Here is a 243,793-nt window from a genome sequence, read left to right on the forward strand (position 1 = left end):
ATTTGACACCATGTTGATACTCCAGAGAATCTTTATCATCTCATTATAATGTTGAAAACCATACCCACTGGTACCATGACAGATCCAACTATGCCCAAAGTCGGAAAGAAAACAGGTGGCCCCTGATTCATGGAAATCTCCTCCCTTAATGTGAAAAGCTCTGAGCACACCATGTATACCACAGTCCCTCATCACCCCATGCCAGTAAAAATCCAGACCCCAGACCTGTTGGGGAGAAGGTGCCTTTAGAGCATGAGTTCCCTTTCTTTATTCATTGGCCATGGAATGAAATTTCCTACCTCTTCCTAGAACTGTTTGGTCATTTGAAAACAGTATTGAGTATGAAAGAAACCTACTAATTTGGTTATAAAAAAAATCAGCAGGGCTGGGGTTGTAGAGCATGTGAGAGGTGTTGGGTTTGATCCCTGACACCTCACAAAAGTAAAGAAAATCAGCAGAATGCAGCAGATGCTGGGTGAAAGAGAAGCAACACAGCACATGGACAATGTGAATGGAGCAGCTGAACCCCCAGACAGTTCTACTGGGTTCCCTCTCATGCAATGTCTGAGAGACTGCATGGTGATTTTTTTCCTCAAATCCCTTTTGGACCTGAGCTAATTTTAATGACCTTCTGTTGCTTATCCCCAAACACACACTCATTGTTTCTGCGCTTGATTCTAACCGACCACATGCTGTTCATGTTGCACTTCACCCCAGGGAAGGTGAAGGACATTGGGCTTATGTTTTGGGGGTAAAGAAGCAACCAACTGTATTTATCATCCCACACATGGGACTTTTTTTCCCCATTATTCTAGATTGAACCTAGGCCTTTGCACACACTAGGTAAGCACTCTACCACTGAGCTATATAATTCCCAACCTTTCTATTTTATTTATTTTTGTGTACTGAAGATTGAATCCAGTAACACTCTACCACTGAGCCACATCCCCAGCCCTTGTTTATATTTATTTTGAGACAGGATCTCACTAAATTGCCCAAATTGGCCCAAAACCTGCAATCCTCCTGCCTCAGTCTCTCAGAGAGCTGGGGTTACAGGTGTGCACCACCACATCCAGCTGTGATTTATTCTTAAGGTTCACATTTATGATCTCCTTAACACAGGAGAGATGTAAGTAAGTCCAAAAGTATATTAGCAAATCTTTCCTGTAGATTAACAGCTTGCAAAAAGATGTCTGCTCACTTGAAGACTTTCCTGTATCTATTTTTATTAAAATACAGATTTATTAAACAAACTGGTTGATAAATTATGGTATAATGGTGTATTAAGAATTGTAATGGAACAATAAATAGATAGATAGATAGATAAAATCTATCTTTAAAAAAAAAAAACAAAAACAAATTGGTGCTACACCTTCCTGATAAGTTTCGCCTTGAAATCCCTGATTCCCTCCTTTGGTATTAGGTCCCAACCATGAATTATTTAGGTTTGTATTCATCTCATTTCCTGCTATGCAGCAAGACTCACTTGAATATGAAGATGTAATTTTGTTGCACATGATTTCTTCAGGAAGAGCCCTTTATTTGAAGATGTACTGCATGACTCAGGACAAGAGTCTTTAAAAACTAATTTAAGTTGTTTGGCTTACAGAAGTAACCTTCACTATCTGTAGAACAAATCATGAAAAAAAAAATCCCCATTTCCTTGAGACTCTTTTGTTGATCTCATTTAGTTCAGCATGCCTTTTGTGTCTGGGAGAAAATTGGTTTTCTGCTAAGGGCAAATCATTTTGCACATTATGCCTTGATTGTAGGAGATAATGCTTAAGTTCTTTGGGGCTTATTTTATTCAAATATGCAATTTAATAAACATTGGAATGCATAGCAACAGGGGAAAAAACCCACAGCTTTTTTCCTTTTATTCTTTTATGTGATTAACTAATTGTTCAAAAATCTTTCTAATACTGAAATGAACATATGTTGCCATAGAGATATTTATGAGTTTCTAGTAGGGATTGATGTTCCCAAATGTAAGACTTGCATTGAATGCTCAGCTGCCTGGGCTCCACCAATGGCCCCTCAGCCTCCCACACTCTTCCTACCCTGTCCACCTACATTCAGGATTCAAGTCTTCCCTCCTCTTAGACTTTCCTGTTTTCCAAGCTAAAATCATATATTTAACCAAACATTTCTTTGTGTACTTATACTGGAAATCACAAAAATGTGAACTACTGGGAGGCAAAAAAAAAAAAACAATTATCCTTTATCCTCCCCTGTGGGTCCCACAAAAGTGGTTCTTAACAAAGAGTGGGTTTCCTGATAGTCCAACAAATGAATGAATGAATGACTTTCCTTAAATAAGATTTTCCTCTATCAATCCCCCAAAGGCTTTTATGATAATCCTTTCAGACAATGTACTGTCTGTTACTTATGGTGTGCCCCATGTGATTGGTGAAAAATGACAATAAGCTTTCCATAATGAAGAACACTGACTGCCAAAGAACAATGCAGCAGATCCATAATGGATCATTTCTGGTTGGCGGCACAAAGAGCAAAATAGGGCATGTGTTGAGTTTTTCAAGGAGGTTGCTAAATTGGAGACAATTGTTTTGTCCTAAGTTCATGCCTAGACTCCAGAAGATCAAACCAAAATGGAGTCACTCATGCCATGTAACAAAACTGAAATTATAAAAGGCAAGAAAATCCCTCAAACAAATCACTTTCACCTGAAAACAAGTCATTCACAGCAACCAATTGGAAAAGATTTAGTCAATGGAACCAGCATGATAAGGAAGTTACCTCTGCTTTAATAGTTCTTCAAAGGAAAGTAACCTGAAATAACCTAGTGTTAATCAATCTCCTCTTTTGTATTATTCTATTTCCTTGTCCCTGCTCAAGCTACCATACAGAAACCAACTGTTCTGAATTGCCCAACAAAGCTCCTTCTATTTATAAACAGAGGCTGTCTAATTCATGAATTGCTAATAAGGGCCAATTTCATCTTTAAACTAAATTTGTTAAAATTTGGGGAGGGGTATTTTGTTTTGTTTACAAACTGGGGATTGAATCCACTTGTTGCTGAGGATTTTTATTTATCAGACCTGTGATCCTGGAAGGGAGCAATTCAGTTCCCAGTAGAGGACTGCCCTGCTTGGAGGGGCAGTCTCATTATGGGATGATGTTTCTGCCAAACTCTGCTATCTCAGATAGGTGTGGGGCAAAGACTGGAGCCTTCTAGGCCCACTCCAAGGGTCTAAAACAGGATGTTATAAAAGCTGAGTTAAATGTCCCTGAAACTCTTGAAAGGGGATGAGAAGATTAGGTAAACTGAGGACTAATAAACCTTGTATTACTGGTCTTTAGAAGAACACTCCTTAAATGATTAACATGCTATGTGCAGAGCTGAGCAGGTCACAAAGTCTAGGATAATGAAGGAGACAGATAAAAAAACAAAGGCAGAAATGCCAAGCTTTATCCTGCTTTAAGTTACCCATTGGGCATCTTCAGGCCTAAAAGCCACGACTTAGTCAAAGGCAACCTTTCTAAGTCCCTGTTATACTTCAATATTCACATTTCAATGACATTCCCAGGATGTAAGACTGACATAAGTCTTATTTAGCTTTAAATTTTTTACATATATTTCAAAGGGACAGAGAAAGAATTTACAATTAAGTTTCCTGAGGGGAATACTCTAATAAAGACTCTGTGTGTGTGTGTGTGTGTGTGTGTGTTCCCCTTTTGTGTATGTGTAAATTCTTTCCATTTTTTGGCACCTGAGAAAATGCAAACTTTCCAGATTTCTATGTAGCTTCTTGGTGGAGACTATTATTTATCAACTGTGATCTATTTTGTTCTTCCATAGCAGAAGAGTTTATGCTGGTTGCCAAGCAAGAAAGCACACATTTCCTAGCCTCTTAAGCAGCTAGATATGGCTCTTCTGCTAAATTCTGGCTGATGGACCATGAGTAGTTGAACTTCTAAGTTATTTCAACCCAAAGGACAAATTGCCTGGTGTTCCTTTACTTCTTTCCCATATGGACACATGGTCATGCATGTGAATACACATGTATACATGTGTCTGTGACTGAGGTTTGACCACACAGATGAAGACATCTAACCAAAGGATAAGGTGATAAAATTGAAGGAATCTGGGTTTCTGAGTAACTCATGAAGAAGAACTGTCCCATTAACCTGGTCTACTCCTTGTGGAGTATGTGAGAGAAGAATAATCTTCTCTCCTCAAGACATTGAATTTGGGAAGCTTCTCGACCCAGAAAGACATTGGCCGTTACTCTGAATGATATAGGTTATTAATATCAATATTCATATTACATTCAATGTCCTTTATTGTTATACACACACACACATATACATACATATATCACCTACATTGTGTGTATGTATCAAACTTACTAGAATTTAATGTTCATATAGCTTGCTTCTCAGTTGAAGACTCCACTGGAGATTAGAAGTTAGTGGAAGGAAATAAGTCTATTCATGTAGCCATGAGGAATAGATAGAGAGGCTTCTTTTCCATCTCAAATCTCTATCTTAGGGGACTCTTAGGCCCATCCTGTCCAAGTCTCCCCTGCCCACAAGCTAATTAACTCTGCATAAGCACATAAGTACCTTTCCCGCCTCTGTCTCACTTCCCTGACTCCTCACCTTTAAAAGTTCTCCTCAGTTTCAGGGGTTTTGAAGATGAAACTTTAGAAACAGTTAAGTTTCTTTTGCCTTCTGTGAAAGTTGGCTTTGAATAAAACCTCTTTTCCTACTAATTTGACTCTGCGTGTTTCTGGAGTAGTGTGCACCACAGCCTAGCCTCTTCATCCATGGCCTACTTGGTAACGCCAGCAGAAAACATAGGACATTATCTTGATAAAACAAGATTTTTTGAGCCAATTTGTGAACTTTGCTAAAAGAAAATCAGTATTTTAAGAGATCTTTGTTGTTTTCGATATAAAGAACTAGATCAGGTTTCTTATCTGTGTATTATGTTTTGATTTTAGAAAGGTCTATAAATAAATTTTTTATCTATAGATCTCATATAGAATCCTATCCATCTAGAACATTTTTTTCTTAAGTTGACTGTCTTGAACTAGAAAAATTTAAATATTTTACATGAAAGATACACATATGAATGTCATGTTGTTTTAAGTTTTGGGTCTATTTTATAGCAATATTACTTTACTGAAACTATCATAACTGGGCATTGCCACTACCAGTGAAGCTGACATATAAATGCATTAATAGTTACTTTAAATTCCTTTCTAATTTAGGCAAAATCAAACCAATCAGAAAGGAAAAAAAATTTTTTCTATGTTTCTTTTAATTTAATTAATGTCTGTTTTTTCTTCCAATTTCTTTCTGCCAGAAATTTTTACACCAAATATGCTCATTTGTAACACAATAGTATGTTCTGACTTTACAGGCTATTAAATAGCATGTAGCAAGATCTCAAGTTAGTTTATGTTGCTTTTGGGGAAAAAAAAGCAGTAGTTTAAATCCAATACTTATTACTGTTTGAGACTTGTTAATAGAAGAGACATGTATCGACCCTTAAAAATCTTCCTAGGCAAAATTCTAACTCAAAACAAAACAAAACTCATTATCTTAAGTTTTCAGGCAATTTCAATGGTGGAAACAAAAAGACATTTAAAATATACAAATCCTGGGAGCAGGGGATGGAAACATGTACAGACATATTAGAAAAATAGATCCACATGTTTTGCCAAAAGAAATACCCTTTTTCTTGTGAAAAAGGTTCTGCAACTTTCAAGTGAAGCATACTACTCTATTGACATCAAACCTAGCACAAGATCAATTTAACAGCTTTAAGGGATATTTTAACAAGGCAGTGAAGCATCTTGCTGATTAGAAAAATAAAACCCAGGTAGCTTGTACATAAAATATGAAACCTGAAATGGAAAGTATCTGAGATGTTCTAAAAGCAATATTATATAAACTCTTTTTAACGCTAATGTTTGTTTACAGAGAAATCTTTAGAACATTGGATTCAAATAAATCAGGCTTAAAAGTGTTTTTACTGAAGGCTACTTGGCATCAATTTTATTTTAATAATCATACGTTTAGAGCTTATATATCAACATGAACCTTTTCTAACAATAGGGTTGTGCAAATAAACTTAAAGAGGCAAGTTATTCTCAAAAGCTAAGGTCTAAAAACTCATCAAACATCAAATTTCTCTTGTATCCCATATAAAAAATATAATGATCAAAATTCAGGAAATGTATATAACATTTAGGTTACTGAATGAAGCTATAGATAAACTGATAGTTAATTTCTGAAAGTACTGCTAAGATTTATCATCACTTGACATTTTAAAAACACATAAATTTAGCTCCTCATAAGATGATGCCATTCCAGAAATCAGAAACAGAAACCATACATAGGTTATTAGCAATTTTACATCATGCTATTTCCAAAATAATATTAAATTCCTTGAGTTTAACAATTCTGGCAATAAATTTTAAACAACACTTAATTATAAAACTTTTAGAACTCAGTCCAAATCAGTCTAAACATTTTAATGTACTGTCTCACTTGCTAATTTCCAAATCTGTTAATCAATATTTCAGACAAACCATGAATGTCATATATAGATATGAGCATTGCACACTTATTTGAAGTAAAGAAAGGGAGAAAGAAGGAAGGAAGGAAGGAAGGAAGGAAGGAAGGAAGGAAGGGAGGGAGGGAGGGAGGGAAAGAAAGACAACAGATAGGTGTTAGGGAGCACAGCTACAATTCCATCTTCTCAGGAGGCTGAGGTGAGAGGATTGTAAGCTCAAGGCCAGCCTCTGCAACCTTGTGAGACCCTGTCTCAAAATAAAAATTAAAAATGGCTGGAGATGAAACTCAGTGATAAAAGACCATATATATTTCAAAGCCTATGATTTCTGCCTTTGAATCAAGGTTTCCCCGTAAAAACAAAATTATTGTGTACTATATTTTTATGAATCCAATCAAAATATGAGATAGGAAAACAGAAGCAAATTATTTATTACAGAGAAGCAGGTAAGCCCTTATAGTATTTTTTAATGTTTTTTTTTTTTTAGTTGTAGATGGACACAAAACCTTTATTTATTTTTATGTGGTGCTGAGGATTGAACCCAGTGAGGCAAGCATTCTACTGCTGAGCCACAACCCCAGTCCTAACCCCTTATAGTTTTTATTATATATTTTGGCCTTAGGCCGTAAAAGTATTTTATAACCATCAATTCTTTTTGGAAAAGCCTTCGTTAATGGGATTTTTATTGCAAAATAAAGGATGTTTTTCCAAAAACTGACTGAACATTTATTAATACCTGTCCTATGTATTTATCTAACTTATTTTAATAGCTATTTTTAGATCACCTATGGAAATCAGGAATAGTTAATTATTTCTTTGCATAAAAATCCTAAATGCTGCTATGTTTACATAAACATTATACTTATCTAGAGAAAAACATCTCAAGTGGTTAGCAGACCAGGAAAAAAAAAATGTGTTACCAAAGTTTGAAGACATCCTTAATTACCAAAAATTAAATTATCTTTTTTTTTCCTTTTACAGATTTACTAAAGCTATGTAAATCAAAAGTTATTTGGGCTAATTTATCAGTTTTTATGTTATATGAGTGCTTATTTAGCTATGAACCAAGTTGGTACCATCAAACAAACAATATACAAACATAAGCATATAGATGCACATAAGAACACTTTAAGGCTTTGATTTATCATTTGTCAGTTTTAAAAGACAGACTGTTTATCTGATATGTCTCTAAACAGTCCTTAAATCTTAAATCTGCATTTCCAAAGGTAAGACTCAGTTTAGGCTAGGTAAAAAACTTACAACTGAATCTATAACTTAATCTTAGGCCCAAAAAATCTTGAATTATTTATTATCTTAGAGAGAGAACTCAGATAGATAGAGGAAAAAATCAAAAGCTTTCAAACAAACAAAACCAATAACATAATTTAAGCATACAGAACCAAAAAGTGAACTCACCAGAGGGAAAAATTGTGAGTGCAAAAATAAATCGATCAGGGGTATCCTGGCTAGTTATTTCCAGGAATCCTGGGACAGTCTGCCCAACTGAGTTTTAATTAAACTTTGTCCATTTTTGGAACTTGTTTTGTTAGAGGCATATCAGCTGACTGCAGCAAAAGTTAATGCTAGGTAGGTGTTTCCCTCCTAATGTGCCACAGTGGGCCAGATATTCCTTTTTACGTGTCTTGAAAAGCCCCAATTGTCAAGGGTTATGTGTGGTACCTAAAGGTGAGGAATTGACCAGGCATCGCCAGGATGACCTACCAGAGTTCCCTGCAATCCACTTATGAGGTATGTACTTCTGTGGGGTCCAGAGAATTCTCTTGTAGACAAAATCTTTGTTGCTACAGTCATCATATTTTTTTAACCTCTGTAAGACAATCATAATGTCAAACACATAAAACAGTTGCATTAAATCGGAGTGCACTTTCAGATATACAGGCTGGGCTCTGATCAGAACTTCCTAAGGATCTCCAACATAGAACTAGTGCTTTTCATTTTCACAATAGACATCTCTCAAACCAACACACACACTGGCCCTATCAAACAATCAACCCCTGTGAGACAAGACCAAATTTTCCTATCAAACAGTTCATGAAAGAACTCTAAATTGATTTCAGAGAAACTCCAAATTGACTAAAAATCCCCAGGTGACAGGAAAAGGAAGGACAAGGGTCAACATGCAGTCATGCAATGCTGGTGAGACTAGGGTGCAACCAAAATTTGTGCCCACAGTTTCCTAAAAATTCGTTTTTCTATTTTACCAAAAGTGACAAAGGGCAGTTGACCTGCCTTCAAGGGAAAAGGAGAGTCCCAAAATAAAAACTCATTTTCATAGCTTCAGGGGTACTTTTTTTTACCAGCTCCCCTCCTTCAAGGTTGGCATTACAGTCCCACCAAAGTCATCACTCCATTATTAGCAGCCTAGCCAGGGAAATTGCTGGATCAGGCTGACTGAATTTTGAAACAAACAAGTAACATAAAACAAAAAGTGAATTTAATGCAGTTTGGCAAAAACTGGGGAGACACAACTAATTGGTCTCTGTGAATCCTATACAAGCATTATAATTTATAGAAACAAAAACCAGGAAACATATGCATAGAGACTTAGGTAGGCTGTGCTGGCCATAGAATATGTTACAATTTCTGCTTTTCAATCCTTGCTGGTGCAACCTGGGCTTTGGGGGCAGTTTCTCCACTTCACTGAGATGGAGAAAATAATAACCAGAAAGTTGGGGGGAAAAGTATTCTAGGGCTTTTAATTTCAAAGAGGCTCTGGGGCTTTCTTTGTCTTCCCAATATGGCCATTAAAGTTCTTTTTCTGCTTTTTATCATTACTTGCTGGGTTAGGTTTAGGGGGGATAGTAGCAGACTGGTTTGGTGGGACTCCTGGAGTAAAGTCTCTGGCCTGGGACTCCAGTAACCGAGGGAGCCATCTCTTAGAAATGTGAGTATAAAAAAGGAGGTACCTTCTGTCACCGTCTGGGAACTAAGCCTTGGTGCTGACCTCTAAGTTATAACATCCTGCTTACTGTAAAGAAGAGACATGTTTTCCCCTTTAGATAAAGATGCTTACCATGTAAGGCATGGGTTATATCTCCTTGGCCATGTAAAAGGGCAAATTGCTCTATCTTTGCAATCTCTTGAATTGACTGGTTGTGATGCATATCACAGTCTGGTTTAATTCTATTCTACAACAGGAAGATTTTGTTCTTTTCTGTAATTTGTGGAGAGAATTTTTCTAGGTTTGAAGGAGATCTTATTTTTAATAATTTCCCAGCACCACCAAATAATAACCTTATTTGATAGAAGTTACCAACCTCCTGTCAGTTCTCTAAATGTTAACAGGGACTTTAGGGGCTGCTTTTGCTAAAAGTACAGTTGACTCTTCACTTGGGCTTACAGATGCTTGATGTGTAACTAAAAGCAGGATAATAGGTTTGTATCTGTGCCTTCATTTTGTATCTGTCTCTTTTGCTACCTTAAACTTCAGGTCAGATTTCTCAACTCTGCTCATAAACATGTTACTTAAGCAGTGTTGGTCTAAAAACTGGTAATAAAAAGTTGATTGGTTCTCAACTTACCTAACCCCACTTAGCAGCTTCAAGCCAAAAGATACCAGGATAAAAATAGCTTATTTTCAGATTTCAGAAATAAATAGCTTTGCAGGAAGATCACCCCAGGATTGAACTGTTATAGTTAAAGCTTCGTCCTGGTGTTTCATAAACTGACTTCCAAACCACTCACATATAATAGAATCAAGCCTTTATTGAAGCACACCGGTGGCGGCTGACCAGAACATAAAGCTGTTCCCCTGATCAGCCCCGAACAATTGCAAGGGCACTTCCTATAAGCCTGAAAACCGAAAAAGGGATGTTTGGGGGTACAGCCAATGCAAGCAAGCCAGGTTACAGAAGTGAAAGAGTGCAGTCAAGCAGAGGGAAGCCTAACCAATCACAGTTAGCCCAGTCACCCCAGTTACAGAAACAGAGCCCCATTACCCTAGTTACAGAAACAATACCCCATTCGGTAGTTTTGTGTTCTTAAAGATTTCTATAGCAAAAGGAAAAGAACATCTTGCCCCAGTCATGACCCTTCTACTTGGCATGATTGTTTTACAGGATGAAGTAAAAAAAAAAATGGAGTCACATTTGCTTCTACTATCACAGAACCATCCCCCACAAGCAGAAACAATTACTCCATCACAGGAACCTAATGCTGTCCCATAATCAAGAATGATCACCTCGGGGCTGGGATTATGGCTTAGTGGTATAGCACATGCCTGGCAAGTGTGAGGTATTGCTTTTGATCCTCAGCACCACATAAAAATAAATAAAATAAAGGTATTGTGTCCATCTACAACTAAAAAAATATTTATTAAAAAAAAAAGAATGATCATCTCATGTTGGGTACTGAATTGCCCCCTCAAGCACTAAGAACTTCCCTGGAACCAGAAGGATCTCATAGAACCAGACGTGAGTAATGATCAACCCCGACTTCAGTTTAACCAAGGCACCTAACTATGCATACTTCTCGTCCCTCCTTTAAACCTGAAATGCTTGTTGGTACTCCTGAAGACAGGGGTGAGGATACTAGTTCACTTGCTGCTAGTGTGGACAGACTGAATAAATAAATAATTTGCCTACTTCACCATTACTTTTTCTATTTGGTTTTAGGATGAGTGGCTGGAACTAGTATGTTGGGAACCCCCAAAGTCAGGTTCCCCTGGCCTAGGACTCCAGTAGACAAATTCTACTGGCCCTTGAATCCCAAAGTCTGGTAATGTAAACTCTTTGCAGACTATGTCCCATTGATCCTTGACAGGGTTTCTGTTAGATAGATGATAGATAGGTAGACAGAAAGAGTCAATTCAACCTGCAGCTACTATTACATATTCTTCCACAGCTCACCCAGTCCTGGTTCCGATCTCTGAGTAGGCCCTTTGATTCTGTAGGGTTTCTATATTTCCATTCCTAACATCCCAGTGCCTTAGTTTTGTAACACCAGCCTCAGGCCTGAAATGCCAGGAGAATACATGGCTTTGGCCAGGTCTGCTCTGTTTTGGCCCCTACTTCCAGGCTCTGTATGCAAGAAATACGTTTGTGAAGGGTATTACAATACATCATCTCAAAATATGCTGCTTTGGCATATGGATTATGAAGTAACCTTCTTGGAACTTCCTTTGTTTGTCTAAAAGCAGAAACTTCTGTCAAATGAGTGTTGCCATGATGAAAATAAAAATTTGACACAAAGTCTATGCAAACAAACCTTACCAACATACCCATATCTTCCATTATTTTTTAATTTTTACATATATAAAAATATAATATCAACAAAATTTAACAACATATAAATTAAAAACAGAAAAAAAAGACTTTCAAAGAAAAAACTGACAATTTTAATTTTTCATGCTTTTTAGATATTACAAATGTCTGGGGTTACAGCTTAGTGGTAGAATATTCACCAAGCATGTGCAAGGCCATGGGTTCTATCTCCAGCACACATACACGAAAAAACATTTTATATATTGCACTGTAATCACCGCATAAATACAATGAATTGATATATATTTATTTTTCAATTTTTTTGTAGTTTGACAATTAAAATTTTAAAGGAAACATATTTCAAGATAAAATAACACATATTATATTAATATATTAGCCAGCTTTTGTAGTATAACAATATAGTTGATGTAATTAATTTATAAAGAAAAGAGGTGTGTTTTGGTTCACAGGTTTGGAGGTTCTAGTCCATGATGATTGCCTTATTGCTCTGGGTCTGTGGTAGGCAATACAGCCTGCGAGGAATACGTGGCAGAGCAAAATTCTTGCATTTGCCAGGAAGCAAAGAGAAAATAGGAAGAGGAAGAGACTAGGGTCCCACAATTTCCTTTGAGGGAATGCCCACAAAGACCTAAGGACCTCCCATAAGATCCCATCTCCAAAGTTCATAACACCTTACAGTAGTATCACCCCAGGGACCAAGCCTTTAACACATGGCCCTTTGGGGGACATTCAATATTCAACATTCAAACTATAGCATGCAATTACTCAACTGTTATTAGATATGAGTTGTTTTAAAATTGTTATATTATTAATAAAATGTTTACAAATTTGTTCATGTATATAGCTTCTTATTTTTTAAATGAATTTCCAGGAAAAATATCACTGATTTTTTTCATACTTCTGATACAGCAGGCCAGAAATTAATTTATATCCTGTACCAAAACTAGTAGTGATGTTAGCTTGAGGCAGAATTTTCTTTAATATATTTTGGATTTTATGTAAAGTTCTAGAATGTGTCACATAAAAATAATATCTAGATATGGCAATGATTCAAGTATAAAAACTGAAACTCTAAAAGGACTAAAAGAAAACAGAATATGTTTAAAATATTAGAGAAGACTTTTTAAGCCTAAGGCAAATATTAAATTAAACATTTAATTAAGTTTGAATTAGTGAAAATTAAAATCCTTTGCAGAGCTAAGGAAAAAATGCATGCTGAGAAAAATATATTTGCAACAGGTCTGACACTGAAGAGATTGATTTTCTTAAAAAACTTCCTAGGACAAAGAGTGCTAATAAATAAATATATAAGGACAAATAGGCCCATAGAAAATTGAGCCAAAGACCAAAATATGTAAGATCAAAAAATAACCAATAAACATATTAAAAGATATTCAATTTTTTTCATAACTTAAAGACTGTAGATTAAAAGGATGATTTTTTAAAAAATCTGAAAAATTCAGTTTTTGATCATGCTCAGAGTTTTGGGAAAAATTCTCCCCTAAAAATGGTAGCATAGAATGGGATAAGTTTTTTAAATGTACATGTTCTTTGATTAATACCTCAAAGTAGCTTTCCCTGGAAAATAGATTTATCCTGGGAAGCAGGAGTGGAGCAAAATTAGGCAGGGAAGGAGGGGATCCACAGAAAGTACCTACCCCACAGGATTCACTCCTGGGAGCCATTAATCCAATTGGGAAAAATGTGAATATGATTGGACATTAGATGATGTCAAGGAATATCACTTATTTTGTTAGAAGTAATAATGACATTGTGCCTTTAAATAGAAAAATGTTATGTTTCAGAGATTCATATTAAAGTGTATAGAAGTAAAATGACATAATATCATGGACATACTTTAAAGTAGATTTTTTTAAAAAATATTTTTTAGTTGTCAATGGACCTTTATTTTATTTATTTATGTGCAGTGCTGAGAACCAAACTCAGTGCCTTGCACATGCTAGGCAAGCACTCTACCTCTGAGCCACTACCCCAGCCCTAAAGTAGTTTTTAAAAAACAGAACCCAGTCAAAGTCCACCAACCTGAGAAAATACCTACAATATATTAAATGCAAAAAGTAAGTTGCAAATGAAAATGTAAAACAATTATCCTTTAATCATGTATAAAAGACAACATGGAAATAGGTAAAGGTTAGACAACATGGAAATAGGTGAAAAATTTAGAAATAAAATGCACAAAGTTTAAATAATGACTACCTTGGGGAAGGTATTGCTTGGAAAGAAAGGGAACTTTATATACAGCTTTTGTTTTATTTTTTGCAGTACTGGAGATTGAATTCAGGGGTATTTTACCTTGAGCTACATCCCCAGACTTTTTTGTTGTTGTTCTTATATATGACAGTAGAATGTATTTGAATATATCATATATACATGGAGTATAATTTCCCATTCTTGTGGTTGTACATGATGTGGAGTTACACTGGTCTGTATTCATATATGAACATAGGGAAGTTATGTCCAATTCATTCTACTATCTTTCCCATTCCTATCCCTCCTCCTTCATCCCATTGCCCCATGTCCAGTTCAGTGAACCACCACTCCTCCTTTCCCCCTTCCTATTGTGAGTCACATCTGCATATCAAAGAGAACATTCAGCCTTTGGTTTTATGGAATTGGCTTATTTCACTCAGTGTGAGAGTCTCCAGGTCCATCCATTTCCTGGCAATGCCATAATTTTTGGAGGGCTAGCTTAGGCAAATTAGCAAACTTCCCTTGCCTCCGTTTCCTCATTTGCAAAAGAAGGTAACAACCTCCAAGGTTTGTTGCAAGAATTAAATGAGTGAACATGTACAGAGCATTTAGAACAATGCCAATTCCATTGGAAGCGCTCAATAAAAATACTATTATTACCTTCCCACTCCAGAACTATAAAATCTTAAATGAAATTATATACGTCAAACTCTTTACTTAGTACCTAGTACACCAACGCGTGATAATACACACCAATCTTTTTTAAAAATATATTTATTTTTTAGCTTTAGGTGGACACAATATCTTTATTTTATTTTTATGTGGTGCTGAGGATCGAACCCAGTGCCTCACACATGCCAGGTGAGCGTGCTACTACTTGAGCCATATCCCCAGCCCCCACATCAATCTTTTAAAAATGTTTCTTTTTATTTTTTATTGCCACATTATAAATATATATGTGTACACTTATATATATGATTTATTGCTACATAATCCTCATACATGCACACAAAATTATTTGGTCAATTTCATTCCTCAGTACCTCCCCGTTTTCTCCTGTCTTCTCTCCCCTGGCCCCTTCCTTCTACTCTACTAATTTCTATTTTCAGGAGATTTGCCCCTCCCCATTTTTTCCTTTTTTTCCTCTCTAGCTTCTATATATGAGAGGGAAACATACAACCCCTGAATTTCTGAGTTTGGATTATCTTACTTAACATAATGTTCTCAAATTCCATCCATTTTCCTGCAGACATAATTTCATTCTCTTTATGGATGAATAAAACACCATTGTGTGTATATACTACATTTTATTTATCCATTCATCTAACAACAGGTACCTACACAGCGGCCGCAATTTGGGTATTGCAAACTGTGCTGCTGAAAACATGAGTATGTGTGTATTTATTTATCAATCTTTAATGTAAACTATTGACTTCTGAACAACAGTTTCAGTAGGTTGCAGGACCATCCTGTTGATAAAGCAAAGCCAAGTATCTTGCTTATTGCATTAAAGGTAGACCACTGTGACTATTATTACAGTCATAGTGGTATCTCAGAAGAGGGAGGTCATGACCAAGGTTTTGGAGGGCTAGCAGGTCTTTTAGTTTAGGTATAAAATTTTTTAAAAATTAATTAATTTATTTATTTTAATTAGGTATACATGACAGTGAAGTTGATTTTGTTTGGGCAAACTTTGTAATTTAACAAACACAGGAAGGAGATTGCAGTTTTGAACTCAGTCTTAAATAGTAAACAATTATTTGATAAACCCAGCTGATCAATCTGGTTCTATAAAGGGATCTCTGAACCATGATAAGAGCTATTTGAGTCCGTAGTTCATGTAAGTGGTTTTTTAGGAAGTTCCTAAAATAAAATTTAAAGTTTTTGTAACTTTATCTTCCTAGGCACAATGCCTTGAGAGGATAAAATCATGCTAATACACACACTCTCTAGTCTTAATTAAGCTGTGAAACTGAGAGGGTTTCAGAACAGTGTACTTTAACATCATTATTCTTAAAATTTGCTTAATTAATTAAAGCTTCCATTTCTAGCTCAATGGAAAAATGAATGCTTAGCATTCATGAGACCCTAGGTTCAATCCCTAGCACCACACACACACACACACACACACACACACACACAAATAGCAATGGGGTTCTATTCAGCCATGAAGAAAAATGGAATTATGTCATTTGCAGGAAAATGGATAGAACTAGAGATCTTTATGTTAAGAAAAATAAATCAAACTCAGAAGGTCAAGGGACATATGCTTTTCTCTCATATATGGGAGCTAGAGAGGAAAAAGGAAAAGAAAGCTGAGAGTGGATCTCATGAAAATCCAAGGGAGATCAGTAGAGGAAAGTGACCAACAGGGAGGAGGTGGGGAGGGAGGGAGGAAGTGCTGGGAAGTGATATTGGCCAAATTATATTGTTATAGTGTGTCCATGTATGAGTATGTAACAACAAATCTCATCATTATGTACAACTATAATTCACCAATAGAAAAGTGAGGGGTGGGGGGAAATCTTGGCACATGCCTGTGATCCCAGGGACTTGGGAGGCTTGAGGCAGAAAGATCATAAGTTCAAGGCCAACCTTGGCAACTTAATGAGACCCTGTCTCAACATAAAATTTTAAAAACGAAAGGCCTGAGGTATAGCTAAGTGGTAGAGCTCCCCTGAGTTCAATCCTTAGTACCACACACACAAAAAATTTTTTTTAAGAATTAAAGAAATAAAAACCCTTTCCAAAGTTTATGACAACGTGAAAACCAACTGAATTATTCTTGTACTTGTGGACAGGCATTGAGAGCTCATCTTGCCTTCAAAGAGACCTGACCTAAACCCAATAGAATAGATGAAAATGTTCATATATTTCAAAGAAAACTATGTGCTCAATAAATGATCTTCTGTGATGTTTCTTAAAGTTTCATGTTATGGTTATAAGATATTGATTGCAGTTTGTGACAAGTGTCCCCAAGACCTCTACTTGACATTTCTGCCTCAAATTGCAAGCAAGGGAGCTCATGTTCCTGAATCTAAGACTAGGTTTGGGCCACAACAGATAATTTTATGATTTCAATGACAATGCTCCAAAAAACACCCTGAGTCCTTAATGTGACCTGCAGTGATGCAGTCTTGAAGTTGTTTGCTTTGCCCCTTCCCCCTCTCACTCTGCCCAATCTAGAATACATTTTTTCTACTTGAGTCAGCCTTGCTGCAGGAAGTCTCTTGTCAACATTGCAGTCTGCTTTTGCCTATGAAACTCCAGTTTATCCACCCAGCTTCTCCTTGCACAGTGAGCCAAGACAGTTCTGGTTCATCTATCCTTCTGTCTTATTTTGATGAGTCTCAGAATTTGTTAGTCTTTGCTGTTTTCTTCTCCAAAACTTCACTTGTCCTGCTGGTATCCATTGTTCATGTTCAGTTTTCTCCTTATCACCCACTGTTGGAGTTTCCCCAATGGTTCCAAAAACCGTTCAAGTGTGCTCTTATAATGGACATAGATTGGTGGCTATAGATTGCAATATACAGGCTAAGTGTCCCTTATCTGGAATGCTTGGGATCAGAAGTAATTCAAATTTGGGAATTTTTTTTTAGAATTTTTAATCTTTTCATATCATAACGAGGCATCTTGGGATGGAACCTAAGTCTAAATGTGAAATTCATGTATATTTCAATTATACCTTATACACATCCACTGAAGGTAGTTTTATACAATATTTTCAGTGCACCTGTGTTTTAATTGCTACACATTACATTTAGGTTAGGTATGGAATATTCTACTTGTGATGTCTTGTGGGCGTTCAAAGAATTTCAGATGTTGGAATCTGAAATAGATTTTGGAATTTTGGACTAGGGATGCTCAACCTATATTAATATTTATAAACACTGAATAATAGAAGCTGGATTTTTTTTTTTATATACTGGGGATTGAACCCGGCCTTGATCTTATGTGTGCTGAGTACAAGTTCTACCACTGGACTATATCTCCGGCCTCTGGAATCAATTTTGAAGGAAAAAATTTCCATCAGTTCAGACGGAGGAATTGCCCTTTAGACTTGTACATGTAAATAAGTAAAGTTCCTACACCAAAGGAGATGCTTCAGACTGAGACATTAAGCATTCAACATGAACATAAGTGGACCATTTTTTAAAAGCATTCTTTAATGGGCAGATATGGCTCTGCAAAGATGATTGAGATGTTAAGTAATTTGGAGGAGCCAGGCAGTATCAGAATAAGGGAAGGGGACTCCTCAAGAAGAAGGAAAAGAGCTGGCCAGTGTTGCAGCAGCAGGGAAGCATAAGAAGCGACAATCTTTCTGAAGAGACATGACCAACAGACCTTCCGAGCTGGAATGGCTAATGTTGGGTATTAAGTTTTTCTTTCTCCTATTTTTAATTTGTGAGTGGAGTTATAATTAACAATATTGTATGTTCAGTGCCTTAGGGGGGGAAAAGAGAAATAAGGGCTTGCATCCTGCTTTGGAAGAATGTGAATCCACAGCATCAATAAGATAGACATAGTATCAGTAAGAATTGGGTTCACTTGAAAGTGACAGAAAACTGAAAATAAGAAAGTTTAAACAAGCTAGGAAACGTTTCCTCTCTCATGTGAACAAAATCCAAAGATAAGCAGTAAGGATTGGTATCAGAACTCCACAATTATCAGAAACCTGGGATCTTTTAATTCTGTTGTTCCACTATGTCTTCAAACATGTGGCATCTATCCATAGTCCAAAATGGTGGCCTCGAGCAACAGTCACTGTGTTCACATCTGTACTGTAGGAAGGAGGAAGAAGGTGAAAATTGTCACTCCGCACATCTAAGGAAATCTCCTCAAGTCCCACATGACACTCCTACTTATATCTAATTGATCAGAGCATACTCCATGACCACACCTAGTTGCCACGATAGGCAAGAAATGTAATTTTTATTCTAAAGTGCTCTTGTTTTCAACTAAAACTCAGAAATTCTGCTAGTGCTGAATAAAAGATGATATCAGGACTGTGATATGCAGAATAATGTCCCCTTCTCAAGGAACTGCATCTCCAAATACAGTCATACTGCACGTTAGGGTTTTAGTGCTGGGAAAAGAGATACAACTCAATTCATAGGACTGGGTGAGTGAGTGTTCTGTAAATCCACTGCAGATCATCCCCTCTTGCCATGAGCTCCTCTGAGCTCTGCCCATCTCATAATACCTGCACCACTGCCATCACTACCACCACCTCTGTGCTTTTCTTCCCAGGGAGATTCTCTGCCAGGTTCCCTTGACTACAGTTCTAGCAAGTCAAATGTCTAGCACAACCAAGGAAGAACGGCCATGCAGATTTTCACAATCAAGAGGCAGGTCCATTAGGACTGAGTCTGTGTTCTTCAGTGACCTGAGTCTTCAGTGAATCAAAATTTGCTGTTAAAGTGCTTTCCCTTTAAAAAAACAAACAAACAAACAAAAAAAAACAAAAAACTTTCTTCTTTGAGTGTCTGGTTGAACTGCTGGCAGCCACACCAAAAAAAAAAAAAAAATCAATAGGTGTAAACAATGTTCATGAATTCTCATGATATATTTTGTGTTCAAGGTCCCTATTAGCCTTATTGCTTATAGGCATTATAAACATAAATAAATATTGCAACAACAGTTACCCTATAAGCAATATAGACAATAAAGTTTATAAGTCATTGTTAATGAATTGTTCCAATGTTCATGTATGTTTATAAATTTATAAATCTTAAAATAATGTGAAGATGGCAGAAAGGAATATGGCTAAATCTAATGTGTGTGCTAATTATCAATGTATATATGTATCAATGTATATAAACATCAGTATATGAGTCTGTTTTCTACTGCTATAACAAAATACCTGAGATTGACTACTTTATAAAGAAAAGAGGTGGGGGTAGGTGTATCACTCAATGGTAGAATGCTTTCCTTGCATAAGTGAGTTTGATTCCCAGAAACACACACACACACAAACACGAAGAGATTTATTTTTCTCACAGTTCTGCAGATCTACAAGTGTGGCACCAGCTTCTATTTGACTATGGTGAGGACTTCATGGCAGAAGCATATGTGAGAGGAGATCACATGGTGAGACAGGAAGCCAGAGAGATCCAGGGGTCAGGCTCACTCCTTTATAACAATCCATTCTAAAGGAATTAATTGGAGACTTTTGGGAACTACATTAATCCCTTTCAGGGTTGATGCCCTCAATGACCTAATCATACCCGTCCCCAACTTGGCTCCACCTCTTAAAAGATTCCACCACCTCCCAACATGGCCCTCTGAGAATGAGACTTATAACACACAAACCTTTCGACACATACTCACACCAAATCCACACCACAGCATCCAGTTTTGGTTTTAGGATAGAAATTGCCCATGGTCCAGCAGAATGGTGCACACCTATAATCCCAGCAGCTCAGGAGACTGGGACAAGAGGATCACAAGTTTGAGACCAGTCTCAGTAATTTAGCCAGGCCCTAAATGACTTAGTGACAGTTTTGTCAAAATAAAAAATAAAAAGGTCTGGGAATATGGCTTAGTGGTAAAGTACCCCTGGGTTCAATCTGCAGTACCAAAACAAACAAACCAACAAAGCAAAAAACTGCCTGTAGTTTATAACTCTCAGGGCTTCTTATCTCTGAATTGGACATGTGCCTAGCATTATCAAGCAAAGCAATATTCTAAGACAAAATGTTCCTTTGTCCTGTAACAGCTACTTAATTTGTAATAAAAGAAACATAAAAATTAGATGACATATACAGCTTACGACCAAGAAAATGTCACAAAGAGAACAAAGCACTTCCCTTTGGGTTAGATCTTACACACACACACACACACACACACACACACACACACACGGTACTGATTTCCAAATCATTTCAGAAAAGACTCAGACAGCCACCTCATCTTGCCCACAGGTTCATGGGCTTTGGGGTCACAATAACAGTGGGGAGCTGACCAGGAATCAGGCTTGTTTCCCAGTCCTGTTGGCACTTGAGGGGTCTAAATAAAAGCCACAGGCTTGGCTACAGCCAGGCCAGGAGACCCAAGGGCCACTCCCATATTTCCAACAGTCCTGTTCAAGGCGGTTACCATGGAAACAGCCAGTGTTCTTCGTGAATGAGCAACCGAGCTGCTCTGGGGGTGGGGAAAACTGGCTTCTTACAAAGACACACTGAAGACAGTGGAGGCAGACGTGACCCAGCCCTTTGTCAGTTTCCCTGGGCTCTGCTATACAAAATGCCTGGCACAAGCCCGTTTCTCACCCTCCTGCAGCCCAAACATGGCTCGATTGTTCAAAAACAACCATGAATAACCACAACTGTCTTTTTACCCTATTGATGGCCGCCCACACTGATTTTTTTCCACAACCTTCAAAATCCTTTCTGAAGGATGTCATGGAAGAAATTCCAGAAAATCCAACCCCATGTAAATGAACACAAATACAGAAATACAGAGGTGTGTTACCACAGACCCCTGAGCAGCCTTTCAAATATGCAGAGTTTGTCCCTAGGGCCTCATTTTCTCACAAATCCAAAGGATGCTTATTCGTATGGAGTTCCTCCTGCTCATGCTAAGTTGAAGCCAGCTGTATGCAAACTTTGTGCCAGATTCTTTGCATTTGCTATTTGCAGAGCAGAACCCACTTGTGGTGGGGGTATAGCTATGGATATCTGATTCCTTTTCCCCAGTGAACACATGATCTCTTGGACCCAAAGTACCTATGAGAGGGTGGAATAGGAAAGTGGCATCTAGCTGATACAGAGGCTGCCAGGGTTAAGCCTGCGTAATGACAAGCTGAACAAGTAGAGGACAGATTATTTAAATGCGAGGCTTTAAGGCATTGAGGCCAGGACTATGCAGCAATTAAAAAGAATGTGCTGAGATGGAACAAACCCGGAAACACACTAGAGATTGATGAGAATAGGAGCAGAGAAGTATGTCTGGCATATTCACATTTGTGGATAGGAGAGGGGCAGGGGAAAGAAAAGGGAAGGCCAGGGGGAATATGAGTGTATACAGATAGACCCAGAACATTCCTAGGAAACTGGTGACAGATTTCTTTTAAGGGCAGAAACTGTCTGGGAGTAGGGTGGGTGGGACTTGCTTTTCACCCTATTTTGAAGTTGTTGTAAATGTTGTATTGTTTTTTGAATTTAACTTTTTTTCTTTTTTGGGGGTTGGGGCACTGGGGCTTGAAACTAGGGATGCTTTATCACTAAGCTATATCCCCAGACCTTTTATTTAAATGTGTGTGTGTATTTAGTTGTTGATGGACCTTTATTTTATTTATTTACTTATATGCAGTGATGAGAATCTAACCCAGTGCTTCACATATTCTAGGCAAATTCTCTACCACTGAGCTCAACCCCTGCCCTTTTTAGTTTTTATTTTGAGATAGAGTCTCACTAAGTTGCTGAAGCTGGCCTAGAACTTGCAGTCCTCCTGCCTCAGCCTCCTGAGCCGCTGGGATTGCAGGGATGCACCACTGCATCCAGCTTGAATTTGACTTTAATTTTTTTTTTGTGTGTGTGTGTGTGTGTATGTGCTGGGGATTGAACTCAAGGCTCACGCATGCTAAGTACATGCTCTACTACTAAGCGACACCTTCAGCCTCAAAATAAAGATTAAAAACACTTATACATGGCATTCTTCATTTGAAAGCAAAAGTGAAGCAATGTTTGCTGTGTGTGTGTGTTGTGTATATTTGTGTATGCTCATGGCAGTCCCAATCAAAAGCTCAGCTTTCTTTATTGTAGAAATTGACAAACTGGTTCTGAAATTAAAATGGAAATACAAATGGCCTAATAGAGCCAAAATAAATCTGGAAAAGAACAAAGTTGAAAAGCTAAAACTACCTGTTTTCAAGAATTATGCTAGGGAGGAGATAGCAACGCAGGAATACAGCGCTGCAGTTTCTGCCAGCCGTGTAAGCACCGTACTCAGGGCTGAATTCTGGGTTCGAGACGGGGGAAGGAAGCGGTCCATCTCGGTTCTCCACACCGGTCAGACCACAGAAGAGGCCAGCAGCCACCATGTTGGAAAGCTGACGTCACCATCCCTGTGTTCGAATGACCGCAGCTCATTCAGCCATAGAACAGGTAATTTCAGGCTGCCATTCGCCTGCGGCTTGCAGACAGATTGCTCGGGCTCAGTGCCTGGGTGCTTCTTAGAACCTGCTCTTATCGGAGCGAACACCAAGCGCAGGGCGGCCGAGTTCCGGCTCCCGGAACCGCCCTGGCCCAGGGCTGGGGAGCCTGCGGAGGCTGCTTCTTGGACCCTGCTCCTATCAGAGCATACACCAAGCACTAAGCGGCCGAGTTCCGGCTCCCGGAACTGAGCCTGCGGGGGCTGCTTCATGGAGCCTACTCTTATCGGAGCATACACCAAGCACGGAGCGGCCGAGTTCCGGCTCCCGGAACTGCCCTGGCCCAGGGCTAGGAGCCCGCGGAAACTGCTTCTCGGTCAGGGTCCTGCTGAGGGCCGGTCAGGACTCACCCGTTGCTTTGGTTGCCCGGCAGGGGAACGAAATGCTGCCATTCACATAGGATACCAACATGGCACAGATCTGATGTCATCAGAAAGCGGCGGAGGAAAGAACTTCATCAATACCAGCGGCAACAGAAACAGTTGGTCTCCTGGTAGGGGGGGTGAGGCACAGACACCCGAGTCTCCTCGATTTGTCGTCGAGCCAGAGGGGAGGAGCCGGGCCACCGCCAGCGCCCAGAGCAGGCCCAGCGGCTCGCCAGCGTGGTGACCGCGTGACCCAAATTGGAGAGGGGGCGGAGCGGAGCCGCCACCCGCACCCGCAAGGTGGGCAGACCCGCGACCCAGTGGTACACGGGCGTGGTAGGAGGGGCAGGGCAGAGCCGCCGCCAGCGCTTGCAAGGTAAACAGACCTGTGACAGACTGGCGGATCAGGCCCAGTGGCCTGCCAGCGTGGAACACACGTCACCCCAACTAGAGTAGGGGCAGAGCAGATCCTTCGCCCACGCCCAGATCAGGCCCTGCCGGTGTGGTGGTCACGTGAACCCAATTAGAGTGGGGGCGGAGCGGAACCACCACCCGTGCCCGCAGGGTGAGCAGACCTGTGACCAACCTGCAGATTAGGCCCAGGGGTGCGCAGGCGTGGTAGGAGGGGCAGGGCATATCAGCTGCCCGCACCTGCAAGGTAGGCAGACCTGCGACAGACCGGCGGATCAGGCCCAGGAGCCCGCCGGCGTGGTACACACACCACCCTAATTGGAGTAGGGGCAGAGCAGAGTCGCCGCCCGTGCCAGGAACAGGCCCAGCGACCTGCAGGCGGGGTAGCCACGACACCCCAATTGGAGTAGGGGCAGAGCAGAGCCACCACCCGTGCCCGAAAGGTGGGCAGATCTGCGACCGACCAGCGGGACAGGCCCAGTGGCCTGCCGGTACGACAGACACGTCACCCCATTTGGAGTAGGGGCAGAGTAGAGCCGCCGCCCGCGCCTGCAGGGTAGGCAAACCTGCAACCGACCGGCGGACCAGGCCCGGTGGCCTGCCGGCGTGGTACACTCGTCACCCCAATTGGAGTAGGGGCAGAACAGAGCCGCCGCCAGCGCCCACAACAGGCCCAGTGACCTGCCGGCGTGGTAGTCACAACACCCCAATTGGAATAAGGAGAGAGCAGAGCTGACGCCCGTGCCTGCAGGAAAGAAACGCAAGCAGTATGAAAAGACAAGGAAAGAAAGGACCACAAGCAATGCAGGTCAACACAACTTTAGAAGAGGTAACAGCTGCAGAAGATGGAATGTCAGATAAAGAATTCAGGATATACATGCTTCAGATGATCTGGAGTATCAAGGAAGACATTAGACAGCAAAATCAGACAATGAAAGATCACTTTGACAATGAATTACGCAAACAAATCCAGGAAGCAAAGGATCAACTTTACAGGGAGATAGAGGTTATAAAAAACAAACAAACAGAAATCCTAGAAATGCAGGAAGCAATAAACCAACTTAAAAACTCAATGGAGAATACTACCAGCAGAGTAGAACACTTAGAAGATAGAACATCAGACAATGAAGACAAAGTATTTCAACTGGAAAAGAACATAGACAGCTCAGCAAGACTGTTAAGAAACCATGAGCAGAACATCCAAGAAATATGGGATAACATTAAGAGACCAAACTTAAGAGTCATTGGGATACAGGAAGGTACAGAGCTCCAAACCAAAGGAATGAGCAGTCTATTCAATGAAATAATACGAGAAAACTTCCCAGACTTGAAGAATGAGACAGAATCCCAAATCCTAGAAGCCTACAGGACGCCGAATGTGCAAAATCATAAGAGATCCACACCTAGACACATTATAATGAAGATGCCCAACATACAGAATAAGGAGAGAATTTTAAAAGCTACAAGAGAAAGGAAGCAGATTACATTTAGGGGTAAGCCAATCAGGATAACAGCTGATCTTTCAACACAGACTCTGAAAGCTAGAAGATCCTGGAATAACATATTTCAAACACTGAAAGAAAATGGGTTCCAACCAAGAATTGCGTATCCAGTGAAATTAAGCTTCAGGATGGAAGATGAAATTAAAACCTTCCACGATAAACAAAAATTTAAAGAATTCGCAGCTAGAAAACCATCTCTTCTAAACATCCTTGGCAAAACATTACAGGAAGAGGAAATGGAAAATAACAATGAAAACCAACAGTGGGAGGTAGGACAGTAAAGGGGGGGAAATAATCAAAGAGGAAAACAAACCATGTTTAGTAACAGAAATAAAAAAATATGGCTGGAAGAACAACCCATATCTCAATAATAACCCTAAATGTTAATGGCTTAAACTCACCAATTAAGAGACACAGGCTAGTAGAATGGATCACAAAACAAGACCCAACAATACGCTGCCTACAGGAGACCCATCTGATAGGAAAAGACATACATAGGCTGAAGGTGAAAGGTTGGGAAAAATCATATCACTCATATGGACTTTGGAAACAAGCAGGAGTGTCCATACTCATATCAAATAAAATAGAGTTCAAGCCAAAGTTAATCAAAAGGGATAAAGAGGGACACTACATACTGCTTAAGGGAACCATACACCAACAAGACATAACAATCATAAATATTTATGCCCCAAACAATGGTGCAGCTATGTTCGTCAAACAAACTCTTCTCAAGTTCAAGAGTCTAATAGACCACCATACAATAATCATGGGAGACTTCAACACACCTCTCTCGCCACTGGACAGATCTTCCAAACAAAAGTTGAATAAGGAAACTATAGAACTCAATAACACAATTAATAACCTAGACTTAATTGACATATATAGAACATACCACCCAACATCAAGCAGTTACACTTTTTTCTCAGCAGCACATGGATCCTTCTCAAAAATAGATCATATATTATGTCACAGGGCAACTCTTAGACAATATAAAGGAGTAGAGATAATACCATGCATCTTATCTGATCATAATGGAATGAAACTGAAAATCAACGATAAAAGAAGGAAGGAAAAAGCATACATCACTTGGAGAATGAACAATAGGTTACTGAACGATCAATGGGTTATAGAAGACATCAAGGTGGAAATTAAAAAATTCTTAGAGATAAATGAAAACACAGACACAACATATCGGAATCTATGGGACACATTGAAAGCAGTTCTAAGAGGAAAATTCATTGCTTGGAGTTCATTCCTTAAAAAAAGAAAAAACCAACAAATAAATGATCTCATACTTCATCTCAAAATCCTTGAAAAAGAAGAGCAAAACAACAGCAAAAGAAGTAGAAGGCAAGAAATAATTAAAATCAGAGCTGAAATTAATGAAATCGAAACAAAAGAAACAATTGAAAAAATTGACAAAACTAAAAGTTGGTTCTTTGAAAAAATAAACAAAATCGACAGACCCTTAGCCATGCTAGTGAAGAGAAGAGAGAGAACTCAAATTACTAGCATACGGGATGAAAAAGGCAATATCACAACAGACACTTCAGAAATACAGAAGATAATCAAAAACTATTTTGAATCCTTATACTCCAATAAATTAGAAGATAGTGAAGGCATAGATAAATTTCTTAAGTCATATGATCTGCCCAGATTGAGTCAGGAGGATATAGACAACCTAAACACACCAATATCAATTGAGGAAATAGAAGAAACCATAAAAAGACTGCCAACTAAGAAAAGCCCAGGACCGGATGGGTATACAGCAGGATTTTACAAAACCTTTAAAGAAGAACTAATACCAATACTTTTCAAGCTACTTCAGGAAATAGAAAAAGAGGGAGAACTTCCAAATTCATTCTAAGAGGCCAACATCACCCTGATACCTAAACCAGACAAAGACACTTCAAAGAAAGAAAACGAGAGACCAATATCTCTAATGAACCTAGATGCAAAAATCCTCAATAAAATTCTGGCCACTCGGATACAAAAACATATCAAAAAAATTGTGCACCATGATCAAGTAGGATTCATCCCTGGGATGCAAGGCTGGTTCAATATACAGAAATCAATAAATGTTATTCACCACATCAATAGACTTAAAAATAAGAACCATATGATCATCTCGATAGATGCGGAAAAAGCATTCGACAAAGTACAGCATCCCTTTATGTTCAAAACTCTAGAAAAACTAGGGATAACAGGAACATACCTCAATATTGTAAAAGCAATCTATGCTAAGCCTCAGGCTAGCATCATTCTGAATGGAGAAAAATTGAAGGCATTCCCTCTAAAATCTGGGACAAGACAGGGATGCCCTCTCTCACCACTTCTGTTCAACATAGTTCTCGAAACACTGGCCAGAGCAATTAGACAGACGAAAGAAATTAAAGGCATCAAAATAGGAAAAGAAGAACTTAAATTATCACTATTTGCAGATGACATGATTCTATACCTAGCAGTCCCAAAAGGGCCTACAAAGAAACTATTAGAGCTAATAAATGAATTCAGCAAAGTGGCAGGATATAAAATCAACACGCATAAATCAAAGGCATTCCTGTATATCAGCGACAAATCCTCTGAAATGGAAATGAGGACAACCACACCATTCACAATATCTTCAAAAAAAATAAAATACTTGGGAATCAACCTAACAAAAGAGGTGAAAGACTTATTCAATGAAAACTACAGAACCCTAAAGAGAGAAATAGAAGAAGATCTTAGAAGATGGAAAAATATACCCTGTTCATGGATAGGCAGAACTAACATCATCAAAATGGCGATATTACCAAAATTTCTCTATAGGTTTAATGCAATGCCAATCAAAATCCCAACGGCATTTCTTGTAGAAATAGAGAAAGCAATCATGAAATTCATATGGAAAAATAAAAGACCCAGAATAGCAAAAACAATGCTAAGCAGGAAGTGTGAATCAGGCGGTATAGCGATACCAGACTTCAAACCATACTACAGAGCAATAGTAACAAAAACAGCATGGTACTGGTACCAAAACAGGCGGGTGGACCAATGGTACAGAATAGAGGACACAGAAACCAATCCACAAAACTACAACTATCTTATATTTGATAAAGGGGCTAAAAGCATGCAATGGAGGAAGGATAGCATCTTCAACAAATGGTGCTGGGAAAACTGGAAATCCATATGCAACAAAATGAAACTGAATCCCTTTCTCTCGCCATGCACAAAAGTGAATTCAAAATGGATCAAGGAGCTTGATATCAAATCAGAGACACGCCGTCTGATAGAAGAAAAAGTTGGCTACGATCTACATTCGGTGGGGTCGGGCTCCAAATTCCTCAATAGGACACCCATAGCACAAAAGTTAATAACTAGAATCAACAAATGGGACTTACTCAAACTAAAAAGTTTTTTCTCAGCAAAAGAAACAATAAGAGAGGTAAATAGGGAGCCTACACCCTGGGAACAAATCTTTACTCCTCACACTTCAGATAGAGCCCTAATATCCAGAGTATACAAAGAACTCAAAAAATTAGACAATAAGAGAACAAACAACCCAATCAATAAATGGGCCAAGGACCTGAACAGACACTTCTCAGAGGAGGACATACAATCAATCAACAAGTACATGAAAAAATGCTCACCATCTCTAGCTGTCAGAGAAATTCAAATCAAAACCACCCTAAGATACCATCTCACTCCAGTAAGATTGGCAGCCATTAGGAAGTCAAACAACAACAAGTGCTGGCGAGGATGTGGGGAAAAGGGTACACTTGTACATTGCTGGTGGGACTGCAGATTGGTGCAGCCAATTTGGAAAGCAGTATGGAGATTTCTTGGAAAGCTGGGAATGGAGCCACCATTTGACCCAGCTATTCCCCTTCTTGGTCTATTCCCTAAAGACCTAAAAAGAGCATGCTACAGGGACACTGCTACATCGATGTTCATAGCAGCACAATTCACAATAGCAAGGCTGTGGAACCAACCTAGATGCCCTTCAATAGACGAATGGATAAAAAAAATGTGGCATTTATACACAATGGAGTATTACTCTGCATTAAAAAATGACAAAATCATAGAATTTGCAGGGAAATGGATGGCATTAGAGCAGATTATGCTAAGTGAAGCTAGCCAATCCCTAAAAAACAAATGCCAAATGTCTTCTTTGATATAAGGAGAGTAACTAAGATCAGAGTAGGGACGAAGAGCAGGAGAAGAAGATTAACATTAAACAGGGATGAGAGGTGGGAGGGAAAGGGAGAGAGAAGGGAAATTGCATGGAAATGGAAGGAGACCCTCAGGGTTATACAGTGGAGGGGGTAGAGAGAGAGGAGGGGAGGGGAGGGGAGAGGTGGGGAGGGGGGAGGGGGGAGGATGGGAAAGGCAGCGGAGCACAACAGACACTAGTATGGCAATATGTAAATCAATGGATGTGTAACTGATGTGATTCTGCAATCTGTGTATGGGGTGAAGGTGGGAGTTCATAACCCACTTGAATCAAAGTGTGGAATATGATATGTCAAGAAATTTGTAATGTTTTGAACAACCAACAATAAAAAATTAAAAAAAAAAAAAGAAAAAAAAAAGAATTATGCTAGTACCATGGTACTAGCATCATGATAAACATAAGGATCAATGGTAGAAACCAGGCTCAGTGACACATGCCTATAATCCCAATTATTCAGGAGGCCAAGGCAGGAGGATCATAACTTGGAGGCCAGCTTGGACAATTTACCAAGACAATGTCTCAAAATGAAAAATAAAAAGGTCTGGGGATGTATCTCAATGGTAGAGCACCACTGGGTTCAATCTCCAGTATTTCAAAACAGACAAACAAACAAAAATTAAAAAGCAACGTTAAAGAATGGAGAATGCATATTCAGAAAAATCTCTAGAAGGATATAAATAAACTAATGACAAGGATTAACTTCTTTTGAGGAAGAAGTTGGGTGGTGGAAACTGGAAGGAATGCTTTTCATTGTGCATTTATTTAATGTTGGAATCATGTGCATGCGTTTACCTATTTATAAAAATTTAAAAAAATGAAATCCAGCCAGGCACAGCAGCACATGCCTGTAATCCCAGTGACTCAGTAAACTGAGGAGGAGGATCACAAGTTTGAGACCAATTTGAGCAATTTAGTGAGACCTGTCTCAAAATAAAAAATGAAAAAAAGGCTGAGGATATAGCTCAGCGATGGAGTGTTCACCTGATATGTGTGAGCTCCTTGGGTACAATCCCTAATACTTCTAAAAAGAAAAGAGAGAAAGAAATCCAAAAAACCACTTACTCTGTTCCTTAAAGCACATTTTATATGAACCCACACATGATAGGCAAGCGCTCCACCGCTGAGCTACGCCCTCAGCCACCATGTGTCCTTTTTTATTCAGAATTATTAGGCCTTTAACAAAACATTTCTCATACTTAAGTACACAGACTAATCACTTGGAGATCTTGTTGAAATTATAGATTCAGATTCAGTAGGTCTGGGGTAGAGCCCAAGATTCTGCATTTATCACAAACTGTCACTGCTGGTCTGAGGATCACACTTTCAGTAGCAAGAGACAGCACCCTCTAATGGGTTGCATGGTGTCTCCCCAAAAAGATACATTCAAGTCAACCCCTAGTACTTGTAAATATAATCAGATTTGAAAATAGAGTCTTTGCAGATATAATTGAGATACATGAAGAGAGGTTGTACTGGATCAGGTGGGCTCTAAATCCAAACACTAGTGTCCTTATAAATAGAGGAAAGGACATACAAAGGCTTGCCTAAGGGAGAAGACTGTGAAAAGACAGAGACTGGAATGATAGAGGTAGCTATAAGCCAAAGAACATAAAAAAAAATTACCAGCAGCTACCACAAAAGGCAAGAGGCAAAGAAGGATCCCTCCTCTATAGCCTCCAGAGAATGTGATCTTGCCCACACCTTGATTTCACAGTCTGGCCTACAGATAATGCCTTTTTTTTTTTTTTTGCATGGGGGGGGGCGGTTTTGGATTGAACACAGGGTTTTGCTAGGCAAGTATTCACCACTGAGACCTCAATTTCTTATGTTTTAATTTTATATAGAAAAAGCTTTAATGGCGGGGGTGGGGGGTCACCTCCAGCTGAAGGGAATAGCCTTAAGATTAGATAGATTAAGAGAGTATTCAGAACTGCCCCAACCCTCTAATTTTTTAAACCACCTGGATTGCAGTAATTTGTTATGCTAGCCCTAGAAAACTAATACACACCCCTTGATTTATCATGGCATGTGTGTGGCAGAAAGATTTTCTCAGGGTTTTTGCATTGTTAACATGACGTCAGGCTTCATGTTCTTCATCCCCAAGACAACATTTCTCAAAGCATAGAGCAATAATTCAGGACATTTATTTAAAATCCATATTTATGGGCATCACACTACTCATTGAATTAGTATTCAACGTTAGACTCTTTTTTTTTTCAGAACTGGAGATTGAACACAGGGCATCATATTCAAGTGCTCTGCCACTAAATTACACCCCAGCCCCCAGCACTAACTTTTTAAACAGACACCCCAGGCAACCACCTAGACCTTTCTGTGAGATTCTGCAATGTAAAAAACCTTATTGTTCAATGTGAATTCAAGGCCAAGATGTGTAAAAGATGTCCTTCCACTTAAAGACCTACCTGAAATTCTGCTATCAAGACCTCAATCCTACAACTAAAGGGATGAAGGGACTTTGAACATATCATTAAGACAAAAGTTAAAACCTACTATATTAGGGTAAGCCTGATTAAAAAGTAGTATGTCAGGGCTGGGATTGTGGCTCAGCGGTAGAGTGCTCACCTAGCAAGTGTGAGGCCCTGGGTTTGATCCTCAGCACCACATAAAAAAATAAATAAATGTAATAAAGTTTTGGGTTTTTTTAATGTAGTATGTCTGTTAAAATGGCTATGCCTAAGACTGGGTTGTAGCTCAGCGGTACAGCATTTGCCTAATATGCATGGAGCTCTCAGTTCAATGCCTCTATAACTGAGCCAGGAGCTTTTTGCTTTGGGTCTCTTCCCAGAGAATTCATCCATGTGTATTTCAAATCACTTAATGCAAATGCATCTTAACAAGTCTCTAATCCAGGAGGTAAACAGCAAGATTTGCCTTGGATACCAGTTAAGTGTGGAGACCCACTTGGCATGAATGACTGGTGCAAGGTAGTATTAGTCTTTTAAACCTTAGTCTGAAAAGAATGGCTGTAGGGAAATGAAAAGCCTGTTGTGTTTCTCACTCAATGTGAGCAGGAATCTGATACTTAAACCATCCAAACCTCAGTATCCCCATTTGAAAAATGGTTGCTCTAAAACCTTCTCCTCTTACTTTGTAGGGGCTGTTGTAACCACCACAGGGCTCTAGAGAGTAAAAGGTGAGTCCTGATGAAGGATGGAAACAGATACAGGGGTTCTCTGGTAGTCCTGCAGGAAGACTGCCTGCTTCTCTGTTTACCTAGATCCAGAACTATCTGGTAGTCTTTTGTAAACTGCTGCTAATTAACTATGGCTGGCTTGATTGGTGGCTTTTTTGTTTGTTTGTGGTACTGGGAATTTAACCCAGGGGCTCTCTATCACTGAGCTTCATTCCCATTTTTGAGACAGGATCTCACTGTTTCCCAGACTAACATGCCTTTCTGCTGATATGTTCTTTAGGTGGGTTAGTCAACCTTGAACAAGTGGATAGTGAAGAACAATGAAGGGCAATAATGTACAGAGAAGACATCAGGCATTAAGAAAAATCCATGAGTCAAAATACTGAGACCACAGGGAACTTATTAGGCAGGCAAGCATCTGGAGAATGGGAGCCATAAAGTCCAGCCTTCCCCAAGTTATAGGTAATTATAATCCCTTAAGGGAACTACTACTTAAAATCATGGGGAGCCTTATCAAAGCAGACAAGCCTCAGGAAAATGGGACCTTCTATGTCAGATGCTATAGTTAATTATAATCCTTCAAGGGAACTACTCTTTCCAGACAATGTCATCACTACTTCTTGTGGTCAGGTCACCACAACCCTCCCTTATCACCTAAACTATGTCACGATGGGCCCAACCATCCCTTGTGACCAGGACCTCAAGACCTTCATAGACAAATTTTGCTGAAGGCTATTCAAAGGGCAAGAAATCTATTAAGGGGGTATGAAAAATTAAGAACAAGGGACTCAGAACCCTTAAAAACCCCAATTTTGTCAGGGACACATCACCCTCTATGAGGCAACTGTTCAGTCTGTCCTGCATGTCTACCCTCCATCCTTCTAATAAACTCCTGTTTGTTACTCTGTGTGATTCACTTGAAATTCTTCCTATGAGACTGCAAGAGCAAGTAGCTATGGATTCCAATGGTTACTCCGGCTCAGGGGGTTTCCTTCTATGGCATCACTTTGGTCTTAAGACTTCCAGTCTCCAGAAATGTGAGAAAATAAATCTCCATCATTTAAGTCACACAGCTAGTGGTTTCCTGATTTGGATCTGGAGTGTTTGCCAAAGGGAGGTGGTAGAGACTTCAGGAGGTGAAGTCTAGTTAGAGGAAGTAAGTCACAAGCAGCATGTCCATAAAGGTATGCTTTGTCACTTCCCCCGCCCTTTCCTTCCTGGCTGCCTCAGGTTTGAGTAGCTCTTCTCCACCTTGCCTCTCCACCATGATGTACTGCCAGGCACAGACAAAACAGAGTCAAATGATAATGCACTGAAACCATGAGCCAAAATAAACCTTTCCTCCTTCAAGCTGAATTCTCAGGTATTTTTGTCTCAGTGACAGAAAGCTGACAAACACAATCATTATGGCAGCCTTAGCAACTAATGTGTGTATATTAATAAATATTTACATTAACAAATAAGTTATAAAGATTGGAAGCATGATTAGGTAACTTATTAAAATTTTTTTGCAGTACTGGAAAATGAAACCTATTGCGTAGGCAAGTGCTCTACCACTGAGCTACATCCCCAGCTCTGATTAGATAACATTTTAATTCTAAGTATGTGAACTGTCTTATTTTTTTATTTATTTGTTTTTGCAGTAGTGAGGATTGAACCCATGGAAGCTCTTTCGCTGAGCTACACCCCTAGCACTTTTTAATTTTTTATTTTGTGACAGGGTATCACTAAGTTGCTTGGGCCTTGAACTTGTTAGCCTCCTAACTCAGCCTCCCAAGTTGCTAGGATTACAGACTTGCACCACCATGCCCAGCTTGACTATCATTTTTAAAAACTCATTACATGGAAAATGAAACCCATTCTTGGTTGTGTTTTATAAACAAGGCACAAATCACAAAGCAAGCTTTATTCCCAGCCTAGATTTCACATGATATGATTTATTTCAATAAGTAGAATTTGTTAGTGTCAAGTACATTGTTTTGTATTTCCCACTGAAGACATGTTATTCTTAAATTTGATGACTACAAACCTAATTTTGGCTCCGAATCTATAAGAGGTCCAGGAACTATTGCAATTTCCATTAGAAATGTACTGGGAGGCTTCAGGAGTAAGCTCTTGGGAAGCTGGCAGGAGAATTTAGAGCTTAATGATTGCTGGTGCGTTCTATTAACTATTTTTTTTTCTAATTTTCCGTATTCTGGATATTCTGGCATCTGGGGACACACAGAGAAAGACTGTTCTTTCCAGGGTTAGCTAATTCCTAGAGATAGCAAATGAGTCTCCTCCAAGTTTGCCTTTCATATTCAAACCAATCAACCCAGATAACCCCACCAGATCAATCCACCCATCATGCACACCTTCTCAGGCTTTCAGGCTCCAGGCTACTATCCACCAGCCCTGATCACCCTAGAACCAGGTGAAGACAACCAGGAACAGCGCTGCACCCCAGAGCCCACTGAAATTATTCAAATTAGCCATTCCTAAATCAATCTATTTTGCTGCTGTAGTTGGAATATGGTTTGTGTGTGACCTCCAAGGGTTCATGCACTGGAAGCTTAGTCCCCAATGTGGCAATGCTGAGAAATGATGGAACTTTTAAGAGGTGGGGTCTTGTGCAAGATAATTCTGTCACTGGTGTGGGGGGATCACCCTCAAAGGAATTAATGCTGATTTCATTGTGAGTTAGTCCTTGAGAGAGCAGGTTGTTATAAAAACAGTGAGTCTGGCCCCCGAGTCCTCTGGCTTCTTTTCTCACCCTGTGATGTCTTCCCCATTGTGATGCCTTTCATCAGGAGGACCTCACGAGAGGCCAGATAGATGGGACTGCCAGATCTTGGACTTGGACTTTCAGCCTCCAAAACTGTGAGCTAAATAAACCTCTTTTTATGAAGTACCTAGCCTCAGGTATTTTGTTAATATCAACAGAAACTGTATAAAGACAGCTGCCTAGCTTTGCTTCTTTTGGGGAAACAACAGTCAAGTCTCCTGCTCATGCTTTCTCCTTATTTCTGCTGCCTCCTGACCAACCCTGGTGCTTCCCTGTGTGGCTGTGCATTGTAAGACATGCCCCTTCCTTTTGGGAACTATGAACTATAGATTATCTCTTCAAAGTCAGTCATGTCTTGATCTGAGGACCTCATTGTATCTGAATATAAAGAAAATCCTGGGTACATTTTAAAACACTAAGCTAATTCAGAGGAGTTTACATAGGAGGCCTTTGTATTAGCTCAATGGAACCACCTAATCTGTCCCCTGTACTTACTCCTCCACAATGCCCTAAATTCCAAGTTGGATCTCCATCCCTTTATAAGGACTTTAATTCCTTATAATGCAAATGCTCCTGGAAATAGACATAGCTGCATGATTTCATCATTCACCCAACCCTTCCAGGGGATATGAGAATAAACTATTGAGACACTGGACTGAGGAACTGGAAAGGAATGCAGGGAAAGCTTTTGCTTTCACGTTCTATTTTTTTTTTCTTCTTGTCATTGACCACCAAAAAAGGAATTGTACAGAGGTAAACCTTGATTTCAACCTCATTTTTCCCTCTTCCTCCTCTGTTTTTCTCCTGTCTTTTAGTTTCTGGCTTCATTGGATCACCATAGCTGATCCGGATAATAAATTACAAATTTTAATTAATGAGTTGGAAAACAGCATTTAAATAATTACTCTCTGAAGAAGAAGAATAAAGGAAGTTGTAAGATTGGTTAAAATTAAATTCTTGGGATATGCATTGAACGTATAAAATTGGCTTCACACTGCTGCTTTTCTAACTGATTTCTAGAAATATTTATCCATTTCTGGATATTCCCACACTTTCACATGTTTCTCATCATGGGTAATAAAGAAGAGTGAGTCCCACACTATTCCCACATAGAACAAGTCATGGGAAAGGAATCCAAACAGAAGAAAGATCCAGGTACCATTGTTACTAGCCATCCCAACCCCTCTGTGCGGTCAGGCCTCTCAGAATTCCAGTGATTTCATTTAATTAGGGTCCAACTTAATAATTAGAAGCTTCAATGGACAGAAGTCTTCAGGAGAAATACAGTCCACTGACTTAGTGATGGTTTTTAGGTGGGAATTTGGGATACAGAAAAGAAAAGTACCCACAAACCACTGAAATACAGGAGACACACATGAATCCTTAGGATGCAAAACAAACCACTCCTGAGCAACCCTGCCTAAGCTGTTGACCCCCTCCTTGCTAGCAAAAGTAACATGACATGAGGGGAATGTGAAGAAGCTAGAAAAAAATGGCATGAAATTGTGTGACTTGCCCTTATTCCACCTCTAGTCCAGGCCCCACTACTGCCATCTATAAATACCAACCCTAGAACAAAGAGTTGCTGCTGCTTGCTCTCCAGGTGGCCCACATTCTCCCTTCAATGAATATTCCTTACTTTATCTCCAGAGTTTTTCACTCTCCAGATAGTTTACATCTCCCTTGATAAATCTGTGTCTCTAATTGACATGTCCTTCAATTCATTTCTTCAATATTTGTCAAGAATCCCACTTGTCCTGAATTGAGGTCTCCCTCATCAGGAATTCCTTAGACCTCCTCCCATGACAGTTTGACTTAAGATTTTTCAGCTTTATACCGGTGAGAAAGTGATATGTATTCAGTAGAATGTGTATTTCAAATTTTGAATTTTGAGCATTTTTCAGACTAGCAATGTGTGCTATGATCCTCTCCAGTAATGCTAGACAATGGCAGGGAGCTACAGTTCCTGATAGACCAGGCAAACTTTGTAATCACAAGGGGAAACAACCAAAGCTCTGCAGTGTGCTGTGATCTTTAGTATATTATGCAGATTAAAATGCATTTTTAAACCTAATGGTATTTTTGACTTATGATATTTTCAATTTATGTGATTAACAGGGCATAACCCCTCTGAAAGTCAAGGGGCATCTGTGCCTAATTTGGTATGTTGATGTTTTAAGCATGAGTAGGAGAACAGGTTTTCCTAACCCACAGGAGAAATGAGTCCTATTAACCAAGGGAGACCTGTCCTTAGGGAGGTCTAAGTTATAGAAGATCTTGCCTTCTTAGTTTTCTCTTCTGAGAATTGCCCAGAAGGGATATGGCTTGCCCTGGGAATCTTAGCCAAGTAGCAGATCTGTTTTCAGGGCCCCTCAGCCAATCTTCCCTCCTCTTCCTTCTTTGCATGTGTGCTTCCTCTGGTCCCCTTTCCAGTTGCTCTATCCATATGCGAACAATGTTCTATTTTGGTGGAGGAAAAAGAAAATGTCTCTTAAAAGTTTTAATTTAAAAAGTCTTTAGTAAATAAAGTTTTAGTGCCCTTACAGTTTTTTTCTATCTCTAGAGGTTTGCCTAAAAATGCAGGTATGGTACTAGGGAATTATATTGATCAAATTATACTGTTACACTTTGTTGTATTTTGTGCATGTATAAATATGTGACAAATCCCACCATTATGTGTAATTACAATGTACCAATAAAAATATGGAAAAATGAATTTATGGTGGCTGGGGCTGGAACTCAATGGTAGAGTGCTTGCCCTGCAGATAAGAAGGCCTGGGTTCAATTCCCAGCACTGAAAAAAAAACATATATATATGTGTGTGTGTGTGTGTGTGTGTGTCTGTGTGTATGAGAGAGAGGACCACTTAAACACACAGGAGATAAAATAGTAATGATGCACTTCAGGCATCTGACCCTGTTTGGCATTTTTCAGCGAGATCATTTAGGTAGGCTACAATAGAGCCTCCCGTGCATACTCATTCTGCTTCCCCCTACCCCTCCTATGGACTTTTTCCATCATTAATTCAGATTTTCATGTCTCTCTTCTTTTCAAATTTCAAAACACATCCCTGATTTATTCTTTCCTTTCAGAAGGTTGCTCCTCCTGGCCAGCTTGAAAAGCTTCCATGGCTCATTACCATAGTAATAGGAACACACTGCTGAAATCAGCATCATCAAAGAGCTGGGGAGGGCACCCAGCCTCACATGGTGCTGCAGCACTGATCCCAGCAACTTCTGACAGTTAAAGGAGCAGTTCAATTTCCTGGACTCAAGGCATCAAAGATAAGGAATGTTATCCCTTGAGCAACCTAACTGCACACCTTGACCACTACCTTCCTCTCCTGTGAGTAACAGGAGTAAATTTTTCTCTAACTCAATGCAGAGGAAAATCTCAAGATGGTTCTGTTCAATCCCACCCAACACACAGGTGACCAATATACAGTAGTCTGTAATGCTCCACCCCTCTAACAGCTTAAAACCACCCTTTGGTTCAATCCCCAGTACCAAATAAAAAGGTGAGTTTTTTAGTCTGTTTTCTATTTCTATAATCAGGGGGCTCACATTCTGGGCTATGGAAAGGGGAGAGATGAGTTGTCTAGATTGAACATAACTGGTGGCCAGCAGGGGTGCAACTGTCCTCTTGGGTGAGAATGAGTGTGGCCTTACTAGACAGCAGGAAGGAAAATGGAGATGTGGCAGTTCTGTGGCTTCAGCAAATACAACACTCACTCAGAGAGAGCCTATTGGGCAGCAGGCCCTGAAGAGACCCCCATGAGGCCTCCTGGGGGTCAAGAGGAGGCTGATGCCCTCTGGAAGCGAAGTCCTCCCTTCAGATTCTTCTTCAGACTTTGCCACTTTACTCATGCTCTCCCCTCCCCAACCCAGAGAATCCTCTCTACGGTCACATTCAGAAAGTTTCAGACTTCTTTGAAGGCATTTCTTCCAAAGCTCTAAGTGCATGGATACCTCATTTTGCCCCCTGAAACCTACCTAGGCTTTTGAAATTCAAACACCAATAACTGAACTCTTTTTCCTCTCTATTTTTATCTATGCTATTCATATTCCCTGCCACTGGAAACTGAATCCAAAGTGTGCTCTACCAGCCACCACCACTAACCCCCTCTTTTTTTGAGACAGGGCTTAAGTTGCTGAGACTGGCCTCAAACTTGTGATCCTCCTGCCTCAGCATCCTGAGTGACTGGGATTATAGTCACCATGCCTAACTAATTATACTCTTATGAAATGAGCACAGACTGCATAGATCAAGGACTTTTCAAACCCACTTTGTCACCATGCATGGTGGTGCAAGCCTATAATCCCAGCAACTCAGGAAGCTGAGGCAGGAGGATCCCAAGTTTGAGGACAGCTTCAGCAACTTAGTGAGGCTCTAAGCAACTTAGCAAGACCCTCTCTCAAAGTAAAAACAAAATTTAAAAATATGACTCAGTGGTTAAGCACCCTTTAGTTCAATCCACAGTACCAAAAAACCAAAAACCTACTTTTGCAGTCTGTTGGAGTCTATGGATTCCTCCTTAGAATAAATTCCTAAGTGCATAAAAGTAAAATAAATAAAAAGCAAAACATATTGAAACGCAAGTCATCCATATATTTAAATACAAATGTGTGCTATAGCAATATATGTGTTTTTTATTAAGGCACTAATGAGATCAAATAATTAGATTTCAAATTATTGATGTGCATAACAATTATTTTAAGACATTTGCTACAAATGTAATGTGCAATGGAAATATTTGTGTTTCTTATTAGTTACAGTCATGAGTACAGTAGTTCCCCATTGTCCAGTATTGTAGCTCTATTGTACAGGATTTTAGTTACAATCAACTGCAATACAAAAATATTAAACAGATAATTCCAGAAATAAACAATAGGTTTTCAATTGCAGACCACTTTGAGTGGTGTGATGAACCATCAAGCCATCTCAGTTCTTCCTGCTCCTTCCTTCATGGGGTAAGGGTTCCCACTGTTATATAGAACCTACCTATTATTACTTAGTAGCCATTTCAGTTTGCAGATTGACTATGATGATATCACAGTGCTTGAGTTCAACTAACACTTAGTTTACTTAATAATGGCTTCAAAGTACTGGAATTTGGATATGCCAAAGAGAAGCTTGTAAGGTGCTTTCTTAAAACAAAAAGGTGAAAGTGCTTAATAAAAAGAAAAAAAAAACCACTGTACACTGAGATTGCTAAGACCTATAGTAAGTTATTGTTGTAAATCTCTTACTGTGCCAAACTTATAAACTAAACTTTATCATAGGTATGTATATGTAGGGAAAATATCCACTGGGGGTTGTGGGTTCTATCCCCTTACGAATGAGGAGGGACTATTATACTGAAAATACTACCAAGCTCATCACCTACATTAAAATGGAAGGAAATGATAAATTTTAGTTAGAGGTTATATCAAGAACTGTGAATGATCTGAGATTTTACCCTTACAAATTAGCATGAAACAGTTTCATGGATGCTGATAAAGACATCAGACATAAAGGAGTTTATTACTCATAGTCATAGCAATAGCCAGAGTATAAGCATTTTTTGCCAGTTCTCTGGCTTCATTTCCCATGGTGTAAGGGGTAGAGGACCAGATGGCACCAGCATACACAGTGGATTGTAGTATATAATGTTAACATGTGATGGACATATTGCTTTTAGAAAATTAATATTCTTAAATTCCAGATTTTTTTAATTTCTAAAATATTGATAATGAGACTCACATAATCAAACACTTTTGAGGTCATTGATTCTTTTTTAAGTATCCTTACTTAAAAATGCTTGGTTCCAGGCTGGGGAGATAGCTCAGTTGGTGGAGTTCTTGCCTTGCATGCACAAGGCGCTGGGTTCACTCTTCAGCACCACAAAAAAAAAAAAAAAAAAAAAAAAGGAAGAAAGAAAAGAAAAATACTTGGTTCTAGCGAGGCACTGTGGCACACACCTGTAATCCCTGCAACTCAGGAGTCTGAGGTAGGAGGATCACAAGTTTGAGGCCAGCCTAGACAACTGAGCAAGACCTCATCTCAAGACAAAACTAAAAAGTGTTAGGTACCTCAGTGGTAGAGCACTTGCTTAGTGTTCATGAAGCTCTGAGTCCAATTTTAGTACCACAAAAAAACTAAAAAACAGCCAGGCACAGTGGTGCACACCTGTAATCCTCAGCAGGAGGATCACTAGTTCAAAGCCAGTGACAGCAAAAGCAAGGCACTAAGCAACTCAGTGAGACCCTGTCTCTAAATAAAATACAAAATAGGGCTGGGGATGTGGCTCAGTGGTTGAGTGCCCCTGAGTTCAATCCCTGGTTCTCCCCCCTAAATACATAAATATTTGGTCCTAAGACCAAATACTTGATTGATAAACTATGGCTTGGGTGATTAAATAGCAGGATGGGAAGTTTCAGCAGGTGGCAGCGAGAAATCCTGAAAACAAACCAAAAATTAGACAATAGTAAAAAAAAAAATTTTCAAAGAAGGTGTCGCAACATTAGAATTCTGTGACATGGGAGGATGAAATTCTCTTCAGGACTGATGTCAAAGATACTATACTGGAAGGAGGGAACCATATAGCAGGAAGGAACAGATCCTTCAGCAGGTTGATGAACCCAAGGCCTAGTTCTTCCTTTTAACAGTTTCAGTTGAGTTCCACCAGACATTCTTAGAGCAAAAGACATAAGAGAAATAAAAAGGTGAGTTTATTAGTCTGTTTTCTGTTTCTATAACAAAATACCACAGACTATAGGATTTATTTATTTTCTTTTTCTTTTGTTGGCAGGTCTGGGGACTGAACTCAGGTCCTCATGCATGCTAGGCAAATACTCTATCATTGAGCCACATTCCCAGTCCTTGGCAAGCTTTTTTTTTTTTAATTTTAGCTTCTGAAAATAAAACTGTGTACATTCAATGATAGTAAATGATAAAAGTAGACTAGTATAGACCTATTTATGGATTTTTATTTCAATATTACTTTATTTCTAATTTGTTTGAGATGATCTTACATATTAAATCATCATATATATTTTACTAACCTTTCTAGAATAATCTTAGTGTATAATTTATTTTTATTGGTTCTTTTAATTATATATAACATTGGATTCATTTTGACATATTATAAAAGCACAGAATATAATTTGCTCTAATTCAGTCCCCAGTGCCCCCCCTTTCCTTTTCCTCCCCCTCTCCCTACCCCTGGGGAACTTATTTTTTAAAAAAATTTTCATAGTTTTAGAAACTATGAAGGCCAATTTCTAGGTACAGCATTTGGTGAGGGTCTCCATGCTATAATATGTCAAAATGAATCCAATGTTATATATAATTAAAAGAATCATAACATGGCAGAGGGTATTTCGTGGTGAGACAATGCAATGGTACAACAAAACTACCCTCTGGATAAATAAAGGGATTAATCTTTCATGGCTTAATCACTTCTTGAAAGCCTCACTTCTTAAAACTGTTACAATGGCAACTGAATTTCAATGTGAGTTTTGGATGGGACCATAGCACTCAGCATCTATCCCAAAGAGACTGGAAAGATCTTTAACTGGCTAGTTTTAGGTTTCTTCCAGACTCTGCACCATTTCCCCATAGGAACCCAGGAGGAAGGTGAGCCAATTCTCTTAAAGAAAGAAGTAGTGTTCTTTCTCTTTATAGATCCTAGTCACTGTCACCCTGCAACCCTGTGAAGCAGGCCACGCATCACAGCAGGTGGAGGAAATGCTGAGTTAGGCTTTGCACCTTCAGGATCCCCATACCCAGGTCCCATGAGCATCTAACACACTGATAGTGGTGGTGTCTGGGTCTGCAAAAGCAGAAACTGAGTCTCTGTAAGGTTGGGGACGGGGCATAGGGAAAACCGGAATCAAAGGAGCCTACAAATAGAGTTGCCTCCTTTGCAATTTTGCCTAGGATGAAAATGGAAGTCAGGAGTGCATATAATTTAGACTTTTGGATACTTGCCCACCTCTATTTCCAGTCATGACTGTTTGGCACAATAAAGTGACTTTTATATATTTATTTTCTTTATCTTGACTCCCTACTTCCCCACTTTTTCATTAATATCGTGTGGTTCCTTTTAGAAGCACAGAGTGATAAATAAGGTTGATGGTGGAAAGAGATGCCCTTGGCAAAGAGGAGGAGCTGCAACTGTTTCCCTGCAACATCTCCTTCCCCCACAATCTCCATCCCTCCTCAGGGGCTCTGATTTACTGTGTCCTTGATGTCTTTCTTTCTGATTGATTTCTACTCACTGGCCTCAGGAAGGTGCTGGAAAACCAGTCAATGCTAATGTATCAGTGCTCTGCTGGTTGCTCTGGTTATCTATTGCTTCATAAAGAACCACTGCAAAATCTAGGGGCCTAAGGCAACAATCATTTATTATTGCTGCTGTGATTCTGTGTGTTGACAAGGTTCAGCTGGACACTTCTTGCTCAGAGTCTCTCAGGGTTTCTCAGCAAGGGTATTAGTGGTATTAGGAGGTAGTTTTATGTTTTACTGTGCAGGACACAAAACCAAGGTTGACAGGAGACCTCTCCCTCACTTCCATGAATTATTGTGAAAAACACATTTCCAGTGTTCCCTAATTATAGCACTCTCAGTTAAGAGTCACTACTCTAGACCAATTAACAGGAAATTCTTGGTCTCTCTTGGTCTCCCTTAGGAATTCTTGCCTTCTGATGACTAATACCAGGCATGACATATCTTGCAATGTCACCCTCAGTGGGCACAGAGGGTCTTAACACAGGTTGTGAGAAGATTTTGGGGGTGTGAAGAACTTGCCACATTGGGTAAGATGGCAAGTCACCAAATAAACAAATTAAACTATGCCAGAATTGGATGCAAGGGCTCTACTCCACACATACGACAAAGAGAATATACATCAAAAGAAAGACATCACTGAAATATAATTGCCACTGACATGTCAGACTATATTTTCCAGAGAGATGCTTTTTTGTCGAGCATCACTGAAAAACAACCAATACTACAAAAGTCATTGAGCCAGGCAACATTTTTTTTTATTTAAAAGGGACCAGAGATTGAATCTAGGAGTACTCTATCATTAAGCTACAACCCAAGATCATCATCTTTTTTTTTTTTTTTTTTTTTTAGTACTAAGGATTGAACCCAGGAGCGTTTAGCTACTAAGTCACATCCCAAGTCCTTTTAATTTTTTATTCTGAGATAGAGTCTTGCTAGGTTGCTCAGGGCCTCACAAAGTTGCTGAGGCTGGCTTTGAACTTGGAATCTTCCTGCCTCAGCTTCCCCAGATGCTGGAATTACACCTGTGCTTCACAGCCCTTATTATATTTTAATTTTCAGATGGGATGTCAATAAATTGCCCAGGCTGTCCTCAAACTTGTGATCCTCCTGCCTTAGCCTTCTAGGCTGGGATTACAGGCATGTGCCACCATGCCCAGCAAGAAAGCATCAGTTTTAAAGATGTTGTAGGTCTCACAATACAGAAAGGCACTTTGTTGTTTTTTCTCAGAGGTAGGAAGTTTTTAAAAACTAATATGCCATTCTCAACTTCAAAGGATCATGACATTTGAGGTTTTACTTGGACTGTTTTATAGCCCCAATGAACACGAGATTGGAGACAGTTATTTGAATGCCCCAAATTGCAAGAGGCATCTAGTCTAGTAAGAGAATTAAAGATTGAGAATTCTACTTTCCTTTGTACTATAGCAACCTGACCTTCCAAAGATTTCAGATGATAATAAAAACTTTCAACTATGTGATTGATAGACTTAGTAAAAGACAAAAACCCAGGAAAGACACACAGTTAAATTTGAATTTCAGATAACTGTTTTAGTATCTGTCCCATGTGATATTTAGGATATTCTTATACTAAAATTATTTATTGTTTTTCTGAAGTTCACATTCAGCAAATTTACACAGGTTACAAAAGGACTCTCAGGATTCTTTTGCCTGTTTATGAGAAACCCAACTCTAATAGGTTTATGGAAGATGGGGAATTAATTTGATGATATAATTGAAAAGTCCAAGGATAAAGCTTGCTTCAAATATGACTGGATCCAGAACAGCAAATGACATCATCAACATAGGTGTCTCTGTTTTTATCAACAGATTAGATCCATGTAGCTCAACTTGGCTATAAGAAACCCTAGACTCTGATTCTCCCAATATGGGCTGTCTTAGTGTAAAAAATAACTCTTTTACAGTAGTTCCAGTGACTATCCTGTATCATAGTGTCATTGGATTAACTGGGTCATGTACTCAACTCTGTACCAACTTCAGAAATGGATAATTTCTGATTTTAGACACTATAGAAATTGGTACAGAGTTGAATATCCAGGGCATGCTCCGAATGACCCACATCCTCCAGCCATGCCCCACCTGCTTTTAGTTACCCATTAGTCAATCAATTCAAAACAAGGTGGGCTGATTAGGTTACAGTTCTCATAATCCATCATTGCACCTCTGAATATTACTGCATTAACACAGGAGCTTTGGGAGGACACCTTATATCCTTAACCATAACAAAGATCCTATGTAGGCAAAGCAGAACCACTGGAAACTCTTGTAGAATATGGTAGCCAGATTACAATTTGGGGGAAAATTACAATGCTGTGGATAATGGTTTGGTAATCTGAAGTAAAGGTGCTACGTTCCCATCTCATCCTCCCATTTACAAGGATTCTCTAATCCAAACTGTCCCCTTCATGAAGGATGTTTTGCTTCATAGTTTTCTTTTCTTTTCTCTGTGTGTGTGGTCCTGGGGACTGAACTCAGGGCCTTACCACTGAGCTACATCTCCAGTCCTGATTTATGTTTGTCTTTTAAACATTTATTTTTTTAGTTGTAGTTGGACACAATACCTTTATTTTGTTTATTTGTTTTTATATGGTGCTGAGAACCCAGGGCCTCACACATGCTAGACAAGTGCTCTACTGCTGAGCCACAACCCCATCCCCATGATTTATATTTTTCTACTTTTAGCCCTCATTGTTCACCAGAGAACCTCTCATTTGGATGTCTGCCTTAAAAACTATAAGGTATAAGATATAAGATATAAAAATATCTATCTTCTAGATCTGCAACTGGGTCCTGTAGCAAATATGGTCCCCTAGGTGCTTGGATTCTGCATAACATCCAACCACCAAGGGGGCTTCCCCTGCTCCTAAGAAGGCAGATTTCCAAAAAGTTTCATGGGGCATATTTTCAGCACAATCTAGAGGCATCATTGTGACTTTTCTGCCATACAGGGTATTATGTCAATGCGCTCCCCAACAAGATCTCCATTTCAGTCCTAAGGGTGGATAGGTAGATAGGGTGTTCACCCTTGGGTACTCAATCCCAGCCACAGAGGTTGTGATTGCTCTGTGTATCTGCTATTCCTATATTCTTTTTTTTTTATTTTTTTTATTGTTGGTTGTTCAAAACATTACAAATTTCTTGATATATCATATTTCACACTTTGATTCAAGTGGGTTATGAACTCCCATTTTTACCCCATATACAGATTGCAGAATCACATCAGTTACAGATCCATTGATTTACATATTGCCATACTAGTGTCAGTTGTGTTCTACTGCCTTTCCTATCCTCTACTATCCCCCCTCCCCTCCCCTCCCCTCCCCTCTTCTCTCTGTACCCCCTCTACTGTCATTCATTTCTCCCCCTTGTATTATTTTTCCCTTTCCCCTCACTTCCTCTTGTATGTACTTTTGTATAACCCTGAGGGTCTCCTTCCATTTCCATGCAATTTCCCTTCTCTCTCCCTTTCCCTCCCACCTCTCATCCCTATTTAATGCTAATCTTCTTATTCCTATATTCTTTAGAGTTCTCTTTACTTCTAATTATCCAAACCTTCATTACTCTAATCCCATTATATTTAATGGTTCTTTTTTTAAAATATTTTTTTAGTTCTACATGGATGCAGCATCTTTATTTTATTTACTTTTATATGGTGCTGAGGATCGAACCCAGTGCCTCCCTCATGAGAGGCAAGCACTCTACCGCTGGCCACACCCCAGCCGTCATAGTTAATGGTTCTTTATATCAAACTTTCCTTGTGTTTTCTCTCATTCCTGATTGGACCAGACTGATAACACCAACTTTGTACACTTGAGTAGTCCAATATGGCAGCTATTCAGCAGAAATGTAACTGGTGCCACTGAGGAAGTGAAGAATTTTTCATCTTATTTTAAAATTTTAAATTGTAAAACACACATAAAATTTGCCACCTTAATCTTAAGTGTATAGTTCAGTAACGTTAAGTATATTCATACTGTTGTGCAACCAATTTTCAGAACCTTTTCATCTGGCAAAATGGAAAATCTATAGTCATTATACATCTTTCTATTTCCCCTTCTCCCCTAGTCCCTAGAAACCACTGCTAACTTCATTCAATTTAAATTTTAATTAGAAAAACTGGAGCACTACGTCTTATACTAAATATTTGGTTGCATGTAAAATCTCATTAATATTTTATTATTTTAATTACATGTTGAAATGATATTTTGGATATAGTGGGTTAGATAAAATACATTACTAAAATTTTATATATATATATATATATATATATATATATATATATATATATATATATTGCAGACAGGATATCACAATTCAATAATATGTTGATTATTACCTGGCAAACAGTAGGCACCCTACAGATTCTGATTTCCTTTATCTCTTATTTATAGTGGGCTCTCTTGTTAGAGAGTGTTAAGTTATACAGAAACGCATGTGGACATGTATGCATGTGATTGGTGCCTAAATTCATATAGTACACCACACAAAGGAGGAAATAGCTACAGCCTGATCATTAGGACCAAGGCCAAATTGCAAAATAAGAAGTTTGCCTTTAACTTAGCTGAACTTTGGAGGTCAAGGCAGTTAACAGACCCAAAGATGTGGGGTTCCCTCCTCCTGGGCTCCATTGTTCTTGTTCCCTATCTGACTTCTGGAAGAAAGGCTCCTGCCAAGCAGCAGGTGGGAAACAGTGGTCTACCTTTGGACACTTTCTGGTTGGAGCTCACTGCTGTCTTCTCAGGTCATCCTTCACCTTGTTCTCCATGAGAAATGTGGATAGGGATGGTGTGTTCCTTGGTCTCTGGCAGAAAAGGGGCAGAGTGGAGTAGAGTGAGGCTACGTCCTCAGGAGCACATTGAGGCCAGGTCCCCGCTCTACTGAGATCAGAAGAATGAAAATCTTCAGAGCAGGAATGTGGCTAGTCTGAACTGAAATGTGTCAGAAGCTTAAAACACAGAGTAAAATTCAAAGCTTTAGTTATTTAGGGTATATTGGTTTAAATAAAGTATTATAACCAAGCTTATTTTTACTTATTTCTTTTTACTTTTTAAATGTCGCTATTAGAACGTTTTTGATTGCAAATGTGGCTTGATTCTACTTTTATAGGTCAGCCCTGTTCTACTTTCACCATCTCTATAGTCTTTACCACTTTTCCTGAACAGTTATAACTTCTCCCTTCCTTGAACTTTCACAGCTCTTGAATCTCTCTTAGAATATTTGTGGAGGACATTTGCCTGCTGACGTTCCATTTCCTTTTTTAATGGGCATCCTGATCTCCTTTTTTGAGAATGTTCCATGGTGTGGAGTCATGATGAGAATTAGTGACCACTTTCCACTACAGAAACGAGAAGACTTTTCTCTGCTAGCCTGGGGGATAAGCATACAAATCATACTCCTTCCACTGGAAACTCATTTTGTATCTTGAGCAAGTGTGGCAATGATGTGGAAAAGTTAGAGGTACTATTCCTTAAAGCTATAGCAAGGTATGATGCATATGCTACATGAATTCTTCCCACCTAGTTATTTTTGCAGTGTTTTTAGCTCTCTAAAGGTTCTCTAAGTTGATCAGAAATCAATCAATTTGATTTTTAAAATGCTTACCACTGAGTCTGTGAGATCTTGACAATTGTCCAATTTCTCTTTTTCTTAAGATTAAGGAAAAGAGTCTGCTTCTGTTGTTTGCAACCAAGAACCTTGATTGGAATTGTACCTATGTTACTTTACATGTATTACATTTAGTTCTAGCAAATTCTATTTCTGGAATTAAAGCAAAAACTGAAGATGCACAGCTATCAGACCCACAGGTCGATGTACCAAGAAGGATGGGTATCTTTGACAAGATGGCTGCACATCCATGCTTCTCAGTCCTGAGATGTTGCTGTGTTCATTCTAGGAGCAGAGTATAATGGACCATCTGAAGTAATGGGTCCGTGGTAGGCAGAATAATGCCCCATTAAACATGTTCATGTCCTATTTTCCAGAAACTCTGAATGATACCTTATGTGGTAAAAGTGCACAAGTAGAGGATCTTGAGGCAGGGAGGTGATCCTGAATTATCTGGGTAGGACCAATGTAATCACAAGGGTCCTGAGGAGGGACAACCCTTTACCAGCTGGATTAAAGAGACATGACTACAGAAGCAGAAGCAGAAAGATGCAACACTGCTGGCGAGATAAAGAAAGGCAGCCTCTACAAGCTGGAAGAAGCAAGGGAATAGATCCTCCCTAGAGCCTAAAAAGGAACACAGCTCTTCCAACACCTTGATTTTTTTTTAACAAGTGAGACCTCTGACCTACAAAATTTGTGCTATTTTAAGTTATTAGGTTTGTGATAATGTGTTATGGCAGCAATAGAAAACTAACATAAGGTCTACCCCTTGACCAGGGAAGGACATTGCATTAAATGACTGTCCTACCAAGGCTGCAATCCTTGGATATCAGGGAGGCAGCTCTTGTGTGAAAATCAGGTGCCATTAACAAATGAGGGGAAAGGATGCTGAATAAGCAAAATGTGAATACCTATTGCAACCAACCACAACTGAGTTTTTAGGGTCAGCAACTGATTAGGTTAAATATTTTGGGTGACATAACTTGAGAAAATAGAGGGAGTCTATAAGGAATGTAAATCCAATGCTTAAACGTACACATACATGTGCTATATATATCTATTTAAAACTGTATTTTAAAAAATCCAAATATTGTCAAAAGAATCTAATGAAAATTTGTGAAAATGAGTGATTCTCCTTTGGTAAAGATAAAGCTAATTCAGCCAGCTGTCTTAGCACCTAGACATATGGACCTGTTCCATAATGTGTTTAAGAATCACTGACTAATTAGTTGTTGATAAATGAGAGACACTAATGGAGACCTACTTAGAAGCAAATGAGATGGAAGTTATGGTTCACCAGTTTAAGAATGTAAAACATACCAGGAGAGCTGAAAGGGGCAAAAAAGGGAATTTACTATACCTGTCCCAAAATCCTGAGTGTGATTACTTAAGGACACAAGAAGATCTGAGTGAGGTGATATAAGTAACCTTATCAGCAAAGCCAAGGCTGATGTCCAACATGGACTCAGTTTTTCAAAGTTTGGTCTCATTGGGCAACAGCTTAACAGGTATAGGTACCAAAAAATCTCACTTTGGAATAGAGTAGAACATTACCCTATAGGGGACATACATTGTCAGCTCTTCTCTTTATTTCCTTTCCTTTTGTTTCACTTATCTTTTTCATTGTTTCTTGTCCCTTATTAATTTAGCCAAGAGGTTGGCTCATAAAGATATCTTTCCTGAAGTTTAAGATACTCATGCTAAAGTGATAGTGAAGTACCTTGGTCACCTTTTTCAAGGCAAATCTTTGTTCTGGTTAAATTTTATTTTAGCTGTGAGAAAATTCCCTTTGTGAGTTCGTGTTTTCCTTTTTGTTGTTGTTGCAGTGCTGGGATCCAATACAGGGCTTCATGGATGCAAGGCAAGCACTTTACCACTGAACTATATGTAGTCCCAGACTGCTAGGGTTTTTTTGTGGTTGGGATTTAAGAGAGGTGCAGAGGAAGGGGCTTCCTTTCTCAGACATCAGAGCTAGGAAAGCTTGAAAAGATAATAGAACTGTTCTATGTCTTGGCCATACTAAAAATATCTGGAAAGCTTAAAATCATTATTCAGTTTCACAATTCTGCAAGTGGGACCCTGGCATCTGAACGCTTTAAAAACTCCTCTCCAAATAATGGATGTCTAGCCAGTGCTGCCAGTTAAGAATCATTGCTTCAGAATTTTCTAGCATGATTACCTTGGAGGTCATTAGTTTTGTGGCATCCTCTCTGGGAGGTATGGCCTCACAATGCCTCTCAAGCATCGGTACGTTTTAAGAATTACCTGAGGTGCTGTTTAAAAGTCAGATTCCCAGGCGTCATCTTTAGTCCTAGAAGATCACGCTCGCTGGCGCCTAGGAACTAATGGTCACAGGGCAACGCCTGGTGGGGGAAACAAGACAATTTTTGGTGAGTATAGACCTCCTGAAACCTGTTTCTCCCTGATACCCCCCGCCCCCCTTACACTGGGCAGTTTTGACCCAGACCAGAAAAGATGACGACGAGAGTGTGGCAGGTGTGTGGCGCTGGGCGTGGTTGGTCTTACATTCGAGAACATTCCCGGGGAGGTGGGTATAGCCCAGGGACTTTTTCTCTTCCGCCGCTTCCCGGCTCCACACGTTCCTCAGAGGCCTGCAGTGGGGGGAGGGGGTGTGCCACAGGTTTTCTGGCTCCCGCGGAGGTGCGGGCACCGCCTGGGGTGCGCGCACCGTGAGGCCAGACATTCGCGCGCGGCCGGGCCTCGCCACCTCTAGCTCCCGGCGCCGCCTCCGCCATCCGCGCCGGCGGCGCTGCCCGGGGGCGGGGACTCGCGCTGCGGAGGCCACAGACGCGGCGGCGCTGGACGCGGAGGCGCGGGGCTCACTGCGCGGAGCGGGTCCGAGCTCGAGGTAGGCAACGGTGGCGAAAACCGGCCCGGGCGGCCTTGGAGCTGGGCTGCAGAGCGCCAAGCGGTCACCGGAGCCTAGGAAGGAGGTGAGTGGGTGGCGCGCGTCCCTGGCTTCCTGTGATCCCTCTCCTTTCCTCCTCAGCCCGGCACCTCCGAGACCTCGCGCGGGTCCCTGGAGACTCCCCCAGGCTCGCGCGGACGCTGCAGCCTTTTACCCGCTGCCCTCGTGGCTGGCGCCGCATCTTCGCGCGCGGTAGCAGCCCGAGGCTACCCGGACCCTTTGGTTGGATCCCCAAGGTCGGGCGCGCGGCCCCCTGGCCCTTAGGTGAGGGCTGTGCGAGCTCCCCCCCCCCCCATGAAGGCCAATTTCGGGCCACGCGGGGCCTTTCTTTTTGTTCTGAGCTTTGTCACGGGTGTCGGCATCCAAAATCAAAAGCGTGCGGCGACCCCTAAGTCACACTCGTTCTAGTTCTGCTGCAAGATTTGCACGAGGGCCAAAGGGCTGGCCTCTCTTCCTCCCTCCACCCTAGGCGCTCTTGGGCGGCCGCGGGTGCCCACGTTGCGGCGGTCGAGACCTGGCAGGTGACCCGGAGTTTGGCTCCAGGTCCTCCCTTCACGCGGCTGGAGCCCAGCTGGAGCGGGTTCTCCGCTGATGCTCCGGGTTCTAACCCGTGCTTCCTACGTTTGCCAGGATGCAGGAGCCGCACAACTTTGTCGGCTGTAAAATAGTCGCCAGAGGTTTTAAACACTATTTCACACCCTATTTAATATTTTTAGTGATTTTTTTAAAAAGCAAAGGAAAATTGGGAAAAAAATTACCAATTTTGATAAATATTCTTTTCAGTAGAATTTAAGAATCATTATGTTTGGAGGGCCATGATGACCTAGCCATTTTCAGATGTCTCATCTCCATGCCTGCAAAACCAAACTTGTATGACTTCCATGGCATGAGGTTTCCTTTGTCTGATTTGGGGTCTCTAGGCCTTATAATTATGCAAAAATTGAAGATCTTGGGTTGGATAAATAAGATGTATAACAGCCTGATAAAATATTTAGGAGTGTTAGAATGTCTCTGATTGCTGGCCACCAGATTAGCTCAAATTTAGACAGTTTTGGTATTTCTGAATTTGGGGGGCATGAGACCTGGGGAGGAATACAGTATCTTATCGTTAGTCCTTGTGGGTCTCTGAAAGCATTCTAGCTCTTTCTGCTTGTGTTACGAAACAAGTAAACTAAGCTCATGCTATTGAGGAAGAATGATTTTTAATTTCTTTGCAAGCAGAAACCATTAACTTGCTAAGACAGACTGTTCTTAGGCCAGACCCTTTTTAAGGTGTTGATGGACAAAAATAAATTGAATTGTTAGGAAGTTTAAAACGTTTGCTTTTAAGACATATTTCATCCTGAGGAGAGGTTATCACATTTTTCAAAATTGGCTTTGCACAAAAATGAAAGAAATGAGAGGAAAGGAGTACTGTGAAGGTAGGGTGGTCAAGTTGCCAATGACCTGGCCATTAGGAGCTAAAGCTTTCTCATTGCTGGCTACATTTAGAAATGGAAATGGAAATGTTCTTCATTTTCTTTTTCTTTCCTTTTTTTTTTTTTTTTTGAGGGATGGAACAGAAACAGCAGTGAGGACATAGGACCCTGACAGGCAACCTGCAGTAGCCCTTTGTTTATAAGGCCACCTTCCCCAGCATGAGGGGATAGCTGTTTTGTCTTGGGAAAGAACCTGGGAGAAATGCCTCTGTGTGGATGAGGTGGGAGGATGGAGAAGCATTTTAGCAGGTCCTGTTGAGCACTGTTACTAAAAGGTAGCTTTAAGACAGCCTGGTTCTAGAAGACCAGTTCTGATTCTCAAGAGTCCTGGGGTGGCCAGGGACAGAAGGTGGTTGAGAATTCTGTCCCTTTGACTTTAATTCTATTTCATTTTTATTTTTTCTTAAAAACACTTCTTTTTTGTTACAAAGAAGAAGGAAAAAAACTAGAAAATTTGTCTAACCATCTGCAGAAAAGTGGGAATGGTCTTAATATGCTTATGCTCTTACCTTAGAAAAGTGAGTGATATTTCACTTGCACTCTGTCTCACCACAAAAGTTCATTGAAGATTATTGTCATTTTCTTTTTCAGACTTTTCAAGTTACTGATGAAACTAGGTTAAAAGAGAGACTTCACTTGAAATTTAAGAAGTATTTCCTAAATCCCCAAAGTCTCTTTGGCTTCATACATTAAAAATACATGTCATTTCAGATTTTTACATCTTGATCTTATTTTCCTTTAACACCCTAAAGGATTATATTAATAGAATGTCCCCTGTTAAGATATTGAAGATTAATTAGTTTCTGACAAAAATTTACATATATAAATATTATATGATTACTCTGGTTTATATTATAAATTGCTGTGGTTTCAAAAAAATTTTTTTTGATCATTCTCATTGGTAAAAAAGCCTTTTTTTAAAGCATTTCCCTGTATGAGTGATTGTTATTTATAAATTATATATATTTAGATATATATACTAATTGTGGTTATATTGTATCTTGAAGCCCATATACACTTAGGGCTGGATTCATTGCCAGTGACAGTGGAGGTAAAACCTTATTCCATATGTTTTCTCATAATCTTGAGTGTTTTGGGCCTGTTTCTCTTCAGATCTGATTACATCATCATGGTTGTTACTTTGAGATGTGGTTCATGCAAAACTGACTCAGTGTTAAGCATGTGTATTTTCAGCCATGTTGCCTTTAAGTATAACTTTAATTTGTGTTTTTATGGAAACCTTAAAAGCATCCTGTCCTTTCCAAAATTTTGATAATCCACCCATCTATCCCATTGTGCATGTGCCAACTAAAATAGTTGCATTGTGCTGAAGGTGAAGGAAGGGAAGTAGGTGACCCTGTCCACCCGTGCCTTACTCCTCAGGCATTTCGGTGTTTTTTTTTGTTTTTATTTTTTTTTAAGATGTTGATTGACCTTTATTTTTATTCATTTATTTGTATGTGGTGCTGAGACTCTAACCCAGTGCCTCACACATGCCAGGCACTGCTCTACCACTGAGCCATAACCCCAGGCCCCACCTCAGTGGTTTTTGACAGGTGATCCTCTGACAGAGGGACACAGTGAGGATGCAGTGTTAGTTTCTGCTTACATTACTACTAGTGATGTTTTATGGTGATAAATATTTACTACTAATATGATGCAGTATGGCATAAAATAATTTGTGTACATGATACATACAGCATTGCGTGTCATACTTGTATAGTGAAATGTAGTTTCCTTTTTTTATTTTTTAAATGCATGACAACAGTGGAATGCATTACAATCCTTATTACACATATAATAATATCCTTATTACACAGCATAATTTTTCATATCTCTGTATATAAAATATGTTTATGCCAAATTATGCCATTATACATGTACTCTTTTCTTTTGCATTACAATTCTTAATACACATATATACCACAACTTTTCATATCTCAATTTGTATATAGGTATGTTGACACCAAATTCAAATCTTCATACATGTATTTTGTATAATGATAACCATCACATTCCACCATCCTTGCTAATCCCCTTTTCCTCCCACCCCTCTTCCCTGTCTAGAAATATCTTCCTCCCATGCTCTCCTTCCCTACCCCACTTTGAGTCACCCCCCTAATATCAGAGAAAACATTCAGCATTTGTTTTTTGTGGATTGGCTAACTTCACTTAGCATTATCTTCTCTAATGCCATCCATTTACCTGCAAATGCCACGATTTTGTTCTTTTTTAGTGCTGAGTAATATTCCATTGTGTATAAATGCCGCATTTTTTTTTTTTATCCATTCATTCACTAAGGGACATCTAGGTTGGCTCCACAGTTTAGCCTTGTGAATTGTGCTGCTATAAACATTGATGTGGCTGTGTCCCTGTAGTATGCTGTTTTTAGATCCTTTGGGTATAGTCCAAGAAGAGGAATAGCTGGGTCAAATGGTGGTTCCATTCCCAGCTTTCCAAGGAATCTCCATACTGCTTTCCAAATTGGCTGCACCAATTTGAAGTCCCACCAGCAATGTATGAGTGTACCTTTTTCCTCACATCCTCGCCAACACTTATATAATTTCTAGGATTTTTCCTCTCTAGCATCTTCTCTGCCCTCTGGGATGCGTGTGCCCTGCCAGTATACAGTGGTCTCTCACTTCAGCCTCAAATTGTAATTTTCTTATTGCATCCTCAGAAGAACCTCATGAAGGCAGGTATAATTGGTCTTCCCACTTTTTTTTTTTTTTTTTTTAATGGAGACTGAAAGGTCAAGTAATACCACAGCAGGCCCTTGTAGTTGAGCCTTTACTTGATGGTAAATGCTTTCTTTGATGTTTTCATTTAATTTTCACATTTAATTTTACCCTTACAGATAAGCCAAGAGGTTTGGAATGAGTAATTGCCCCATGTCACCCAGTTAGAAATGTTGCCTGCTCAAGGCAGGATCCTGGGTCTTTGTGTTCCTTGAGAGTACAGATTTTTTTCACTTTAAAATCATAATTCAAGTGGGTTTGAATGAGATCAGTTTTTTCTGTTTCTTATGGTATACATATGGTACTAATGTTTTTGTTTTTGTTATAATAAATGAAGAAGCTGTAAAATACTATGGGAATGCTAGAAATACAGCTTCAAGGCTTGCTAATGTTACAATTTTCTATCTTCCTTACATCTTAATTTTTTTTCATTGTTCCTTTTGGTTTTTATATTTAGAAGAAAGCTGATTGAGGGGGGAAAAAAAGAGATTGAATAGGAAAACATCATTCTTTCTCTTTCCCACTCTCTCTTTGTACAACTTGTATGCACCCTTCCTTAGATATACATTCTATATATGAAAAATATATTCACATACAGTATGTGTTTTTAAAAATTTATCAACAGGGCAGTGCTCAGTAGTAGAGTGCTTGCTTAGCATGTGCAAGGCCCCAGGTTCCATCCCCAGGACTGCAAAAAAAAAGCTGGGGCGGGGGGCATGGTTTTTTACATATCATTTTGCAACTTTTTTTCCTCCAAACATTTTTTGGGGAGGAAGGGGGAGCACTGGGGATTGAACTCAGGGGTTCTCCACCACTGAGCTACTACATCCCCAGCTCTCTTTATTTTTTATTTTGAGATGAGTGTCTCACTAAATTGCTGAGGGCGAGCCTTGAACTTGCCGTCCTCCTGCCTCAGCCTGTAAGAGTAGTGGGGTTACAGGTGTGTGCCACAGCACCAGGATTCACAATAACAAACTTTGAAAGCTTAAACCATCATTTTTTTATTGCCATCCTTCTGTGGGTTGATGGGTTCAACCAGGTGGTTCTCCATATGATGTTGGCCAGGACTGCAGTCATTTGGGGATTCAGTTTGGGGGGCTAGGATTTTGATGGCTCATTCGCTCTTACCAGTTCGTATTTTGCCTTGCTGAATTCTTAGAATGGACAGAATTTTAATACACTTAATGATCAGTTGATTTAGACAAAATATTTAAAACTACGATTCTCTAATTAGTGTTGTCAGAATTGGAGGTTTCTAGCCCATTATTTCTTGCTCTCTGTAATTGATTTTGGGGCAGTAGACAGAGTATTCCTTGTCTTCTCCCCATTTTTTCTGTATCAGTTGGGAGAGTCCTCATAGAAGCTGTGCTGCTGAGGACCCAGCTGTCTTTTCATTCTGATAGTTTTGAATAGATAGCTTCGTACATACCTCACAGCAGCTTTGATTCAAATGCTCAAAGGGAGAAGAACCTTAGACTAGGAAGTTGCTTTAAATGGAGTCCAATTTAGGTTACTCTTCTCAGAGAAATAAAAAGAAACCTTGTTTCTATAGAGCAGACAGTATAGATAAGATTTAGGGAAAAAGTTGTTGCTGCCTCTCTATGGATGGAAGGTAGGAGGCAGTAATGGAAGAAACCCAAAAGGCCAAAGAAGAGCTGGGAAAACAAACAAAAACTCAACCCCTAAATGGTAGGGAAATGCAGGTATTTCTCCAAAGATAAACACTATACCTTCTCTATCATACCTTTCTGTTTAAACATAGTCAAGAGCAGTAGACAAGTGTGGCTGGAAAGATTTGTCAAGAGTGAACAAGAGAACAGGGAGTGGGCCTTAATCTTTCATCAGCATTGTCTTCATCTGTTGTCACCACTACCCTACCTCCTCCCTTTGATTTGGTAGATGGAGTGGGGCCAGAAAATTTCTTTTCTTTTCCCTCCCTCTCTTTTTTTCTACCTTCCTTCCTTCTTGATTTCTTCTTCCTCCTCCTCTTCTTCTTCTTCTTTTTTTCAGAGCTTTATGGTTATACATAGTAGTTGGTGTCATCCCAATAAATTCATGAAAATTTGCATTTATAACAAATTCCAAAGTAATGCTGATGCTGCTGACTCTGGAACCACACTTTGAGAACCATTGAACTGTATTGGAGGAGAGCGCAACCCTTTTCTGTAAAGGATCAGATAACATTTTAGGTTTTACAGGCCACATGCTGTTACAAGTGCTCAACTCCTGTTTTAACCCAGTAGCCATAGACAATATTCAGATAAGCTGTGTGTTAGCTTTCTGTCGGTGTTACAAAATTCCTGAGGAAGTCAATTTAAAGGAAGAAAGATTTATTTTGGCTCATTGTTTCAGAGGTTTCAGTCCATGGTTGGTTGGCCCTGTTAAGTTGGTGCAGATGTAAGGATGATCATCATGAGGTAGAGCAGAGCTACTCACCTCATGGTGGAGGGGACAGAGACATCCCCTAACAATACACTATAAGAACTATTTTGATACCATTTACATTGTATTGTTTATTGTAAGTAGTTCAGATATGACTTGAAGAGTAAGGTATGTATAACATATGTGCAAACACTATCCCTGCTTATATAAGGGACTTGATCATCTTTAGATTTTGTATCCACAGAGGGTCTTGGAATAAGGGACAAGTGAATAAGTAAACAGGCATGTTGTGTTTTTGTAAAACTTTGCTTATGAACGCAGGTTTTAACTATGTAATTCTCACCTGTCATGACATTGTTATTTGAACTTTTTTCAATCATTAAAAAAAAGTGGCAACTTGGGGTTGGGGATGTGACTCAGTGGTAGAGCACTTGCCTAACAAGTGTGAGGCCCTGGGTTCAATCCTCAGCAACACATTAAAAATAAATAAAATAAAGGTATGGTGTCCAACTACAACTAAAAAATAAATATTAAAAAGAAAGTAGCAACTGTTCTTAGCTCATGGGTGGCTGGCAGGATTTGACCCTTGGGCTGTAGCTTGGGACTCCTGAACTAAAGGGAAGATTTGGAAGCACCTGCTGTGATGTGCTCTTGGAGACCAGGTGTGAAGACCTTTCTTCAGAAAACTCCCACGTGCTGGATAAAACAAGAAGGACTTTGGTTCTTTTATTCATTTTTACTCATCCACCTCACTTTTTGCCATTTCCACCACCTAACACTAAATATCATTCTCATTTTTAAAGTTTTAATTTCTAGAAACTGTCAGCTTCCAGAGTTGGTGAAAACACGGTGTTTATAATTGGGATTGAGGAAGTAGGAGGAGGGGATTCCATGTTCTTCCTGGTAAATTCGTAAAGCAGCTTCAGCAAGTACTGTGGACTTGATCATTTAATCCTCATTATATAGAGGAGGAGTAGACAGACATTTCCTAAATGGCCAGAAGATAAATGTTTAAACCTCACAATAAATAATAACCCTATACACAATAAATAATGACCCCATACGCTGTTTTAACTGTCCAATCTGCCTTGTAGCTGGAAAGTGGCTCTGGAGGATACTTAAAGGATGGGGCTCGCTGTGTCAGTAAAACTTGATTTACAGAAAAATGCTGGGTAGACCAATGGGCAGTAGTTTGCAGACCCTTGTTTCAGAAATATTCTTGAGATGGGGTAGAGTGTTTAAAACTGTCAGAAAAATCTGGTGGCCAGGTCCTTGCTGGGGCCCATGTACTCATTGCAGGGATTTCTGAACTTCCTGCTGAGGAATTCTGATTGTCCAGCTTGGGTGGGGCCATTCTTGAGAGAACAGATGGAGGTGTGGCCCTGACACTGTTTGGAGAAACTAGATTGTTTCTGGATTGGTGTTGGTTGGCCACAATCTGATCTGATTGTTCATATAGATATTTGGCTATATGATTAAAAACAACGTATGAAAAGGAAGTTGTTAAAAGTATTTAAGAGGTCTGGGGGCTCATGCATTTTTGACAAGTTGTCCATTTCATTTGCTTTTCCTTTTAAAAAGTTATTAGTGGCCTCTGTTTATTCTCTCTGACTTTCGTGCTCAAAATGGAACCCAGAGCCTCATGAACATGCTCTACCACTAAACTGCATGCCCAGCCCCTTTCTGTTCTCTTATAAAAACTTTTTTGTTTTATGGGCAAACAAGGTTGAATTTTTAAATTCAAGCCAGTAGGTGAGGCTCTATAGTTTTTTTCATGGCTTTTTTTTTCTTTTTAATTTATCAAGAGACTTTTAACTCAGAAACATGCCCATAAGGGGTTTCACAGAGGTTAACTGATTTGATTTAGGCTCATGATTTTTTTAGTATGTCAGATGCACATAATCAAACAGTAGATAAAACACATTCTGAAGCCTAAACTAAGAAGAGTATATTAATGTGTTTGTTTGATGTGGTGTATGTCCTACTGCCTTCTGTTGCATTCCCAGTTCACATGAATTCTGAAGTTGGGGATAGAAAAGTGTTTAAAGAATCTGGCCATCTTAAACTCTGGCTCTGAGTTATTAATCTCAGTCTTCATAGTCTTGTCACTTCTCTCCAGATCGGTCCCTGTCATTCAGCTGCAGTGGTTTCTATACCCCTAGAGGCCAATGATGAAGGGCCTTGCAGGTCTGAAGGCTCAGTGTTTGCTTTTCTTTCTTCCTGGCTGTCTTCTTACTCTGGCAGCATTTGCTCCCACTGGGAGCTGAGGGTACTTCTGACTTTGCTGTCTGTACAGCTTCCTGGGCAGCCAAGTACTGGGTCATAGTGAGGGGCTTCCTTTTTGTAAGTTGTAGTCTGAGATGTCTGCCACCATGGCAGCATCCATGATTCAGCTCCGGGCGATGGCCATCAGCCATGTTTCAGTGCACAGCAGAGCCAACAGGAGGAGAGCAGATGGTGATGTACTGTAAGGTAGAATGGTTGTAGAAAGAATACATTCACCACCTTTTTCTCATGAAGTAGGAAAGATTGAATCCAGAAGTGGTCTGTTACTCATCTTTCCACCCCTAATAATAGTCAGCATTTATGGAGCAATTACTATGTGCCAGTTATGGTTCTAGGCACTTTTCATATATTAACTCATTTGTGCTCCTGATAACCCCATGAGGGGGTCAATGAAGCACAGGAAGGTCCTGTGGCTCCTGAGAGGTGGGGCTGGAGTCCATAGGGCTATGTGCTTTCAGTTTGTTCCCTTAACATTACCCTGAGCTTTCTGGTGCTCACACCACACCTGACTCAGGGGAGTTGCTTAGTATTTTATTGACTGGTGAAGGAAGGAGACTATTAAACAGTCACCTGTATGTTTCCCTTGAAGTAAGAATCAAGTCTTTTTTCTGCTTTCAGATTTATGGTACACCTACCTGCCAACTTTTATCTGCTGGAATAACACCAGGTCTTGCAAGGGTCCCACCTGAAAATATATTCTTAGGGGAGTTAGTATATGACAATGATAGCTGTTCAAAGCACTAGATTAAAATTCAGTTATTCATTGGCGGGGGTTGCTAGGCATTAGAGGGAGCGAGAAGCTGTACTCACTGTATTTCCTTACTCCTTACATCAGAAAGGATTTCCAAATGGATGAACAATTTTATTTATTTATTTTTTTGTAATGGCAATTTAATTAATTAATTGATCGGGTTTTTTTTTGCAGCTGGGTGCATGCGGTGGCACATGCCTTAATCCCAGTGGGTCAAGAGGCAGAGACCAGAGGATCATGAGTTCAAAGCCCACCACAGCAAAAGCGAGGCACTAAGCAACTCAGTGAGACCCTGTCTCTAAATAAAATACAAAATAGGGCTGGGGATATGGCTCAGTGTTTGAGTGCTCCTGAGTTCAATTTCTAATAACCCCGCAAAAAAAAAATATATGTGTGTGTGTGTGTATATATATATATATATTTTTTTTTTTTTTTTTTTTTTTTTTGCAGTACTGGGGATTGAGCCCAGGGCCTCTTGCATGTTAGACAAGTGCTGTACCACTGAGCTACACACCCAGCCCTGGATGAATAAATATAAACATGAAACTGTATATAGTAAGCCCGCTGCATCTTCAGGTCCTGTGTCAGAGGATCAGAGGTTTCAGTCAACTGCTGATCAGAAAATATTTGAAAAAAAGTATGTCCCATGAAATGTGTGACTACTCACAGGAGGGGAGAAGGGTAAAGATTATAAGTAGTTTCAAATGTGTTTTCATCAGACCTTGGTTTGATCAGGTCAGATATTGTTGCTGGAAGAGTTTTTTGTTTTGTTTTGATCTCTTTGGGTGTTTTTTTTTTTTTTTTTTTTTGATTTTGGAATTGTGGATAAGGGATTATACATCTAGATAAGAGTTTGTAAATACAGATGGATGTTTAAGGGTATTCATGGCAGTGTTGGTTGAAATCATGACAGCACCTCTGTAGGAGATTGGTTAATGGTCCTGATACACAATCGTGGTATATTTAACTCTTTAAAAAGAATGGAGCAAATGGTGTGATCTTGTTTGGACTAAAAATATATTGATGCTTTTATGTGCATCAAGTTACTTCTAGAGTGACATCTAGATCAGTGGCTGCATATTTAAAGCCCCTGGAGAAATAAAATAATAATACCTGGGCCTCAGCTTAACCTCATTGCATTAGGAATGCAGGGGTGAGGCCCCAGAACTGCTATCTTAAGGTACCCCAGGTGATTTTGATATCCTTGAGATTTGAGGACCATTGGTCTAGAAAGATAAGACATTAGAAAATATTTTGAAGTGGGAAGTGGGAGATGTAATTTTTAACAGTACTATATAAAGTAATCCCCTTTCCCATTTGTATTACTAATATTTTTTAAACTATTATGAAGAGAAAAAAAGTAAAGAACTCTTGTATGATTCACATCAGCTATTATAGGCAAAGACATTTTTAGCAGGTCTGTACTCTTCTAGAAATTTGATATTTCTGAGCATTACTCTTTTACTATATACAGTGTTTGCTGATGTCAGTTGATAACTGAGTTAAGAATCCAAAATACCAGAAGTGGATGAAAATGGCCTGAGTGGGCACTGGGCTCAGGCATCAGTCTTTCATGGTCATGCTGAGGCACTTTATTATGAATGATTTAGCTAGATTGCTTATCCTTCCCACCAGGCTCCCACCCTAGTAGCTAAGCTAATTAAGAAAGAAGTTGCCTTTTTCTTTTTTTCGATGGTTTAGCTGATATATTTGACTACATGGAAAATAATATTGATAGGTAAAAGTGATGATAGAGCCATAAGAAATAAGTAAGTTTTTATAAACAAGGCTTTCAATAAGGAAAAACAAAAAGGCTGTAAAAGAAATGATTTGTATTTATAGTATACTACTTGGCTCTTCTATGAACTATTTATTTTGTGTAATAATGGAAGTATTGACTTGATTTAGCTAAAAGTTGTTCTGTCATTGTGCTGGGAAGATGGGGACATGATATGAGAGAATTAAATACTTGGTCTGCCAAGATGAGAAGACAGTGACCAAAACAAAAGTCAGTTTATGTACAGAAACTTAAAATTTACTCAAAAGCATACTATTTAGAAATATGGAGCAGTACATCAAAAGAAACTCAAGACTTGACAGTGATGGCCTTTGGGTCATACAGATAGAATGGGCAAGTGTGTGGCAGAGGCCCATTGTCTCATAACCTTTTTTAAATTTTATTTTTATTAGAGCTTTATAATTAGGCATAGTAGTGGGTTCATTTTGACAAAATCATATATATGAGGAATTTGATTTCAGTCCCCATTTGCCCCTTCCCTCCCCTTTTCCTCCCCTATTCTCTTTCCTTTACTGATCTTCCTCTCACTCATTTATCTATTTATCTTTGATTGGGACTTTCTATATAAAGGTGAAATTCTCTTTGGCACATTTGTATGTGCATGTAGCATGATTCTGTTAGAGTCATTTAATTGTTCTTCCCTGTCCCATCTTTCCTCCTTCCCTCTTATCCTCCTACTCCACTGGTTTTTTTTCCTGTATATTTATGATAGCTGATCCTCCACTCTCCCCACACCTTCTTCCCCTATTTTGCTCTAGTTTCTACATATGAGAGAAAACATTTGATCTTGACTTTCTGAGTCTGGCTTATTTTACTTATATTCTCCAGTTCCATCCATGTACCGGCAAATGCCATTTTTTCATTTAAGAAAATGCCTTTTGATGGTACTTTAGGACTGTCAGCTTACTGACAAGAGCTTTGTCTTGTAGCTTAGTCCCTGTTGGCCTCTTTCCCCCTCCTTCTTCCTCTTCTCCCTTTCCATCCTCCTCTGCCCCATCTTCCTTACCACATCTACCTCCTCCTTCCTCTTCCTGCCCCTTCTCCCTGTTTCTTTTCTTCTTTTTTCTCCTGTTTTCTTTCTCCTTTCTTTTTTGCTTCTTCTTTCCTCCTTCTTCTGTCCCTTCTGCCCCTTCTCCTCCTTACCCTTCCCTTTTTTTTCTTCCCCCCTTCCTCCTATCCATCTTTCTTTTTCTCTTTCTCCTCCTTCCTGCTTCTCCTTTCTTTGGCATAGAAGGGCCTCTGTTCTCTGAGATCGTTTATTGCAGTGTGGCTACCTTCACTCTGATAAAGTTCTGTTTTATCTGGCTCAGTAAAATTGGCGAATAACAACTTTCCTTGTTCTTGCTGACCTCTGCTCACATCCAGCCAGATCTGGTTTGGGGTTGAAGTCCATGAACAAAATTGCTAAAGCTCCTCTGTTGTGTTTTTGTGTACCCTATTTTTGCTAATACTGCTATGTGGCACATCACACTGCATTTATATAAATGATACCTCTAACATCAGAGAAAGGATTGTTCAGAGGGCAAGGTGGTGTTTGGCATGGAGTGAATACCTTATTTCCACCTTAAATCCCGAAATAGATTGGTCTCTACAACCCAGATTACAGCCAGATTGCACACCTCCCATTTCTGTCCTATGTCATGAAGGAGACACTTCTGCAGGTCCTGTGTGAAAAGTGACACTGAGCATCACTTACATGGGGCAGCTCACAGTTCTCTCCAGCATAGGTTTCCTGCTTTGCTCCAGAAACACCTTAATAGGATGTTATTAGTATCTCTATCAAAGGGTTAAAAAAATACTTCTCTTATTAGGCATCAAATAAAATTCTCTGTGGTGAATCCTGAGGTATGTATTCTTTCCAAGGTGAGATGGGTGTACTTCATATATGCCATTTATAGAAATGATTGTGAAGACAGTTTCACATGTCAAGGAGCACATGCCAGTCTGTGCTTCCTGACAAGATGGTTTCCCTGAGGGTGGCAAGGATCAGTGTTACCCACTTTGGGGATTGTAATACTAGAACAGAGGTTTGTTTACCTGTTTTTACTCTTGGGTGTTTTCTTTGTTTTTGTTTTTTGCAGCTTCTTAACCCCGGTTTTGAGATGATGGGATTAGGAAACGGGCGCCGCAGCATGAAGTCGCCGCCCCTTATTCTGGCTGCCCTGGTGGCCTGCATCATTGTCTTGGGCTTTAACTACTGGATTGCGAGCTCCCGCAGTGTGGACCTCCAGGTATTATGTCTGTTTATTTTTGTGGGTATGGATACAATTGAATATTTAACATTGTTGGGTGATGGTCCCAGGGGTTTGCTGTTAATTGTCACCCATGGTGCTCAGTGTACACTCCATGATAGGGGTTTTGGGCTCTACATCTGCTCCAGCCCAGCCCTGGAGCCGACTCTACTCCATTTCAGCTTTGGAAGGAGAGGACACCCTGTGATGGATTAGGATCACTGCCAAAGCCTCCCTCTGCTTTTCAATTGAGCATTTTGGTGGTTCTGGAAAGGCAGCCTGCTGAGGCTCACTGGCCACAGCCCATTTCCAGTCCTGGTGTCCACGTGGACATCAAAGTGATATTTGCAATATATTTGGATGATGAGTATAAGAAATGTGTTTTTAAAGGTGCCAATAATAACTTTAGATTTCCTGTGTCTTATGGCCATTCATGGGTTAAGACAATGCAGAGCAAGGACAGAGACTCTGTCCTTAACTATACTTTAGTGAGGCTCCTCTGAGCCCTCTTCTTCACTGGGCCTTGATCCTGACCCCATCCTCACCCTCGTCTTTGATCTTCCCAGCCCTGTTTTAGCAAAGAATCTGCTAGGTCATCTCATCACCCTGATAGCTGATCAAATTTCTCATCCCCCATCCTTGATGTCCAAGTCTTTGACCTGCCTTTAGCAAGAATCTTATTAAACCAGTTTAGTAAGAATCCCCCTAACCTGTATGCTGCTTCTTAGTAATCATGCATCCTCTGACCCCTTCACTCTGTTCATTGGCTATACTCTCCAACCACTTTTGCTTTATTGAGAGTTGAACACAGTTTTTCTTTACACTATTATAAGTCACAATCTCTGTTGGAATAGTCATGAGTAAAGTTTTCCTGTTCGTTTTAATATGTGTCAGAATAATTTTTATTTTTACACAAATTGCCTTTTTTTGTGTTCAAGTCCTACAAAGTTGGGATTTTGCTTTCCACATTTCACAGGTGGGCAGAGTAGAACACACAGAGATTACAAGTAGAACAGGGATTCTGACCACTGGGTTCTTGGCCATGGAACTCCATCCCAGCTGAGCATTCTCTGTTTTGTCCTCTCAAGCTAGGATTGTCCTCTTTATCTGCCCAGGATTACAGTCCTTGTAATTGAGCTTCCATGGCAGCCCCTGTTCTCTGGGCAGATGAGACCTTGGTTTCTGAGGTTGGAGAATTGAATCTGTTTTCAGACATTTTCTTATATGCAGCTAACAGAGAGCACGTAACTCTCAATATTCATGCCCCACCTTGTGCCAGGTAATGCACAGAACACTCTGGGTTTTTACTACATTTATATCTCATAAGCCCCTGTAAGGGGTGTAGTGATGGGTTTCCATTTTTCACTAGTAATGTGGAGGCTCAAAGAAGTGCATTCCTCTACTTAGAGCAGCATTTCTCCAGAAAGTCCTCTTAAAGCACATAGCCTTAGGCACATATTCTGTATGTAAGGTGGGGTGCAGGGTTGGCTCCAGTGAGGTCTTTGAGAAAGCTGAGACAGTCTCCCAGATGGTACGACCTCACCCTTTGGTTTCCTTGTAGTCACGAATCCTGGAGCTGGAAGGCAGGGTCCGCAGGGCAGCTGCAGAGAGAGGTGCTGTGGAGTTGAAAAAGAATGAGTTCCAGGGAGAGCTGGAGAAGCAACGAGAGCAGCTCGACAAGATCCAGTCTAGCCACAACTTTCAGCTGGAGAGCGTCAACAAGTTATACCAAGATGAGAAGGTATGGCCTGCCTCATTGCCCTCATATTTCTATTTCGAATGACAGTTTCTACCTTGGGTTAAGATTTATGTCATTATGTAGAGTGAACCTGTTGGTCAGGTTGGGCATCTCCTTCCCTTGGCCCTCCATTCCCCACTGAGCTCATCTTTGCAGTGGTGATGCAAGAAATGCAAAAGAATCAAGGTGGCATTGGGTTCTTCCTCTTACTGTCTTTTTTCTTATTTTCTACTCTGTGCCAGGGGCTTATATCTCACAGAGGAATAGTGTTTGAGTCTTCAAATATTTCACTGATATATTTAGATCTCTAAATACTAACAAAAAAAGTCGGGGCCAGGTGTGGCAGTGGCTTGGAAGGAAGATTGGAAGGTAGGCAGAAGCAGGAGGATTGCAAGTTCAAAGCCAGCCTCAGAAACTTATGAGGCCCTAAGAAGCTTAGTGAGACCCTGTCTCAAAAAAAAAAAAAAAGGCTGGGATTGGGGTTGTGGCTCGGTGGTAGAGTGCTTGCCTAGCATGTGTGAGGCACTGGGTTCGATTCTCAGCACCACATATAAATAAATAAAGGTCCACTGACAACTAAAACATATTTTAAAATAAAAAAGGACTGGGAATGAGGCACAGTGGTTAAGCCCCCCTGGGTTCAATCCTCAGTACTTTTTTTAAAAAAAATAGTAGGGAACTCAGAGTGTTGGCTTTTAAGTTTAAAACAACAACAACAACAACTAGATTTTGCACAGATTAAAAAGGGGCTTCTAGCTAATTAAAATATCACTTTTTCTGAGGATTGCAAAATTGAACTTTCTTGTTATTAACTGGTATAATGGTATTAGTTACTACTGTCTTCTAAAGTACATCAAAGTCATGATTATTTGTTATCCAGAAGGCTTTGGCTCTTACTAATGCATATGTCTCTCCCTGGGGAATGGTTGATTTATTAGAAGGAGGTTGTACCTCAAGATCCATTATCTCAGATGTGGACTTGGTTTTAGTATAAACTAGTGCCCAACACTTCACTAGAAAATGAATCATTTCTAAGGAGGGCTTCAGACTTTTCTTTCCTAACTGATTTAAAATGCAAGAAGTACTTTCCTTCACTTGTAACATACTTTCACTGTTCACAAACTCATACATCTTCCAAGGGAATTGTTCTAGTTTCCATGTTATAATAAAGTGCTTCATTATTTTTCTTTGCTGGAAGATACTATTTGTGTTCCTGAAAACCTCTTTGAATATAATGGGACCTGGATTTTTCTCAGTGTATATGTAGACAGTTTCCCTAAAGATGGGTTTCTTGGAGGAAATAAGAGTTTATTATGTCAAACTCAAAAACTGTAAAAAGATTTTATTTGGGGGTCTTAGGCATTGCAGTTTGTGAGACACAGGTTCATATAGCTATAAGAGTAAAAGCCTCCTCACGGGATGAAATGAAGGGGGATATCAGCCAGGTGGAAAACCAGGTGACTTTCCCTTGCTTCTTTTTTTTTTATTGTTTATTTTTCATTTTGACACAGGGTCTTGCCAAAATTGCTGAGAATCTAACTGTTAGAGTCTGTAAACAAGTCAAAATAACATCTGGCATTTTGCCAGGGGAATGTTAGAGGTGGTAAACAAGTCTGGATGGTGCCTGGCAAAATGCCAGGTGTTATTTTGACCAGTGGAAGCCGTTTATTGTAGGACAGGAGCAGTATTTATACATTCCACACAGCTTATCTAATTAACATAAACTAGATACATCAGTCAACCAATCAGGAATCTCCACACTTAATAGCTCACTTTTGTTACTTCTCAAACCACTCCCTCTGGCATTTCGCCAGGCACCATCCAGACTTGTTTACCAACTCTTACATTCCCCTGGCAAAATGCCAGGTGTTATTTTGACCAGTGGAAGCCGTTTATTGTAGGACAGGAGCAGTATTTATACATTCCACACAGCTTATCTAATTAACATAAACTAGATACATCAGTCAACCAATCAGGAATCTCCACACTTAATGGCTCGCTTTTGTTACTTCTCAAACCATTCCCTCTGGCATTTTGCCAGGCACCATCCAGACTTGTTTACCAACTCTAACATTCCCTTGGCAAAATGCCAGGTGTTATTTTGACTTGTTTACAGACTCTAACATCTAACTAAGTTGCTCAGGCTGGCCTAGAACTTGGGATCTTCCTGTCCTAGTCTCCTTAGTTGGCTGGGATTATAGGTCAGCTTCTCTTTGGTTTTTTAAGCTTCACTTTTAAAAAGGGAAGGCATGTGTATAAAAACTGAGAATCCATTGGAAAGGGAAATTTTAGTTAACAACAAACAATCCTAAGATCAGTATTGAAAAGCCAGAGGCCACAGTCAACAGAGTAAAAATTTTCAGTTGAAGGAGCATCAAATAGCTGTTTGAAAAGAGAGTCTGTTTTCATTGAGAGTTTTAAACTTTCAGGACATGTAACATAAAGTTCTTTTTATTGTGGGAAGCAAGGATGGGTTCCTCATCACATCTTAGCCCCAGGAGGATTTTAGCTATACTTTGGTGTGGTGGAGCTAGCTTCTGGGTCAGGAGACCAAGGTGGAATTTCCTTAGTCACATAATTTTAAGCAAGTCGCTTAATTTCTTTGGATCTGTTTTCTGAACTGTCAAGTGGAAATAATGACAGAATCTCCCATATAGGGTATCTGTGAGGATTCAGTAAGATATGACTTATAAACTGGGCTTGGTGGTGTAGACTTGGGGAGGCTAAGGCAAGAGGATGGCAAAATAAAATAAAAAGAGTTCGATGTAGCTTAGTGGTAAGATGGCCCTGAGTTCAAACCCCAGTCCAACAAAGGAAAAAAAGATAATACTTCTGAAGGGTTTAGGAAGGTGCTTGACATGGAATAAAAACTCAAAAACTCACAGCTAGTGTTATTATAGCTAATCCTACCAGCAGTGTTAGCTAGCAACACAAGAGTACTAGTAGTAGAAGAGCTAGCAGTAAACCACAGTGGCAATAGTGATAATGGTATGTTTTTTATGAATTTTATCTTAGCCCAGTCAAGCTGCTATAATGAAAAGCCACAGACTGGGTGGCTATAAACAGCAGACATTCACTTTTCACAGCTCTGGAGGCTGGGACGTCCAAGATCATGACAGTCACTAATTTTGTGTCTTAAAGGCCTGTCCATGGCACCTTGTTTTTGTGTCCTTGCAGGGATGGAGAAGTCAAGGCAGCTCTCTGAGGTTTGTTTTATAAGGACACTATCCCATTCACGAGGGTGGAGCCCTCAGGACGTAATTTCCTCCTAAAGTCCTACCTCCTAATGTAGTTCTTTATTAGAATTTTCAAGGGTCATCTAATGGTCTAACACAAGTTAAGTATCCACAATGCTTGGGACCAGAAGTGGTTTGGATTTTCAGATGTTTTTGGCTATAAAGATACTGGGATATATATATATATATATGTATATAAATATATACACATATATATATAGAAGGACTATAATTAAATTTTTAGCTATAAAGATATTGTTATATATATATATATATATGTGTGTGTGTGTATATATCCATATATATATATATATATATATATATATACACATATATATATATGTATATATATATATATGGATATTTGGGGGCTGGGACCCAAGTCAAAAACTGAAATTTATTTGTGCTTCATATGCTCCTGATAGTCTTAGCTTAAAGAAAATTTTATGTATTATTTTTAGTGCACATGTGTTTTGACTTGTCACATGAGGTCAGGTGTATAGTTTTCCAATTGAGATACCAAGTGGATATGTGAAAAGATTCAGATTTTGGAGCATTTCAGACTTTGGATTTTCAGATTAAGGTTGCTCAACCTGTAGTGATTGCCAGCTATGGGAAGAGATGGAGTGCCAGGACCTGTGAATGAGGTTGGTTGGCAAACCCCTCAGGACCTTAAGATTTCCCATCTCATCAGTGTTCCTCACCTTGGGCAGTTACTGTTACTGTCTTGGGGTGGGCGTTGTCTCTCTCAAGTGAGGATCAGACAAAAGCTTTGAAAACCAAACATATCAGAGTAAACCTGGTGAATGCTTTTTATGATGAAATTATTGCATTGGGTCAGATTTATGTGATAGAATTTTCTGGGTTTATGGAAATGATCCTCATTTTGTGCTCTGCAGTACAGTAGCCAGTAGCTACATGAAGCTATTGAATACATAAAATGTGGCTAGTAGAATTGAGGAGCGAATTTAATTTTAACTAATTTAAACAGCCAAATATGACTCAGCTGCCTTGGCTGGCAGAGGTTTAGGGAATTGACAGGACTCTGTTAAGAAGCCCGATTTGCCAGGCTGGGGTTGTGGCTCAGCGGTAGAGCGCTTGCCTTGTACGTTCAAGATCCTGGGTTCGATCCTCAGCACCACATAAAAATAAATACATGAAATAAAGGTATTGTGTCCAACTGCAACTTAAAAAAAAATAAAAAAAAGAAGAAGCCTGATTTAGGTTCATTTATATGGTGCTGTGTTCCTTGAAGGAGCAGCACAGGGTGAAACTGGGTCTCAGTGGTTTCTTTGTGTGAGAAATAGAAAGTTTGTTGGTCCATTTTCATAATATAGTATTTGGCTTTCATTGGATCCAATTGTGACTATTTTAATTATAGTCCTTCCATTTGTACACCCCAATTTTGAAATTAGCTAATCACTTAGATTGTAAGCCCAAGCGCTTCTTATCAGAGCAAGGGGCAGTACTTTGTTAGGGATAAAAGCAGGCGGATTGTCTGCCCATGTGTGCTTGCTTGTGGGATTCCCTCCCGGGACACAGCCTTCTGCAGAAGAACTGTGACCCACTGCCAAGCACGTATTTGATTTCTTGTGGCACCTTGGTATTTCTAACGTTTGATACTTTACCCATTTCCTCTATAAGGTTTAGAGGTAAAGGTTCAGATTAGGGATGCTGAACATGTGAAGTCTTTGCAGATATTCTCCACAGTCTGAGAAACTTGTTTCATATAAAGAATACGCAGCCTACAGTGGTGGTTGAATTGGGATGAGGAAGATGAGATCACCCTCTGTTTGGATATTTGTGCTTCCCTAAAAGTCTGCAGCTTGCTAGTATTTCCACCACTGTCTCCACACAATCGGAATTGAACCCAGGGCTTCAAACATACGAGGCAGGTGCTGTACCGTTGAGCTATATCCCGTCCCTTTTCCAAAAAATGTTGAGAATGAGTCTCCTTAAGTTGTCAAGGTTTGCCTCAAATTTACAGTCCTCATAAGGAGCCTAAGCTTCTCAGGTCACTGCACCACAGACCTGCACCACTGTGTCTGACAACTTGCTGGTGTTTTGGTGCAGAATTATTGATTCAGCTTATCAAATTGGCACCTGCTCATGCCCCATCTTGCAGTTTGAATGTATTTGTTATGGAAAATACTTTAAAACAATCAACCCTAGCCCAGCTGTGCATTATAATCACCAATTGCAAGCTCATACCAAAAAATACCTCAGATCATAGTGTAGATGCCAGAGCTCAAAGAATATATAATTTTAAAGATTGTGCACACACACACACACATTCATGCATACCTAATTTTTTCCCCCTAAGCTCCTAGATTGCTGTGATGCAGCTACCTGTCCAAAGATGGGTGATTGAGATCAAGTGTTTACAGTACTACATTTTTACATTTTAAAAATAAAATTACATTATTAATTTTTTCAACCATTCCTCAGTGAAATGATTTAAAAAGCAAAGGCCATTATCATTAAGAGATATAATTCATTTAAATATGATTTGTTAAAGCTGTTAAAGAGTAATTTGAGGTAATACTTGTTTTCCTAAGTTATTTCTTTCATCTTTATTGAAATCCTTGAATAGTCATAGAGGCTGTGCCATATTGGAAATGCCCCCACTCCAGGTTGCTTCCTTGCTCAGAATTGGAAAATAGATGGGTCTCAAGATTCTCAGTACTGAGACCAGCTGGCTTAAATACCCTTCAGATGTCTCCTGGAGCCAGGCATGCTGATTTACGCCTGTAATCCCAGCCACTCTGGAGACTGAGGCAGGAAGATTTCGAGTTCAGGGCCAGCTTGGGCAACTAAATGAGACCCTGTCTCAAAATAAATTATTTTAAAAAGGTTTAAGAATGTAGTTCAGAGTTAGACGGGTCCAGGATTCAATTTCCTGTACACCAAAGCGGGGCGGGGGGGGTGGGGGGAGGAATGTACCTCAGGATGGTTGGTGGGCAAGACATCATAGGTCTCAACAGCTAAGTGATGCTGATGTAGAACAGTTTTCTTATGAAATAGATGGACATGCAGGGAGGTAGAAGAATAATAAGCTCACACCTGAATGTCCCTCACCCAGATAGTATTTACAAACAAAACAATAAGAAACCAAGGTCCTCCATCTTCCCTTCTCAGTCTCTTTCCTCCTTTGCCTCTTGTATGTATAATCGTTGTTGTGAATTGTAATGATTTTCCTTTTAATTTAGATTTCTGAACTTTTACTATATTTGTTCAAAACCGATAGATTTTTTTAAAGTCTACATTTTTAACATTTTCAGTTCCTCTGTTTTTCTTCAAGTTGCTTTTTGTAGTCAGCTTGTTTTTGAGGGTTTTATTGATTTTACAGATTCTGTTCAGTATTCTAACTGCTGTACTCCATTTTTGTAGAAATATACCACAGTTTACTCCCTGCTGATGAGGGCTTCCTTGTTTCTGCTTTTTCCTTCTTTGAGAGAAAGTTGATTACAGCGTGCGTGCATGGTCTACAATACTCCCTAGGCACTGGGAACTTTTCGAAACTCACAGTGTTTTCCTAGCTATAGTTTGGGCCCCATCAGTGAGCCCATGCATTGTAATGTAGTGAGTTATATCCACACTTAAACCATGAAAAATGTGCTAGGCTTCATGGCACAAGCCTGTAATCCTAGCTACTAAGGAGACTGAGGCTGGAGAATTGCAAACTTAAGGGCACCCTTGGTGTGAGACCTTGTCTCAAAATAGAAAGTTAAAAAAGGGTGGGAATGTAGCTCAGTGGTAGAATGCCACTGGGTTCAATCCTCAGTACCGCAGAGGGAAAATTAAAAATATCAAATTAAAATATTAAAGTGTTTTATATATACATATATATAAAATTTTGTGAAACCATTGTTTTAGTTTCTGTAAAACAAATAGATTATGTATAAATGTTTGTACTTATGTGTAAATGTTTGTACTGAGTCACAAGAAAATTTGTCATTGTGGGTCAAGGTGAAAGGAATTTAGAAGATAAACAAGGATAAACCTAAAAGTTGACTTACATCCTGAGTTCTACCAGTTTTATTAGCTTTTGCCATATTGCTCCCCAAAGAGATCCTGCTGTTATCTTTTGCTTTGCAAACCTTTCTTACCTGCACATCAGTCAGTCCTCAGTTTCTGTGGGTAATATTACATTCTTCTTTTCTGATTAGTTCCCTTCATTTAAAGAGTGAAATCATATGCCTGATTATTTAGCTTGTCTCCTGGGTGTGAGACTGGCACTTAGTAGAATTTCAGAGGTTTGGTGACTGAATGGGAATTTCAGTAGATGGGTACGCAACATGTGCCTCGGGCCTACGTCCCAAGCAGTTCACCTTCTATTTTGGAGGAGACGAGATTCTTTAAATATTTAGCAAATAATTAATTTTTAACAACAAGAGTTACATGAATGAAGAAATTGATGTTATCTCAAGCAGATGTAGTCTTTTTCCTAAAAGAGTCCTGGAGATTAAAATGGAGTTTAGATAAGTTTGTGGAAGCTGGATGTTGAGTGATGTATAAAGCAAAGAATTAGAGATGGAAAGGTGGTGAATCCCACCTGACTGATGGGAATTTTGTTGAATGATACGGATGTGCAGTGGCAGGTGACATTGACAGCCTTGTCTAGTTCCTCTCTTCCCCAAAGGGGGAGAAACCTGGCACAGAGAAAAATCCATCCATTGGCCAGAGTGTTGACCAGTTAATAGATCTTGATAATTTGAACCAGATCCCACAGACTTTTTGATCTTTTAAAAATACTGGTTTAGTATCCCTCAATCCAAAATACTTGAGACCAGTATTTCAGATTTCCTGTTTTTTTTTTTTTAATTTTTGCAATATTTGCATAGACTTTTAGTGATTGAGTATCCTTAATCTGAAAGTGTGAAAAAATGTTCCAAAATTTGAAACTTTTTGAGCATTACAACATTTTGAGGTGGACACAGTGGTGCGTGTCTGTAGTCCCAGCTACTTAGGAAGCTAAGGCAGGAGTATCTCAGGAATTCTGAGGCCAGTTTGGGCAATTTAGTGAGATTCCACCTCAAAAAACCTTTGTTTTTTGGATTTTGGGATTAGGGCTCTCCAATTCTAGATAACTTCATTCAGACTTCAGATAAACCTTGGAGATTAAGGTGCCATTTTTATTTTGTCCCAGCAATAGATATATAACTTAATGGAAGCTCTTGTATAGTTACTTCTTGTGTTGTATGTAAGGAGGTATAGATTTGTTTTGCAACAGATAATTTTTTTATATTAAGTAATTTCCAAAGAAGTCATCTTTTCCTTTATTAACAAGATATTGTTTTTATAGACAATTTTGAAAGTACAAGAGAAAAAAACATCTATAATAACATCATTTATAGATAAATCAATGAGAGTCCTCCACTCCCTTAAAAATACAGATAATTTCTAAAATTTTATAACTTATTGATTATATTTAAGCATTTACAAATATAAGTATGACATCAAATGTAGAATAGGGTTTCTTTGGTGGGGGAGTTGGTACTAGGGATTGAATCTAGGAGTGCTTAATCACTGAGCCATAGCTTTTTTTTTTTTTTTTTGAGACAGGGTCTCACTAAGTTGCTTAGGACCTCACTTAGTTGCTGAGGCTGGCTTTGAACTTACGATCCTCCTGCCCCAGCCTCCTGAGTTGCTGGGATTATATGCATGTGCCACCATACACGGCTAGATTAGGGTTCTTTAGATGAATGTCTTTGAATACTTACAAACTTTGCAAATTATTATTTAAAAAAAAAAACAGTTCAGAAACTCTTGGTGGCCTATGCATTATTATCTTAGTTAAGACAATTATTTCATGGGTACAAAATCAGAAATATAATTCCAGAAAAGGTGATTCTTTATAAATGTTTACAGAATGTTTTTTTTGTTTGGTTTTGTTTTGTTTTTTTGTAGATGGCTTTGTTATTTCATTGGCATCAGTGACTGTTTTGAATACAAAGATCTACATTTAGTTCAGGTGAACAGACATAAGCATGTATGCATTTTGGCTGTCTGTTGCTGCATATCAGGTTACTTTGAAACAGTGGGATAAAACTATGACTGAGAGTGTTTAGTTTGTTCATACATCTGCAGTTTTGGAGGGCTCGGTGGGAGTAATTTGTGTCTACTTTCCACTCTGTCACCTGGGATGCCTTAAAGGTTTGGGTAACAACCACCTGAGAAAACTCTCACTCCTCTGTGCACCTGTCACCTGAGAGCTTCCTGGGACTGGGACCTCAGCACTTGTGCATGTGGCTTCTCCACAAATCTGCTTGGCTTCCTTAAACAGACTGGGAGAGAGGGGGACAAGCCAGGGGAGGGGCAAGCTGCACGCTGTTTTCTATTTATTTCCTAGGGCACCCTAACAAATTACCATAAACCAGTCTCTTAAAACATTCACTCTTTCACTGTTCTGGTTGCTAGAAGCCTAAAAGCAAGGTGTTGACAGAGTCATGCTCCCTTGTAGACTGTCAGGGAGAATCCTCCTTCACCCTTCTGGCTTTTGGCCATCTTTGTCATTGCTTGGCTTAGAGAAGCATCACTCCAGTTTCTTCCTCCACCTTCACATGGCTTTCTTCCCTTAGCGTGTGTGTGTCCTCACCCCTTTTCTTCTCTTTTAAGAACACCAGGCATAAGGGGTTGACACACACCTAATGACATCATCTTAATTACATCTACATTATGTCTATATAGACCCAACTTCTAAAAAATGTTATTCATAGATTCCTGGTGGACATGAATTTCGGGGGTGCAGTACTCATCCCACAGTATCTTTTTTATTGATTTGGAAATCAGCAGGGTCACTTCTGCTGCATTCATTTGAAAGTCACCAAGGCTGACCCAACTTTCAAGGGAGGGAATCAGACTCCACCTTTGGCAGCAGTGTCAAAGGACTCATGGTCACTGTTTTATACTACCAGTGAAATACTTTTTTTTTTTTTTTTAACAGATGTGTATGTGTGTATATATGAAACAGAAGAAGCAGGGCCTTTGGTTTTAGTTTTTGGCAAAAGTCAGTGAATAGTCATTTGTAAAATTCTATATTCTCTCCTAAGGATGGCACAGGATAGTTTTATGCTGCTATCAGAAAGCTCATTAATAATTCTGGGTCTGGAGACTTACCAAGATCTTAGGTACCCTCAAATAACCACACAGCAGCCATAGAGGTAACAGGTTACTAACTATCTGAAACACTTGGAGGAAGGGACTGGGAGATGCTGTCAGGGGAAGTTCAGGCCTTCCTGCTATTGTCTTTGTTTTTGCTTGCTAAAAGGAATCAGAAATAGCTTCATTTTGGTGTTTGTGCCATTCTACTAAGCTGGTTCTTTGCAGCTGTATATCCTTTTCGACATTTATACTTTCCATTTATTTGTTAAATATGTAAATGAGCACTGCAGGAAAGGCAAAGAAAATTGTTGGAATTATAATTCCTTTGTGATGGAAATAGAGTTTCTATATCATTCCTGAAGGGAAGTAGCTGACTGAAAAGACTAAAAAAAGGAAGATTGCTGGGTGGAAGAATGGAAGAAACCTTGTGGTGGCATGTGTACTGTTTCTTGTCCAGAACGAGAAAAGCTTAAAGATAGAAGCAGGTTTACTTCAGTTGTAGAGGGTATGCTTAGCATATGTGAGGCCCTGGGTTTGAACTCCAGCAGCAAAAAAATAAGTAGGCAGTAGAGAAGGTGGAGGGCAGACTGGCCCAGTCTCATTCCCACTTTGTCCCATGAGCTGTGGCCTGCGCCTGCATTGAGATGATTCAGCAAGCTCCAGCTTTCTCCTCTCACACAGTAACGGGTGCAGGGAGCCTCTAAGAACCATCATCTGAGGTGTGTGGCATGAAATGTCACACATTTAGAGTGTTTTCTTGTTGCAGGCAACTGGAAAGGAGCCAGGTTCTTGGGCATTGTTTGGATCTGGGATGGGGGTAGCTTCTCTCAGTGCAGTCCATGTATTTGTATGACTAGCTTTCTCTGAAAGATCCTGACTCTGGGAGAAGAAAGTGACTGACGTTAAGAAGCCCTGTCACCGGTCCTGTTAAAGGGATGGGGCCTTCTGGGAAGCTGAAATAGTTCAAAGAACACACCTTCAAACCCTGATTCTTGAGATCAAGTCAGAAAGATTTCAGACATGTCACTTACAGTAATAGGTATGAGTTTATTGAAGGGATAAGAAAAAAGAAAGGGGATACTCTTAAGGGAGTGAGTGTGTCCTCTCAGAGAAGAGAAGGACAATGTGTCTCTCTTGCATTCCAGTTTTATTGGAGATCCCAGAGAAATTTTCAGAGAGTCCTGCTCATGTCCACCTCTAGACTTTTAACAGACAGCATGATGACATCAGACTTTCATGTCCCCACTGCCATGACAATTCTAGGTCACCTTGGCTCATTGCTGACTAATTCTAATTGGATTCTTAACAATAAATTCTAAAAGATATTATGATTCGGAGAAGTATTCTTACCTTCAGGATCTGGTCACAGAAGTCTCCCCATTCAGGGTAACTTGGATTTCACTTATCAACATTATTTTGAGCGTATATTTCTCCTGCAACTTACGGGTAGTTTGCTCATGAATGTGACATATCCTGTCCACTTAACTCAGGCAAAGCTGCAGGTCGGTTGCTTCTTGGAAAAGAAAGAATGTGGGGGTTAACACAGTCTGCCCATTTTATAGAATTATTCCCTTAACTTTGTGTTCCACCACTTGCATCTTGTCCCTTATCAGTCCTACTTCTTGAGTTCTGGAGTGCTTTCACACACATGTACACATTGAACTTCTCATGTGGTTTCTTGGGGAGATAGTCATTCTTATCCACTGAAACATAGGAGAAGCTGAGCCCAGAAGAAATCGCAGAACACTGCTAGCATTGGCTAGAGTGGCTGGGTCTGTGTTGCTGGGGGGTCTTTTCATGAAACTTGGCTCCATCACATTGAGTTCTTTACAGCCAAACACAATTTTCAGATAGTTCCAGTTAATTCTCCTTGGACTATTCTGTGCAACTGAGAACATGGTGCTTTTCTTCTGAGGGGAACCCTCCATATTGTGCAGATAAAAGTGATTCCTGTGATTTTTGCCACCTTTACCCCTGGAATTGATGAATGAATGAATTCACGGTTCTATAACAGCTTTTTTTGGTTTTGTTTTTATTCCCACTGGTTTTCATTTCCAGTTATATCCATCCATTCAGTATATATTCTGCCAGGCTCTGGCTCTTGCCCAGTGATAGACAGGACTTCATTATCTGTGCATTTCCCATTGGGTACTGGAGAAAGGTGAGTAAATGGGTTGTTGGGGGTTAGCATGGACAAAGTCCACCCAGCTGCTTTAAGCAGGAAGAAATTAATACAGGGATGGAGGTGCCTGAAGTCTCATGAGAGGGGCCCGGAGTAACAGTCACAGGAGCATGGCTTCTGGAGCACCTTCAGGACCAGCCCTGAGAATGAGGCCCAGCAGGCTGCCTTAGGGCCACCCAATCCTGCTGAGTTAGGTACTTTCCACCCAAACTGTTCAGCACTCTTTTATCCAGAGGATATATCTTATTAGAATCTCATACAGGAAAGGTGCCTGGAGCAGTCACCATAGCTGATCTACTGCATCCTCCAACAGGCATTGTGAGGTGTCTGAGGGCAATATTGGTGGGTGGGGGAGTCATTCTCTAAGTCTAACTTTGCAAGCTAGCTGAGCATGTCCCTCCAAGCAGCCCAGGAAGGAAGAATGCACAGAGGGCTGGAAGGGGGTGTGGCGTGGTGGGGGCTGCTGATGACTGCTGGGCAGTGTGTGTTGTTAGAGTGTAGAGAGGAACCCTAGGGCTCTTTCCCAAAGTATCTTTCCTTTAAGCCACTAAGAAGTTCGAATTTGAATTGAGAGGTTACCCCCCCCCCCCACCTTTCGGAAGCTCTTGAAATAGCCAAAAAGTGATGTTGCATTGAATCTAGGTGGGAGTAGAATGATTCTACGAAGTGAGATTTGCGAGGCAGCTATGAGAAGGAATCCGCAAGCCTCAGTGACAGATGGGATGGGGAGCAGTGAGGGAGAAGGAAAGCAAGGCAGCGAGATCCACTGGAATTATGTTGCCTTGAAAAAAGGGGTTTGTCTCAGAGGACTTTCAGTCTTACCAGACTGTAAATTCCCCAGGTTGTGGATTACATTTAACCTTCAAAGACAGCTTTGTAATTAAACTCAAGTAATTTACCTCCCACATTTAACAACAAAAGAAAAGTTCGTAGGAAAAACAGCAAAACACATGACGTTTACATAGATGGCCTTTACTCCATATCGTCCCTCTGGGTGTTCTTCATCCCTTCCTCCTCCATAGTCTTCATCTCCCAGCCTCAGGGGAAGGGGGCTGGGGTCTGGTGGAACGAAGTGGACCTCAGGAGAAAACTCAGGGAAGCCTCCTGGATTCAAGACCTGACTTGATTTTTAAATGCACCCTGGCTGAACCTACGTGGAAGTCATTGTCTTGTTAGGTTGCCCGTGGTGGTTAATGGGTGAACACACAAGGCATGTATTTCATGTGCGTGCTCTTATTCTGTGTGGGGTGGTGTCTTAGTCCATTTTCTGTGGCTCTAACAAAAATACCTGAGAATGTATAATTTATAAAGAACAGGGTTTATTTAGCTCACATCTGGAGGTTGGGAAGTGTAAGGATGTGGTGCCCACATTTGATAAGGGCCTTCTTGCTGCATCATAACATGGTGGAGGTTGTTACATAGTGAGCCAGAGCAAGCATGTTAGTATGGTCTCTCTTATTATAAAGCCATTAATGCTGTCGTGGGAGCCCCACTCTCATGACTTCCTCTGGCTCTAAATACCTTCCAAAGGCCCCATCTCTACATACCATTAACCTATGATTTGGGAATTAAGTTTCCAGCACATGGACTTTTGGGGGACATATCCAATTCATAGCAGATGGAAACAAACCCTGCACATGTTCTTACTCTTGGATTGACCTCATACTCAAAAGAAAGAGCATTTCCATTTCTCATTGCTATGGAAGATATAAGGGACAACTGGAGTTTTGCTGTTGCGGTTGACTTTTGTCTTGTTCTCTTTTCACACAGAATTGGTTGAGTGAGTTGGAATTGTCTTTTTTTACCTTCCATACTTCCTTTTTTGTTTTGTTTTTGAAGTGCTGGGGATTGAATTCAAGGCCTTGTAAGCATGCACACTACCCCAGCCCTTTTCTGTACTTCTGAACCCAACATTGCAAGACAAGCATTTGATGGAAACACAAAGAAAATACCTGTATGACCTAGCTTTATTTTCTCTTTGGCTTTGACAAGTAGAGCTCTGAGATTATTTGTGTTTTAAAAGAATGAGTGGGACCTATTACAGCCATGGCCCTGTAACCTAAACTCTTGGTTCAGTTTTAGTTTTCACTTTATTCTGTCAAATGTCTTTGTATACCTGTTTACAGAAAAGTGTTGTGTCCTTTTAAGCCACTAAGAAGTTTGAATTTTAATTGAGAGGTGCCCCCCCGCCCCGCGCCTTTATGAAACTCTTGAAATAGCCAAAAAGTGATGTTGCGTTGAATCTAGGTGGGAGTAGAATGATTCTACGAAGTGAGATTTGAGAGGCAGTTGGGAGGATTCCTGTTCAGACAAGCCTGTAGAAGAGGCTCAGCCTGGGGCTTCTCCACTGGTCTTCATCCTCCAAGTGAAGTGCCCTGAGGTTGGAGATCTGCAGTACCAGCCTTGTCAGTGGGCATTTTCTGACTGGTTAAAGAACAGCTGGGGAACATTCAGATGACTGGTTCTATCTGCTGTCAGGGAACAGTTTTCTTCCTCTGAATACAGGAATGACGGTTTTTTAAGTGTTCCTCTCCTCTGGATCCAGTGCTGGTACGCTCCTCTGACTGGGCACCTCTTCTTGGCTCTCCTGTTCTTATGCAGTGTTTGTATCAGGAAGAGGTGAGGGGTGGATATAGATGGTGCCAAGAAAGGGACAGAGGAGTGTGTGCTGCTTTGGGACCGAGCCTGAATTTTCTGGACACCGGGCAGTTGGGAGTCAGTCAGGAACATCCCAGGTCAGGGACCAGAGGACAAAGCCCTCATTCCACCTTCAGGTCACCTGCTGGAGAAGTATCAAGGTTTAGGGGAGGTTCCTCATGTCTGTCCTGCTTGGAGCCTCTTAGAGTTCTCGTGACCCAATTTGTGTGTGGGTTAGAGGCACATAGGTAGGCTGAGACTCTGGTCTCAAAATCAAGGGCAGACTCCCCAGTTGCCTCCTCTTCTCCTCTGTCTTTCCTCTTCCCGCCTTCCTCCCTATCTCTCTTAAGTACCTGCAAGGTACACTGTCATGAGGACTCTAAAGATGGGTGTGAACCAGTTTCAGTCCTTGGTCCCCTCCCCATTGACCTGTGTTGATCCCTATGATAGGAACTGTGTCTTCTCTCGTGGACCTTGCTGTGCAGACCTGGGCACTGGGTGATCCCAGGGTGGGTCTGGGAATGTCCTGGGCCCTCCCAGAGAGTTGTGGGTGGTGCTTTCTCACTCAGCTTAGCCTTGAGGTTGGCATGGTAGGAGAATATTGCTCTCCTCTGGGTAACAACACAGGGATATTTTGGCAGGAACTATTTGGGGTGTGTAGAGCAGCCATGCCTGTGACTACTGCGTGTTTTCCTGGACAGGCGTGTGTTTTTTAAAGCTTCGTGTAGAGTTACACTTCATCCCCTGCCCAACCTTCCACTAAAGCTCCATGGCTTGTGCACACTCTCCTGCGGCTGTAGATCCAGACCCACATTGTATGCCCCTCAGTCTCTTTAGCTCCTTTCTGAGCAGAATATTACTGCTTGCTGTGATGTCTGTCATTGTCTCCTGAAGGCTCATCTCCTGCTTGTCCTCACATGCGTGTTGACACTCAGTTATCCACATTCACATGCTATTGCTTGAACTTGTCCCCTCACACTTCTGTTTTATTGTCTTTTCTTGTAAAATATATAAAGAATACAAATTTTCATTTTAACTTTTTTTTCTTTGCCGTGCTGGGTGTGGAATCCAGGGCTTCCCATAACAGTAGGCAAGCACTCTACTACTGAACAAGGTACACTGTCCTGAGCCACCGTTTCAACTTTTTTTTTTTCTGTTATTAGGGATCGAATCCAGGGACACTCTACAACTGAGCCCCCTCCCCAGCCCTTTTTATTTTCTATTTTGAAACAGGGTCTCAGAGTTACTAAGGCTAGCTTCAAACTTGCCATCCTCCTGCCTCAGCCTCCAGGTAGTTGGATTATAAGTGTGTGTCACTGCACCTCACCTCATTCTAAGTATTTTTAAATGTAAAGCTCAGTGGCAGTTCAGAATGTTCACTATCACCACTACCCATCTCCAGAACTTTCTGTTCTTCCCAGAATGAAACTCCATACTCATTAAACAGTACCTCCCCTAATCTCCCTCCTCAGCCCCTGGCAGCCACCATTCTGTTTCCGGTCTGTGGTTTGGCCTCCTTTGGGTACACCATGTAAGTGGAAGTGTGCAGCATCTGTCCTTCTGTGTTGGGCTTATTTCACTTGGCATAATGTTTTCATCACACTCACATTCTCACATTGGTTCATTTTCACACGTGGACATTCTGTGTGTATCTGTCTCTGTCTCTCATGTGTTCTTATCATTCACTGTGCCTTAAATAACCCAAGTTGCAAATTTTAGCACTTTGCAGTATCTTGGGGGATATTCACAATATTTCTTTAACTCCCAAGAGTATGTTCTTGGTGCTTAAAATGTAGGCCCAGTTTTTCTTTCCCTGAACACCCCCTCTGTGGGTTTGCACTGTGAGCCGCTGTCTGCTGCTACCCAGCTTTGTGGGATTATCAGCTGTTCCCTGCACCACCCTTTCTCTCCATCCCTCACTGTGGACTTTATATTGTGGGCCCTCTTTGGCTGTCTCTCACCAAATGCTGAACCTGGAGGCCAGGGGTATGGATTGTCACCCTTATGCTTCAGTTCCTTGCACACATGGGCTTCTTGTGCATCTGTGCAGGTCTGCTGAGTTCCATGAGTCCTCTCATGGGTCATCTGCTAGGGTACAGCTATGCTTTTCCGGTGGCCTTGCCTCCCCTATACCATGGCCATTGGGGTAAAATGTCCATGTCCTTCATGTCAGGGTTCTCAAATCTTGGTACACAAGGAACCATGTGCAACCATGTGCAGAAGGGCAGAATCCATACCTGTTTACAGAAAAGTGTTGTGTCCTTTTAAGCCACCAAGAAGTTTGAATTTTAATTGAGAGGTGCCCCGCCCCCGCCCCGCACCTTTATGAAAAGGAGAGTGGTGCTCAGCTCCTTGGTGTTTAGAATGATGAATGCTCAGAGCTAAAGGAATGCTGTGGTCATGCAGGCCAGAGGTTTTCAGTCTGTGGAGCACGATGGAAAGGCTACAGGGCAGGCAGACCTGGGCTGGGTCCACTGTCATCCTTTTATATGGACAGGACCATGGAGAATTTCCTTTACAAAAAAGAACCACCAAGTGGGGAAAAGGGTGAGCCTTTCCTGCTCATCATAAAAGGCCATGGCCGGTATCCCTGTAATAGAAGACATTGTAACAAGTAAAAAAAAGCACTGAGTTTATTGGATCATAGTTTCACATGACACGGGAGGCTTCAAAAGTGCCTGTCCACTTTTATGCTTTGGTTTTGGATGAAGCAGGGCCTGTGTGTGGAATTGTGGTTGGGCAAAAGGGTATGATCTACCAGAAATAGACAGAGTGGGGACCCAGAAAGGCCTGCCTCTTTGCTCTTCTTGTCTTCTGTTGCAGCACTCCTTTCTTCTGGGTATGGGACAGGACTGGGGTGAGTCTGAGGTAGGTTGGAGAATTTCTTTATGGCCACCTTTTATCAGAAAGATAGGGAAGGTTGGAGTAATAATTTTGGGTTCTGTGGATGGCTTTGGGGAAAATGGATTCTCATTTTTATGACCTGCCCTGAAGAAGAGGAATCCTGATCCATTTTTGCTTCTGGGAGAATCAGGTGAAAAGGCAAGAGAGCAGGAAGAGGTCAGATCTACTTCTGAGGCCTTCACTTTGGGGTATTATTTGTATATTTTTCTTTCTACCTTTTCTTTCTTCCCTCCTTCCCTTCCTCTCCCCCTTCCTTCCTTCTCTCCTTCCTTTTCCTTTTATTTTGACTCTCTCCCTCCCTCCCTTTTTCTTTCTCTCTCTTCTTCCCTCTCTCCCTCCCCCTCTTTCTCTCTCTCTTTCTCTCTTTCTTCTTTCTTTTTTTCAAGTTGAACCCAGGGACTCACATGTGCTGGGTCAGTGCTCTACCACTAACCTACAACCGTAGCCCAAGATCTTACTTCTGAAAGTTCTCAAATTTACCCCAGATTTGTTTCAGAAAATAAAAGTTTATTTTTAATTCACCTTTCTTTTTCTCTAAAAACAGGCTTAAAGTTAAGATTTTAAAAATTTCATACTTATCAGGTTTAAATGTAATCAACATGACAGGGATGTATGTGTGTGCCCTTGTGTGTAGAGCAGTTGTGAAAATTTTTAAACATGAAGAGGCGGATGGAATGACCTACCCAACCCTGCGTGTTCAGCATCAGGCCTCAGTAATAACAATTCCCACTGTTTGAACCAGAAGGATTTCTGTTCATACAGTAATGTGCTGCTGTTCCAGTCAGTGAGAGACTGCACCTACAATGGTGGTTCTATAAGATCATGACGGGGCTGAAAATTTCTTGTCAGCTTAGAGACATGGTGGCACATCTTATTATTCATGTTTGTGGGGAGGCTAGTGTAAGAATGCCAACTGTGCCACCATCATACAAAGATATGGCACGTACCTTTGCTAATCAGTGACCGTGCTATTGGTTTACGTATTTATTATACTTTTAAACATTTTCTTAATGTATTGCTTCTATTTATAAAATAAGTTTATTGTAAACACTGTGCCTAGGACATCAGCAACCCCATATATCTTGGGTTTATAAATGTGTCTCAGTTGTGTCAAGAGCCTCTTCAAAGCCGGACGAGGTGAGGTAGAGCATGCCTGTAATCCCAGGAACTCAGAAGGATGAGCCAGGAGTATCACAGGTTCTAGGTCAGAAGGGCTGGGAGTATGGCTCAGTGATACAGTGTTTGCCTACTATGTGTGAGGGCACCTTGGGTTCAATCCCCAGCACCTCCAACAACAACAAAACAAAAGAAAGAAAGGGTCCCTATCCAGGGGTTGACCTGGACCATGTAGGTGTGTGAGCACCCTCTAGAATGCTTGTGCAGTGGTAAATTACTTAGGGTGCATCTTTCAGGATGTATTCCCTTCATTAGTGACACATGACTGTGTCTCCAAAAGGTGGAAGTTTCTCTGTCTCATAGTACCATTATCATACCAAACACACAATAATTCCTTAATATAAAATACTTGGTGTCATTTTCTATATTTGTGTATACTTAATCACAAAAGTTCATTATGTCAGCTCTAGGGTTTTGTGGCCTGGACTGGCGATTTCACTGCCATTGTTTAATGGGAACATGCATTCAGTTATCCCTTTCGTTCAGAAGGATGGCAATCATGAAATATTTGAGAGTCAGTGCTTGCTTTGTTGGTATGAGCCACTGGGCCTCCCTCTGTGGCTTTCCCCCCAACATTCTTTTTCCCCAGGTACTGTTGTGTCCCTACCAACAGGTGGCTATTGAGCACTTAAAATGTTCCAGTTGAGATGTAAAATATGCTAGCTCAAACTTGAATTATGAAAAATGTGAACTTTCACTAATAATTTTTATGTAGATTACATCTTGAAATGGTAATTTGGGTGTATTAGGATGGATAATATTAATGTTGCCTACTTATTTTTTTTAATTGGAATAAAATTCAGATTTGCTATTTTTAACCATTTAAAAATATATTATGTAATTTAGTTGGTTTTGATATATTCAGTGTTGTGCAACCATCACCACTATCTTGTTGTAGAACATTTTCATCATTCCCAAAAGAAACATGTACCCCAGTAAGCCAGGCACAATGATGCATGACTGTAATCCCTGTGGCTCGGGAGGCTGAGATAGGAGAATCACAAGTTCAAGGCTAGCCTTAGCAACTTTTTGAGGTCTTAATGTTACTGTCTAGGGGTGCTGGGTTGGTTGTCTCTGTTCAGCATAGACTTGAAGAACAGGACAAAAAGATAGCAAGCAAGAAGTAGGTTTATTACCAAGGCCACAAAGATAAACTTCTCTGAAGAGAAGTGGCTCCAGAGCTGGGAATCTGGTGGGGGAGTTTGGGCTTGTTCTTCTTATCATCTCTGGAATTTCCTCCTTTCCTTATCTCTTCCCCTATCCATGTTCTCCTCACTATTATTGATTTGTCCACATGTCTATTTTAATTTCCTATTGGATCCTCTGTTTAGGAGCATGAGCATCTGTCTGATTGGGTTCCCTGCTTGAGTCCACGAGGGCTTTGGTCAAGAAGGAAATTGACCTCATTAGAAGATCCTCTCTGTGATCCTTTGTTCTGGCCCTGTTCCCGACCTCCTCACTCACCATCTTGCCCTGACTGTCTAAGCCCTTGTATATCTCCTTCACCTAGCAACTTAATGAGAACCTGTTTCAAAATAAAAAAATAAAGAAAGGGGATGTGACTCAGTGGTCAAGTGCTCCTGAGTTCACTCCCCAGCACCAGGGGGAAAAAAAAGAAGAAGAAGAAGAAGAAAAGAAAAAATATATATACTCAGTAAGCTCTCAGTCCCCATTCTCTCTCCCCCAGCTCCTGGCAACCACTAATGTACTTCCTGTCTCTCTGGATTTGCCTGTTTTGGATAGATATCCATAAAACTGTACAATAAGTGGCATTTAGTGTCTGACTTCTTTCACTTTGCTAATGTTTCCAAGGTAATTCCTTTCTGTGTCTGAATAATATGCCATTGTATATGTTTTTCATTATGTATGTAATATACTTCTATATATTTACAGTTTACCCATTCATCTGTTGATGGACATTTGAGTTGTTTCTGCTTTTTGGAGATAGCAATTTTGCTGTGAGCATTTGTGGATGGGTTTTGTGTGGAGAAACATTTTCATTCCTCATGGGTAAACACCTAGGAATGGGATTGTTGGGTCTCATGATAACTCCATGTTTATTTTGGAGGAATTAACAAACTTTAAAGTAGACAGTATTTTGTATTCTCATCATCTGTCTATGAGGGTTCCTGTTTATTTCAGTTTTTTCACATTCTTGTTAATACTTGCAAGTTTTGTTTTTTAAAAATGTGTAGCCCGTACAGTTGGCATAAGTGGTATCTTTCATGTACTTTTCAGCTGTTTATGTCTTCTCTGGAGAAATATCTGTTCAAATTGTTTGCCCCAGCCTGCTAGACTACTAGAGGGTATTGTGTGTGGGGGGGGGGATGGGGTACTGGGAATTGATTGCATCTTGTCTTTGTACTAGGCAAGTACTCCACAACTGAGCTATACCCCTGGTCCAGACAATAGAAAATTTAAATTTCCATTTGTGACTGACATTTTATTTCTATATGCTCTAAGAGATTTTGATACTGGTAAAAAGAAGACTCTAATGAATGCTTCAGTCTTAACCTTCATTTTTATGTAATTCACATGTCACTAAAATTAACTTGCTTTTTAAGGTTAGTCTCTCTCAGGCTGTAATAAGAATTTCATTACAAAGAAATTATGCAGGCATCTGATTGCCCTGGGTTGGCAAGGGTTAGCTAGGATGGGGTCTTAATATTAAGATGGACCCTACCTTGAAAGTATGTTGATTATTTTATTGAGCCAAACAGTAGCAAAACTTAACTCTTCCTTATGTGATCATCATCATGCTTCCAGGTGAGCTTTTTGAAAGTTAGACATCCCCTCCATTGGACATTGAATCCAGGGGTGCTTTACCACTGAACTACATCCCTAGCCCTTTTTTAAATTTTGAGATAGGGTCTCACTAAGTTGCTGAGGATCCAGCTAAATTGCTCAGGCTGGCCTGAACTTGTGAACCTACTGCCTCAGCCTGAGTAGCTGGGATTACAGGTGTGTGCCACTGTGCTGGCAAAAGTTAATGTTTTAAAAATAAGCCATTTACATCTTGTTGAGCTTTCAAAATGTGATAATGTAGATTTGTTGCTTTGAAATTTTACTATGAAACATTGGGCTTATTTTTCTAGGACTCGAATGCAGAAATAGTTTGGTCAAATATATTTGTTTCCCAGATTAGAATGATTATACTAAATCTGTTTGTGGATTATACATCCTGATGTCTTCCAGTTCAGTTTCCAGTCATTTCAGGTGTCACTACCTGCCTCCTTGTATATGTCTTTGTGTCCTCAGGGAACAGTTCACAACACTCCCAAACTGCACCAAAATGTGAAGAACAGCCTGATCAGAGTAGAGCGTAGTAAGTCATTTAAGAATACTGTTGAATGTAGGTGTTTTTTTCTTCTATATATGTAGAACCCCCAAAGAAGATAGGAAGCATTTTCATATTTTCCTCAAAAAATGGTTCAACAAGATTTTATATAAATCTAAAACTGTGTATAAAAGATCTTTATGCATTTTATGATCCCTTTTTCCTTAAACGGAGGCTGTATTTTGTTCTTGCATAAGTAAGTAGGTGGGGGAAGGTAAAATATTTTTTTGTAAAAGTAAAGTCACATGGAAGTAGAAATATCTCTATTTCAAATTGCAGCAGTTACTAAACCCTCAAATAATTGCAAATTCAGTCTAATACAGGCTTTCTTGAGTAGAGGCTAAGGTGAACAGGTGGAAAAGAAACAAGTAAAATTGCCATGATTTTTATAGAAATGATTTATTCAGAAGAAACAAATTTGGAGATAATCAGCATATAATCACTTAAATCTTTTTTTTTTCTGTTTTGTTTTAGCACTACTATTCAGAGGCAAGGTGGTAATTTAAGTGTATGAGTCAGTAATGTGAAATTAATTTACATTTTTGTACAGCGACTCTCTAGATTTGAATTTGCACCAGTGACACTTTAACCCACTAAACACTAATTCTTCCTCTCCTGAGGCCCTGGGAAACCAACTATTATGTTGTTTTTATGATTTTTGACTACAAGTGAAAACTATGTAATATTTTTCTTTGGTGACTGGCTTATTATTTTACTTATCCCAATATCTTTTGAGGTTCATCTATGTTGTAGCATGTGTCAGAAGTTCCTTATTATTTAAAGGCAGCATAATATTCTGTTGTGAGTGTTGTTTATCTATTCATCCATGAATGGCCATTTAAGTTGCTTTTATGTATAACTGTAATGAATGTGGGAATGCAGCTGTCTCTTGGGGGATCTGCTTTGAATTTTTTTGTATATATACCTTTAGGTGGGATTAGAGGATCCTAGGGTAATCTTTTGTCTTTTCAATTGAACATTTGCAAGCTTTTTCCAAGAATAGGAGTTTCCAGGTGTGTAAATTGGATTCCCACTGAGGGTCTCTCATCCCTTCCTGTTTTCTACCCTCTCCCAGGTAGAATAAATACTCGTCTGCAAAACTCTCCCTGATGAATTTTATTATTGGTTATCAGGACTTCCCTTCTGTTGCCCAGAAAATGTCCCATGTCTTGCGATATCTCAAAATAAACACCAGATTTGTTTGGCAAGGTTGCATCTCTGGGTGCATATCCCTATATTCCTAAACATCTGGAGTAAAACTGTGGTTTCCAATAACCTCACCTCTGTCTAGGCCTAAGAAAGCATGGAGGCTGCACAGAAAGGTCCAGAGCAAACAGGAGGAGGGGCTGGCAAGTTTGTCCTCTTCCACTAGTAATCAGGATGGGGCACAAATGTATCCCCATGTTTTGGCACCATGTTGATGAGTTTGGCAAACTGGTTGATGACATGGTAAGATGTGTGCTTGTCTAGTCAAGCACACATAAGTACTATGTGTGTTCACAAAGTGACCCTTGTTGTTTGATGAACTCTGATATTTCATATTCTGTTCTCCTGTTTTCAAGTTTTTGCTTGATTTTTAGCATGGGGTGCTATGATATTCAAGGTTCTCCAAAGAGACTGTACAAATACATTCGAAAAAAGGATTTATTAGGAGAATTGGCTCATCTGATTATGCAGGCTGAGAAGTCCCTTGACAGTCGCAGGAGACCCTGGAATGTTGGTAGTGTGGCTCAGTCCCAAGTCTGAAGACCCATAACCAGGGAGATCAGTGGTATAATTCTCGTCCAAGGCTAAAGGTCCAAGAACCCAGGAGCTTCTGGAGTAGGTTCTGGAGTCCCAAGACCAGAGAGCCTGGAGTTTTAATGTCCCAGCTGTGTCTCACGAGGAATGTCTACTACAGAAGAGAGAGAAGTCCTTTTCACTACTTGTTTTCTTCTCTTTGGGCCCCAGGGGATTGGATGGTGCTCACTCACTTTGAGGGCAGATATTGTCCACTGTTACTGACTCTCATGCCAATGTCCCCTGGAAACACTCTCACAGACACACCCATAAGTCATGCTCTACCACTTCTCTAGGCATTCCTTAATCCAGTCAAGTCGATGCCTAAAATTAAGTGCCACAGGTTCCGTCCATTAAATTGCTGCCCTAGCAATTTGGCAGGTAGTGTAAAGAGCTTGCTCTCTGGAGCATACCTGCTGGGGCTGGACTTTACTTCTCCACAGGCATCTGACCTTGAGCCACTTAAGCAAGATGTGCCTTAGTTTTCTGTGCCCTGAAATGAGATCATACACTGCCCACCTCATACAGCTATTAGGAAGAGTGAGTACTAGGGGCAGTGGTAATCCCAGCAGCTGGGGAGGCTAAAGCAGGAGGATTGCAAGTTCGAGGCTAACCTCAGCAACTTATTGAGGCCCTGTCTCAAAATAAAAATTAAAAAGCACTGGAATTATAGCTCAGTGGTAAAGCAACCTCAGGTCCATTTTCCAGTACAAAAAAAGTAAGTGAGCAAATAGGTAAATATGTGTTACTTAGAAGAGCAGCTGGCATAAAGTGATTCTTCCTGAATACTGGCCAGTTGTTAAACTAGTAACTCAGCACTAGTATTTCTTTTCCTTTCTATTTATTATTATCATGTTGGATTCCAGGTTGCTTCTTCCCTGCTTTGTTGACTTCCCCCACTTATTGAAACATTCTATCCCCCCAGGGAGAGAGTGGCCTCCTAGTGAACACCATTGGATCCCCTGTTCTTCCTTCTCTTAGCCAGCCCCTGGGATTCAGACTTTGATTTGTGAACAATGAATTGACTTCCCTAGTTTCTCCCAGAGGACTTGTGGTATGGGCTGCGGGAGAAGCTATGCCAGCCTGCGAAGTGGTGTTCTGTTCTGGAGTTGGAATGGAGCTAAGGATCCGAGTAGTCTTTCCTCCATTCCAGGTTGGTGGTCGGAAAGCAAATCTCTAAACAGGCAGGTTCCTTTTCAGCTGCAGACATGGGGTAATGCAGCCAGAGCCGAAGGAACAGTTCCCCCGACAGCTGCTTTTGGCTGGGAAGGGGCTGCTCTTTCCTCCTTTTCCAGCAGGTATGTCTTATGAAGCCTAAGTTGTTAGGTCGTGGTGCTTCATTTTGTGCTTGTTTTCCTTGCAGGCTGTTTTAGTGAATAATATCACCACAGGTGAGAGGCTCATCAGAGACCTGCAAGGTAAGCTCCACTCCCCTCCTGTGCCAGCATGGGCTCCTAAAAACTCACCTTTCCTCAGGGTGTCAGGTGGCTCTCCTAATGAGAACCTCATGGTGGGTTGTGGTATGAATAATTGAGCAGTCTTTATTCTTTTTGCCTATCTATATTTCCTTAACAGGTTTTTCCTTTTTAAAATATTACTGAATGTATTACAAACTACTGAACAGAAGAATTCAGACTCTGATTTATAAATATGTTAAATATTGGGCTGGGAAATAGTCAGTGATAGAGCACTTGCTTAGCATGAGCAAGGCCCTGGTTTGTATCCCTAGAAAAGAAATGATTCAGGTCAAGCATCCCTAATATGAAAACGTGGACACCAAAAAATTCCCCCAAATCTGAAGCTTTTTGAGTGCCATTATGGTGCTACAAATAGAAAATTCCACACCTGACCTCAAGCAATGGGTCACAAAGTGCACAAAATTATTAAATATGTTCTATAAAATTACCCTCAGACAATGCATATAAACAGAGTTGTACATGAACCATACATGATTTCATGTTTAGACTTAGGTCTCATCCCCAAGATATTTCACAGTATATTTGGAAATATTCCAAAATCTGAAAAAAAAAATCTGAAACCCAAAACATTGCTTGTTCTAACCATTTCTGATAAGGAATCCTCAACCTGTATATGTGAGATGTGTATGATGTGTGTGTGTGTGTGTGCGCGTGCGTGTGCATGCGCGTGCATGTGTATGTATACAGATATACACACACATATATATATAAATATCACACACACATATATACATGTGTTATATACATATACATATGTATATGGTTGGTTTTACATACATGGGATATATATATACACGTATACACACAATGCATATATATACTTATTCTATTCATGTATATGTATATGCATGACTTATTTAATAAGATTACCCTGAATTTAGATTGCCTTCATGAAGTTTATAAAAATACAGGCTTATACCACTGTGCCCAGAGGCCAGTGGTGTAAGCCTGTATTCTCAGTGACTTGGGAACCTGAGGTAGGAGGATCCCAGTTTGAGGCCAGCCTGGGCAACTTAGCAAGATCTTGTTTCAAAATAAAAAAGGGCTGGAGATGTAACTTCATGATAAAGCACCCTTGGATTCAATCCTTAGTACCATGAAAAAAGAAGAAAAAAAATGTCCACCCCAATTTAATTCACTTTTTTGCTGCTGGTTTATTTAGCAGCTCAGGATTAGTTCATTGTCCTGCATATGGTTCAGTTATAAGAATCTCTTCCTTTAAGTTAGGTTTAATGAAACAATTTTTATATAATAAAGTTTATTCTTTGTATAGTTTCATACAGTTAATAAGTGCTTAGTCTCACAGACCACTGCTGCTGACAGCACATAGCACCAGTCTGTCTGGGCTGACCCCTTTGGCCTCCCAACCCAACCTCCTTCCAAAACCCCTCTATCATCTGTTCCAGATCAGGCTGTTCTGTAAGTATATACTTTTGAGATTGGTCCATGTTGTGGGTATCAGTAGTTCCTGGAATCCTTCAGTTTTATTTAATTTTATTTACCCACAGAACATTCGGTGGCTCCTTTGTAACTGTTTTTCCTTTCACCCTGACTGGGCCGTCTGTTGGCTACTGCTCTTCTCTACAGAGTTTTTCTGAGCCAAGTGATCAGATCAGACAGAGCTCTTTCTGAGCCGAGTGATCGGATCAGTGGGATGGGGCCAATGAATTTCCTCAAAGAAAGCTGCTATTTCTCTGGTTAGAGGGTTGGGTGGTTAAATAACCACAGGACCTTGGAGAATAGCTTGGCTGTGAATATGTGACAAGAGAAGGATATTGGCGAGTAGCCAGGGGCAGGGTGTCCAGGGGTAGCTGCTTATCACAACAAACATGGAGACCAGTGTTTTACAAATTGAAGGATACTCTTCCAGGGGTGTGGGACAGTGGTGTGTGTGACCTTTTGGAAAACTCTGGACTTCTGCAGTCTTAAGAAAAAAACAGGCAAATAGAGGCTACCAACACATTTTAAGAATTGGAGGTAAAAAAGGAAATTTAACAGACATTTGAAAAAGAACCAAGATGCAAGTTCCTGTGGGACTGATGATCTTCTGAGGCTGTCTATGACTGGGTGTGGTGACCTCAGGGGAAGGGCTGTTCTCCAGCTTTCTCTGTCCCTCCTTATGCCCTTTGTGTTACTGCCCTTGTGTTCTGACATGTGTGGTTGCTTTGTGTTTTGGCTGAGCAGCATGACAGCCATGCCAGTGATCTGTGTTCTCCTTTTGGCTTAGACCAATTAAAGGCCCTGCAGAGGAATTATGGCAAGCTGCAGCAGGATGTGCTCCAATTTCAGAGGAACCAGACCAACCTAGAGCGGAAGTTCTCCTATGACCTGTAAGTATTTTAGGATCAAGTATCCACTCCCTGGAAGGCCACACCTAGGGTTTTAAGGCAAAGGACAGTCCAGCATGCTCATTCTTCCTGTTATGGAGTTTTTATGTTCTAGGGCTCTATGAAAAAGGCAGAGTCCCTTTTGGGCTTCATGTTCTTTAAAAATTATCGTGCGTTTTATTTTTTAAGTGTTAGCAGTGCTTCAGAAGCTATGGAGTAAGCACTGGGTAGAGTGGTGCATGCCTGTATTCCCAGCAACTCATGAAGCTGAGGCAGGAGAATTGGCAAGTTAAAGGCCAGCCTCTGCAATTTAGTGAGACCTCATCTCAAAATGAAAAACATAAAGGACTGAGAATGTAGCTCTAGAGTGTTTCTGGGTTCAATTTCCCATATTCCCCCTCCCCCCAAAACCCAAACCATGGGGTTTCAGCCAGCAAGGATTCATAAAATAAAATAAATAAGAAAGGTGGATTTATACGCACACAAGAGACATAGCAATTCTCAGCAGGAAATGAATTGCTTAAAACCATAAACCATAAAACAATGTAACCTAAGGTTCTGTAAAGTGCAGGTGTACTGGTTAAGAAACTACTTTAAAAAATGTATTTCAAGAGTTCTCAGATGTGAGCTAAATCAAACTCATAAACTTAAGATATTCCAGCACAATACCATTGTGGATGCATTGTTTTCTTGAGGCTTTTCAGTGTTTTTCCAAATTTTTGCAGCAAGAATGGAGTACTTACATGATGAAGGTAATAAACTTAAAAAGTGGGCTAAACCCATTGGGAAGAGTAAAAACCAATTTACAAGGTAGAGAATAAAATTGTTATTCATTTTCCAACTTTTTTTTCCTCATAAAAGCAATATAACAGAAGTATAGGAATTCAAAGAGAACCTAACTTCTTATGACTGCTCTCTCCCCTTTGACTGACTTCTCAGAAGTCCATGCCCAAGTCAGATGATTTAAAAAAAAAAATAATAATGATAGCCATAAAATTTTAACATTTGTACTTGTTTGCATATATGAAATTTTAACATTTGTACTTGTTTTTTTAAGAGAGAGAGAATTTTTTAATATTTATTTATTTATTTTAGTTTTCGGCGGACACAACATCTTTGTATGTGGTGCTGAGGATCGAACCCGGGCCGCACGCATGCCAGGCAAACGCGATACCGCTTGAGCCACATCCCCAGCCCTGTACTTGTTTTATATATAAAATCCACATAGTGTTTCTTCATTTAAAAATTATTTTTTATTTTTTCCTCATACAAGACATTTACCTGTAGCATTAGTTTGTCACTAAGTGTAAATTTCCAGATGGATTTCTGAAAGGATTTTGCAACTGTCAGTCACTAACAGTGTAGGAAGAATAAATTGCCTCACACTCATTGTCCTCCTGGGGATGCCCATGTTCTTCAGCATTGTCCATGCACCTTCATTTTTACCTCATCACTTTAAAACTGAATAACCACTAAAAACGTGAAGCTCCCAAAACAATCACATGCTACTTAACAATGTAATAAGTTCTGAAGGATGCAGTTAGGTGATTCATCCTACGAAAATTAGAGTGTACTTCACAAACTAAGATGGTTCTGATGTCAGTAGGCCATATAATGTTATGGGACCACTATTGTGTATGCAATTTCTTGTTGACCAAAACGTGTGGCACATGACCTACCTAGCTGTGTAGAGGACATGAGCAAATAGTCAAAGGGGAGCAGAATTACAAAGTATACATGTGGAACCTTATTCAGCTGTGTCAGTGGTTCTGTCTCTCCCCACTTCCCTCCCGCTTTGGCAGTACCGAAGATCGAACCCAGGGTCTTTGCATACTAGGTATGGACTCTACCACTTAGCTACATCCACAACACTAGTGGTTCCCAAGTGGGGGACATTCTTGACTACAAAGTTCTCTCTGAGGACATTTTTGTCACAACTTGGGAGTATACTCTTGTCATCTAGTGGGTGGACACCAGAGATGCTGTCAAACATCCTATATAGCTTCCCAAAGTGAAGTTTTAATTTGGCCCAAAATGTCTATAGTGCCAAGGTTGAGAAACCATGAGTTAGCCTGATAATCAAAGAATTGCATTTAATAAAAATGAAGTATCCCAGTCTTATTATTATTCATCCTTAAAAGGCACCTTAATGTAGGGAGCAGTGGCATGCACCTATGTAATCTCAGCAACATGTGAGGCTGAGAGGCAGGAGGATCATGAGTTCAAAGCCAGCTTCAGCAACTTATCGAATCCCTAAGCAACTTAATGTAAGACCCTGTCTCTAAATGAAAAATAGAAATGGTTGGGGATATGGTTCGGTGGTTAGGTGCAATCCCTGGTCTGCCGCCCCACCCCCACCCTCAAAAAGACAATGCCGATGGGTGGTGGAGTGGTGCACTCCTGTTCTCCCAAAGATTCAGGAGGATGAAGCAGGAACATGGCAAGTTCAAGGCCATCCTGGGCAACTTAGTGAAACTCTGCCTCAAATTAAGAGTTCTAAAAAGACTGGGGATATAGCTTAATGGTAGAGTACCCCTGGGTCCCTAGGACCATAGAAAACAAAACAACCTCCCCTCCAAAAGAAACATATTAATGCTGATATCTCCCTTCTGTTGATTGAAATGTGCAAAGCCACTAATGGACTCACTTGATAAATATTAACCCAGAAGATTTGGACCTAGTTGGAACTCTGTTCCCCTGCAGGCAGTGGTGGTCTCTGCTAAGCTAGATTGATTTATGTCCATGAATGTACTCTTTCTTTTCTGATAGAGGTTGGTAGCTTAGACTGAAAGCTTTTTCTGGCTAATGTGTCTGTTTCATCCAAGGCCCTGTGCCAGATATGGGAAGCTGTCTGAGGAAGCTATCATGGAATGTTTAGAGGCTTAGAAAGAGCTAGTCATCTTTAATTCTCTTTAATTTTTTTGACAATTGGAGAAAAGATGTGGACATCTTGTTAAAAAGTTTACCAATGGATATATATATATATATACACACACAAAATTGTGCTCAATTTGTAGGATTCATAGGTTCCTGAAGCACACCCTCCTTTAAGTCATATTGTCTGGTCTAATCCTTGTATAGAAGGCAGTGAGAACCCAAAAGCTGGTGGATAGGCCAGGCTTCTTGATGGCACAGGGAGTTCTTTGTGGGAGTCAACTCACATCTTCACTTCTTACTCCTTCACTTGTGACAGACATCACTAAGTGATCATTGCACTCATCCAAACATAGCCTTGCAACCTTTCTCCCCAGAGCACTTTGAGTCAGAATGAGGTGCACCACTTGCCATCTTATGGCCACACTCTGAAGAAACAGATTGCAAATGCTGGTATTAAAATGTTTTAGTGATCCTGAGTCATGGTCAGTGTCTGGATGATGGGATTATCTCAATTAATGTCAGTACATTTACCTCATTTATGAGCCACCTGAGGCTTTCAGGAACTAACACAGTCACAGTCAACATGACCTGTGTTTCAGGATTTAGCTTTGCACTGAGTTGCTGTGCTTAGTGCTGTCAAGCTGGAATGTGGAAAATGGAACTTTATTTGAACAGCAGAGATAGAGGCCTTTTGTTCTTACTTTGGCAGGGTTGGGAGCAGGTGGAGCCAGTGTTTCCCTTTGTTAGGTGCAGAAGTTTGGGGATAGCAGTGACCTGCTTGCTCAGCTCCTCAGGGTACAGATTTCTCTTTTTGTTCTCTTTTGTGCACAAGTCTACCACCAATAGCTTATGTGTTTCTGAGAAGTTTATTTCAGTGAATTTTTCATTTGATCTGTGAGGTGTCTGAGGTCTACAACTTTGTTTCATTATTTCTCCAGCACCTGATCCCTTTCTGTGTTAATAATGTTGTGACCCAGTGATCCTTTGAACTAAAAGGTTTCCTCCAAGTTAGGACCTGAGTGTAGTACTTACATTTAGCTCTTAAATGCCTGAGACTCAGAAAAGGTGATGAGTGGTAGAGAGTGCTGTGCAATCAGGAAACCTTGAGTCTGGCGTCTGGCTTCTGGCTTCTGGCTTCAGTCTGAGTGGTTTGGTCCACTGCAGGCAGTCGAGTCACCTCTTAGCTTCCTCATTAGCAAAGCAAGTGGGGATTCTCTCAACTGCTCTGACACTTGCTGAAACACTCCAGGCAGAAGACTGAATCCTCCAACTCTATCCCATTAGCATTGCTTTGACAATACTGGTATCCTTCAATCCATTTCAGTTTTGACTCTAGTACCCCAAGTTAGCTCAGATAACACAGGTTAAGAGGTCCCCATTTCACATCCCAGCCACAAGTCCTTGGTGTTCCCAGCTCCCCCTGCCACTCTGCTTAAATGGCTAGATTTAAGGGCTACCTGCCACTCCCCTCTGGTTTGATTTACCAGGATGACGGGAAGAACCTAAACAACTATACTTACTATTACAGTTGTACTATAAAGGGGACAACTTGGGAATAGCCGAATGGTAGTGTTATAAGGCAGGGTCTAAGGTCTGTGTGGTGGTGAGTGGGGTAGGAACCTCTGTCGCTGTGGAGTCAGGTTGATAGACACTTCCAGTGCCTCGTGGTCTAGAGTTTTATCTAGGTTTCATTATGCAAGCATGATGGATTAAATAATTGCCAACGAGCTTGAACTCAATTTTCAGTCCCTTTCCCCTCCCTTAAGGGGTGGAGAGCCACATGTTCCAACTCACTGGTTCTATGATTGATTCTCCTGGCAGTCAGCCCCGATCCTGAAACCCCAGCCCTGCCTGACTCCATGAGTATAAACTCAGGTGTGGTCCTGAGGAGCTCATTATAAATAACAAAAATATTCCTATCACTACTATTGTCAAAGACCAAATATATACATATGTGTATATGAATATCTTTGTATGTTATTCTACAGATTATATTTAATTTTTTTTAATTTTTGTAATCTGTGTAGTTCACTAGTTTTAGACCAGTGTGACAGATCTTCAGTAGGTTTCAGATAACTGCAGGGTTCTATTTTTCTATTTAATCGTTGAAAAGACATACATTGCATTGTCTTTAAATGCCCTGTCAGTTACAGAGTCTGAGATAGGAGAGTGATGACTTGTGTCTCTTAACTGAAGTGGCTCTCAGAATCCGGCAGGGAAATACACATCCATAAATATTTACCCTTTCTCTTTTGCTTTCTTCCACCAAAGGAGCCAGTGTATCAACCAGATGAAAGAGGTGAAGGAGCAGTGTGAAGAGCGGATCGAAGAAGTCACCAAAAAAGGAAATGAAGTTATAGCCTCCAGAGACCTGAGTGACAAAAACAACCAAAGTCAGCAGGTAATTTGGGGAAATTTTCTGCCAAGGATGTCTAGACAGTGTTGCTGTCTCCTATTCAGGCATTTTGTTCCTTTTATGTGCTGATTTGCTCTTTCTCTACTCTCGCTTGTGGGTCTGGTTCCCTGTGGTACAAAGCCTCTGTCCTAGGATTCCCAGATTCTAGTGTGCTGGTCTCCAGCCCCAGTTCCCACGCTTGAAGCTCACAGCCACCCTGGGAGATGGTTGCTTTTGCTCACCAGTTGTGAGGACACTTCGGTGCCTGTGGAGATGTTAAGAACTTAGGCCAGGGTCCTGCTGGTTGGTGGTAGACCCATCAAGAGCCTAGGTGTCTCACCTCTGGCACTGTCACCTCCCTCCTGTACCACACACAGCCGAGGAATTTGCTGCTCAAGCATTCTGGAGATCTTTGCTTTTAAAAAATAAAGCAGCTTTAGTGAGATATAATTTATACATCATGTGCTTCACTCATAAGCTTTATAACTCAATGATTTTTGGTGTCACAAAGTTACATAACCATCAGTACAATCAATTTCAGAAGATTTTGTAGCAAAAGAAACCCTCATTAGTTTATCTTTGATAAACCAATAACAGACTAACACTGTTCTACTTTTTGTCTCTATAGATTTCCCTATCAGTGTGTTTCTTGACAGTGGAATCTCAAAATGTGTGACCTTGTGTGTGTGGCTTCTTTCACTGAACATAATACTTCTAGGATTACATGTGTGATATTGTAGTACTTTACTCCTTTTTATGGATGAATGATATTCCATTCACATTTTGGTTATTTATTGTCAGTTCATAGATAATTTGGGTTTGTACTTTTTTTGGCTGTTGTGAATAATGGTGTTATGAACATTTGTGTACAAGTTTTGGGGGTACATATTTTAATTTCTTTTGGTCAGTATCTAGTAGTGGAATTGCTAGATCATATGGTAATCTGTATTTACCTGTTGAGAAACTGCCAGACTATTTTCCACAGTGACCATACCATTTCCCATTTCTACCAACAGTTTATTAGAATTCCATCTCTTTACATCCTTGCCAACTCTTCTTACTGTCTTTTTAGGAAAGCCTTCCTAATAGGTGTGTATTAGTGTCTTGTGGTTTCTGTTTGCCTTTCCTTGATGACTAATGATGTTGGGTGTCTTCTCACATGCTTCATTGGTGATTTGTGCATCTTATTTGGAGAAATGTTCAGATCCTTTGACCATTAAAAAATTTTTAATTCATTTTATAAGATCTTTATATATAGATTATGTTAAATGTATAATTTGCAAATATTTTTTCCAATTCTATGGGGTTTTACACTTTACTGATGTTGTATTTGAAGTATAGAAGCTTTAAATTTTGATGGAGTCCATTTATCTGTTTTTCTTTTTTATTTTTTTCTCTGTGTCAATCGAGGAATGTTTTTCCTAACACAGGATCATGAAGATTACTCCTCTTTTCTTCTAAGAGTTTTATAGTTCTTAGCTCTTCCATTTAAACTTGTGTTCCATTTTGCATTAATTTTTATATATGTGTGGGGGTAAGGCTCCATCTTTCTGTTTTCCACGTGAATAACATTCTATGTTCTCAGTACCATTTGTTTGAAAAAAAGACTGTTAATTTTTACACTGAATCATATTATATCATTGTCAAAAATAACTTTTAACTATGAGGGCTTGATCGAGGTCAGTCTGGGCAACTTAGCAAGACCCTGTCTCCAAATTAAAAATTTTAAAAAGATTTGGGGATATAACTTTGTGGCAGACTACCATGGGCTCAATTATCAGTACCAAAAAGAGATACTGGAAAATCATTTGAATAACAAGACACTGGAAAAAGGAAAAGTAAGGATTAAAGGAGAAGTTAATGAAATAGAGAATAAAAAATAAGATGGAAAAGTCAATGAAATCGAAAATTCTTTAAAAAGATGAACATAATTGACAAACTCTTAGCTAGATTAGTAAAGAAACAAATAATCAAATTACTAAAATGAAAAATGACAGGAAATCACCACTGACCTTACACAGGACAGTATTAAAAGGGAGCAGTCTGGGCAAGTATATGCTGACAGGTCTGATAACGCAGATGAATGGATAGGTTCCTACACAGATACAAACCACCAAAAGTAACTTAAAAAAGAAACATAAAAGTCTGAGTAGACCTATACAAAGTAGAGATTGAATTAGTAATTTTAAAATTTCCCCTCCACCCAAAAAAATCTGTGCCTAGTATTACTAATGAATTCTACCAAACATTTGAAGGTCTCCAAATTTTCACAAACCCTCCTAAAAACCAGAACAGGAGGAAGTATTCCCCATTTCATTCTATGAGCCCAATGTTACCCTAGTACCAATAACAGATGAAGACATTGTAAAAGAAAATAAAACTACAGCTAGGCACTAGAACTTTTAATACTAGCAAATCAATTCAACATATTAATTACATAAAGAATTATATACCATGGGCTTATCCATGAGTACAAGGTTAGATTAACTTCCAAAATTAATTGCAACAACAACAAAAAAAGATCACAGGATCACTTCCATAGATTCAGAAAAAGAATCTGACAATCTAATAGCTCTTCATGATAAAAATGATTAAGAACAAAAGGAAACTTCCTCAGTTTGATATGGGAATCTACAAAAAACAATACCTAGCACCAAACTTAATAGTGAAAGACTGAATAATTTATCCCTGTAATCAAGAACAAAACAAGGAGGTCTGCTCTCACCACTTCTATTTCTATTGCATTAGAGGTTCTCTCCAGGACAGTTAAACAATAAAAAGAAACAAAAGGCATGCAGATTGGAAAGGAAAAAGTAAGGCTATCTCTATTTGTACCTGATGTAATCTTGTATACAGAAAAATCCTAAGGAATTACTAAAAAACCCAAATAAGAGCACAGGTGTGTTTCTAGATTCTTTTTTTTTTTTTTTGCGGGGGGCGGGGGGGGCGTGTTGATGCCCCATTGTACCAACATCATTTGTTGAAAAACACTGCCTTTGCTTCATTTTACTGTAGTTACTCCTTTGTTAAATTTGTGCTGGGCATGGTGGCACATGCTTATAATTCCAGCTGAGGTAGAAGGATCACAAATTCAAGTCCAGCCTTGACAACTTAGTGAGACCTTGTCTAAAATTGTTTAAAGTGGGCTGAGAATGTGTCTCAGTGGTTGATTGCCCCTTTGTTCAACCCCAGTACTGGGAAAACACACACACACACACACAACAGTTTGATGTTGGAGCTGTCTGTTCCATTGGTCTATTTGTCTTTCACCACAGTATATTGATTACTGTAGTTTTATAATAAGTCTTAAAGTCAGGTAATGTCAGTCTTCCTACTTTGTTCTCCTTCAGTTTTGTTACCTTTGTTACCTCTTTTGGGTCTTTTGGCCTCATATAAACTTGAGAATTTGTTTGACTATATCCACAAATAATTTGCTGGGATATTGATCAACAAGTTGAGAAAAACTGACATTTTCCCAATATTGAGTTTTCTTGTCTCTGAAGATAGAGTATCTATCCATTTATTTAATTTTTGATTAATTTAATGAGAATTTTATGACTTTCCTCATGTAGATTTTGTGCAAGTTTTGATATAGGCTTATACTTAATCGTCCATTTTGGGATGCTAATGTAAATGGTATTATATTGTTAACTTCAAATTCCACTTGTTCAGTGTTGGTATATAGGGAAGTGATTGGCTTTTGCATAATCACGTTATATCCTGCAACTTTGATATAATCACTTATTATTCCTGGAGGGGTTCCTTTTTTTGGATGATTCTTTCAGATTTTCTACATAGATAATCATGTCATCTGCAAATAAGGTAGCTTTATTTATTATTATTTTTTTCACAATACCTTTACTCTATTTATTCATTTGTATGTGGTACTGAGAATCCAACCCAGGGCCTCACACGTGCTAGGCAAGCACTCTACAGCTGAGCTATAGCCCCAGCCCAAAGGTAGCTTTATTTATTCCTTCTCAATTTGTATATATTTTTTCCCTTTTCTATCTTTTTTCATTTCTGGGACTTGTAGCATAATGCTTAAAGGAATGGTGAGAAGGAGCATCCTTGCCTTGCACCTAATATTAAGTAGAAAAAAGTTTCAAATTTCTCATCATTAACTATGATATCAGCAGATTTTTTGATAGATGTTCTCACTTGAGTTGAAGACGTTCTTGTCTGCATCTGTTGATATGACCATGTTGGCCTTTTGATGTGATAGATTACATAATTGGTTTTCAGATGTTGAATAAGTCTTGAATACCTGAGATAAATCCTATTTGGTCATGGAATTTTAATCTTTTTATGCATCATGGATTTAATTCACTAATATTTTGTTGACAAGTTTTGCATCTGTGTTCATAAGAGATGTTGGTCTGTGGTTTTGTAATGTCCTTATCTGGCTTCAAGTAATGAGTCAGAAAACATTCTCTTGTGTTTTGTGCTCTGAAAGAGATTGTAGAGAACTGGTGTAATTTCTTCCTTAAATGTTTGATAGAATTCACCAGTGAACTCATCTGAGTGCTGTGCTGATTTATAAGGTTGTTAATTATTGATTCAGTTTCTTTAACAGAGGCTGTATTCAGATTGTTATGTTTTGGCAGATTATCATTTCAGAGAATTGCTTCATTTCATCTAGGTTATCAAATTGAGCATTTTATGATTCCATTTTCTCTCCTTTCTTGTCATACCAGTTATACTTTTTTTTTTTTTAAATGGCTACCTTAGATTTTGCAGTATACTTTTATAAACAGTCTGTGCCTACTTTCAAATAACATTAGGCCAAAGGTTGCTTGAAGGCCTTGTAATAACAAAATAATTTTTATTCCTACTTCACATCCCTTGTATCATTGCTGTCATTGATTTTGCTTATAGACATACCTAAGCAGACAGATGTACATGTTATATCCATAAGCATACATAATTGTATATGTCATTGATACTACTTTGACCAAACTATTCTCCATTAGATCAATTAGAATAAGGAAGATAAACATTTTTTATTTTGCATTCACTTATTTGTTTTTTCTTTTCTTACCTTTATGTATTTCTGAGTTTCTTTTCTTTTCTTTTTCTTTTTTTTGGTGGCAGGGGCGGAGTGGACCAGGGATTGAACTCAGGGGCACTCGACATCCCCAGCCCTATTTTGTATTTTTATTTAGAGACAATAAAGTTGCTTTATGCCTTGCTTTTGCTGAGGCTGGCTTTGAACTCATGATCCTCTTGCCCCAGCCTCCCAAGTTATAGATTACAGGCATATGTTACTGCACCAGGCTGTACTTCTGAGTGTCTTAAAAAAAGACTTTTAACATTTTGTGCAAGGCAGGTCTACTGGCAACAGTTTCCCTTTCTTTCTCTCTCCCCCCGCCCCATTTTTTGAAGCTAATTTTGCAGGACACAAAATTCCAGGTTGAGGATTTTTTTTCCCTTGCTTCTCTTGTTTCTGAGAAGTCATATGTAATTCTTAACTTCTTTCCATGAAAGATAAGGTAGGTCTTTTCCTTTACATTTCTTTCAGGATATTCTGATATTCTGTGGTTTGAAAATGATATGCCTGGGCTGGGGATGTGGCTCAAGCGGTAGCGCGCTCACCTGGCATGCGTGCGGCCTGGGTTCGATCCTCAGCACCACATACAAACAAAGATGTTGTGTCCGCCGAAAACTAAAAAAAAAAAATAATAATTCTCTCTCTCTCTCTCTCTCTCTCTCAAAAAAAAAAAAAAAAAAGAAAAAGAAAATGATATGCCTATATGTGGGTTTCTTGTCATTTACCAGTTTTGTGTGTGTGTGTGTGTGTGTGTTCGCTGAGCTTCCTGGATTTGTTGTCTGACATTAATTTGAGGAATTAAATTATTGTTTCAAATATTTCTTCTCTGCCTTTCTCTCTTTCTTCCTGTTCTTATATTTCCATTACACATGTTAAACCTCTCATGGTGGTCCAGTACTTGGATACTGTGCTTGTTGTTTTTAGTCTTTGTTCTCTTTTCAGTTTGGGAAGTTAAATTACCTCAAACTCCCCGCTGACCAGCAGACCGATGCAGGAACCAAGGCCCTGGCCCAGGACCGCCCTGCCAACCGGCAGACCCATGCTGGAGCCCAGGCCTGCCCAACCTCCATCTTGGGACACTACAGCCATCGCCATAGCCCTCCCCACGCAGTAGCCTCCACCTTGGACAACAGATAGGGACTAGAGACAGCTGCATCTCCAAATAGGCAGCCCACCCTTTTAGCCCCATCTCTGAAAGTGGTTACATCCATCATGGGACACTCCCACTTCTATCTTGAGTTACCTACACTATTGCCACAACCACCTTTAGTCGCAATAGGCATCCATCATGGGACACAAGCCAGGGACAAGAAGCCAAACACCAAGGTGAGATACAGGTAATCTGCAGGGACACTACAAGATTATAGGATAGAAACTGTAATATCTCAGATCCGCACTACAAGAAAGGAAGATACACAGACAACATGAAAAAACAAGGAAAGAAAGTGTCCCAAACAAACTAAGATACTACAATAGTAGAATCCATGAACAGCGCAGTTGATGAAAGGAGTTCAGAATGTACATAATTAAAATGATCTACAAATTAAAGAAAGACCTAAGTGAGCAAATACAGGCAAAAATTAATCACTCCAACAAAGAGATAAGGGCAAATACAGGTAGGAAAAGATTACTTCAAGAAAGAAAGATACTGAAAGAAAGAAAAAAAATCCAACAATCAGAAATCCTTGAAATGAAGGAAACAATATATGAAAGAAAAAACTCTACAGAAAGCATCACCAACAGACTAGATCACTTGGAAGACAGAGCATCAGGTAATGAAAGCAGAATATAGAGTCTTGAAAATAAAGTTGACCGCAGCAAAGATGGTAAGAAATCATAAGCAGAACATCCAAGAATTATGGGATAGCATCAAAACACCAACTGTAAGAATTATTGTGATAGAGGAAGGCACAGAGATTCAAACCAAAGGAATGCACAATCTCTTCAATGAAATAATGTCAGAAAATTTCCCAACATTAAGAATGAATTGGAAAATCAAATACAAGAGGCTTACAGGACACCAAATGTACAAAATTACAACAGATCTACACCAAGGCACATTATAATGAAAATGCCTAGCATACAGAATGAGGATAGAATTTTAAAGGCCACAAGAAAGAAGAATCAGATAACATATAGAGGGACCAGTTCAGATCTCAGCAGATTTTTCAACCCAGACCCTCTAAGCCAGGAGATCTTGGAACAAAATAATACCAAGCTCTGAAAGAAAATGGATGCCAACCAAGAATCTTGTATCCAGCAAAATTAAGCTTCAGATTTGATGATGAAATAAAAACTTCTCATGTAAAAAAGAATTTACAGTGAGAAAGCCTACACTACAGAGCGTTCTGAAGCAAAACATTCCAGGAGGAGGAAATGAAAAACAACAATGAAAATCAGCAAAGGGAGGAGCTTCACTATAGGGAAAGCCAATCAAAGGAGAAGCCAAGTCAAGTTAAAAACCAAAATGTCTGGGAATACAAATCATATTTCATTAATAACCCTGAAGGTGAATGGCCTAAACTCATCAACTAAGACACAGACTGACAGATTGGATTAAAAGAAAAAGAGCCAACAATAATTGCCTTCAAGAGACTCATCTCACAGGAAAAGACATCCACAGACTGAAGATAAAAGGATGAGAAAAAACATACCACTCACATGGATCACGTAAATAAGCAGGGGCTTCCATCCTCATATCAGATATATCCACTTTACTAAAGCTAGTAAAAAGGGATAAAGAAGGATATTTGTACTGCTTAAGGGATTCATACATCAACAAGACATAATAATCATAAATATCTATCCCCAAATAATGGGGCATCAATGTATATCAAACAAACTCTTCTCAACTACAAGAACCAAATAGACCACAACACAATAATACTGGGTGACTTTAACACACCTCTCTTACCACTGGATAGATCTTCCAAACAAAAACAAAAACTAAACAAACTAGAATTCAATAATACAATCAATATGTTGGACTTAACTGACATATATAGAATATTCCATCCATCAACTAGCAAATACACTTTCTTCTCAGCAGCAAATGGATCCTTCTCCAAAATAGACCATATGTTATGCCACAAAGCAAGTCTTAGCAAATACAAAAAAATAGAAATACTACCCGACCATAATGGAATGAAATTAGAAATCAACAATAAAATAAAAAACGGAAGCTACTCAAACACCTGGGGACTGAACAATACACTTTTGAATGAGGCATGGATAACAGAATACGTCTGAGAGGAGATTAAAAAAAAAGTTCTTAGGGCTGGGGATGTGGCTCAAGCGGTAGCGCGCTCACCTGGCATGCGTGCGGCCCGGGTTCGATCCTCAGCACCACATACAAACAAAGATGTTGTGTCCACCGAAAACTAAAAAATAAATATTAAAATTCTCTCTCTCTCTCTCTCTCTAAAAAAAAGTTCTTAGAGGTAAATGAGAACTCTCACACAACTTATCAAAATCTGTGGAACACTAGAAAGGTAGTGCTAAGAGGAAAGTTCATTGCATTAAACTCATTCGTTGAAAGAAGGAAAAAGTCAACAAATAAATGAGCTGATATTACATCTCAAAGCCCTAGAAAAAGAAGAACAAACCAACACCAAAAGTAGTAGAAGACAGGAAATAATTAAAATCAGGGTACACATCAATGAAATTGAAATGAAGAATTCAAAAAATTGACAGAACAAAAATTGGTTCTTTGAAAAAAACAAGTAAAATTGACAAACCCTTAGCCACCCTAATGAAAAGGAGGAGAGAAAAAATTTAAATTATCAAAATTCATGATGAAAAGGGAAATATGACAGATACTATATTGAAATACAGAAGATAATTAGAAACTATTTTGAAAATTTATACTCCAGTAAAATAGAAAACCTCAAAGATACCAACAAACTTCTAGAGGCATATGATCAACCCAAACTGAGTCAAGAGGACACACACAATTTAAACGGATCAATTTCAAAAGGAAATAAGAAGACACCGTCAAAATCCTACCTACCAAGAAAAGCCTGGGACCAGACAGATTCACAGCTGAGATCTACAAGACTAAAAAGGAGAATTAATACCAGTACTCCTCAAATTATTCCATGAAATAGAAAAGGAGGGAACCCTAGGATCATCCCGATACCAAAACCAGCCAGAGACACATCAAGGAAAGAAAATTATGGAGCAATATCCCTGATAAACATTGATGGAAAAATTCTTAATAAAATTCTGGCAAATCACATACAAAAACATATAAAAAATAAACCCTGGGGTTTATTCCAGGGATGCAAATTTGGTTCTACATACAGAAATCAATAAATATAACTCATCACATCAATACACTTAAAGAATCATAATTATCAAGATGCAGAGAAAGCATTTGACAGAGTCCAGCACCCTTTCATGTTCATGTTCATCATCTCATGTTTCATGAGGTGGACATCATTACCTTAGGTACATGTGTGACTTGCACATGTGGTGCGATGCTATATCAGGTACAATCAGAGAAATGAAAGTTTGTGCTACAGTTGTGTGCAGTGAATCAAAATGCATTCTGCTGTCATACATACCTAATTAAAATAAATAAATTTTAAAAATCCTCTCAAACTCAGGTTTTTTCCTTGACTGTGTCTGTATTAATGAGCCCATTAAGACATTCTTCCAATTTTGTTAGCATTTTTATTGTTATTTTGTGGTGCTGCAGGGGTGGAACCTGGGGCCTGGCACCTGCTGGGCAAGCACTCTCCCACTGAGCTACTTCCCCAGCTCTTCTTCATTTTTTGAGTTCTAGCATTTCTTGTGTTTTCCATCTCTCTGCCACACTGCCTTTCTCCTTGCCTGTTGTCTGCTGTATCCACCAAAGGATCAGCATATTACTTGTATTTGTTTTAGATTCCTGATCTGGTAATGCTACCATCTCTGCCATGTTTGCTTCTCACACTTGCTCCCTCCAGATTGAGTTTATTTCCTTGTAGAATGCCTTCCAGGTTTTTCTTGGCGCTGGACATGATATATTGGGTAAAAGGGACTGCTGTAAATAGGCCCTTAGTAATGTGTTGGTGAGGTGTGATGGAGGGGAGGCATTTCTGTAGTCCTGTGAGGTCTCACTCAGTGAGCCTCTGCCTCTGTGCTGGGAACTTCACATATGCTTCCCAGAACCCAGCACCCCCAAGTGGGACAGGATGACTGACATGGGCAATAGTCAGCCTCTGATAATAGCACAGTAACTTAGGGTAGACCTTGTGAAGGATCATAGAGTGCTCTGGCCTATTTTTGAATGGTTCCTTTCTACCTTCCACTACCAGAAGCCTTCTCTGGTGTTCATTTTGGGAATTGATTGAGCTCCTGGAGGTTGTGACTTGGACCCCCCAGAGTGGCTAACCCTCAAGCCCGTCACACTGAGCCTCCCGCAGTTCATAATTACAGTTCCGGTTCCCTGCCTCGGCACGGGTTTCCATGTCTCTGCCCTGGTCAGCCGTGACTCTGTGTTCGGCTCTCCATTCTGAAGTCTTAGGGGCAGGGCTTTGCTTTGTGCCCTCACCTCTTTTGTGACAAGATTTGAGGGGACTTGATGGCTTTTCAGTCTGTTCAGCTTTTTACTTGTAAGGACCAAGTGATGACCTCGCTCCTTACACAACCAACTAGAAACCAGAAGTCTGTCTTAATATGGGTGTCTGGAAGTGTCAATGTCCCTCCCTGTGCTGCGTTCAGCTGGCTCCCATGCTGTGTTTTTGTTTTCATTTTCTCAAAGTATATTTCTAATTTGGCTTACGATTTGTGTGATCCTGTAGGTTACTGGGAATGTCTTAATACCTGCACATTTGTGAATTTCTCAAATTTCTTTCTGTTACTGATTTATGGCTTCATTCTGTATGATGGCAAAACCTTCTTTCTACCTGCTCTGTATGAGTGCAGTCACTTAGACCCTTGAGGCTTGCTTTATGGCCCTCTTGGGGAGTGTTCCATGTGTACTTGAGAAGAAGGTAAATTTTTCTCTTGGGTTGACATATATGTTTGGTCTAGTTGGTCTGTTGTACTGTTCATGTCTTTTTTCCTGTTCAGTGTGGAAAATTAGGCAGAAAATCAAGTGCCTTTCGGAGGACCTGAACTTAACCTATCTTCTGATTTATGCCTCGTGACAGCAGGATCATGGTAGACTGTGGTATTTCTCAGGGTTTCCTGTGTCCTCGTTTGTGGGAAGGGTGTGTTGTGCATTGCTTTCATGAGATCCTCATAAGGTTTCTGATCCCAGATCCTACCCTGGCTGTCCTGTGCTCCATTTCAGCCCCAGGCTCTCAGTGAATCTGAGCCCGGACTGCAGGAAGCAGGCCTGCCCCAGGCACAGGGGCCACAAGGGAAGGGAAACGTGCCAGGCAAAGGCAAGTCCCAGACACCAGCCCCCAGTTTAGAGGTGGTTTTGGATTTGAAGAGACGAGGTAAGCAAGGTAAGCAGAGCCTGGCAGTTTAACCAGCATGGCAGCTCCTGTTCTCCTACTGCATATGGATACTCTGAGGGGCAGAGTGTGTGGCTGGAGCCAGCCACTGAGCTCAGTAATGGGGCTGACAGGTGCAGGTTTCTCTCTGAGCACTTGGAATTGGGGCCACAGGGCTTCTCTGTCTTGCTGACGTCTTATCCTTTTAGTGCCTTGTTCTTTGGCAGCTGTATAAGTAAAGGTCCTTTTATTGAGGACACCAGTGGGACTGTAGGATTAAAGGACTGTAAGATGAAAAGCTCTGGCTCCCAGGAGTCTCTAACAGACATGATCATAACACAGCAGCGCCTCCTCCAGGACTTGTAGGTTGTTGAGATAATTTAGTCCAGATTACTTTGCTAAACAACGTCTCTTCCTCATACTGAAGATGAACTGTGGCACAGAGAGGTCTGTCGGGGAAGTCATAAAAATAAGCTCCCCAGCAGCCCCCCCAGTATAGAGCTCACCCTGTCCCCATTTCTCAGAAACACTCTGGGAATTGAATGGCCCCAGATTTGGGGGGGTTTGTTTATTTTTTTAAAATTAAGTGCTGGTGAACTAACTGTATTCTGTGCACAGAGGAAACCAACGAGATTCAGGTTGTCAGTGAGGAGGAGCCTCAGAGAGACAGCCTGCTGCTGCTGCCGCCCCAGGAGCCAAGCCACGAACAGGCTGTGGAAGACAAACCTGTGGGTGGAAGAGGCTTTGTGGGAGCAGAACTCAGCCAAACTCCACAGGCGCCAGAAAATCAGGAGGGTGAAGACCCTGAGCGTGACCAACTCGTTATTCGAGATGGGCAGGAGGAACAGGACGCTGCCAAGGAAGGTGAGAGGCTCCATGGGTCACCTGTGAGCTTTTCGTACTGCTAGGCTCAGCCCTCTTGATCTCACTCAGTCTCAACACTGGATGCATCCTGTTGAATTTTTCCAAATGCAATTCAAGATTTGGTAGTTCCTCCTTTGTTTATTATTCATTATAAAGTGGGAGGCAAGAAGAGTAGCAGTGTACACTACAGCACTTCAAGTTTCAGACACAATGTTAACAGGAAGTCCAGGGGACTTTGCAGGTATTTGACCTGGAGGTGGGTGCTTAACACAGTAAATTCAGCTGCAGGCAGGAGGACCACCCACAGGCCTGTCTCTGTATCTCTACTTCATGTGGTGTGCTGTACAGACAGTACTGGTGAATGACTCAAGAAGTAAGGACTGCGAGATTTAGTGCAGTTAGAGTTAGTTGAGTACTGAAAAAGAGCCATGCGAATCCTACCTTTTTTGTTTCCTAAGAAATAAAGAGTGGGGCTGGGTATGGTGTGCATACCTATAATCTCAAAGATTAGAGAGGCTGAGGCCAAGTTTGAGGACAGCCCCAACAATTTAGCAGGACCCTCTCTCAAAATAAAAAAGGTTGAGGATATGTAGCTCCAGTGGTAGAACCCCTGAGTTCAATCCCTAGTACTGCTAAAAAAAAAAAAAAAAAGAAAGAAAGAAAAAAGAAAAGAGTTGGAATGAGATCAACTGAATTATTATTTCAGTGCCTTGAAGTTGTGGAAAATTTCCATTCCACCTTAGCCAGGAACACTGATGAAGACATGAAACCTATTTTCTGGTATAAACCAAATAACAGAAGTTGGGAATGTGTTCATTTGTAGAAGTCACCCTGATTACTAATTAAATCTCATTTTCACCTCTGTTTCTCTTTTGGAAGAACGTGTCCTCCCAAGTTCCAATTAAAGAATTTATTTATTTATTTTGAGGCACCAGGGATTGAACTCAGGGATACTCTCAACTACTGAGCCATATCCCCAAACCTATTTTGTATTTTATTTAGAGACAGGGTCTCACTGAGACACTTTTGCTGAGGCTCACTATCCTCCTGCCTCAGCTTCCTGAGCCACTGGGATTACTGGTATGTGCCACTGTGCCTGGCCTAAAGAATTGTATTTTATCACCCTCTCGCTAAAGGCATCACTGCTTAGGTCCCTGCTTTACATACCTGCCCAGCCATAAGATGCTCATGTTGGGAGGGTGATAGGGAAAACACATACTGTTGGATTATCCCATGACTCTCAAGTGTCAGATCATTGAGCACAAAGTTTTTTAAAAAAATATTTATTTTTTAGTTGTAGTTGGACACAATAACTGTATTTTATTTATTTTTATGTAGTGCGAGGATCAAACCCAGGGCCTCACATGTGCTAGGCGAGTGCTCTACCACTGAGCCACAACCCCAGTCCCTGAGCACAGAGTTTTAAGAGTTAAAGGCCAATGTGGCTTTTTAACTGCACCTATTTCCAGATGCAGTTGTGATGATTTCTTCTGAAGAAAAAACCTACAGTATACTGTAGTATGTGCTTTGCTTCCATCAGGCAGTGAGTACAGAGAAACAACGAAAGCAGATTTTCCAGGCATATTTAAAAAAAAATGGTTTGCTTATCTATATAAAAAAATACACGGTTAGAGGGGCTGGGGTTGTGGCTCAGAGGTAGAGCGCTTGCCTAGCATGCATGAAGCACTGGGTTCAATCCTCAGTACCATATAAAAATAAAATAAAAAGATATTGTGTCCACCTATAACTAAAAAATAAATATTAAAAAAAATAAATGGTTTAAAGTTAAACCCTTTGAATGGGTCTCTTGAATGTATTTTGCCTTGGTCTTCTTTTCTGGCCACTCTTCTGTCTAGGGATGAACATGGTATTGAATGATCCAATTCTGTATGGACAGTTTTATCCTTTGATTCACTGTACTGACTCCATTCCCTGTCTTGGAGCAGTGAGCCATTCTAAGAAATGTTAAAACAACAGTGGTACTTTCCTTTAACCTAGAGAGAGATGATTGTTCCTTTAAAAATTTTTGGTTTACTTAGCTAGATACAACCCCCCTCCGCCCTTTTTTTCTTTTTCTTTTTTTTTTAATGACTTTATTTTATTTATTTATTTATGTGATGCTGAGGATCAAACCCAGGGTCTTGCATGTGCGAGGCTCTGTTACTGAGACCAGTCTCAAGCAGTCTTTCTGTCTCAGCCTTTTGAGTTGCTGGGACTACAGGCTAATGCCATTGCTCCTGGCTTCTCCGCCATCCCCTACTTTGCAGTGCTGGGATCAAACCCATGCCTTTCTCATGTTAGGCAGACTGTTGTACCTACCACTGAGCTGTGTCTCCAGCTGCCAGGACCTTATTTTATATAGAATCAAAGCTTAGTGGGACATTCATAAGGACACTCTTACATGGCATTTGTACTAGAAGCAAACACTCTTTCTTGAGAGGTAACAAGGATCTGATTGTTAAGGATGACTGGGTAATCCCCAGTATCCAGGTCCTGGTGTTTCTGTGGCACAAGAGAAATAATGTAGATTGTGTTTTATGTGTTGATTTTATAGGGAGAAACCAGCAAAGACTAGCAGATGATGACTACAACATGGATGAAAATGAGGCAGAATCCGAAACAGACAAGCAGGCAGCCCTTGCAGGGAACGACAAAAACTTGAATGGTAATAATGATGGTGAGGAAACTTCTTTCATTTCTCCTTTCTGGTCCTTCACTTTGTCCAACTAATGTCAATAACACTGTAAGTAGTGAGTCATTTCAAGGAGACTATATTCTTAGAAGCCTTTAACACAGGGACAGTGGAGCAGGGCAAGGGCTAACAAAGAAGTCCAAGATATCTGTTGGAGGAATTATTTTCAGTGACATTTAGGGAATTTCCCAACAAATGAAATGTCTGGTCACCCCTGATCAGTCTATACCTCTCATTTCTCTGCCATTCATTTCTCTTTTGGCTTACCCTGCTTTATACTGTTTTAAGTATGATAGCTGTAATACCTGCTAAGCCTAATTTCCAGGAAAGCTCAGCTAATGTCTCCTTGAATAATGCTTCTTTTGTTTTGTACTAGGGGTTGAACACAGGGGCACTTAACCAGAAGCCACATCCCCAAACCTTTTTATTTTCTGAGACAGGGTCTAAGTTACTTAGGGTCTTGCTGAGTTACTGAGGTTGGCCTCTAACTTGCAGTCCTTCTGCCTCAGCCTCCCAAGCCACTGGGATTATAGGAGTGTGCTTCTTGTTTTTGATTCCTTTGCCTCTATTTTTTTCCCTCATATTTTCTATTTCTGCCTCTCTGGGCTGCATATAGATTATTTCCTCAAAAACATTCTTGCACTTTACAAATTTTTCCTTCAAAAAAGAAAAATCTTTTCAGATGTTTCCAAGTTTTTCTTCCAGATTTTCCTTATCTGCTCTTTAATTCATGAGTTCTATGGCAGATTCTCACCCATGGCACTTAGTTTCCTTATGTTTTAGGCTTTTTTCACTGTGAGCCACTAGATTCCTTGGAACTTTATCCAAGGGAAGTCTGAAGACAGCTACACTCCTTGAGAAGATAGTTTGCCAGTTGAAATAAGGGCACTAAAATTCATAACCTTTTAAGATAAACCCTCTAGTTTCTTTGATGGTGTAGGGTATTATGAATTCAGACTGTATGCCTGTGATTATCTTGTTGGAAGTGGTCTCATTTGGACAGTAATCTTTCTTGATGTCCCATTTTCTTCACAGGTTTAATTACCATTACCTTTAAATTAGGGCTTTGAACTTTGGGGTTTCAGTTTTATGTGGAGGTTCCACCTTCAGTGGAATCCACGTTTTTGTACCCCTACTCCTTTGGAAACGGAGGGAAGTCCAGTATCTTCAGACTTGAAGCAGTAATCTTTATGGTCACAGCCAGCTTCATTGTTCATTACCTCCAGGAGTTGTTACTGCACTTGACTTCTGACCTTACAGAGGCTGTCTTATACCACCAAACAGTGGATTATTTGTAATGTTTCATATTTTTAACATTTTTAACTTTTCAGAGAACTTAGATTTTAAGTTTATTTCTATATAGCCTTCATTAACTGCAATACAATTGTCCAAATAAAGAAATTTTGATGCAGTGCTGTTATCTACTATGTAGACTTTCCTTAAATTATGTGGCTAACTAATATCCTTTTTTGTAGTTCAGTTGAATTAAGTACACTATAAACTCACACTTAAACCCCAAACCTTTTTAAACTAAACTGTTCAGTTGTCATTTCTCTTTTGTATCCTTTAACCTGGAACTGTTTCTGTATTTATTTCTTATTAACTCTGTTCATCTTTTTTGAAGTATAGCGTCCCAGGTGTTTGGTAGAAAGTCCCTCCATTTGGGATTGTCTAACCCCATAGTAATATTTTTGGAAAATGCCTTTCATACTTAGCAGTGATGCCAATTGTTCAAGTTGGCAGAGTTGTTTTAGAGTTTCTAGAAATGAACTCCTAACTTGATTTTTAAATTATTTTCATGGACTACTTAGCTATCTCCATCTTTCTACTCTTTGTACTTCATTGACTCCACTGATGTCCTTTGATTTGTGAAGAGCCTGTTTCATGGGCTTGTCACACCCTTGTAATTGAGCCTAATGTGCTACTAAATGTTTGGCTTTGCACTGAAGTCAGGTATTCTTTCATCCCTTACATCCAGATGTCCTACTAAGGGTTGGACCTTGTGAAGAGGTAGGCAAGGTAAATGTTATGGTTTAGATGTAAGGTGTCCCTGAAAAAGCTTTCATGTGAGACAATGCAAGAACGTACAGAAATCAGTGAATTAATCCCCTGGTAGGAAATAACTGAGTGGTAATTGAAGTGGTAGGGTGTGGCTGGAGGAGGTGGGAATTGGGGTGTGGCTTTGGGGTATATATTTGTATCTAGCAAGTGGAGACCTTTCTCTGCTTTCTGATCATTAAATGAGCTGCTTCCCTTGCCACACTCTTCTGCCATGATGTTCTGCCTCACCTTGAGCCCTGAGGAATGGCGCCGGCCTTCTATGGACTAAGACTTCTGAAACCATGAGCCCTCAAAGAAACGTTTCCTCCTTTAAAATTGTTCTAGTCAGATCTTTTAGTCACAGCAGCAAAAAAAAAAAAAGCTGACTAAAACAATAAAGAAGTTTTCTTTCAGTCTTTTAAGATAGTTTTAGTGAAGAAAAGTCCTCAACATCAGCTTCGGCATCATTTTAAGATTATGTCATTGAATTTAAGACCTTGCTTGTCCCGAGAAAGTAGATGAAAAAGCCATTGGTTCCAACTTTATAAGACAGTATTAATTTAATATGGCAGTCATTTAATTCATTAAATTAACTTTAAATATTTTTTTTGTAGTTGTACACAATTACTTTATTTATTTATTTTTATGTGGTGCTGAGGCTCGAACCCAAGGCCTTGCACGTGCAAGGAGAGGGTTCTACCCCTGAGCCACACCCCCAGCCCTTAAATTAACATTTTAATATGGAACATAGTTTATAAGACTTTGTGACTTTTATGTCCTTTGAGTAAGACCTGTTGATGGAAGGCACACTCAGTTCTGTATACAGCACTTTCAGTAACAAGTGGCCTGAAGCTGCAAGACTCCCAAGGCTCTTGGGAGGCAGTGTGGGCTGGTAAAGTGCACGTAAAGAAGTCATACAGCACAGGAGGGCCATGGACTTATTTCAGTGTATTAAACCACTGCCAGGTTTTTGGATGTTGTAGCTTTTGTTTCATAGTACACTGTTGGCCATATACATCTGTTTATTGTCGTCTTGATTTGAAATGAAATGCCAAAGTACAATGTTGGTATGGGAGATACAGTCCTCTTTATGACAGTTTATAGGAACTTAGTGAAATGGGATGTGCCCAGACTGATTTCTCAACATATTTAATATTAGAATATTATCCAACTTTTTTCCTTTTCAGTTTTTAATGCTGAAGACCAGAAGAGAGACACCATAAATTTACTTGATCAGCATGAAAAGCAGAATCATACACTCTGAAAAACTGGAATCACATACATCACATCAGGACTGAAGAGATCACTACAAAATATTCACAAGTGACTGAGTACTCAAAACTGTGAAATGTACTAATTGTACATCTAAAGATGATTATTGTACAGTTTTACTTTCTGTAGGAAAATGGGATTAAGACAGTTTTTGGGGGGGGTACTTTTAAAGTGTCTGCGCTAGAGTGTCAAAATCTGTCAAACTTTTCTGGCTAATAGTTACTTCATTAGAAGATCAACACCAAAAGTAGAAAACAAGTTCTTACAGTGTGATGACACTAGCACCTCTTTATTCTGGAATCCAACTCTGCAGGAGAGTCCTTCTCAGATGAAAGAGAGATGGGTTGCACACAGAGAACTTCCTGGGTTCCCTCCTCACTGTGCCAAGTGCCAGTGCCAATCAGCCCCTATTTCTGTTTTCACTGGCACACACTGAAGGACTAGCTAGTTGATTCAGACAATCAATGGCGAAGAGCTCTATTAACGAAAACAGTTTTAACCAAGCCTAAATACAACGATGTTTTGTGTGGTAATTTTGAAAAGACTATTCATATAAAACTGTCTTCTCTAATGTACAGGAGGCTACCAAGTGATTTATAATTTGAACATTTTTGCTCTCTACTTTCTTTGCTTCGTATGTGTGGGCAAAGTGAAACCTTTTCTAGTAAGTATGTATTGTCAAATAATGACTAATTAGACTTAACAGAGCTGGTATTTGCATGCCCACAGCAGAGCATGGACATACAGGTACTGCACTGAGGACAGATGTGCAGCTTCTTTATTACCCAAGTCAAAGTAGAAACTTGGTTGATGTTGAAGGACATAGACAGTGTTATAAATTGGAAATGTTTAGAAAGGTGAGAGAAATGCAGTAGTTGTTTTTGTCATAGTTTATACATTTAGCTCACAAAATGATTTGAAAAATCAAAGGTTAATGAAATGATTTTAATCGTAATTCAATGATAATGCATTAAGTGTGAGTCAGTCAATACTATTGGTAAGCAGGCTCTTACTACTTGCCAATCACTGGCAAAGTCATGCTAATGACTCACTTTCAGTGACTCTTTCTAAAGGGTGAAGTAGAATAATTCACAGGATTTGAGATGCTTGGGCCTCAGGGGTCATTTGATTAACACCCTGATTTTCAGAGAGGAAAATTGGACCCAAAAGTTGTGGGACTTCTACCTGGAGAGCTGGTCCATATTGCCCTGCAGTCACCAAAGGCAGGGTCTCTGTGTGTTCTTTGACTGTCCCCAACTTGAACGTTCCTCATATGTAATATCCTTTATGCAGTCATTTAAGATTTGTCCATCCAGAAAGGGCAAACTGAAGAACAATGTGAAGGGAACCTTAGAAGACTTTATCTCAGTCCTTTTCCAACTTCCCTTTGTGTCATGGTCTTAGGGCTGACGTGAATTTGCTCTTGCTTTCTCACTTAGGAAAAAAAAATCTATTCATCTGTTTAATGTGCATAGAATTGCTGAGAAATAAAGTAATCTGTTCAACGTTTAAGACTGTGTTCATCATAACTTTCACTGTTTTTAAGCTGTTTTCCTTTCACCCCCTGCTAGATTCCTAAAGATTCGGCTTTCACCTTTTGGTTAAGGATAGTGGGTTTGCCTTAAGTTAAAGCTTTAATGGAATTAGTCACTGTTTTATGACCAAGCTGCTTTCCCATATAACCTTAAGAGATATGCCAAAGGAAGAGTTCTGATGTAAGCCCCCCATCCCCAATTTCTCTCAACAATGTAGTAAAATAACAGTACTGGAACCTCCCTGATCTACCTTTTCACAGAAAACACATATTCACCTAAGTCTTATGACTCACTCAATACAGCAGTTTTGGTGTTTTTTTTTTTTGAGAGTATTAGTTTAAGAGTAGTTTTGAGAGTTTACCCAATGGTCTACACTTATATTTTCCTGTAAAGAACAATCTTGATGTAACAATCTCCTTGCTCTGGTTATGAGAGTTTATTCTATAAGTCAACAGGTGACATAAAGCACCATGCTGTCCTTGAAGGTTGACTGATGTTTTTGAGTTTTAAGCAGATGTTGCAGGTACTGCACCTTATTCAGGGAGCTGCTGCATAATATCATCACATGGTCCTCCAAAAGCTGACACTCATTTGTGTGGAAGGCAGTATTCGAGGACTACAGTAAAAACCCTAGTGTGAAGGCAAACATGTCAGGTCATCTCAACTCTTCAGAAGCGAATATTTTAAACACTTGTAAGGTGTAGGATAACAAGGATAATGAAAATGTTCAGTCATCCCAAGTTTTTATAGTCCCTCACTGCAGAAACAATTCTGATTCCCTGCTCTCCTTAGATTTGGAGGCATGTGATAAACCAATTTGTGTTTAAACCAATATTGCAAAGATCAGTCAAGGAACCACTTTCCATCACACTTTAACTTGCCAGACCTCCCAATTCTGCATCCCAGACATCCTGTGTTCTCACATCTTTCCTAAGTCCCAAGGTCCTAGTGACTTTCTTGCCTTCTTTAGTCAGCTCACTTTGATGGATTATTGCCATCAGGATGTCTTTTTACATCTTTTAAGAAACCTCACAAGCACATAAGTGAGAGCGCAAGTATCAATGACTAGATCTCACACTGTATGAAGTCTTAGGAAGATTTTTTTTTTTTTTTATCTCAAGTTTATGCTTACAGTGGTAAGGGGCAAGGCCTAATCACGAGAGGGAGGAGCCTTCCTGGGCTATCTTATTTCAGCGTAAACTTAAAGGATCTGTAGTACTGGCCAGAAGAGGCTTGGGAGTCTAGAGGAAGCCAAAGGCGCAGGGCAGAAATGAAGTGGGAGTGGCAAAAGGGCCAAATAGGGCATTCCTAAGCAAAGATTAAGTCTTGAGACAGAGAATAGTGGATTTTAACTGAGTTGTAGGGCTTGCAGTTTGTGATGTTTTCCAGTCACACCAAATCTTCCTAGAATACAGTAGGGGAAAGTATTCCTCAAGCCCAGCTGAGTCAAGTCTTCCATTTCTTCACCTGACTCTCTGCTTCAACCTATTTTCCAGCCTCTGTCCCCCTTCAAGCAAGAGTTCTCCCTAGTGTCACCAGTCACTTTCACTTGTCAGATCTGTGGGTCCAGTTTCATCCTTCTGCTACTGGTTTTAGCTATGTGTGGCCCTGCATAATGCTTATCTTCCTGTTGCCATCTTTTTCCAGCACCCAGAAGCACAGCCAGAGGGGAAAAGAAGAAGCAAGTGCTTCTTCCAAATCTTTTAAATAGGGTGCTCTTTGACTAATACTTAAGGGAATATATTATTTGTCAGAAAATCAAGCCATGTGAAAGCAAAACAATAAAACAGACACAGCAATTTACCTAACAGTGGTATGGTGTGTTTAACGTGAGCTTTTTCCTGTAATCCAACAACTACAACCCCCAAAGCATTAATTTACATGTCTAGGGCCATGTGGTCTTCCATTCATCAATCACCTCAGATTACATTTTTCCGATTCAGGCAAAACTACTTGCCAACTTAATCAGGATATCCCAAAGACATCACAATCTCTAGAAAATCCTTATGCCCAAACTGGTCTCCTATCTACATAAGCAAAGGGCACCTCCTCTATCTAGTTGCCAAAGCCAAAAAATTCTGAATCACCCCTGATTTCCACACAAACTCAGCCATTCATTTACCACTTCCTATTAGCCATACTTAAAATATTCAGATTCCATCCACTCTGCTCCACCCGCTTAACCACTCAGTTAAAACAATTTTTTTTCTTATGTAACCAACTTCCACTCTTACTCCTTGAATCACTCTGAGGCAAGCAGATCTGGTCCCCTCACTTCCCTGCATAAAAGCCACCAAGGTTCTTGAGGAATTCCTTCTCCTTTCCTGTCAACCTTCTCTCTCCAGTTCCCTTTCATACTCCATTTTTAGCCCAGTTTCCATCCTCTTATCTCCAGGCCTGTGCATATCCTGGTTCCGTGTATAGGCTCATTTTATCAGCTAAAGTGTCTTGAGCCTTCAGGGCTCAGAAAAGATGGTTCCATGTGAGGTGGTCCTAAACCAATATTTATCATTCTGTTACTGTGACAAAATACCTGACAACTTTTTTAACTTTTTAAAAGGAAGGGGTAATTTTGGCGTATAGTTTCAGAACTTCATTGTGTGGCCTCGTTGCTTGGGCCTATGGTTGCACAGTCCACTGTGGCAGGAGGGTGTGTGGTAGAGCTATTCACCTCATGGCAACCAGGAAGGAGAGAGAAGCAACTGGAGGAGACCACTGGCTTCTAATAACCCTTCTGAGGGCATGGCTCCTAAAAACCTAACTTCCTACCTCTTAAAATGTTTTACCACCTTCTAACAGTGCCACAGATTGGTGACCAAGACTTGGTAATCATAGGTCATTGGGGGAAATCGAGACCCAAAATATAGCAACTAGTACAATGCATTTCCTCACTGCATTTTAAACACCTGTCTGCTTTTCTGCATTCTCCATAAGATTATAAGCTCTGCTGAGGGGAGACAGTATCATTTGGTTTTTTAGTTGATTTTTTAGAACCTTGGAATAGATTTTTTAGTAAAAAGATTTTAAAAAGAACTTTTTCTGATTACAAACCTCTAAGAAAACATATTTAAAGCTACTTAAAAGGAAAGCACAAGATTCTATTAATGACATACACTAATCCTTAGCTTTTTGATTGATAATGAGCTAATAATAGGAATACTCTTTGTATTTGGAAAGATTCAAAAAATGTTTTTTAATTAACAGAACCTTGGTAATTTTCCTCTGTGCCTGCTGACCCACTCAGAGTGGTTAAAAAATACCATAGGATCCTCTTTAAAGAAAGCAATCTCCTGTTATATTAAGAGGGTTTTTTTTTTTTAGTTATACTTGGACACAAGTATTTTTTATTTATTTATTTTTATGTGGTGCTGAGGATCGAACCCAGGGCCTCGCGCGTACTAGGCGGGCACTCTACCACTGAGCCACAACTCCAGCCCTCTTCTATGTATTTTTAAAAATATTTCATATCTTGATCACTGGCAAGGAAGAATAATTTTTCAGCTTTATAACTTGCCTCAGGCTCTCGCTTCTTCGTTGTCAGTGCCCTTTCTTTTATACTTTTTCCTTTGATTCTTTGCTGTTCTAATGCATATTTCCTAACATTTCTTTTCCTTCTTTAAAATTTTAGAAATTACCAATCCAAACAGTGTTTTTCTTCTCAACAAAGTAAATGGATTGAGCAAAAATATACTCTGTCTCCATAGTTAAAAGTTTCTTATTGTACAGGTCATTTTTTTCTAAGACTTCTGGGTTCTGAAATTTCAGGCTCCCTGTTATTTTTGGTTAAGGCCTGTGTTACCACTCTGAGAAAGAGACAAGACTACTTCATTAGCTGAGGAATCAGGAACATCTTTACCCGAAAACTACCTCCTTTCTGGTAGGCAAGTTCAGTGAGGATAGCTGCTTAAAAGTATTTCCAGGAGAAAGCTTTAATATTATGATTTTAAGGAAAGTGTCAAGGGATTGGGGATACAGCACACCAGTAAACACTTGCCTATAGCATGCATGAGGCTAGGTTCTGGGTTTGATCCTTACTTAGCAAATGCACACACACACAAAAGTGTCATATTGAAATTAAGATATTTAATGGGCTGGGTTTGTAGCTTAGTGGTAGAGTGCTTGCCTCACACGTGTGAGGCCCTGGGTTTGATTCTCAGTACCACATAAAAAATAAATGAATAAAAATATTGTGTCTATCTATAACTAAAAAGAATATTAAAAAAAAAAAAAGATATTTAAAGCTCAGAACCTCTACCATAAAACAAATGAACTGTTGCTAGGTGTAGGCTAAACTACAAAAACTAATTTAAACCACAGTGTAATTCATTCTATTAATAGTATTTCCCCCTAAAAAGGAAGGCCCCAAAGACCTGGACAACTGCCATGGTAAACACCAGAGCAGGGACAGGAAGAGAAATGGGCAGTAAAGGAAGGGTAGGGCCTCTAGCACCCAGCACTTGTTGGAACAGGTGGACTGAAGTCAACTTCTCAAAGCCGAAGTATATTGAACAGAACCCCACTTGAATATGTTTCATGGATTAAACTGAATATAAAGTAAATGAAAAGGAACATGCCACATTTAAATCTAGACCTAAAATATAACAATCTATATATTTCTACCTTGCTACCATTTAAATGTCACCAGCAAGCAATGTGTACTCTTTTAAGTGTCCCATGTAAGTTAATAGGATTTCTTTTAAATATTTGTATTCTTATATCTATGTCACGACACACAAACTCACAATTTCCATGTTATTTAGCCTCCTTTTGTATCTTAGAGATTAAAAAAACACTACTTTCGGATAATTTGTTTTTCAACTGCAAAAACTGTAAAGAGCAAACACCTTCAGTTATCAACATATATCAACAAAATGGTACTGGTTTTCATCTCCAATGATGCACTGTTTTTTTGTCAAGAAATTTATTATCCTTTACAAACACTATTTTCACTCAATCATTCATAAAAAATGATTTATGATTAAATCTGTAATAAAACCATATAACGTTCATCAATGCATTCAATAAGACCAGTTTCATCCATGGAACATAATAAACCACTTTAAAACAGCAGTTTTCATTTACATCATGTAAGGCTGTCAAACTAAAAAGTATTCCTTATAATGGGCTGTTATCCAAGAAATCCATTTCACTTTACGTTATGTGGTAAAACTGATGGATATATCCTCTGAGAGTAGAATCTGAAAGTAGATTCTATCACCTTTTCAGTCTCTCAAACAAGTTTCACAACAGGAAAATATTTGTGAACAGAGAAATCAAATTCAGGAGGAACCTGTGAAAGAAAACACAGAAAGTCAATTGCTGCTTTTACTAGTATTTAAGCAGTAAACAGAACAAACACTATTTTTAGTTTCTTGTATTTTTAAAAATGAGGCAGCACAAAAGAGATAAAAAATTGGTTTTAGTGATAAGTCAGGAATTAACCTGGAGGAATAAATTATTTGTTTCTGGGTTAATGAAGGTCATCACAAAACATACTGACCAGCTGTTTTCTATCTTCCAAAAATGGTTAAAAGGAAAATGGATTTAAATTACCAAAAGAAACTCAATTAGACCAGGGAATAAAATTATTTTTACTTTCAGGGTTGTTGATGGTACTAACTAATAAAATGAGAGTCATTAGTAAAGCAGAGCTAGAGAAAAGAAAGATAATAAAAAAACGATGAGAATAAATGAAGTGAAACACAAATGCCACCAAAAGCGCTATGGCCTTGGCCTCTTATGCAGAACTAATGCTAACAGGCTGAAGTGACACTGATGATATAACTGCATTACCAAGGGAAGCCTAGACTTACATCTTCTGAGGTTTTAGAATAAAGTTTTTCAGTTATTGAAACATTCACCTTCCTAAAAGTGGATGACTTTTAAGTACTTGGTACTTTTCCTATATCTTTGTTTTTACCTGTTTTCTTTTTTATCCCAAGTTATTCAGTAATTTACATGAATGGGGGAAAGAAAGCAGACTCAAAATTTTTAGTCACAAAACATGTCAACCCAGGTATGGGGGTGCATGCCTATAATCTCAGCAACTCAGGAGACTGAGGCAGGAGATCACCACCAAGTTCAAGGCCACCCTCAGCAACTTAGTAACATCCTATGCCTCAAGAAAGTGGGGGAGGGGTGCTGGGGATGTGGCTAAGTGGTTAAGTGTACCTGGGTTCAATCCCTAGTACCAAAAATTTTTTTTTAAAAAAAGGCAAGCTTTAGTTAATTTATATTTTGCTGATAAAAATCTTTTAGGATGACTTTTGTTCATTTTGTCTAAGATTTTTTTTGTAATATTTTTTGAAATTTCACAATAATTTTCTCTACAATGTACTTACCTTTGACTCCTTTTTGTGTCCTCCTGCCAACAACTTCATAACCACAAAATTAGGTTTTGCAACCTTTAAAATTCTACTGACCTAAACAAGAACAAAACAAAATTCATAGTCAAAAGCTTGTTACAGACATGAATAAGAATTTGGCACAAAGAAAGTGTTGAAATTTTTTTAAATAAAGGCATTTTTAGAATTCCATTTCAGACAACTCTGAAACCATGGAAAGGCTGCTGCATCCGCAGCCCTCGAGGGAGCATGAACTGTAGAGTAAGGGTGTATGTTTTCAAATCCCAGTTGTGGCACTAAAAAGCTCTGAGCCTTCTGGCAAGTTTTCTAATCTCTCTGTTCCTCAGTTTCTTCATCTGTAAAAACGGAGATAACTTTACCTGTTTCACAAAGATTTGTTGTGAGGATTAAGTGAGTTAACATATACTGTCATGTGCTTCATAATGATGTTTTGTTTTGCCACCAGAATGTTGTTTTGCAACGACATATGTGATGGTGGTCCCATAGGACATCACCTAGAGCCAAACTGCTTTGTCTTAAGTATGCTATGATGTCCACACAACATCATCTAACAAAGCATTCTCAGCACATCTTCCTTCATTAAGTGACACATTAGTGTACAAGAGCTCAGAATATGCCTGGCAAGAAGCTGAGTGTCCTTTGAGTACTAACTGTTACTTCTTTTTCTTTCATATATATATTAGTTGTAGTTGGCCACAATATCTTTATTTTATTTATTTATTTGATGTGGTGCTGAGGACGGAACCCAGAGCCTCACACGTGCTGGGCAAACACTCTACTGCTGAGCCACAACCCAGCCCCTTCACTGTTATTTCTGATCAACACTTGTTTAAATGCTTTACTTGGACACAAGAATTTGAACACAATAGTGAAACAAAATTCTGGATTTCTCTCAAGAGAATAATCCACAAAGTTCCCATTGCTGCTTTTTCCCAGACTTCTCAATAGAAATATACATTATTACAAGTTCAGCATCACCTCCCCCTCAACTCATCAGATATCCACACCTGCTTAGCTGACAGTTCCAAGTCTAATGGGTAGCTCAAATTTAACATGTCCCAAACTCCGCCCCTGCCAGGCCTACTGCCAGTCTTGCCCCCATTAATGAATCCAGTTGCTCAGGTCAAAATCCTTGAAGTTATCCTTGATTTCTTTTTCTCTCACATCTTACATCTAACCCACCAGGCAATCCAGAAAACTTGTTCTTAAAATATAAGGAGAAGGCAATCATTTTTGATAACCTCTACTGTTATCACCACCTTTTTCCAGCACTAATCCTATGGTCTGCTCCTTGACTGGGTCCCCAGATTCTACCTTTTGCCCTGCAACAGTCTATATCACAAGTCAGATCTGATTGCTCCTCTACTCAAAACCCTCCAGTAAGTAGCTCATGCCTATGTTCCCCACCCCCACTCCAGGAATACAACTCCTCAACTGCTGTTAAAATATCCTGGGCATTAATTGCCCTGTGTCTTTCTGCATGTAGATTGCAGCACCTGACCCCACCTACCCATGAGGGCTAGAATTTCTCTCTGTATTTTCTGGTGAGGACAACAAGTGGTCAATAAATCTTTATTAAGTGAATGAAATTCCTACTAAATGCAATATGCCATCTATTACAGGCATGTCTCGGAAATTTTTATATTACCACTTATTTTCCTTTATTAGATGGAATTTGATTTTTTTCAAAGTTTCTCTCAGCCAAGTGCAGTGGTGGCACATACCTATGATCCCAGAAATTTGGGAGGCTAAGGCAGGAGGATCATTAGTTTGAGGCCAGCCCCAGCAAGTTAGTGAGAGACTGTCTCAATATAAAAGATAAAAAGGCTGAGGATATAGATGTAGCTCAGTGATAAAGTTCTCCTGAGTTTCATCCCTAGCACCCCTCCCCCCAACAAAAATCTCTCTCCTGTCTCATTTTTCTGGCACTGGGGATCAAATTCAGGGCCTCCTTGCACATGTAAGAAAAATGCTTTACCAATGAACTATATCCTAGCCCATCTCTCATTCAAGGCAATCAGCTCTCTTAAGTCAAACACATCATCAATAATTATCTTTCGAAAGATATTATATACTAACATAAGAAAATACTTGCATACATAGTTTTCACCCCCTTTTGATTGAAATGGCAGTATACAACATACTGTCCTGCACCTTTTTAAACATTACATTCTGAAGAACACTCCATTATAGCACATAAAGATCTTTCTTATCCTTCTTAAAGTTGTCTAATATTCCAATAAATAGATATGTCATTATTTATCAGACTCCTGGCTGATGAATGCTTAAGTTTCTTCCATTGTTTTTGCTTTTAGAAATACCCTGCTATAGCAAATACTCTTACATTCATCACTCACTCCCTCAGTTCTTGTTTGTGCACATATGTACTTGTACCCATTAAAGGAAACTCTTATATAAGAGTAAATGTATCTCAATAAAGTTAGGAATATAGTAAATTACTAAAATATCAGAAGCCTGAAACTTTATATTGTACTTATTTTCAAAGTTTATTCTGATAGCTTAAAATAAAGTCTTTAAAAATAATAGCCGTTAAATGGTCAGGTTAAATAATGTTCCTGTGATAAATGGCCACATCATTTTTCATATTTAAGACTTAAGGTTAGGCTGGCAAAGCTATTTGAAATCCTTGGCAAAAAAATTACAGTCTGTGTGATATGATTGTGTGATATAACGTTCACACGGTAGTAAGATATGTTATTTCCTACAAGCTTACCCCCCTAGAATCCAGTCTTACCTCATGGTCTGGGTTGGGGATATTTTCCAAAATCATTTTTGCCTGCTGAAAGTGCTTACTAGCTGCCACATACAGTTCTGGTGACTGAGGAGGAGGGCTATATTTATTGAGGTCAGACATTTCCTAAAAAGAGGGGAGAATATTACTCAAAGTATATTTAATGTAAAGTATCATTTTAAACTATTATGGAATTCTACATTGAGTATCCATTCATACAAAAATACTGAAGCAAATATACAACACATCTCCTGTTATTTTTCCCTAGGTAATTTATTTTTCAACCTCAATATACTATCATATATTATTTCATAATTTAATTAACTGGTAATATGATTCATATATCCAAGAAAACCAAATAATTTTCACACTATTTAAAACTGCTGTTTTCATTATCTGTCCCAATGATACAGTGTTTGACTACCTATTTTAAAACAAGCTGGTTAAGTATGAACAGTACATCTCTAAGAAAGTCTAAGATTAGACTGCATAAAGATTTCACCAAGTAGGTTCACCTTGAACTGTAGGTAGTGCACTGGCGGTGGGGTCATCACACTGTTGAATGGAGCAAACCTGTGCTCATATCGAACTTGTTCACTATCAAGTTCGAACTTGGGTTTGCGTACTTTACCATCCATGTCAAATGCTACCATGGTCTGAAGAAAAGAAAAGCAATATGAAAAAGTAAACATCTTCAATAATACTGTAAACAAATGGCGGTCTATATACATTTGAAACGATTCATGGCTCAGAAGTCAAACAGGAAGAGGAAAAACTGACTTATTATTCACTCTTATTTTATGTTCCATGCATTGGAATGCAGGGGTGTTTTACCACTGAACTGCATCTTCAGCCTGGTTTTTATTTTGAAACAGGGTCTCAGGGACTCGCTAAGTTGAGGCTTCAGTGTCTAGAGTTGCTGGGATTATAGGTGTGTATCACTGAACCTGGTTCTGCTTTATGCATTTTAGTTGCTTCAAATTATTTCTGGAGTTGCCAAAAACAACTTAAAAAGTTTAACTCACTGTCTCCTGAAAAATTCCTGCTTTTGCTTATACCATTCATTGTTCCTAACATACTAACACACTCCTAAAAAATACCCAAATCCATCACATCCATGAAAGTTTTCTTGTTTATGGGAAGTAAGCTCTTCTTTCTTGTACTACCTGTTTTACACATATGTCAATTGGACTGTCAGACATTAACTTGGCCATGGATGAAACAAGGACCAATATACTTTATAAAATGTCTGACAGCAGGGTTCAAATGCTTCTTGAAAACAACTAGACTTGAAAAAGAATAACCTTTAAGCAAAGGGGTAAAGTAAAATAAAAGTCAAACTAGAACCTGGAAAGAATCATGAAAAGAGTTCATTTTAAATAGACTGCATAACAACAATATACTTCAACAACTTACTTTAAACATTCCAGCACACATGTTCTGATATGCCTGGCTCATTGTGATCTCTCGGCTCAATGGACGAACTGTAATTATAGAGAAAATAAAAAATCTTCTATATTCCTTTCCTCTCTTCCTCTTATGTTATTGTAGGACAAAATTTAATTTTAAAAGATCTTTCAGCTTGTTTATTAAATTTAAACTTCATTTTGCTCCCATAGACTAAATTTTGGTTTGAGACCAAAGTTTGCAAATAATACAACTGAAAATCTAACAATAATTTTATAGCTGTAAAATTCTAGTATGAAGTAATTTAAACCTTTCTGAATTCACCAGAGACTTAACCTGTTAATACAGGGAAACCCATGAATTCAATAACCAACACAAACTGCTTAAATCCCAAGGAAACACAAAGTAGTATTTTATGATTGTAGTGATATCTGCCCATAAATGATCTATGCAGTCCCTTTAAAATACTTCTCTTTCCTCGTGGTTCTTGGACTATGCCACAGGAGTTCTGTGCTACCTTCCTGTGCCTAGCTGTAAAACTATCTCCCTTTTAAGCCCTCTGGCTCTGCCCATATCTTGTTCCCTAACCTATCTGGCCTGAAAACTCCATGTGGATATTTCCTGATACAACATCTCCTGATACATGGAACAGCAAAGAAATAAAAGGAAAGCAAGGAAAGGAAACAAAAGGGCTTAATCACTATTACTGGGGCTCAGTTTCTACCTTTTAATCTCTGAAGGGATGAAGAACTAAAATATAATGACTAATTCACTCATTACGATTCACAAGGAGCTTTCCATCTATTTCTTTGTTAAAAGTACACTCCACTGTTCTTTAGTAAGTTGAAAAGAAGTCCACAGCACCTTTCTTTTTTTTCTTTGTTTTTTTACTGCTACGACCTTTCTGCTGTTCTTCCATTATCCTTTCCTCTGCCATCTGTGAACCATCAGCACGACTCAATGTTGACATCAACCACGCATAAAGGAATTCAGAGAGGTACCTTGAAGGACACAAAAACGTCAGTTAACAGTACATGTCTAAATTAGATAGCTTTATCAACACATGTATTAGTAATAATGGATAGTTTTTATTAATTTATTTATTTTACCTTTAGGTGCTAGGGATAGAACCCAGGGCCTCATACATACTAAGCACATGCTTTACCACTGACTGTATACCTTCAGTCCCAAGTATATAGTTTTATAATGCTTTAAGGTTTTATGGCAACTGATGACCATATTCAATAATAGATTAGGTTTTATAAGAAATAAGCATTAAGCTGGGCCTGGTGGTGCACACCTGTAATCCCAGTGGCTTGGGAGGCTCTAAGCAATTTGGAGAGATCCTGTCTTGGGGGGAGATACACACACACACACATACACACACACACATATATACACATACACATACACATACATACATTATATACACATACAAATATATATAAATAAAAAGAAAATAAAAAGGGCTAAGGATGTGGCTCGGCGGTTAAGCACACCTGGGTTCAATCCCTGGTCCCCCCAAAAAAAAGAAAAAGAAAGAAATGACCTTATTAAAACTGACTGACTTTCTCTTTTCACATTTTATATAACTTTTTTCTTTAAAATTTGTTCTAGTTATACATTACAGCAGAATGTACTTTGACACATCATACATAAAGAGTATAACTTTTTGATAAATATGTACATACATGAAACAAATGAATGCCCACTAAATTGTTTTTATTATCAGGACACTTTTCATCTAGGTCTATTAAGAAAAAAAATTTTTTTACCTACTAATTATAAAAGCAAGCAAAGCAAGTGAAACAAAGAAATTCAGAAAATGACATAAAATTACTGGTATTACACAATACCATTCTAAAAACATAAAAACATTTAGGCTTCTAACTTAGTTGAGTTTAGTCAATAAGTGCAAAATAGAATATTCTACCACATACTTAATTTTTCAGAATTTTAAACAAACCAAGCCTGAGAAGTAACCAACCTGGGATATAAATATATATTTTGTTATATACTCAATAATAAACAAACTACAGTAAGTGAAAATAAAAGATTTATAAGAAACTTCATGATCAAGTTTGAGCCTATTTTCAATATTTTCTAGAAAAATGTAAGGCAGTTTACAATACTAAAACCCATATAAAACAAAATATTTTAAAGTAAAACAGAAACTAGTATAAAGACAAATGGAATGACTTAGTATTATATTGTGAAGCTAAACCAACTATTGTGTTTAAGCTAAAGGAAAAAGGGAATGTAATTTTATCTGATAAAAAAAAAAGCATCTCATTTCATATGAAGGGAAAATAACTCCTGGCACTCGATTTAAGAAAAGCATTTATTGGGGGGGGGGGGGTGTGGTGGTACATGCCTGTAATTCCAGCTATGGCAGGAAGCTCACAAGTTCGAAGCCAGCTGGACAACTTTGGGTGACTCTCAAAAAATAGAAATGTCTGGGATGTAGTTCAGTGATACAGTGCCCCAGGTTTAATCCCCAATACCATAAAAAGAAAGAAAAGCATTTGTTATAGTATCCTTTTACGGATACAAATACAAATGAAATATTTTTCTCCTCTACAATATAAAATCTGAGGAGATTTTATGTATATGTATGTATCTCCTCTATCTTAAATCTGAAAAATTAATGGTGCCTTCTATCTCTAAATTATTTAATCGAAGGACAGATGAATCAAGGGAGAAACAGACAGGATTCAGGCCTTTCTTCTCAAACATCAGGTACTTCCATGAGCTTTTTACAAAGTGCTTTTTCAAAATTAACATATAATTATCTAAACCAATGATTTTCAAATTGCCACCTGTGGATCCACAGCAGTGTCACCTCTGAATTAATTAGGAGAAAAAATTGGGTCCTATGCTACACTTACTAACCTAGGAACTCTAGGGATTAAGCTCACTAAGCGACTATGGTGCATGTTAACAATGAAGAATCACTGTTTCTACTGTTCATTTGAAAAGGGTCAACATGCTTTGGGGATCACATTCATGAACAACAACAGATTATTTTGGAAAATATAGAAGTCCAACCTAAATTTGAAGTCAAAAAGCAGGTCAGTACATGAAGGCCACAGGAGTACTTATAGGCAAAATTAACATTTCTTTTGTTAGTAAGGTATGAATCTGCTTATAAATTTTAATGGTATATTTACCATTCATTTGCTGAATTAAGATCCCAATTCTTTGAGAAAAAAAAATTATACTTTCATCTGAGAAAACAAGAGCAAAAGCTTCCAAGTAGGTACCTCAAGCACAAAGAAAGAGGAATTTGAGCCCATTCCTCTACAAAAATCAAGAGGAATATCTACTATGAGCTAATAACAAAATGTATTCCAAGTAGCATGGGTTAGTTGGTATTATCTATATAAATGTTGAAAAATATAACAAGTAAATTATTCTCTTATTATAACAGTCAATATTCAAATTCAAGTTTCATAACCGAGAGTTCTGTTAAAATTCCTTGATGCTAATGATAACAGTAGAAAAAAATTATTTTTCTTCTTCAGAGCAGTGACTCCAAAGAATATTTTTTAAATTAAATAAACTCAAATAGATTTTTAAAAGGCGAAATGTAAAGTTTACCAAATTTAGGTGTTTGTGATGAGCAACACAGGTAATTGGTAATGTTAATTATTTCCATACTTTGCCAGACTAGGACTGGTTCAAGATACCTGAATTCATTAACACTCAATGTTCTTAAAATTATTTTCTATGACAGCTTTGTCATGCCTAAGATAATGCCAACACACACTGTCTTAGTAAGTTTCTTTATTATGTCCTCCAATGAAAGGGAAGAACTAATCTCCTGAAGATCATCCCTCATCAACTCCAGAGTTAAAACACTAAGTTTCAGGGCCAGAGCATGAAACAGTTATGTTCTTAGTGATCATTCTGGCTGTGATTTCTTCCCAGGAGAAATAAGACCTGGTTCCACTGTGAACTTTCACTCCATCAAGTACATCCACAGCCACTACTTAAGTGCTCTTAAGTCAGGGCAAAATGAGTTTTCTTCATAAAAATAAATAAAAGATCTTCAATTAATATATTTACTTAGGGGCCACTTTTATTGATTTTTACATAAATATTCAAATGGATGGGAAAACATTTGTAAAATGTTACAGCAATAAAGACATTCAAATTGATGCAGCTCTAATTTTCAACAGCCATTTTTCCAACTGTCCTACATCTAAACTGTATTAAATGAATGAGTACTCTGATATTACACTATTTTACAGATGCTCTCTCAGATCTTATACACTCCATCCACCAATTTTAACTCAAACTGTTCTCTTACCAGTATATGTAATAGTACTCATGCATGCTATAGAGTTCCAATTCAAAGCCACTTAGAAGATACTGTATCATAATTCGAAGGTTATGGTAAAGGACCCAGGTTCCTAAACAAGCCAAATGTTGCCTTTGGGGTTCTTGTTTCAACAGCATAGTGTGAAGTGCTGCATCAACCTTCTCTGCCTGTCAAAATATCATAACATTGAGTTTTTTTAATGTAATAAGAGAACTTAAAATCTCATTACCCAAAGATCCTACTTTGAAATGCATTTTTAGTTAGATTTATATGCAAAGTTCTCATTTCACAAAGGTAACATTTACTTAAGTACTTCCTTAATTAAGAGACACCCATTTTAAATAACAAAATACAAATAGTTGACTTAAGGTCTTTACACATACTGTCAATAAATATCACTGCTCCCACAAAATAACTTAAAAATTAACAAATTTTTATTATGTCAACTTGCTATAAAATCATAGTTGTCTATAATATTTCAAAATTTATCCTCATTATCAAAGAAATAAATTGTTTATCAGCTTGTATTATTGTTGTTTCTTCCTAGAACCTTCATATAGTGAAAAATTAAATATATAAACTATTGTTCCAAAGAATTGTTTTTGAAAATCTAGGCAAAGTGTGAGAATTAATTTTTGAAAAAAAAGGGCAACTTGGCTCTTACCTCATCCTGCAAGGTAGCAAATTCCTCAAGAATATGACCAAGCTTATCTCTCTGCCGAGCTCTGTTATGTCCATGGATCTGAATAAGACTACAAAATGGCTGCAATACACATATAATTTGTTAACAACCAATGTGGCATCTCCTTACACGAGAGAATCAACATTCCACGTTCTTAAAATCTGGCTTCAGGGGAAAAAATGCTGAGTATTTTAAGAATCATGCCTACACAGGTGCTAGTTTTTAAAGAATGTAACACCAGAATTTATCAATAACTAGAAAAAAGGATGAAATTATACTGTTATAGTGTGTTCATGTATGAGCATGAAACAACAAATCCCATCATTATGTATGACTATAATGCAGCAATTTAAAAAATGTGGGAAGAAAAAACAAAAGAAAAAAGTGGCTGCTGGTGAAACTTGTTTTCAAATGACAAAAATATCTTCCTTCAATCTTGAGATATCTTCCTGAAATTTCAAGAGGATAATTTCATTTGTTTATTTTAATCCAAAATCTAGCGTTCAAAGCTGAAGTTTCTGTACGACTTTAAATACAACAGAATACCTAACAATTATATGGTTTGAGTAATGGCCCATGTGTATAAACTGTAAGGTTTTTCTATTCTCCTTATATAGTGCTCTCATAAAATAACATTTCACTAATCATATGGTAGACATGTGTGGCAGAATGCTCTGATTTTAAAAATATGAGTAAGATCTCTGAAGAGTAAATTTTATATCTCCTCTGATCAACTACCCAAAGAGAGGTACAGAGGAGGTACAGGCTGAACATCTCTAATCTGAAAACTCAAAATCCAAAACTTTTTGAATGTTGACATGATGCTCAAAAAGTTTCAGATTTTGGAGCATTGTGGATTTTTAGATTAGGGATACTTATTAATTCATAAAGTCTATGGAAATATTCTAAAATCTGAAAAAATTCAAAAATAGAAACAATTCAGGTCCCAGGCATTTCAAATAAGAGATAGCAAACCTGAGTTAGCATCTTATTCTTTAAAGAGCAATAAGTTTAAAAGCAATGTGCCTGATAAAATGTTAGTGATAAAAATGAAATCTGATCTTCTTCCAATTTGTTCTTTTGCCACACCACATTGCATTGCTATACATATTTGTTAAACGAAATTAGGCCCCAAAGAGTTACCTGGTTGAGTTCTCTAAGAGATATGCTTATAAAATTAAATCTAAAAAATTGTTTTGAATAATTTAATCTACTACAAGGTTTGCATTTTTCCTAATTATCTGAGGCTTGGAAAAAAAGAGTTTATGACCTTGTCTAGATTAATTTTAATAAAATCCTGTTCTCACTAAGGTAGTATGCAGTATATAAGAATGTTGTAAATCTTATAAGGTCAAAAAAAGTAAATTTCTATGTTCATTTAAAACAAAAAAAATTAGGAACAAATGCCGTTTTCCCAGCTGGGAGCCTGTGGCCCCTCAGGTTGCAGTGAGAGGCCATCCTAGGCTTCCTCTGGATCCAACAACCAGACAAGAGGGCTACAGATTATAAAGTCAAGTGTTAATACTCAGGTGTTAAGAGGAGACAGCATTTTTAAAATTTATTCACTGAATGTGAAGAATAGATAATAAAAATTCATAAATTAATAACATTAAAGGGCTTATGTCCCAAAATTTTTAGAGCATCCATCACAACAATCCAAATTATAGATCTTACCCGAACACAGTGAGTAACAAAGGAGTCAATACAGTCCTTAGCCTGGTGATTATTATATAGGCAGCATCTGTAAGAGAATATTCACATCATTAACATCAAACTATCTGGCTTAGATAAAAGAAGCAGTGATTACGGTGTGTGCTATTAACAGAGAGGGAGGGAAAAGTAGAAAACAGAACCAGAAAAATTACCAAGTTACAGAATGTTAGCATTAGATTAAGAAACATTTCACTATTACTATGTTGTGCAGATTAAGTGTATGGTATTTCCAATTTCTTTAGTTCTAAATTTGGACAATCTAAGTTCAATCTAATAAGATCAAACTAGCAAAGAGAAAAGGAAAAACCAAAGTCCCACTTTTCCACGAACCCACTTCAAAACCATATATTTTCCTACAACTGATATCCACATGGACTACGCTCCTGATAATAGCCACAAAGAAAACAGAGTCTCCCAATTCTTTCAAAATGTATCCCCATTTCCAACCACAGACTATAAATTTCCACCAATTCATCAATTCATCCCTCTGACACCTTATGTTCTGTCTTTACAAAGTAGTTTTCTTGCTGTGTTCCTTGTTTCAGTTAACAATTCTGATTAATACCTTCCTGGAGCAGTCTCCAAGGTACCTGTTTCTTGACCTTGAGGGAGCTGGAGGTTGAACAGATAGGAAGATTAAAAAAATATATATATTCTTACAGAGATCAGTGTTGACAACTTGCTATTCATTTTTACCACAAGTAAGCACTCTGCGAAGAGCCTCAAAATTAACAGCCATAATAATGCAACAGAAAATGACAGTGTACCTAGCAGACTAGAGAGGGAAAAAAAAAAGGAACAAGGAATTGATGGAATTAAAAAATACTGAAAGGTTCCTTATATCTTTAATATCAAAGTAAGAAAATTACTTAAGATGAAAATAAAGCACTTAAAACAACTTTCTGGATCTAAAAAATAATGATTTTCAAGTTTAAATATTCAGTAGATCTAGAAGACCTAGAATACCAAGATTTCTAAAAAAAAGAAAGAAAGAAAAAAGAAACAGATGAAGGCAATAATTAAGAATGTAATAACAGAGAAAAGGATCTGTTTGGGAGACTTTTATACCTTAATGACTGAATTCCAGTACAATTAACAGAAAATCATACATGAATATTCTGGCAAAACTCCTGAATTCTTAAAGAGAAACTTAAGAAACAATGCTCCAGAAGGAAGTTTCAAAACACAGGAAAAAGAGAATCACATCAGCATTAGATTTTTTTTTTTTTTCCTTTTCTTAATAAGGTGCTAGGGATTAAACCTACCCTGGGCTTGTGCATGCTAGGTAAGCAATCTACCCTGGAGCTACATTCTCAGCCCATAAGATTTCTTATCTGTTACCCCAGAATTTTAAAAACAGAAGAAAAAGAGCTATGGCTACCACACAATGAATTTTGCCATATAATCAATACTCATTATTCATGGTAGTTATGTTCTATAAAACTGCCAAGGACAATGAATTAGACTATTATCCCAGAGGAAACACTGGGTTAGGTATGTATGAGCCTCTGGTCACACTCTTATCATAAAGTAAACAATATATAGCTTTGGTTTATGCATATTTCTGTTTAAAGACACATTGAATTTATGGCCCAACAGCACTATAATACAGCATGTCTAAGTGAAGCTTATTTATACATGTATTTTCTCCATAAGGCATTTCATCACTTTCTTATGCTAAGGAAGGTTAGAAAGCATGCCACAATGGATGGGATCATTTTAAATAGTGAAAAAAACACAAAAGTCACAACCACATGGAAAATGTAGCAGTAAATAGAAGTGTTTATAGCATGTGATCTGAAATAAGAAAATAGAGTTGTCTATTGGACTTCAGAATGTGCTGCTCTGTATGTGTTCCCTGTCTGCACACATCTGTAAAGATGGTGAAAGCAGTGCAAATAAATTATGGGTTACAAATAAATTATAGTGAGTAGGTAAGTTTCCAAATATAGAATCCCAAACTATGAAGATCAACTACAATTTCATCTAAATGATAATTAATTAAAAGTGACAATATGTAATCAAAGAGCTAGAAGGACTATTAAAAAGAAAAGGTGAAATGCAAATTAAATGGATTAGATATTTTTTGGGGGGAGCAGGAGGGGATGGAGGAGGGTCCTGGAGATTGAACCCTGAGCTTCTTTCCATGCTTAAACATGTGTTCTACCACTGAGGTATATTCCCAGTTAGATACTATTTCACATACATCAAAAATGGTCAAAATTAAAAGTTTCATAATGCCAAAGCATATATTGTAAGAAAATGAGCACACTACACACTGTTGCCCAGCATACAAATTGGTTGAATTACTTTGGAAAGTAATTTGGCCAAATAAAATTGCAGATGCACAGGCTTGATGATCCAGAATTCTACTTCTAAGTATATATTCTATATGCACAAAGAGATATTCAAAGATGTTCACTATAGCACAATTTTAATAATGATAAATTAGAAACAACAAAAAATATCTCATTGTAGACCAATGGAAAATAAACTAAAATATATTCAAAGGGTTTATTTTAGTTAATTCAAATAGGTTTGCATGGATCAACTTGGACAGGTATAAAAATCCCAACATGGAAAGAAAAAAACAGGTAGAAGAAAAATATATACAATGGGACAGAATTTAAAAACAGATAAAACTAGAGTATTGCTATGGACACACACATTTGCTGAAAGTACACAAGCATTCACAGGAAAGATACACATAAATTATCATATCATGGTAACCTCTAGACTGAAAAGCTAGGGAAAGGCAGAGATTTGAAATTTGAGTCAGCAGCTCCCAAAGTACAACCCCTATTTCCCCTGGTGGTGGGGTGGCCTTGAGACACTTGCAAGGGAGAATACAAGATCTAAGTACTATTAAGACCTTATCTGCTTTCTGCATTTATTCTCTCACAAGTATACAATGGAGTTTCCACAGGCTCATGGCATGTGATACCATAGCAGATGGAAAGCAGAAGCAGGAAAGATAATGCAGCTATTTTCTAATAAGAAACACGGAAGAGATTTGCAAAAATGTAAAAAACACTGCCACTTTTCTCATCAATTTTTCTTAGAATAAAGTGCTTTCCATAAAAATATTATGTTAATATGTACCAGATTGAGTATTATTTTTAAAATGAATTAGAAAATTTAAAGTATCATTTTAATTTCTAAAATAGTACCTTGTTAGTAGATACAACCAATATAAACAAAAGCTATCTGGTTCCTTAATTATATTTCTTAAGAATATAAAGGGGTCCTAAAACAAAGTTTGAAAATTCTTTTTTCTTTTTTTTTAGTTGTCAATGGATCTTTATTTAATTTATTTATTTATATGTGGTGCTGAGAATCAAACTCGGTGCCTCACAAAACACTAGGCAAGTGCTCTATCACTGAGCTACAACACTAGCCAGCCCTTAACAATTTAATTTAGTTCTTTATACCCAATCCCAGCCCTATACTGGGACTTCTCAGAAAGTTCTGCCCTCTGGGTTGCACATGGTTCACTCTTTCAGTTCACTCATGTACAAATATCACTACCTCCAAAATCAAGGAGCCAGCTAAGGAAGGTTTTCTTTCTTTCTTCGCCCCTTCCCCACCCCACTTTTTGTTGTTGTTATTACTGTTTTTGTACTAGGGACTGAACCACCCAGAGATACTGTGCGACATTATCTCCAGGACTGAACCACCCAGAGATACTGTGCAACATTATCTCCAGCCCTTCTTATTTTTTATTTTGAGACAAGGTCTCTAGTATTAAGTAGCCCAGGCTGCCTCTGAACTTGGGATCCTTTTGCCTTAGTTTCCCCAGTCACTGGTATTACAGATTGTGTACTAGGCCTGGCCCAGCAAAGAAGGATTCTTGATGAGTACCATCTTTCTGGCTTGCAGAGAACTATTAGCTGTCTTTTCTCTGTGTCTTCATATGGGATGGGGAAGTGCTAGCCCATGCCCTCTAAACCCTTTCTCTTTTTATAAGGACAATAATTTCATTATAAATGCTTTACCCTCTTGACTTCATCTAAACCTAATTAACTCCCAAATGCCCTATTTCCAAGTACCACCGAAGGTGATGGTGGTAACACATGAGTTTTCAGGAGTCACAAGCATTTAGTCCAAAACAGCAGTATAACCACCTACAGAAAAGAAATATGTAGAAGAACTTTCAAATTAAGAAGAAAAAAAGAAACTTAATCAAAACTGGATCAAAACAGAAAAATGTAAGAGAAAAGAAAATTACACAGTAAATAAGATTAGGAGAAAGAAAGAAAATGAAATAATCTATTTCAATGAATAGGTCGAATTCTACTTTTAACAGATTGAAGTAGTAAAAATTGAAAACAAAACCCAGTTGAAAACCATGTAAAAGAAACCCATTAAAATGATGATAGAAGATGATTTAAAGAAAAAGGAATGAACAATGAGATGCCAGACCTATTTTAAATAGAGAAGAGGGGCTGGGGCATGGCTCAATGTTGCCTGGCAGGTGTGAGGCACTGGGTTCAATTCTTAACACCACATATAAACAAACAAATAATTAGAATAAAGTCCACTGACAACTAAAAACATATTTAAAAAAAAAAAAGAAGACAAAGTAGCAATAGCAATATTAACATGAAATAAGGTGGTACTTATGGTTGAAAGCACTAAACATGGTACAGGGACAGTGTATAACAATAAAAGGCACAACTGACAAGGTCAGCATAATAATTTAAAATCACATGCACCAGGGCTAGGGTGGTAGCTCAGTGGTAGAGAGCTTGCCTAGCAAACATGAGGCGCTGGGTTCAATCCTCAACACCACATAAAAATAAAATAAAGATATTGTATCTACAGACAACTTATATATATGTATATAAAAATCATATGCACCAAACAGCAGTTACAAGCATGAAGCAAAACAATTAAGAATACAAGGAGAACTCTATAAATTTTGGTAATTTGTTTTATTTGAAAGTGTATGTGCGTGTATATAATGTATGCATACCCTATGTTGTTTGGAATTAGGTAGATAAAAACTGCATAACAAACTCAATCAAACTTTGCATTCTAAGACAAAATTTTCTTTTCTTATATGTGTAATAGACATTAAAATCAGGCATGCACTCAATCATACAATAAATAAAGTCAACTAGATTTTATAACTGGGTAAAATCAGAAAAAACAAAACATTAACCCAAAAGTTTTTACTTGAAAATTAAATATACTTAAAAGTGACTCTTGGATTACATAAAAGGAAAAACAAAAATGTTATAATATCTGTAGAAAGATATCAATACAAATATTACTTCCTACTGAAATAAGTTGAATCATAAACAAAATAATCAATCTTAAATATCTCATTATTAAAAAAATAACTACTTTAAAAGAAAGATGTAAAAAGTAACAATGACAACTATTACAAAAGCAAAAGATTATTTCCATTAACATGATGTTCAAGTTTGCTATGACCAATGTATATTTGATTTTGTTTTAGCATCTAGAAAACAAAGAAACAAAATGAAATAACTAATGTACAGTATAAAATAAAGGATGAAATTATCTCGTAGGAAAGAAATTTCAATTATCACAACAGCAACAGCAGTCAATAGCAAAAAAGAAAAGGAGGAAAAAATCCTAGGTACTACCTAGGATTTATCAAGAAACACATAGGATCCACATGAAGAAAACAAATGAAAATAATACTATGTCATTTGATTGTAAGATTTAATAGCATAAAAATGAGAACTCTTAAAATTAATATTTAATTCCAATAAGAATTCTAGGTTTTTAAAAAGCCTGCACAAAATTATCCTTAACATTTTTATGGAAGAATAAAAATACCAAACAAGTACCAAAAGAGTCCTGAAAAAGAATTAGTGCAGGAGTATATAACAGATATTAAACCTTCAGAGAAAGGCACGATTTTTTTTTTTTCAAAGAATATGTCACTGGAACTTAAATAAATCCCAATATGTAAGGTATTTTGAAGTAATATAAAGATATCATTATAACAAGAGTGGAAAAATGGTTTCTGCTTCACTCAAAGGGCTATCAAGCATGCAATAAAGTTGCACTTCTATTTTCATTTCTACTACAGGAAAATATTTCAGAAGGATAATAAAAACCAGAAAAATCTTTGGAAGAAGATTTAAGTGCTGAAAAGGATAACCTATGAGTTGAGGAGAATTATTTACCTCAACAACAAAAAAAGCAGACAAAAATGGCCATACAGAAAGTAGAAGTTTTGATGTGGTAAAATAGATTAAGGAAAAAAAAAATCCATAATGCCTATCAGGGGATAATAAAGAGAATTAACTTCCTATAATATACAAAGAACTCTTAGAAATATGCCAAAAAATAAATTACTTAACAAAGCTAATGGGCAAACTTTAAGCAACTTATTAAAAAATTAGAAGTACCAATAAATAGTATACCTGAGCTCAAATTACTCAACACACAGAAAAAAAATTAAAAGTAATGATTAATACCTTCTGCTGTTCATGATGTATATGGAAAGTATACTTTTTCATACTGCTGGTAGGAATAGAAATTGTTACAGTCTTTTTAAAAAAGAAATTCTGGAAATATCTGTTAAAATTAAAACTACACAGGTTTCTTCACCCAGTAACCCTATTCCCTTAGACTATATTCATTTTATGAAATATCTGGGAGCCATTAAAAAAATTTGTTATATCTACATCAGGTAATTTGGGATGCAAGGCTACCATGTATCTCTCTTTTTCTCTCTCCATTTTTTTGTTTTTTGCATTATTGGGTATTAAGTCCAGGGGCGCTCTCCCACTGAACTACATCCTCAGCCCTTTTTAGTTTATATTTTGAGACAGAGTCTTGCTAAATTGCCCAGGCTGGCTTCAAACTTGCAATTCTCCTGCCTCAGCTTCCCAAGTAGCTGGGTTTATAGATGAACATCACCATGCCCAGCTATCACTTATCTTTAAGTGGAATAAAAATAAAGGAGGGGAGCGTGGCAGGGTGAGGGAGAAGTGATGGGGAGGAATACTGGCTAAATTATACTGTTATATTGAAGTGCATGTACAAATACGTTAACATCACCCATTACGTACAACTATAATGCAGCAATAAAAAAGGTGGAGGGAAAAAATTTTTTTAAAGTAAGGTTTTTAGATTTAAAAGATTTTAAAAAGCAATCCACAAAAACTTAAAATATAATGACAAAAACAGTCTAATGATAGTTCCTCACTGCTCACAAAACAAAAACCAAAGCTTACCAGAACCTTCAAGAGTCACTCATATCTTATTCCAAATTCCCTTATCACCTACCTCCCATTCATTTGTTCAACAAGTATTTACTGTATGCTTACTACATGCCAGACACCATTCTAGCATTTATGACACATGAGTGAAAACATCTGGATATTTTAATAGAATAGCCAAAAACACCTGCCTTGCGTTTGGAGTTTATATTCTAACTGGGGGAATAGAGAGAAAGAAAAATAGAAAACAAACATAATAAAAAGTTAATTATAAAGCATAAAAAAATTTTATAGAAAACAGAAATGGATTGGAGGTGGAGATTCCAATTTTTAAACAGCTCTCACTGAGGTGACACTCCAGGATTGAAGTTTGACATCTGGGTGTCAACCAAGGGGTTTTCTAAGAGTCACTCATACCTTATTTCTAAGGAAAATGCCCCCTCCTACCCTCCACCCTCTGCAAAGACTTGAGAGTAAAAGAGTTCCCACATGTTCCAAGAATAGCAAGGAGGCCAGTAAGGGAGGGGAGGAGAGAAAGTCAGAGAACTGGCAGGAAAGACCTAGACGTAAGCACACCAAATCTTGTAGGCCCAATCATAAGGATCATCGCTTTTATTTCAAATGAAACGGCAATGTAACCAACACTGTATATCCTTCCAGGGACAGTCCTTACCAATGGGAATAGGGGCTAAATTCTCAAGCTCCCTTATCCCTGAGAAGGACAACTCTGAGGTTTTCAACCACACTGTTTTTCAAAGGCCCCTACAGTACTAAACCAAAGTTACTATCTATGGAGTGCACTTGATGATTCCACTTGTTCACAACCCTGCCAGCGTTTCCTGGGATTATTTCCTAAAATACATTCACATAAATCTTAGTCTCAGGGTCTGTTTCCAGGGAATCCAACCTAAGACAATAAGCTACCAGAGTTTCACATAATATTGGCATAATTTATTCAAAAAATTGCTGGTAAGAAGGCTGAACTACTAATTGTTCTTAAAATATATTTCATACTCTCATGCCTCTGCAGATGCTGGGCTTTTGTTGTTGTTGTTAAGAAATAAAAATGACTCAGTTCCTCTCTCCCCATCAGAAAAGCCCTCCTCATTTCTTAAAACGTGAACTCAAATGATGATTTTTTTTCCTACAAGCCATCCTTTCCCAGTTTCTTATGACAACATGTTTCCAGAACAATGACTACTAGATAATCATTTAAAGATCAATTATCTACTTTTAATTTTTATCTAGACTCAGATCAAAAAGAGATATCTTATTTTTATAATTACTTCCCAAAGTCTATAACAGTGCCTTGCACAAACAGTCCAAGACAAATTACTGAATAACTCCTGTTGTCAACATCATAATAACCTTAATTTTAATTTAAACAGTATGTGGCAGAGATGAGTTAATTTTAACAAGATTTGAGTTATTTTTATATAGAGACTACATTCCAAACTATTTTTATATTTTGTCTGTAAAGAAGGAGTGCAGAGAACTTTGACTTTAAAAATACATACATTATAAATTGTCTTATAACACTTACTTGGGGGAAAGCACCGGAGGACTGACAAAAGACCGAAGTGCATCTTTCACCATATCTTGCATGAGATGAGTTCCAAAGACCTTTTTATTATCCACGAGGAATGTGGTCTTAAAATAAATTTTATATGTATTAGTAATGCTGCCAAACAAGTTGACATTACTGAGACATAAGAATATTACCTTTAAATACTACAAAATATAAGCAATTAAAATATAAAAATTGGTGGAAAACTTTTATAAATCACTGAATCCACAGTAAGTATTGTTGACAGTACTAAGGATATGTCAAATGAACCCATACATGAGGGCTCCATAAGTTACAAAATATTTAATGGCTAAAAATATTAAGTTATTTGATCACTTTTTTGAGGCACTGGTGATCAAATCCAGGGCCATACACATGCTAAAAATGCTAATACACACAAACTTTGTAAAAATAAAAAAACATATATTTATAAGTTTGTGTTTAATTTCCTTCCATTAATAATCCCAGTGTTTTAATGTTTAATATACCAGAACTTCTTTAATTTCCTAATACTCATTTTATTTTTAATTTACATAAATTAAAGTTCATACTTTGTACAGTTCTAGAATTCACAAATGCATAGTTGTTTAGTTTTACAATCAAGGTACAGAACAATTACATCATATCCCAAATATTCCCTCATGTGATCCCTTTGAAATCAAGACCTCATCGCATCCCAAATCCCTAGTAACCACTGATCTATTCTCCAACTCCATTGTTTCATCATTTCTAAAATGTCAGTAAGATTAAATCAGGATGTCTTTGAAACTGGCTTCTTTGATGCCAATGAGGTTCATCTCCATTAGTGAGTGTATCAATACTTTATTCCTTTGTATTTCTGAGCAGTATTCCACTGTGTGTATTTACCACAGTATCTTTATCCATTGCCCAGCTTAAGAACATTTGCGTTGTCTCTGTTATTGATGTTCAAAAACAAAACAGCTCTAAACAGCGGTTTTTGGGAGAATGTCAGATTTCACTTCTCTTAGGGAATCAACTAGGACTTTGCATGCTTAATTTTATAAGAATCTGATGAACTGTTTTCCAAGTAGCTAAACCACTTCACATTTCCAACACCAATGTACCCTTGTGCCAGCACTTGTTATGGTCGAATTTTTTTTTTATATTAAGATAATGTAAAAGGTGGGTAGTATTTCACTGTGATTTAATTTGTATTTCCTTAACACTAATGATGTTGAATATCTTTTCATACTGAATTTCAAATTTTTCACTCATTTTTAGAATTAGGTTGTCTGTTTTCTTATGCTAAGCTTATTAAGAGTTCTTTTATGTGTTCTAGATACAATCCTTTGTCAGACATGATTTTCTACTACTCTGTATCATCTCATTTTTCATTTTCATTTTTTAACAGTATCTTGTATAGAATAAAAGTTTTTAATTCTTCATCAATTATGCTTCTGATGTCATATCTCAGAACTGTTGTTCTCCCCACACAAAGATTTTCTCCTATTCTTCCTCTATATCTATCTATCTATCAATCAGAGTACTAGAGTACTAGGTATTGAACCCAGGGGTGCTACACCACAAAGCTATATCTCCACCCTCTTTTACTTTTTTTAAATTTTGAGACAAGATCTTGATAAATTGCTTAGGGCTTCAATACACAGCTAAGACTGTCCTTGCTATTCTCCTGCCTCAGCCTCCTAGGTTGCTCACCACCCCTTGCAACACTGTGAGACAGGGTCTTGCTAAGTTGCTGAGGCCTGCCTCAAACTGAATCTCCTCCAGCCTTAGCCTCCAAGATGCTGGGATTACAGGTACGGTGGGTTGATGCATGTGTGAGATTACAAAATGGGATTACAAGATGCTATGATGCTTGACTCTATCCTTTCTTTTAAAAATTTTATAGCTTTGGGTTTTATATTTAGGTTTTTGATGTATTTTATGTTATTTTTTATGACTGTCCAAAGTGTTCTTTTTCCATTTTTGTTGAAAAGGCCATAACTTCTCCACTGAATTACCATTGTACCTTTGTCAAAAATTAATTAATCATATTACTGATCAATTACTTGACCACAGTAGTCAATCAATAAAGGATTATGTACTACGAAACTATATAATAAGGAGCAATTTTTTAAAAAGAGGACTTTTTAAAAAGAGAACTTTCCCCTAGCTTCCACACAAAAAAGTTATTTCTATCATTTTGTCAATATTACATTTCTAGTCACATAGAGTAAGTTCTCCCATTTTCTTTTGTTTTTTTCCTTTTGAATTTTTCTTTTTGTTGTTCTAGTTCTTTGCCTTTCTATATAAATTTTAAAATCAGATTCTTGAAAGCTACAAACATTTGTGCTGTAATTTTGACTGAGACTGCTCCGAGTTTATAGATCAATTTGGGGATCACACTAAAATATCAGTCTTGCGCTGGGGATGTAGGTTGATGCATGTGTGAGGCCCTGGGTTTGATCCCCAGTACCTTACACACACATACACACAGTTGTTATACTCCATAAACACATTTATTTCTCCATTTTTTTTTTAAGTTCTTGGATTTCTTTGAACAGTGTGTTACAATTTCTCAGCATGCAGGAATAGGATTTTATATATATATATGACCTCATAGAATATGATTTCATTAAACTCAGCCATCAGTTCTAGAAAATTCTTTATAGATTCTTTGGCATTATACATAGAAAAGTCCTGTTGTGTAGATAGACACTATGATTTCTTCCTTTCTAATCTGTGTGCCTTTTTTTCCCCTTGTCTTATTACATTGGCTCAGGAGGAAAACAACAGTCTTATACATTAAGTATAATGTTAGATGTAGGTTTTTTTGTATATGCTCTTTATCAAGTTCTCTTCTATTCCTAGTTTTGCTCAGTTTTCAATAATAAATGTATGCTGAATCCTGTCAAATGCTTTTTAGACTAGATTGTATGGTGAATTACACTTACTTTCAAACACTGAATCAGCCTTGCATTTCTGGTATAAAACTCCATTTGGTCATGATCTAATTATCTCTTTTTATGTACTTCTGGATAAATTTGCTAATATTTTGTTGAAGATTTTTTTTTTGTCTGTGTTCACACACACAAAAAATGGTCTATAGCTTTATTGTTTGAAATGTTTGGTTTTAGTGCTAAGTTAATGCTGGCCTCATGTATTGATTGTTCTTGTCTCTTCTATTTTCTGTAAGGGACTATATAAAATTGGCCTGGGTCTTCACTGGTGAATGTTTGTTTTTTTTTAATCTGTGAATTCAATCTGTTCAATAGACAAAGGATTATTCAAATTATCTATATCTTCTTGAATGAGTTTTGGTAGTGTTTCTGAAGAGAGACATTTTATCTAAGTTTTGGAATTATGGACTAAGAGTTATGTATAATATTCCCATATTATTCTTTTAATGTGCAAAGTGTCTACAGTGATATCACCTCTCATTCCTGATGTTAATCATTTTGTGTCTTTTCTCTTTTCTTTATTATTCTATCTAGTTAAAGGTTCATCAACCTTATTGATATTTTTTCAAAGAATCTGCTTTTGATTGCATTGGTTTTCTCAACTGTTTTTGTATTTCAGATTTTACTGATTCTTGTTCTTACCTTTGTTACTTTCTTCCTTCCACTTGCTGTAATTTGTTCCTTTTCTAGTTTCTTAAAGTGAAAACTTAAATCACTAACACCAGATCTCTTTTTTCTTAACATTTAATGCTACAAATTTCCAATGAAAATTCCTTAACTTGTATCCTACAGATTTTGAGGCTATATTTTTATTTTCATTTAGTTCCAAATATTTTAATTTCTCTTACAACTTTGTCTTTGACCTATGAGTTATTTAAAAGTGTGTTGCTTAATTTCTAAATATTTGGAGATCTTTCTAGATATTTCCTCTTACTCATTACTACTTTAGTACTTCTAAAATGGTCAGAAAGTTGTTTTTGTATGATTTCCACATATTAAAATTTTAAAATTATTTCAGGCTTGTTTTATGCCCAGCATATGATTTTTGATTAGTATCTAATAATCTAAGTCAATAATTCTATTAAAAAATATAATGCTAACTGTGGAATATCCTTTTAAAGCATCTTCCTTTGGTTTATCAGTCAATAAAACAATCAATACATATAATTTAATGTTTAATATAGTTATTTTGAAACTAAATGAAACTTACTTGTAACAAAGATCTTGAAAGAACACAAGGTGATTGCTCACTAAATTCACAGAAAAAGTCCTAGTAGACAGAGAAAAAGCAAAGTTATTAACAGATTAAGTAAAAGAAGAAAATGAGGTCCATAAAGCACAATTTTTGAAAATGACCAACTACTACAGTTAAAATATGGGAAGTAGCCAAAGGCCATTTCCATACAAATTGCCTAATTATATCAAAGTGACAATGGATAATTTTAGAGACTAAAATATTTTTTAGAGAATTGACTAATAATAGAATCATGTGGACACCAATATTAAATTTCTACACCATGAAAATAATATAAATAACAACTTAGTAAGTAATGGTAGAACTTTAGTTCCTGCTTCAACTGGATTCTTATTACTCTTTCTGACTTGGAGGAATGATCAAAAGACATGGGTTTATATACAGAGAAAAAAATATGAGAAAATACACCGTAATATTAACAACTATAGATTATGGGATGGGGATGGTAATTATTTTCATATTGCTCTGCATCTTCCAGATTTTATAGTTAAAATGTATATATCTTAAGTCTTGATTTGGGAATTGTTAGATATAGGTATTTGGATTTGGGAAAACTTATGGCACTACTGTAGGGTAACAGTGAAATAAAAGAATGGACTTTTCTGAGTTTCCTCCTCTTTGGTCACACAATAGTCTGACCTGTAGGCTGAAAGTTTAATTCTAGACAACCCTTTTTTTCTCAATTTATAACATTTTGTTCCTCAGAATCTTATCATTGCTGATTCTGCGATTACTACATATATTGTAAAAACTCAAAAACTATATCTCTACCACATAACTTTAATCTCTATCCTCACTGTCAACATCAATGATCTCTATTAAAATATTCAAAAGCACCTTGAATTCTATTTAACTAAGACTCTTTCTTCTTGTCCTAAAAAGTCCCCAATTTCAATGAATGGCAAAAGAATGCACCTAAACTTATAAGTAAGAAGCCTAAAGATCTTCCTGAGAGCTTTCTCGTGTCCCATATTTTAATTTTCCACCAATATTCTATCAATTTCAGCTGACACATGGCTCCTTTAACCTCACACTATCTGCCTACCATCCTTACATTAGCACTACCATCTTTAAATTAGCAGTTTCTTAGACTATAGTAATGGTTTCTTAATTTATTTTCCCATGTTTACACTAGTTGCCTTTTAATCTCATCTTTATGATACAGCCACTGCATCACCGCAAATTAATTCAATTATACTACTACTATCCAACCTATAATGATCCTATATAAATCTCTAATAGATTTGCTCCATGATAAAAACCAAAATCTTGAAGGTGGCTTAAATAGCCATGCTTGGCCTGCTTACCTCTCCAACCTCACCAAATCCCCAACTCCTCCATCAATTATACTCCAGGCTACCAGTTTTCTGATTGTACCATCCTGAGGGGAGAAACATTCAGCTTCCTTCACCAGGAACTGTCCTTCACCCTCACCATCCTAACATATATAAAACTTCCAAATATTAGTTTTACCTTTACTTCCTTGATCACCTAGATCAGTTCCTTCATTACATATGTTCATTTCTTTCAGACCTCTATCTGGTTTGTAATTCTATAATTACAAACAAAATCACACAAAATATACACAAATCTGTATGATTATCTGACTGAATTCTCTCTTACTCTAGGCTGTAAGCCTTATGACAACTTAGATGATATGTTTTTGCTCCTCAAGGTATACAAGCTCTAGCACAAAGAAAATATCCAAAGATATCTGGTGAACTAATGAATGTCTTATGCTTGTTTTCATAGTTTTATCAGTATGCCATTTATGCATTTCTCTTCGTTGTCTTTCATTCCTGTGCTAGGGAGTGAACCTGGGCCTCACACATGCGCTACCACTGAGCTATGCCTCTGGCCTCCATTTCTAAATTTCTTACGGCTAGCACATATCCCGAACAGAACACAATCCATAAAGTCTATTACTTACTACATTTAAATAAGGCACTCTTCCTAATTATTCCATAGCTTCCAAAAGTTTCATACTCTGGGTTCCTAATATTTGGGTTTCTCTTCACTAATTTCTCTACCCTCCTTCCTGCCATTGTGTTTTTCTATATTTATGCAAAATATCAGAAACACTGAAAATACAGAAAAATGCAAAGAATAAACTATCTTCCAATATTCAAAATAGTCAGTGTTAACATTTTGGTATTTGATATTATCTTTTTTTCTTTTTTTGCTACTGGGGATTGAATCCAGGGGCACTTAACCACTGAGCCACATCCTCAGTCCTTTTTTATAGTTTATATTGGAACAGGGTCTCACTAACTTGCTTAGGACCTTGCTAAGTTGCTGAGGCTGGGTCTGAACTCACAATCCTCTTGCCTTGGCCTCCCAAGCCACTTGGATTACAGGTGCACATTAATGCACAGGGCTCTAATGTTTTTTAAACTGAATTTGTCTTCATCTCTGAAAATATTCTTTTTGCCTGAGAGAACCTATAAGTGGATATATATCCTTAAGCAGAACGTTCATAAATATAAACATTTTTCCAAGTCAATATTTCAAAAAAAAATTTTAAGGGTCGTATGGCATTCTACACATACCATAGAATGGATCAGATCATAATTGGGCATTGGGTTTCTGGTTTTTCAAATTACAATAATTTAACAAATACATTTTTAATGCATCTTTGCACCCATCTCAAATCATTTTATACTGAATTTCTAGATAGAAAGTTGCTGGGTCAGAGAATCCACAGTTAAAGATCTTGGAGATATAGGAGTGTAGGAAGATAACTATTTCCCTTTCTCAACATTAAATATTATAATTTATTTTATGTGTATGGTATTGGGAATTGAACTCAGGGTGCTCTATCACTAAGCTACATACCCAGACATTTTATTTTGAGACATGGTCTAAGTTGCCCAGGTAGCCCTTGAAATCCTTTTGCCTCAGTCTACTGAGAATCTGGAATTATAGGTGTGTACCATCACATCCAGTCACTTTCCAATCTAGTTTATCTTATTTATACATAAGCACTCTTTATAATTTGGCATTTTATTCTAATAGTAATAGCAATAGGTTTCTGAGACAGATCTAGACTACTTGGTCCCTTTATCCTCTCTTAACTTTTCCTGTCCTCTTGGTCTCTGCCATACTTTCCCTCCTACCACCTATATTTCTCTGTCTCAAATTTCCTGGGATACATGGTCTCCCTTACTACACTCTCTTCAACATCCAGTACTAGTAGTCCGGTTCTGACTCTCTAGCTTCCATCTATTATGGTATGCCTTTATGCTACCATCCCCCTGACAAAGCGATCCATAATTTTTCTGCCAGATATCTAGGACCAACGAGAGCCTGTCTGGGTTGAACAAAATATTAAGAGCTACTCTGATGTGCCTCTGGTGTTAAAGTGTCAGAGTAAAAAGGAGAATGGAAGGTATAAGGATGGGTAGAAGCTGAATCAATAATCACTAAATTTTAGTGTATATGAGTAACGGTAAGAACCATGGGAAAACCACTAATACTATAACAATTATGGATATTAGAGATGCAAGTATAAAGAAAATGAAATATTTGGTTTATCTATAATTGTATCTATTGTAGTTTATGTAGACTGCTTGCTATGTCCACTAAATTTCATGTACTACAAAGATAAAATATAAATGTGTAAAAATAATTATTATTGTAGGTTTTATTTGATCTTTCTAAACTAACCAGCCAAGTATCTGGCTCAAGGTTCTCATTATCATTCACCTGAATTACTGTTATTAGCCTACTAAGACAAAGGGGAACTTTGACTTGTATCATTTCAATGTTGAAGAACATACAATTGAAAGACAACATCATCTGGGTTTTGTAATTTTTGCTTCACCTTACCAATACGTATTCAACTTCTCAACTCATAACTCAACATGAAGCCATTCAGAATGCCTTTTTTTCTGATCTGACAACCTGTGACTATGTTGCTCAAACTCCCAGAAAAGTCCTTTCTTCTACTTTTTCATTATGAAATCCTATTCATTTCTCAAGACTCAGATAAAATTCCAACTCTTAAATTATATTTCCATAGTCCAACTTACACTGATTTTTCCCCCTTTAAAAATTCTACTGTACATATTCAGATGACATAGGTGTATGTGTACTAGGTTCATCTCCCTAACTAAAGGGGAAAGGTGGAAAAACAGAACCTGGGGCTGGGGTTGTAGCTCAGTGCTTGCCTAACACACGTGAGTTACTGAGTTGGATCATCAGCACCTCATAAAAGTAAATAAAATAAAGGTATTGTGTCCATCTACAACTAAAACTACATCTAAACTAAAACTCCCAAATGTCACTTCAGACTTCCTTTGTAAACTTTAGAGAAAGTCCAATTATTATGTTCTTTTCATATTAATCTAGTTTTAAATTATTTCTGATCCACTAACTATAAATGAAATTCCAAATCTAGACATTTTTATTACCTATGAAAACTTGTATATACAATAATAATCACTATCAAGGATATAGCCAAAACAACAGTAACTGAATATGATTTAAAACAGAATTAAAAGTTTTGCTATAGGCTGAGCCAGAAAAGCACCAGATCAAGAAGCAGTCACTGAAAACAAAGGGACTTACAAAACCAAAGGACTAGAAACAGCTATGATAGCAGATCAGATTCAGGAAGGTGATCAGGAGCCAAAAGGCCAAAACTGGAGAAAAGTGTGTACAGTAGACAACAGATGAAGGAATGGGTCATAGACAAAAAAAAAAAAAAAAAAAAGCCAAGGTTATTTACATGGAAAGGCAAGAGATTAGTCAAATAGAGGTTCTCTAATTCATTTAAAGCTGAGAATCTGCTATGTCCAAGCAAAATAGATTTAAGATACCAGCTCCAATAAAATCTTGATGGAAAAAGACTCTATACTAACAGATTAGGATAAAGAATCATAAAAATGGAAATACTTAATTGGCAATGGGTGGGAAAGATTTTAACAACTCTGTTTATCTTTGCTTTGTTCTGCAATACTTGTTAATGAATAAAACTAATAAATCTTTTTCCTTTAATGTTCTATGATGAATATATATTAAACAGAACAACAAAAACCGGATAGTAGAGTAAAAACATTTCCCTCATCTACTGCTTAGCCTTCATATGCACAGTCAAAAGTACTTAGTGATGTGGGTCAGACAGAAAATATGTTAGAAGTCTATGCAAAGGCTGCTATTAACCGTTCCCTATTTCTCAACCAGCTCAAAATGTCTATTTAGGAATCTACACAATCATGTTCTTTAATAAGAAATCCTGAAGCTTATATAAAAACACCCAAAAGATTACTGACAATGCCTCAGCTACTTACTGTATTTAGAACCAATGTGAATTCCCTGAACTGCCTGAAAGAGACCATGGTCTTCTCTGAGGGTTTGGTGAAAATGACTGGCACAATGACAGCCTACTTAGCCTTCAATATTAGCCTACCAAAACCCAAGTCAGCCCTATTGCTTATTTCATTAAAAAAAAAAAGGAAAAAAGAAAGAAAGAAAGAAGAGAAAAAAGCCATTTGTCTACCAAGAACAAAACAGTACTAGTAATACAACAACATACATTAAGAACATGTTATCGGGGCTGGGGATGTGGCTCAAGTGGTAGCGCGCTCGCCTGGCATGCGTGCGGCCTGGGTTCGATCCTCAGCACCACATACAAACAAAGATGCTGTGTCCGCCGAAAACTAAAAAATAAATATTAAAAAAATTCTCTCTCTCTCTCTTATCTCATCTCTCTCTCTTTAAAAAAAAAAAGAACATGTTATCTTCTGGGGTATAAAATAGGTTGTTTACACTGCAAAATGTTATAATTAATCTGTTAGACACAATAGATAACAATTAGGATCAGAAAAGTAGATGCAGCAGAAAGAACAGCTCTACTCTAATTCCAAATACGCTGCTATCATCATCTAATTTGGTTACAACTCTCCTGAATCAGCTTGCTTAGATGCAAAATGTCAGTTTATGTCTATGATTTCTTTTATTTTAAAATCCCATGATTCTCAGAATCAGGGAAAACTACTAAAAGTAAAGCAAGCACAAGAGAATTTTGTTTTGTTTTATGTTTTGCTACAACAGAAGGTAATGAAAGTATAAATACTGAAGTTTCGCTAAGGAATGAAGACTTATGTTAGGCTTTAATGACAAAAAAAAAAATAATGCATGAGACAATAAAGGTTTTACAAGAATGAATGGAAATAAGAGCAAAAATCTTTATTGAGCATCAACTGTATCCCAGAAACTGCTGCCCAGTACTGGGAATATAAACTAGATTCTTGTGATCTCAAGGAAAATAGGTACAGTGGCAACCTGTAACCAAAAGGAAGGATTTACAGATGACACAGGGCTAGTAATTACGTACCTGAGCATGCAAAATAACAAACAGCCAAAAATGCCTGTCTATGCATAGTCACACAACACATCTTAGTATGCTTATGTCCCAAGAATCAGTATTCTCTGGTATATTTTCTACCTTTTTCAAATCTTAAATATGTCACTGTACCCTTACCAACTAAAAAGTTCCATCCCTGAATGTTTTAATATTCTCAAATACACCCTGTTTTTCTATATCCTAACACAAAAAGGCTTAATCACAAAATATGGTAGCTTTAAAATGTCCATATTCTTTCAGCCAAAAAGTTCATTTTTTAGGAATTTACCTTAAGGGGGAATGAAACACACTGTATAAAGATTTACCTACAAATATGTTTACCATTGTATTGTTTAAAACAATGAAACAATGAAAACTACCTAAACGTAAAATTAATATGGATTGAAAAAAATCTATAAGCATACAATGGAATAACACATCATTAAAATAATATAAATGCACGTTTATTTGTTGATATGAAAAGGAAAGTGTCCATGAAATAAAGATTAGTGATAAAAAAAACAGGTTATCTAACACCATAATCCTATTTTTATTATATAAAAATATATACATATATACACACACACACACTTTTACAAGAAAGGTTTTGAATCCCATTCTTAAACTGTAGGTGAATTACCTACCCTCTAAACTTTAGCTTCTGAATCTCTACAATGGACAATATAAAATCCTCATGAAGATTAAATATTATGTATGTATATGTATTCCCTCCCCACAACTTAATTATCTTATCAGGGAAAACAGGTAAGCACTATTATTTACCCTTGGACAATCAGACTCTGAAAAGTGATGTTATTAAACCAAAGTTATATTGCAGAATAGAGATTTGTACTTACCAGAATACAATGTAAATTTGTTAAATTCACAACCTCACAGACAGTTTTTATTCTATCTATTAATCTTGTAAAATAGTTGACCATTTCTTCCCTTTTAATTATTTTTGCATATCGAGGGAAGGTGGGTGGAAGTAGCCGCTGGTTAACAAGGGGCTCAAAACCCATCATAATCGGATGATCTAAAAAGAAGAAAAGAAAAAGAGTTTCAATGTTTCTCTGAATTTTAAACTGCAAATGCATAAATATAAAAAGGAAAATGCCTATTCTAAAGGCACCTCCAAATTCTAACCACAAAATCTTATAAATGGATTTTACAATTTATAATTAATTTAAACACAGTTCCCTGCCCCCCCTTAAATGAGATAAACAGACTTAATAACTTCAAAATTGTCCTTTCTACCTACATGGTAGTGGCTGTGGTGATGCAAGGGATTTCCATCAAAATGAACTCCAAGCCAAGAATGGGACTGTGAAGAAAGGTAAATGGGAGCACAAAAACGTCTAGGCTTTACTTCGCTCAACTACTAAGCAACAGGATCAATTGAAATTTAGCTATGTAATAATCCAGAACAGAAGAGCAGCTATCTCAGGCCTCAAGAATCCTTGAATGCATTTCGTACAGAGGTATAATCACATAAGTCCAGGATGTTTTAAGAAAATATTATAAGAGACCTAAGGGCAAGTTCTTTTCTCCCATTCTCTGTTCACTGGTGATTTTGCTTCTCACACACAGTTCCAAATCATGTTTTTCTCAACATGAAATCTAAAATGAGGATGTAAGTCTCAGAAGTAAGAAAGGATTATGAATTTTGGAATCAAAGTTCTCCTGCTGGCTATAACCTAAGAATAAATACAATTTTAGATGTCAATGAAAAAAAACTAAAGCTGAACAAGTACATTATTAAGAATTCAAAACAAATTATCGAACCTTTAGAAGATAGAAAGAAAGTATTTTCTCCTCTGTAGTTATACGAGTTTGATTTTAGAACAATGAAAGGGAATCAGCCCAAAGCAGTGGTGCATACCTATAACTCCAGCTACTCAGGAGGCTGAGGCGGGAGGATCACAAGTTCCTGGTCATGTTGGGCAATTTAGCACAATCTTGTTTCTGAATAAAATGTGAATAGTGGGGAGTATCTCTGGGGTAGAGTGCCCTGGGTTCAATCCCTAGTAGCAAAAAAAAAAATGTTTGTTGTAAACAAGGATGTTGGTTTTGTTGGTTCGGGACTTGACAGCTCTGTGGCTCTTGGACAAGCCTATCAAGGTTCGATAATTTGTCTATGAATAAACTGACAGATTAACAGGAGGGGAACATGTTTGTTATGTACTTAGGCACAGAAGCCTCACAAAATTATGAGGTTCAAGAAGAGCCAGATGGTTGAAGTTTATATAGCATCCTGAGCTACAGAAAGGAACAGGGGAATGGGGTTTCTGGGAGGATGGTGGGGGACACAAGGTATGGGGACATCTATGGTAAATAAAGGTAGTCTTAGTATACAGATAAATAAATCTTTCTCAGGTAGTAAAGGTGGCCTAGCAACCTTCAAAAGTATAGGTGCCTGTGCCAGGCACAGTGGCACATGTCTGTCATTTCAGTGTCTCGAGAGACTGAGGCAGGAGGACTGCAAGCTCGAGGCCAGCCTCAGCAAATTAAAAAGGAATGGCGATGTAGCTCAGTGGTAAAGCACCCCTGGGTTCAATCCCTAGTACCCCCCCCAAAAAAAGATTTCAAAACAAAGTGACAACCAAATTATCATAATACCCCTAAGGCACATATCATTAACTGTTTCTCAGGATCATACAAAGATGTTCCCCCAAGGTTCTTGGCCTTCTTCCTATTGTCCATTCTAAGTTGTTCCTGGTTTAAGTTACTTAGCTTTACATAAATTCCAATTTAACTGATGTTTCTCGGACTAAAATCCTAGGCCTACAATTTTCTTCTTAGGTCCAAATCTATGATTTCTAACTGCAAAAGGGAATTTCCATTTTGCTATCCCAAATCATCTCAAAAAGCACAGGTCAAAAAACTACCTTTATCTTGCCCCTAACACTGACTCTCTCCCTATATCTCCTTTCTCAGTATAAAAACCCATGATTCTTATAATCCTTAAGCTAGCAACCATGTCTCTTTTCATTACGTTATCTACTTTATCAGTCAATAACTTAAGGATTCTAAATCTTAATGTGTACCGAATCTATCCACGCTCTTCACTCCTAGTGCCACTACAATCGTCTACCTGAACTGACTGCTCCTATACTAAATTAATCCTATATACTACAACTCTAATTGTTCTATCTCCTAACTTCATTCTCCTAACACAAAACTTTTATTGACTCCCTATTCTCCATAATATAGATTCTTTGGCAGGGCACTGGAAAGTGCTCTAAAATTTCCTGGTACTCTTATAGAAAAAGATTTTCCATTCTAATGGAAAATTGTGTATTGTCCGATTGACTATAAGAATCAATCAACTGTAGATAGCTGAGGGGTGGCAGCTTTTTTGCCATTTGAAATTTATTTCAACACTTCATTACTCCATATAAAATTGTGCTATTTAAAAATTTTTCATTTGAACCAGTTAGGGTATCTCATTGAATGAATTTAACAAAATTCTTATCATATGCTCATTTTTATATCTGTACGAGCAGTTCTAATTTGACCTTATCTGAAAATTACCTTTAACACTCCCTATTCCCTAAGCACAGTAAGCTGTAAGTAAGCATACTGACGCACAAATATGTTCTGAATCTTTTCCACATACTATTTTCTCTCTATATAAAATGTATTCTTATTCTTAGCCTGGAAGATTTGACACAGCAGGAATAAATTCTCCTCTTATAATACTTTGTTTACATACTTCAACACTGGGGATACACCTCAGCTATATCTCCAGACCTCTCCCAGCTCTCCTCAAAGCAGAAATATCTGGCTGTGTCTCAAATACCTGGCTCATTAACAGGCACTGAATATGTGTTTGATAAAGGACAAGATATGCAGAATGGTAGGGTGGGGTTGCAGCTCAGTGGTAGAGCACTTGCCTAGCATGTGTGAGGCACTGGGTTTAATCCTCAGCACCACATATAAATAAATACATAAATAAAATAAAGGTATGTGTCCATCTACAACTAAAAATATTTTTGAAAAAGATATGCAGAATGCTCAAAATAAAATTAAAGATTGTACCCACCATAATGAAATAGTCTGCATTCCTGATTTATAAACCAGTGTTATAACACTTTAGAACTAAAGTAAATGACTATACAGTAAGAAGCTTCTTTACATACCACCATGAATAAATTTTAAGCTTTAATGATAAATGCACAAAATCAAGATACTTAAATAGTACATCCCACTTATTCTTCCTCAAAGCATTCTAACACATATCTAAAATTATTTCCAAGAATATCCTTTTTTCTCCCCCTTTTGCTGTGGATGGAATGCAGGTCTCCACATACATAGGAAGCAGTCTATCACTAAGCTACATCCCTACCTTCTTGTGTTCTTTCTTTTGTTGTACCAGGGATTTTATCACTGAGTACATCCTCAGTCCTTTTTACTTTGAGACACGATCTTGTTAAGTTGCTTAGGGCCTTATTGAGTTGCTAAGGCTGGCTTTGAACTTGCAATTCTCCTGCCTCAGCATACCAGGCCACTGGGATTACAGGCATGTGCCACCATGCCCTGCCCTTTTATTCTTAATACACATCTTTTCTCAAAGAATCATATGATCATCTCAATAGAAGCAGAAAAAGCATTTGACAAAATACAGTACTCTTTCACGTTTAAAACACTAGAAAAATTAGGGATAATAGGAACATATCTCAACATCATAAAGGCTATCTACGCTAAGCCCCCGGCTAACATCATTTTAAATGGAGAAAAATTGAAAGCATTCCCTCTTAAAAATGGAACAAGACAGGGATGCCCTCTTTTACCACTTCTATTTAACATAGTCTTGAAGAAGCACTGGCCAGAGCAAAAAGAAATTAAAGGGATACATATAGGAAAAAAAGAACTCAAATGAGCACTATTTGCTGATGCTATGATTCTGTACCTAGAAGACCCCAAAAGCTCCACCAGTTTCTAGAACTAGTAGATGAATTCAGCAAAGTAGCAGGGTATAAAATCAACACTCATAAATCAAAGGTATTTCTGTATATCAGTGACAAATCCTCTGAGACGGAAATGAGAAAAACTACCCCATTTATAATAGCCTAAAAAAAAAAATAAATAAATACTTGGGAATCAACAAAAGAGGTGAAAGATCTATACAAAGAAAATAAAAGAACCCTAAAGCAAGAAATCAAAGACCTTAGAAGATGGAAAGATCTACCTTGCTCTTGGATAGGCAAAATTAATATTATCAACATGACCACACTACCAAAAGCACTCTACAGAGTTAATGCAATTCCTATCAATGGCATTCCTCATAGAAATAGAAAAAGCAAACATGAAATTCATCTGGAAAAATAAGAGACCCACAATAGCTAAAGTAATCCTTAGCAGGAAGAGTGAAGTAGGTGGCATCGCTATACCAGATCTTAAACTATACTACAGAGCAATAGTAACAAAAACAGCATGGTATTGGCACCAAAACAGACTGGTAGACCAATGGTACAAAATAGAGGACACAGAGACTAACCCACAAAATTAGAATTAACTTATATTAGACAAAGGCACCAAAAACATGCATTGAAGAAAAGATAGCATCTTCAACAAATGGTGCTGGGAAAATTGGAAATCCATATGTAACAAAATGAAATTAAACCCTATCTCTCATCATGCACAAAACTCAACTCAAAGTGGATCAAGGACCTAGGAATTAAACCAGAGACTCTCCCTCTAATAGAAAAAAAAAGTAGGCCCTAATCTTCATCATGTGGGATTAGGCTCAAACTTCCTTAATAAGACTCCTATAGTACAAGAATTAAAACCAAGAATCAATAAATGGGATGGACTCAAACTAAAAAGTTTCTTCTCAGCAAAAGAAACAATCTGAGAGGTGAATAGAGAGCCTACATCCTGGGAGCAAATTTTTACCCCTTACACATCAGATAGAGCACTAACCTCTAGGATATATAAAGAACTCAAAAAGCTAAACACCAAAAACAAAACAAAACAAAACAAAAATAACCCAATCAATAAATGGGCCAAGGACATGAACAGACACTTCTCAGAAGAGGATATTCAATCAATCAACAAATATATGAAAAAATGTTTATCATCTCTAGCAATTAGAGAAATGCAAATCATAACTAGTCCAAGATACCATCTCACTCTCGTCAGAATGGCAGCTATTATGAAGACAAACAACAATAAGTGTTGGTGAGGATGTGGGAAAAAGGCACACTCAGACATTGTTGGTGGGACTGCAAATTGGTACAGCCAATATGGAAAGCAGTATGGAGATTCCTTGGAAAACTTGGAATAGAACCACCATTTGACCCAGCTATCCGTCTCCTCGGTCTATATCCAAAGGATTTAAAAACAGCATACTACAGGGACTTAGCCACGTCAATGTTCATAGCAGCACAATTCACAATAGCTAAACTGTGGGAACAACCTAGATGCTCTTCAGTAGATGAATGGATTAAAAGAATGTGGCATATATACACAAATGGAATTTTACTCAGCATTAAAAAAGAATAAAATTATGGCATTTGCAGGTAAATGGATGGCGTTGGAGAAGATAATGCTAAGTAAAGTTAGACAATCCCAAAAAAATAAATGCTGAATGTTTTCTCTGATATAAGGTGACTAACTCATAGTGGGGTAGGGAGAGGGAGCATGGGAGGAATAGACAAACTCTAGATAGGGCAGAGGGGTGGAAGGAGAAGGGTTAGCAAGGATGGTGTAATGTGATGGACATCATTATCCAAAGTACATGTATGGGGGCACTGGGACTGTGGCTCAGCGGTGGAGTGCTCACCTAGCCTGTGTGAGGCACTGGGTTCAATCCTCAGCATCACATATAAATTAAAAAAAAAAAAAAATACATGTATGAAGACATGAATTGGTGTGAACATACTTTATATACAGAGACATGGAAAACTGTGTTCTCTATGTGTAATAAGAATTATGATGCATTCCACTGACATATTTTTAAAAAAAGCAATTAAAAAAAATATACATCTTTTTCAGCCTTATACTACAAGTAGAAAATCAAATAGATATTAATACTCATGAAAACTGGATTACCATGGAAAGTAAATATTTAATGGAAAATGAATACAAAAATTTTCTATGTTCTTTTTTTAAAAAAATTAAAAAGTACAATGTAAAACAATATTAATTCCGAACAAATGAGCTATCTTGCCACTGTACTCAGCATTCCTGACCTCTTCTCACTAGATGCCAGAAGGACCCCATTGCTGACTGTGAATGAACTATGTATTAAACCATTACCAAACGTCCCTCAGAAGCCCAGTGGAGACAAATATAGCACTTATTTATAATTCAATTTGGTTACACCCAGGATGTATCAGGAACATATAACCTATCAAAAAAATAGAGTAAAAAATTCCTAGAAATGAAGACAAAGGAAAGACTTAAAGCATGAGAAGTCAATTAAGGGAGACAATACTAGATAGGACAAAATATGAAAAGTATCTCTAACACCTGGAGGATAGAGAATTTGGTTCCTTTTCTTTGCTCCTCGGGTAAATTTTTTAAGTACTAACGTCTCCAAATTTAGGAGGTAAAAGCAGAAGCATACAAAGACTAGGGACAAAAAGTCTTTATGCAGAAAGTTAGAAGTTATTGTAAGTCCCTCTCCATTCCCTGCATAAACTTAAAAATTTTCCCTGTATTTATCTAGACATTATACATACTAATAGTTAAAGCTGTTCTTAATAGCTATTGTTTAATCTCATGCAAACAGACTTTACAATCATACAAAACATCATTAAAGTACTTGTCAAGAAAAGAGATAAAAACTAAGATATAATTTTTAATCAAACAGTTATTCATGACAGACTACAGATGAGCATGAGAGGGGCTGAAAGCTAGAAACGAGTTTGCCCACGGTTTCAAGGAAATGAAAACCATGAAAAGTAACACTTTCCACTTTCACATGTTTATAACACTACTTATCTCAGCCTATTAAAGTGCCCTCAAGAGGCTCGGATGTCCCTTACAATATGAACTCAGAAAAAAACTAATCACTGTTACCTAATGCATGCTCCACTAAATTTTTTGAATTGTATAGAGATCACACAAAATAAGTTCTAGGCTTCATTCTGATTTTACAAGTCTGTAGGTATATAAATTACCTTGGTTTTCCTGTTGAAATACTTCCTATCTAAAATCCTAAAAATCATTCTTAGCACAAGAATGCTATGTAAGATTACTTCCTACTCTGCATTAAAAGCATTTTAAAAACAAAATATGTAACTGCTATTTAAAACATTATGACACACTGGCTTAAGGTATCCCAGTTACTAAAACTCCTTAGGTCATTAACAGAAAAGTATTATACACAGCACAATGTCATTGGATAAGAGAGCTGCAGTATCAATGTGCTTTGGTGTTATTATCTTAAAAGTAAATTAGATATCAAAATCAAAGATATGAAAATGTATCCGTCTATAGAGACATCATATAATTTTTTAAAAACACAACTTTCCAAAATTACATAGGGAATTTACAGTTTATTTATTAAAATGTGATTCTGGATGTCCTTCTCTGGTTATGTTAGTCTACACTTCTTAGTTATCTTTCTATTTATAAAAAGTTATAACATTATGCCCAGTGAAATAAGTCAGATACTAAGATGTAGAAAGCAAAGGAGAGAATGGAGAGCTACTATTTAAAGGATACATAGTTTGGGAGGATGACAAAGTTTTGTAGATAGATGGTGATGGCTGCACAACAGATGTATTGAGTACCACTGAACTGTACACTTAAAATGGTTACAAATGCTGGGCATGGTGGTGCACACCTGTAATCCCAGCTACTCGGGAGGCTGAGGCACAGAAGATCACAAGTTCAAGGCCAGCCTGGGCAACTTTAGCGAGACCCTGTATCAAAATAAAAAAAAAATAAAAAGGGCTAGGGATGTAGTTCAGTGGTAGAGTGCATCTTGCCTACCATGTGTGAGACACTGAGCTTGATCTCCAGTACCAAAAAAAAATTCAAAATAAAAATAAAAAAAATGAATGGTAAATGGTGAATTTTTAAAAACAATTTCAAAACTTACATTAAAGTCGTAAGTACAGTAATTATGTACTCAAATATGTTGAGTATAATTCCTACAAAGATATACATAACCACAATATAATGACCAGAATTAACAAACTAATACTGACCAATTACTATCACAGACCTCATTCAGATATTACAAACTATTCCAATCATGTTCTTCAGATCCATGTCAGTATTATAAGTTCCATTTGTCTTTTACTCTCCTTCAGTATGGAACAGTTCAGTCTCTCCTTGATTTCTAAAATACTGACATCTCTGAAACTAACAAACCAGTAATTCTGTATACTGTCTTTCAATGTAAAGCTGGCTTGTTTCTTCATGATTAGACGTGTATTATGAATCTTAGAAATGTCACAGAAATGATGCAATCTTCTCTTTGGCGTCTATTAGCAAAATAATGGTTTGACTCATAACTGGTGATATATTCTTTGATTACCTGATAAAGGTGATGTCAGACTTCCACATTATACTTACTCCTCCTTTTTTTGAATTAATTAATACTTGGGGAGTGAGAGGAATAGACACCTATATAAATATGCTCATCACTGGGCTGGGGATGTGGCTCAAGCAGTAGCACGCTTGCCTGGCAAGCGTACGGCCCGGGGTTCGATCCTCACCACCACATACAAACAAAGATGTTGTGTCCGCCGATAACTAAAAAAATAAATATTAAAATTCTCTCTCTCTTTTAAAAAAATAAAAAATAAAAAAAATAAACATGCTCATCATTATCTAACTGTCCATTCATGTTGATATGTTGATAAAAAAAAGTAAAAAGGGCTAGGGATATAGCTCAGGGACAGAAATCTTGCCTAGCATGTACGAGGCCCTTGGTTTGATCCCCAGAAGGAAGAGAAAAAAGGATTCAAATTGTCCATTCATTCACTTATGATCAGAACTACTTACTGTGATGGTCACTAATTCAGATTGTGCAAGTGCCCCTTCAAGCTGTCTTCTATGTCTAATTGATATGTTCCTACCAATCTTGGACTGTTTCTCATTTCTGGTATAAGATGTTCCAGACTTATCTAGTTCTTTCCCTGTTCCAGCTAGTTCTCCAAAATGCCCTAGTTTCTTTCAGTGCTACTTTAAGCAGCAAGATCTGGATGATAAGTGTGCTCACTCTGAAGGGGGTTATCAGTGCTTCTAGCCTCTTTAGAAGACAGAGATATAAAGTACATTAATAATTATATGGGTATGCATATGTATACACAGGTTTGTGCAGACATATAATTACATCTAAATTTCCATACCAACATATAGCTATTAGAAATTACAAGATTACCTTTATACCTTTAATTTCAATCTAATTTTTCTCCTTTGCAGACATTTGTGTAACTCAGTTCCCCAACTTGGCACTCCATAATTACCAATTCATTTACACACATATGAAATCATTCCAAAGAACATATGTAATCACTCTTTGTATTAATTTTTAGGGTTGCTGTAACAAATTACCATAAACTGGGCAACTTAAAACCACAGAATATTCATTCTCTCATAGATGATCACCATTGGTTTCACTGGACTGAACTCAAGGTGGTAGAAGAGCAGTAGTCTGGCTGGAAGCACTGGAGAGAACCTGTTCCTTGTTTCTCATGGCTATTCTCACTGCTTGCACAGTGGCTGCAACATGCCTATCTCTCCCTGTCTTCCCAAGACCTTTTCTATGTTTCTTATCAGTGTCCATCTCCTTATGAAGGACAATTATGATGTATTTCAATTCTACCCAGATAATCGCAAGACCCTTAATGACATCAGTAAAGACCCTTTATCCAAATACAGTAACATTCACAGGCTCTCATCAGATTTGGCTTATATTTCCTTCTCTTTAAAATACTGAAAGAATTCTATATCTCTTATTCCATTTGTTTTTCAGTTGGTTTTAGAAGCACCACATAGTCATATTCACAGTTAACATCCCCAAACCAGAAGCCCAAACATTTCCCAGGAAATCTCTTTTACTTACTGTTGGCTATTTCTTTGGGTATTTACCTATGAATTGTCAAATAACAAGGTTATACTACTATTTGATATTATTTCAGATTTATATATTATCTGTCACATGGAGGAAGTCAGAGACTCAGAAAAAACCTGAGGTAGCACAACGATCATATACGTATGTACACTTTAACCCCTTACCTTCAATCTAGAACATGATTCTGGTAATGACCAATACTGAGTATAGGTGTCACCATGTGAGTAAATAAATGATATTCACATCTAGGCCAAACATTTGTGTTTGTCTGTTTTTTGTGGTGCTGGGGACTGAACCCAGGGCCTGCTGCATGCAAAGCAAGCACTCTACCAACTGAGCTATATCCCTAGCCCCTAGGCCAAAGGGAAATAACCTTTATTTTCATATGCATTCTGAACTTAGTAACTGTCTCACTTTGTTTGCTTTGCTTAACACTTAATTCAACCTGAAATCATTTGTAAATTCTCTAAATTGCTTCTCAATGTAGTTCAGCTTTCCATTATCTGCAGGTTCCAAATATATGTGGTCAACCATCCAATGGTTGTGCACCATGTAGTTATATAATAAGATGGCTGCTACAGGCTTTTTAAAAATTTGTCATATAGAGTATAACTATTCATAAGGCATTTATGTTGTATTAGGTATTTATAAGTAACTGAGAGATTATACAAAGTTTAAGGGAGGATACGTATATTTTATATGCAAATACTAATGTCATTTTATGTTTTGTTCTTTTTAGTTATAAATGATGTGGAGTCTATTCTGACATATTTACAGAAACATGGAGTCTGTCTTGTGGATGTACACTATGTTGAGATTCACTGTGATGTATTCATATACATACATAGGAAAGTTATGTCAGATTCATTCCACTGTTTTTCCTATTCCCATCCCTTACTTCACGTGGATTTCCTTTTGTCTAATCCACTGATATTCTAGGCTCCCCACATCCTTGTTCTGTGTTAGTATCCACACATCAGAGAAAACATATGACCTTGAGTTTTTTGGGATTAGCTTATTCCACTTAGCATGACAATCCTGGTTCCATCCATTTACTGGCAAATGTCATAAAGTCATTCTTTATGGCTGTGGCTATGTACCACATTTTCTTTATCCATTCATCTGTTGAAGGGCATATAGGTTGGTTCCATAGTTTAGATATTGTAAATTGAGCTGCTATAAATATTGATGTGGCCCCATTACTACAGTACGCTGATTTTAAGTCCTTTGGATTACACCAAGAAGTCGGATAACCGGGTCAAATGGTGGTTCTATTTCAAATTTTCCAAGGAATCTCCATCCTGCTTTCTATAGTGGTTGCACCAATGTGCAGTTCCACTAGTAATGTATGAGTGTAACTATTCCTTCATATCCTTGCCAACATTGTTACTTACATTGTTTTTCTTTTTTTTAGTTGCAGATGGACAGAATGTCTTTATTTATTTTTTATATGTGGGGCTGAGGATCGAACCCAGTGCCTCATGCATGCTAGGCAAGCATTCTGTCACAGAGCTCCAGCTCCAGCTAGTTACCTGTATTCTTGATAACTGCCATTCTGACTGAAGTGAGATGAAATCTCAATGTAATTTTAATTTGCATTTCTCTGATGTTGAACATTTTTTCATATATTTGTTGACCAACTGTATTTCTTCTTCTGTGAAGTACCTGTTCAATTCCTTTGCCTACTTTGTACTGTGCTAAGTTTTTCGAGTTCTTTATATAGCTGAAAGATTAATGCTCTCTTAGGTGTGTGTGATAAAGACTTTTTCCCATTCTGTAGTCTCTCTCTTCATGTTCTGGATTGTTTCCTTTACTGTAAAGAAGCTTTTTAATTTGATAACATCCCATTTATTGATTCTTGATTTTATTGCTTGTGGTTTAGGAGTCTAGCTGAGGAATTCGGTTCCTAGGCCGCCATTATGGAGAGTTGGACCTACTTTTTCTTCTCATAGGCACAGGGTCTAATTTCATTTGTTACATATGGATTTCCAGTTTTCTCAGCACCATTTGTTGAAGAGGTTATCTTTTCGCCAATATATGTTCATGGAGCTTTTGTTTATGATGAGATAACTGTACTTAGTTGGGTTTTTCTGTGGGTCTTCTATTCTGTACCAATGGTTGTCATGTCTGTTTTGGTACCAATACCAAATCTTCCAAGATTTTCTAATTTATAGATTATAAATTTTCAAAATAGTTTCTGATTATCCTCTGAATTTCAGTAGCAATTTTTGTTACTATAGCTCTGTAGTATAATTTAAAATATGGTATTGTGATGCCTCCTGCTTTACTTTTCTCACTAAGGATTGCTTGGGCTATTCTGGGCCTCTTTATTTTTCCAAATGAATTTCATGACTGCTTTTATTATTTCTATGAAGATCATCATTAGAATTTTAATAGGAATTGAATTAAAATCTGTATATCAATTTTGGTAGTATGGCCATTTTGGCAATATTAATTCTGCATATCCAAAAACATGGCAAACCTTTTTCATTTTCTAAGGTCTTCTTCGATATCTTTAGTGTTCTATACTTTTCACTGTAGAGGTGTTATGGTTTGGATGTGAGGTATTCCCCAAAAGCACTTGTGTGAGACAATGCAAGAAGGTTCAGAAGAGAAACCACTGGGTTATGAGAGCTTTAACCCAATCAGTGAATTAATCCCCTGACAGGGATTAAATGAATGGTAACTGAAGTGGTACGGTGTGGCTAGAGGAGGTGGGAACTGGGGGTGTGGCTTGGGGTATATATTTTTATCTGGCAAATGGAGACCTCTCTCTGCTTTCTGATCATCATGTGAGCCACTTCCCTCCACCATATTCTTCCACCATGTTGTTCTGCCTCACCTTGAGCCCCAAGGAAGGGAGCCTACTGTCTATGAATTGAGACCTCTGAACTGTGAGCCCCCAAATAACTTTTCCTTCTCTACAGTTGTTCGATCTTTCAGCTACAGCAGTGAAAAAGCTGACTAAAACAAGAAGTCTTTTACCTCTCAAGAGTCTGAGTTCCAAGTATTTATTTTTAAGCTACTGTGAATGGGATGGTTTTCCTAATTTCTCTTTCAGTTGATTCATCATTGGTATATAGAAATGCAATTAATTTTATATCCTACTTTGCTATATTCATTTATGAGTTCTAGATGTTTTCTGGGGCTTCTAAATATAGGATCATATAAACAGCAAATAGAGATAGTTTGAGCTTCTTCTTGCCTATTAGTATCCCTTTCTTTCTATTTCTGATTGCTCTGGTTACAGTTTCAAGGACTATGTTAAACAGAAGTGCTGAAAGTGAGCATCCTTGTCTTATTCCTGTTTTCAGAGGGAATGCATTCAATTTTTCTCCATTTAGAGTGATACTGGCCATAGGTTTAATGTATAAAGCTTTTACAAGTTGAGGTATATTCATACTATTCCTTATTTTTCTAGTATTTTATCATGAAAGGATACTATATTTTGTCAAACACCTTTCCTGCATCTGAGATGATCATGTGACTCTTGTCTTTAATTCTATTTATGTGGTGAATTACATTTATTGATTTTCATAGGCTGAAGCAACCTTGGATCCCTGGGATGAAACCCACTTGATCATGGTGCATTATTTTTTAGTGTGTTATTCTATGACATTTGTCAGTATTTTATTAAGAGTTTTTGTACCTATGTTCATCAGGGGTATTGGTCTGAAGTTTTCTTTCCTTATGTGTCTTTGCCTGGTTTTGGTATCAGGGTGATACTAACTTCATAGAATCAGTTTGGAAGGGTTCCATCTTTTCTATTTCATGGAATAATTTGAGGAGGACTGGTGTTAGTTCTTTAAAGGTCTGGCAGAAGTTGGATGAGAATCCATCAGGTCTTGGGCTTTGCTTCGTTCGCAGGCTTTTAAATTTTGCTACTCGAAACTGATCTATTTAAATTTTCTATATCCTCCTGGTTGGATTTTGGGAAGTCATGTCTCCAGAAATCAGTCAGTGTCTTCCAAGATTTTCTAATTTATAGATTATAAATTTTCAAAATAGTTTCTGATTATCCTTTGAATTTCAGTAGTGCCTGCACTGACACTTCCTTTTTCATCATATAAATTTTAATAATTTGAGTCCCCCCTTTTCTATTTTAGTTACTTTGGCTAAGGGTTTATCAAATTTTATTTTTTTTAAAGAACAAAATTTTATTTTGTTGATTTCTTAATTTATTTATTGTTTCAATTTCATTGATTTCGGTTCTGATTTTAATTATTTCCTGTCTTGTACAGCTTTTGCTGATGTTATCCCCCACCCCCACCCCAGGGCCTTGTGATGTAATGTTAGATTATTTATTCCATGACTTTCTATTCTTTTAATGCTTTCTATTATTTTCATGTTATCCCATATTTCTTGAAATTTCTGTTCATAGTCTCTTAATATCTTTTCTCCATAGTTGATTTTATTCCCAAGATTATATATCTGTCTTCATTGCCTGAAACTATCTTCCAAGGGGTCTGTCTGGTCTTTTGGTGATGCTTTCCACTGATTTTTTAGTTAATTATTGATTTCTTCATTTTGAGGATTTCCATTTGGTTCTTTTTCAAAATCTCCTTTATTGCAGTGATTTTTCATGTCCTGTGTTTTCTGTTTTCACTCTATATACTTTTACCTAGCAGATCAGTTTATCCATGAACTTTCTAAATTCCTTCTCTGATATTTCAACTGGCACAATAAACAGAAATGGTATGGTGAGCAATTGCCAACAGTAAAAACAGTAAGTTTGTAAAAGGGCTTGCTATTTCAAAAGGTGAGCAGGGAGAAGGTGGAAGATATGTAGGTTGTGATGATTATGAGGAAGAAGAAAGCAGAAGTACAAAATTAAAGGAAAAGTGGAAGAGAACAGAATTAGGTTGTTAGCAAAAGAAAGGAGAGAAAGAGAATTAAGAGAAATAAGTGAAAAACAAAACACACACACAAAACAAAACAAAATATACTCCTCAAAAACCCTAGCCTTCAAAAGACAGAATCATGAAAAATAACTGCCTTCAAAAAAATGCTAGAAAAGTAAGACAAATATGTACATGTACTAATAATGTCCATGAACCATTCAGCACACAATCACAATCAAAAAGAAAGAAAGGTTCTTGATGAAAAATGAAGGAATTGGGGCTGGGGTTGTGGCTCAGTGGTAGAGTGCTCGCCTCCCATGTGTGAAGCACTGGGTTTGATCCTCAGCACCACATAAAAATAAATTAATTAAATAAAGGTATTGTGTCCATCTACAATTAAAAAATATTTAAAAAAACAAAATAAAAATTAAAAAATTAAGGAATCGTTTCCATCGTGGTAGTCAAAAATTGTCAATGATAATATATGTTGCTTGTCTGTTCCCAAGTGTCTTTTTTGTTTTTTCTTGAGTTATATATTGTGCACAATAGTAGTAGCTGGAGGCTGTCACTGGTGGTGCTTGTCACTGGTTGGAGTTCAAAAATTCTCAGCTTCCCTTCTCAGTAGTTATGTGATGGGGCAGCTTGGAGAGTGTTGTGAGAGGAGTTCCTGGAGGCAGAGCCCCGGAAGGGGTTTAGGTCTAGTTTGTCCCCTTGTGCTTCATTGAATGGTGATTGGTCTTAAGATTTTTAAATCAGCCCATCCCCAGAGCTCTGCTGCTGCTAATCCATGCTGGGAGTCTGCATCCCAGGAGTGTTCCCTGGGTTCCACTAGTGCACTGGAGGAGCCAATCCTTCACCCCCTCCACCACCTGCAGATCCTGTCCTTCTGGCCCTTTCCAGCCTCCTAGGCTCAGTCCCCAGGCACACAGTCACTCTCACCCACCCAATCAAATTCCTGACCAACCCCTGTTAGTCCCTCATGCCACCAGACTCCAAGGGTGAGAGGGACTTGAGATCTCTTGGGTCTGAATGCCCAGTATTCCCCAGGGCAAAACATCTGAATTTCTCCTGGTTTTCTATTCACACTCTGAGTTATGTGATAGCCCAGTCTGGTTTCCAAACCCAGCTTGGATTCCACAGATATGGGTGCCAGAGATTGGTCCCACAGCTGCTAGCTACTATCTGAAGGGGATCCTAGAACACTAAATATTACCCTTGAATACTAAAGGAGGACATTATATCACACACCCAGTTATTTTATCAATTCAACAGATGGTCTTGTATCATCTTTAAAACATCTTTCCTAGGGCTTTGTGACTTACTACAACTGGGCTTATCCTCCATATATAGAGTGCAAGTATTATCTTGTGATCTCCTTTTACCACCAGCCAGGGGATTTCCTTCATTATTTCTTTTATGTTGTACTCTTATGTACCTTCACCCCATACTTTCCTTTTTTTTTGATTTATTCCCTTGTTTGTATGGACTTCATCTTCCAAAAGTTCTGGGAGACAAATTTTCTGAGACTATCTAAATGTCTGAAATTCCTTCCTCAAAATTATAGTTTGTACATAGAATTCAATATTTGAAACCATTTCCCAAAAAAAATTTCTGCAAAGACAGTTCCAGTGATCTTCTTTTACTAATAACCCTGATATAATTAACATGGCCTATTTAGAGGATACAATTTAATGGTTTTTAGTATATTCAGAGTAAAAAAACTATCATCAGAAATTTAGAATATTTTCATCACTTCAAGTAGCAATATGCACTACAATCCTGGGTAACAACTAATCTACTTTATGTCGCCATGGGTTTACCAATTCTGGCATTTTAATGGAATTTATATAACATGATATTTTATGACTGGTATTTTCCACTTATCCATAAACATGAGGTTTCCACTTCTGGGTCTCAATTCTATTCTATTCCACTGATTTACTACAATTATGTATATCCAGAACCACTGTCCTGATTGTTAAGCTTGTGTACATTTCAAATTTTAAAAGTGTGACTCCTCTTTTATTTTGCTTCACTGATTTCTAGCTTCACTACTGCTGCTGAGAAGTGTGATGACACTGTCTTGACCCTTGTAATTTGCTTTTTGTATCTTACAAATCTCTGATCTTCTCTTCATTAACATTTCATGATGCTATGCTTTAATAAAGGTCAATTTTGAGGACTGGGAAGTAATTTAGTGGTAGAGCACTTGCTCTTGTATAATCCCTGGGGGTTTGATCCCCAGTACTGCAAAGCAAACTAAACCAAACCATACCAAAACCAATTTTCATGCTCTTTTTATTGGCTCTTTCTTTTAAATGAAAGACTTTGGAGGATTAGACGAACTCTAGAAACAGCAAAGAGGAAGGAGGGTAAGGGAGAGGGTATGGGGTAGGAAAGACGGTGGGATGAGATGGACACCATTACCCTAAGTACATGTATGAAGACATGAATGGTGTGACTCTACTTTGTGTACAACCAGAGATAAAAAATTGTGCTCTATATGTGTAATATGAATTGTAATGCATTCTGCTGTCATATGTAACAAATCAGAATTTTCAAAAAAGTCTCAAAAAATTAAAAAACAAAAATGAAAGACTTCTTTAATACTACTTAATTTATGTAGTTGTTATTATTATCAGTGTTACTAGGAATTCAACCCAGGGCCTTGCTAGGCAAGTGATCTTACACTGAGCTACATTCCTAGTCTATTTGTTCTTTCAATCTGGGCGTTTACATAATTTAATTCCAGGAATGCTCTACCACCTAATTACATCTCTAGCCCTTTTTATTTTGCAATACTTCTTGCTAAATTGCCTAGGCTGGCTATGAACTTGCAATTCTGGCTCAGTCTCCTGAGTAACTGGGATTACAGGCAAACAGCACCATGACAGTTCAGGAAGTTTTCTTAAAAGAATTTTTGTGGAGCTGGTGTTGTAGCTCAGTGGTAGAGGACTTGCCTAACATGGGTGAGGCCCTGGATTCCATCCTCAGCACCACATAAAATCAAATAAATTTTTAAAAAGTTAAATTCTTTTTTATTTATTTTTATGCAGTGCTGAGGATTGAACCCAGGGCCTCGCACGTGCTAGAAGAACGCTCTACCACTAAGCCACAAACCTAGTTCCAAAAGGTTAAATTCTTAAAAAACAAAAAAGAATTTTTTGTTGTTTCTACTTTTTGATCTATTTCTGGAACAACTTTCATTAGTTCATCCTTCATTTATCCTTATTAGACAGTGGACCTTCTGGACTGATTCTATAATATATTTCTCATCTTTACATTTTTAGTCTACTTTAAACTTTCATAATTTTGTTCTAAACTTTTTATTTATTATCATATCGGCTATTATGTTTTGAATCAACATAATCCCTTTTTTCCTTATGCATACCATTCTATTCTTGTTTCCATATGCATATCTGCATTTAAGATATTGTGTTTGCTTACCTTGCCTATTTTGTTCTCTTTCATGTCAGAGATTTCCACCATTGACTGTATAATCAAGATTTGAAACTGCAACACAAAAATCTAAAAGTTTTGTGAATATTGATAAGGCTATTAGGCAAGACACTGTATCAGGGGAATTGCTAATATCAGTATAGCTGGATTTTGCTACTTTTCCTCCCTACTTCCTACCTCCTGGGCTTGAAGACTTGAGGCTGGCTGAATTGTGATATCACATAACTTCCTTTTAATGTGCATATCTCAACTGTGTCTCATATCCCCTCAGTCCAATATCCCACTTCCTTATTCCCAAGTAAAAACTTCTAGTATTCTGAGGTTCAAGAAGGTCATCCAGCAAAGAGAGGAAATACCTGCTCCGAAACAGATTTTCAAACAGTTCTCTTTCAGTTCGCTTCTCATCGCCATTTTCAGATGTCTCTGATATGCTATTAATGGAATCTTTCTGGGGATCACAATATAAATTGAGTTCACTTTGATTCTCTATCAGTGCAGCTTAGAATTCAGTTATTTAGATACAGCTAATTCCATGTCTGTTTACTAGCTTCTAAAATTCTGTTGCTAGTGTCTATCTTGCCCTGTCCTTTTACTCTTTCTTCTTCTTCTTTTTTTTTTTTTTAACTACATCTTGATTTTGGGGGGTTTCAGAAGGTAAATGCAAGCGTTTAATCTACAATCTTTTTTTTTAACTCCTTCTCAACTGCTGTCACCAGTGCTACTAACCTATCAACTTTAATTATATATCAGTTATTTTAAAAAGATATTATGCTCTCTTGCAAATGTGTCAGATTTGAAAATATACTCCAAAGTATTTACCAATTTAAGTCAACATAAATTTAAGTACATTTTAAAAATTTCTATTAGCAATATCAAGGATGCTTTTTATCTCAAGGGTTAACTAGAACCTAACCCCACAGATAACTAAGACAGAACATGGGAGAGAAATATATTTTGACAAGTGGTATCTACAAAATATTTTTGAAGAAGATAACTTAAATATCATTTCACGACATAAAAAAGTGTAAAATTCAAGATATATTAAAAGCAATATGAGCTTCCCCACATCTTCTCTCCTTCATTCTTTCAATAAAGATACAACCCAAGTTTCTGAATCCAGCAAGCCCTGAGTAATCACATATTGAGTTTCAATGCACATTTCATATAACTCCAAAATCTGCTTTTCCATCCATTTTCCAGAGCCATATATTTATTATTCTATTGGACTACTCCATATTATTACATAAAAATAAACCATTACCTCTGTGCTACCCCATTTATTCACCTCCCAAACCACTTCTGCCTTCTTAATCTCTATTAAGACACTGATATTCATTGAATAAAACCACCAGCAAGTATTTCTTTTTCTTTTTGGATACCAGGGATTGAACCCAGGGGTGTGCCTAATTACTGAGTCACATCCTCAGCCCTCTTTTTTAAAATTCTGAGACAGGGTCTCACTAAGTTTCTGAGGCTGGCTTTGAACTTGTGATCCTCATGCCTCAGCCTCCTGAGCCACTGGGATCACAGATATGCCTAAGGCACCCAGCTACCAGCATGTATTTCTTAGACCAAGTTTGTTTATGTTTTTCTTCCTAATACCAATGTTCCCAAGTCCTACCCATTAAGTACCTTTTTACTAAGAAGCTAAAATGAATGCTCAATGATTCAAGCTTTACACAGCTGGAATTTTAAGAATAAGTGGCAGATAAAATTAGTAATCTGAAACCAATGTTAATCTACACTACTGTTTTCTCATCATTCTTCTTAGAATAATCATTTAGGAATGTAGTAACTTTTCTTTTCACTGCCTAGGATTGAATCGATGGTCTTGGGCCATTAATCTATAATCCAAACCAACGTTTTCATTTTGTACAATTTAATTTTTATTTTTTTGGTACTGGGAATTGAACCTGGGACATTTTACCACTGTGTTCATCCCCAGCCTTTTATACTTCTCTATTTTTAAAATTTTGAGACAGGGTCTCTCTAGTTACAATCCTCCTGTCTCAAGTCTTCCGAACCCCTAGGACTACAGGAGTGTGCCACTCTGCCTGGTCCCAACTTGTTTTTGGCAGGGCACATGCAGAACAGTGTGGGGCGGGGGTCCAAAGAATGAACTCAGGGGTATTTGACCATTGAGCCATATCGCCAGCCCTATTTTGTATTTTATTTAGAAACAGAGTCTCACTGAGTTGCTTAGCGCCTTGCTTTTTGCTGAGGCTGCCTTTGATCTTCCTGCCTCAGCCACCCAATCTGCTGGGATTACAGGGATGTGCCACTATGCCCGACCCAACTTTTTTATTATAAAACTTTTATGGCTTTAGGATTAAGGGACAATCACAAAGTTAAATTAAGAAAGCTAAGATCAAGGACAGGGTTAATATTCCCTAAATTTAAAATTTTGCTTAGTCATAAAATTACATTTTATAAAAAGTGTAATCAGCTAATTTTATGTAAATAACTTTTCTGAACTTATCTGTCACTAGACTACAAAATCAGAGAAATAATGAAGATGATACACACAGGCCAAAAAAAAAATTTTTTTTTCCCCTAAAAACACTGGTTTGAAATCGAGAGAAGCCATATGCTGGAGCTACTAATAATCCTATGGCAATCATCCTCAAAAATTTGCTTCATTACAGGTATAAAATAGTATGGCAAAGAAGAACATGACTTTCCAGTAATCTGGAAGACTTTTTGCTTTGTGTTATTAATATTTTCTCATTACACAAACCAATAAATTACTTTAAAGCCATGATTTTCATAGTAACATTTTTGTACTCAATTTCAAAATATTTAAGAGTTGTAGATATTATATATCTCTCTTAAACATGTACTATGTGTTGCTATGCATAGTCTTTTTTTTTAAAATATCCCATGGTCGTAAACTATCACCTTATTACTCATCTCATAAATATATCTACATCCCCACCTCCTAGAAATAAATATTGATATGTTAATAATAATACAGTATAATCACTAAAAATGTAGAGATTATGAGAATACCGATTTCCTTATCCAAATTTCTTCCTGACTGCTCTATTACCTAACATTTAGCAAGGAAAAGTTCGTGGGAAGGGGAATATCATAACTCCTGCCCCTGAAAGGAGGAGAGTGGCAGAAAGTAAAAAGGTGACAATCAGTAAAAATAAAAACGGCCTTCTTGGTTATAGCAACAACACTGGGAAACCCTAATTTAAATATAAATACCAACTCATTAACCTAAAACATTAACCCTGTTGCAAATTTTACAACAAAGGTATAATATTCTTTTTATTTTAAGGCACACTTCATAAATAAAACGAGTGCCAACAACATACCAAGTATATAATAATGTACAAAGAAGAAACAGTCCCTTCTTAAAAGTACTCAAAACCTCAGGGAGAGATGGGATAGGTTAACAATTCAATGTTGTAAGGTATGTATGAATGAAATGAAGCTAGAGAAAAAATGCCTAATTTACCAAATAAAATGAGGGTGGGTTGTAAGATGGAGATTATGATTTCTCAGACAAAGGAGTAAAGAGGGAAGGTGATTAAAAAAGAAGTTTCTGCTGACATCAGAGTATGAACACAAGATAGGGTACACATGAAGAGTCCAAGATAAGGGAGATGGCCAGTTCTGCAAAACTGTTTTCAGTCTAGAATAAATGTACAAAGAGAAGCCTAAAACACTTTATGTAAGACTTTGGAGGAAACATTCCAAGATCTACACAGATTAACTTAAATGAAATTGCAGAACTAAATAAATACTATTTATTCTGGATGAAGCAGAAAAAAAGTAAGAGCAAAATGGACAATTACCTCCTTTTGTAGTGTCATTCTGGGCCTGGATGCCATGATGCAATGAATTATGAATGGCAGAAAGAAGATCTGCTGCTTGAACCATCAATTTTTGAGCTTCTGCAACGGCACTGGTCTAGCAAACAAATCACCAAAAACATTCTTACATATTCTTTCACTGAAAGATATACATTAAATAGGAAAATCCTATAAACAATAATGAAATTAAATATTTGCTGCAATGATATTGGTTTTCACAAATTATTCACTTAATACAGGATGCCCAGATCCTGGCAAGATAAAAATTAGGTTTTTTTTTTTTTTTCCCTCATATCTGTACTTTAGAGGACCTACTTAAAAAATTAGCAACATTTTTGATTTACTGTATAAATCTATTTGTTTAAAAATAAAAACCATAGATGTAGTCAACTGAAAGATAGAAAAGAACCAACAATTCTACTACATTATTCACCAAGATGGTGTTGGTGGCAGAACCAGGAAAAACAGAATTATAGAAGTTAGGCCAATGGTAAAGGCTGGATCTCTACTCACCACAAATTAATCTGTAATTGACCTGAGTTACTGCCAAAATACACAAAAGAAAAAGCACTCGCAATTTAGGACTTGCCTTTTGTTCTATGCAAATCCAACAGTTAATTTAACTGAAGGGAGGAACAGGCCAAACTAAAATTCTCATTTTTATTCTCTCCTTTTCAATCAAAAAAATATGACAATCCACAAGCGATTTAAGCTTCTATTACTTTATTTACTAAAATGTAATATAAAATATCATGCTTATTATCAACACCATAGACATAAATATATCATGCAGTAGAATGTAAAATTCATGAAACTTTAAGAAAAGCATTATGGTTGCTTGGTGTAAAAACACCGAATGTTGAGGGTTCTACATTTGAGATCAGGAGCATTTCAATAGAAAAGTCTCAGAACTGCTTCAATAAGGCATTCCAACCAAAAGTCATTAAAACAGACAGACAAGTTACAGTAAATGTCCTTACCTCTTTTTTAGTAAAAGCTATAAGCACTGTCAGTAACACACGAGTAAATTTCACTCTGCTGAATACTGCTAAACATTGTTGGTGCTAGGAAAAAAACAAGAAAGGGCTAGAAATTAAAACATACAATGTTTGTCAAAAGAATCTCATTTCAAAATATATTATTTTTACTCCTAAATCTCAATGTTAATAACTTACTACAGTACACACATCTTCACTTACAGGTTTTAATGCCTGAAAAACAAGCTACAGAAAATGTAATAAAATAAAGCCTCTTCTTTTCAAACAGATGTTTCTATAGCAACAGGATTGATTTTCAAAGTCAAAAGTTACACATTACATTAAAATTAATTTAATTAGCATTTAAAAAGGATGGATTAAAAAGTACTAAAAGTGGAGTCAGAAAATCTAGGATCTCTACAAAGGTTCGTTTTTTGTTTGTTTGTTCTTGTTTCTTTAATATTTATTTTTTAGGTACAGATGGACACAACACAATGCCTTTATTTTTTATGTGGTGCTGAGAGGATTGAATCCGGGTCCCGCCTGTGCTAGGCGAGCGCTCTACTGCTGAGCCACAATCCCAGCCCCAAAGGTTCGTTTTTGATAATGCGGAAGTTCTTGAGCTTTACCAAGCTCTTGTGCATCATCTGTAAAAGATCTTTTTTTTTCTTCCTACCTCACAGGAATATTGAAGAGTTCTGAAATCATGTATTTCAAAGAGTTGTATTATCATGCTATCAAAATAAATACAAGGGAAACAAAATCCCTTGCAATGTCCAACTTTTAAAGAAATACCTTAAAAAGGGCTTCCATAAATTATAACGCAGTTCATAAAACTACAACATTAAGAGGTAGACTTCTCTGATATTATCTACCAGAAAATAAGTTCAATTACTTCTAGTTCAACTTCTGGATCTCTTTCTTCTCCTTGTCGACTTCGAGTACTCTAAAATTTTAAAAAAGGTAAATTAAATACAGCCTGGAGAAGCATCAGATTATAAATATACAATATAAAGAAAGCACAAAGGTAATCTACGATCTAATTCGGGGGAAACTTATTTAGGGGAAAAAAAAGGTGTGTCCAGTATTTATTTCCAACCTATTAATGTTACATACAGAAAATTCACTTTGATACAAATTATAAAGATTATGAAAAGAATCAGATACTGAAACAGCAAAAGAAAAAAAAGGAAAAGGAAATATATCTACTGAGAACTTTCTAACACTCTCAAAAGTATTAGCAACCTTTACAAAAATAACAACATAAAGTTACATCACCTGTACTGATCTGATTTTACATTGAAATGTAAAATGTCTTGCCAATAAAAGTTTATGTATTTGAGAAAATTCCAGGGCATTAGCACAGGAAGATCTAGGAGTAGATGTGGGTTCTAGTCCTGAAGCTACCATTCACTATATGTCCTTAAGTAAGATTAAGATGGCTTATCTTAACTCCTTTGAGCTGTATTTTCCTCACCTAAAAGTGAGGCACTGTGTATATATTTGACTGCCTAATTCACTGAATAATTGTAAAAAAGAAAAAAAAGAATAGTTACATTTTTCTTTGACCATCAAACTACTCTATGAGGGTAAATCAGTATAAATTTATTTTTTTCCCCTTCTTTATCTCTATGAGGACAAATCATCAGTCTCATAGCAAGATGGGATGTCATCAAGAAGGCTTTCACCAGAACTGCAAGGTCACTATGTACTGAGCTCACCCGACTATGTTCAGACACCATACCAGCTACTAAAGATACAACAGTGGAGAAGACAGTTCTGACTTCTGAGGAATTTAACAAACTCTAGTAGGGGAAAATACTATTCTTAAAATATCATATTAAAAGTCTAAAACTTAGCAAAGGAAAAAAAAAAAGAAAGAACTGAGAGCATTAAATTTTCAATACTTGAAATGATAGCTATTTATAATTAAATAAAGTTAATCTAACAATAAAAAGAATACCAGAGCCCTTCATTAAAGAAAGAAACATAAATACCTTTACTCTTCTTTGCATGTCATCCTCCACATCTTTTAGCATGCCTAGAAAGAGAAACAGTAAGTTTTAAAAGGAAAAAAATCCAAACATAAAACTTGTGAAATGATCTTTATAAATTCCTTTACCTGTAACTCGAAGATCTGTCACACTGTTAGCCATTTTAAATCCATAAGTCATTGACTGAAAATCTTCCTATACAAAAAAAGGAATAATTAGGCCCTTGACTTATAAGTAGCAAACTTTTATATTGCTCTTACAAAAATCACTATTTAATAAGAAAACAGAAATAGAATGTTATCCAGCTAAATATTGCTATCATACAACCAAACTTTCCTTATAGGCAAATACTTAAAATGTCATGTCTTAATGCTATCTCTACCCTTACTTTCAATCACTTGTCATAAGGCAATTTTAAATATATCTTCATTTAATAAGGTCATTTGAAAAATAAGGCTAATGCTTATGAAAATCCCACAAAGCAGTTAATTCCCACTTACAAAGTATTTTTACATTCACAAATGAGTGATAGTATATAGTTAATAATAGTTACTGTTTGATGATAGAGTTGCAAGATTTAGACAATATTTACTTCAAAAATTATTAGGGCTGGGGATGTGGCTCAAGCGGTAGCGGGCTCGCCTGGCATGCGGGAGGCACTGGGTTCGATCCTCAACACCACATTTAAAAAAATAAAGATATGGTGTCCACCTAAAACTAAAAAATAAATATTTAAAAAAAAAACATTATTGGGCTGGGATTGTGGATCAGTGGTAGAGCGCTTGCTTAGCTGCTTAGCACGGGCGGGATCTGGGTTCGATTCTTAGCACCACATAAAAATAAAGGCATTGTGTTGTTTCCATCTACCAAAAAAAAAAAAAAAAGATTTTCTCTCTCTCTCTCAAAAAAAAAAAAAAAATTATTAAATGTCTACTTACACCTTGTTAGGTTGCAAAGGTTAATCCTTCTTAAATGTGATTACTCAAGTGATAGTGAAACTGCATTCTATAGCCCATGGTAAAGATAAAATTATTCACATGGATCCTCATTCCCAAATCATTTCTGAAATGATTTCACTGCTAAGTCACAAGTGATTCACTGAACTTGCTTAAAAAAAAATAAATTAAATATCACCTGTTAATTTGATTAAGAAGTTATAAACCCTAAAGAGTGTTTCTGCCACACTATAAAAATGTAGTACTATAAAAATATAGATAAAAACCTAGCATTATGATAGTATATAAATAATGCAAATAATAAGTAGTTATAGAAGTAGGACTATAGCAAAAATTTATGGATTCTTTAACAAAAGCAATGAGCATCAAATTCATGTCAGATACTACCTCACAGGAAGGAAGGAAGGAAGGGGGTGGGGAGGAAAGCCCAACAATGTCTCTGGTCTTAAAGAACTCAGGGTCTTTTGAAAAATCTCATGTTAAAAAGATATAAGCTGGGCTAGGGCTGGGCTCAGTGGTAGGGTGCTTGCCTAGCATAAGGTGTGAGGCACTGGGTTCATTCCTTAGCACCACATTAAAAAAAATTTTTTTAAATAAAAGTAAGGGAAAAAAAGATACAAGCTTATCCTCTAGGTGAACTTTATATCCGATTTGTACTTGGTCATCAGAGTATCCTCAAATCTTCCATATTCAAAAGGAACACCTGACATTTACTTTTGTAGTGCTTAGAATGTGAGCCTCCACGCTTCAATTTTCCACATCCTGTACACATTCATCAGAAAACCCTCGTAAGCTCAACCTTTAAGTTCTAACCTAACCACTTCTCACTTTTCACAGGTATCTCTAGTTTAAGTCACCATTTCTCACTCGTATAACCCCCAGACAGGTTCTGTAAGTTCTATACCTACCACACTTGTCCCTGCTCAAACTTTTCACTACAAGGCAGAAGTGTTATTTTAAAATACATCAAACCATACCATTGCCCTATTCAAAACCCTTCCATAGTTTCCTATCTCACAGTAAAATCCCAGAGCTCACCATAAACTCTAAGGCACTGCATACTGTGGCCTTGGTCTCCCAAACTCACTGCCTACCACATTGCACAACAGTCACACAGGCCTTCTTGTTGTCATTCAACATACCACACAACTTCTCAGGTCTTTCATACATGCTGACCCCACCCCAAAATAATATTCTTCAAAATATTTACTAAGCCTCATCTCATACATATTCTAGACTATGTTCTAATATCAATTCCTCCTAGAGATTTTCCCTGTGCACCATCTCTAAAGCATTTTATATTCCCAAGCCTGTTTCATTTTTAATCATGTGGAATTTATCACCACCTGACATCTTGTATGTATTTGTTTACTTATACACTGACTATTCTATCAGTGTATATATAAAAATATATAAAATTCATGAAATCAGGGTTTTGTTTTATGCACTGCTTTATTGTAAGGGCTTAGAATAATGCTTGGCACAAAGTTCTTACTATTCAATAAATATTTGTTGAATGAATGAATGACTTCAGGGGAGGGTTCTAAAATGCAAAAGGAGATTATCCTTGTAAGTATACCTGGCTAGCTACAGGACACCTGGGGAGTGACAGAGGCCACACCAAATTGGAGAGAACATATACTTCCTTTGAAGGACACCAGCCCCTACTTACCCTACTGCAACTATAAGCAAACACAGGGCCAGTGTGGTCAGGTACCTTGATTGTTTTCAACGGGGGAGGTGCGGAATCTACGGAGTTTTGTGGGGGTTTTTGTTTTTTGGCAGTACCAGGGATTGAACCCACTCTATCACTGAGCTCTTTCTATATTTATTTTGGGATAGAGTCTTACCAAGTTGCCCAGGCTGGCCATGAACTAGCAACGCCCAGCCTTAGCTTCCTGAGTCACTGGAGTTACATATGTGTACCACCATGCCTGGCATTGTTTTTATTTTTTATTTTTTTTAATTTTTTATTGTTGGTTGTTCAAAACATTACATAGTTCTTGATATATCATATTTCACACTTTGATTCAAGTGGGTTATGAGCTCCCATTTTTTACCCCATATACAGATTGCAGAATCACATCAGTTACACATCCATTGATTTACATATTGCCATACTAGTGTCTGTTGTGTTCTGCTGCCTTTCCTGTCCTCTACTATCCCCCCTCCCCTCCCCTCCCCTCCCCTCTTCTCTCTCTGCCCCCTCTACTGACATTCATTTGTCCCCCTTGTATTATTTTTCCCTTTCCCCTCACTTCCTCTTGTATGTACTTTTGTATAACTCTGAGGGTCTCCTTCCATTTCCATGCAATTTCCCTTCTCTCTCCCTTTCCCTCCCACCTCTCATCCCTGTTTAATGTTAATCTTCTTCTCATGCTTTTCGACCCTACTCTGTTCTTAGTTACTCTCCTTATATCAAAGAAGACATTTGGCATTTGTTTTTTAGGGATTGGCTAGCTTCACTTAGCATAATCTGCTCTAATGCCATCCATTTCCCTGCAATTTCTATGATTTTGTCATTTTTTAATGCAGAGTAATACTCCATTGTGTATAAATGCCACATTTTTTTAATCCATTCATCTATTGAAGGGCATCTAGGTTGGTTCCACAGTCTTGCTATTGTGAATTGTGCTGCTATGAACATCGATGTAGCAGTGTCCCTGTAGCATGCTCTTTTTAGGTCTTTAGGGAATAGACCGAGAAGGGAAAAAGCTGGGTCAAATGGTGGCTCCATTCCCAGCTTTCCAAGAAATCTCCATACTGCTTTCCAAATTGGCCGCACCAGTTTGCAGTCCCACCAGCAATGTACAAGTGTACCCTTTTCCCCACATCCTCGCCAGCACTTGTTGTTGTTTGACTTCATAATGGCTGCCAATCTAACTGGAGTGAGATGGTATCTTAGCGTGGTTTTGATTTGCATTTCTCTGACTGCTAGAGATGGTGAGCATTTTTTCATGTACTTGTTGACTGATTGTATGTCCTCCTCTGAGAAGTGTCTGTTCAGGTCCTTGGCCCATTTGTTGATTGGGTTGTTTGTTCTCTTATTGTCTAATTTTTTGAGTCCTTTGTATACTCTGGTTATTAGGGCTCTATCTGAATTGTGAGGAGTAAAGATTTGTTCCCAGGATGTAGGCTCCCTATTTACCTCTCTTAGTGTATCTTTTGCTGAGAAAAAACTTTTTAGTTTGAGTAAGTCCCATTTGTTGATTCTAGTTATTACCTTTTGTGCTATGGGTGTCCTATTGAGGAATTTGGAGCCCGACCCCACAGTATGTAGATCGTAGCCAACTTTTACTTCTATCAGACGGCGTGTCTCTGATTTGATATCAAGCTCCTTGATCCATTTTGAATTCACTTTTGTGCAAGGCGAGAGAAAGGGATTCAGTTTCATTTTGTTGCATATGGATTTCCAGTTTTCCCAGCACCATTTGTTGAAGATGCTATCCTTCCTCCATTGCATGCTTTTAGCCCCTTTATCAAATATAAGGTAGTTGTAGTTTTGTGGATTGGTTTCTGTGTCCTCTATTCTGTACCATTGGTCCACCCGCCTGTGATGGTACCAGTACCATGCTGTTTTTGTTACTATTGCTCTGTAGTATAGGTTGAAGTCTGGTATCGCTATACCGCCTGATTCACACTTCCTGATTAGAGTTGTTTTTGCTATTCTGGGTCATTTATTTTTCCATATGAATTTCATGATTGCTTTCTCTATTTCTACAAGAAATGCCGTTGGGATTTTGATTGGCATTGCATTAATACTATAGAGAACTTTTGGTAATATCGCCATTTTGATGATGTTAGTTCTGCCTATCCATGAACAGGGTATATTTTTCCATCTTCTAAGATCTTCTATTTCTCTCTTTAGGGTTCTGTAGTTTTCATTGTATAAGTCTTTCACCTCTTTTGTTAGGTTGATTGCCAAGTACTTTATTTTTTTTGAAGATATTGTGAATGGAGTGGTTGCCCTCATTTCCATTTCAGAGGATTTGTCGCTGATATACAGGAATGCCTTTGATTTATGCGTGTTGATTTTATATGCTGCCACTTTGCTGAATTCATTTATTAGCTCTAATAGTTTCTTTGTAGACCCTTTTGGGTCTGCTAGGTATAGAATCATGTCATCTGCAAATAGTGATAATTTAAGTTCTTCTATTCCTATTTTTATGCCTTTAATTTCTTTCGTCTATTGCTCTGGCCAGTGTTTCGAGAACTATGTTGAACAGAAGTGGTGAGAGAGGGCATCCCTGTCTTGTTCCAGATTTTAGACGGAATGCCTTCAATTTTTCTCCATTCAGAATGATGCTAGCCTGAGGCTTAGCATAGATTGCTTTTACAATATTGAGGTATGTTCCTGTTATCCCTAGTTTTTCTAGAGTTTTGAACATAAAGGGATGCTGTACTTTGTCGAATGCTTTTTCCGCATCTATCGAGATGATCATATGGTTCTTATTTTTAAGTCTATTGATGTGGTGAATAACATTTATTGATTTCCGTATATTGAACCAGCCTTGCATCCCAGGGATGAATCCTACTTGATCATGGTGCACAATTTTTTTGATATGTTTTTGTATCCGATTCGCCAGAATTTTATTGAGGATTTTTGCATCTAGGTTCATTAGAGATATTAGTCTGCAGTTTTCTTTCTTTGAAGTGTCTTTGTCTGGTTTAGGTATCAGGGTGATGTTGGCCTCGTAGAATGAATTTGGAAGTTCTCCCTCTTTTTCTATTTCCTGAAGTAGCTTGAAAAGTATTGGTATTAGTTCTTCTTTAAAGGTTTTGTAAAACTCTGCTGTATACCCATCCGGTCCTGGGCTTTTCTTAGTTGGTAGTCTTTTTATGGTTTCTTCTATTTCCTCAATTGATATTGGTCTGTTTAGGTTGTCTATATCCTCCTGACTCAATCTGGGCAGATCATATGACTTAAGAAATTTATCTATGCCTTCACTATCTTCTAATTTATTGGAGTATAAGGATTCAAAATAATTTTTGATTATCTTCTGTATATCTGAAGTGTCTGTTGTGATATTGCCTTTTTCATCCCGTATCCTAGTAATTTGAGTTCTCTCTCTTCTTCTCTTCGCTAGCATGGCTAAGGGTCTGTCGATTTTGTTTATTTTTTCAAAGAACCAACTTTTAGTTTTGTCAACTTTTTCAATTGTTTCTTTTGTTTCGATTTCATTAATTTCAGCTCTGATTTTAATTATTTCTTGCCTTCTACTTCTTTTGCTGTTGTTTTGCTCTTCTTTTTCAAGGATTTTGAGATGAAGTATGAGATCATTTATTTGTTGACTTTTTCTTTTTTTAAGGAATGAACTCCAAGCAATGAATTTTCCTCTTAGAACTGCTTTCAATGTGTCCCATAGATTCTGATATGTTGTGTCAGTGTTTTCATTAATCTCTAAGAATTTTTTAATTTCCTCCTTGATGTCTTCTATAACCCATTGATCATTCTCCAAGTGATGTATGCTTTTTCCTTCCTTCTTTTATCGTTGATTTTCAGTTCCATTCCATTATGATCAGATAGGATGCATGGTATTATCTCTACTCTTTGTATTGTCTAAGAGTTTCCTTGTGACATAATATATGATCTATTTTTGAGAAGGATCCATGTGCTGCTGAGAAAAAAGTGTAACTGCTTGATGTTGGGTGGTATATTCTATATATGTCAATTAAGTCTAGGTTATTAATTGTGTTATTGAGCTCTATAGTTTCCTTATTCAACTTTTGTTTGGAAGATCTGTCCAGTGGCGAGAGAGGTGTGTTGAAGTCTCCCATGATTATTGTATGGTGGTCTATTAGACTCTTGAACTTGAGAAGAGTTTGTTTGATGAACATAGCTGCACCATTGTTTGGGGCATATATATTTATGATTGTTATGTCTTGTTGGTGTATGGTTCCCTTAAGCAGTATGTAGTGTCCCTCTTTATCCCTTTTGATTAACTTTGGCTTGAAATCTATTTTATTTGATATGAGTATGGACACTCCTGCTTGTTTCCAAAGTCCATATGAGTGATATGATTTTTCCCAACCTTTCACCTTCAGCCTATGTATGTCTTTTCCTATCAGATGCGTCTCCTGTAGGCAGCATATTGTTGGGTCTTGTTTTGTGATCCATTCTACTAGCCTGTGTCTCTTGATTGGTGAGTTTAAGCCATTAACATTTAGGGTTATTATTCAGATATGGGTTGTTCTTCCAGCCATATTTGTTTATTTCTGTTACTAAACATGGTTTGTTTTCCTCTTTGATTATTTTCCCCCCCTTTACTGTCCTACCTCCCACTGTTGGTTTTCATTGTTATTTTCCATTTCCTCTTCCTGTAATGTTTTGCCAAGGATGTTTAGAAGAGATGGTTTTCTAGCTGCGAATTCTTTTAACTTTTGTTTATCGTGGAAGGTTTTAATTTCATCTTCCATCCTGAAGCTTAATTTCACTGGCAACACAATTCTTGGTTGGAACCCATTTTCTTTCAGTGTTTGAAATATGTTATTCCAGGATCTTCTAGCTTTCAGAGTCTGTGTTGAAAGATCAGCTGTTATCCTGATTGGCTTACCCCTAAATGTGATCTGCTTCCTTTCTCTTGTGGCTTTTAAAATTCTCTCCTTATTCTGTATATTGGGCATCTTCATTATAATGTGTCTAGGTGTGTGTCTCTTATGATTTTGCACATTCGGCGTCCTGTAGGCTTCTAGGATTTGGGGTTCTGTCTCATTCTTCAAGTCTGGGAAGTTTTCTCGTATTATTTCATTGAATAGATTGCTCATTCCTTTGGTTTGAAACTCTGTCCCTTCCTGTATCCCAATGACTCTTAAGTTTGGTCTCTTGATGTTATCCCATATTTCTTGGATGTTCTGCTCATTGTTTCTTAACAGTCTCGCTGAGCTGTCTATGTTCTTTTCAAGTTGAAATACTTTATCTTCATTGTCTGATGTTCTATCTTCTAAGTGTTCTACTCTGCTGGTAGTATTCTCCATTGAGTTTTTAAGTTGGTTTATTGCTTCCTGCATTTCTAGGATTTCTGTTTGTTTGTTTTTTATAACCTCTATCTCCCTGTATAGTTGATCTTTTGCTTCTTGGATTTGTTTATGTAATTCATTGTTGAAGTGATCTTTCATTGTCTGATTTTGCTGTCTGATGTCTTTCTTGAGACTCCAGATCATCTGAAGCATGTATATCCTGAATTCTTTATCTGACATTCCATCTGCTGCAGCTATTACCTCTTCTATCGTTGAGTTGACCTGCATTGCTTGTGGTCCTTTCTTTCCTTGTCTCTTCATACTGTTCGCGTTCCTTTCTACTTGGTGAAACTGTTGTGCTATTGAATTTTCCCCCTATATATTTATATTGGTCTTGTATAGTTGCAAAGTCTCCCTCGCAGGCGCGGGCGGCGGCTCTGCCCCTCCTCCCATTGGGGCAATGTGCCTACCACGCCGGCAGGCCACTGGGCCTGCTCTGCCGGTCAGTAGCAGGTCCACCTACCTTGCAGGCGCGGGCGGCGGCTCTGTCCCTCTGCGGGCCGCTAGGCTTGTTTTGTCGGTGGTCGCAGTTCTGCCTACTTTGCAGGCGCAGGCAGCGGCACTGCCCCTCTGCAGGCCTCTGGGGCTGTTCTGCCAGTGGGTCGCAGGTCCGCCTACCTTGCAGGCGCGGGGGGCGGGGCGGCTCTACCCTTCCTCAGGCCACTGGGCCTGTTCCGTCTGTCGGTTGCAGGACTGGCCTGTTCTGATGGTGGTCACAGTTCCGTCTACCTTGCAGGCGCGGGGCGAGGGGGCGGCTCTGCCTCTCAGCAGGCCGCTGCTCCTCTTCTGCCGGTGGGTCACAGGCCCGCCTACCTTGCAGGAGTGATTGGAAGCTCTGTCCCGCCGCAGGCCACTGGGCCTTTTCTGTCGGTGGTCACAGTTCCGCCTACCTGGCAGGCGCGGGGTGTGGGGGGCGGCTCTGCCCCTCAGCAGGCCGCTGGGCCTGCTCTGTGGGTGGTCACAGTTCTGTCTACCTTGCCGGCACAGGGGGAGGGGGCGGCTCTGCCTCTCAGCAGGCCGCTGCTCCTCTTCTGCCGGTGGGTCGCAGGCCCGCCTACCTTGCAGGAGTGATTGGAAGCTCTGTCCCGCCGCGGGCCACTGGGCCTTTTCTGTTGGTGGTCACAGTTCCGCCTACCTGGCAGGCGCGGGGGTGGGGGGCGGCTCTGCCCTGGCATTATTTTTAACATGTAAAGTTTTTCTAATTTTAAAAAAGGCCAACACTGTATAGAGAAAACAAACAAAATGCCTTTACAAAGTTTTACCTATGAAATGTCAGTTTGCCAAGATTTAAGGAAAACTCTCTTTCAGGGAGAATATCATAGGTTCCACGCAAAAAATACAAGAATTTACTCCAAAGACATTGGAAGACTGAAAGGAGGGAAGTCACGTAAAGAGATTCCTACCATTAAAAGATCATCCTGGAAGTGACGTAAGGACAAAAATCAGAGTGTATCAGGGAGCCAGACCTATTGATAGTCCAAGCAGGAGTAGGTGGTAATTTGGATTGGGACTACATGGTAGGTTAAGAAGACACAGAAATCAGAACACATCTAAATGTTAAAGTGTTAAAAACATCATCAATCAAACATCATCCTCAGATTTTCAATCTGAACAACTGACAAAAGATGGCATCACTTCCTGAGAGGGGGCCAGACTTTTTAATGGCAGAAATGGCATATAAATTGGGTTATATTAAGTATGCAATTTCTTTAATCATCCAAGTGAAGATTTCAAGAAGGCACTTGCTTGAGTCTGGAAGTTGAGTAAGGAATCAGGACTACATATATACTTTAGACCTTCTATATATATTAGAGCCTCCTAAATACTTGGTCAGGAAATCAACATAGAAAGCATTTAAAAAAGAGGCAAGGTACGGAAATCAATAAATGTTATTCACCACATCAATAGACTTAAACATAAGAACCATATGATCACCTCTATAGACACAGAAAAAGCATTTGACAAAGTACAGCATCCCTTTATGTTCAAAACACTAGAAAAACTAGGGATAACAGGGACTTACCTCAACATTGTAAAAGCTATCTGTGATAAGCCTCAGGCTAGCATCATTCTAAATGGAGAAAAATTGAAGGCATTCCCTCTAAAATCTGGAACAAGACAGGGATGCCCTCTCTCACCACTTCTATTCAACATAGTTCTTGAAACACTGGCCAGAGCAATTAGACAGACGAAAGAAATTAAAGGCATAAAGATAGGAAAAGAAGAACTTAAATTAGCACTATTTGCGGATGACATGATTCTATACCTAGCAGACCCAAAAGGTTCTACCAAGAAACTTCTAGAGCTAGTAAATGAATTCGGCAAAGTGGCAAGATATAAAATCAACACGCATAAATCAAAGACCTTCCTGTATATCAGTGACAAATCCTCTGAAATGGAAATGAGAACAACCACCCCATTCACAATATCCTCAAAAAAAATAAAATACTTGGGAATCAATCTAACAAAAGAGGTGAAAGAACTATACAACGAAAACTACAAAATCCTAAAGAGAGAAACAGAAGAAGACCTTAGAAGATGGAAAGATATACCTTGTTCATGGATAGGCAGAACTAAAATCATTAAAATGGCCATATTACCAAAAGTACTCTATAGGTTTAATGCAATGCCAATCAAAATCCCAACTGCATTCCTCGCAGAAATAGAAAAAGCAATCATGAATTTCATCTGGAAAAATAAGACCCAGAATAGCAAAATCAATTCTAAGCAGGAAGAGTGAAACTGGCAGTATAGCGATACCAGATTTTAAACTATACTACAGAGCAATAGTAACAAAAACAGCATGGTACTGGTACCAAAACAGGCAGGTAGACCAACGGTACAGAATAGAGGACACAGAGACTAATCCACAAAGTTACAACTATCTTATATTTGATAAAGGGGCTAAAAGCATGCAATGGAGGAAGGATAGCATCTTCAACAAATGGTGCTGGGAGAACTGGAAACCCATATGCAACAAAATGAAATTGAATCCCTTTCTCTCACCTTGCACAAAAGTTAACTCAAAATGGATCAAGGAGCTAGGAATCAAACCAGAAACTCTACGTCTAATAGAAGAAAAAATTGGCCCTAATCTCCATCTCGTGGGGTCGGGTTCCAAATTCCTTAATAGGACACCTATAGCACAAGAGTTAAAATCAAGAATCAACAAATGGGACGTATTCAAACTAAAAAATTTTTTCTCAGCAACAGAAACACTAAGAGAAGTAAATAGGGAGACTACATCCTGGGAATAAATATTTACCCCTCACACTTCAGATAGAGTTCTAATCTCCAGAGTATACAAAGAACTCAACAAATTAAACAACAAGAAAACAAATAATCCAATCAACAAAAGGGCCAAGGATCTGAACAGACACTTCTCAGAGAAGGATATACAATCAATCAACAAATACATGAAAAAATGCTCACCATCTCTAGAAATCAGAGAATTGAAAATTAAAACCACTCTAAGATATCATCTCACTCCAGTAAGAATGGCAGCCATTATGAAGTCAAACAATAACAAGTGCTGGCGAGGATGTGGGGAAAAGAGTACACTTGTACATTACTGGTGGGACTGCAAATTGGTGCAGCTAATTTGGAAAGCAGTATGGAGATTCCTTGGAAAGCTGGGAATGGAACCACCATTTGACCCAGCTATTCCCCTTCTCGGACTATACCCAAAAGACCTTAAAAAAGCATACTACAGGGACACAGCTACATCGATGTTCATTGCAGCACAATTCACAATAGCTAGACTGTGGAACCAACCCAGATGCCCTTTAATAGATGAATCGATAAAAAAAAAATGTGGCATTTACACACAATGGAATATTACTCAGCACTAAAAAATACCAAAATCCTGGCATTTGCAGGGAAATGGATGGCATTAGAGCAGATTATGCTAAGTTAAGCTAGCCAATCCCTAAAAAACAAATGCCGAATGTCTTCTTTGATATAAGGGAGCAAAACAAAGCAGGGAGGAAGAGCATGAGAAGATTACCATTAAATAGGGACGAGAGGTGGGAGGGAATGGGAGAGAGAAGGGGAACTACACAGAAGATGGAAGGAGACCCTCACTGTTATGCAAAATTACATATAAGATGGTGTGAGGGGGAAGAAAAAAAAAGAGAGAGAAATGTGTCACAGTAGATTGGGTAGAGAGAGGGGAGGGGAGGGAGGGATAAGAAGGGTAGCAGAATACAACAGACACTAGTATGGCTGTATGTACAAACATGGCTGTATAACCAATGTGATCCTGCAATCTGTACACGTGGAAAAATAAGAATTCATACCCCATTTGAATCAAATGTATGATAAGTCAAGATCATTGTAATGTTTTGAGCAACTAATAAAAAAATTAAATCAGAAAAAAAAAAAAAGAGGAAATCCTACACCCTGGATTAACTGGGCAAATCAGTGACATGGAAAAAAATCCAAGACTGTAGTAAAAGATGAAAAGAAAACAATATTTCAAAGAGTGGTCAACTGGTCTAATGATGCTCACAGGTTAGAGAGGGAGGGGTGGGAACACTGGACTTAATGAGTTGGATCTTTATCCATCCAATTACTTTGGAGTGGTGGTATAGAATGACCATTCAGAGTGGGTAAGAAGAAATTGAAAGAGAAACTAAAATAAGCAAATATTAAAAGCTCATTCAAGGAGTTTTTTTATTGTTGTTTTTTGTAGAGAGCAGCAGAGAAATGGGATTGTGTCTACCAGGAGGCATCGGATGGAGAGAACCAGGATGTGTGGGTATGTGTTTACAAATGATATTTAAGCATGCTTATATGCCAATCAGAATAAGCTAGTCATGGAGAAGACACTAGTAATATAATACAAAGAAGGCTTTACTTACTGCAGTGGGTAAGTAGAGGTGAAATCTAGAACATAAGTATAGGGGCTGAGCTTAGATTATTTTAGGAATACTTTCATTTTAATAGGGGAAGCCAAAGAGCATGGATAAACAGACAAGTTACCACCTGAGACAGTGAGAAAATAGGTACATCTAATAATATCTGATTGCAGACAAAGTTCAATACGGTAGGAATCAAGCTGAGGATGAAGAGGTCTAAGGGGGAAAAAGTCAGTATTGGAGATTAGAGAAACATATTCACTACAGAATCGTAGGATTGCATGGTCTCCCATCTGAGATTTGCAGTCTTAAAATTAAAGTGAGAACAGACACACAGATGTGGGTTTTCTCTAGCAGCTTCAGCTTGAGTACAAGCAGGGAGTAGGCAGATATTTGGGGTTTTGCCAGATACGTGACACAAATGGAAAGGACAGGAGAAATAAAGATATCTGAGTGATTTCAGCAATGACCATGGAAATGAGGACGTAAAGAGAATAACAGTAAAAAAGTGACAACACACATGAATTGGAGGTCTTAGTGGAAATGAAGACTGGTGGTAATCAGGGTAGTATACTAGAAATTAACATGGGGGAGTTGGGGTAAGCAGAATAATAATAATAATAATAATAATAATAATAATAATAATAATAATAATGGCAATGAAATCTTGATCATTTATTCACTCATTCTAAACCATTTTCTGAGCAACATATAGAGACTGGTATGGGCTAGATACCACAGATACAATGGTAAAAAACAATCACTGCCTTTGTAAAGCCTATTATCCAGAGAGAAGTAAGACATCTTAATGTGTAAAGCCGACATTCCTTACCAGATTTTCCAGAACCTTTACAATATATTACAACTATCAGGCACATTTAGGTCTCTATAAAAATATTACATTTTAAACAATGCAGCTCAACAAGGATACTTCAAGCAACATTAACAATAATAACTATATTAACAGAACACCCAACACCACCAGTATGGAAAGACAATTTAATTCCAACAAAACAATAATTTTTTTGAGGGGGAATAACAAACAATTGAATCCAGGTCCTCACACATGTTCATCACTGAGCTACATCCCCAGTTTAAAAAAAATCTTGATTGTAGTAATAATATATTCTAAATAGCGAATTTTTAAAATCTCTAAACCTTAACAATCAAGATTGTTGATTTATTATTCATTTCAGGTTGGGGATATAGGTCAGTGTTAGAGCATGCATACCAGTATTTCAGATTAGACTTGAAAATATGTAAATGTCCATTAGTAAGTGGCTCATAATTTATTTTATTCATAATGGGATACTAGTATTAATAGCAAACGTTATTAAGTGCTGATCATATGCCAGACACTGTTTGAATATTCTATTGTATTAACTTCATTATCCTCACAATAATGCTCTGAAGTGGGTACTATTACAAACTATTTCTTACAGATGAGGAAACTAATACATAGAAAGGTTAACTTCCCCAAAATCACAAACTTAGCAAATAACAGAATCAGAGTACACAAGTGGTCTTACTTCCCAGAGGCTATACTTTCACTTTAATTTGGAAAAAAAAAAAAAAAATTCAGATTACAAAGTTTGGAAAACACTTTTTTTACCACATTAATTTAGAATTCCCTGTATTTTTTTCCCTGAAACCTCTGAAACTACATTACATACTATAATGTTCCTACTGTGATGTGATTTCCTAAAAACAAACTCATTCTCTTACATAACCACAACACAATTCTAAAGTCAGGAATCCATGTTTCTTTAATCTTTAACCTCTTATTTTTCATGCATAATATTTTGAAATAGAATGAGCCAAAGTTATTTTGTAGTAATACCTCAATATGAGCTTGCCTGGTGTTTTTCAAGATAAAATTCAAATTATGTCATATTTGACATAAATACCATAGTATTTCTGAATCCTTCCTCCCCATTCTTACCCCCTTGATACTGGGGACTGAACCCAGGGGAACATTACCACTAAGTTATATGCCAGCTCTTTTTATTTTAAGTCAGGGTCTCACTAAATTGTTGAGGGTGGACTTAAATTTACAATCCTCCTGCCTCAGCCTACTGAATAGCCAGGATTACAGACATGTGCAACCAAACCTGGCTTCAGTTAGATCCTTAAAGTGCTAGAGAAGCAGGCTCAGGGTGACAGTGTATTGCATGATTATTCTGGCCACCTGGCTAAGGTGGTATCTACAAATTTTCTCCACCATAACTTAGTATTCTTCCTTTGTAACTAATATCTTATATCTAATATCAGAAGGTATTCTCAGAAAAGTTTCGTGTCCTGTGTCTCACTATACTTTTGTCCAGTTTTAGCATTCTTTGATAAAATAATTATTTTAAATTTAAAATATTTAAATTATTTAAAATATTTAAAATATTTTAAATTATTTTTAAAAATGTACTATTTACATGATGTTCTGCAGTCAATAAGAAAAATGCTGTAGATATACCCGAAAGTGTTGACTCATTTATTTTCTCTTGTCCAGGGACAAAAAAGCAAATTGCAAAGAGTTTATATAATTCTATATTAAATAAAATGCTGTGTATACATGTTACCGAAAATATTTGGAAAGACAACAGACCAAATGAATAACAGTATTTACTCCTTACCAAAAGAAATGAAACATTTACAGTGTTATTTTTATTTATTTATTTACCTATTTATTTATTTATTTATTTATTTATTTTTAGAGAGAGAGAGAGAATTTTTTTTTTTCATTTTTAGTTTTCGGCAGACACAACATCTTTATTTGTATGTGGTGCTGAGAATCGAACCTAGGCTGCACACATGCCAGGTGAGCAGGCTACCTCTTGAGCCACATCCCCAGCCCTTACAGTGTTATTATTTATTTACTTTTGCATGAGTTACAAACACACTCAGATGCAAGCAAGAAAAAAAAAATGCCATCTACAGGGATTTAACTGATACAGACTTTCATTATGCCAAGTAACAAGTATATTAAAAGTACAGTAATCTTTCAGCTCCACCATTCCAAACTCTTGGATTTCACGTGTCACTTTATATTGACAAAACAGAGCAATACCTCTAGATATCATGTCCATGTTTTAAAAAAATGGCACAGAAAGGGCTAAACAAAAGGGGATGTTATTAATGATTATACAAGGACATAAGGTGCCAAGTAGGACTGTTCCATGAGAATCAGGATATGTGGATTTCAGTTCTAACAGAAGAGAAGAGAGTTCTAAGGAAGAGCAGAGAATAAAACTGAAGTGTGTCTCTGGTGAGTCATAAGAGTTTAAATATAAGTAGGACTTTGGTCTAAAAGGATAAGAGGAAGAGAAAAGGCATAAGAGCCAGAAGGAACATTATCTACATCATAAGATATTAAAAAATAAAACATTCAAGACTACAACATGCCAGGGGAAGAAGATGAGCAACCAGGTTGTGGCCATATAATCAGTAGAGTTAATATAAAACAACTGTTGAACTTATAGCTAAATGTGATATTCCTATTATCTCTTGAAATCATACTAAAATGACAGCAAAGGAATTAAAAATTTAAACCTCAAGGACAAAGAGTTGAAAGACAACAGACAAGACACATAAAGAAATTTTTGGAAAATGAAAAGTAAATGGATAAAGAAAACTGACTTAAAAGCAAAAAAAATAGATGTCAGAGAAAAGAAAGGATGAAGAAAACATTCAGGAATCAGGGATACTGGAATTTGCAATGTGGATCTCTAAGTAGAAGCTGGATAAACAAGCAAGAAGCTTACTCCCTCCCTTTCTCACCCTGCACAGCAGAGAGATATTACACTTTTTTTCCCAGCTTCTGCCACAATGTTTGGCAAATTCTGTTAAATGAAGAAACAGACAATATAGCTCAGCAGTGGAGAATCTTTTTCTTAAAGGGCCAGATTATATTAATCCTTTGCTGGTCCACTAGCAAAATTAAGGATATTACACAGGTACTTACATAACCAATTAACTCTAACCATTTAAAAATACAAAAACCATTCTTAGTTCAAGAGCCACAGAAAACATAGGCAGTAGGCTAGGTTAGCCTGCAGGTTGCAGTTTGTTAACTTTTGGTTCATAGAACTTCCTATGGTTTTAGAAGTGGGGTTTGGGAGAAAGATAAGAGATAAGTATGACTTCAAGGTTTTAGATCTATACAATAAGAATGGATGCATTCCATTTGCTAAAATCGAGAGCTACAGAAAGAAGTTGTTGGAAGCAAGGGGAAAATTAGCACCAGCTCAGTTTGGAAATGTTGAATTTGAAACAGACTTGCAAGTGGAGATGTAAGATTAGGCAGTAGCACATATAAGTACAAGGTTCAAGGAACAGGTCTAGGTCACAGATACAAATTTGGGCTTCACTAGGAGACAGATATGGAACTGCATGACATCACCAAGAGAGTGTGTATAGATAGAAAAGAGGTGTAAAACTGGGCCTGAGCCACACCAACATTTAGAGCTAAGCTGTCCAATATGACAGCCCCTGAGCTACTTTGAGCACTTGAAATGTAGCCAGTTCAAACTGAGATGCACTGTTAAGTATAAAGCACATACCAAATACTTAGTTCAAAAGAATGCAAAACATTAATATTATGGTAAGTAGTAAATACTGTTATTCATTAATATTTTAATTCAATTTTTCTGAAAATATTAAACATTTACTAATGCCATATTTGAATACATAATCATGGCAGATTTTGTCATAATTTTTTTTTGTAAAAAAAGCAGGGCACAATCATTATGTGAATCTTTCATTTTTTAATTGTGCCAGTTTTACTTTAAAATCATCTATTATTAACCTGCCCTTGGTGCAAGATTAGGATGCCTAGAATACTTGTGAATATACGCTAATGCAGTGGCAATGACTGTGTGTTTTAAATTAAAACAGTTTATACACATACATACATACACACATACACACACACACACACTTAAATAAGCAATTAAAATTAATTTACCTGTGGCTACTAGAATCTTAAATTATGTACATGGCTTATATTATATCCTGATTGTATAATGCTGATTTAGATAAATGAGATGACAAGAGCCACCAGTGACGTAAGAAACCAGTCAAGGCAGGCATCACAAAAACTAAGCCAAGAATTTGTCTTGAGGATGGAATGACAACTATGACAAAATGTGCTGATGTTCAAGCTTAAAACCAAACCTTAACCAGTTTAGCAACACTGAGGTTTATGATGATCACGAGGATACAATTTTGATGAAACAAAGGTTCAAAGCCTGACTGGGGCAGAGACAACAGAGAAAAAGATGAGAGAACAAGAGACAGTGGGTTTGGACACCTCTTTTAAAAAACTGGTTGAAAAGAAAACTGGGGTATGGAGAGAAGATGAAGAACAATGTTATGCCAAGAAATGACAGTTTTAAGACTGAGAATCATAAATCACGTTTAGGTACTGATGTGAATGATCCAGTAGAGGAGCAAATTCATTATGAGGAGAAAACTGCTAAAGCAATACCTTTGAATATACGACAGGGTACGGAATCAATGTACAAACAGAAGTGTTTGCACTTACTATAGTACAGAAGGTCGATCTACATAACAAAAGAACAGCAGATTACGAGGCCCATATGCAGGTAGGTATGCTGCTAATTATGCAGTAAAACAGAGAAGTAGGTCATGTACCTAAAGTAAGGACAGAAGAAGTGCTAAAATTCTGAGGCAAAGAGGAGTAAAAGAACTAGGGAAATATAACAATTGCTAGGTAGCACTCAGGGCCCACAGGAAGTTGGTGGTCATGGTTCGGTATGTTGGTGCACACCTACAATCCCAGCAACTCAGGAGGCTGAGGCAGGAGTATTTAACTTAGAGGCCAGCCTCTACAACTTAGAAAGACCCTGTCTCAAAAAAGGGTTGGAGATAATAGCTCAAGGGAATAGTGGGGGGGAAAAAATGAAGTTAGTGGTCATAAACAGAAAAATAGGACTACTAGTGTGAATGTGTTTTTCTCCAGTCACAGTAACATGTACAGTTTAAGGGAAGAGCATAAAAAGGTTGGATGTAACTAGGACTGAGGTAAGGCAAGAGAGAAAGGAAACTGAAAGTATATGCAAGGGACTGATTATAATGAAGGAAGTGGCATTGAAATTTGAAAAGGACAAGAGGTTAACTGCAGTGAAAAGTTGGTAAAACAAATGTAAGTTGAAGTCCAGGTAAAGATATAAGTATTATAGGAGTCAGAAGACAAGAAATCTAAAGGAGATAGTCCCAGGAAGTGATACTTAACACTGAGATCATCATGTCATTAAAAAGGGAAATCCTAAGAGAAACCATGGTCACATAAAAAAATTAGGATGGTATCATATTACTGTAATTACAAGGCAGTGGTGGAATGCCATCTAAATTCTGAAGAAAATTATTTTCCAATCTAGAAATCTACTATAATCAAACAAATGTGAGTGTGGGGGAAAATATTTCTTATACATATATGGCCTCAAAAAATTTCACTCTCTCCCTCTAAGGAACCAGAGAAATTCCAATAAGCAAAGTAATAAACTAAGAATGCTAGTCATGGTGGTGCACACCTGTAATCCCAGTGACTGTTATGGGCCAAGTTATTCGGGCAATGACTCCACTTTACTCAGAGATTCCATGTCATGTAAGAAAGGCTTCTCCTACGAGAAAACTCTGCCTCTGCCATCCTGATCCTGCTTAGCACACCCTGCTTATAAACACAAACGTTTTTTTTCTTCTCATACAACGTAAAATTGTTCATTTTGGTTCCCATTTTTCTTGGAGAATGTACCCTGTCAGAGAATGACTGTCCATACATTCTCTGTCTAGTAACCACTCTTTAACTTGTACTCAACTAGGATCATTTTGACCCACTTCCCCTTCTGCTTATGATTTTAGATGTTGTTTATGGTTTTGAGTCATAACAACAGGAACTTATGATTAATGTAGTTTTTTATACTATTAAAGGTGTACTCTAATCCTTGGAGGGGGTAGAAGGGTGTAGACTTGCAACCTGCCCCTTGGTCCTCCAGCTGGTGATTCTGGACCACCAGCTGGTGAATAAAGATGGTTCCATCTCCTGCTTTAAGATTAACTCTAGGGCTGGGATGTGGCTCAAGCAGTAGCGCGCTCTCCTGGCATGCGTGCGGCCCGGGTTCGGTCATCAGCACCACATACAAACAAAAATGTTGTGTCCGCTGAAAACTAAAAAATAAATATTAAAAAATTCTCTCTCTCTCTCTCTCTTTAAAAAAAGAAAAAAGATTGACTCTATGACTTATTGCAATCTTGCCATAACATGACTAAAGAGGCTCAAACAGGAGAATCTCAAGTTCAAGACCAGCCTTGGCAACCTAGCAAGACCCTGTCTCAAAATAAAGTAAAAAGAGCTGTGGATATAGCTCAGTAGTAGAGTACCCAGATTCAATCCCCAATACCACAATAAACAAATAAAACTAAAAACAATGAGCTCACAAGATCCAGGTAACAACAGATCTAACAAAAAAGAGTAAGAAATAGAATTCCCAGGAGAACAAAAGAAAAGACAGAATGATGGCTATATAGTGGGCCTAGGAAAGCAACTGACTTTAAGAGGGGCATTTCTATATAGTTTAGAATGGAAGATGGCCACTGCGCACGGGGGTTGCTGAAGTGCTGAGCGTGGTACTCAGAGCAGCGGCTTTAATCGAGATTTCGCACAGCGTGCAAGAGCTCCTTTCACCGTTAATCTGTAGCGGACCACGTTGCCAAGCAGCAGGAAGAACAGAGATCGAAAAAGAGACGCTTGGCTCCCGGACGCTTTGCCGCCCAGAGCCGCGGGCGCTTTGCTCCCATCTGCTTCCTCTTTCGCTTCGCTGCGGGCAGAAAAGGTGAATGTGTAATCAGCAGTGGATTGTAAGTACCCTAGGCAAAGAAAGCTCAGTGCGCCCCGCCTTTTTTTTTTTTTTTTTGAATATTTTTTATACAGGGAGAGTTTGTGGATTGGGATCGTTGGCTGGGCTGCAGTTTCTGTGCCGAAAATCCACTCCGCGGGAGCCGCCATTTGCTTTCTGCCGGCTGTCTTGAAGGCTATGGCTACATTGTCCGGCAGCCGCACCTAGAGGTTGGAGCTGGGCTGCGTGCCGAGCCCTGTCCTCCAAAGGCTGGACCACAGCCTTGAGTGCCTGGGTCGCCTGTTCGCCGCTGCACCCTTGGGCAGAGCCTGCTCTGGGGTCGTTCTGCATGCCCCTGCGAGGGGACCCGTGCTTCAGAGGAGGGAGCTGGAGAGCCGCAGCGGCAGCCGCTTGGGTCCCGGGGGCTGGGCACCGGTCGGTGGCGCAGCTACGGTCGCGGATGAGCACGGCGCCCCTGAGCGTGGCCCCGGGGAAGAGGCGACGGCGGCAGGGTTTAATTTCTAGAAATCTGGACTGGAAACAGAAGCAGCAGTTTGTATAATCCCAGAACTTGCTTATGCCAGGAAGCTGAAAGGGCAACATGAATATCATTCAGGAGATCTAACAGGGCAGTGGGCGGGGAGAGATCAAGTCTCTGACCTCTTCAACTGCGCGGGCATAGGGAGCTGTAAACTGTATAAATGCTGTTTGCTCAGGATCACTAGGCAATGCTGAGCTGACGTGGATCTGGGGTGTACAGTCTGGGCCCCTCAGAACACACACACTGAGCCCGGATCGGCTGCATTCAAGCTCCGGTTCTCCTGCTTCTCATGACTCAGCACTAACAATCCCGCTGAAATAACTGGTTGGCCCTTATGAACTTTCAGAGGTAAAAACCAACCGAGCCTTCATAGGCAGTGGCCACAGGATTGAAACGGGGATTGGGAGAGACAGTCAGGACCCACCCGTTGCATTGGTCACCCGGCAAAGGGAACGAACGGTCACCATTTACATGTGATACCACCTTGGCAGAGAACTGACGTGACGGGCGGAGGAGATAACTGCATTGAAACCAGCGCAACAGGGCTCCCAGGAGCAGCAGACATGGCGTGTAGCCAGTACTGTGGTGAGTGTCACAGGTGAGCGCGGCCTGGCTTGAGGAAACACAAGAGAAGGCCCTAGGCACTCAGGATTGGAGACCCGCCCAGTCTGTGAGGAAGAGCTGCTACACAGTGATTGGTTCCCACTTAGTGAGAGGAGAAGCTTGACCCAGTGGGCACAGCTCCACCTACTGGAAGAGAAGTTAATCGAACTCTATGACTGCACTTATTATTATTATTATTATCATTTTTTTTCTTTTTTTTCTTTCATTTTCAGTTTTTTTGTTCTTTAACTTTTTTTAATGTTTCTAATTTTTTTCAAATTTTTTAATTTTTATTATTATTTTTTTAATTTTTTCATTATTTTTATTATCATTATTATTTTTGTAAAAAAAATTTTTTTCTTTTCTTTCTCTCTTTATTTTCTAACTTTTTTGTGTGTGTTTTGTTTTTGTTTCTTTTGTCTTTTCAATTTTCTTATTCCCCCTTCCTTGAATTCTACCTGCCTACTCTCATTCTCTTTAGTGACTTCTTCCCTTCCCTTCCCTTCTAATATCTTTCCTCCCAAGCATCAAATAAATTTATAAGAGTAAACAGTAACTCAACAGTCAAACAGAACAAGAAGTAACATGAGCAGCATAAAAAAGCAAGGAAGAAAAGGGGTACAAACAATGAAGGACAGCCTAAATATTCAGGAGGACCTAGAGTCAGCAGAAAAATGGTCATATAAAGAACTCAAGGAATACCTTAGACAGATGGAATGGAACCTTAAAGAGGATACGAGACAGCAAATCCAAACAGTGAAAGAATACTTTGAAAATGAATTACATAAACAGATAAAAGAAGAAGTTAAGCATCTTTACCAGGAGATAGAGATTATAAAAAAAAATCAAACAATAATTCTAGAAATGAAGGAAACGATAAACCAAATTAAAACCTCAATTGAGAGTATCACTAACAGAGTGGAGCAAGTAGAAGCCAGAACGTCAGATAATGAAGACAAAATATATCATCTTGAAAAGAGCCTAGCCAACTCAGAAAGGCTGGTTAAAAATCACGAGAGAAACATCCAAGAGATATGGGATAACATAAAAAAACCAAACCTATGAGTCATCGGGATAGAAGAAGGTAGAGAGATTCAAACCAAGGGAATGAGTAGCCTGCTGAATGAAATAATTACAGAAAACTTTCCAAAAATAAAAAAGGAAACGGATATACAAATTTTAGATGCATACAGGACACCGAGCACACAAAATCACAGTAGACCAACGCCAAGACACATTGTTATGAAGATATCTAATATACAGAACAAAGAGAAAATATTAAAAGCTACAAGAGAAAGGAGGCAGATTACATTCAGGGGTAAACCAATAAGGTTAACAACGGATTTTTCATCACAGACGCTGAAAGCGAGAAGATCCTGGAACAACGTATTTCAAACACTGAAAGACAATGGATGCCAACCAAGAATTCTGTATCCAGCAAAATTAAGCTTCAGGTACGACAACGAAATAAAAATCTTTCATGATAAACAAAAGCTAAAAGAATTTGCAGCCAGAAAACCAGCATTGCAAAGCATCTTGAGCAAAACACTACATGAGGAAGAAATGAAAAACAATAACCAAAACCATCAGTGGGAAGTGCCTCTATAAAAACAGAGGGCGGGGGGAAAGCTAACCATGGAGAAACAAACTAAATTAAATAAAAAAAAAAAAGAAGATAAATAATCAAACATGGCTGGAAGTACAAACCATATATCAATAGTAACTCTAAACGTTAATGGCTTAAACTCTCCAATAAAGTGACATAGGCTGGTAACATGGATTAAAAAAACAAATCCAACAATATGCTGCCTCCAGGAGACACATCTGATTGCAAAAGACATACACAGGCTGAAGGTGAAAGGTTGGGAAAAAATATACCATGCACACGGTCCTCGTAAGCAAGCAGGGGTGGCCATCCTTATATCGAATAAAATCGACTTCAAGACTAAGTTAATCAAAAGGGATAAGGAAGGACATTATATCCTGTTAAAAGGAACCATTCACCAACAAGACATAACAATTATCAATATTTATGCACCAAATAATGGTGCTGCGACGTTCATAAAACAAATTCTCCTCAAGTTCAAGAATCAAATAGACCACAACACAATAATTATGGGTGACTGCAACACACCTCTCTCACCATTGGACAGATCCTCCAAACAAAAGTTGAATAAAGAAACTATAGAACTCTATATCACAATCAACAACCTAGACTTAACTGACATATATAGAATATATCAACCATCATCAAGTGGATATACTTTTTTCTCAGCAGCACATGGATGCTTCTCAAAAATAGACCATATATTATGCCATAGGGCAACCCTCAGTAAATATACAGGGGTGGAGATAATCCCATGCATTTTATCTGATCATAATGGAATGAAACTGGAAATCAATGATAAAAGAAGGAAGGAAAAATCCTACATCACATGGAAAATGAACAATATGTTACTGAATGATCAATGGGTTAGAGAAGACATAAAGGAGGAAATCAAAAAATTCTTAGAGATAAATGAAAATACAGAGACAACATATCGGAATCTATGGGACACAATGAAAGCAGTTTTAAGAGGGAAATTCATCGCCTGGAGGTCATTCCTCAAAAAAAGGAAAAACCAACAAATAAATGAGCTCACACTTCATCTCAAAGCCCTAGAAAAGGAAGAGCAAAACAACAGCAAATGTAGCAGAAGGCAAAAAATAATTAAAATCAGAGCGGAAATCAACGAAATTGAAACAAAGGAAACTATTGAAAAAATTAACAAAACTAAAAGTTGGTTCTTTGAAAAAATAAATAAGATCGACAGACGCTTAGCCATGCTAACGAAGAGAAGAAGAGAGAGAACTCAAATTACTAACATACAGGATGAAAAAGGCAATATCACAACAGACGCTACAGAAATACAGAAGACAATTAGAAATTATTTTGAAAACCTATATTCCAATAAAATAGAAGATAGTGAAGACACTGATAAATTCCTTAAGTCATATGATTTGCCCAGACTGAGTCAGGAGGATACTCACAACTTAAACAGACCAATATCAATAGATGAAATAGAAGAAGCAATCAAAAGACTTCCAACCAAGAAAAGCCCAGGACCGGATGGATATACAGGGGAGTTTTACAAAACCTTTAAGGAAGAATTAATACCAATACTTTTCAAGCTATTTCAGGAAATAGAAAAAGAGGGAGCTCTGCCAAAGTCATTCTATGACGCCAACATCACCCTGATTCCGAAACCAGACAAAAAGACACCTCAAAGAAAGAAAACTACAGACCAATATCTCTGATGAACCTAGATGCAAAAATCCTCAATAAAATTCTGGCAAATCGTATACAAAGGCACATCAAAAAAATTGTGCACCATGATCAAGTAGGATTCATCCCTGGGATGCAAGGATGGTTCAATATACGGAAATCAATAAATGTTATTCACCACATCAATAAACTTAAAGATAAGAACCATATGATCATCTCAATAGACGCAGAAAAAGCATTCGACAAAGTACAGCATCCCTTTATGTTCAAAACATTAGAAAAACTAGGAATAACAGGAACTTACCTCGACATAGTAAAAGCTATCTATGCTAAGCCTCAGGCTAGCATCATTCTCAATAGAGAAAAATTGAAGGCATTCCCCCTAAAATCTGGAACAAGACAGGGATGCCCTCTCTCACCACTTCTGTTCAACATAGTTCTCGAAACACTGGCCAGAGCAATTAGACAGGCGAAAGAAATTAAAGGCATAAAAATAGGAAAGGAAGAACTTAAATTATCACTATTTGCAGGTGACATGATTCTATACCTAGAAGACCCAAAAGGGTCTACAAAAAAACTATTAGAGCTAATAAATGTATTCAGCAAAGTGGCAGGATATAAAATCAACACACATAAATCAAAGGCATTTCTGTATATCAGCGACAAAACTTCTGAAACGGAAATGAGGAAAAACACTCCATTCACAATATCCTCAAAAAAAATAAAATACTTGGGAATCAACCTAACAAAAGAGGTGAAGGATTTATACAATGAAAACTACAAAACCCTAAAAAGAGAAGTAGAAGAAGATCTTAGAAGATGGAAAAATATACCCTGTTCATGGATAGGCAGAACTAACATCATCAAAATGGCGATATTACCAAAAGTTCTCTATAGGTTTAATGCAATGCCATTCAAAATCCCAATAGCATTTCTTGTAGAAATAGATAAAGCAATTATGAAATTCATATGGAAAAATAAAAGACCCAGAATAGCAAAAGCAATTCTAAGCAGGAAGTGTGAATCAGGTGGTATAGCGATACCGGATTTAAAACTATATTACAGAGCAATAGTAACAAAAACAGCATGGTACTGGTACCAAAACAGGCAGGTGGACCAATGGTACAGAATAGAGGACACAGAGACTAATCCACAAAGCTACAACTATCTTATATTTGATAAAGGAGCTAAAAGCATGCAATGGAGGAAGGATAGCATCTTCAACAAATGGTGTTGGGAAAACTGGAAATCCATATGCAACAAAATGAAATTGAATCCCCTCCTCTCGCCATGCACAAAAGTTAACTCAAATTGGATCAAGGAGCTAGATATCAAATCAGAGACTCCACGTCTGATAGAAGAAAATGTTGGCTCCGATCTACATATTGTGGGGTCGGGCTCCAAATTCCTTAATAGGACACCCATAGCACAAAAGTTAATAACAAGAATCAACAAATGGGACTTACTTAAACTGAAAAGTTTTTTCTCAGCAAGAGAAACAATAAGAGAGGTAAATAGGGAGCCTACATCATGGGAACAAATTTTTACTCCTCACACTTCAGATAGAGCCTTAATATCCAGAGTATACAAAGAACTCAAAAAATTAAACAATAAGAAAACAAATAACCCAATCAACAAATGGGCCAAAGACCTGAACAGACACTTCTCAGAGGAGGACATACAATCAATCAACAAGTACATGAAAAAATGCTCACCATCACTAGCAGTCAGAGAAATGCAAATCAAAACCACCCTAAGATACCATCTCACTCCAGTAAGATTGGCAGCCATTATGAAGTCAAACAACAACAAGTGCTGGAGAGGATGTGGGGGAAAGGGTACTCTTGTACATTGCTGGTGGGACTGCAAACTGGTGCGGCCAATTTGGAAAGCAGTATGGAGATTCCTGGGAAAGCTGGGAATGGAACCACCATTTGACCCAGCTATTGCCCTTCTCGGACTATTCCCTGAAGACCTTAAAAGAGCGTACTACAGGGATACTGCCACATCGATGTTCATAGCAGCACAATTCACAATCGCTAGACTGTGGAACCAACCCAGATGCCCTTCAATAGATGAATGGATAAAAAAAAGTGGCATTTATACACAATGGAGTATTATACAGCACTAAAAAATGACAAAATCATGGAATTTGCAGGGAAATGGATGGCACTAGAGCAGATTATGCTTAGTGAAGCTAGCCAATCCCTAAAAAACAAATACCAAATGTCTTCTTTGATATAATGAGAGCAACTAAGAACAAAGCAGGGAGGAAGAGCAGGAAGAAAAGATTAACATTAAACAGATACATGAGGTGGGAGGGAAAGGGAGAGAAAAGGGAAATTGCATGGTAATGGAGGGAGATCCTCATTGTTATACAAAATTACATATAAGAGGTTGTGAGGGGAATGGGAAAATAAACAAGGAGAGAAATGAATTACAGTAGATGGGGTAGAGAGAGAAGATGGGAGGGGAGGGGAGGGGAGGGGAGGGGAGATAGTAGAGGATAGGAAAGGTAGCAGAATACAACAGTTACTAATAGGGCATTATGTAAAAATGTAGATGTGTAACTGACGTGATTCTGCAATCTGTATTTGGGGTAAAATTTGGGAGTTCAAAACCCACTTGAATCAAATGTATGAAATATGATATGTCAAGAGCTTTGTAATGTTTTGAACAACCAATAAAAAAAATGTAAAAAAAAAAAAAGAGGGGCATTTCTTATGTATGCAATATGTATACAACTGTTAGTTTACCTGATATATTTTACAATAAGAGGGCCAAAATTAGATAAAAGTACATTAAAAAAAAAAAAAACACACAAAAAAGAGACACCATGATCTCCAAAAAAAAGTTTGTAGAAAAAAAGGAAGTGTAAGTATGGACTACTTTGACCAGTCCACCATCAATAATCATAATACCTTTAGCACTAAATTATAATTTACCCAAAAGTTGAATTAATATTTGGGGCAAAGGAATTATCTATAAATGCTAAATCCTGATATAGCATACCTTAAATTATGAAACCCTCAAACCCAATAAGAATATAAACTTATTCAGAAACATGGAAATGAATATTTTTCTTTATAAATCTTATGAGCTATTTCACTTTTTAAATACATAGAATTTTTTTTTTTTTTTAATTAAAACACATACCACTAGGGTGTAGTGGCACACACCTGTAATCTCTTGGGGTTCAGGCTGGAGGATCTCAAGTTCAAGGCCAGCCTCCCAGTAAGGTGGGGAACCCTTGGCAACTAGCAAGACCCTATCTTAAAATAAAAAGACTTGGGATGTACTTCAGTGGTAAGCCCCCCTGGTTTCCATGCCTGATACCAATAAACAAACACACACACATACATACACACGCAAAAATTTTTAAATAACCAAACTATGGTATAGCTTGTTTTTTGGAAGATAATTGGTGGGCAGGTAGAGAATGGATCTGAAAGAAAAGACTGGATCAGAGAGAAGAGTTCAGAAATTTTCACAGAATCTAAAACCTGAAGCCAATTATAAGGGAAAATGAAAGCAAAGAAAAAAACAGGATAAAGATATTTTCCAGTCAAAACAGAGGAATCTGTATTTAAGGGGTAAAGAGAAAATAAGTTAATCTAAGATAACTGTACCAATTTCATTTTGCAAAACACAGAACACAAGAAGATAAGTGGTTTCATAGGGGAACTGTGGTTCCCATTTTGCACATGTGACTTAAGATACTAAGAAAAATGTTTAGGAGACATATCCCAGAACAAGATATAGCAGCAACAAGGAACTTCAGAAGCATACATTTCAAGCAAATGAATAATTTGCTCACTATTCATTAAATCATTCCTAAATAATAAAATGATTCAAGAATGATTAAATAAGATCAATTAAGTAAATTATTTTATCAGATGTCATAAGGACTTTTGCCAGGCAATCACCTTTTTTCCTAATTATAAAATTAAGAAAAAAAATCTGAAAATATGAAAGTTTAGCAAAACAGGAAAAATAAAATTTTTCCAGCCCAGGGACTAATCTTTGGTTATATTTCTTTCCAGTTTTATTTTACAAAGTTGGTCACACTGAATGTTGTTTTTTAAATCTTTTAATGTCAAACTAAAAGTTATATATTCTACATGTATAATAAACTATATGTAATAAGTTATCCATAACTTATTTCAACCACAACCCTAACAGTAGCACTTTGGTTGATTTTAATTATTTACTACTAAAAACTCTTACTAATATATTTTAGGCACAAAGTGTCCATACATCTAATTCTTTCTTTCAGCCTGAGTGGGGTTTGCTTTTGTTGTTGTTGTTGTTTTTTTTTTTTGGTATTGGGAACTGAAGGTAAAGGGGCACTTTCACCGGAAAGCTATATCCCCGGACCTTTTTATTTATTTATTTTTTATATCTTGAAGGAGATCTCACTAAATTGCTGAAGCTGGCCTAGAATTTGGCAATTCTCTTGCCTCAGACACATGAGTTGCTGAGATTACTGGCATGTGCCACCACACCTGGCTCAGGCTGAGTTCGAAAGGTGAAGTAGCTAGTTCAAGGGTCATTAACACATTCACGACTCTTGGTAAACATACTGTTAAGCTCCTTTCCAAAACAGCTGTATTAATGCATCCCCGCATCCTTTCCAACATTAATGTTCTCATATAAAAAATTTTACAGATGAAAAGTGAACTACCAATTATTTTAATTTGCATTTCCTGAATTATGCTAAGGTTAAATTTTCTCCCATGTTTATGTCCTTCATCCATCATACATACAGAATACCAATTACAATTTCTTCTAGTATTAAAACATTTATTTTAAAAAAGTAAAAAATAAAAACTTTACTACTAAAACTCTTACTGATATATTTAGTACAAATAGGAATATACCCCAACCCTCAGTACCCATTATCTCTTGTGTATGAAGATTGAACTATCTCCTTGTTTTTGTTTTTTTTTTTTTTAAAAAAAGTAGCAAGGTAGATATGCTTTTCTACACCTGATTTTTCTTTTTTTGGAGATCTTATCTGTACATACAAATCTACTTCCTCTAAGAGGCAGCATTTACTCAATGATATGCAGTTAGGTTTTTTTTGTTTTGTTTTGTTTGCAGTGCTGGGTATCAAACCAGAGGCCTTGCATGTGGTAAGTAAGCACTCTACTACTATTATAGCATCTTTTATTTGAGTCCTTTATTGATAGAGGTAGTTTTCAGATTTTAGTTATTATAAGCAACACTATAATTAATACCCTTGTACAGATATTTTCAGGATAAAGTGCTAGAAGTAAAACTGCTGAGTAAAATATGTGCATTTTAACTTATAATATTGCCATATTGCTCTTTTAAAGTTATAACATTTTTTTTAAAGAGAGAGAGAGGAGAGAGAGAATTTTTTTTTAATATTTATTTTTCAGTGGACACAACTCTTTATTTTATTTTTATGTGGTGCTGAGGATCGAACCCAGTGCCATGCGCATGCCAGGCGAGCGCGTTACCTCTTGAGCCACATCCCCAGCCCAAAAAAGTTATATCATTTTACACATTCAAAAAGTACACGTCTTGCTTACAATGAAAACTGTCAACTGATATATATGAATGGAATACCAGAGTTAGAAAAATCCTCATTTTTCAACCATCACAGTTAAGATCAGTTCAGAAAAGTATCACAAACAAATGCTTTATCTAGGGGGAGAGACTTTAATGAGCAAGATATTTTTATGATCTTACAGTGTTTCCCAACAGATTGCTCCAAGAGAAGGGGAAAAAACAGTAATCATATAGTAATGGACAACACCCTGACTGATCAAAAGGACTACCACCAGTAACGGAATATTGGACACTCTATGCCTCCACATAGAGTGGAGAAATATAGGACATAACTTTTGTTCCAACCACAATTACATAATCTAAATCTAGTCATGAGGAAAGAGCACACAAATCCCATCCAAAGTGCATTCTATTAAAAAGAGGGAAAACAGCCGGGCATGTTGGCGCACACCTGTAATTCCAGCAGCTCAGGAGGCTAAGGCAGGTGGATTGAGAGTTCAAAGCTAGCCTCAACAATTTAGCCAGGTCCTAAGCAACTTAGCAAAACCATGTCTCTGAATAAAATACAAAAAAAAGAGCTGGGGATGTGGGTCAGTGGTTCGGTACCCCTGGGTTCAATCCCTACACCACCACCCCCTAAAAAAGAGAGAAAGCAGAGGAAGGCTGTGTCCCTCAAAAATATCCACACCATTAGACACAAAGAAAAGCTGAGGATCTGTAGATACTAAAGGGTACTAAACAGATATGCATTAAATGCAGGATATAATTCCAGACTCAATTTTATACCGTAGGGCAAATTACTAAGAAAAACTGATTAGTTGGCAGACACAGAATATGAATACTATAAATATTTCTCTCTTTCTCGCTGTTTCATGGTACTGAGATTGAACCCTAGGGCCTTATACATACATGCTAGGCAAGAACTGTTGAGCTGCATTCCCACCCTTTTTTCATTTTTTGTTTTTATACAGGTTCTCACTAAATAGCCCAAAGTGGCCTCAAATCTGCAATCCTGCCTCAGCCTCCAAGTAGCTGGGATTATAGGTATGCACCACAGCACTCAGTAGTATTATTACAGATTTTTGGAGGCTGATGCACAATGAGATGTTTGGGGGAAAGAGGTAGGAACTATGTGCAATTTACTCTCCAACAGTTCAGGAGGGGGAAAGCACACAAATAAAATATATATATAAGATATGTAAGAGAAAAAGTGAAAAAAATCAAAGGGACAACATATTTATTAGCGGCTATATAAGGAATATATAGTGTTTTTCAGGTCATTACTTAAACTACTATTAATTTGAAATTATTTACAAATAATGTTCTTTAGGATTAAAAAGGAGGGAAAATGACTGACCCTATCATTCATACACACGACCCCCCCGCCCAGCATGTGAGTGCCTGTTTTCCCATCCTCATTAACCTATGTATTATAGAAAATTTCTAATATTGGTCAGTGATGTGTAAAAAATGGTATCTCAGTTGTTGTTTTTTTAAAGAGAGAGAGAGAATTTGTTTTAATATTTATTTTTTAGTTTTCGGTGGACACAACATCTTTATTTTTTATTTTTTATGTGGTGCTGAGGATCAAACCCAGTGCCCCACGCATGCCAGGCAAGCAGACGACCACTTGAGCCACATCCCCAACCCAGGTACCTCAGTTTAACTTGCACTTGTTAGGCAAGATTAAACATTTTATGCTAAAGGACATTTCATTTTCTGCCACTATCTCTTCCTGATTTAAAATTTTTTTGTGCGCGTGTGTACTGGGGATTGAACTCAGGGGCACTCAACCACTGAGCCACATCCTCAGCCCTTTTTTGTATTTTAGAGACAGGGGTTTTGCTGAGTTTCTTAAGGCCTCGATAATTTGCTGAGGCTGGTTTTGAACGAGCAATCCTTCTGCCTCAGCCTCTCAAGCCACTGGGATTATAGGCGTCTGCCATTGCACCTGGCTTAAAAATGTTTTTTATAGTTAAAATACTTCATCTTTCTGAAATTTACCTTGATGTAAAATGAAGATAAAGATTTTCAAGAGTGCTAACCCACTATTCCAGGAATATTTATTCAATCAATATTCTGACCCACTGATTGATGTCCTTTCAGGTATCCCTTGAGAATACAAATATATATTTTTAAATTTGTATTTCTCTTCTTATGTATTAACTCAATCTGATCTTTTTTTAAATTCCAACTAAATGGATAAGACCTTCCATAATGACACTCACATCAGTACAAGTATTTAGCTAAACAACCAATGATGGTTCAAAAACTGTGTTCCAAACAACTCACAACCCATACATTCAAATGTAGACAACCACACTGGATATATATTTAACTATTCCCACATATGTAATATAAATTTGGGTAAGTTTTACACATTCTGTACTGAATCACTGCTGGAGCCTAAGGTACTCATTTTGGATCAGTAACAGCATTAAAAAGGAACTTAATTTCAACAAATAAAAGCATTAAACAAAAATAAATATCAATAATTTCAAATGGGATCACATTTTCCCTTACAATTATCAGTATGTGAAGCCTTGTTTTTTATAAGGAGAAAAAAAATTGCCTAAAATTCACAATACTTCCTTCAGTGAGTACTCAGAACAAACTTGAAGAAAATGTCTATAATCTAAAATATTCTTCATACTCTTATTTTTCTTAGCTGCTTCTTATCAAAAGACTGAGAGAGTACAGCCAGCCTTTTTGTGTTGTAAAAGTCTTGAGAGTAAGGGCTATCTCTTCTACTTTCTGTGTGAATATCCACAGTATGAAGAATACCACTTAAGCTGGGCATGGTGGCACACACCTGTAATTCCTGTGGTTTGGGATTACAAAATGCTGAGACAGGAAGATCACAAACTAGAGGCCAGCCTCAGAAACTTAGATCAGCCCTGAGCAACTTAGTGACACCCTATCTCAAAATAAAAAATAAAAAAGGTCTGGGGATGTGGCTCAGGGGTTAAATGCCCCCAGTTTGTTCAATCCACGGTACCAACAAAAACAAACAAACAAACAAAACCAGGAATGCTATTTTATATACAACAGATGCTCGATGAATGGTATTGATAGAGGAAATATAATAAGATAAAAGCCCTTTAAAAAAAAAATCTGTATTACATTAGCCAAAGTTCCTAAGACAGCATTTGGCTGTTGCTCAAGCTGGTCTTGAACTCTCTGGGCTCAAGCAATCCTCCCATTTTTAGCCTCATGAGTAGCTGTGACTACAGGCATTAAACCACCACACCCAGCAATAGCAATGTTTTTAAATACCATTCATAACCATATAGGTGGGCAAAAATATTCATCATAAAATAATTTAAATATACAGAGAATTAAATGATCTAAGTGCTTTAAGAATTTTAATGATACAAATTCTTACCTCTTCAAAAACAGCTGCTTTATTTACTTTTTCCCTTGCAATGTCACAGATTTTCAAGATTCCCAGAGCAAAAGCTTTCATGGCAGGATCTTCTATAAAGTCTGGATTATGAATATAAAGGCACGTAAATACTGTCTGTGCCAAGGAATGGCCTTCTAACCATGTTATCTATAAAGAAATAAAAGAATATACATTTTTAAGGTGATACAGAGTCTGCAAAGTTTAAATTGATCCAACAAAGGCCAGAGTGCAACCTTGAGCTTAATCACAAGATTTAAAAGACAATTAAGACAAGGTCAGAAAAGAACTAGAATTCACTTTCACTGACTAAAGTTTTTCAAGAATAATGTACAGGTTGAATGTCCCTTATCCAAAATCCTTAGGACCAGAAATGTTTCAGATTTCAGAGTATTTTGGATATAGAAAATATGCACAAAATTTATCTGCTAAGTGTCCCTAATCTGATACCTAAAAACTTTTTATTTTTTTTTTTGGTACCAGGCACTGAACCTAGGGGGCACTTAACAACTGATCCATATCCCCATCCCTTTTTAATAACTCATTTAGAGACAAGGTCTTGCTGAGTTGCTCAGGGCATTGCTAAGTTGCTGAGGCTGTCTTTGAACTCACAATCCACCGGCCTCAGCTTCCCAAGCCAGTAGGATTACAGGGATGTACCACTGTAACTGGCTGCAATCTGAAACTTTTGAGCATTGTGTCACTGCTCAAAATCTTTCAGATTTTGAATTTTCAGATTAGGGATAATCAGCCTGCACTACAAATGATTAGCCATCTATGAAAAGCATTTTCACATATAATTCAGTTTGTGATATACTTGGAGACTAATGAAATTAAACAGTGATTCTTTAAGTAGTATTCAAATACAATCAATTCCACAACATAGTCAATAAAAATCCATAAATTGGGGAATTCACAATTTAGAACTAATCAGATTCTTTGCCTCTCATTCAACTCTTCCTTTTTGTCCTCGCCATTACTAACTCAACCAACAGCATCATTTTACCTAAGATGACTACAAGAAACTACAATGGTTTTCATGCCTTTCATCTCCAATTTAATACCCTTAACCAGAGGGACCATTGTAGAACATAAAGATAAGCATTCAACACTATTTTACTCTAAGATGGAAGCTAGGAATATCAACAATAGTCAAAACTAACTATTTATGTACCAAGAATTTATGCTAGGTATTTTCATATAACTTTATCTCATTTTTCCATAACACCCAGAGAAATATGGTATTTTTCTCCTTTCACATGGAAGGAAACAGAGTTAAAGAGTTTATGTAATTTGTCCAAGTTACACAGTGCAAGGGAACAAGACAAATGCTACTCCATTACAAAATGAAACTGGTTGTGTAAAATATTATAATTAAGGTGTATATCTGGAATGACTATTGTGCAGAAGAGAGACTTTTCAGATTAAAAACCATCTGATAATTAAAACCCAAACTCTAGGGGCCACGGTTGTGGCTCAGTGGTAGAGGGATTGCCTAACATGTATGAGGCACTGGGTTCAATCCCAGGCACTGCATAAAAACAAATAAATATTATGTTCATCTACAACTAAAAAAAAATTAAAAAACAAAACTCTTAAATATAGTTCCAAAAGACTCACAAAATAGATCCTCAACTTTGGCAAAACTCCTCCTTTTGTTTACCTTTTCTACCTCCTCTAGTCTCACACATCTCCCACTTGGGTCCATGCCAGACTTCATCCACAAGTAGCTTTTTTCAGGAGTCTCCAAAATGGGATATTTTTACTCTGCCATAACTATGCTCTGTGTGTGTGTGTGTGTATATACTGTTTTGCCTACAATTCCATAATCCCATCATCTTGTCATTCCTACCATTCTTCATACATAATTATCTCCTCCTCTCTGCCCCCACAGCACAATTATGAAAACATTTACTTGTAAGAATATTTTCTTTGGGGCTGGGGTTGTGGCTCAAGCAGTAGCGAGCTCGCCTAGCATGCGTGCGGCCAGGGTTCGATCCTCAGCACCACATACAAACAAAGATGTTGTGTCCGCCGAAAACTAAAAAAATAAAATAAAATATTTTAAAAAGCCTACCTAAAAAAAAAAAAGAATATTTTCTTTGTATGTCTGTCTGGACCAATCCTCTGTCTCCCTCTCCTACCCTACAAGAACTGTAAAATGCTAAAAGATAATGAAAATATCTTTGAGGGAAAGAGACAGCTTTGGAAGACAAAGGATCAGGATTAGGAGTGGGGCCATGATCCATGTTAGCAATGTAACCCTAAATGATACAAGAAAACACAGGTAACTAACAGATATAAGACCTAAAAGAAAATTATATTGTGTGTGTGCTTCTCTCACTCTTGGCAATCTATTTGTTAAACGAACAAATTAATAATTATTACATGTTCCTAAGAACAATCTTTTTAAATAGCAATTAAAAAAAAAAAAAAAAAACGGATGGTCAGAAGAGGGGTAGGGAGCAGTACAAATGCGAATTTTTCCACAACTAAACAATACTATCAGGGAGACATATATCCAGTAGACAAACATTAAAAAATTTTCCTTCAGAAAGGACTTCAGAACTTACCCTAGATTGGACAAAAATCTCTCCAAAGCCAATTCAAACCACCCTTTGTTTCAATTATGTTTACCTTATTGAAACTTCTAATTACAGATTTATTTCTCTGGGTAATTTGAGAACAAAAAGGGTACTCAAAATAATAGCTATAATATCTTAATTGTAAAGAAATTATCCCTTTACGAAGAAAATGGGAGTCTAAAAGCACCCAGATGGAAATTAAAATGCTATTCCCTATGGCGTTATTTAGCTCGCTAATCTTATGTAAATCTTAGAGAACCTGGCATTGCATATACTTCATACTCAACATTGGGTATATATTTTAAAATTCAAAGATTTAGGTAGATCAAAGTTTTGTTTGTTTAATTAACCAGCAGTCTTATTTTAATTCTTACCAAACAGCAAAAACATGTATCCATTATCCCTATCAACTCGGGCAAGGTAAGGTCTTTAATTTTAATGGTGCCATCCTAAAAAAAGGAAAAAATATGACAGGTAAGCAGAAATTTTTAATATTTATGGTTACTATGTGCAGTAGCATTTTGGATTTCAAAGATTTGATATTTAAAAACAGCAATTCTAAGAAAATGATAGCTCATCATTTGACATAGCTAAGACACCAAATTAACTTTGTATTCTTAAAATAATACTTTGTAAATTTTAATTTTAATTTTCAAATAATAATTATAGAAAGTATATATTCTAAATAGATCATCAAATACTTTAATGTGAAACAACAAAGACCTTTATAATAAAAAGTAAAATCACAAGTACTTTAAAGCACAGTTCAAATTAGTTTTAAGCATTCATAAATATGATTCATTCTAATAATCAAAACTACTTATTAAAAAAAGTTTCAATTTAAAACTATTTTCCTCAAGTTTTTTAACTACTTGTAAATTTTGTTAATAATGTTCGCTTTGCTTAGCTACTCTTTCTTCATAAAGTATGCAATTTCTGGCAACTACAAATGAATTTCTAATTCAACTGGCATTGAGTAAATTTTAAACTCATACCATTATCATTTGCTTAATATATTATTACATAAAATGTAATCTTCCAAGCCAATTATCCTGGTATTTGAATATATACTAAAATGCTTTCAAAAATTAAGTTAAAAATACACAAATGCACAAATTTAGAGCAAGTTTATAAGGAAGACCTCAAATAATTAATTTCTAGAGTTCAAAAGGTAGATTGGTAAATGTTAGAACTAATTCTTGTTTATCATACTTGAGTTGCTTTCAAAAAAATCCGCTTTAACAGTTATAGTATGTTTGATTTCATTATTAAGCACAGGTTTTAACATATGAAGTAACAAAAGGTAAAAGAAAACACAAAAAATACAACCTTGATAGCTTGTTCAAAATTGAGAACTTTTCGATTAACTTGATTGCCAATCATGCCAGCATCCATCTTGGGATCCATCATTTCAATAGCAGACATGGCTTCAAAAAGACCAAATCTGCAAATAAATCAGTCCCACAAATTGTTTTTGAACCCAAACCCAAATTCCTACATTAAATTTTATTAAGATACTTTTAGCAACTATGGTATTCTATGTATTCAAAGTCTTTCTAATTTGCTAATACTTCTACTTCAATTAATCATCCCTTAACAAAAATGCTTTCATGTACTTGCCATTCAAATTATTTTACAAGTACTGTGAGAAGAAATTTAAAATGTTTTTTTATTCTTCATTCGAAAAGGCTGTGCATTAGAAATTTTTGGAATAAAACAGATCAACTGATCTATAATGGATTGCACTTTGCCTTCTTTAAATAATTTCCTCTAGCATTCTGAAAGTCATATTTCGAATAATCGTTATCACTTTCACTTTTTCTTCATTTTCTTCATGTCTTAAAAGTACAATAATCTGGCACACTGAAGTCTACAATGCCCAAAGTTTTGGCAATTTGTAATAATAAACACTCTAGAAATCCTAACAGTCTGATAGTTGTTACTAATTCGCCATAAGGCCAAACAATTGTGACAGTCTGTTAACTGATTAATAAGAATATCCTTGAGATACACATACCTCAAGAAATGGAAGAGGAAAACAAAAAAGCCTAAAAGAAAGCTTAACTAGTCATCAAGCTAATGACTTACTTTCTTAAGTCATTAGACAACCAGAAAATTAAGACAACTACACTATCACATATCCAATCCTATCATTTCTCAGATAAAAAGTAGTTAAAATATCAAAAAAAAAAAAAAAAGGAGACAGTACGAATATATAACAATGAATCCCATCGGTACTTACAAACATAGTGCACCAATAAAAAAATGTGGGAAAGCAAAAAAAAAAAGAGAGAGATTTTCTTCCAACCAATCTCATCTAATGCTTCAATTTACTGACAATATGACCATATTATTAAAGACAACTCCCATCTACAAATTTGATGACTAGTAACCAAATCCCAAATAATATTTTTCAAAGAGCTTCTCAAGCTAGAAGAGAAAATATGTAAAAATGGAAGAGAATTTTGTCAATAAAAAAATACAGATTAACCAAATATCAAACAAACTATAAAACTACAACAGTTGGGGCTGGGGATATAGCTCATTGGTAGAGAAATTGTCTAGCATTGATTAGGCTGTGAGTTTAATTCCCTACACGACAAAAAATAAAAGTAAAAAACAAAGCTATAATAATTAAAAACTTTCTAGAATACATAGAAAAATGGAAAAGAATATAAAGAATCCACACCTAAATTTCTGTGAAAACTATGTATAATAAAGGTGAAATTACAAATTGTTGAGAGCCACAGCCGAAGGGGCCCCAGCAAACTTCCAGCTGCCAGCAAACTACCAGCTGCCGGCTGATGATTGGCTCACAGCAGCCCCAGCAACATCTAGCTGATTGGCTCCTCTGCAGTGATGCTCATTGGGCTGTTTCCCTGCCCTTTCAGACCACGGAGCTGCTCATTGGGGGACTTTTTTGGCTCCGCCCTCATGACCCAGCCAATCGGCCTCAAGAGCAGGAGGATTGTGGGAGGTGGGGAGAAGCTTGTGGGGGAGAGAGAGGCTTGTGGAAAGCCGGTGGTGGCAGTTGAGGCTCTGAGGGTTTTTCCTGAGAGGCTGTTTTGTTTGGCGTGTGTGGTTCTAAAAATAAAGTTAGTTTCTTTTGACAAGTGGCTCCTGATTGTGCCCAGCCAGACTGCGGCATTAAATCACTGGAGAAAAACGATCACTCAATAAATACTGTCAGAAAAATGGCTAACCTCATGGAAAAAGTTAAATTTCTTATTCACACAATTTGAAAAAATAAGCCTGAGGCAGGCTTAAGTTCTAAACCTAAAACAAGCCAACAAACAAAAAGCTTTTCTTCAATAATTCACAAAGCAATACAGGAAAAAGTTGGTAATTGCAACTGAGGAAATATTTTGAATTCTCAAAGTGGAACTACAACATCAACCTTATCCGGAAATATGTGAGAAATTCAAAATCTGTGGCTCCATACCAGACCTATTAAATACACAACATTGGGGATAGGAGCCAGCAATATGTGCTTTTAAAAGCCCTCCAGATAAGCCTGATGCACACAAAAGTTTGAGAAGGACTTTTTGTTTGTGAGTGTCTCCTCTTACTAAAAAAGGCATGTCCAATCCTGTCCACTTACTATTTCAAAATTCTGTATTTCGAAACCTGAAACTAAGCCTGGCCATAGTAATATGGAAACAGAGGCTACCTATAGAAGTATAAATATAATTAAGCATTTCCTTTTATTTTTTCCAGGGATTCTCAATTTACTTCTATACAGGCATTTAGTCACCTGAGATTGGTCATCAACCAGCCAATCATATGTGACATACAAATGATATCTTTTCAAGAAATTCCACATTCAGTACATCCACCCTCAAGAAAAGAATCATGTAAGTCATAATTTCACTAGGTAACAGCCATTTCACATCCCAATTGGGGTCAGCTGCCCCAGAACAGCTCACCAAAGTTAAACGTGTATGTGTGTGCATATACATATATATAATTCATTTTTACAATCTTTGAAAAGTAAACTTACCCAACACTACTACATTTAAGAAAAAACTAGATCAAAATATGACACAAGAGTATTCACAGGACACATACTTACAGTTTATCATGAAGCAGTTCTCCCAACTTTAATTCTAAAATAAACAAGAGAAAAAATCCTTTTAATATATTTAACTTTCAATTCTAACAAAAAAACTTTAAAAACGAAATCACCTAAAGAGATGTAAAGAAGCAATATCCAGAACGTTACCCAATCCTCCTAGCTAATCATATGTTAAAAAACTTTTAACAGTTCCAGGTACCAAAATGGATAAATGACATTAAAGCATAACAGAAAATATAAGCTAGAGATTCTCAAGAGTGATCTGGGAACCCAGGAGTTGATGATATTAAAATAACTTCTGTTGTATTTTGCACTGTGTTGACATTTGCACTGGTGATGCAAAAGCAATGGTGGGAAGGGGTAAAAAAACAGCAATAATATACAAAACTGTTGTAGCTTCAGCACAAACTAAACTAATATTGTTCACTTTCAGTTAAAAAGAACCCCCCTCCAAAATTCAATTTCACTTAAGAATGTCTTTGATGACTACTATTCACTAAGGAAACACAATCAAAAACTATAATGACACCACCTTACACCTATTAGGATGCTAATGATTAAAGAATAAAAAATATACTGCGGACGTAGCTCAATGGTAAAATAGCTGCTTGCATGTATGAGGCCCTGGGTTCAATTTCCAGCATATAAATTTTGGTTCATTATCTTAAGAAAAAAGACTGGGATGCAGCTCAGTGGTTAAATGTCCTTGGGTTCAATCCCCAACATTATTAAAAAAGAAAGAAAGAGGAGCTGGGGTTGCAGCTCAGTGGTAGAGTGCTTGCCTCGTATGCGTGAGGCACTGGGTTTGATCCTTGGCATCACATAAAATAAGTAAAATAAAGATATTGTGTACATCTACAATTAAAAATATATTAAAAGAAAAAACAGAATACAGGTATTATAAGGATGTGAAGACATTGTTGGTGGGATTCTAAGATAGTACAGCCATTGTGGAAAACAATATGAACAATGTGGCTGTTCCTCAAAATATTAAAAAGAGTATTACCACAGAATCCAATAATTACACTTCTGAGCACATACCCAGAACTGAAAAAGGATCCTGAAGGGATTTCTGCACACCCATGTCCATAGCAGTATTATTCACAACAGCTAAAAGATGGAAGCAACCTAAGTGCCCATCAATGAATAAACAGATAATCAAAATGTCCCATGTGTACAATGGAATACTGTTCAACCTTAAAAACGAAAGAGATTCTGACATATGCTGAAGTATGGATGACCCTTAAGGACATTACACTAGTTGGGAAAAACAATCACAGAAAAACAAATACTGTGTGATTCTACCTGTATGAAAATTTAGTTAAAAATCACTGACACAGACTATAGACTGGTAATTGCCAGGGGATGAGGAGGAGGGGGAGAAACAGGGAGATAACTGTTTAACAGATACAAAGTGTCAGTTTGCAAGATGAAAAAATTTACAGAGATAAATGGTAGCGATTGTAGCACAACATTATCAAAATATAAAATACCACTGAAGGCTGGCGTAGTGGAGCACACCTGTAATTCCAGCAGCTGAGGAGGCTGAGGTAGGAGAATCGCGAGTTCAAAGCCAGCCTCAGCAAAAGCAACTCAGTGAGACCCTGTCTTGAAATAAAATACAAAATAGGGCTAAAGTGCCCCTGAATTCAATCCTTAGCACCAAAACAACAACAACAAAACACGCCATTGAACTGAATGATTAAAAATAAGATGGAATTTTTTTTATGTTAGGTTTATCTTAACACAACAAAAAAATCAAGAAAAAAAATCCTTGATAAAGCTATAAAAATTATTAATCTCAGGGCCAGGGCCAGGACCAGGGTATGGCTAGGAAGTTATCTACAGTGTAAAATGTGAGGAGACATTTTCAATTCCTGCCTTCTTAAATTTTGTAGGTTCCTAATACATTGCCGCTAATTAATCTTTCAAATCTCAACCTCTGAGTAATGCCCATTAAATACTGTACTCAGCAAAAGAGGAAGGCATTAATACTTCTGCTGCATACCAAAGTAAGATAACTGTCTCAGGGTTATTTAGACTTGAGAATATGGCATTTTAAAAAAAGTGACTTTACTGATTCAAGAAAAAAAGTTACAATGTTTGTTGTCAATGATAAAAGTTGAGCTTTCAAGCAAAAATTTGTATTTTGGAAAACATGTGCCACTCTGACAGTTTCCCAACACTCAGAAGACCTTTCTATATCAGTGATATTAACAAAAGTGCTTCTTAATAATGTATAATGAAATGTGTTAATTTGGAAAATCTGCATAACTCACTGAACCAATATTTTCCAATGGCAGTACATTCTACAGAATTAGGCATGGATTGAAGATCCATTCAAAATCTAAAAGAAACCAATAGATTTTTAATGTAACAGAATAAAAAGCCCACTGATAGGGTTTCACATTCCACATTGCAACTAACCTTTAATCTTGAAACTACAACCTGTCAAGTTTTGGGTATAGTATCAAAGAACAACCACAATCATCTGAAAAGACTCTTCCATTTTTCAACTACATATTTGGTGAGGCCAGATTTATTTCATATGCTTCAAGCAATTACAGAAGCAAATACGAAAATTCAGTGGCCCTTTATTATGGCAGACATTAAGTATATTTGCAAAAATAGAAATGACTCCACTTTTCTAAATTATTTTTTGTTTTGGAACACACATATTTTTCATTAAAAAAATATATAGTTGTTAACATTCAATGGGTTTATTATGATTGCTTTTAAATGAATTAATAAAGTTTTAAAATTTCTCAGTTTAAATTCTACTAAATACACAGGGACAATAATTTTAAGGTGTATAATAGAATCCTGATCCAAAAAGTTTAAGAACTGCTGTAATAATCTATCATACACTAAGGATAAATATGAACCAAATAGCTTCACCAAACTTAAAAACACCCCACAAGCTATTAGCAAATCCATCACTCTGGAACTTGGTTTTCTTATCTATAAAATGAAAGGTTAAACTGTATGATTTATAAAATCCCTTAAACACCCTGGGTAATCCTGAACACTTTGGAGAGAGTGAAATAGAGTCTTAAGGAACAACAAATAAAACTGAAGGCCAGGGTACAATACTAGAAAGAGAAGTACTAAGTGAACATGTGAATACTTCAGACCACTCCGGTCACTTAACTGTTAAGTCATGGGCAGTCATGTCAGATCTTCAACCTCAAGGCAGATTAGGTAAGTTTTCTCTAGAGAATATAGTTTTCCAAGAAGAAAGAGCTACAAAATTGATATCCAAGGTTCTCCAACATGAAAGCCAAGTCAAATCACTCCATATTGGTGTTCACAAAGGGTCCCACTCAGAAATTCAGAGCTCCCAACAGGCTTTTTAGTCCTCCATCTGAAGTGGAGTAAACATATATGGGTAAACAAAAATTCAAAAGAACTATTATTACCCTTAAAGAGATAAAATAGTGTTAACACTGAAACAAGAATAGGATATGTTTAAAAGAAGAAGAAGAAGGAGGAGGAAAGGAAGGAAGGAAGGAAGGAAGGAAGGAAGGAAGGAAGGAAGGAAGGAAGAAACATTCAGAGACAAACATGTAAAATTTAAAACATCATCACAGCAGGGCATACCAAGTGCTTAGCATGAACAAGATTCCTGAGTTCAATCTCAGGAATAAGAAAAAAGGAAAACAAAACAAAACAAAAAACAAACATCAGAAAATAAATTCTCAAGAGAAGACTGGAAGATAAAGTTGAGGGAAAAGACAAAGTAAGGACAGTGTAGAAAACGTAGAATAATTCAAGGACACTTACTAGAACTGAAGTATCAAAATGAAAGGGCCTCAGAGTCAACAAGGCAACTGCTATGTAAGTTCTGGACCCAGTGGATAAACAAGATCCTGAAAGGCTACATATGAAAGCTCAAGAACCAAACTTCTTAATAGCAACATTGAAACAACAATCAACATAAAATGCCCTCAAATTCTCCAAGGTACTCAAATGGTACTATCCATTAAGTTGGAGAACAGAAATAAAGACATTTTCAGACATTCAGAGCACATCCCAAAATTGTACATCACATACATTTTATCAGGAAGACAATAATAACATGAACCAAATAGCTTCACCAAAAGACACCCTAGGCTAATGATGAGCACAAGCTCAGAATGAAGTTGCATACAGATCCAAAAGGTAAGAAGCCCAATAGCAATCAAGATGGTCAAGAAATTTCTTAACAGAGACAAACCAATAGGATAAATATCTAAAGAAAACAGAGGACTGGTAAGAGTCTGAAGTATAATTAATGTGTGATTTTCTGTGAAATTTTTGTGAAAAATAGTTATACACAAAGGGTAAAGTAGAATAGTTTTAACTCTAAGTTCAGCTAACAGTTCTGTATAACATAACATAATGTAGCTATCTATAAGAGAAAAGTTCATAGATAATGACTAAATAGAGGATAAGAATCAATAACTAGTAATAAAAACATGATATCTAGAACCATAAATACCAAAATAATCAGTTAAAAAGGGGAAAATTATGTCTTTCAGGTATTCATTTTCTACTGACCAAAAACTTCTAAAATAATGTAAGATACATGATTAAAGGGAAAATCTCTCTCTTTTTTTCCTTTTTACAGTACTGAGGATTGAACCAAGGGATGTTCTACCAATGAGCTATACCCTAGTCCTTTAAACTTCTAAGACAAGACCTTGTTAAATTGCCCTGGCTGTCCTCAAACTTGCAATCCTCCAGTTTCACTTTCCTGGAGTGAATGAGGCACTGGTTCGATTACAGGTGTGTGCCACCACTCCCATCTTTAAGGGGAAAATCTGATAAGATGGAAAAGAGACTTCAAAGTGCATCAAAGGTCCCATTCCTCTGTACCCTCTATATTAATTCTAATTGTTAGAGATTTAAATTATCCAATATCCATGTTACTTTCCTGAAGAATCCAGGGTTAAAGAAGTTGAATGATAGCTGAACATTCTTGAAAGTAGTCTAAATGGAGTGGGGTGAAAAATATCAGCATTACTGATATTTTGCAGTAAGAAAAAAAATTGGGTGGGGCTGCGGCTGTTGGCCCAGAGGTAGCACTTGCCTGGAGTGCATGAGGTACTGGATTCGATTCTCAGCACCTCATGTAAACAAATAAAATACAGGTCTATCAAAAACTAAAAAATATATTTTTTAAAAAATTGGAGGAAGAGGGACAGAGGCTGTCCTATATGCTGGACGGTTAGCAGCATCCCTGGCATATACCCAGGAGATACCAGTAGCATATACACCCCCACACACACACACACACTGGGATAATAAAAAATGTCAAGACACTGGCAAATGTCCCTTAAAGTACAAAATCATCCCCAGTTGAGAGCCCCAATCTAAAGTGATTTACAAATACCAGTGCTGCCCAGCCCACTCATGTTCCACCTCTGAAAACATTTTCCAAGTCAGGACACAAAGAAAACATAATTTCCATTTTCAAAAACAAAATCTTTAAAAAATTTAATTTATAGGTTGACCAGATCTTTTCACCAGGACAATTTCTGTTGATCCTTTCCCTCTTAGATAAAGTGCTAACAAATAGCAAATGTTATGTATGTTATGTATCATTCATTAAACTGGATTCATGGATTGGGAAGGGAAAAGGGGAAACTGTCTGCAAGTCTTACCAAGGGCTAGTTAGTTTAAGTGCTATGCTTTTAGGTGTAGTTCAGTGGGAAAACACTTGCCTAGCATGTGCAAGGCTCTTGATTTCACCCCAAGCACCACCACCTGCCCCCACCAAAATCTACATTTTTGTTATGCACATTTTTAAATGCTATGTAATCGCTTTATAATGATAATATTTTTAAAAAGATTACAGAAGCATATTCCAGACCACCTGAATGATAACATTATTATAATAAAGTTATTGCCACAATTTCAGAGCCCACGCTTGTGTTTATAATTATGCTGGTTTTAGGCAATCACCCAAAATGACAGCTTTTAATATAACAGTGATTCTCAAACTTTTTTAGACTCAGATCCAAATATTCTTTGGCTTGAAGCAATATAACCTGAGAATATTCATTCTTAAATACATTCTGAAGGGCAGAGCCGCCGCCAGCGCTTGCAAGGTAAACAGACCTGTGACAGACTGGCGGGTCAGGCCCAGTGGCCTGCCAGTGTTGTACACACGTCACCCCAACTGGAGTAGGGGCAGAGCAGATCCTTCTCCCACGCCCGGATCAGGCCCTGCCGGTGTGGTGGCCACGTGACCCCAATTGGAGTGGGGGCGGAGGGAAACCGCCACCCGTGCCCACAGGGTGAACAGACCTGTCACCAACCTGCAGATCACGCCCAGGGGTCCGCAGGCGTGGTAGGAGGGGCAGGGCAGATCCGCCGCCCACGCCTCCAAGGTAGGCAGACCTGCGACAGACCGGCGGATCAGGCCCAGGAGCCTGCCAGCGTGGTACACACACCACCCTAATTGGAGTAGGGGCAGAGCAGAGTCGCCGCCCGTGCCAGGAACAGGCCCAGCGACCTGCAGGCGGGGTAGTTACGACACCCCAATTGGAGTAGGGGCAGAGCAGTGCCGCCACCCGTGCCCGAAAGGTGGGCAGATCTGCGACGGACCAACGGGACAGGCCCAGTGGCCTGCCGGTACGACAGACATGTCACCCCATTTGGAGTAGGGGCAGAGTAGAGCCGCCGCCCGCGCCTGCAGGGTAGGCAAACCTGCAACCGACCGGCGGATCAGGCCCGGTGGCCTGCCGGCGTGGTACACTCGCCACCCCAATTGGAGTAGGGGCAGAACAGAGCCGCCGCCAGCGCCCACAACAGGCCCAGTGACCTGCCGGCGTGGTAGCCACGACACCACAATTGGAATAAGGAGAGAGCAGAGCCGCCGCCCACGCCTGCAGGAAAGATACGCAAGCAGTATGAAAAGACAAGGAAAGAAAGGACCACAAGCAATGCAGGTCAACGCAACTTTAGAAGAGGTAACAGCTGCAGCAGATGGAATGTCAGATAAAGAATTCAAGATATACATGCTTCAGATGATCTGGAGTATCAAGGAAGACATTAGATAGCAAAATCAGACAATGAAAGATCACTTTGACAATGAATTACGCAAACAAATCCAGGAAGCAAAGGATCAACTTTACAGGGAGATAGAGGTTATAAAAAACAAACAAACAGAAATCCTAGAAATGCAGGAAGCAATAAACCAACTTAAAAACTCAATGGAGAATACTACCAGCAGAGTAGAACACTTAGAAGATAGAACATCAGACAATGAAGACAAAGTATTTCAACTGGAAAAGAACATAGACAGCTCAGCAAGACTGTTAAGAAACCATGAGCAGAACATCCAAGAAATATGGGATAACATTAAGAGACCAAACTTAAGAGTCATTGGGATACAGGAAGGTACAGAGCTCCAAACCAAAGGAATGAGCAGTCTATTCAATGAAATAATACAAGAAAACTTCCCAGACTTGAAGAATGAGACAGAATCCCAAATCCTAGAAGCCTACAGGACGCCGAATGTGCAAAATCATAAGAGATCCACACCTAGACACATTATAATGAAGATGCCCAACATACAGAATAAGGAGAGAATTTTAAAAGCTACAAGAGAAAGGAAGCAGATTACATTTAGGGGTAAGCCAATCAGGATAACAGCTGACCTTTCAACACAGACTCTGAAAGCTAGAAGATCCTGGAATAACATATTTCAAACACTGAAAGAAAATGGGTTCCAACCAAGAATTGTGTATCCAGCGAAATTAAGCTTCAGGATGGAAGATGAAATTAAAACCTTCCACAATAAACAAAAGTTTAAAGAATTCGCAGCTAGAAAACCATCTCTTCAAAACATCCTTGGCAAAACATTACAGGAAGAGGAAACGGAAAATAACAATGAAAACCAACAGTGGGAGGTAGGACAGTAAAGGGGGGGAAAATAATCAAAGAGGAAAACAAACCATGTTTAGTAACAGAAATAAACAAATATGGCTGGAAGAACAACCCATATCTCAATAATAACCCTAAATGCTAATGGCTTAAACTCACCAATTAAGAGACACAGGCTAGTAGAATGGATCACAAAACAAGACCCAACAATATGCTGCCTACAGGAGACCCATCTGATAGGAAAAGACATACATAGGCTGAAGGTGAAAGGTTGGGAAAAATCATATCACTCATATGGACTTTGGAAACAAGCAGGAGTGTCCATATTCATATCAAATAAAATAGATTTCAAGCCAAAGTTAATCAAAAGGGATAAAGAGGGACACTACATACTGCTTAAGGGAACCATACACCAACAAGACATAACAATCATAAATATTTATGCCCCAAACAATGGTGCAGCTATGTTCGTCAAACAAACTCTTCTCAAGTTCAAGAGTCTAATAGACCACCATACCATAATCATGGGAGACTTCAACACACCTCTCTCGCCACTGGACAGATCTTCCAAACAAAAGTTGAATAAGGAAACTATAGAGCTCAATAACACAATTAATAACCTAGACTTAATTGACATATATAGAACATACCACCCAACATCAAGCAGTTACACTTTTTTCTCAGCAGCACATGGATCCTTCTCAAAAATAGATCATATATTATGTCACAGGGCAACTCTTAGACAATATAAAGGAGTAGAGATAATACCATGCATCCTATCTGATCATAATGGAATGGAACTGAAAATCAACGATAAAAGAAGGAAGGAAAAAGCATACATCACTTGGAGAATGAACAATAGGTTACTGAATGATCAATGGGTTATAGAAGACATCAAGGAGGAAATTAAAAAATTCTTAGAGATAAATGAAAACACAGACACAACATATCGGAATCTATGGGACACATTGAAAGCAGTTCTAAGAGGAAAATTCATTGCTTGGAGTTCATTCCTTAAAAAAAGAAAAAACCAACAAATAAATGATCTCATACTTCATCTCAAAATCCTTGAAAAAGAAGAGCAAAACAACAGCAAAAGAAGTAGAAGGCAAGAAATAATTAAAATCAGAGCTGAAATTAATGAAATCGAAACAAAAGAAACAATTGAAAAAATTGACAAAACTAAAAGTTGGTTCTTTGAAAAAATAAACAAAATCGACAGACCCTTAGCCATGCTAGCGAAGAGAAGAAGAGAGAGAACTCAAATTACTAGCATACGGGATGAAAAAGGCAATATCACAACAGACACTTCAGAAATACAGAAGATAATCAAAAATTATTTTGAATCCTTATACTCCAATAAATTAGAAGATAGTGAAGGCATAGATAAATTTCTTAAGTCATATGATCTGCCCAGATTGAGTCAGGAGGATATAGACAACCTAAACACACCAATATCAATTGAGGAAATAGAAGAAACCATAAAAAGACTGCCAACTAAGAAAAGCCCAGGACCGGATGGGTATACAGCAGAGTTTTACAAAACCTTTAAAGAAGAACTAATACCAATACTTTTCAAGCTACTTCAGGAAATAGAAAAAGAGGGAGAACTTCCAAATTCATTCTACGAGGCCAACATCACCCTGATACCTAAACCAGACAAAGACACTTCAAAGAAAGAAAACTACAGACCAATATCTCTAATGAACCTAGATGCAAAAATCCTCAATAAAATTCTGGCGAATCGGATACAAAAACATATCAAAAAAATTGTGCACCATGATCAAGTAGGATTCATCCCTGGGATGCAAGGCTGGTTCAATATACGGAAATCAATAAATGTTATTCACCACATCAATAGACTTAAACATAAGAACCATATGATCATCTCGATTGATGCGGAAAAAGCATTCGACAAAGTACAGCATCCCTTTATGTTCAAAACTCTAGAAAAACTAGGGATAACAGGAACATACCTCAATATTGTAAAAGCAATCTATGCTAAGCCTCAGGCTAGCATCATTCTGAATGGAGAAAAACTGAAGGCATTCCCTCTAAAATCTGGAACAAGACAGGGATGCCCTCTCTCTCCACTTCTGTTCAACATAGTTCTCGAAACACTGGCCAGAGCAATTAGACAGACGAAAGAAATTAAAGGCATAAATATAGGAAAAGAAGAACTTAAATTATCACTATTTGCAGGTGATATGATTCTATACCTAGCAGACCCAAAAGGCTCTACAAAGAAACTATTAGAGCTAATAAATGAATTCAGCAAAGTGGCAGGATATAAAATCAACACGCATAAATCAAAGGCATTCCTGTATATCAGCGACAAATCCTCTGAAATGGAAATGAGGACAACCACTCCATTCACAATATCTTCAAAAAAAATAAAATACTTGGGAATCAACCTAACAAAAGAGGTAAAAGACTTATACAATGAAAACTACAGAACCCTAAAGAGAGAAATAGAAGAAGATCTTAGAAGATGGAAAAATATACCCTGTTCATGGATAGGCAGAACTAACATCATCAAAATGGCGATATTACCAAAAGTTCTCTATAGGTTTAATGCAATGCCAATCAAAATCCCAACGGCATTTCTTGTAGAAATAGAGAAAGCAATCATGAAATTCATATGGAAAAATAAAAGACCCAGAATAGCAAAAACAATGCTAAGCAGGAAGTGTGAATCAGGCGGTATAGCGATACCAGACTTCAAACTATACTACAGAGCAATAGTAACAAAAACAGCATGGTACTGGTACCAAAACAGGCAGGTGGACCAATGGTACAGAATAGAGGACACAGAAACCAATCCACAAAACTACAACTATCTTATATTTGATAAAGGGGCTAAAAGCATGCAATGGAGGAAGGATAGCATCTTCAACAAATGGTGCTGGGAAAACTGGAAATCCATATGCAACAAAATGAAACTGAATCCCTTTCTCTCGCCATGCACAAAAGTGAATTCAAAATGGATCAAGGAGCTTGATATCAAATCAGAGACACGCCGTCTGATAGAAGAAAAAGTTGGCTACGATCTACATTCGGTGGGGTCGGGCTCCAAATTCCTCAATAGGACACCCATAGCACAAAAGTTAATAACTAGAATCAACAAATGGGACTTACTCAAACTAAAAAGTTTTTTCTCAGCAAAAGAAACAATAAGAGAGGTAAATAGGGAGCCTACACCCTGGGAACAAATCTTTACTCCTCACACTTCAGATAGAGCCCTAATAGCCAGAGTATACAAAGAATTCAAAAAATTAGACAATAAGAGAACAAACAACCCAATCAACAATGGGCCAAGGACCTGAACAGACACTTCTCAGAGGAGGACATACAGTCAATCAACAAGTACATGAAAAAATGCTCACCATCTCTAGCTGTCAGAGAAATGCAAATCAAAACCACCCTAAGATACCATCTCATTCCAGTAAGATTGGCAGCCATTAGGAAGTCAAACAACAACAAGTGCTGGCGAGGATGTGGGGAAAAGGGTACACTTGTACACTGCTGGTGGGACTGCAGATTGGTGCGGCCAATTTGGAAAGCAGTATGGAGATTTCTTGGAAAGCTGGGAATGGAGCCACCATTTGACCCAGCTATTCCCCTTCTTGGTCTATTCCCTAAAGACCTAAAAAGAGCATGCTACAGGGACACTGCTACATCGATATTCATAGCAGCACAATTCACAATAGCAAGGCTGTGGAACCAACCTAGATGCCCTTCAATAGACGAATGGATTAAAAAAATGTGGCATTTATACACAATGGAGTATTACTCTGCATTAAAAAATGACAAAATCATAGAATTTGCAGGGAAATGGATGGCATTAGAGCAGGTTATGCTAAGTGAAGCTAGCCAATCCCTAAAAAACAAATGCCAAATGTCTTCTTTGATATAAGGAGAGTAACTAAGATCAGAGTAGGGACGAAGAGCATTAGAAGAAGATTAACATTTAACAGGGATGAGAGGTGGGAGGGAAAGGGAGAGAGAAGGGAAATTGCATAGAAATGGAAGGAGACCCTCAGGGTTATACAGTGGAGGGGGTAGAGAGAGAGGAGAGGAGGGGAGGGGAGAGGTTGGGAGGGGGGATGGTGGAGGATGGGAAAGGCAGCGGAGCACAACAGACACTAGTATGGCAATATGTAAATCAATGGATGTGTAACTGATGTGATTCTGCAATCTGTGTATGGGGTGAAGGTGGGAGTTCATAACCCACTTGAATCAAAGTGTGGAATATGATATGTCAAGAAATTTGTAATGTTTTGAACAACCAACAATAAAAAATTTAAAAATAAATAAATAAATAAATACATTCTGAGCACCTACAAACATCCTGGGTGAAAGTAGGAAACAAGAAGCTTAAGCATCCCACTCTTTAGAAGAAAAAGGAGTATTAGGCAATGGCTGAAGAAACTGGATGGATAACAGGGGCTTTCAACAATGGTACCTTCATTAAAAACCGGAAAGATGAACTAAGGCATCAAAAAGAGAAGAAGATGGGATATGTGCTCCATATCCTCCCACACTACAGTATAAAGAGAATGGATGTGAAGAAGCAGACTTTGGGTTACTTGTATGCCCTAGGTACCCGATGATATAAAAATTCTAAGAGAAGGTGTTGAACATCTATCTATAGTATGAAAGTAATGCAGTAGGCAGAAGAAGTGGGGTATGTTATATGATCATTTACATTTATCTGATCATCTATGTTTAAGTGAAATGTCTAACTTGTGGATTTGTAATTTGGAAAGCACCTAAATATAGAAAACTGAATGGAATACGAAAATCAAAGACACAGGTAGCAAAACGGGATGACATTAAATTATATGACATTTCCTAAAGGACATCTCATATGATCTATCAGGTTAAAAAAAAAAGCAGTGATGGCACCACAGCTCAAATAATTTAGAAAAATATTATGAGCCTCAAGATCAGTTATAGGGAAGATGGAAGGAATGTGTACCACCCTGCCTAACAACAAATAAAAGAAATGATGAAAATTACAAGTTTGTGTTTAATCCAAAGGAATTTCAAGAGCCAATAAAAGAATGAGTAAACATGTGCATAAAAAACAACTTGGTCATCACAAAAGATTAATTTTTTAAATTTTTTTTTTTAGCTGTTGATGGACCTTTATTTTATTCATTTATTTATATGTGATGCTGAGAATCAAACCCAGTGCCTCACACACGTAAGGCAAACACTCTACCACTGAGCCATGATCCCAGCCCACTAAAGATTATTTTATAGTATTAAGAACAAACCAAATCGCCAGAGTATAGCCAAAGGCCATCACAAGAGAGACCACTATGTCAGTTAAAGGAAAGGATGTAACCATACTGTTTTGAATGTAGTTTTTAGAAAGTCACTAGAATACAAGCATAATAAATAATCAATAAATCTGATTATTTCAAAAATAAAAAACGAGTTATTAATGTCATAGGTTCAAGAACTATCAAGAGCCCATACATCCCAAATCTGTATGTAAAAGAAGCTAAATTCTGTATTGATTTTTTAGTTCCAAGATAAAGTGCTAATAAATAGCATATTGCTATAACAATTATCATTAGATAACAAATCACTTTACATCTGTACCACTTGAGAAAGTACAAAAGCTAATATAGTTAGAGTTAATAGGATGGTATGATGTGACAACGAAATAATGTGCCACCCCCTTTCAATCCACACTGAAGTAGAACTTAAACCTTATCTCCTACACAAGGTTCCTTATACAAAGAAACAGTGCTAATCTATGATGTTACAGAAAGCCACAGCAAACCATCTCTCCCCACCAATATTCTAAACTGCTTTCTTAGGTTCAATTCTCCTTAAAATTCCCCAAAAGTAGAGGATAGATATATATGTAAACACACACACATGTATATTTATAGCCAAAAACACATACATACACATGTGTATAAACACAGACACACACACTCACACACATAAGACTAAAATTACATTTAGATGGAACCAAATGCTGCCGACCTGCAGTCTTCAAACTGTCTTCAAACTGTCATATCAAACTGGGTAAACATCATATCCTAGAGTATTCAAATAAGGATAACAAGGTATAGAACTGCCTACTGTCAAATTTACATGACAATCTGGGAGGGAAAGACCTCTAACATACAGGGCAATACAGTGCAAAATGCAAGTTTTTCCATGAATTTCTAAAATAAAACAAAAAATGATAAAGATATCTCTTACTTATGAATGAACTACTTTTAACACCACCCATAAGATTTGGGAAAGGAAGGTTCAGAAGTATTTGTGCTCATTCTCTGCTGTGTTTCTTGTGGGAAATTTAAGAAACATCTCTCATATTCCTTTTTTGTCACTGCAAAATTTACCAATCAAATCACATGAATTTTCTTTGTTCTCTCATATAATCTTTCTAATTCTACCACTATCCTAGTGCAAGAATTTAATACCTCAACCTAAGCTAAGTGCAAAAGTTTGTCTAATATTATACGCTCTCTCCATTCCAATACATCATAAAATATGCTGCTTCCATACACTTTCAACACTAAACAAATATCCATTTCTGAATGGATCAAGTTACTTTACATCCACTATCTCATTTAATTAATCCCTCAAACTCTACAAATACAGAGGAGAAAATTAAGACTCAGATTAAACCATCCGCGGTAACTGAGCTAATAGGTGGCAGACCTGGAACTTTTGCCTACATTTCTCTCAAAAGCTTACTATGTTATTTAATGAGAAGCAACTCTGTCCAAGTCACTATACTAAACACTATGCAACTTTATGCTCAAAACCCTTAAAAAATTTACACTGCTCATAAAACAAGCTCAAACTAAGAAAACAAAACAGAAACACTGAAGACCCTCCTTTGAAAACTGTTTTGTAGTCAAGGTTATTCACTTTCCCAAACATAAAAATCCCACTGAACTCTAGTTCATGTGGTTTCATTTTAATACAGAATAATTCCCTCACTTTCACTTACAGAAATTCGATCATTCCTATAAGGCCCAACTCAATCATATATTCTTACCCATTTAAGTTCACAATTGATAGCCCCTAATATAAAGCACTTAAATTTAGTACAAGATAGGTAACATGCACTTAGTCATCTAAGACTTCTGAGCCAAAAAAACATCTACACTGTAATTTATATTTCTCTCTCTCTGAGACGGATATTTAATATGGGCAACTCTCAGGTAACGTTCTTTCCACTACCTCACTGAAGGCATACTTTAACTAGACACGTATTTCAAACAGTAAAAGGGTAGGCACATGATTTATCATTCAGCTTATACTCAGCTAGCTCCCTTCCACCTACAGCTGCTCAAGTCTTTACTCCACTCCTTCAAAGTACTCTTCAAACACACCCCACCTCATTATCATCAATACCTAAGTTTCTTGGACAAAGAAAAGCCATCCGGTATGAATTCCACTATTATTTCTCCCTATCTACATAAACTTATACCTGTACATTCATCATGCTAACCTCAGTTATTGTGTCCCTATCCTTTTTCCAAGTTCTCTACCACATTCTTGATCCCACCCTCTCTTTAAAGTTTGAGTTCTCACTCTTATCTGATCCTTTCTCTTCCATATCTCCCTAATGCCCTTTCCCCTCAAAAAATAAACATGTTCATCTCTCTATTCATTCCCAAATATTGAACTTACTATATGTCAGACACTGTTTTGTGTGCCAGGGTAACAAATATGATCTCTGCCATTACAGAAGTTATAATCTAGTGAGTGAGGCTGACATTGAATGAAAAATAATAGAAAATGAAGACTTCTGACAAAGACAAGCACTCTGAAGAATATAGAACAGGGTCATTCACTGGGTATGGTGGCACATGCTTGTAATCCCAGCAACCTCCAAGACTAAGGCAGAAGGATCCCAAGTTTCAGGCCAACTTCAGCAACTCAGCAAGACCCTAAGTAACTTAGCAAGAACCTATCTCAAGATAAAAAATTAGAAGAGGGCTGCAGATATGGCTCAGTGGTTAAGCACCCCTGGGTTCAATTCCCTGTACCTAAACAAAACAGGGTGATCAGATTCAGGTCAAACAGAAGAAAAGACAATGAGGGGGTAAATTTGCTAGAATGGTTGTTTTGAAGTCCTCCTGGGGAAGTAACTTTTAAGGCTGAAGACTAAGCTAGTCTGTGAAGACCTGGCATGAAACAATCTAAGATTTAAAAAAAAAAAAAAAAAAAACAATGTTCAAAGGCTCTGAGAAATCACTTTGATATGATTAATAAGAAACTTATGACTGGAACTGGTCTGGCAATGGTACAAAAATTAAGTCCGAATGGTAGGCAGAGATCAGATTTTATAAAGCTGTGGAAAAAAGAGTCTGAATTTTATTCTACCTGCAACAGGAAGCCATTAGAGGATCTTAAACAGGAAATAATGGGATTTGACCATTTTTATTCTTCAAATATACAAAAATACATTTGGCCAACATAATTGTTTTCACAGATAAAAAATTACTGCTGTGTACTCTAATCTGTTACTCCAAGTTAGAGGAATTTAATAGAAAAAAATTATCTCAACATCTGTTATTTAATGCTACATTTAATGCATATTGCCTTTAATAAGTGTGGTTAGCAAACCATAAACCAGAATTACCTGTTGATTCTTTTTTTCATTTATCAAGGTAAGTCTAAAAAGCAATCATGATTTTACCCCTTCACAGCTTATGAACTTCTAATCTGAAAATTCAAACTCACCTCGACAAGCTTCTTCAAAATCTTGGGTTATGTCCACCCAGCTTGTATTGCTTTTTTCCATTTTTTCAGGGATAGTGAGCTCCCATCCTGAATCATCATCATCTACAGAAGCTTTCATAACCATTATGCCTGTAAAATTAACACTGGTATAAGAGAGAAGATGTAGCTTTCAGGTGAAGAGTATGTACAAAACTGTGTTTAAGTACTGGATGAAAGACTTACTAAACTCTAAAAGCAGAACTCTTCTGAGGATGGTACTGTTTAAAAAAAAAAAAAAAGCACTACCTAATGCGATGAAATTCCACGTTTATCATCACTGCTGCTCCTCATTTACTAATAGTGCACCACATGCCAGGGCTCATAGATTGTCTTGCACTACTTAAGAAGAAAAAATCACAAACCATCCCACCACCGGTCCAAAAAGAATCAACTCCAGAGATTTAAACTTTCAATACTGGCCACAAATAGCCAAAGAACAATTCAAAGTACCCTTTCGCAGGTCAGGACTTCAAACTACAACTACTCTCGTCAAGGTAGACTTCACCTGGGCAGAACTCACTGGGCCAACCTCTCCAGGGCCCAGGGGTAGGGTACAGCCTGACCGGGGGACAAAGCCTGCGGGCACGCAACGCAGAGTCCCACCAGCCAGGCTCACCGCGGAGGCGCACCTGAGGCGGGGACCCTCACCACGTCCGCCACACCCGGGTCAGCCCGGCCCAGCCCCGGCCCCACAGCGCGCGGAAGCAAGGACAGGGTTGTCGCCGCGCAGGAGGGCGGGCACACCAGGGCCGGGTCGTCACCGAGTAATACCAGGCAAGACCGGGGCCTCGACGGACTCAGGGCACCGGGGAGCCCTAGGCTCCTACCTGAAGCGCAAAGGGAGGGCCGGGGCCGCAGGGTGACCTGGCGTCCCCAGGGTCTGCCAATCGGGCAGGGGGCTGCAGCTCTGGGACACGCAAGCGATGGGGGTCTCAGTGGCTCCGCAAGGGCGGTCCCTACCTACTTCTCCCGTGGCCACCCGCGCCGCCACGCACCGTCCGGACCGCGGAAATAACGACGCCGCCGTCGCCGCCGCTGCCCCCTCCCCTCTCAGCCCAGCCCGACCGGCCGCGTGCGCGCATGCGTACGCCTGGTGCGCGCGACCCCGCCCCCTCTCCCTTACTCCCGGGGACTTCGCGCTCCCCGGCCACACCCCCTCCTCGCCACCGCCACCGATCGGTCGATGGCGGAAGTCTTCTCTTCTCGCGGAATTAGAGCTAATCGCGAGAACGGAAGTCACATTCCTTTCCCACCTTGTCCCGAGTAGTGGGCGTGTTTCTGTAAGGGGCGGAGCCTGGGACCTCAAAGCCCGCCCTGTATGGCGCTGAAAAGTGACGGAAGGAAGCCAAGGAGGTTCCCGAAGATCTGGGAGGTGAAAAACCTGAATGAATATCTCGGCTCCAACAGCTCCATGATACTGGTACTATTTGACACTGGGTGTATATTTTCTAGACAGCGTTTGAGAGTTCCCTAAAGGAAAAGAAAAACAAAATATCACCAGTCAAGTCAACCATTTTTGTTCTTAAAATTTATGAATAAAATGATCAGTTTTTAAATAGAGTTATATAAATAGACTGGCACAGATTAGAAGCAAATCATGACCATTGTAGAACCACTAGAATGTCCAAAATTTTAAGATTATCGATATTGACAAGGATCAGAGCATCTGGACTTCTTACTCATGGCTGGTGGTACTGCAGAATAGGACCACTTTGGAAAACTGCCATTTTCTTATAATCATGTACTCATGATCCAGTAATTCCATTCCTAGGATTTACCTAGAATTAAAACGTAGCGACACAAATGTTTGTACATTAATTTTCATAGTAACTTTTAATTTTAATAGTATAAAACTGGAAACCCAGTGATCCATCAACTGGTGATTGGATAAATAACTTGTGGTGCATTCAATAAAATGAATCCATACAATATAGTGAATATTAATTATCAATGAAGAGGAATCACCAACAGGAATGAATCTCCAAAGTACATTGAGCAAAAGAAACCAGTCACAAAAGAAGTATGATTCTATTTACAATAAACTCTAAAGAAAGACAAATCTTATCTATACTGACAGAAAGATAGATCGGGGCTGCTCAGGGGTCAAGAAATAATTAACTTGGATAGAGTTTGATTTGAGGTGGTAGAAACTATATCTTGACTAAGGTTACAATTATATGGGTGAATGCATTTCAAAAATTCACTGAAAAATAGACTTAAGAGCCTGGCACAATTGTGCACCCTTGTAACCCAGTAGATTGGGAGGTGGAGGCAGGAGTATTGTGAGTTCAAAGCCAGCCTCAACAAAATTGACGCACTAAGCAACTCAGTGAGACCCTGCCTGTCTCCAAATAGAGTACAAAATAGGGCTGGGGATGTGGCTCAGTGGCTGAGTGCCTGAGTTCAATTCCCACTACCAATAAGTGTGTGTGTGTGTGTGTGTGTGTGTGTTTAGAATGTGTGCATTTTGTTGCCTGTAGGTCAAATCTCAATAAGGTTGATTTTTAAAAATTAAAAAAGTACATCTTGTCTCTTACAGAATAAGAGAGTTTCTTGGGTAGGCACTTTGCCTTGTTTTGATCAAAACTGTATCCCCAGCACTTAAGGCAGTGGTTGACTTGCAGTAAATACTAAGAAATACATTGATAATGAGAATGTAGAAAAAATTACAGTAAAACAGAAACAGCCT

The 243,793-nt window shown here is 37.9% G+C and overlaps 2 protein-coding genes across 6 annotated transcripts; one reads left to right on the forward strand and one right to left on the reverse strand.

Annotated features, from left to right (window-relative positions):
• Positions 1-52,255: 52,255 nt before the first annotated feature.
• Golm1 (golgi membrane protein 1) lies at positions 52,256-121,081 on the forward strand. Of its 2 annotated transcripts, none has more exons than XM_046425929.2 (10): positions 52,256-52,414; positions 65,904-66,053; positions 67,615-67,794; positions 93,510-93,564; positions 95,852-95,954; positions 101,100-101,229; positions 112,554-112,713; positions 113,320-113,565; positions 116,120-116,242; positions 119,485-121,081. In XM_046425929.2, the coding sequence occupies exons 2-10, from the start codon at positions 65,925-65,927 to the stop codon at positions 119,559-119,561; spliced, it is 1,203 nt and encodes a 400-aa protein (XP_046281885.1). In that variant the 5' UTR covers positions 52,256-52,414; positions 65,904-65,924; the 3' UTR covers positions 119,562-121,081. The 2 variants fall into 2 exon arrangements, with proteins under 2 accessions (XP_046281885.1, XP_046281886.1); XM_046425930.2 differs by having other exon boundaries at positions 116,120-116,230.
• Positions 121,082-126,003: 4,922 nt separating this feature from the next.
• On the reverse strand, positions 126,004-242,181 carry Naa35 (N-alpha-acetyltransferase 35, NatC auxiliary subunit). Of its 4 annotated transcripts, none has more exons than XM_046425901.1 (23): positions 242,065-242,181; positions 241,066-241,194; positions 224,461-224,494; positions 221,718-221,832; positions 220,763-220,837; positions 217,786-217,953; positions 183,903-183,969; positions 183,778-183,821; positions 182,676-182,726; positions 181,784-181,867; positions 180,786-180,900; positions 158,499-158,677; positions 151,251-151,310; positions 147,096-147,202; positions 138,309-138,375; positions 136,617-136,715; positions 135,941-136,119; positions 132,493-132,629; positions 131,638-131,705; positions 130,737-130,877; positions 130,225-130,347; positions 127,446-127,526; positions 126,004-126,394 (listed from the first exon to the last, which is right to left on the reverse strand). In XM_046425901.1, the coding sequence occupies exons 2-23, from the start codon at positions 241,187-241,189 to the stop codon at positions 126,335-126,337; spliced, it is 2,178 nt and encodes a 725-aa protein (XP_046281857.1). In that variant the 5' UTR covers positions 241,190-241,194; positions 242,065-242,181; the 3' UTR covers positions 126,004-126,334. The 4 variants fall into 4 exon arrangements, with proteins under 4 accessions (XP_046281857.1, XP_046281859.1, XP_046281860.1 ...); XM_046425903.2 differs by having other exon boundaries at positions 242,100-242,163; XM_046425904.1 differs by having other exon boundaries at positions 242,069-242,089.
• Between the last annotated feature and the right edge of the window lie 1,612 nt (positions 242,182-243,793).

Source organism: Marmota monax, unplaced genomic scaffold (assembly GCF_021218885.2).
Source record: "Marmota monax isolate L192 unplaced genomic scaffold, Marmota_monax_Labrador192_F-V1.1 WCK01_AAM20220418_F8-fsc00265, whole genome shotgun sequence".
NCBI lineage: Eukaryota > Metazoa > Chordata > Mammalia > Rodentia > Sciuridae > Marmota > Marmota monax.

Coding starts and splice junctions, on each gene's coding strand:
- Golm1 (XM_046425929.2), top strand. CDS start 65,925: ATGATGGGATTAGGAAACGGGCGCCGCAGCATGAAGTCGCCGCCCCTT. Junction 66,054..67,614: donor CCCGCAGTGTGGACCTCCAG/GTATTATGTCTG, acceptor GTTTCCTTGTAG/TCACGAATCCTGGAGCTGGA. Junction 67,795..93,509: donor AGTTATACCAAGATGAGAAG/GTATGGCCTGCC, acceptor TTTTCCTTGCAG/GCTGTTTTAGTGAATAATAT.
- Naa35 (XM_046425901.1), bottom strand. CDS start 241,189: ATGGTTATGAAAGCTTCTGTAGATGATGATGATTCAGGATGGGAGCTC. Junction 221,833..224,460: donor GAACTGCTTCATGATAAACT/GTAAGTATGTGT, acceptor ATTTATTTGCAG/ATTTGGTCTTTTTGAAGCCA. Junction 220,838..221,717: donor ATTTTGAACAAGCTATCAAG/GTTGTATTTTTT, acceptor TCCTTTTTTTAG/GATGGCACCATTAAAATTAA.